At 47.3% G+C, this 285,675-nt stretch overlaps 5 protein-coding genes, 2 long non-coding RNA genes and 1 pseudogene across 19 annotated transcripts; 4 read left to right on the forward strand and 4 right to left on the reverse strand.

The window, feature by feature from the left end:
- Positions 1-2,975: 2,975 nt before the first annotated feature.
- Adam17 (ADAM metallopeptidase domain 17) lies at positions 2,976-47,940 on the forward strand. Of its 5 annotated transcripts, XM_090337464.1 has the most exons (19): positions 2,976-3,159; positions 18,543-18,675; positions 20,024-20,154; positions 22,312-22,400; positions 23,740-23,908; positions 26,439-26,572; positions 28,702-28,791; positions 31,619-31,732; positions 33,217-33,361; positions 33,461-33,549; positions 37,331-37,483; positions 39,370-39,569; positions 40,463-40,566; positions 40,865-40,999; positions 41,890-42,020; positions 43,305-43,383; positions 44,529-44,617; positions 45,734-45,784; positions 46,141-47,940. In XM_090337464.1, the coding sequence occupies exons 1-19, from the start codon at positions 3,063-3,065 to the stop codon at positions 46,477-46,479; spliced, it is 2,472 nt and encodes an 823-aa protein (XP_090193590.1). In that variant the 5' UTR covers positions 2,976-3,062; the 3' UTR covers positions 46,480-47,940. The 5 variants fall into 5 exon arrangements, with proteins under 5 accessions (XP_090193590.1, XP_090193593.1, XP_090193594.1 ...); XM_090337467.1 differs by lacking the exons at positions 2,976-3,159; positions 18,543-18,675; positions 20,024-20,154; positions 23,740-23,908 and having other exon boundaries at positions 22,311-22,400; XM_090337468.1 differs by lacking the exons at positions 2,976-3,159; positions 18,543-18,675; positions 20,024-20,154; positions 23,740-23,908 and having other exon boundaries at positions 22,318-22,400; positions 26,419-26,572.
- Positions 16,358-17,772, reverse strand: LOC150061111 (histone deacetylase 1 pseudogene; annotated as a pseudogene).
- Positions 47,941-47,952: 12 nt separating the features above from the next.
- On the reverse strand, positions 47,953-52,877 carry Iah1 (isoamyl acetate hydrolyzing esterase 1 (putative)). 2 transcript variants are annotated; one of them, XM_090337471.1, is made up of 6 exons: positions 52,755-52,877; positions 52,409-52,461; positions 50,921-51,069; positions 49,732-49,893; positions 49,224-49,345; positions 47,953-48,299 (listed from the first exon to the last, which is right to left on the reverse strand). In XM_090337471.1, exons 1-6 carry the CDS (start codon positions 52,833-52,835, stop codon positions 48,111-48,113), a joined length of 756 nt encoding a protein of 251 aa, XP_090193597.1. In that variant the 5' UTR covers positions 52,836-52,877; the 3' UTR covers positions 47,953-48,110. The 2 variants fall into 2 exon arrangements, with proteins under 2 accessions (XP_090193597.1, XP_090193598.1); XM_090337472.1 differs by having other exon boundaries at positions 47,953-48,296; positions 52,755-52,875.
- Positions 52,878-53,184: 307 nt separating this feature from the next.
- Positions 53,185-85,324, reverse strand: Cpsf3 (cleavage and polyadenylation specific factor 3). Its single transcript, XM_090337470.1, has 18 exons — positions 85,120-85,324; positions 82,686-82,749; positions 80,967-81,064; positions 79,537-79,665; positions 78,481-78,658; positions 77,317-77,406; positions 76,665-76,815; positions 73,241-73,416; positions 71,822-71,980; positions 69,852-69,998; positions 66,627-66,779; positions 64,387-64,495; positions 62,163-62,261; positions 60,689-60,783; positions 58,562-58,649; positions 56,801-56,870; positions 54,947-55,043; positions 53,185-53,339 (listed from the first exon to the last, which is right to left on the reverse strand). The coding sequence occupies exons 1-18, from the start codon at positions 85,167-85,169 to the stop codon at positions 53,238-53,240; spliced, it is 2,055 nt and encodes a 684-aa protein (XP_090193596.1). The 5' UTR covers positions 85,170-85,324; the 3' UTR covers positions 53,185-53,237.
- A 118-nt stretch (positions 85,325-85,442) lies between these two features.
- Positions 85,443-95,366, forward strand: Itgb1bp1 (integrin subunit beta 1 binding protein 1). Of its 5 annotated transcripts, none has more exons than XM_090337473.1 (9): positions 85,443-85,593; positions 88,157-88,267; positions 88,366-88,451; positions 89,081-89,180; positions 90,383-90,461; positions 91,884-92,020; positions 93,980-94,072; positions 94,595-94,744; positions 95,137-95,366. In XM_090337473.1, exons 4-9 carry the CDS (start codon positions 89,109-89,111, stop codon positions 95,206-95,208), a joined length of 603 nt encoding a protein of 200 aa, XP_090193599.1. In that variant the 5' UTR covers positions 85,443-85,593; positions 88,157-88,267; positions 88,366-88,451; positions 89,081-89,108; the 3' UTR covers positions 95,209-95,366. The 5 variants fall into 5 exon arrangements, with proteins under 5 accessions (XP_090193599.1, XP_090193600.1, XP_090193601.1 ...); XM_090337474.1 differs by having other exon boundaries at positions 88,157-88,220; XM_090337475.1 differs by lacking the exon at positions 88,366-88,451 and having other exon boundaries at positions 88,157-88,220.
- Positions 95,367-96,340: 974 nt separating this feature from the next.
- On the reverse strand, positions 96,341-238,263 carry Asap2 (ArfGAP with SH3 domain, ankyrin repeat and PH domain 2). Of its 4 annotated transcripts, none has more exons than XM_090337480.1 (28): positions 238,115-238,263; positions 189,675-189,747; positions 175,935-176,080; positions 159,255-159,329; positions 158,669-158,718; positions 156,177-156,306; positions 153,976-154,061; positions 148,619-148,694; positions 148,265-148,351; positions 139,910-140,013; positions 139,732-139,801; positions 134,145-134,232; positions 132,151-132,199; positions 131,910-132,076; positions 130,477-130,610; positions 122,611-122,705; positions 116,923-117,112; positions 115,817-115,902; positions 114,222-114,337; positions 112,848-112,915; positions 111,509-111,622; positions 109,646-109,898; positions 107,103-107,240; positions 105,473-105,638; positions 101,146-101,195; positions 100,577-100,647; positions 100,082-100,204; positions 96,341-98,741 (listed from the first exon to the last, which is right to left on the reverse strand). In XM_090337480.1, the coding sequence occupies exons 1-28, from the start codon at positions 238,238-238,240 to the stop codon at positions 98,667-98,669; spliced, it is 3,006 nt and encodes a 1,001-aa protein (XP_090193606.1). In that variant the 5' UTR covers positions 238,241-238,263; the 3' UTR covers positions 96,341-98,666. The 4 variants fall into 4 exon arrangements, with proteins under 4 accessions (XP_090193606.1, XP_090193604.1, XP_090193608.1 ...); XM_090337478.1 differs by having other exon boundaries at positions 100,577-100,665; XM_090337482.1 differs by lacking the exon at positions 107,103-107,240.
- LOC150061116 (uncharacterized) lies at positions 161,118-162,590 on the forward strand. The gene is made up of 3 exons (XR_016536296.1): positions 161,118-161,230; positions 161,516-161,632; positions 162,510-162,590. It is a non-coding gene; the product is annotated as an uncharacterized LOC150061116 (long non-coding RNA).
- Positions 238,264-245,772: 7,509 nt separating the features above from the next.
- LOC150061117 (uncharacterized) lies at positions 245,773-250,776 on the forward strand. The gene is made up of 3 exons (XR_016536195.1): positions 245,773-245,871; positions 249,755-249,862; positions 250,560-250,776. It is a non-coding gene; the product is annotated as an uncharacterized LOC150061117 (long non-coding RNA).
- Positions 250,777-285,675: the final 34,899 nt, after the last annotated feature.

Consider the following 285,675-nt stretch of genomic DNA (forward strand, 5'->3'; position numbering starts at 1 on the left):
GCCGGAAGGGGTGCTGTGGCTCATGGCAGAGCTCCAGCCTTGAGAAAGCCCAAGGACAGTGCGAAGGCCCCGAGTTCAAGGTCCAGAACTGGCAAAAAAAAAAAAAAGGTGCTAGAGGCAGGGCTCAAGTGGTAGAGTGCCTACCAAAGTGTGCGAAGCTCCAAGTTTAATCCTTAGTTCTGAAAACAAAAACTTCAAATAGTATAATGAACTTAGTATCTGTGTATTTCTTTGAATAGTAGCTATGCAAAAAGGATTATCCTTAATTTAGGAGTTTAGCACAGGATTTCTTACCTCCCAGGGTAGAGGAACAGGGTATGGTGCGTGCTTGGAAGCACCTCAACGCTTGTCTGAGGCTAAGGAGCTCTGCGAGTGGCTCATCTTACCGCTCTCTTGGAAGGCTGCTGTCTGCTAGCCTCTATTCCTATTCTCTGTAGGTTTTCAAAGTGTTTTTATGACACGAAAGCTGGCTTCCTTGGACTGTATGATCCAAGAGAAAACAAAGCAAAAGAAGCCTGACAGGGTGGCACATGCCTGTAATCAACTCCTGGAACTCAGGAGGCTGAGCAGAAAGATTGCACTTTGTAGCTAGTCTTGCCTAGACAAGGCTAGATCTCATCTCAAATAACCAGAGAGAGTACCAGAGGCGAACGTCTTAAAACTTAACCTTGGCAATGATATACCAGCATTTCTACTGTACATGTGTGTGCTTCTGTGCACAGATCAACTGCAGTCCACAGTACTGACTACTAAAGAGAGTGAATGCCAGGATCCTTGGGGCGTATCTTGGAGGGTGGGAGTAGCTATGGAATCTAAGGTTCTTATAGTCCACTATAGGATGTTAAAAGGGGGGGGGGTGGAGGGAGTGTGGCCTAGTGGTAGAGTGCTTGCCTAGCATACATACACGAAGACCTGGGTTCGATTCCTCCATACCACATACATAGAAAAAGCTGGAAGTAGTGCTGTGGCTCAAGTGGTAGAGCTCTAACCATGAGAAAGCCCAAGATTAGTGCTCAGTCCTTGAGTTCAAGCCCCAGGACCAAAAAAAAAAAATCCAAAAACCTAAGGTCTCAACCTCCTGAGTGATTAGGATTATAGGTGGAAACCACAGGTGCTTGCTTAGCTGCAACTACATTTATGGTGAAAAAAAAATTTAAGATATTATCCAGGGGATACATATTAAAAAATTCTTTTGAGAGTAAGAGAATAAAAGATTGAACTACTGAGTTAGACCACTAATTTTTTTCAATTTGGAGACAGTGTCTCACTATGCTTCAAGATCCTCCTGCCTTAGCCCCCTTGGCTTGTATTGCCAACACAGTCTCTACCCGGTATGTTCTAGTAGTTCTGTCTTCTGGCTCTTTATCTCCCCCATGTGGTGCTTTTTTTCCCCCTCAAATCTTTTAGGTATAAAGAGGAAAAGATGAACTTAAAATTGCAATCATAATTTGAGTTCTAATTTGTGAATGGGAAAAATGATTTGAAATCTGGATTGCCCCTAATAATTCTAGGGTTTCTGGTTATGAAAAAGTGATCAGGAGCTTTAAAAAAGATGCCATTAAACACAGGGCTGTGGGGAACACTAAACTATAATATACGGTCTACTAGAAGCATAAACATTTTTAGTGTTTATAACAAAAAAAAGCCACCAGAGCCTTCATATCTTTACGGATTAGTTATATACAATTTGAAGAGGTGAAATCCTCTTTATTTGATATATCATCAATGTATACTTAAATGACTTATGTATAGTTAATTTAGACATTTTTATATCTAAGGTATGTACAGATTCAGCTAGCTTAAAGCCGGTAACTTGAAAATGATGCTGACATTTAACTGGGGTATACTACACTGAGTGTAAATTATTATTATGTGTTGGTCGCGGGGCTGGAGCTCTGGGCTTGGTGTTGTCCCTGAGCTCTTCATCTCAAGGCTAGCACTCTACCACTTGGAGTCACAGCGCCACTTCCAGTTCTCTTGTGGTTAACTGGAGATGGGTGTCTCATGGACTTTCCTGCATGGGCTATCTTTGACCTGGGATCCTCAGATCTCAGCTTCCCAGTAGCTAGGATTACAGGTGTGAGCCACCAGTGACGTGCTGAACATGGCTTTTTTGTTTTCCTCCCTTAGGAATTAGACTTGAAACTTGCCCAGCACTAGCAGTTTATTCCTAACACTTTACCATTTCATCATGACTGTCTCACTGTCAAGTAGAACAATGTATGAGGCTCTAGCCGTATAAACAAATAACTAAAAGAGCCCGTCTTGAGAAAAGTTTATTCAGCACTGTAAGTACTAAGTGAAGTACACAGAGCTAAAATGATGCAAAGGATGGCAAAGCATAAACCGCAGGAAGGAGCTTCCAGTCCAAGCTAAACGGACTAAGGAGAGAGAGGAGTGGAGTTGGCTGGTAGATTCTTCCTGCTCGGGCCCCTGCAGGGCTCAGACGTGGGACACAGAGCCCGGGGAAGCCCGTGCAGCCCCGAAGTCCAGCCTTCCCCCGGCTGCCCGCACCGGGCCCCGGGAGGCCGCGCGGGGAACCCGGCCGCCGCGCAGGCAGGGGTCCCGGCCCCCACTCCGGACCTCAACCGACGCCGAGATGAAGGGCCGGCCGCGCGCACTGCGGAGGCCTGGCTCTTGAGCTCCCACCTTCCTCGTGGTCACTCCGGGACAGGAAAGAGGCCGGGCGGGGTCGAGCAAGGACATCGCGGCGGCCGAAGCCAGGCGCCGGTGGAGCTGGACCCGGCGGGGAGAGCGCAGACGCGGTGCGAGCCGCAGCGGGGCGGGGCGCCCGGCAGGCCTCGCGGCGCCCTGCTTCCGGCTGTGGGCGGTGGGGGAGGGTCCGCGGCGCCGGAAGTGGGCGTGGCCCGCGTCTCCGCACTTCCGGGTCCTGGAACAACCCCTCCCACCCCCGAGTGGAGTTCCCGGTAGGCGGCGCGGGAGTCGAGTAGTGTGCGGGGCCGCGCTGCGCCGGCAGGTTCTCCTCTCCATGTGAGCGGCTTCCGAGGCCCCGTCCGGCGAAGCTGTTCTGCGGTGGGTGGGCCCGGCGGCCGGCCGGGAACATGAGGCTGTGTCTCCTCTTCCTGACCACCCTGGCTCCGCTGGTGCCGGCGCCGCGACCTCCGGACGCCGCGGGCCCCGGCTCCCCTCAGCGCCTCGGTAAAGAGCAGGGGGGCGGCGGGGCTCCGGCGGGTGCCAGGCGGGAGCCGGGAGCGCGGCCTGGAAAGGCGCTGGCGAGCTGGGGCGCTCAGCTGCTCGGCGCGGGGTCCCCCCGAGTCTCGGCAGGAAGGGGGTGTGGCTCCCCGAGTTCGGGGAAGGCCCGGGCGGCCGGGCGGGGGCCGGGCGGGGGCCGAGGGCGGGGCGGGGAACGCGTCGGCCCCGGCGGGTGTTTCTGCCGTGTGTTCGGGGAGTGTGGCGGGGTGCTGGCTAAGAAATGGGGTGTGTTCCTCCTGCCGGAGTGCCGGGGCCAGCTTCCACCGGACGGCGGCCGCGGGGGGGCATCACCTAAGCACTTTCTCGGTTGGGGTGTAGTTTATTGGAGGTTTATTTGAGAAAAAGGGTGTGGAAGGAAAGTACAACTCGAGCTCTTCTTGCACATTTGCACTTCTTGTCAGGAACAGGCATTTTTGAGTCTAGCAAAGTAAAGGATTCCTTCCCGTGTAATTCTGTTTTCTAGAGGGTTTGTGTTCAGCATTGTTAGGTGGAAGTTAGTGTGACCTTACAGTGTTTGTTTCTTAGCCTTCCTCTTTCAATAGCTCACGCGTAAGACAGTTTGGTTAATTAATAACAAAGTGTAAAACAGTTCACTTTCCATTGTGAGAAGCTGTAGTGTTATCATTTCCCCCGTCCTCCGTAATAACAAGGTTTCACGTTACTGCTGTACTGTGTAGACTGAGATCATTTTTGTTTTCTTTATGGCTACTTGATTTTTTTTTTTTGGCATTAGTTATTGTCTGACATTGGACTTGTAATTTACTGATAACAGGTAATAAAGGTGTTGAATGTTCTCGCCTGAATAACTGTTCTGTGGTTGTGCTATTGGAAACAGATTACAGGTATTTAAGGAGGAAAAGGAGCTAGTTAGGAAGTGCTGCGATCTGGTAAGTTAGCCATGACTATGTAAGGATGGGTAACATAAGGATACATATCATTTTAAGGATAAAAACAAGATTTTTGAGGTACTAAAATTATACTTTTATCGGTCTAAAAATTGGTACATGTTTTCATTCTCTTATTTAAGGGTAAAAAAGTTAACGACACCTAGAGAACTATTATGTAGAGGGAAAAAAGTTATGTTGGTTTTCAGCATCACATGCAGATCATAAATTTTTTATTGCCAAAGTACTGATTTGTGCTAGAAAAATGTGTTTAGGCTTACCTATTTACTTATCAAAAACATTTGAAGGGACAGACTCCTGCCTGTAATCTCAGGAGGCTGAGATCTGAGGGTCTCAGTTCAAAGCTAGCCCAGGCACTAAAGTCTGTGAGCCTCATCTCCAATTATCCACCAGAAAACAGAAGTGGCAGTGTGGCTCAAGTGGTATAGTGCTATCCTCGAGCAAAAGAAGCCCAGTGACTAGGCCCAGGCTTAGAGTTCAAGCCTGAGGACTGGAAAACAAAACAAAAACACAAAACCCTAGATAGATAAAGTGAAAATAAGGGCATTCGTGATGGCAGAACTTAACACTGACATGAACCTTACAAGATGATTTTTTTTTTCCTGTGCTAGGAACTGACCCAGGGTCTTGTACATGATAATGTATGTGCTTTACCACTGGACTTTATCTTCAGCCTTAGTTTTTCTTTTTTCTTTTTTTTCCAGTCCTGAGCTCAGAGCTTGAGCACTCTGTCCTTTGACTTTCTTAAGGCTACAGCTCTACCACTTGAGCCTCAGCACCACTTCCAGCTTTTTTCTGTGTACATGGTACCGAGGAAATGAACCCAGGTCTTCGTGCATGCTAGGCAAGCACTCTACCACTAGGCCAAACTCCCGGCCCCGTAGATGTCTTTTTTGTTGTTGTTGGTCGTAGGGCTTGAACTCTGGGCCTGAGCTCTATAGCTCAAGGCTAGTGCTCTACCATTTGGAGCCACAGCACCAGTTTTGGTTTTCTGGTGGTTAATTGGAGATGAGAGTCTCACAGATTTTCATGCCTGGACTGGCTTTGAACTCAGATCCTCAGATCTCAACCTCCTGAGTAGCTAGCTAGGGACTACAGGTGTGAGCCACTGATGCTTGGCAGTGCCTTGTAGATAAGGTGTGTGTGTGTGGGGGGGGGGGGAGAATGTCATTTATCATTTAACCCTCCTATTTAGATTGAGTTGGTCAAGGCCAACTCAGTAGTTTTATAGTTGAAATTTATTTTATCGAATCTGCTTTTTTTTTGGCCTACTTACACTATAATACTGTAATTGCATAACTGATATTGATTAGTTATGTGACTTTTTTGAAAGGCAAAAATACTATAAAAATCTGTTCCAACTTAACTGCTAAGAATTGCATAATTTAGGAAAGCTGTGACTCATAAGACCTTAGTCATTATTATATCTTGTTGAAGTTGCAGCTGGGTGTACAAATCTCATTTTGATTTCAAAATTATTTTCCTTTTGTGTTACTTTTCATAAAAGAGGATGTAAATGGGTAGAAGGTCACATGGGAAATTTTTATATTTCAAATGTATTTTGAAATTTGAGGTTATTGGTATGAAGATTTTATTTCATTGTTTATAGGGCCATTTAACTCAGTATTTTGATTTCCTCATAATAATTTTGCTTATAAACTACATTTCTTTAAATCTAAACATGAAACTACCCTAATTGCTTCAAGAGAGATTTAATATAACATTGCTTTGAACTAGTCAAAGAAAGTTATTTCTGAAATGAAGTGTTAAGCAGAGATCATAATAAATTGGAAAAATCCTTTTGGTATTCACTTTTTATTTATTTACTTTTTTGCCAGTCTTGGGGCTTGAACTCAGGGCCTAGGGGTCTGTCCCTGTGTCTCTCTGGCCCAAGGCTGCACTCTGCCACTTGAGAGTGGTGCTGCTGAGCCACAGCACCACTCTGTGTGATACTGAGGAATTGGACCCATGGCTTCCTGCATGCTAGGCAAGCACTCTGCCATGGAGCCACATCCCCAGCCCATGACATCCTGCATTGAGTATAGATGTTCTCCAAGGCCAAGTGCAGTTGACTTTTCAGATCCTTTGTGTTTATGAGAGTTGGTAAGGATAGTGTGTGAAAAAGGTTGGCAGGAAAGAAAGGACAAGCAATAATAGACTCATTGTGGTAGAAAAGTGGGCCAAAAGGTTTTTTTTTTTTTTTGCCAATCCTGGGCTTGAGCTCAGGGCCTGAGCACTGTCCTTGGACTTTCTCAAGGCTGGAGCTCTACCACTTGAGCCTCAGCACCAGTTCCAGCTTTTTTCTATGTATGTGGTACCGAGGAATCGAACCCCGGTCTTCATGCTTGCTAGGCAAGCACTCTACCACTAGGCCAAACTCCCGGCCCTTTTTTTTTTTTAATATGTCTACGTGTCTCTTCATGTTGTCTTAAAATCAGGTGAGGAGATTGCCATCTTCCTTCTACTTCCTTTTTTTCCCTTTCCTCCTGACATGAGTAATAGATTCTGCCAAGTCTTCCGCTGTCCTGGTTTCACTTGTCATTTGACTGTTCTAGCTACTAAATATATGTCTGATCTGGGTGTACTGACCCCACATCCATCTTTGTTGTTGATGGTTCTACCTAAAGGTTTCCAGACATTCGTATATATTATGTCCCAAACCATTTGTCATCTGTTCTTCTCATTACAAGAATGAGTATGGAAAACAACATTAGGAGTGAGAATGGATAGCAGGAATTGGGGAAGCAGTTTCTTTGCCTAACCTAAGTTTTCATTTGTATTGATTACAGAGATTAGTGAATCAGTTCAGGTTTTTTCAGGAGGTTTCTTGGACTCTTCAATGGCTGAGCACTTTCCAGCTTGAGAGTCTAGGCCTAGGTTAACTAAGGCCTCATTAAAGAGACATTTCAAGGATTGGATTTCACTATGATATATGCTTACAATGTGTTTCAATCCTTCTGTCACTCTCCCTGCCCCACTTTCCCCTCTTAGAACAATTGTGCCAGGTTTCATTGTTCTGTTTTCATCCTTGCAGACAATCCATTTTGACCAGATTCATCTTCTTCCATCCTGCTTGTAAGCCCAACTACTCCAGCTAATACCCACTCAACTCCTACTATCCTCTTTTCCTTCCTTTGATCAACTGAGTTTCTGAGTGCTATTGTGTTACATAGTTTCAAGAGGAGGCATGGCAGGGAATTAGGCAGTTCATATTCCATTCTTCCCGGCTGGTATAAACCCAAAAGTACATTTTTAGTTCTTTGGCCTGGTAGATAGCACTGTTTTCCTCTTTAGTTCATAGACCCAAGGAAGGATCTCAGGGCTTATTGCATAGCCTGCTCAGGTTGCTTTCCTGACCTGCTGTGTTTTGGTGCATTTCCTTGGAATATGTCTTCTACACAGGCTCTGTAAACAACTTTATGGCAATCTTGCCTTTGCCTTTAACAATTAAAAAAAATTAAAGAGCAAATTTAAAATCTTACAGTTCTGTGTGTCAGATGTCTAGGATTTGGAATGACGTACTTCAGTCCCTCTAGAGACTTAGGAAGTAATAGTCTTCCCACTCTTCTTCTTTTTTAAGTTTTGCTTTCTTTGTTAGCCTACATTAGTTGTACAAAGTGGGTTTATCGTGACATTTCCATACATGCATGCAATGTACCTTTATCCCCTCTGTTGCTCTCCCTAAACCTTCCTCCTCCTTTAGAAAAAAATCCCTAAGAGCTGGGAGTTTGGCCTGGTGGTAGAGTCCTTGCCTAGCATGCACTAATACTGAAGTTCAATTCCTTGGTATCACAAACATAGAAAAAGCTGGAAGTGGTGCTGTGGCTCAAGTGCTAGCCTTGAGAAAGCCCAAGGTCAGTGCGCAGGCCCTGAGTTCAAGTCCCAGGACTGGCAAAAAATAAAGAATCCCCATGTTTCACCGTTCTGTTTCATACATGAATATAAAGTACTTGGATCGTATTCACTCTTTCTCCTTCTGAGGATACCTACCTGTTCCAACAGAGCCTGTTGTTCTCTTCCTGCCTTTTGCTACTACTACTACTAAGATTTTTTTTTTTTTTTTTTTGCCAGCCCTGGGACTTCAACTCAGGGCCTGGGCACTGACCCTGTGCTCAAGGCTAGAGCTCTACCACTTGAGCCCCAGCACTACTCCCAGCTTTTTCTGTTTACTGGGGAATTGAACCTAGGGTTTCATGCATGCTGGGTAAGTAGTCTACCACTAGGCTACTTTCCCAGCCCTCCCCCTCTACCCCCCAAATCTTGGGGCTTGAACTCAGAGCCTAGGCACTGCCCTTCAAAGCTGGAGCTCTACCATTTGAGCCACAGCACCACTTCCAGGTTTGTATGTGGTACTGAGGAATCAAACCCAGGGCTTTGTGCATGCTAAGCAAGCACTCTCTACCACTAGGCCGTGCTCCTGCCCCCCTGTAATTCTGTTTTTGTTATTTGTTTTGTTTTTTTAATTGTCGGGGTAATATATAGAGGGGCTACAGTTACATTTGCCAGATAGTAGGTGCATTACTTCTCATACATTGATACCCCTTCTTATATTTATCCCCATTTTCCTCCCCCACCCCTCCCAATCATCTTGTTTTTCCCCCTTCCCTTTCCTAGTTCAAATAAATAAATGTATATACAGTATACTAGGTAACAAAGTCAGATACAGTAACAATGTGAGATTAACCAAAGGGCAACAAAAGAGAAGAGACAATGTGAGATTAACCAAAGGGCAACAAAAGAGAAGAGAAATAACCTAGTACATTAAGAACAGCAATCACACAATGTAAAGCTCTTGTTAATTCTATTTTTTTTTTTTTTAGTGCCTTTTTTTCCCCAGTCCTGGGCTTGAGCTCAGGGCCTGACCACTGTCCTTGGACTTTCTCAAGGCTAGAGCTCTACCACTTGAGCCTCAGCACCACTTCTGGCTTTTTTCTATGTATGTGGTACTGAGGAATCGAATCCGGGTCTTTATGCATGCTAGGCAAGCACTTTAACCACTAGGCCAAACTCCAGCCTGTAGTTCCTTTAAAAAAAAGAAAGAAAGAAACAAACCCCCAAAAACCAAAACAAAACTTAGAGACAGGGTCTCACTATGTGTAGCTCAGACTGGCCTCCATGTTGAGTCCTTTCCTTGTGCTGGGATTATGGGCCTACACCATGAAGCCAGTTATTTTTTCCACTTCCTATATCAGTAGTGTTCCTTGAGGAACCCTTTGGTGTTTCATGAAGGAGAGAAGTGGAAAGTAAGAGTGCTGTAGTGCTCTGCATTACACTTGTAGTTAATATTCTAGGGACATGCGGTCTACTGCTGAAAAGACAATGTAAAAAGTTCACACAAATATCAGGCCATTTGCCAGTACCATTTTATTTACATTGCCTCAGATACATGGGGACAGTTACAAGTATTCATGTACGTAAGTGCTTATGGAGATACTTTTTTTTTTTTTTGCCAGCCCTGGGCTTAAGCTCAGGGCCTGAGCACTGCCCTTGGATTTTTCTCAAGGCTAGAACTCTACCACTTGAGCCTCAGCACCACTTCCAGCCTTTTCTAAGTATGTGGTACCAAGGGAATCGAACCCGGGTCTTCGTGCATGCTAGGCAAGCACTCTACCACTAGGCCAAACTCCTGGCCCTGACATAATTTTTTTTAAGATTTTATTAACACTGATTTTTATATCATATTTCAGATGTCATGTTTAACAAAACAAGTATTCAAGAAAGGAATCGCTATATGTAATTACTGGCACATAGATTTTAGAATATAATTAAAATTAAGCTAGAGTTTGTATGTTATAGCTGCATATCAATCTATATAACTTTATGTCTATAGAGTATATCCCTTCATACTTTTATGTCTATGTAGTTAGGTTTATATCTCTAAGACCCTGTCCATAAACTTGGGTACCTGAATATTGAGTCATTACTCTTGTACTGTTTGGATCTAATATCCACATATTAAGGAGACCATGTGCCTTTTGTTCCTTTGGCCTTGATCTATCTCACTAAACATGATTTGCTCTAGTTTCATCCACTTCCCAGTCTGTTGGCTATGTAGAATTCCATTGTGTGTGTGTACCACATTGTTTGTATCCATTCATCTGTAGTAGGGCATCTGGGTTGTTTCCATCGCTTGTCTATTGTGAACAGTGCAGAGATGAACATGGCTGAGCAAGTGTCCTTATCATGTCCTGGGTTATGATGCTCAGGGTATATGCCCAGGAGTGGTATGGTGGGATTTTGGGAAGGTCTGTTTTCAGTTTTTTTAAGAAACCTCCAAACTGCCTTCCAGAGTGGCTGTTCTGGTTTACATTCCCACCAGCAGTGCAGTAGGGTTCCTTTTTCTCCACAACCCTGCCAGCATTAATACATAAAAATTTTATTAACATTTTTTTCAATCCTAGCTACTCAGGAGGTTCAGATCTGAGGCTTGAGATTTAAAGTCAGACTGGATAAAAAATCTGTAAGACTTATTTCTAGTTAACCAACCAAAGCTGGAAGTGTAGCTGTAGTTCAAGTGGTAAAGTGCTAATCTTGAGCAAAAAAGCTCAAGGACAGCACCTAGGCCCTGAATTTAAGCTCTAGGATTGGTATATGTATGTGCTCACACAGACACATATACACATAGTAAAAAATTAAAAGTGGGGGCTGGGAGTTTGGCCTAGTGGTAGAGTGCTTGCCTAGCATGCACGAAGACCTGGGTTCGATTCCTCAGTACCACATACACAGAAAAAAGCTGGAAGTGGTGCTGAGACTCAAGTGGTAGAGTGTTAGCCTTGAGAAAGTCCAAGGACAGTGCTCAGGCCGTGAGCCCAAGCCCAGGACTGGCAAAAAAAAAAAAAAAAAAATTAAAAGTGGATTGGAAGGTTTATCAAAGCTATAGGTAACTTCACACACACACACACACACACACACACACACACACACACACACACACATATATATATATATATATATATATATAGAGAGAGAGAGAGAGAGAGAGAGAGAGAGAGGGGTCCAGTTTGTTGTAGGCCTGTAGTTCTTGCTTCCTCTGTGTTCTTAGAGAATGTTCAGAAGGTATGAAGTTTCATCTGCTCTTTACCACTGTTGTAAGAGTTGAGAATCGCGGACAGCATAGGTTTCCTCTTTCCCTGCCTTAAACATGATGGCTTATCAATAACACAGCTGCAGACACGATTTAATGCAAAGGAACTCCTATGTAAAGAAGCAATTTTGGCCTCTGTGTGTGTGTGTACACATAAATCTCAATGAAGGAGGAGGTGTCCAAAGCAGAAACCTAATACACTTTTAGTGATCTTTATCTGGTTTGCTCAGTAGTGAACCCACTGATTTCCAAGATTCCAGTCTTGTGCCTACTGACCCATGATCCATCCTGAAGTCCTAGTGTAGTTGGATATCTTTAAAAATTTTTTTTATTGTAAGTAATAAAAGGGTTACATGATATTTGCCAGATAGAAGGTGCATTAATTCACATACATTGATAGTTTCTGTTATCTTATCCAAAGTACAAAATCCTTAATTTTACTCCAAAGCCCTTTGTCCTGACCTCTGCCCCTATCTTTCTAGCTCCATACCTGTGCTCCAGCCGAACCTTTTTCATATCATGTTCTCCTTCTGTGGACTGCCACATAGGCAGTGTGCTCTTCTTAGTCTGCCTCTTTCCCTTCTCTGGGCTCCCACTACTGTCTTTTTCATGTCATACTGCTTCCCTGGGAAGATATTCTTAGCATACCCAGCAGTGGCTCTGCCCTCATGAGTTCTTCCTTTGCTTCTTGCACCTGCCTTTCAGAAGAATTTTGTGTAATGGTCTCTTCCTCAGTACACTAAAAATGTATTCCTCTTTCTAGGATATAACTAGTACCTGAAAGATAGCAGAGTCTCAGTAAGAGTTTGCTAAAGAAATGAATAAATGAATCTGGTGGGAAAGAAAAATTCTAAGAATATTTGTGCAGAAAAAGAGGTCAAGGTGGGAGGGTAGAGAAGATTCAGAAGCAGAGAGCATCAGGCCTGAGAAGGCCATGTGGGCAGCAGGCCTAGTCCTTAGCAGAGGAGAACAGGGAAAGTGGACAGAGGATACTTAGGTAATATTCTGCAGTCTATTTTCTGATTTGTGTTATAGCTAGCTGAGATGAGAAAAACTTAGTTGTTTAGGCAATGGCTGTAACACCTTGCAGAAAGTTAAGGATGCCATCGTTCTAGAGAGTAATGGGCAGCCATGTTGGAATTTTAGAGGAAAAGGCCATGACCAGATGTTGAACAAAGTAAGATTGGTGACTTTGGTATTTATATCATAAAACCAGTATAAGTTGATACTAGTTTATTGAGAGATTAGGGTATGGATAAGTTTGGGTGTGTGGGTGTGTGTGGTACTGAGGGTTTGATCTCAGGGCTCCTTGCCTGCTAGGCAGGCATTCTATCACTTAAGCCTTTCTACCAGCCCAAAAGAGAAGTTCTTGAGAAGTTAAAGAAACACAAGTTTTGTTGCCAAAGGCAATAGTGAGTGTGATTCCCCTCGTTAGTGTTGGGTAGTGCAGTGTGGTGACAGGTTGGGTGTTGGGCTCGCTCCCTGGGAGGGGACAGTACCTAGAATAGTAAAAGCTCCAGTGTGGCCCCAAAGCCACATTTTTTAAGTAGGCTATTTGTGATGGCCCAGACATCCTGTTTGTGACATCTGATTATTCAATGGGAGCATGCTGTTAAGTATTTCAAAAGTATGATAGCGAGCTACATTTAAAAAAGTACTTATTATAGACCATGCACTAAAAATAACCAGTGATGTTAGTATCTTGCCCTGATTTTTCCCTCTAGGTCTGTTTTTGTTAACATAGCAAAAGTATTTATTTTCCCATGCTCTTGAACGCATGTTAGGAGCAGCCCTTTAGATGCCTGCAGCGTTCTTCCTGGTCCATATTTATTCCCCAATTATTAGTTTACTTTGTTTCTGATTTTTCTAATTTTGCCAGACTGAATAATGAGCATTCTTGTGCTTAAAATATTCCCCCTCCCCCAGGAATTAGAGATGTGACTCAAGCAATAGAGTATCAGCCTTGAGCAAAAAAGCCAAGCAAGCTAAGCGGAGCGTTGTGGCTCACCCCTGTGATCCTAGCTACTCGGGAGGCTGAGATCCGAGGATCAAGGTTCAAAGCCAACCGGGGCACAAAAGAACCTGAGACTCTTATCTTCAGTTTACATCCAGAAAGCTCGAAATGGGGCTTGGTTCAAGCGAAATGGGGCTTGGTTCAAGCGTAGGGCGATAGCCTTGAGCGAAATGGGGCTTGGTTCAAGCGTAGGGCGATAGCCTTGAACTGAAGAGCTCAGAGACAGAACCCAGGCCCAGATTTCAAGCCCCATGAACCAACTGTCCCCCCCCCCCAAAAAAAAAAAAGCCAAGCAGTGAGTCTTTTATTTTTCATTTTTGGTGGGTCCTGGGGCTTCAACTCAGGACCTGGATGCTATCCCTGAGCTTTTTTGCTGAAGACTAGTGTTCTACTATGTTGAGCCACAGCTCCACTTGGTTTTCTGGTGGCTAATTGGAGATAGGTATCTTACAGCTTCTCCTGCCTGGGCTGGCTGTGATCCTCAGATATCAGCCTCCTAAGTGGCTGGGATTATCAATAAGTCTTTAACTCCCATTTCTTGCATGGAAACAGGAAATGTTACTCTCTGTTTCTCTTCCACTTTATCCTGTTACACTAAAAATAAATCCTTGCTAAAAAAGAAAGAAGAAAGAAAGGTAAAAGAGCAAGGCCCTGAGTTCATGCCATAGTCATGGCACCAATATTTTCCTTTATTTTTGTCTACTTGCCTTGCTTAAGTGCTTTCCACTTGTCCATTTTTCTGTCTTTCCTTTTAATGAGATGGAAGTCTATGTTATTCAAGTTGCCCTTAAACTCCTAGACTCAAGCCAGTCTTCTTTCTCAGCTTCCCTGGTAGTTGAGACCATAGATATCTCAACAGATTTCTTCAGTAGTTTTCAAACTTAAGTTTTGATTGTGTAGGTCTGAGGGGATATCAGAAAATCTGCTATTCATTGCTGCTGCTGCTTGTGTGGGGACACTGGAATGTATTTTGAGAGACACTGCCATGTTATTTATTGACAATGAAAGTACTGTGTTGAGGTTAGGCTTCTAAGTCAGTAGGAGTGATTATGATCTTGAATGAAACTGAGTTCATGTACCAGCCTGTATCTGAATTTGAAGAGCTAAGAAAAGAACTGTATTGACTTCTCAGCATTGAGGATTTAGGTACAAATTTCTGTACTGAATTTGTGATGAGGTAAATATATAGTGATGATTTAAAAAACTTGTCTATTTCATAACCTGTTTGTGAGAAAAGACAAGTACATCTTACCAAAAAGTACCAGAATAGAGGCACAAAGAAAGGACTTTAGCTGGGCACTGGTATCTTGTAATCCTAGCTACTCTGGGGGCTGAGATCTGAGGACTACAGTTCTAAGTCAGCCTAGAAAGGAAAGTCTGTGAGACTTCTTAGTTGGATGTAGACCTGAGATTCAAATGGTAGAGTGCTAGCCTTGAGCAGCAACAACAAAAAAGCTCGGAGACAAGGCCTAGTCCCTGAATTCAAGCCCTGGGACTGGTACATGGTAGGTGGGGGGAAAGTAGGGGAGAGAGGAAGATAGGCTTTAGGATTCAGAGGGAAGAAGAGAGGTCATGTTTGGTTGATACATCAAAAAGTAAGCGACCAGACCGGGAGTTTGGCCTAGTGGTAGAGTGCCTGCCTAGCAAGCACAAAGACCCGGGTTCGATTCCTTGGTACCACATACATAGAAAAAGCCAGAAGTGGTGCAGTGGCTCAAGGTACAACACTAGCCTTGAGGAAAGCCCAAGGACAGTGTTCAGGCCCTGAGCTCAAGCCCAGGACTGGCAAAAAAAAAAAAAAGAATGACATCTTGAGGGGCTGGGAGTTTGGCCCAAAAAATAATAATAATAAAAAAAGTAAAGAGACCAAGTAGAAGCTTCCAGAATACCTAGGCTATTTTCACGACAGTAAATCCTTGATTTTTCAACCTGGCAGGCTCAAGTTCAAAATCCATTTCAGTGCTACATTAGCTTTGTGGTTTTAAATCTGTTTCTTCGTTTGTGAGATGAGACTAATACCCCAGGGATGTTCATGAAGCTAGTATGGTAAAACACCAGCATAAGAAAGAGCTGAATGAGGGGTTGGCAACATGACTCAGGTGGTAGAGCATCAGTCAGTGAATGAATGAGTTACATACTAAGGTCAAGTACCAGTTTCAGACAAAAAAAAAAAAAAATGGGCTGGGAGTTTGGCCTTTTGGTAAAGTGCTTGCTTAGCAAGCATGAAGACCTGGGTTTGATTCTTCAATGCCACGTACACAGAAAAGCCAGAAGTGGTGCTGTGGCTCAAGTGGTAGAGTACTGGTCTTGAAGAAAGCCCAAGGGCAGTGCTCAGGTCCTGAGTTCAAGCCCCAGGACTGGCAAAAAAAAAAAAATAGTCGAATGGTTGAAAGAGTGGCCTTTTTTTTTTTTTAATAGAAATGTATCATTTTATTACAAAGAGCCACAAAAATAAAAATAGTATCTCAAAAAGGAAGCTACACTACCAACCACCTAGAGAATTGGGAAAGACAGGGCATTATGAGTTTCTTGGCTCACCCGAGGCCAGTGGCAAGGTATGAAAACAGAAACCCGTCTAAAAATGGTTGATATCACTTAGAGCAGGGGGTGCTTGGAAGACTCAGCCGCTATTTCTTAAGGGCATTGTTCCAGGACCACTAAGCAGGCACTTGGTATTTCAGGATTTTTCTCATGACTGCATCCTTCACCCAGACCTGCCCCTTTTATGCTTCAGAACTAGAGGAGGGATGGGGGGCAGGGCAGCTACTAGCCAGCACTGCTACCCTGGGCTTAGGGCCCTTTTTCCTATCTAGTCCCTGGGGATATTTATATTTAATATATTTTATATAAATATGCAGAGAAATAGAAAATATAAAATCTAAAGGGGTTGGGGAGCAAGGTAGGGAACTTGTTAAGAAATCAGAGCTGGGGCCGGGAGTTTGTCCTAGTGATAGAGTGCTTACCTAGCATGCATGAAGACCCGGATTTGATTCCTTGGTACCACATACTTAGAAAAAGCCAGAAGTGGTGCTGAGGCTCAAGTGGTAGAGTTCTAGCCTTGAGAAAAATCCAAGGACAGTGCTCAGGCCCTGAGCTTAAGCCCAAAACTGGCAAAAAAAAATCAGAGCTCGAGAGGTCTGCTCAGGCCAACTTGACCTCTTTTTTGACCCCTTTGGCTTCTGGCTTCTCCTCCTTGGTTTTCTCCTCTTCTGTAACTTCTTCTCTTCTGGGTCTTTCTTTTTTTTCATCCTCTGTTTTGACTCTCTTGGCTTTTTTGAAATTGGAAGAATTCTTGTGGCCACCCTCTCCCTCCTCATCTGAGTTGGAGAATTCTTCCTCACAGGCAATTCGTTTGTCAGAGGAGCAGATTGAGATGCCACTCACTCTGGGATGGCGTCCTCAGGAATTGCTTGCATTTGGACTCTGGGTGCATGGGGTAGTATCCTCAGGTTCTCAGAGAGCCGCTGTTTGATCTTCTCCAGGTACTCATTAGTGTTCTGGTTAGTCATATTAGAAGGACTGATGTGAAGCTTGAAGTCTGGTCCAAAGTATTCGAAGTAGTCATTGTATGGCAGCTTATTCGGGATCTCTTTGTCTAAGGCCACCGCAGTTTCATATGTCTAGCAACAGGCAACATTTCGAATGGTGTAACACCTCCTCCTAGTATCAGCATGGGCAGGCTGAAGCTCTTGACAAACTCCACACACTTGGCATGCCCTTTGATGGTGAGATTGAAGCAACTTAACTGATCCCCAGACAAGGAGTCGGAGCCACACTGTAAGACCACTGCACTAGGCTGGAACATCTCTCTTACTTTGGACATTAGCCTTGTAGGATTCTTTGTAGATGCCTTCTCGGAGTGGGTAGTTAACAGCATAATACTGCCTTTGCCGGCCCCGATATCCCGCAGGTCGCCAGTTCCTGGGAAGTACTCTCCGTATTTATGAAAGGACACAGCCATGACGCCATCTGTGGTAGAGAAGGCCTCTTCCACACCATCGCCATGGTGAATGTCAATGTCAATATACAGCACCCTCTGGTGATACTTCAGCAGTTCCAGGATGGCCAAGACGATATCGTTGACATAACAGAAGCCAGATGCCTCAGACTTCTTTGCATGGTGCAGGCTCCCAGCCCAATTCACAGCCATGTCTGTCTGTTGTTTATTAAGTTTCACAGTACTTGCCACAGAGCCACCAGTAGATAACTGACAGAACTCGAACAGGCCATCATATACTGGGCAGTCCTCACCTACATTGAATCTCTGCATCTGCTTGTTGTACTCAGACATGTTGTCTGGATGAATGGAGCGCAAGCATTTAATGTAGTCATCACTGTGGTACTTGGTCATTTCTTTGGCATTAGCTTTGTGAGGGCGATAGATTTCCATTTTTCAGTAGAGACCATCGTTGAGCAGCAAGTTGTGAGTCATGCGGATTTGGTGAGGCTTCATAGGGTGGCCTTGTCCATGATAATAATTCCCAACATCCCCATCGTAGTAGTAACAGACTTTCCTCTTGGTGCCCTGAGTATGCGCCATCTTGTTCGACTCTCAACCCTCCTGTCAGTAGTCCGTTGGTCCATCCATCCATCCGTCTGCCCTCCCTCCCAGGGCTCCGCGCTGAAAGAGTGGCCTTTTGAAGATTGTCATTACTGCTATTACAGAGCTTCATGATTAGCAAGATCAGGTTACCAACAGCCAGTCATCCATTGGCAGAAAGGCGCTTTTTACTATCAATGGGTAGGGAATTGATGTATCACAGTTTGACAGTGAAAGGCCAAATCAGATGCTTTGCTCTTAGAAATTTTCAACATACACAGGCTAGAAGTTATTCCATTGTATAATATTGAGTTCTTTGAGATAACAAACTTACTAGTATGTAATATGTGGTCCATGTTCAGTTTTCCCTAATTGTCTTTCCACTGCTGGCTTGTTTGATGTGGGATACAGAAAGAGTTACACATTGGTAGTTACTGTGCTCTTAAGTCTGTTATTTTGCTACTTCTCTCTTCTTTTATGTACCATTTATTTTGTAGAGAAATCGGGTGCTTTGTTGAATGGGATTTTAAAATCGTGGGTGTGACTGATGGCTTCCTGCAGTTGGTATTAGTTTGGCAGTACTTAAAGCCTGTCTCTCTTGGTCAATGGAACTTAGATCTTCATTAGACTTGGGGCCATGCTTTCGAAAGAGCACATTGCTAGTGGTGCTGGCTCACGCAGTACTTTAGGGAGGGTTTTTTGTCTGGCGCACTCAGTTTAAGTGATGTTAGAGTTGCCTTGTGAGTTTGATTGCTAATAACCTTTTTACTTTTTTTTTTTTTTCAGAGAAACTTGATTCTCTGCTCTCAGACTACGATATCCTCTCTCTCTCTAATATCCAGCAGCACTCAGTGAGGAAGCGGGATCTACAGGCTTCCACACATTTAGAAACACTACTCACATTTTCAGCTTTGAAAAGGTAATTTGAATATTTGAGTAATATTATGGCAATGGGAGGCTCAGTGTGTCAAAAGTATATAGAAAAGCATATCTGTGAAAATCTCAGGAAATTCTATCTTAAAGACTTGCAGTTGATGCTGTGACTTTAATATTTTTTTCAACTGACATTTTTTGTTTCCTGTTTTCATGTGGAGACAATTCCAGTCTGGATTTCTTCCTGGCAGTTGAAAGACTTACATAGATCCCAGGGGAAGTAGCATTTCACATTTTACCACAGCTGTGAAGATTTGGGTCCCTCGTTTTTATCTTTGGTGTACATGGCTACATTGAAAAGGCTTTGAGAAGAAACTGGAAAAGTGTTTTCACCACTCCCAGTTTTTATGTCAGAATAAAAAGAGGAAAGAACAAGAATACATGTTTTAATGTCTGCTTTGGAGACTTTGTATTTATTTCTCTAGTGGTAATTGTGGTTCAGTTATTTTCAAGATAAGTTCTTTTAGAAGAGGGAAAGCATGAGTGTTTTTAAATACACGAGGAACAACTTATTAATTCTGCACCACAGAAAGTGTTTCAGTCATATCCACAGCTTGGTTGCTAGAAGTGGTAGAGTATAGGAATATGAAACAAAGCAAGTTCTTTGTCCAGTTTTAGTGTGGAGTAGCTTGAGTGTGCTAGTTTCTGAGCCTTAGCTTTTGCTTGTGTGAAGTGGAGAACATGTACACACGTAGAGTACCTGAACGTGGGTGACTGTTCAATTAGTGATACATAGTAAAATAGTCTGAAATACCAAATTCCCAACTTAGTGGGACTCCATCTACCCAGATCTGTGGGTTTCCTTACTCAGTTTCTGGGGAAGAAGAATGTGTAAATTCTTTGGATGTTCTTTTCTTTTGGAATAAGCTGCTACAGCTAACCCAGTTAGTCTATTTGTTTTTACAGGAGATATGTTACTCCATTGTTTTAGGGAAACATCACGTGCAACTTGGCAATGCTTCTAAAATTAATGGTTTTTAGAAAGATAAACATTAGAGTCATGAGATTAATAGCCATCCTTAAAAAATCCATTGAGCTGAGTGCTGGTGGCTAATGCTTATAATACTAGCTACTGAGATAGGAGGATCATGGTTCAAAGTCAGCCACAGGAAATCCACGAGACTGTTATCTCCAATTAACCACCAGAAAACTGGAAGTAGTGCTATGGCTGAAATTGGTAGAGTGTTAGCATTGAGCAGAAAAGCTCAGGGACAGACAACACATAGGCCCTTGAGTTCAAGCCCCATGTCCAACAACAAAAAAAGAAAAAAAAGAAAAAGGAAAATTGGGCTTCTATTTGATGTACTTAAACTATGAATTCATTCTCTCTTCAGACATTTTAAATTATACCTGATATCAAGTACTGAACGCTTTTCACGGAATTTCAAAGTTGTGGTGGTAGATGGGAAAGAAGAAAGTGAGTACACTGTAAAATGGCAAGACTTCTTCAGTGGACATGTGGTTGGTAAGTGCAGAGCTCCGTTCTGCTGTGTTCTTCAAGTCTTAGATCTTACATTAGGTACTTTTTCTTTCCGTAAAAATTCCAAATAAAAGTTTAATTTTAGAAACTGAGTTCTCCGGGGCCGGGAGTTTGGCCTAGTGGTTAAAGTGCTTGCCTAGCATGCACGAAGGCCTGGGTTCGATTCCTTAGTACCACATACATAGAAAAAAGCCGGAAGTGGTGCTGAGGCTCAAGTGGTAGAGCTCTAGCCTTGAGAAAGTCCAAGGACAGTGCTTAGGCCCTGAGCTCAAGCCCAGGACTGGCAAAAAAAAAAAAAAAAAAAAAGAAACTGAGTTCTCCATATACAGTAAGCACACTAAAGGGTAGTTCACACAAATTTAGGCTAATTATAGTTATCTTTTTTGCTGTGACAGAATTCCTAAGAAAATGTGAAAGAAGAAAGTTTCATTTTGATTCATGGTTTCAGTCTGTGGGTGGCTGGCTATATGTGTTGGGTCTGTGGTGGAGGAGGCTGTTTTCTTCACAGCAGCCACCAATCAGACAGACAGGGAGAGGGAGAAGGGTGGGGGGAGCTGTAGGGACAGGGTACACCCTTCAGAGGCACACCCTCAGTGACCTACTTCCTGAGCAATAAATATCAGTGGTTAATCAGTTGATGAAGTTGGAACCCACATTATCTAATGCCTCTAAATCCCACATACGGGGTGACCAGCTTTTTCATGCATGAGGTTTTGGGGGTGTTATATTAAAATTATGACAGGTCTTCAAATCAGGTTGATCCAGTTGTCTTGTTTGGTAGGTAGGAGTAAAGGAGTGTCATAGGAATGCTGTTCTCTTAGGGGTTTTTTGAGCTATGTAAATTGGGGAGCCCAACCATTCTAAGAAGAGGATGTAGGTACTTTCTAACATGTCATACTTACTGGCTAAGTTGATGACTAAATGAATTTCCTCTCAAGTGTAAGAGTTTAACTTTCTGTTTTCTTTAGGCAAGGATTATGCTCTCCTCAGATTTAAGCAGGAAAGATAGATAAAATTTACTTCATATTCTTACTATATATCTAGTTGTGAAAATGTACCAAACAAACATTGCAGTTTGCCTTTTGGACTTTTTTCTTGAATAACAAAAAGGGGTCTAGGGTCTAGTACCCATGCTCATTCCTGTAATTCTATCTACTCAGAAGTCTGAGACATGGAGGATTAAAATTCAAAGGCAGTTCAGGCTGAAAAGTCTGCAAGATTACATCTTCAATTAACCAACAAAATGGTAGCCTGAAGGCATAGTTTAAATGGTGGAGTGCCAGCCATAAGCAAGAAAGCCAAGTCCTGATACTGTTATACCCTCCTTCTCTCCAGAAGACATTGAAATCTCTAAATAGTACAGTTTGAGACTCATATAGGGGCTGGGAATATGGCTTAGTGGTAGAGTGCTTACTTTGCATACCTGAAGCTCTGGGTTCCATTCCTCAGTATCACATAACAGAAAAAGCCAGAAGTGGCACTGTGGCACAAGTGGTAGAGTGCTAGCTTTGAGCAAAAAGATGTTCAGTACAGTGCCTTGGCCCTGAGTTCAAGCCCCAGGACTGGCAAGAAAAAAAAAAAGGACCTGTATATTCCAGATCACATTGACTGCTGCTGGCTCTTCATTTTTCTCCACCAAATTTAGGTTACATTACTCCAGAAGAACATCTGCAGTATTAGATGTTTGTTAATTATGGGGATGGAGAGTTTTACTTCACTTCAGGCTACTCTTTAGAAGATGAGAATTACCTTCTGAGTCCTCTGTTATTTTGATGCCACTACTAGGGCTTGAACTTGGCCTCACACTCTCATTCAGCTTTCTTCTTCACTGCTGATGCTCCACCCTTGCTCTGTCAGTCCAGCATTTTTGCTGATGATTTGGAAGGTGGATTCGTATATACTTTTCTTCCTGGGCTGGCTTTGAACCACTATGCTCCTGTTCTCTGCCACCTGAGTAGCTACAGTCGTAGGTGTGAGCCATCAGTATGTGACTTGTCCTCCATTTTTGTTTGCAGAACTCTCACATGACCAAAGTGAATGCCAGTGTGATGAAGGGTTTGGTTGGTTGTTATTATTTTTTTTAACTGTGAGTAATGCATTGCTTATATTATTGAAATAATAACTTTTTATTTTTTTGTCAAGGTGAGCCTGACTCTAAGGTTCTGGCCCACATAGGAGATGATGATGTTACAATAAGAATCAACACAGATGGAGCAGAATATAACATAGAGGTAAGTTTATTTAAAATTTTTATTTAGTGGCTTGTATCTGTGATTTTTATTTTTTTTGGTGAGTGGTGGGGCTTGAGCTCAAAGTCCGGTCCCTGAGCTCTTCTGCTCAAGGCTATTGCTCTACCACTTTGAGCCATAGCACTGTTTCCTGTTTTCTGGTGGTTAATTGGAGATAAGAGTCTCTTAGAGCCCGTGGTGGCTCATATCTGTAATCCTAGCTACTCAGGAGGCTGAGATCTGAGGATCAAGGTTCAAAGCCAACCCCGGACACAAAAGGAAGGACCTGAGACTCTTATCTCCAATTAACCTCTAGAAAAGGGAAGTGGGGCTTGGCTCAAGGATAGGGAGGTAGCCTTGAGCTGAAGACTCAGGGGCAGCGCCCAGGCCAGTTCAAGCCCTGTGACCCACAAAAAACAAAAAACAAATCTCATGGACTTTCATGCCAGAGCTGTAGATAGACATGCTAACGCATGTAGACTACATGGCCATTAGTCTTGGGTCTGTCCATCATTAGGAAGAAGAAATCTGTAGTCGTGTAATGTGCTTGTTATAGTCTGCTAAGGTATATATTATTGTCATGGTCCCTTTTCTGTTGCTGTAATAAAATGTTTATCAAGAAGAGAGGTGTATTAAACTTGATGGTTCTGGAGGCTGGGAAATCTAGGAGCTTTTCACTGGTGTCTAGATGTGGTATGGGTCTTACTGCAACATTATAACATGGCAGAGAGTATGAATGTTAGATTCACTTTTGTAATAATGCCATGTCCATGAGAACCTTGTAATCTTTGAGTGGTTCATTACCCTGTCACCTTCCAAATACCCCATTTCAAACACTGTTCACATGAACAGGGGAGTAAGTTCCCAACAACATGAATTTTGGGTCACATTCAAACCATAGCAGTTACCTTATTGCCAGCCTAGGCAAGAAAATTCCTGAAACTCTTATCTCCAATTAACCACCAAAAATCTGAAAGAAGAGCTGTGGCTTAAGTAGTAGACTACTATTCTTGAGCTAAACGCTCAGTGCCTCGAAACTGAGTTCAGGCCTCAAGACCAGCACATACACACTTGCATGTGTACACACACACACGCACAAAATAAAATGAGGGCTGGAGGCATAGTGTAGAGGTAGAGCACTTGCCTAGCATAAGGAAGGCCCTAGGTTTAACCTTCAGTATAGGAAAACTAAAACTTAAATGACTATTCTGCATAAACTGTTAGTAAACTTAATCCAGAAATAGATATTGTCTAAGAACAAGTAAAGAATGTTACACAACTGTGGATTTCCTTTTTTTTTTTTTTTTTTTGGCCATCTCATTATGTGTGTTTTCTGTTTTAGCCACTATGGAGGTTTGTTAATGATACTAAAGACAAAAGAATGTTAGTTTATAAATCAGAAGACATCAAGAATGTTTCACGCTTGCAATCTCCAAAAGTGTGTGGTTATTTAAATGTAGATAATGAAGAGTTGATTCCGAAAGGGCTTATAGACAGAGAGCCACCTCAAGGTAAGACTTTATAAAATAGTTTTCCAATAGAAATAGGCACCTTAGCCGGGCACATTGGCTCTTGACAGTAACCCTAACTACTCATGAGGCTGAGATCTGAGGATCAAGGTTCAAAGCCAGCCTGGGCACAAAAGGACCTGAGACTTTTATCTTCAATTTAACCTCTAGAAAATGGGAAGAAGAGTTCAGGGACAATACCCAGACCCAGGGGTAGGGCAGTACCCTTAGTACCTTTGAGCTGAAGAGCTCAGGGACAGCGCCCAGGCTGAGTTCAAGGCCTATGACCCACCTCCCCCCAAAAAAAGCACTTTATAACTGTATCTGCAATAGGCATGTTTATAAATATAACATTGATTATTTAGTAACTATAGTTTTGGTTTGAAAATAGTTTTGTTCCAGAAATGCTTTTTTTCAGTAATGTAATAGTTGCAAACACTAGAAAATAGTAGAGCAATCATGGCAAAAAGGTTGTTATAAGAACATAAAAAGGGGGGAAGACTTGTTTGTTAAACACGTCATTTGCAATATGATGTAAAAATCAATGTTAATAAATTCTTTAATAAAAAATAGTGGGGGTAGGGAAATGGGGACAAAAACAAGAGAAGGGGTATCAATGTTTGTTAAGTAATGCACCTTCTATCTGGCAAATATTAATTACAATGAAAATATATGAAAAAAATAAAAAGCTTATCTTAAAAAGAGTACAGAAAGCTATGCACTGGTGGCTCATGCCTATAATCCTAGGTATCAAGGAGGCTGAGATCTGAGGATCACAGTTTGAAACCAGCATGGGCAGGAAAGTTTTTGACTCTCCAGTTAAACACAGAAAAAGCTGGAAATGACGCTGTGGCTCAAGTGTTGGAGTGCTAGCTTTTAGCAAAAGTATCAAGTCATAGTAACCTCAAAAATAAAAAAGATTAAGTAAAAATTAAAGTTATCTGAGGAAGAATTCTTAGAAATGTCAAAACAGTATTTGTGGGAAATCATCTTTAAAGCTTATAAACAATTTGAGGGAATGGGGTGATGTAGTGGATGGCAGAGGAGAAAAGTCCAGTAACAGAAGAGACTAGACTGAAGAGAGAACAACAACCAGGAGCTGTGATGAAGGTGGTGGGGAGCAGAAAGCTACAGAGAAACAAACCCAGTTGAAGAAAAGTAGCTAGAAAAAGACCAAGTAGCTCCCCTTATCTTGGGAGTGGGAGACGTGAGGTACCTCTTGAGACAGTGCCCATTGTTGGAAATTGAGTCACTCTAGAATCCTGAGAATAAAGAACAGTTATGACTCCAGCCCGATACCTTGTTACAGAGTTTGGGTAAGAGTTGATGATATGATGTGGTTGAGAAAGGGAAGTGTTTGACAAGGCACTGCAGAGAACTGATCACCAGGAGCTCTGCTGGGTTGTGCTGGGCAAAAGAAGCCTGGGACTCAGCAGACATGCAGCAGAGATAGGCAGCAGAAACACACCGCAGAGGCGCAGTGGGAGGCGGCTGCTCTGGCTGTCCTCGGAGGCGCTCAGCTGTGGCAGTTGTCAGGTGGTTCACATCCCCTGCCTAGGAAGGAGTCCTCTTGAGGGAGATCTGAGTGGCACCAAGGCTTGACCCTGAGGTTTGACATCAGACCCACTTCCCATTACTAGCATTGAAGCCTATCAATCAATTAACTCTTAAATAATTTGATGATTTGTTAAGAAAAATCCCATTAACATTTGCTACAAAACAGATCTGTAGCTGTTGGTACATAATTTCACATGTACTGATGGCTTTGTAATCCTTCATCTGGACTGAGTATGTTTCTGTATTTTATGATGTGTGTCCCTGTAGACACAGGTGTCTGCATGTTGCACAAATGGTCTCTTGTTTGGGAATATGTGTAAGCACTAAGCAGTTAGCCTGCTTATGTGGAGATGACGGTGGGGGTTTTGACCTAGTTAAATGACCTTGAGGCACCTACAGGGCCCAGGCTGGCTATTTATTTATTTATTTATTTGCCAGTCCTGGGGCTTGAACTCAGGGCCTGAGTGCCTGTCTTTGGTCTTTCTCACGGCTAGAGCTCTGCCACTTGAGCCACAGCATCCCTTCCAGCATGGGTCTTCATGCTTGCTAGGCAATCACTCTACTACTAGGCCAAACTCCTGGCCCAGGATGGCTTATTTTTAATGTGTGATTGCCTTGACATTTTTATTATAACCTTCGTTAAATCATCAACTTCTAGCAGAAAACTATGATAGCTTTATAGTGTAGAACTATACTGTGTTGGCGCTTCTGTCATGTGAGGGATTGAACTTGGGCATTGTGTACACTGGGCAGGTATTCTGCCATTGATCCAATCTCCAACTTTGTTGGTTCTAAATTCTACAATATTAAAACTTTATATTATTTTTTACTTCTAATTTTTTAAATTCAGGATTACTTGAGAGATACTAAGCTTAAATATTGTCATTCAGAAATATACTAGATTTAAGGTGTTACTATAAAAAACCTCCTTGTTTTGATGAATTTTGATTTAATAGTGCATACAAATTCATATTAGAGTTTGTTCATCGGGTGAAGAGAAGAGCTGGTCCTAACCCCATGAAGAACACATGTAAATTATTGGTGGTAGCAGATCATCGCTTTTATAAATACATGGGCAGAGGGGAAGAGAGCACCACTACCAATTACTTAGTAAGTATTTGAGATTGCATAAGGTAACTGGACAAATAATTTATATAGGTGGGTAATTTCCACCAAGAGAAGGCGGTGGCAATTTGAAACTTAATGAAACGAGTTCTGTTCCACATGTTCTGGCATTTTTCTTCAAATGTCTATGGAATGTTCTCTAAGGTTCAATTAATATATAGAAACCATAGTTTCAATTTTATAAAAACCAATTTCTACTTTTATCATTCATTTTGGTGATATGGAGGTTTGAACTCATCTTTTTGTTATTTTTCAGATAATATCTTGTTCTTTTCTAGAGACTTATCTCCTCCCTATCCTCACCTAGCTGGGAATTTAAAGTGCAGCTTGCTGGTTGAGAGATGATCTTAACATTTTGCTAGGGCTGTCCTGTAACCATGATCCTTCTTATTTTCTGTTCTTCTTTGATTGGAGACTGGGAATTGACCTCGGTGTCTGATGATTTTGCTCATTACCTGGTACTCTCCCAATTGAGCCATGCCTCCAACCCCTCCGTGATCCTTCCTAGTTCCACCTTCCAAGTAGCTGAGATCACAGATGTGAGACACTGTGCCTAGCTCCATTCTACTCTGTTCTACACAAGTATTGTTTTTGGCAGTACTGAGATTTGAACTCAGCACAGTACCACTGAACTGATCTCTAGTTTTACTTTTCACTGTAGTTACTTTTAGGGTAGCAGGTACTCACCTGGGTAGTGTTCAGTTCTTATCCTTGCTGATATCACAGAAGAGGTGCATGCCACCACATCTAGCTCCCTGCCTGTGCTGGCCTAGAACTGCTATCCTTCCAGTTAGGGATGACAGGCCCATGCTGCTGTGCCTTAAACCACAATCCTCACAGTCTTGGCCTCCCAAGTAGCTAAAATTACAGATACAATATTTTCTATACAGTGTTCATATGAACGTGAGCATATCTTTTTGCTTGTAAACATATTCCAGGGCTGTGTTAAAAATCTAATCATAGTGCTATCTCTTTATGAAACAGGTGAGATATGAAGGAAAGACTGGAGAATTGAGAACACTAGATATTCTCCTCATGTTGTTGAGACCAGCTGAGGGCCTCACGCATGCTAGGCAGCCATTCTTCTCTGGTCTGCCCCCAGCCTAGCACTGGAGCTTGGAGCATCAATGATTACAGTTTTTTAAAGTCAAGGCAGTCATTTTTCATCGACATTTTTGTTAGTGTGACCTCATTCGTGATGATAAACTTGGCTTTGAATAAAATGTTGCCATTGAGTGGACAGAGGAGAATGCAGCTATTCATGAACAGTCCCTCCTCATGCTTTCCACAGTACCCTCCATCACGCCCTCTGTCCCCCATGCCAAGTGAGAATTGCTAGCCTATTTCTTGGTGAAAATACCGTTCCTTAATCCAGGCTCCAGTATTTTATTTTTGTATAGATTGTGCCATGAGTATATGTATGGTAAAAAGTCTACTTTAAAAAAAAAAAGTACTACTTGCAAGCAAAACTATGCCTAGAGCTTGTTAGACCTCTGTTATCCCAATTGCTGGAATGAACTCTGTCACCTCAGGTTTTGAATGGAGCATTGCTGTCAGACACTAGTTTTTGCTTTCCTCTGGTGGTATCCTGTATCTGTACTATCCCTCCACGTGCAGCCTTACAGGACCAGGAGGAGGAGAAGGGTACAGTGATCCTCATCTCCCTTGTGCACTTGGAGTGGGATAACAGTTGGTTACCATGCCCTGTTATGTGATCCAGGACGCATTTGAGGCCCTGGTGAGGAGAGTGAGACACACTACTTGGACGGCGATAGGTTTTGATAAATCGGTTGATTTGTATTTCCATAATTGGTTGCAATGCAGTTTTTGAGAAGCCTGATACTTGGTAGGTTGTTTCCATATAAATTTGGTAACCTAAAATTTGGGATCATTTGCACCATTATTTTATTCTGGTAGCAGCACTTTAAATCTGAGGCTAGAATAATAGATTTCTTTGTTAGAGCCATCTATGATACAGACAATCTTACTGGTTCTTTATATGATTAGTTCATACTTCTGTTTTCTGTCTAGTGAATTTTTCTTGGGATGTATTTTGTGTTATACTGTGAAGAGTGATAAAGGTTTCATGATGTCTTTTTCTTACATTCACACAGATAGAGCTGATTGACAGAGTTGATGACATATACCGGAACACCTCCTGGGATAACGCAGGTTTTAAAGGTTATGGAATACAGATAGAACAGGTATTTATCAATGGACATGGCTTTCTATTTGTTACTTGGTGGGGTCAACTAAACATCTTTATTAATTCAAAACCCCAAAGCTTTTTTTGCATTATTTATAAACATTTTCAACTTTTCACTGTTTTAATTTCTTATAAGTTGCATAGTGTTCTGGATATTATTCAATTCTAGATTATGAAGTTTTCTGTCCTGGGGCCTTTTGAGACAGAAGGCCCTTTTTTGCCATTTTACTCCTACTCTGGTCAGTTTTAGGGTCCTTCATCTCCTAGGATGATACATTATTGAACCCTAGTTAGAAAATTTACTCAAATACTGCAGCAATATTTGTGTATATAGAGCCGTAGATCTCTTCTTTGAAATCACACGTCATACTTAAATTTTGATAGTATTCATATAAAACCAGAATTACTTTTCCCTCTTCCATTCTCTCTTACCAGTTTCTATTTTCATTTTATTTTACATTATTTTGGTTTTTTTGGTGCTGGTTCTGGGGCTTGAACTCAGGGCATGTAGGCTCTGTCCTTGAGCTCTTTTGCTCAGGGTTAGTGCTCTACCACTTTGAGCCACAGTTCCCCTCTGGTTTGTGGGTGGTTAAATGGAGACGAGAGTCTTACAAGTTTTTCCTGCTTGAGCTGGCTTGGAATCATGATCCTCAGATCTTAACTTCTTGAGTAGCTAGGATTACAGATATGAGCCCCCATTTTCTTTCTTTCTTTTATATATTTTTATTGTAATTAACAGAAGGGTTACATTATATTCGCCAGATAGAAGGTGCATTAATTCACATACATTGATACCCTTTCTCATGTCTTGGTCCCCATTTCCCTCCCCCCACCCCCATGCATTTTCTTTTTAAAGTCATCATTTGAGTAGTTATAACATACTCATGATAGAAGACACTAGTTCCACGTAGATCTTCTTGGAGGTGCTGTATGTATGCATAGTGCACACGAGTGGCAGTCTGTATTTGACGCACTAGGGTATGTTTACTTTTTCACATGGTGAATTGTTCCACAGTGAGTTGGAGCTTATGTGAAAAGCAACTATATCTGTTTCAGAGCAGCTGTATCATGTGCAGATTTTCAGAGACTAGTAAATATGGAACAACATGGTAATGTAGAAATTAGACATACCAGCTTACTTAGTCCATGAATGGTAGAGGTCCTGATTATATGTGTTCACAGTGATGTCAGACTGGATCTGGCTCACCCAGCACCACTACTGCGAACATCCCCTACCCCCAAACAACAACAGCAAAACCCAGAGAACTTACCTACCTCCTGGGCCTTGCAGCCCAAGTGGACCCTATGCACAAAGAGGAAACAGAGTCGTTGGAATCAACTCACCAGTGGGGAACTTTTGTTCCTTGCTTTCCTTCCTAGCAGGTTTAGTATTTTGTGTGAAGTGCATATAAAAAGAGAAGCTCCAGTTCTGAACCATCACTTGTGCCACACATAGTGCTATGCATCTTAGTCTATTTCTAAATTTTTGACTGTAGTTGGTAATATTTTAGGGTCATGTTACCCAAGATCACACGTTTTGAAATATAGAGGATGTGAAATTTAGCACATTTATAACTTTATAAATAATTCATTGACACATTGTTTATAGTCTATGACTTTCAGTTTGTTTTAAACTTTGAATATGAGAACTGAACAATTTATTGGACTTTGCTTCTAAAACATTTTTTTTGGTGGGGGGGCAGTCCTGGAGCTTGAACTCAGGGCCTCCAGCCCTGTCCTTGGGCTTTCTCCAGGCTAGTGCTCTACCACTTGAGTCACAACAGCACCACTTCCAGCTTTCTGCTTATGTGGTACCAAGGAATTGAATCCAGGGCTTCATCCATGCTAGGCAAACACTCTACCACTAGGCCACATTCCTGGCTCCTAAAACATTATTTTTTAGAATGTAGACTTGTGTTTTGTTTTGTTTTTGCCAATTCTGGGGCTTGAATTCAGGGCCTAAGCACTGTCCTTGGGCTTTCTCAAGGCTAGAGCTCTACCACTTGAGCCATAGCACCACTTCTGCCTTTTTTATTTATTTGTTTATTTATTTTTTATTGTACTTAATAAAAGGGTTACATGATATTTGCCAGATAGAAGGTGCATTAATTCACATACATTGATACCCTTTCACATGTCTTGGTCCCCATTACCCTCCCCTCCACCCCCCCCCATCTTGGTTTTCCCCCCTTCCCTATCAAATTTCAAATAACCAAATACAAATAAATTCAATATATCAGATAACAAAGTGAGATACTGTAACAATATGAGATACCCAAGGAACAGCAAAGGAGATGAGAGATAACATAGTACATTAAATACAACAATCATTCGTTATATGGCTTTTGTTTCAATATCCTGGAGGTCCTTTCAATTAGCTTCATACTATATGGCCTTATGTATCAAGATTGTGCTCTATTGCAGATCTCTGCTAGGAGAGCCCAAGGTTTCTACTGGTTATGACTAATGAGGGAAACCATTGAGCCCAAGTTCCTTTGAGTCTGGCTTACTTCACTTAATATGAGTTTTTCTAAGTCTTTCCATTTCCTAACAAATGGGGCGATGTCGTTTTTTCTGACAGCAGCATCTTCTGCCTTTTTTCTATGTGTGTGGTACTGAGGAACCCGGGTCTTCCTGCATGCTAGGCAAGCACTCTAGCCTTAGGCAAAATTCCTGGCCTTCTTTGTTTTGGATATTGCACCTTGTTCTGCAGCTCATGGACTGAAATTTGGGTTCTTCTTTTCTCAGCTAAAATAATGTAAAATAAGGTAGTGTCAGGTGACTTTGTTTTAAGTGTTCTAAGTATGTTATCTCTTTAAGTATAGATTCGCATTCTCAAGTCTCCACAAGAGGTAAAACCTGGTGAACGGCACTACAACATGGCCAAAAGTTACCCACAGGAAGACAAGGATGCGTGGGATGTAAAAATGTTGCTAGAGGTAGGTCATGGTTTCCTGATTTGGTGTTCCCAGTTTACTCTGTATGCATTATTTGTGCTGCACTAATGAGGGGACATACTAGAAAAGACAATGGAGAACCCGGAGCAGTCTACCTGTGTGTCTAGCAGCAACCCACCCTCGGTAGTTGGGCAGACATCAGCTGCCAAAACAAGTTGTGAAAAACTAATGCTATAAGCAGTCCTTTTGAACCTTTGTATCTGATAATGTAGGCAGTCTATGCTGGAAAGTCATAGTGTATAGATTTCTTGTGGGTCCATTTCCATCCCCTCACTGTTCTGTTTTTTACTTTTTTTTTTTTTTTTTTTTGGTGGATCGTGGGACTTGAACTCTGGGCCTGGATGCTGTCCCTGAGCTCTTCAGCTTAAACCTGCTGCCCTACCCTGGAGCCACAGCCCCGCTTCCCAGCCTCACTGTTTTTCTTTTTTTGTTGTGGTCGGTAGTGGGGCTTGAATCCTGGCATTGTCCCCAAGGCTAGTGCTCTACCACGTGAGCCACAGCGCCACTTGTGGTGTTCTGGTGGTTCATTGGAGATAAGAGTCGCATGGACTTTCCTGCCTGGGCTGGCTTTGAACTGGGATCCTCGGATCTCAGCCTCCTGAGTAGCCAGGACTAGAGGTGTGAGCCACTGGCATCTGGCTCACTTGTATTTTGTAACTCAGATTTCTCTAAAGCTCATTGATGGGTATTTTAGGCAATAATCCATTAGACTATGCACATATATTCGATGATAGACATTCAAGCTGGGGATCTGAAAGTTCTCTAAGGAATTTAACATTTTTTTCATTCTGGTAATTAATTGAAAAGCAGTAACTGGGCCAGGAGTTTGGCCTAGTGGTAGAGTGCGTGCCTAGCATGCGTGAAGCCCTTGGTTCAATTCCTCAGTACCACATACATAGAAAGAGCAAGAAGGGGTGCTGTGACTCAAGTGGCAGGGTGCTAGCCTTGAGAAAGCCCAAGGACAGTGCTCAAGCCAGGGACTGGTAAAAAAACAAAAAAGTAGTTACCTCAAACATCCTGTGTCTTCACTCGCTTTGAAATAAGGAAAGAAAACCTCCATAGAATCAGTGCTGATTGCACAAAAATATTCTTTCCTATAGGTTTATCTTCATAAACTAATATTATGTTCCCTGCCTAAGTTAACAAATAAAACAGTCCCTGCGAACCAGTAGAACCCTGGGAACCCTCAAGAAGTTCCGAGTGTACTCCAGTCTCCTAGCAGAATTGGGGTACTTCGGGCCTGCCTATAAGGGTCTCTTCCGTGGAGACCCCCCCCCTTGTCCTATACTCCCAAACCCCACAATGTCTGCTCCTGCCTGCATAAAGTGTGTGAAACAGACATGGTGTATGTCGGTGCAGAACTGCAGCAGTCCCAGTGCTGTTCTGTAATATTCAGTGGAGACACCCTTTAGTAGACTGGTATAATTGTTGGTCTAACCAACAAATACTTTTTTTTTTCTTCAAAGCAATTTAGCTTTGATATAGCTGAAGAAGCATCTAAAGTCTGCCTGGCACATCTTTTCACCTACCAGGATTTTGATATGGGAACTCTTGGGTTAGCTTATGTTGGCTCTCCCAAAGCAAACAGTCATGGAGGTGTTTGTCCAAAAGGTAAGTCCCACTTGTGCAACCGCGATGCTGTATGGGAAGATGGTGGATCATATTACAGTTCTGTATTTAATAGTGTTTTTTTTTTTCCTCTGCCTTTAGCTTATTATAGCCCAGGTGGAAAGAAAAATATCTATCTGAATAGTGGTTTAACCAGCACAAAGAATTATGGTAAAACCATCCTTACAAAGGTATGTTCTTTGTGTATATGTGTGTGTGTGTGTGTGTGTGTGTGTGTGTGTTTATTGCATTAGAAACTCAGTTACTATATTTTTATAAAGGTATCATTTGACAGTGTGTGCTATTTTTATTTTACCCTAAGAAAGCACTTAAAAATTTTTTTTATTGTAATGTATAGAGAGGGGATACAGTTATATTTGCCAGGCAGAAGGTGCATTACTTAAGAAAGAACATTTTTCTTTGAGAAATATGAGAAGTGTGGAGCAGAAAATAGAAATAGCCACCTTTCCAGACACGTCAGTATTGTGCTCCTGAACCTCTTCCTGAAGTCTTCCTGCAGCACAGCTGTCATTCCCAGGTGCCCTGCACATGCTCATTTCTTGGTCCTGTGATTTTCCTCTTTCTTAATTTATACCTTCATTTTGACTTGGTATAGTCTCCAAGTACTTCCTAAGAGAAGGTTTGGGAGATGTAGATTCTTGAGATTTTGCATATCTAAAAATGCCTTTGTTCTGTTTTTGTTTGTTTGAACTCAAAACCTTTCGTTCTTACTCAGCTTTTTGCTCATGACTGATACTTTGGTACTTGAGCCATACCTTCAGTTCTAATTTTTGTTGGCTAATTGTAAAGAAAAGTCTTTATTTTCCAGGGCTGACTCTGAACCTTGATACTCAGATTTTGTCTCCCTCTCTCTCTCTTTTTTTTTTCCTGCGGTTCCTTGGGCTTGAACTCAGGGCTTGGGCACTATCCTTGAGCACTTTTGCTCAAGGCTCGCTAGCGCTCTGCCTCATGAGTTACAGCACCACTTATGGGTTTTTCTGTTTATTTGGTACTGAGGAATAGAACCCAGGGCTTAGGCAAACACTCCACCACCAGGTCACACTCCCCGCCAGATCTAAGTCTCTTGAAAGTGAGGTTTTATAGTTACGAGCCACCAGCACCCCGTTGTTTGTTTTTTTATGTAAGAACTCACCATGCAGCCCCGGCTAGCCTTGAACTCATCATCATCCTGCTTCCCTCTACTTCCTAAATGCTGAGATTATAGCAGTATGTTTCGTCTATTTTGCTTATTCTTAAACTTGGTTGATAATTTCAATGTTTAAAGTCACTGTTCCATTGCCTTCTGATATTCATATTGTTAAAAGAATCTGTATATAACTTTTTTCTTTCTAGAAGATTTGTAGTTTTTTGTTTTGTTTTGTTTGGTCAGTACTAGGGCTTGTACTCAGGGCCTGAACACTGTCCTTGGGCTTTCTCAAGGCTAGAGCCCTACCATTTGAGCCACAGTACCACTTCTGGATTTTTCTATGTATGTGGGACTTTTTCTAAGTATGTGGGACTGAGGAATGAAACCTGGGTCTTCGTGCATGCTAGGCACCTTACCACTAGGCCAAACTCCTGGCCCCTAGATTGTGTTTTTGTGCAGGTGTCTTCAATAAAGTCACTTAAATGAGAGCTTCATTTCCATCTCATAGAAGCTCAGAGGTCGCCCTCTCCTGGTGGCTCAGAGATGCTCTCAGAGGTCCTGGGCCTCTGTCTTCCTGCTTTCACCTCCTAGTAACAGCCTGCTTCTCTGTTGGTTGGACAAAGGAGAAAGAATGGATTGTAGATGGCCTAGTCTGTCCTCCCTAGAGACTTTACTGCAGCCCCATTCAGTGGCATCTGCTGGGCTCTGTCTGGACAGAAGTGGAACACGCGAAACTTATAGCACCAGGATGTTCCCTGAGTGGGAACATGGCTATTTTAGCTAAACATGTTGCTGCCCACAGCACAGTTAGGGCTCATTAAGTTAGAAGGATGAGGAGAGTAGGTGTTGGTAAGCCTGAGAAAGTGGACCTGAATTTCAGACACTTGTGTTTTTGTGCAAAGTAATTTTTTTTTTAATCTTTGTTTTTGAGACTGGGTCTTCCATACATTTAATGTATATGGGCCTTCAATGGGAAATCCTCGTCCCTTAGCCTTCCTAATGCTCAGATAATGGGTATATTGCTATCACTCATGACTTAAAATATGCTTGTGTATGCTTGTGTTATTTTAAAGTAAAGTGTCTTTTTTAAAAAAATTTTCTTGGTGTGTTACCCAGAATGGCCTCAGATTCCTGGGCTCAAGTGAGACTTTTGCCTCAGTCTTCTGAGTAGCTGGGACTACAGGAAGGGCCCACCTGTCTTTTTCTGGTCTGTTTTTCACTCAATTAAAAACAGATATTTGATCTTCAAGAGTGATCACCTGGTTTTTCCTGATTTTTTTTTTCCTCCTGTTTAATTCATTTATATTCTTAAAAATAGAAAAAGCTGGGAGTTTGGCCTAGTGGTAGAGTGCTTGCGTAGCATGCATGAAGACCCAGGTTCAATTCCTTGGTACCACATATATAGAAAAAGCCAGAAGTGTTGCTGTGGCTCAAGTTGTGGAACGCTTCCCTTGAGAAAGCCCAAAGACAGTGCTCAGGCCCAAGTTCAATCTCAGGAATGGAAAAAAAGAAAATAGAAAAGTTCAACAGAAACCTTTAATTCAGTTATTGTGAGAAGAGTAGCACTTTTGGAATTGAGAGAAAAATAAACCACATGTGTAGATGGAGCATTCATTACAGAAGGGCTTAGTATTCAGTGTGTGTGTGTGTGTGTGTGTGTGTGTGTGTGTGTGTGGCGCGCGCCAGGGCCAGTCCTGAGGCTTGAACTTGGGGCGTGGATGCAGTCCCTGAACTCTTTTTTTTTTTTTTTTTTTTTTTTGCTCAAGGCTAATGCTCTACCACTTTAAGCCATAGCTCCACTCCTAGTTTTTGAGTGGTTGGCTGGAGATAGTTTCACTGGGATTTTTCTGCCTGAGCTGGTTTAAACAGTGATTCTCAGATCTCAGCCTCCTGAGTAGGTAGGATTACAGGCGTGAGTTACTGCCACTCCACCACTTGAGCCACTGCCTCACTTCTAGATTTTTGGTGCTTAATTAGAGGGAACAATCTCATAGACTTTCCTACCTGGACTGACTTCAAACTTCAATCTTCAGATCTCTACTTCCTTTATGGTTTCATTTCATGACATAGTTTTCTCAGCATTCCAGAATTTTATAAGATAGGGTATAAAACAAAGTTGTTTTGGAATTTTTCAGATATTTTTAGTATTAGCTAATTAACAGATCCACTAATGAATTTCTCCAGTGTATCGTTAGAAATTTTCTTCGTATTATATGAGAATTTTCTTATATAGTGAAAAGTATTAATCTTTCTGTTCTGTCGAGTAATAGTCCTAAATCAGGATACATGGGAAGAAATGTAGCTTTACTTGCTAAATTCATTACTATAATTCAAGAGAAATCTTCTGGTAACCTGATGTTAAATATAGTCTACAACCAGGACCTAATAAACCCATTCTCTGACATTGTCACTGACATTGTCATCAGAAATGGGTTCTTGAGACTGTCAAGCATCGTGGTTTTGTTCCTTAGTCATCCTTTTGTGTTTTGTTGCTGTTTTATCTTTTGTCCCCTTCTGCTGAGATCCTGTAGAGAAGCACGTGTGGTTTAGCATTACCAGCATGCTTGGACAGGTGAATGTTGGGTGGTATTAAAGACTGTCTCAGGATCCTATAAGTTCTAGTTTCTTAAATTAATCTTAAGTTAAGCTTTGTAATGCTATTTCAACGTTTTTAATATAATTCTATTCATTGTTTAATTTCTATAATGCATGAAAAAAGTCATAGTACACTTTTTATTATTTTGGTGGTCTGATTAAAGGGCTCTATTAAAACAGTGTGGGTCCAGTGGTAGTTCAATATTTTCTTTGACCCTTACTGACTTAAGGAGGCTGACCTGGTGACAACGCATGAATTGGGACACAATTTTGGTGCAGAACATGACCCCGACGGGCTGGCGGAGTGTGCGCCCAGCGAGGACCAGGGAGGGAAGTTCGTCATGTATCCCATAGCTGTAAGTGGCGACCATGACAACAACAAGGTAGGTGTGTTTTCGAGCTTCTTATGTGTGTGCAAAAGGAGGCGGCTCCGGTGTCAGCAGAATGGGAACACAGGACAGCATCCATTCGTACATCGAGGTGTGGGTGGCCCACCTCTGTAATCCCAGCTACTCAAAAGGTTGAGATCTGAGGATCACAGTTTAAAGTCAGCTCAGGTAGGAAACACTGTGAGACTCTTATCTCCAGTGAACTACTCAGAAAAGGCCAAGTGTTGTACTATAATAGCTCAAGAGGTAGAGCTCTACCCTTGAGCAAAATGAAGCTTAGGGACTGTGTGCAGGCAGAGTTCAAGCCTCGGGACTGGAAACAACCACCACCAAGAGCCTTGCAGCAGAGAGCATGGCCCCTGTAAGCAGTTAAAGCTGTCATTGTGTGTACATCTGGGCTCTAAAAAAACTACCACCAGGAGTAGTAACTTTGGTGGGAACGTAGGTTTCAGGGTATGGTTTGCCTAGCTTTATGTAAGAAATTGGCATGGACATGCCCAGATTTGTGCTTTCGGCTGTGCACGAGTGCCTCATGGAGATGGGGTAGCCTCAAACGGAGTGAGGTTTTGGGATCAGGGGGCCAAAAGGTGATTGATGGTGGGGTAGGAGCCCCATTCCCTGGGCAGGTGCCCTGGGTGAGGGCTTGCTCTGCTGAGTTGGGCCCCTCATCTTCATTTGCCCAGGTTTGTTTGATTTGGTATTGAGAACTGAACTCAAGGCCTGTACTGCTAGGTGAGCTCACTTGAGACACTGAGCTATTGACACAGTCTCTGGCCCTAAGAATGCCATCAGCATTTTATTAGTCTCCTTTGGTGATGCCATTTGATGGTTTTGAAGGTTTGAGGTGTTTATCTAGGCCGTCTTCCTGGGGCTATAGTAATCATGGAGAGTTGTTCTGAATGCTGCTCAACTCCCAGGGGCCGGGGCTCTCTGACTACTTTGCCTTGCTTCCTGCCAAGTGGGATGCCAGCACTTTGCAGACTCCCTCAAGGGAGCAGGCAGGCTGCTTTCTCCTACTTCCAGTTCTTCCAAAGTAGGCTTTTTACCATGGGCTGCTATGTGGCCCTGTAAGAATTTTCCAATGAGCAGAGCCTGACAGTATTTTCTTTCTGTATATGCTTCATTGTCAGAGAAGGAAAGTTTATTTATTTTGCCTGAGCACATTATATTTCATATATTTTCTTAATATTTGGTATCCCAAACAATATACCCTTTATGTGAAAATATTTTATGTGATACCTTGTATCTGTGCTTTAAATGAGTTCTTTAATGAAACTGTTAACACTGAAAGCAAAGAAATAAGGCAATTGGCTTCTTAACAACTCTGCCTCTACCAGTTGTACCAACTGGGATAAGGATGTAGGCTATAAAAAGGGGATGCTAGTGAAAGGAAATAGGGGTGGGTACCAGTGATGCACACCTGTAATCTCACACTCAGCCAGCAAAACGGTGAACTGAAGGTAGGCTTCAAAGAAGAATGTGAGGCCCTGAGTTTAAGCCCCATTACTGGCGTGCACACATGTACATGCGAGCACACCCACACACACACCCACACACACGGAAGGAAGGAAAGAAAGAAGGGAAGGAGACAGAAACAGACTGCTGAGTGCAGTAATACAAACTTGTTTTCCCAGCTCCACGGGCAGCAAAAGGAGCGGGTTGTGTGTAGTGCAGAGCAGTCTTGGGAAAAAGCAGGACTCTGTTAGGAAAACAGCCAAAATGAAAATGAGTTGAGGTGTGGCTGAAGTGGTAGAAGATTTTTCTTGCACGCTTGCAGCCCTGGAAAAACCAGCCCAAATTATTCTTGGCATAGAAGCGCAATCACTGCATGGAAATGGGTTTTCACTGTGTTGGGTTCTTGTGGCTTTTTTTCTCTCAAGATGTTTTCGAACTGTAGTAAACAGTCCATCTTTAAGACTATTGAAAGTAAGGCCCAGGAGTGTTTTCAAGAACGCAGCACCAAGGTGTGTGGGAACTCCAGGGTGGACGAGGGAGAGGAGTGTGACCCTGGCATTATGCATCTGAACAATGACTCGTGCTGCAACAGTGACTGCACCCTCAAACCCGGCGTGCAGTGCAGGTGAGCCGCGAGGGCTTTGTGCAGACCTGGGAATCTTTCCTAACTACTCTGGAAACCAAGAATCATTTGAAGCTACCCTAGGCAGTCAGATCTGAGAAACTCTTCACTCCACTTGACCAGCAAAAAGCCAGAAATAGAGGCATGGCTCAGAGAGTAGAGTTGTGAGTGGAAAAGCAAGCAAGAGTACAAGGCCCAGAGTTGAAGACATTCCTTGCATGTTCTGTGATGTAGCGGTTCTACAACTCTATTTTTATTTAATTTAATTTAATTTTTACATTGCTGGACTTGGAATTCTGGGCCTCACACTTGCTATGGATGTGTAGTTATGTGCACTGTGCCACTGGCCCCCTTGTGTCTTCTGAACACACATGCATGTATAAGACAGACAGCTTAACAGGACTGTTCATGGTGCATCACTTCATAAGAAAGTACTAGGAGCAATCAGAATGACAGATACAGTAATGTGGTTTTGTTTAGTTAAATAGAAGAAATCCAGAAAAGGCGGCCTCAGACCCGGAGGTCCGGTGTTTCCATCTTATGTCCTGATGGACTCTTCCTGGCTTAGGAGCCGTTGAGTCCCAGGACCACTAAGTCCTGATGGATGCCTGCCAGGCTGCCTTGTTTCCCTGCCGTTGACTGCCTGGTGAACCTTGTCTTTTAATCAGTGCATTAAGTTAATAAACACAGGGACACAGGTGTTGTGCAGATCGGCCTGTGTACTCTTTTCTTCTGGAAAGCCTGGCGCAGACGCTGACTTTCCTACATCAGCGGTGTGTGCGGGAGGCTGACCCAGCTACGCGCATTCCCTAGCTTTTCAGGACAAGGAAGACATCTGTAGTGTTTGACGTAGGGCCGGCCTGGGACGTGAGCTGTCTGCATCTGTTCTTCCACAGTGACAGGAACAGTCCTTGCTGTAAAAATTGTCATTTTGAGACTGCGCAGAAGAAGTGCCAGGAGGCCATTAATGCGACCTGCAAAGGCGTGTCATTCTGCACAGGTATGTGTTGCGTGTCATTCTGCACAGGTGTTTCGTGTCATGTTGCATAGGAGTGTCCTGCATGGGTGCATGTTTTGCATCATACTGCATGCGTGCTTGTCTGTGTCTTGCTTCTCTGGGGATTCTGTGGCTCAAGTATGAAATGGGATGGTGTGCGTGTGCGTGTGCGTGTGCGTGTGTGTGTGTGTGTGTGTGTGTGTGTGTGTGTGTGTGTGTGTGTTATTTCCTTGGGATGAAAATGGCCCCGTGGTGGCTATGGTGTGGCAGGTGCTGGCTTCCTCACTGGCTATGCCCACAGGGAACAGCAGCGAGTGCCCCCCGCCAGGAAATGCGGATGACGACACGGTGTGCCTGGACCTGGGCAGGTGTAAGGATGGAAAGTGCATCCCCTTCTGTGAGAGGGAGCAGCAGCTGGAGTCCTGCGCGTGCAACGGTGAGCAGGCGGGAAGTGAGGCCGGCCCCGCAGCTGGGACCATGGTGTTGGATGGTGGACGGCCATGGCCGAGATTAGGAGGGCAGGAAGGGAGCACCCTCATTCTGGCTCCAGCCCCCACTAGGAAGGAAGGCCTGTTGTCTCACTGTACTTCAGACCCTGTGGTGGGCTTCGGGGTGGGTCTGCACTCAGGAGCCTTTGAGCTCAACCTCAGGGCCATCGCCACTGAGCGCTGGGCTTTGCTGTGGTCAGCAAGGGTCAGCTCATCCCTCCCTGCGGTGGCAGACCCGGAAGATCCTCCTCCGCTTTCCTCGCTCTGCTCGGGTATCTGTCCACCAGGGCTAGGGCAGGACCCTGGGTGACAGCCAGCACCTGGCGAGACTTGGAGGCTCCCCAGTAGTGAAGCAGTGACCTCGACGGGGCTGTGGCTCCCAGCCAGCACAGCTGCAGCAGCTGTGGAGCACTGCCCCTTCTGGAGGGGTTCGGGGTCACTCCATAGCACTGCAAAAAGAAGAAACACACAGCAGACAAAGGACAGCGCCTGACCGCAAACACCCTGGAAACAGTTGACCAGAATGATGAAAAGATTGCGTTGCTTCTTGAACTCCTGGTGGCTTTTCTTGTGTAATTTGAAATCTTCCCCCAGGTCAAATGGAGACAGACCTGAGTTACACTTCAGGTCACCCTCAGGTGTCCTGCCTGTGCCACATAGCTTGGGTGGCGCCAGCAGTTACATTCCCCTACGTGTTTGCATTTTTATTGGATGATGCTGGTGCCAGAACCCTGGGCATCACACGCGTGCGCAGACACTGGGTTTTGTTGAGCTCACCCTGCACCTCAGCCTCAGCATTCTGAGCAACTCGGCGAGCGTGGGTGCTTCTGTGTTTCAGAGACTGACAACTCATGCAAGGTGTGCTGCAGGGACCTTTCCGGCCGGTGCACTCCCTATGTGAACGCGGAACAGAAGAACTTGTTTCTGAGGAAAGGAAAGCCCTGCACAGTGGGGTTCTGTGACATGAACGTGAGTGTTGGTTGGTTGTGTAAGCCTGCATGCCACCTGCTTCCCTGTCATTCTAGAGCTTGGCACTGGTGGGTCAGGTGGCCTGGGTCTGCCCTATGCATGTGGCCCTGCTTCAGCCTCGCACCATGGGCATTTTCCAGTCCTCCCTAGCCTACAAGGAACCTAAGCAAGTAGAGTTAGGAACCACTGCCAGGTGCTACCTGATTTCAGTGGAAAGGCCTGGCCTTGCTGAGCTCAGAGTCCTCTGCCTCCAGAGTCAGAGCTGCACTGTTCCAAGTCCACTCAGCTGTGTCCTGGGTAGCTCTCCTAACGCACTTGGAAATCCCAGGAGAGCCAACATGGAGGTCAGAGGGAGTATGTATGTATGTTTGGACTTGTAAATTCAGGGAGTTAGGTATATGTCCAGGCTGACAGTGTTCCTTCCGCTAGGGCTTGTGGTGGAGGTGGAGAGGGAGAAACATTGATTGATGCTGTCAGGAATGGAACAGCCTGTGTCAGCAACTTACTTCCTTGTGTCTTGGTCTCCTGATAATCCTCACTGAGTTCATGTGTAAAAGTGAAGTAAGCGTAGGCCAGGCGTGGCAGTGTGGTGCACAGCTCTAGGGAGGATTGAGATTAGGCCTGATGTGAGGGACATGTGAGACCCCGCCCTCAAAAAACAAGTCTCGGCAGTGACTCGGCACATGATCCTAGCCACTCAGGAGGGTGAGGCCTGAGAGAAAGATTCGGTTCCATAGTATCTGGGGCAGGACAACCAGCAAAAATGAAGGCTGTGAGTGTGGCTCAGGTGGTAGACGACCTGTCTAGGAAGCAGAGTCCTGAGGTTAAACCTTAATACTGCCAAAATAAATTAAAAAAAACAAACTAATTGTGAGACAGTCTCAGACAGTGCATACTGCTGTCTATGCTTGTTCCTTTTTTGGGGGGGTGGGCGTGGTCATGGAGCTTGAACTCAGCCTGGATGTTGTCCCTGAGCTCTTCAGCTCAAGGCTACCGACCTACCCTTGAGCCAAGCCCCCCTTCCCATTTTCTAGAGTCTCAGGTCCTTTTGTGCCCTGGCTGGCTTTGAACCTTGATCCTCAGATCTCAGCCTCCCGAGTAACTAGGCATGAGTCACCGTGCCCGGCTTGTCTGTTCTCTTTACACTGAAATCAAACCCCACTTCAAAGTTGGCCCATTAGGTCATTTTTAACAAAGCCCTTTACAGACTACTATTTTCATTTAACCACATTGCTTCCAAATTATCATTGTTAGTAAATCATGGTTTATGTGTTTCCTTCACAGGGCAAATGTGAGAAACGAGTACAGGATGTCATTGAGCGATTTTGGGATTTCATCGACCAGTTGAGCATCAATACTTTTGGTAAGGGATTTCTTTGGATTGTTTACTTAAATCTGAGCCAGTTTCTACGATGATATTAGAAGACTGGCTTCAGAATTTGTGCTCTAATCCCTCAAGAAAAAAAAATAGAAATACGGGGCCAAGCATGGTAGTGCATGGCTATAATTCTAGGTACTCTGGAGCCAGAAACAGAGGCATTGCAGTTAGAGGCCAGCCCTGGTCAAAATTAATGAGACTGTATGTTAAATACAAACTGCTGATTGCTGAGGAGGCTGAGTGAGGCAGGAGGACTGCAGTCTGAGGTTGCCTCAGGCCCAAACAGGAGGCCATACCCAAGAAATAGAAGCAAAAGGATTGATGTGTGGTTCAGGTGGTCAAGTGCCTGCCTGGCAAGTACCCAGTACCTGAAAAACGAAGAAAGGAAAACGGAAAAGGTAACCATTCTGTTATAAAACCACTCTTTGCTTGCCTAGCATGCACGAAGACCAGGGTTCGATTCCTCAGTACCACATACATAGAAAAAAGCTGGAAGTGGTGCTGAGGCTCAAGTGGTAGAGCTCTAGCCTTGAGAAAGTCCAAGGACAGTGCTCAGACCCTGAGCTCAAGCCCAGGACTGGCAAAGAAAAATATATATATACTCTTGCCCAGGACAGAAGACAGCACAGGCTCTTCCTGTGGGACTTGAGTTCGTGAGCATGCAGAAGGTAATACTTAGTCAAAGTGAGCAGGCTTCAGTCCTATATACTGTAAGTCTAATCTTATTTTCTCTAAGAATTATTTATATACGAGCGGACCTCAGATCTTGCAGGAGTAAGGAAGTTCTCAAGGGCCCAAGTTTAGATTTGTGTCACAAAAATAGCCAGGTGACAAAAACATTTTTTTTTTGCAGTACTGGACTGGATATTAAAATTAGGATTGTGTGTGCTAGACAAGCTAACACTTGTGCCACAGGTGTATTTCATTCTCGAAATTGAGTCTGGTTAACCTGCAGTGAACTACAAGCATGAGCCACAGTGCCTGGCCAAAGACAGTGCAGCCCTGTCCTGCAGGCCTTGTTGGTGCAGGGAGGAGTTGGAACACAGCAGAAGCCGTTTCTCTGGAGGGCTGTGGTGTTGAGCTCTGGCAGGGTGCTGGCTCGGGTCAGTCACTGTCGGGTTTATTCACAGGGAAGTTTCTAGCAGACAACATCGTGGGGTCCGTTCTGGTTTTCTCCTTGATATTTTGGATTCCTTTCAGCATTCTCGTCCACTGTGTGGTAAGTCACCAGCACTTCCGTTACATTTTATTTATTAGAACAACTTCAACGCAACCACGACGTGTTTTGTTGTCGTGCTTGTGTGCTTGCCTTTCTAGAAGGCTCAGCCGATGGTTTTCAAACAAAATGGTTACCTCTTTATGGAGATGTTTTACTCCCAAAAAGCGGGTGACGAGGACAGTTCTCTGTGAGTACTTTCGGCTCTTCATTAGGAGCGTGCTTGTCACACGACCACATTTCCGGCCGTGGTTACACAGCCACACGTGTGGAGAAGCTGGCATGGCTGTGAGGCTCGCACTTCCCCAGTGGGGGCGCCTCCTGCTCGGCCCTCAGTGCCCAGCTTGGTCCTCTTTTCTGAGGAGCTCCCAGCACTGTCGAGCTTTCCTTCCAGAGCCGTCCACTGTGTCTGTGGGGCTGAGGAGTCAGATGAAGTCTCACCGGGAGTCCAGATAGTTCTCGTGACGGCTCAGGGCCCTCCCCGCCCTCCCTTCCTGCCTGCAGCCCACTGAGCAGCTCCTCTGGCCTGAAGGCTGTGGCCCGAGCACTCTGACGGCACAGGGCTGGGTCGTGAGAGCTGCGTGGCCCAGGACGCAGGCCACTGATGGTGGGCTCGTGTCCAGGCACAGAGTGTGTTTATGGCCTCAGTTCTTGGTTCTGCCTTGGCCTTGGTCAGCTGTTACAGGCAGGGACACGTGGTCCCTGACGGCCGCCATAGAGGGCACTTGTTCTTTCCCGAAGAAAGAGTGTAGAGGGCCAAGGCCAAGCTCCTCTGATGGAGCTGGGTGTCTGGAAACAGCTGAGCAGAGTGAAGGTGCCTTAACCTCCACCGCCCACGCCACGCCCATGCCCACGCCGTGTCTATCGTTTTGCCCACACCACCACAAATAGCCCTTAAGTCCCCCCGCTTTCTGTGAATGCCACACGTGGTACAAAGGGCAGCCATAGAACTCCAGTAAGCTGACCGGCATGCATCTCACCAGGTGCTTCAGCACTGCCCCCCCCTTCGCGACTCCCCAGTTCTGCTTCCAAGTCCTTCGTTAGTTTTATTGGTGCCAGAGGGAAACAGTTGCTTGCTGAGTTTTTTGAGTACAATGTTCTCTCTTCTTTTCTTTGTAGGATAAGAAATTGGATAAGCAGTACGAGTCCCTGTCCCTTTTTCACCCCAGTGTAAGTTTTCCACATGAACCACGTCTCCTGTTCTCTCTGGTCCTGTTAAGCAGAAGCCTTCCGTTGGGAGCCCCAGCAAGAGCTTGTGTCTGGGGCGGAGCCTTGTGGGCTTATGGAGGCCTTGTTTAGCCAGAAAGATCCAGGGTGGAGGAAAGATGCTCTCGGCAAGAGCTGTGACAGTGGCAGCCCACCTGCGTGGGTCAGGGGCCCTGGCGCGTGTTGGAGCTCCTTTCCAGTCAGGAAAGCTGACGTGCAGCCTGCGGGAGCCTCACGTGGGCCTTTGCGGGTCAGCAGGCGTGGTTCCAGGACACAGGCTCCGGGGTGACCTCTCCCTGTCCTTGCTTTGTCCTGTCCAGAACGTGGAGATGCTCAGCAGCATGGACTCGGCGTCGGTCCGCATCGTCAAGCCCTTCCCTGCACCCCAGACTCCTGGCCGCCCGCCGCCAGCCCTGGTGCCTCCCGTGCCTGTGGCCCCCAGACTGGACCACCAGAGGATGGACACGATCCAGGAAGACCCCAGCACGGACTCGCATGCTGACGAGGACGGCTTTGAGAAGGACCCATTCCCCAGCAGCAGCACAGCTGCCAAGTCCTTTGAGGACCTCACTGGCCACCCGGTCACCCGGAGCGAGAAGGCTGCCTCCTTCAAGCTGCAGCGGCAGAACCGTGTGGACAGCAAGGAGACGGAGTGCTAGTGGAGGCTGCCTGAGGGGGGGGCCCCCACCCCACGGGTTTGCAAGTTGGAGGGTCAGGACGAGACCGGCAGGGCTGGCCTTGCGGCTTGGCAGGTGTCCCATCTGCACAGGGCATCCTGTTCCTTTGGAAGAGGTAAGGTGAATCGTTTATTTTGAGGCTTCCAGGTTTTAGTTTTTGAATTTTAAAATATCCTTTGACCTCTGGTGCAAAAGCAGAATATAGAGCTGGATAAGGTCCTGAATATTTTGTGAAAACTGTTCTTTTTTTTAATTGATAAAGCACTGATTTGAGAGGTGATCATTTTTTTTTTTAATACACTGTAATGGTCCCCTGACTGACAAAGCACTTGCCAATTATTGTGAGGACAACTGGAATACAGATTTACTTCTGTCTTCAAGTAGAAGCAAAGGAGATAAACTAGTTATATATTACCTCCAAAATGTTGCCTTGTTGCTAGGAATTACAAAGCTTTTTACAAGGAGAATTGTAATTTTAAGTTAGAACTTGACAGTTTATTTGGAGGTTTATAAATAACAGCTAATTGAGTTTATAGCTATTTTGTCAATTGCTCAGGTTCCCATTTGTTATGTGGGTTTTCCTGTTTTATAAAATTTCATGTATTTCTAATATTGTTTGCCATGCTCTTAAGAAAAGTTCACTATTCTAAAGTACTTCAGCCAAACCTGATCCAAAAGAACACAGTTGTCTGTGACCCTGAGTGGGGAAGGGCAGGGGAGGGGATTAAGAACACGGTTGGGTGTCTGAGTGAGGAAGAGGCTGTGGAGGCTGTCTGTGCCTGTGCGTGTGGACGAGGGGGTAGGTGTTCTCAGAACGGGTTGGACAGGCTCAGGGGAGCTGCCTGCCAGCCTGGGGACCCGCCCTGGAAGAACTAAGGTGTCCTTAAGAAACCTCTGGACTCACAACACAGATTCTCATGACTTCTTGGTTTAGGATTCTGGATGCTCTGTTTTATGGATAAATCCTATCCTGATTTCTGTAAAAGTTCAGTTAAAAACGTTTTTTTCCCTAAGAATGGAAATGTGCCCACCAGCCAACACATTTTAACCAAGGTGACCTTTAAACTTGGAGGGAAGTGAACCAAACCTGTGCCTTTCTCCTGTGGGGATGTTTGTTACAGATCCTTGTTACACTGATACTTGAACTTGTACCGCATGGTGTTTGCTATCTTTAAGTAGTCACAACCTTCTCATCTTCTTACACTTCTTAATACAAGGCGAGTGTGTGTGTGTGTATGTGTATGTGTGTGTGAGTGAAGCAGCTCTCACCAGAATGTAAGAACCCCCCCCCTTTTTTTTTTTTTATAAAATTGTGACTTTTAAAAAAATACAACGGTCTTTATCTTTTTTGCCATGTACAAGATTCCCCAGCTGCTCAGGGTGTATATTCTGTGGCTGTGGCATTACCGATACCTGCATCGATCAATAAATGATTGGATCCAATACATGCGTCTCTGAAGTAAAAAACTAAAGACTCCATGTTAGTGGTTTTGGGTCAGGGGGTGGGCAGAGGTTTGCAGGCTGCAGTAAATGCCCCAGGTAGCCTCGTTGGAATGTCTGCATTAGCAGCTTCAAGTGGTGGAAATGGCGCGCCCCACAGGGCTCCCTGGGCTTCACTCATGGTCCCCGTCTCCCAGCAGACTTAGTTCAGGCTTTGCTTCTGCCACTTCCTTCCAGTATGGCAGCAGCAAAGGCAGAGAAGACACCCTCTTCTCTATCAGAGGCCAGAGATGCGAAAACAGAAACTCATTCCCCTTGGGCGACAGGTGTAGTCCATCCGACAAGTAGGTGGAGAAGTCCTGCTGGAGAGAGGCCGTGTTAGAAGCGTGCGTCCCTCTGCCTGGAATTCAGTAGCTTCCTGAGCTTCAGGACTGGCGCTGCAGGGCAGCGTGCTGGGTCATGTGACATGGTCACCAGCTACAGACTTAGCTGTGGCCCATTAATGTCATCTCAAGGCCCTCATATGTCAGTCACTGTTGTGTGAGACTTAGCCAAGATTGTGAAAAGGGCTGGCTGGACTCCCACTGCTTTCTTGTTGCTTTAAAATAATTCAATTAGAAATATGTATCTTGCTGGTGGCTCACGCCTGTCATCCTTGCTATTCAGGAGGCTGAGATCTATAGATCATGGTTCAAAGCCATCCCAGGCAGAAAAATCCATATGACTCATTGCCAGTTAACAAATCAAAAGCTGGAAGTAGAGCTGTGACTTGAGCCAGATCAGGAGATTGTAAGAGCCTGGGTTCAAGTCTTATTACTGGCACTGAAAAAGAGTGCTTACCTGAAATTCTTTTTTTTTTTTTTTTTGCCAGTCCTGGGCTTGAGCTCAGGGCCTGAGCACTGTCCTTGGACTTTCTCAAGGCTAGAGCTCTACCACTTGAGCCTCAGCACCACTTCCAGCTTTTTTCTATGTATGTGGTACCAAGGAATCGAACCCGGGTCTTCATGCATGCTAGGCAAGCACTTTAATCACTAGGCCAAACTCCCGGCCCCTTACCTGAAACTCTTAATTCTATGGTTTGTTTTTTTGTTTTCTTTTGGGGGGGGTCAGCGAGTTTTAAACGTGTCTACCCTTACCTAAAGAACTTGGCCACCACGTGGCGCCGCGCGCTCCCTGCTGAGGAGCAGCTGAATGAGCAGCCCCAGCCACCCTGCCTTCCCGCAGAGTCTTCCCAACAAAGCTGAGCACCTGCCTCCCTCGAACGGGGACCTGGCAAGTCACCACACCTGGTTGTCCTTTTGCATCAAGGTCCACAGGTCCAGGACATCAGTGCCACACTCTTGGGCCACTTGCACACATGCACTGGCATAGTCACCAACAACAGCGTTCAGGCGGTTTAACTTGTGACCTGTTGGGGAGAGGAACGCTGGACTGTGGTAGACAGACGCACGTGCTGGCCTTTGGTGAGCTCTGCTGGCCTGTCCCCACTGACCCCATGGGACTCGTGTGTGATGGGGAAAGGCGGCCTTCTGCAGAGCTGGGGACCCGGAGCCTGCACGCTGCAGACCTGCGCTGCCGCGCTGACCAGTCGCCGCCCCGAATCCCAGGTCAGACAACAGAGCCGCATGCAGCCTGGGGGAAGCGAGCAGAGGGGTCCACGCCACGTGAGGAGTGGGCGGACGGTGGGCAGCCCAGCCCTGCAGAGCAGCCGTCACCCCACCTGTCCTGAGGCGCCCCAGCCGCCTCCAGAGGAGCCCACCCTAGCTCTGAGCACCCCCCACGCGGAATCCTCACCTTGCGCCGTGCACTCCTTCTCCCACGCGGGCTCCCAGAGTGGGGGTGGCGCCACCAGCACCACATGCTCCTCAGGCACGCCTGCCGACGCCAGGAACCGCACCATGCCGGCCAGGTTGGCGGCGTACTCAGCCAGGGGCACGTGCTGCTTGCGGTTCTCCTCTGTCGGGGACACAGAGGCCTCGCGTGAGCACACTGCGGCTGCGGCTCGGCTCTGGGGAGCTGAGGCTCAGCCCTGGCACGCGCATGCACACAGGTGGCCGCTGGCACCCACCAGGCCTTGAGGTCTGGCGAGGGACCCCACCTCAGTGGAGGAGCTGCTGGGCAGGGCCTGGCCGGGGTCCGGGGCAGAGGGATCACAGCGGCCCCACGAAGCCAGGCTCCCCCTTCTGGCCTCCACTTGGAAGCCAGGGCAGCCCCAGGGGTCCTGGGATCCTGTGTGCCTTCTCCATCACTTCTGTGTTTGGGAAGTGTGTTGGTCTCAGGGCTTGAACTCAGCCTGGGCACTGTCTGTCCTTGAGCTCTTCTGCTCAAGGCTACCACCCTACCCTGGAGCCAAGCCCCACTTCCCGTTTTCTAGAGGTTAATGGAAGGTAAGTTTCAGGTCCTTTTGTGCCCAAGCTGGCTTTGAACCTTGATCCTAAAAACGTCAGCCTCCTCTTGAGTAGCTGGGATTCCAGGCGTGAGCTACTGCCAGCCAGCAGTCTACCATTTTGAGCCACAGCACCACTTCTAGTTTCTGAGATGAGTCTCGCAGGGACTTTTCTGCCCTGGCTGCCTTCAAAGTACAATCCTCAGGTCTCAGACTCCAGAGTAGCTGGGATAGGAGAGAGCCACTGATCCTGGGCTTTCTGTAAGGTGTGGAGTCACTTGTGGAGTTGGTGTCCTGCCGTCTCTCCACCTCCTCCCTCACCTCCAGCCACAGCTGATGCAACCCCACACTGCCTCTCACCAGGCTCACACCACTTTCTGGACACAAGAATCTAGAAGCCAGGGTGGCCTGGTTAGTTCTGGGGAGGAGTCTACCCCTCCCCAGAGCTCCAGGATGAGGAGAAACAGACCCCAGGAACTCCTTTTAGATTCAGCCCAGTTTTCTCCCCTGGTGATAAAGTTAAAAAAGAAAAAAAAAAAGCATGGAAATGTTAAGTCACTACACCCTAACCATGAGAAACACAAAGTAACTCCTTACCTTCCAGTGCACTGTCATTGGCACCAAAGAAGATCGTAACGGCAACTGGTTTGTCCCAGCTGTCCCCAACCTTGATTAATCTGGGAAGGATAATTTTGGCCCATCTGGTATTATAACCAGAAAATCCACGATTCACGACATCGCATCTTCTGAAATGAGATGTTTTAGAAGGTGCATCAGGAGTGGCGTGTGTGTGTGGGGAGTGGGGGGCCCCACTCTGAAGACCTAGCACATACCCCAGGCAGCTCATGTCCCAGGCCACACGCCCAATGGCACACGTCATAAATTCCCTGCCACAGGCCAGCGCAGGCTTTAGTGTGGAGGGCTGGGGTGCTTCTGCAGGGGACGCTGTGGCCTGTGGACACAGCCTGGGCACAGTGGGCTGAGACTGGACTACAGGGAATGTTTTTGAGGTTGGGTCTTTGTTTCTTGTGTGCTGGTACTAGGGCTTGAACTTGGGACCTCTGCTCTTACTTGGCTTTTTCTGCTCAAGCCTGGTGCTCGATGAATACACTTGAGCCATGCCTCCACTTCGGGCTTTGGTGTTTTATTGGAGATAAGGAGTCTCACAGACTTTTCTACCCAGTCTACCTTCAAACCACAATCCTCCGATCTCAGCCTCCCGAGTGGCCAGGATTACAGGCGTGAGCCTCTGGTGCCAAACCAAGACTTGATCTTGAGCTAATAACTTTACTAAGTTTATTGGTCATGTTTAAGCTCAAACCAGTTCATTAACAAGCCTTTTTTTTTAAAACCTAGTGTGTGGTTCTGTGAAAGGCACCTATGGTTCCCTGCCTCAAGTAACTTCCTTCAGAGTAAACCACGGGGAAAAGGAAAAGCTGTTCCTTGCTCTTGATGCCATAGTTGCTTGTAACAAAGCTGTGTTTTAAGGGCCGGGAGTCTCTGCCAAGTTTAACTATGAACACATTCACACCCCATTTGCCAGTGGAGGGTAAATTTAAATTTACACCTGCGAAGAGCTCCATAAGCAGCAGCCGTTCAAAACTTACAAGGGAATTTTCTTAAGGGAAGTCTACCTAGAACGCAAGAGGAGGAGGAAGGTGACCAGGTCCAGGGTCCAAACGTTCAGGTTGGCACTAGCCGCTGGCTACTTAGCGGCTGAGATCTCTGCTGAAAACCAGCCAGCACACGAGGCGGCGCTGCGGCTCAGGGGTAGAGCACTGGTCTTGATCTCAAGAGCCCCGGACAGTCACACAAGCCGCCACGTCGGTGACGGCTGGCTATGGGATCCAGAGGAATCCCCGCAGGCTCCCCTCCCCGCCAAGTGGTTAACCGCGACTTTTATCCTCAGACTAGCTGGGGAGGCCGGCAGGGAGGATCGTGAGGCCGAGGGGGGAGGCCGGCAGGGAGGATCGTGAGGCCGAGGGGGCCCCACGCCGGCCCCTCGCTCCCCTGCCGTCGTGGGAGGTGGAGCAGGACGAGGCGCTCGTTCCCTGCGTGCGCTTCCCGCCGGCGGGCCCCGCTCACCTGACCAGCCTGTCGGCCAGCGCGGCTCCCCATCCGCCGTGCTGGAAGGAAAACTGAACAGAGAGGCGCGTCACTGCGGCTCCGTCCTCGCCCGCGCCGACTCCACGGCGGCGTGCCCGGGGGCGGGGACAGGGACAGGGCCGAGCGCCTCGCCGCGGAGCCCGGGCCCCCGCGCGGTCCCTGCGCTCCCGCACTCCGCTCCGGAGCGCCGGGCTTACGGGCCGCTCCGCCGCCACGCTGACTTTGGGTCCCTTAGCGGCGCCGCCCGCGAGGGGAAGAGCGGCTCAGGGACGCCGCGGGGCCCGGGGACGAGACGGGACCGAGCGTCCCTCGGGGCGGGGGGTACCTGGGTGATGGAGTCACCGAAAAGCAGCACGCGCGGCCATCGCAGAGGGCCGGCACCAGCCGCCACCTCAGAGAGCGCCATGGTGCCGCGGCGGAAGAGCGGCGCCGGCCGGGGGCGGGGCACCGGGGCCTTCCGGGGGTGGGGCTTACCGGGGCGGGGCGTGCCAGGCCGCATTTCCGGCCGTCGTCGGGAGCCCCGCCCTCGCGCCCACGGCGCCTGCGCAGCCGGCGGCCCGGCGGCGGCGGCCCACGAACTACAGGAGCTGCAGAAGTGGATGTAAGGGACAGCGCAGGAGCCGTCGGTCCCCCGGCCCCGCGCAGGAACCCGGGCGCAGGCGCCCCTCCCGGCCCGGCCCCGCGCTCTCGAGCCGCCGCTCACTAAGCAGTCGTCCGACACGGGGCCGAGCATCCGCCCGGTGACACAGCGGGCGTTCAGCCAAGCGCCTTTATTGGAAGCCCGAACGCGCCCCGCAGCGACGCGGCGTCAGTGGACCGGCGTGAGCGCCTCGTAGAGCCTCTGCGCGGCCAGCTCCACCATCTCCCGGAGGGCCTCGTCGTCCTCGCTCCCCTCCTCGCACTCCACCGTCTGTAAGCGAAAGCACAAAGGTGTCCTTCCCCGTCTGAAGGTCGCCGCGCGGCGTCAGGGGGCTCCGGGGCCCGGGCCCGCAGTGGATGAGCCGGCATCCGTCCAGCGCAGACCAGGCGACGGCGCGGCGACCCGCTCCACCCCGTGAACAACGTGACCGGGCACTGTCCGGGGCTTCCTCGGACCACGGCTGGCTTGGTGCCAAGGCCTTCCTGCCATGCCAGGCAAGCGCTTTACTTAACTAACACGAGGCCAAACGCACAGCAATTTACGACTTTTTTTTTTAAGGCATCACCCTTGCCAGGCAGGTGCTCTACCACTTGAATCATGCCTCCAGCCTTTATTACTACTTCTTAAAGTCAACTGTAAAACACTGTCGAAACTGGCCGGGAGTTTGGCCCAGTGGTAGAGCACTTGCCTAGCATGCACGAAGACCTCGGTTCAATTCCTTGGTATCACATATGCATAGAAAAAGCCAGAAGTGGTGCTGAGGCTCAAGGGGTAGAGCTCTAACTTTGAGAAAGCCCAAGGACAGTGCTCAGGCCCTGAGCTCAAGCCCAGGACTGGCAAAAAGAAATACAGTGGACAGCCTGTGCATTTGGGATCTGTACCATTGTCCTGGCTGTACCTGTGACACTAACTGCAAGCACACACCACACATACTTTCCTCTGAATATTTGGGATGCTTTTCTTTTTTTCCCTGCCCCCCTCCTTTTTTTTTTTCCTGCAGGGCCTAGCACCTGTGCATGCACAAAGCAGGCTAACATTGCTAGCCCTTTCTGCTTAATAAATTAATAAATGCTACACTAGACATCACTGGAGATGTGTCTTTCCTCATTTGTGTAATGAGTTTCTTTAGTTAAATCAGGCAAGTGGAGTTAATTATGGGTGAGGCCTTCCATAGCACCTTGGAGAAAGAAGGTAGCACCTCATTTACCTTCCATTCTCCCAGGCCCAGAGGCACCCAATGACAGCTGCTGCTGCTGCTTTATGATCCCAGGTCTTCTCTCTGGGGCCATCTAAGCAGTGACAGTTCACGAGAGACTACTATTAGTGTTTCTGAGCAGTTGTTTGCGGTTTACTTGCTTCTCTAGAAAATTATCTGGCTCATAGTCTTGTTTCTCTACTGAAGTTAAATAAATCTAGTGTTTTCTCAAGGCACTCTACAACTGATTATACAATAGAAGACAGAATTACTAGATTCTTCAGCTGCAACCCTCTAAGGAAAGGAGCTACCTACTACTTTCCTATCCATCTCAAGATAACTAAGCCAGCTGTGCTGTGCTGTGCTGTGAGCACAAGCAGCAGGCCCAGCGCACGCAGCCACAAGCACGGCCCAGGAGGAACAGAGGAGCCAACTGGATGTCAAATGGAGAAAGCTGAGGTGAGTCAGGGTGCTACAGAAAAGGCACAGCAGGGAGCGATGTGCACAGGAAGAGGACCATGCAGCCAAGGGAAAAACTGGAAAAGCTCCACATGTGATAGGAATAAGGAGTAAAGAGGAACAGAGAGAACTGCACTGGAAGGAGATGCTGAACTGCAAGTATAAAAACAGGCATGGGTCACAAATCAGTAGCAAGTCCTGGGACACAGGAGCAGGTCCATACCCGAGTCTCCAAGTTAACATTGGCCGTTTTCCCGTCCACCGTGACGCTCAGGAAGGAGCTGTCCTTTGCACTGACACAGTCTTCTCCAAATATGTCCCTTAAATAGAGAAGCATGCAGGGGCATTAGTAGTGAAGTCCAGCTTTGCAGATCTGGAGTAGACTATATCCAAGAGCTGTCCAACGCCAAGGAAGGATTCTTACAACAGGTCTGCAGCAGAGACCCAAGGTTTATTCTCCTTGTGCTCTCCCAGTACTCTCATCTCCCAAGGGCACTGCACTTAGGCAGCATGTGCTGGGTGCCCTGGACGCTTACCTATGCCACCTGTGAAGCCGGAGATGGGGTAGAATGACACTGGCAAGGATGCCTTTAACACAGGAGCACGAGCCACAGAGACCATCAGGAAGATGCTGAAAGGCTCACAGGCAAGGACGGGGATGAAATTTGAATCGTCCCAGGGTCTGGCCAGCTCCTATGCCACAGTGTCCCAACTTCTCCTCCATGCCAACCGCCTGCTCAGAGCTGAAGCCAGCGCTGCTGTGCACCTCATGGCCAGGTGCTGAGGTATAGAATCCCCCCTGCCACTGTGGAGTTGAACTGTTTATTTCAACACGGTCACTGTTATTGACAGCAGCAGCCTGTCAGCTCCCCGGAGCTCAGGCAGGCACTGGGTCCTCAGTGACTCTTGTTCCTTCAGGGAGGTGGTGTTATTAACATGCGTGAATAAGCAGGGCTCAGTAACCTGGCACTATAGAACACTGTGTATTTTATGTAGAGAAATAGGGAACAGGTGTTGTTTTCATGTAACTCTATTGGCTGGTGTACAGAAATGACCCTATTTGTTGCTATACAGTCCTGCAGACTTAAAACACCTAAGGAGAGAAGCTGGCAAGTGCAGACATGCTGGTGTCGCAGGCTGGGGTGAGCGTGATCCTTCATCTCATCCCTGTTCCCAATATCTGAACAGACCAAGTGTTTGTGGAGTGAGGAGGCGCAGTGTCGGCTGGATTAGGGGAGAAGACAGCAGTGGATGAGCTCTGGCAGACTGTGCCTGGCACGGCTCACGTGGAAGGGCGGGCACTGCATCGGGCACCGTTACTTCACACTGGGTGAGTGGAGTCACACCAGGCATCTAGGCCTGCCTGGCCTCTGGGAACAGAGCCACTGCAACCCTGTCCTCATCCTGTGTCCGGTGGGCCCAGGACAGCATGACACCTGCTGTCCATACAGCCCTTACTACCTCAGTCCCAGGGGAAGCTTCAGGAGACACCCAGGGGAATGAATTCGGCAGACCATGCACTGAAAGTGCAGGCAAAAGCAAATCTTTCCTTTTAAGTTGTTTCACTGAGTATTTGTCACAGTGACAAAAACCTGACAATCATAGCTGTTTACTCGGGGATCTGAGAGGATGGCATTCAGGGCACTCTGCCATGCTGGAATACTACACTGCACAAGTCCATCAGGAATCTGGCTCACAGATTATCTCATTGGAAACCATTCTGAAATCAGGCTTTGGGGCAGAAGGGAAAGGGTGAGCTGGAGGGCAATCACAGTTACACACCCCCTATCTGAAGAGACTTCACAAGAGACCCTCTGACCACAGAGCTCACACTTCTCCATACGTAATTCCTTCGTGCACGCTGGCTGGCTGGGGCAGTGACTGTGCCAACCTCAGAAGCAGATCAAGCCAACCAGACAGGGCGCACTCATCCTTGGAATCAGCCTCTGTGCCATGCTGGACCCAGCAGGACAAACTGTGGGCATTCCTGGTTTGCAGCAGCGAGGGTGCCCAGCCCTGGCCACAGCAGCAAGAAGCCCAACCCTCCCTTGGGGCTGGCCGGGGCGGGGATACTCACTGGAGCATGATCTCCAGCCTCTTGCTGTACACGTGCATCTCCAGCTTCTTAGAAACCTTCGGCACGGCACCTGGAGAGGCAAGGAGAGGTCAGTCTCCACATGCCTATGACCAACATCCCATAGGCTTTAGGCTATTTATGATTATTTTTGGTTGGTTGTCAGCAACCTCAACCTCGTTTAAATAAGAATGTTTAGAAGCCCTTACCTGTTGAATTACTTTAGTTTTCCATCTAAAACCACAAAACCACAATCTAGCAAGATAAGCCATCCTAGAGTTTGTATTTTTTTGTGCCAGTCTTGGGGCTTGACCTCGGGGCTTGGGCATTATTGTGGGGCTTTGTCCTCAAGGATAGCACTCTATCACTTGAGCCATAGTTCCACTTCTGGCTTTTTGCTGGTTAGTGGAGATAGGAGTCTCACAGACTTTTCTTACTCAGGCTGGCTTTGAACCACAATCTCAGATCTCAACCTCCTGAGCAGTTAGGATTACAGATATGAGCCACCAGTGCCCAGCTCTGAATGTGAAATTTTAAGGATGCCCTCAACCTCCTAAGTAGTTAGGATTACAGATATGAGCCACCAGTGCCCAGCTCTGAATGTGAAATTTTAAGGATGCCCTGGCATGTCACTAAATACCTACCAGTGCTGCAGCATATACTTAAAGAAATCTTGCTGGGCACGGTGGCTCACGCCTGTAATCCTAGCTATTCAGGAGGCTGAGATCTGAGGATCATAGTTCAAAAACTAACTCAGGCACTAAAGTCAAAAGTCTGTGAGACTTTTTACTCAAATTAACCACCAGAAAACAGGAAATGGCACTGTGGCTCAAAGTTATCACTGGCCTTGAGTTGAAGAGCTTAGGGACAATGCCCCGGCCCAAAGTTCAAGCCCCATGACTAGAAAAAAAAATCTTATACCCAGGGCAGGGAGAGAAATGCAATCATGAAAATGGGGAGTAGGGCTGGGAGAGTAGCCTAGTGGTAGAGTGGCTCGCCTCACATGCACAAAGCCCTGGGTTCGATTCCTTGGTACCACAAACATAGAAAAAGCTGGAAGTGGTGCTATGGTTCAAGTGGTAGAGCTCTAGCCCTGAGAAGCCCAAGGGCAGTGCTCAGGCCCTGAGTTCATGCCCCAGGACTGCCCCCTCTCCAACCCCCCCCCCCGAAAAAAAAGAAGCAAATATCAGCAGAGTGTTGGTACCTCACACCTGTAATCCTAGCTACTCAGGAGGCTGAGATCTGAGGATCGAGATTCAAAACCAGCCTGGGCACAAGTCTGTGGGTGTCTTACCTCCATTTAACTGCCAGAAAACAGAAGTGGCACTGTGGCTCAAGTGGTAGAGCAATAGCCTTGAGCTGAAGAACTTAGGAACAGGGCCCAGGCCCAGAGTTCAGGCCCCACAGGCCCCCCCCCCCAAAAAAGAATCAAACATCATAAAACCAGGAAATACTATACACTATCAAAAAGTAACTCTAAATGTGAATAATCTAAATTCTCAAATCCGAAGACACAGACTGGTGTCAGGGTTGATTATGCTTGGCTTACTAGAAACATGACTGTCCGAAATAAACACCAGCTCAGAGGAAAGGGCAGCAGTGACAGCTGCACACACTGCCACCTTTATATACAGGTATCTCAAACAGCTAACAGCAATTGAAAGAGTCAGAAGATTTGATACTCTGCTTTAACGCCACTGCTGTTGGCTTATGAAAATGGGAGAACTGGAAGAACAAACGGATACAAATGGAGTAATTCTGCACCTTTCCTTATTTTCGGGTTTGACTGGACTTCCAGAATCACGGTTGTCACGGTGTCTGCGTACATGTCATTGGAAGGGTTTGCCAGCCACTGGAAAGCAAAGGCAGAGTTAGAAAGGCAGAGCTGAGACCTAACTCAGACTGCACTGTACCCATCCAGCCATGGTGCTATAGATGGACAGAGAGATGATGCGTCTGTCTGTCTACCCCCCTCACTGAAGTTGATGACCTGTCCACTGGGACAAGCAATGCTGGGCTCATTTAATCATGGAAGTTCAACTCATTAGCACCTGTTTGTGGCAAAGTGTTCTGGGTATGCTGTCCCTTAATTCTCTTAACAAATAGGACTGCTGACTTTTATAAAACAGAAACTGACTCAGTTAACATGTGTAAGACAGTTGCTGGTAGCTTCAGACTTCAATTCCTAATTACTTGGCATCAGGTGGTGTGGTAAGAGGGTAGTCAAGATATGCACAGGTGCACCCGCACTGAGATGGAAGACAGGGCCAAGCACACACTGGGCAGGAGCTGGGTGCCCCCGCTACAGCCACAAGCCAGAGGGTGGAGCACTCTCTGCAGACTGCGCTGTCTCAGGAGAGGCCTCAGGCCTGGTCAGCCTGTGGGTGCTCAGGGCTCCGCACCTGGTTCCCACGTGTCTAGGGTCAGGTGGACGAGGTGAGTGACTTCAGGAACAAGGCCTGTCTGTGTCACCTCTCCAAGGAGCACTCACACACACTCCCAGAAACCTTCAAAAACCTGCTCAAAGAGTAAGTCTAAAAACAAACACAGATCCCCTGATATCACAAGTGCAATAGAGTGTCTCTAATATTTCCTTTCTGACATGAACCCTCTACACACTAGTGTGTGACTTCACATAGCCTTTAGTGTAGTGCTGGTTCAGCCCTAGCTCAAGCTTAGGCTTACATACACAACTGTAGTGGAAAAAGCAATGGCAGATGAGTTTCATTTATGGAGTAGCTGGCCACATGGCTCAAAAGTTCACGTGTGTTCCAGCTTGGGGCAGACAAGCTGCTCCCCAGCTGGGTCGCTCAGGACCCACGTTCTCTTTCGAAGTCCTTTAAACTCAGGGGAAACCAACCTGCCAGGGCCAAACCTAGCGGCAGGGGAGTTTGGCAAGAGGCAGCACACGGACGTACTTGCCTCCCAGAGGCTGGGATGGGCTGGGAGGGGCGGGGCAAAGCAGTGCTCCGCAAACACTCTGTCTCCAAGATGTCCTCACAGCCCAATTCTTTTATGTCGTTGGTGGTGGTGGTGGTCATGGGGTTTGAACTCTGGGCCTGGGTGCTGTCCCTGAGTCTTTTGAGCCACAACCCCACTTCCGGTTTTCTGATGGTTAATTGAAGATAAGAGTCTCTAGGTCTTTTGTGCCCAGGCTGGCTTTGAACCTCGATCCCTCAGATCTCAGCCTCCTAAGTAACTAGGATTACAGGTGTGGGCCACCACACCCAGCTACGGCCAATTCCTTTTGTTTTGTCTTTCTTGTGGGTCATGGGGTTTGAACTGTGAGCCTGGGGGTTGTCCCTGAGCTCTTCAGCTCAAGGCTACAGCCCTACCCCTGAGCCACAGCCCCACTTCCCATTTTCTAGTGTTTAGAGATAAAAATCTCTTGTTTGTTCTTTAGTGCCTGGGCTGGCTTTGAACTGCGATCCTTAGATCTCAGCTGCCTGAGTAGCTAGGATTACAGGTGTGAGCATCAGCACTCAGCTACAGCCTAATTCTTTCTGCAACTGGTTTGACCTAAATTAAGCATTTTTACCTTTCTGGGGTTGAGTCATTTTAATGTTTGAATTTTTAAAATATCACTCTTGTATGGAGTACTCCAGAATATGTGTGGTTTTATGTTAAGCAGAATTAAATGTTACATTCAGAATTTTAGGGTTTTTCCATGTAGTGGGAGACACCCTGAACTGTCCACATCTACTGAGGCTTTCCTGATAACCTATGCTTACAGTTCACAGAAGCTTAGGCTTCTTTGCTCTAAGACCAACATGTGAAATACCAAGCTGGACTATACAAGTTCCTCTTGAGAAGAAAAGATTCACAGAATCTTCCGAGGTCATTTCCCCTGGAGAGGAGCTCATGGCCTGCTCTCTGACAACCGCATCTTACCTCCAGGACTACCATGCCTGGCTCCTGAACCACAGTAATGTTTTTGAACACCTTCAGAGCAGGTTTTTCTTGAATTTCTAACTCTTCTACATCACCTGAAACCAACAAAATAACTGTAAGATTTACATAACCATTTTACAAACTTTCAGAGATATTTGTTTATAGAGGGGCTGATATAAAGATGCTACATAATAGAAAATTAAAAACTCACTTGAGGAAACTTTGTGAGATTTTCATCGCCAATAAACTACCAAAAAGCCGGAAGTGGAACATGGCTCAAGTGGTAGAGCACAAGCCTTGACGAAAGAACTCCCAGAGAGAGTGCCTGGGCCCTGAGTTCAAAGCCCAGAACCAGCACACATAAGGATATTCATACACCTACACTGGCCCAAGACACCTGGTTTTCCGCTAACATCTAGCACCCAGCATAAATAAGTTTCAATTGTTTCCACAGTGATCGCTAGCTGGGCTCCAGCATTGCACAGGAAGGTCTACTGTGGAAGAGCAGAGCTCACTGGTCTTCTTGGTGCCCTCTTAATAGTCAAGGATCAGTTCAGACATTTCACTAACTGCTTGTGTATGACCCACAATTGTAGCATCAATGCGTGAGGAAAAGAGCCCTTCCATCCACTGTCTGTCACTCCTTTGCTTCATGGCCTGAATGATGAAGAGCACCTTCATGACCTGTTCTGGCTTTGTTAGGAACACACCACACATCTTAGGCCTTGCTACTAATCATGTTAAAGACACAAAGCCTTTCATAAAACATGGTGAGAACAGACTGAATAACAAGTAAGTTCATTCTCTCCCCAGCCTTTGGCCAATGGCCAGGAGCTCTTATAAAATCTGTTGTCTATAGGCTAATGGAATCAGAAAAACTATTTCCAGTGGACCAAGAAAACAATAGCTAAAAATGTTAGGATAACTCAATTAAAATAGACCTTAAGGGGCCGGGAGTGTGGCCTAGTGGTTAAAGTGCTTGCCTAGCATGCATGAAGACCCGGGTTTGATTCCTTCGTACCACATATAGAAAAAAGCCGGAAGTGGTGCTGAGGCTCAAGTGGTAGAGCTCTAGCCTTGAGAAAGCCCAAGGACAGTGCTCAGGCCCTGCGCTCAAGCCCAGGACTGGCAAAAAAAAAAAAAAGACCTTAAACTCAGGTAGCAAAGACTGTAGGAGATTAACGATAAGAGATATTATGAAATTTGTAAAAATCTATGAGCATGTTTTTCAAAAATTTCACCTAAAGAGGATAACAAGATGTGAAGTACAAATAAAATCTGGAGACAATCATAAAAATTAAACAGAAGAAGGAGCTTACTACAAAAGGGAATACAGAGCACATAATGATGTACACCTATACTCTCAACCCTTGTGAGGCTGAGACAAGAGGATCACAAGTTTAAACCAGTCTCTACAGAGAGCTCTACAGAGAGAAGAGAGAGAGAGAGAACAATTATAAGTAAGCGGACATGCCTGTCAATTTCTGTAGCTGGTAATAAAGCAGATTAAACGGCCCAGTGTATGGAATGGCTTGGGTCTGTTTCACAGTACTCATGGCCAGGTCAGTATAATCTGGAAAAGAGTCAGAACAAATATATTTGAGGGGAAATACCATCTGGGCCCTCGGTGGGCTTCTCAACACCAGGTCTTTGGAAGCAGCGTTCTTTCCTGCATGGTGGCTCTAGCGCTAGCACTGGCTGACTAGCAGCCCTCACGCCTCTCCTGCCAGCTTCTCCTCACACAAGTGCTGGGCATCTCTACCCGGCACTGGGCTGAGCTGTGGTCAGCACTCCCCTCAGAACACGGACAAGTCAAGGCCAGCACTGTGTGTTCATAGCTCCTGGTGCTCCAGATTCTAACCCAGAGCCTGGCCTAGATTACACACTCGGGGTCTAAGAGCTGAAAGTTGGTTTATCTCACAGATAAATATCTAAATAACATTTATTTCCTCATAAAGCACTATTAGAAAATACAAATAAAATTAAATGCAATATTAAAAGATAATACTATGGAAACATTTATGGATGGCTTAAATATACGTAGACAAAACTCACATGAAAATATTTACATACTTTGGAAAAAAGAAACTTACAAATTTAAATGTAATCCATTTTAGCTTTGTGCATATTTTCAATTTTCTTCCTATAAACTTTATGGGTTTATGGTTGGTGATTCTCATTTGCAAGGAAGTTCTGATGTAATAGTAAAATAAGACCATAATCAATCAGGGTTTAAACCCAGACTTTTGTGCTTGCTAGGCAAGTGCTCTACCAGACTCCACTCCTAATTGTCCCCCTTTTAAAACATAAAAGATTTTGTTCCCTATTCCCCATTATTCTTCTAGAATGATGAAGAATAAATAGGACTAGCAAGTAAAAGGAACTACAGGCCAGCCAGGCACAGTGGCTCACACCTGTAATCCTAGCTACTCAGGAGGCTGAGATCTGAGGATTGCAGTTCAAAGCACTAAAGTCCAAAAGACTCTTATCTCCAATTAAGCACCAGAAACAGGAAGTGGTGCTGTGGCTCAAGGGGTTGGGCAGTAGCCTTGAGCTGAAGAGCTCAGGGACCACACCTAGGCCCATAGTTCAAGTCCCATGACCGCCAAAAGAAAAAACAACAACAAAAAGAAACTACAGGCTATTAGGATTGGGGTATAGCTCTGAGGGTAGAGTGCATTCCAAATTCTAAAACTTTACAAGTCATTAAAAAAAATCAAATGTTTATTCACTTGATCACAAGTTCAAGGCTAGCATGAGCTACACAGTGAAACCCTTCATCAACATAAAAGGCTGGAGATGCAGTGCAATATGAGTGCCTGCCTGGTATGCACAATGCCTGGGTTCCATCACCAGAACCATAACAAACAAAATAAAATCAAGTAACAGCTCCCCTGGGAGGTGCTAAATGTAGTTCAGGACAGAAGAGCGCTATACTGTTATAAAGGGCAGAAAATAGGTAGCTACAAAGACAGCAGGAGGTCAGCCAGTCTTAGAGGTGAACTTGTTCTCAATGTAACAACAGTGACAGCCAGCTGGCTTACTCCTGTGATCCTAGCTACACAGGAGGCTGAGATCTAAGAGTCACAGTTTGAAGCCAGCCTGGACAAGAAAGACCATGTGACTCTTAACTTCAACTGGCAAAAAGCTGGATGGAAGTGGAGCTATGACTCAAGTAGTAGAGTGTCTTTGAGCAAAAAAGCTAGGGGACAGCACATAGGCACTGAGTTCAAGCCCCAGAACTGGCAAAAAAAAAAAAAAAAAAAAAAGGAAGAATAAGTTCACAAATAAGTAATAAAAACTTCTTTTTCTACTAAGCTATTTAGAATGCTGTCATCTATCCCCCCATCCCCCTCACTCCCTCTCTCTCTCTCTTTTGCCAGTCCTGAGACTTGAACTCAGGGCCTGGGTACTTTTCTTGGACACTTTTTTGCTCAAGGCTAGTGCTCTACTACTCGAGCCACAGCACCATTTCTGGCTTTTTCTGTGTATGTGGTACTGAGGAATCAAACCCAGGTCTTTGTGCATACTAGGCAAGCCCTGTCAACTAGGCTATGCTGCCAGCCCATGCTGTCATCTATTCTCATGATACTACTAGGTTCTTACTTAAAATCTGGCCAATAGATTAAGGAAACTTATCATAGATCTTCTTTCAATGCTGAAATTAAATTCTATTTGACATTGAATAGTATACTTACTGGACAGGTCACAAGGAGAAAGTATGTGATAGTTAAAGTTTCTTTTAACAAGTATTCCTGAGACTCGCTGGCCTTGTTCTGGTTTTTTGTCTGCTAAAAAGCCCATGACCTAAAACATCAACAAACAGAAACAGTGCAATTGGAAAACAACAACAACTTGTAAAAGACAGAAAAATCCAGGCATTCCAGAGGTTGCGTGGTTCCTGAGCTCACGATGAGAAAAGTAGCTTGACTACAGATATCAACAAGGGGAGCACAGGGGACATCCGCCAGAAGTGATGGCTGCTCAAATTCAAAACCCTTACAGGAGTGAAAGCGACAGTTCTTAGAGGTTCCTGGTCCCAACCACCATTCCACTCACTGATGGGAAGAAGCTGAGGTATTGCATATGTAGCTTTAACTGAGCAAGGACAAACAGCCATGGCTTACACAACCACCAATGGTGACTGCTCTGCTGCACCTCACTGCAATGCTGCTGACTTTTGGGAAAGGAGCTTTGCTCTAAGACCTGGATTTTAATACAGCAATGACTTACTAGAGGAAAAAGTAAAGCTAATGCTTTTACTTTCAATTGTTAAAAACCCTTTTGAGTTCACTGACATTTGTAATATGAAGGGTTTCACTGCGACATTCTCATACATGCAGAGGGTAGCCAATCCCCTCCACCAGTCACTCCCCCTTCCCTGCTACTCCTAATTTTTGACTCTTTGGTAGGACCAGGGAGGGATTCCAAGGTGTGCCAGGCAAGTACTCCACTGCTGGCCACACCCTCGGCTGCCAGTGGTTTTTTTTTTCTGGTGGGACATGAGGCTTGAACTTGGCCTAGGCACTGTCCCTGAGCTCTACCCTGAGCCAAGCCCCACTTTCCATTTTCTAGAGGTTAACTGGAGATAAGAGTCTCAGGTCCTTTTGTGCCTAGGCTGGCTTTGAATCTCGATCCTCAGATTTCAGCCTCCTGAGTAGCTAGGATTACAGGCGTGAGCTACCTCGCCTGGCTTACAAGTGCTTTTAAGTAACTAAAACCATTAGAGATTAACAAGAGATTACTAAACTCAGCTTCTCCTAAAGTGTAAACACAGGCTCCTGCCCTGCCAGCTCCACCAGCAGAGTTTCAGGGATTGTATACTGAGAGCATTCTCCTCCAGGCACTAAACTAGGCTGCAGAAGGTATAGTGAGCAGTGAGGACTCAGGTGTGGCTACAACCAGCTGCCTTCCCCTGGCAGCAATGCCTCATTTCAATTGTAAGAAAGGCTACCCACACAGCAGTGGCTTCATCTCTGACTTGGTATGCACTATGGAAAGTTAACAGATGTGGGATAGTTAAAAATTCAGATAAATTGTGTCAGTTTGCCTTGGCAATATCTTACAAAAATGTTTCATTGAAACACCTTATATAACTAGTTGGAGCTAAAATTTTTAAAAATCTCAATTAAAATACAGAAAATAGAGTATTTCCAAAATTCTAAAATCCTAGAGAAGTTACCATTACAATTTATTTTCTTCTGTTTTAAATTTTGTATTATAATTTACCATAAAAACTGTTTTTGTTTTTTTTAACCAGTCCTAGGCCTTGAACTCGGGGCCTGGGCACTGTCCTTGGCCATTTTTTGCCCAAGGCTAGCACTCTGCCCCTGGAGTCACAGCGCCACTTCGGGTTTTCTGTGTATATGGTACTGAGGAATCAAACCCAGGGCTTCATGCATGCTAGGTGAGCACTCTACCACTAGGCCACACTCCTGGCCCCCAAACCCAGTAATTTCTTAAGATAATTTTTCTGTGTTCTACCAAGCACACATGTTTAAAGATATGGACTATCTTTAGATTCTCACAAGAGGTGAGCCCAGCTTTGCACTGGTTATAGTGGAACAGTAATGCACATCCCTTTACTCACGGGAGAAGAGGAAACATGAAGATGTTGCCTAAGAGTTACTGGATTCAAGTGCATAAAAATCTAATCTATATAAAAATTTTCCACCTGGAAAAGTGAAAGTACAGCAGACCTGAAAGAGGTATCAGTCTTAGACCTTTATAGAGTCCTAAGTAGACCCAAGTGAGTACTTCCTTGGGATTTGATTACGGGTCTCTTTCCTTTCTCCCTTCCCTTTCAGAGAGTCTTGCACATAGCCTAGCCTGGCCTGGAGCTCATGGAACCTGCCTCAACCTTCTAAAAGTCTGTCTTCTCACAGAGAATACCTCTGTGAGGTATTCTCACATGGCTAAATGAGACATCACCCTTTACCTTGGCCAGCTTTTCCCCTCTGAAGTTCAAGGTCACTGCCTCTGTGTTCCGAGGATTGTGAACCTCTATATGAACTTCGTCATTATCTTCATATTCTCGGATCAGTGCTGCTTTCAGTCTGGCCATTTCATTCTGCTCCCCATGGACTAAAATCTACACAGAACAAAATTGAAGAGAAAAATATCTTTCAGTTAGAAAAATAATGATCTTAAACTGCATTAATTTCATGAAAAGACTTGTAGTTATACTACTAATTTTAAGAGCCTTGCCAGACTTGTACAGACCTCTTTGCTCTGCTTTGAAATACGCTGATGTGGACCTGTTTTGTACACAGATCTTCATGTGCACCTGTTTTATAGAGCATCACACTATTCTTAGTGTCATGCTAATGATATCTGCACTTCTTCTGTCAGTAGGCTTCTGTGTCCTGTGGTACAGGCTGACCTCTCCCAACTTCAAACGCAATGGTTCTTAGTTACTTGTGCTCTCCCAGAAAGCATCATCTTCCCTACATTTATGTATGTATGTATGTATGTATGTATGTATGTATGTATGTATGCATGTATGTATGTTAGTTATGAGACTTGAACTAAATTCAGGGCCTAGATGCTGTCTCTGAGCTCTTCAGCTCAAGCCTACCACCCTACCCCTTGAGGCACAGCCCCACATCCGGTTTTCTGGTGGTTAATTGGTGGTTAAAGTCCATAAGAGTCTTTTGGACTTTAGTGCCTGGGCTGGCTTTGAACTGTGATCCTTAGATCTCAGCCTCCTGAGTAGCTAGGATTATAGGCGTGAGCCACCATGCACAGCTTTCCCTACATTTCTTAATGTACAACATAAAAGAAAGGCTTCATAAAGGGAAAAGAATAGCTTCCTAGTTCTTCTGTCTATTAAAGCAAAGTAAATGCAAGTTTTCAAAACCAAATGAAATCTCAAAAGGCATTTGCTACCATACCAGGCTTTCTTTTCACTTTTTCTTTTTCTTTTCTTGATTGTAGTTTTGTTTTTCCCTTCCTCATTCCTGGGGGTTTTAACTCTGGGCCTGGGCACTGTCCCTGGGCTCTTCAGCTCAAGGCTAGATCTCTACTGATTTTCTAGAGGTTGAGTGGGGATAAGAGTCTTGTGGACTTCAGTGCCTGGACTGGCTTTGAAGTGTGATGATCCTCAGATCTCAGTCTAAGCTAGGATTACAGGTGTGAGCCACCAGCTCCTGGCTTGTTTTGAGACAGGATCTCCCAGTGCAGTCCTGCTAGCCTCACACTCGTGGTCCTCCTGCCTCAGCCTCATTAGTTAGGATTTGTTGCAAGTGCAATGATGTTGGCTTTGTATCCACTTTTGTATTTTCCTAGCCCACTGGCAAATGGCTCCTGTTTGGGGGTGAAGTATGCTGTGGCATCATTCCTGGGTAGAGGCTTGCCACTGCATTACCTAGGGGCAAACGCTGAATCCTCGTGCTTCAGTAGGCTAGCTGTGTAAGGACACACTTCAGGTGCCCAATGGTTATAATAATAATGATTAAACAAATCATCTCACGTGCCTGGAAAATGCAAATACTCAATAAATTATTAAATAAATAAATGCTGACTATTATTAACTACCACTACCAGTACATGCAAGGATTATTATGTAGTTATATTTCTGCTGCTGGTTATTGGAGGAAGACAGCATCAAGTTCAATCCAGGGATTTAAAGTAAGCAGAGAAGAGCACAGAGAGTACAAGATGAACTGCAACAACAGAAAAGAGAGAAGATCTGAGCACAGCCACTATAATTGTGGAGTCCACTGTGTTCCCTGTGTGCACACGATATGTGAGTGATGAGTCCATCCAAGAACCTGACCACCAAAGGCCACTGCTTGGTCCTCTGAGGAACTTCATACTACATACAACCTGAAGACTAACAGAAGAATACATGAAGTGATGCTCAAAAGATCAGAGAAGTGAATGTCAAAGCCAAAAGTTGACACAAACAAATGTGCATCAATGGACTAATGTAAACCATGGAACATGATGAAGTATCCCTTAGCACAGGGCATGCAGTTCTGACACACATCACAACACAGATGAATCCAGAAAGCACCAGAACTATATATACTTCTTTTCCGTAACTACATAAATCAGGAAAATTCACAGAGACAGCAAGTGCATTAACCAAGGGCTGAGAGAAGAGAACAGGGAGTGATTGGGTAGAATTTGTTTGGGGCTATGGAAAGTTTTGGTTGTGTAATGGTCTAATTCTACTGAATTACATACTTTAAAATGCATATTATATTTTATATACATTCTTAATAAAAACATTTTGCAGCAACAAATGACAAAAAACAAGTTCCTTTGAATTACTTTTTTAGATGTCAAAAGGAAATTTTATCTATTTTCTACAAATATAAGTCCACAGTATTCTTTTTTTTTTTTTTTTGCCAGTCTTGGCTCAAGCTCAAGGCATGAACCCTGTCCTTGGACTTTCTCAAAGCTAGAGCTCTACCACTTGAGCCTCAGCACCACTTCTGGCATTTTTCTATGTATGTGGTACCGAGGAATTGAACCCAGGTCTTCGTGCATGCTAGGTAAGCACTCTACCACTAGGCCAAACTCCCGGCCCCCACAGTATTCTTATAACTAAAAGTATACATTATTTTCACCTTCTTTTTGCTAACTCTATTGAAGCATATGACTACTAGTTTTATTACACAAAGCTTAAAAAGACTAATAAGGAGCTTCATGTAGTCATGTGTCATATCTATTTTACTATTACAACTTTTCTCTGTCCAAAGTACTCTTGCTTTGTCTATTTCATACATCAACCAGTTATCCTATTAAGTGCTTTAGACACATGCTCTCTCATTTTGTTGTCCCAATGGCCTTGTCTGGTATTACCATCCTATCTACAATGAGGTACAAAGAGGCTAACCAGCTTGCTCAGAATAACACAGCAGGTAACAAAATCAGCTGAGTTCAAATAAGATTCTGCATCCCCTAGCCTGGCTCTTGGGTTACTGGGCAGGCCACAGCAAACAGATGAACAGGAGCTGAAGTGGAGACCTGAGAAAGAGTCACGGGAAAGTGAAGGAATTGAATGTGCGGCCTGCCTAACACAAGGGCACTGAAGGTCAAAGCAAGTACATGCAGTGCAAATACAGAGGGCTGCGGAATTTGTGGGGCTTGGGAATGCGCCTCTTCCTCTTTACTACTAACTACACATTCACTATAGTCAAATTCATACACTAACCACATGAGGCGGTTTCAAAGCTCGAATAAATTCGCTGGTTTGTTGATAATCTGTATGAGCAGAGAAAGAAATGTAATCAACCGACATTTTCAGTGGCAACTTCTGTCCAGACATGGTAGTGATTTCTTCAGGTTCAGACATGATATGCTGTTAAAAAAAATATAAGAAAACAGACTGTCCAATTAGAACAGGCACACATTTTCAGCTTTTTCTTTTTCTTTTTGTGGGTCATGGGGCTTGAACTAGACCTGAGCACTGTCCCTGAGCTCTTCAGCTCAAGGCTACCACTCTACCCTTGGGCCTGGACGTTGTCCCTGAGCTCTTCAGCTCAAGACTACTGCCCTATCCTTGAGCAAAGCCCCATTTCTAATTTTCTAGAGGTAAATTAGAGATGAGTCTCAGATTCTTTTGTGCCTGGGGTCGGCTTTGAAACTTGATTCTCAGATCTCAGCCTCCTAAGTAGCTAGGATGACAGGTGTGACCACCGCGCCTGGCTCATTTTTAGCTTTTTCTTTTCTTTTTTTTGGCCAGTCCTGGGGCTTGAACTCAGGGTCTGGACACTGAACCTGATCATCTTTTTCTCAAGGCTAGCACTCTACCACTTGAGCCACAGTACCATTTCTGGCTTTTTCTATTTATGTGGTACTGAGGAATAGAACCCAGGGCTTCATGCATGTTAGATAAGCACTTTCCTACTAATCCACATTTCCAGCCCACATTTTCAGTATTTTCATGCAGCCACTCACTATTTTTTTCTTTTTTGGCCACTCCTGGGGCTTGAACTCAGGGCGTAGGCACTGTCTTTGAGCTTTCTCAAGGCTAGCGCTCTACTACTTGAGCCACATTGCCTCTTCCAGCTTTTTCTGTGTATGTGATATCGAGGAATCAAACCTAGGGCTTCATGCATGCCAGGTGAGCACTTTACCACCAGGCCATGCTCCCAGCTACCAGCTACCAGCTGTTCACTTTTTAAATTTATTTTTGTTGTTAGTAGTGAAGCTTGAACTCTGGACCTGGGTGCTGTCCCTGAGCTCTTCAGCTCAAGGCTAGCCGTCTACCACTTTGAGCCACAGCACTACTTCCAGTTTTCTAGAGATAAGAGTCTCATGGACCTGCTCAGGCTGGTTTTGAACCATGATCCTCAGATCTCAGCCTGCTATGTAGCTAGGATTACAGGTATGAGCCACAGGCACCTGGCTTTCCAGCTCCTTTTGATTGACTTATTTTGGGGTCTTGATGTATGCCTTGGCTGAATTGAACTGTGATCCTTCTATTTATGCTTCTTGCATCATTAGGATGACAGGTGCACATCACCACATTTAGTTGTTGGTTGAGACTTACATCGCATTCCTCCCAGAATGGCCTCAAACCTGATCTCTGCCTCCCAAGTAGCTGGCAATACAGGCATGGAAGAGTTAAGCCAGTTCTACAGGATTTTAAAAGCCTGTATCACATGAACACCCATAGTCAGAAAATGAAAATTAAAAAACAAAAAACCAACTCTCCAAAATGCAGTATTTTCTGAGAGTAGAAAGAGTAGGCACACTCAACTGGTAAAGCCTAAGCAAATACTCCAAAATCCAAAAACTACAAAAGCTATAAATAATCACCTTCATCATTTTTCAGTCCTAGCATTTTGGGTGAGATACTTAACCTTTATCAGTAAACCTCTTCAATACATGAAGGTACTCAAGGATGAACAAACATAGATGGTTTCCTATCCTTTTGTTCATTTCATTACTTGTAACCGCCGGAGCATTTCTTAAACTTCAATATATGCCCTGATCTCCTAGATGTCGTTATATCATTCAGTGTCTGCACATTTTCATCTTTAGCTACCAATTTCTAGTTTCTTTTTTAAATTAGAACTTGTGGAAGGAACTCCTTGAGTGGACAGTCTATGAAGCTGTTATAGTTTCTGCAACTCTGATGAGGAGTAACACGGCAAGCACCTTGAGCCTCAGACTTACCTTGGCAAGCGTGCCTTCCACACAGTACCCTGCGATAATGACGCCGTTCCTCTTATCGGTGCACCAGCTCTCAAACAACTCCCGGGACAAGCCGCTCTGCATCATGCCTGGAGAGGCCATGACCACACTGGGGCCGATGTCATCGAAGTGGTCCATGCTCTAAGAGAACAAAGCGTGGGATGGCAGGTCAACCATCAGCCACCAGATCTGACAGAGCGCCCTGCACTTTTAAGAACAGCAACACATGACATAAGGTTCACCACACTACTAGTCAACATTTTAAGTCCAATTGCCAAGTTTCAGAATCAAAACTTGAGTCACTTAAAGAACTACTTCAATTGAAGTAGCCTGTGAGTACATGACCACCTAAACAGCAGGGCAGCAAACTACAGAGGAACATGATAGAGAGCAGTTAGTTCACTCAGCGCCAAATTCTCCACATGTAGCTAACGGCCGTGAGGACTATTCTCAGGGCCTGAAATGACACTTTCAATTTACCTTATTTTGGATATTCATTAAATCAGCTTTTAAAAGTCACTGCATCAGATTTTATCAAATGCTCTTGAAAAGTAAACCTATGGAAAATGAAATCTGGAATTTGTAGTATTAATCAAAAAGATGATTAGCTTTGGATTAGCTTTTCTTCCCCCTGCCTCCACCTCTCCCCCCACCTGTCCTGGGCATTGTCCTTGGACATGTTTTGCTCAAGGCTAGTGCTCTGCCACTTGAGTCATAGCATCACTTCCAGCTTTGGCCAGAAGTACCAAGGAATCGAACCCAGGGCTTCATGCATGCTAGGCAAGCATGCTACCACTAGGCTATGCTCCTGGCCCAACACACCATCTTTTTCTTGTCAAGACTTCATTCTTATGGCAAAAGAGATCCAAGTTATTGCAGAAGCTCAGAATTAAAGTGACAAATCTGCTTAAGTACAAAACAACACTGTTGCTGGGCACAGTGGCTCACGTCTGTAATCCTAGCTACTCAGGAGGCTGAGATCTGAGGATCACAGTTCAGAGCCAGACAAAGCACTAAAGTTGGTGAGGCTTGTATCTCTAATTAACCACTAGAAAATAGGAAGTGGCACTGTGGCTCAAGAGGTAGGGTGGTAGCCTTGAACTGAAGAGCTCAGGGACAACGCCTAGAACCAGAGTTCAAGTCCCACGACCAAGAACCCCCCCCCCCAAAAAAAAGAACAGCATTCAGGCATTTGAGGAAGATGAGACCATGGCCAGCTTCAGCTATCCAGCCAGATCCCATCTCTAACAAATACAATGCCAAGTGCTACCCTATTGTTGTCATAGAGGAATACCATGGCTGACCAAGAAGAGGCAGGCCTCAGAGGAGATTCAGCCGGCCTCCCACTGCAAGGCCAACCTGCAGTACCCACCTTAGCCTTCCTTTGCCCCACACACTCACCTTCAGGTTGCTGATGTGTTTGAAAACAAAGGGATTATTGATGTTGATCTGCTTTCGGATCTTGTCGTTCATGGCATTTACGTATGTCTGGTACACAGCCATGCACTTCTTGGCCAAGGAAGACGCGTAGTATATCGGGATGTCATGCAGCTCGGGGTGATTCTGCCAGTACTCATCTATAGCCATTTTAAAAGAGACAGCGAGGCTCAGTTATGTGCTAGATGTAATTCAAACAATAAATGATATCTACAAATAACTTTAAAATTCACATCACCAAGAAGTACCACAGAATTATGTTTTAAAACGTTAAGAAAAGCAATCCTGAGCCAGGCGAGGTGGCTCACACCTGTAACCTCGCTACTCAGGAGGCTGAGGATCAAGGTTCAAAGCAAGCTCGGGCACAAAGGAACCTGAGACTCTTACTTCCCTTAATCACTAGAAGAGGGGAAGTGGGGCTGTGGCTCAGGAGTAGGGAGGTAGCCTTGAGCTGAAGAGCTCCGAGACAGTGCCCAGGCCCAGAGTTCAAGCCCCAAGACCCACACACACACACAAAAAAAGACAATCCTGGTCTATACAAATTTACTTAAAAGTCTAAAACTTATTTTCAAAGTCAGTGAGTGAAAGCAAGCGTCAGATACTGAGTTTGGGTCTTGGTCTCACACCCTCTCCCTTCCCCCCAACCAGAAAAGGGCAAAATCTAAAATAATTAATTAAAATGTTGTGATCACAGATCAAAGATGGAGAGGTTTTTACAAATGACTCATTTAGAGTTTACGGAATAACGAACGGATCAAAAGACACAACTGACTATACCTCAAAGAGACAATCTTGCAATAGTTTTTTGGTCTGGAGGATTTTTGTTTTTTGTTTTGTTTTGTTTTGCCAGTGTTGGGGCTTGAATTCTAGGCCTAGGTTCTGTTTCTGAGGTCCTTTTGCTCAAGGCTAGTGCTCTATCACTTGAGCCACAGTACCACTTCTGGCTTTTTCTGTGATTAACTTGATAAGAGTCTCACTAATTTTGTTGCCTGAGCTGGCTTTGAACTGTGATCCTCAGATCTCAGCCTCTTGCGTACAGCTAGGATTTGCAGGCATGAACCACTGGTACCAGACTTTGCAACAGTTTCAAATAAAAGAATATTATTATTATTATTATTATTATTATTATTATTATTATTATTTTGTATGTGTGTGTGGGGGTCATGGGGCTTGAACTTGGCCTGGGTCCTGTCCCTCAGGTCTTCACCACCTTACCCTTGAGCCACAGCCCACTTTCCATTTCCTAGAGGTTAACTGGAGATAAGAATCTCAGGTCCTTTTGTGCCCAGGCTGGCTTTGAACCTTGATCCTCAGATCTCAGCCTCCTGAGTAGCTAGGTTACAGGCGTGAGCCATCATGCGGGCTTATTATTACAATTTTTTTTTTTTTTTTTTTTTTGCCAGTCCTGGGCTTGAGCTCAGGGCCTGAGCACTGTCCTTGGACTTTCTCAAGGCTAGAGCTCTACCACTGGAGCCACAGCACCACTTCCGGCTTTTTTTCATATATGTGGTACCAAGGAATTGAACCCTGGTCTTTGTGTATGCCAGGTAAGCACTCTACCACTAGGCCAAACTCCTGGCCTATTACTACTGATAGAAGAAACAAGACTCCCAAATAAATTAAATTGATTTTGAACAGTTATCATAACCAATAGAAAGCCAAAAAACTGGAAGTATGACTCAAATGGAGCCAAAAAGAGGATCTAGAACAAGAGGCTGAGTTCAAGCCCCAGCACTGGCACAAGGAAAACAGTACAATCATATTCTTGTATAACTGCACTAAAACAAAACTCCTAAGCAAATGAGTCCAGTGTACATAGTCTAAATAAAGGGCAGTGTACCTTCAACTGACGGCCGATTTCAAGGGGACTCCATCACGAAATCCCATCAATTACAAAGGTGGTGCTGCCCAATGCCACTGAGTTCTGCACCCTACGCACTGGCACTTGCAAACAAACCAAATGCCCACTGCCCAATCCACAAGCATCACGTCTCACTTTCTAAACATCTCCATCTTCCATGTGAGGGAATGAGGCTAGCCCAGGCCAAAGAATGAAAGTGTCATTCTGCTATGGGATGTCTTAGTGTCAAGTCTGCATAAGGTCAGGCAAGTTTCCTGCGATGTGTGCTGCACATATTCTTCCTATTGTATCCACTGACTTGTTTTTTAGAAATAATTGAACAAATGTAACAGTGTCAAAAGTTTTCAACACACTGTGCTCAAACTTTCCATTTACTATATCCAATGAGCATATCACCATTCTGGACTTTGTATTTTTATGAGCAGATATTAAAAATAATTAAGTAACTTGACCAAGGTCATATCTGATGCCCACGATTCATTCCTGTCTCCTCCACACACTGTCTGCAGGGAGCAGGCAGGGAAAGGGCAACAATCCTGTTCTGTAGTCCTGGTCACTGAAAGAATTACAATTCATGCTTTGATGGTGGGGTTGCCAGATAAAAATAGCCAACATTCACTTCAACCTCAGATACACAACACAAATTTCAGGTTTTTATATACTAAAATCTTACTATTCATCTGAAATTAATATTTGACCAGATGACCTACTTTTTGTTTTGTTTTGGTGCCAGTAGTGGGGCTTGAACTTGGCGCCTTGTGTTTTTTTTTTTTGTCAGTCCTGGGGCTCAAATTCAAGAGTACTATCCTTGGGCTTTCTTAAGGATAGGTTCAACCATTTGAGCCACAGAAACTTCTGGCTTTTTCTGTATACATGTTACGGAGGAATCAAACCCAGGGCTTTGTGCACAGCTCCCTGGCTTCATTTTTTTAGCTCAAAGCTGGCGTCCTGAGCCACAGTCCCACTTCCAGCTTTTTGCTACTTAAAGAGTCACAGATTTTTCTGCCCAGGCTGTCTTCAAACTGTGATCGTCAAATTTCAGCCTCATATGTATCTAGGATTACGGGTGTGAGGTACCGTGCCTCACTGTGTACTACATAACATCTGGCAGCAGCTAGCACCAGTGTGGTGATGACAACATGGCATTACCTTCCTACTTTCCCTCGCTGTATGCACACCTCACCCAAGGCTTTAGAGCCACTTGTACTTGTTCCAATGAAGGAGGCCCAAGTAAGAGCAAAAGATGGGACCGTTCTCTCTCCTCTCCCTCTCCCTCTCTCTCTCTTTCTCTCTCCCCGTGCCATAGCTCCACTTTGGGCTTTTGTAGTTTTTGGAGATAGGAGTCTCATGGACTTGTGCTGGCTAGCTGGCTTCAAACCTCAATCTTCCACCAGCCTCCTAAATAGCTATGATCATAAGCATGAGCCACTGGCACTCAGCCACATTTTTAAATAAGAAGGTGGAAGGACACAGCAAGGAGGTTGCTATCTTGTAAAATGATATATGACCTCAGCAGCCCCCAAATACCTAAAATCAAGAGTAGCTCCTGAGCCCTGCCCAGCGCAAAGACAGGAATGAGGCCTCGGCCGCCTCTGTTCACAATGTCGTGAACAGTGTTGCAGAACCTTGCTTCTCGCTCCTCACGCTTCTCATGGATGTGGGTCCCATAAGTAGATTCCTAAAATGGATAGGACACATGAGACCAAGGCCAAACATCCCCCATGATCTTAAATGTTAAATGCTTATGAAACGTTGAGGCCAAGAGATTCAGTTTTCTATTAACATGTCTTTCACCTGAACACATGCTGTTAATTATAACAATGTTATTTATTACACATGTAAACTGGGAAGAAGAGCAAATAAAAACATTCAAAGTAATATAAAGATTTTAGAAGATGGAATCAAGATGGGCACTGACAGTCCATGCCTGGAAATTTACTTACTCCAGAGACTGAGAACTGAGGATCGAGATTCAAAGCCAGCCTGGGCAGACAAATCTGTGTGACTCTTCTCTCCAATTAACCAGTAAAAAGATGGAAAATGGAGGTGTGGCTCAAATGGTAAAGCACCAAGGCCTTGAGTTTAAGTCCTAGGACTTGCACACAAAAAAAGAACAAAACAAAAAAGGAAAAATTCGGCCTACACTACACTAGTTGCAATACAGTACAGTAATACTCACAATGATAAGTATATCAGGTTTAATATTAGGAATTTCAGCTGCCATTAAGTGCCTATCTTCTTGCCTTGAGAAATCCCCTGTGTACAAAAGCTGTGAAGGAGAAAAAAAAGAACAAAACTAGAAATTTAAGATTTAGGAAAGGCCTCATTTGCTAGTGAAGGGTTTAATCTTGCACAATTAAATTACAAATAGTCTGTACCAGATGAACTAGATTCCATGCTGTGTGTAATTCACTGTGTGTGAAGTAGTTACAGCGCCAACACTGGCCCTGCATTCCAGCTGTCTCATCTAAATAATGGGAAGGAAGCAGCCTGGAATCATCCCACAGTAAGTACTGATCAAGTAAGTACTTCTCAGGGCCAGAAGTTTGGCCTAGTGGTAGAGTGCCTGTCTAGCATACACGAAGACCTGGGTTCGATGTACCACATACATAGAAAAAGCCAGAAGTAGTGCTGTGGCTCAAGTGATAGAGCTCTAGCCTTGAGAAAGCCCAAAGAGAGAGCTCAGGCCCCAAGTTCAAGGGCAGAGCTGGCTTCTCAGTCAAGGGAAAGAGAAAAAAGGGTGTCAACAGAATGGACTATCTGGAGGGATGGATGGAGCACTATCCAGTGAGGATGGCAGGTGCCAGGAGGGGCAGATGAGAATCAGATAAGCACTCAGGCTACTTCCAACACATTTTCTGTGCTGCTACAGCGCAGTGAAAGAAAAGCTGATTTAATGACACACTGTTTCAAACATGGAGGCCAGGAGTTTGGCCTAGTGGTAGAGTGCCTGCCTAGCATGCGCGAAGACCTGGGTTCAATTCCTCAGTACCACATACATAGGAAAAAAAGCTGGAAGTGGTGCTCTGGCTCAAGTGGTAGAGCTCTAACCATGAGAAAGCACAAGGACAGGCAAAAAAAAAAAAAAAAAAAAAATGTGTTAAACATGGGCAGCTGAAAAGAGTTACTTAAACATGAAACACCGGTTCCTGCCCAGGATGCAAACAAAAATCACCTCAAAAGGAAAAGCCAAGGCCAAATCTCTAGGTCCGGTGTTTCTTAGAGCTATTCAATAGGAATTTCTCAAAGCTTCCTAAGTGACTCCAATTTGTAGCCAGAATGCAAGCATAGGCTCCTGGCTGGCCTACAGCAAGGCCTGCTGCCTCTTGGACGGGAAAGTTACCTTCACACCTGCGATCTCAATCATGAACATAGCAGCTCCCAGGACATGGCCTGCATGGTAACACCAAAACTTGATTCCTGCCACTTCCTTAACTTCGTGGAAGTTGATGGTTTCAATTTTATCCATGCTTTCTTCCAAATCTGTCTCAGTGTACAGCATGTCATCTGCTGATATATTACTAAATTGAAAGAGGTAATAAAAGGAATTAAGCGCAAGAAGTTTTACATCAGACTAAAGACAGATGCACATCAGTGCACATAAGCACTATATAAGCGTTAACTGGCAACACTAAGGATAACTTTGTATTCCTTGGTATTTGCATGGTAATATATAGTATTTTAGCTATTACTGAATGAAAAGGTCAAGTTTAGATTTTTATTATTGTTGCTGTCTTTTTTTTTTCTTCCTGTTTTCTTAGGTGCATACAGATACCATGTTGCTGTCTTTTGACACAAAGTCTCACTATGCAGTCAACCTTGCTTCAAATTATGGTCTTCCTACCTCAGCCCCCCCAGGGCTGGGATGACAGGCATAGAACAACATAAGCAGCTTGTGACAAGGGTTGAAGGTTAGTCATTTGAACTGCAGGTATCACACAGATGTTCTGAACTTTGATAGGAAAGGGATGTTCCTCTTACAACTGGAAGACCTTCCCTACAAAAGATTCTTTTTTGTGATTTGCTTTAAAAAAAATTCCCCATGCAACAATTTTAGCAATTTCCTCTCATCGGGTAATCCAAAATAAAATTTTAGTATATATCATTGTATCATTGCTTAATACATGACCTTAAGTAGTAACACGATCATGAATTGTTATTTATAGGGCTTTTCTAGCCTCCATGTTTGTGGCGTAGGCTATCTATGTTCATTTATCAAAGCTTTAAAAGGGTGTGAAACTGATAGGAAAGAAAGGCGGGCAGGTGAGACACACAATAGCTTGTTCCTGCATGACTAAACCTGGAGAATAACAGAGACTACCTTATTTCAAAACACAAAGTGATCTCTATTTTGAGCTACGTACTGTGGGGAGCTGGATGATCTAAGAAAGCCACTTACCTAACTTTGACGTAGTCAGATAGAAGCCATCTATAAATAGCTTTCGTGGCATGTGTCATAAATGTTCTTCCTTTGAAACTTGTCTTCTGTAGAAACCAGGGCAATGCTCCACAGTGATCCAAATGGAAACTTAAAAAGAAACAAGAGTGAACAAATTCACGTAACATCCTCCTCCAAGCTCTACATGTAATTAAATTGTTGTTCCTGAAGCTTACATTACATAATAATACTCTGAGTAAATCAAAAGTAGGTGTGAGCACAGGGAGGAATGAAGCATAGAGTTCTGGTATAGGAGATGATTTTAAAAGTGCTTTAAAAATAGCAAAAATCAGGCCGGGAGTTTGGCCTAGTGGTAGCATGCTTGCCTAGCATGCACGAAGACCTGGGTTCCATTCCTCGGTTCCACATACATAGAAAAAAGCCAGAAGTGGTGTTGAGGCTCAAGTGGTAGAGCTCTAGCCTTGAGAAAGTCCAAGGACAGTGCTCAGACCCTGAGCTCAAGCCCAGGACTGGCAAAAAAAAAAAAAAAAAAAAAAAAAAATAGCAAAAATCTTTTCAGTAAATTAATAGACAAGACTAGAACTGAAGATTCGTTGGCAGTCAGAAATGATAACCATTTACTGGAATGTCACCATGCATATATGAAGTTCTAAGAGAACGGACAAGCAGTGACACCAGAGAGATGTCCTGGAAGACTCTTGTGTCATCTGACAGGGATTCAAGATCTTTACTACCTCTTTCCCTGTTGAACAGTGGACTGCACACAGAGGGAGGCCAGTGAGTTTTTCGTAGTACCCTTCTAGCCTAGGATGATAAAATGTAATGTTGGTTTTGGCACAGATATTTGCAGTGCTTCCCAGTAGAAAATATTTGGTTTTCTAAAAAAAACCCAAATCTCAGAATCTGGTAAATAATAATATTAAAAGTAATACTGCTAGCCAGATACTGATAGATCAAGTCTGTAATCCTAGCTACCTGAGATCTAAGGATCATAGTTGAATCCATATGACTCTCTCTTTTTTTTGGCCAGTTCAGGGGCTTGAATGAAGAGGCTGGGCACTGTCCTTGAACACTTTTTGCTCAAGGCTAGCACCCAGCCACTTGAGCTACCATGCCACTTCTGGCTTTTTCTGTGTATGTGGTACTGAGGAATAGAACCCAGGACTTCATGCATGCTAGGCAAGCACTCCAGCACTAGGCCAAACTCCCGGCCCTCCATGAGACTCTTATCTCCAATTCACCATCAAAAAAAAAAAAAAAAAAAAAGCTGGAAGTAGAGCTATGGCTCAAATGGTGGAACATTAGCCGGAGCACAAAAACTCAGGGACAGTGTACAGACCCTGAGTTCAAGCCCCTGGACCAGCACAGACACATACACATACCCAAACCCAAACCTAAAATCAATACTTCTTTTGAAGGAAAAGACTTACTGACTAATTAATAGGAGATCAATCTCGGCTGGGTCAATCAAGTCGATATAAGGGAGCGCATCCATTCCTTCTAGACCAGGATGGATCCCACAGTCCAGCTAGAAGAGACAGAAGGAGGTCAGAATTTCCTACCCCTTATTTTACTGAAATTCATCCAGTAAATAACCAAGTAAACTGACCTACCATCCACATAATCAACATGGACTGTATATGACCACTTGGAATGCAATTCTTATTAACTGTGGTGAAAATGCCATTATCAGCTCTAACTCCTCAAATTTAGAATACAGCTCACAATTAAATCTCATCAGATGCAAAATACAAGATACCTTTCTAGCTGATTTTGGAGGCCACTATAAAAAAATGAACTTTTTAAAGAACTCTAGTATTTGATGATGGTAGGCTTTTTAAAAGTTCACTGATTTGCTACTCCCAGATCTGCTTTGAGCTCATAGGACTAGGAAGTTTCCCTGGTCAGGAGAGGCTTTAATGTAACAAATTCTTACAGATCTATCATTAGGATTTATTTATTTTATGGCTAATGAGATGATTATGAATGACATACTTGTTCAAGATAAGTATAGACAAATCAAAGGCATGTGTTTGTGTGTGTATACACGAGCACTGGGTTTAGGGCTGGAAATCTGGGCCTGGGCACTGTCTCTCAGCTATTTCACTCAAGACTGCCATTCTACCACTTGAAACCACAGATCCACCTTTAGTTCTCTGACTTTTCATGCCTGTGCTGACTTCAAACCTCAGAACTCAGCCTCCTGAGAAGCTAGGATTACAGGTTTACGTACTAATATTGAGGACCTTAGAACCGCTACTTTTCCAGCTCAGAGAGGAAGAATGCCAAAGGCTACTTAAGTAATCTAGTGCTCAATCACTCCTGCTGCACTGTGGTGTCCAGAGCTCTGAAGCTTTGGGCAGAGCAATGAGGTTGGTTAGACACTCCTAAGAACAGAAGAGAAACTTCAAAGAAGCAAGTTTGGAGAATTATTTGATATTTTTTGAACTTTTTTTTTTTTTTTTTTGGTCGTGGGGCAAGAACTCAGGCCCTGGACACTGTCTGAGCTCTTTTTTTTTTTTTTTTTTTTTTTTTTGTGGACAGTCCTAGAGCTGGAACTTAGGGCATGGGCACTGTCCTTAAGTTGTTTTTTTTTTTTTTTCCCCTTTTTTTGGGGGGTGGAGCTCAACGCTAGTGCTCCATCACTTGAGCTACTCCTGTCTTTTACTGTGCAGGTGGTACCTAGGAATCAAATCCAGGGTTTTGTGCATGCTAAACAAGCACTCTATCATTAGTCCATACTCCTCCCCACCCACCCCTTCCCCCCACCCGGGGCTCTTTATTTCACTCCGAGCTATCTTTCTACCGCTTTGAGCCACAGCTCCTCTGCCCTAGTTGACATTTTTACAACCTCAGAATGCATCTTCTTAGATTACTGAGACTTTGTCAGATTATGGGACATAGCATATATTAATTTTTTCTGCACAATATAGCATACATCATGTGCCCTCTACCCTTTTTCTGGGAGATAAGCAGAAAACTAATTTACTAGGAAAAGACCTAATACCTAGTATAGAGAGAGCCATTCTTCTAACTTACAAAATGAATAATCACTGAGGAAATAGTTTTAATGGCAGAGCATGTTCTTAGCATGCACAAGGCTGTAAGTTCAATGCCCATCAAATAATAACAGTAACAGTGATAATTACCATTATTTTTCTTCCTTTGAACTCCAGAATAATACATGATCTTCCTACTTCTTGGCCAGCTCCACTGTAAAATTCAAGGGTAAAATAAAACTTAAGAAACAATCAAAACAGAACCTTAAGGCAGGCGTGGTGGCATATCCCAACATTCAGGAACTAACACCATACCAATCCTGCAACCACCCTCACACACAACCCCAACACCCCCCCACCCTGAACTCAATAAACTCAATCTTTCTTGCAACTTAAACTGTATCCCAGTGCTAAAGAGTGACCTGACATCAAGAGCTCAGTGTTTAATGAGACGACAGAAAATGGGTCTGCCCCACTGAAGATTCTACTCCGAGTTGGCCACTGATGCAGACAAGCAAACTGGATGGAAGCTACCAGGAATTCCAGGCCTTCCACTTCATCTACCCTAGATACTGCCAGTTCAGTTTTCCAGTTACCATAATGACTTCTAATGTTGCTCCCTTTCCTAAATTTCTCAGCCCTCTGTCTTTTCCCCAAGAGAAAGGCCAGCATATCTACATCAAGCAAACAGAACTGGACACCCGTGGCTTTCCTCTTACCACTTCTCCTAGTACAAGCTACTCTGGAAGGTGTGCCTGTGTGTTACTCTATGCTCCCATGCCCTTCCTTGGGAAACTGAATGCGGTGTCACTAGCCTTTCCCTCACCCTCTGCTCTACCATAGGAAATGAAAGATAACGTAGTCTTTCTTAAATTCTCAAACTCAAACCTCTCAGTTCCCACCTCCTTTGGTTCCCACTTTACTGTCTTTCCGGCCAGCCCCCTAGGAAGACACTCTCCTGCTGCTTTTCCTCACCGTCCACACCTGCACTTCAGAACAGACCGACTGCCACTGTCTGCCCTGAACTATCATTACCAAGCACAAACACCCATACCTGGTCTTCATCCAACTCATTCAGAATATATCTTCTCATACTATGTGGTCCTTTTATGCATTCCTGCTTTGGCTTTTCTGACACTAGGGTCTGGTCCTATCTTTCTGGCTTTCCTTCTCTATTTCACACTAAGCTGCTTCACCGATTCCCTCCCTCCTCACCCTTGCGAATATTCTGAGTTCTGTCCACGGCCTCTACTTAACTGAATCGTTTTGAACACACCAATGACTCCCAAGTGTGTATATGCCCCCTTGCACACATGTTCTAATACTCTTAATCTATACATGTTATGTTTCTTCACTGGGATCTCAGCTAAGGACTTCATATTCAATACGCCAAACTAGTTTTCAAAACCAGCCTTCTGTCCTGCTTTCTTCCCAGAATGTTGTACTCTGCAAGTCACATGACTAGCTCCCTTTAACCAGGTGGACATTCAAATGTTACCTTCCCAGAGGCTTTCTCTTACCACCTTGTCTAGTCTGTTTTTTTTCATAGCTAGTCACAATCTGGATGACTTCAGTGGAACACAACATGAAGTTAGTCTGCTTATGGTTCACTACGGGAACTTGTTCACTGCTGTTCCCTGTTACTACCGTGCCTGACAGGTAGTTAACCTCAAGAAATGCTTATCAAAAGATAAAACCCTCAAATTATGAGCCATGGCAATACTATGTTGTGAAATAAGCCAGACATCAAATTCTCCCATCTGTATGAAACGCCCCCCAAAAGCAAGTCTACAGAGAAGGAAAGGAGACTAGTGACAATATAAGGCTTGAGAGAAGAATGTGACTAGTATTAGATGCAGGCTGTGGCTGAAATGATGAGAATGTTCTAGAAGTACAGTGGTGAGGGTTATAAAATTGTGACCACACAAAAATCCCAACTGAAGGGCCTGGAGTTTCGCCTCGTGGTTGAGTGCTTGCCTAGCAGGCAGGAAGACCAGGGTTCCGTTCCTTGGTACCACATAGACAGAAAAGCTTCAAGTGGTGCTGTGGCTCAAGGGGCAGAGCACTAGCCTTGAGGAAAAAGCCCAAGGACAGCAGCCAGGTCCAAAGTTCAAGTCCCACAACCGACAAAAGAAAAAAATATATATATATATAGCTGGTAGCTGGTGCTGGTAGCTTACACCCATAATCCTAGCTACTAGGGATGCTAAGCTCTGAGGATGAGAGTTCAAAGCCAGCCCATTCCTGCTTGTGTGAACCGGCAGAAAGCTGGGCGTGGAGCTATGGCTCAAGCAGCAGAGCAACAGACGTGAGTGAAAAAGCTAAGGGACAAAAGAAAACACAGGGCAGCCTGCAGACCACAGCAGGCCGGCTGCTGTGGACGGCCGGTGCCGCCCCGAGGCCTCAGCTCCTTCCCACCAGCCGGCCCCCCCTCAGCGTGGACCCCGGCACGTCCGGCTCCGGAGAGGGTAAGCGGCACATGTCGCGGCCTCAGCCAGGCCCACGGTGAGTGCAGTCGGCAGGCCGGGCCGCAGCCCCGGGGGCAGCAGGGGGCCCCCGCCGGCGGGGGCCGGCGCTCCCTTACAGGGGTCGGATGAGCAGCTGGTCACTCTCTTCCGCGGGAATGGCAGACATCCTGGAGGTCTCCGGGGTCCGCGCGCACCGAAGCACAATCAATCCCACCTAGAGAGGAAAGCTCCATCCGCCAAAACACAACTTCCGGCACTCGGACGCCCGCGACACCACGCTCCGCCCAAGCACTTCCGCCCGCGGAGGCGAGCGTGGACCGTTCCGACGCCCGCCGGCGAACCGAGAGCTGGCCCTGGCACTGCGCCTGCGCATAGCCCTGGGGCGTGGCCTGGCGGGCGCGGGGGCGTGGCCTGGCGGGCGCGGGGGCGGGCCCTAGCGGACGTAGTGGGGCGTGGCCTGGCGGACGTGGTGGGGCGGGCTGGAAAAGTTGGCGCTGGAATCAGAATTGGAGTAGCCGTCCGGGCGGCGGGGGTTCCCCAACGCCCAGCGAGAGGCCGGGTCCCCCCGCGCACGGGCCCGCCGTTTCCAGGTGAGCGCTCCGGACCCTACCTCACCCGGGCCCGGGTCGCCGCTCCCGGCTCGTGGCTCGGCGGGAACGCGGCCCCGGGGCGGTGCCGGGTCTGGACGGATGGGTGGGGCCCCGCGGAGCCCGCGGCGGCCGGGGATGGGGGCCGCCCACGGGTCTGCGTCCCGCGGCGGACGAGCGGGGTGCGGGGGCAGCGTGGGGAGGGCAGCGCCGGGATCGGGACCGGGGGAGGCCGCCGCCCGCGGGGCACGCGCGCAGGGGCGGAGTGCCGGGCCCGCCGCTGCGCCCCTCGGGCCGGGGTGCGGCGGGGCTCCGTGCGCATCCTCGCGCGGGGCCCGCGACCCGACCTGCGGAGCCTGGGCCCCGTGCCGAGCCTCCCCGACCTGGGACGCTGCCGTCCTCCGCCGGGCTCGCGGGCCGGGGGCGAGGTCTGGCGGTCTCCCCAGCGCCGGGAGCTGGGCGCGGCGCCCCCGGAGTCGTCGCCGGGGCGTCACCGGCCGGCGCCCCGGGAGGCACCGGGCCCGCGCGGCGCTCGCGGGAGGGCGGTGGCGGCGAGCAGACAATAGCGGATCTCGCGCTCGCCAGCCCGGAGCGGCCCGGAGAGCCCCGAGCGTTCCCGGCGGGGAGCCGGCCGGCTGCTCCTGGAGGGCGGCACTGGCCGCAGGGAAGCCTGGAGAGCGCAGGCGGAGAAGTCGGTTGAGGCGCGGCGGCGGGCGCGGGGCGCGGATCCACTGACCATGCTCAAGTGGACTGGCGGCTCTCCTTCTGGCTCGGCCGCTTGTGCCCCAGTGCCACGGTCGGCTTTTCCTGAGCAGTTCACTGCAGGGATGGACCTCACGACGTCCCCGGTTCTCAGATCTCCGCCACCAGCGCTGAAACACACGTACCGGGCTGGGAGTGTGGCCTGGCGTGCACAAAGACCCGGGTTCGATTCCCCGGCACCACATACGTAGAAAACAGCCGGAAGTGGTGCTGAGGCTCAAGTGGTAGAGCTCTAGCCTTGAGAAAGTCCAAGGACAGTGCTCAGGCCCTGAGCTCAAGACCAGGACTGGCCAAACAAACAAACATGTACCAAACAACTTAGTACACGGGTCTCTTTCAGAGTTTGAGGATCCATTGCTTTCTTGGATGCTAAAACAACAGTGTGTATGGTTTATTGACCAAGTAAGAGTTAGATGCGAGGATTCTCATGTTCAATGGATGTGGGGGCTGACGGACCATGAAGGGCTGACAGTCTCTGGTTTCTGCCAGTGACATGACTTCCTGGGGGAGGGGGCCATGAGGAAGATCTGTTCCCTACTTTAAGCCTGTTGGCTTTGTGGCATCTAAGTGACTTTCTCAAGCCTTGGCCTCATTTTTTTTTTTTTTTTGCCAGTCCTGGGGTTTGAACTCAGGGCCTGAGCACTGTCCTTGGGCTTTCTCAAGGCTAGAGCTCTTACCACTTGCGCCACAGAACCACTTCCAGCTTTTTTTCTATGTATGTGGTGCCTAAGGAATGAAACCCAGGTCTTCCTGCATGCTAGACAAGCACTCTACCACTAGGCCACACTCTTGGCCCCCTTGGCCTCATTTTTAAGTATGTGTAATTTAAAAATGAGAATGATTTGCTTGAGAACATGCACCAACATAACAGTAGATGGAAAGATTTACTAAATGCTTTTTCCTCCAAGCCTCCAGATTGACATGAAAATCATTCTGCGTTTCTTCTGTCTCATGGCCGCAGTCATATTTTCTAGAAAGAGAAATCTGATAACGTCGACTGCTTTTCAAAAACCTCTACATTTTCTGTGAAACTCTATAAACAGCCAAAGGTCCCCGTGACCTGCCTTACACTGTCCTCAGAGTGGGCCACCGGGGACACTTTTGCCATCTCCTCTCTGCAGTGTCTCATGGGCCTTTCTGCCCAAGCTGGATTTGAACCCCCATCCCGAGCTCAGCTGTCACTTTTCATCTCTTCTTTCACTTTCTTTTGCCTCCCTCATAGGAATGGCTGCTTTCTGATGTGTTCTCTGGCTAGCTACTTTGCTTTGTAACCTAGGCTCACTGACTTCTAAACAATCAGGGAATGACCGGATTTTCTTGTTATCCTACAAAGAAAGAAATTAGATGATTGAGGCAGCTTAGAAAGTTGTGGTTTTGTGGTCCTTGTGGTGGCTCACATAGTTACTTGGGAGAAATGAGGCTCAAGCCTGACCTAGGCCAAAAAATTCACCAGACTTCCTCCCCCCATCTTAACAAAAGCACAGAGGCCCGCCGTGCCTGTCACCTCAGCTACATGATTAGTGTAAATAGGATTGTGGTCTTGGCTAACTGAAGCATAAAAGGGAAAAACAATGAAAGCAAGAAAGAGCTGCAAGTCTGGGTCAGGTGGCTAGCAAGCATGAGGCCTTGAGTTCAAGCCCTAGTACTGAAAGGGGAAAAAAAGAAAGAAAAGAGAGGAAAAAGAAAGAGAAGGGCAAACAAACAATCGGGGATTTTGGATCAGAGATGGCATGAGATTTGCAAATGCAAAAAGAGGTTTGGGTGGGTGGAGTGCCCTAGTTTACTTGATGGTTTCCTTCACCAGGTTCGCCGACTGCTCCTCTGGAAAGAACTGACCGGGCCCATGGGAAACCTTGGTGTACTCTGTGGTACGCATATTTCCTGTTGCCTCTGGAGAGATCCAGTGTTGGTAAAAGTATGTCAGGTTGTCTTGTCTGTGAACTCTCTTGAAATGGGGCCATAGCCCCGTCCATAAAATGGCAGATCATGAGCTCCTGTTACTATGGTTTGCAGCCTTCGGCCTGGTCTGTGCAAGCCCTTAACACACCAAGAGGCCAGCGACTGTGTCTCAACTGCTGGAGGAGGCCTGGAGGCTGTGTGCAAGTTGTGGGAGTGTGCAGCACCCAACAGGGGGGATGATTTGCCATCTCCTAGGAGACAGGCACAGACAAAATCTGCGTACCAGGCATTAATTATCTTATGAAGTAGCTAGTGTACATTTACCTGGTCTTTGCCAGCAGGGAGGTGTGGACGTAGCACCTGGGCATGTTGTTAATGTTCACTCTGAAAGTTTTCTGACAGTTACTTCAGGAAACATAGATTTCCCAGGGGTATGCGTGCCTTCAGCTGTCTGCTCTACTGAAGATAGATGTGAACCTGAGTAGATGCATGTGTTACGTTTTTCCAGTGTCCATGGCTTTACACTTGCTAGGTAGGTGCTCTACACTTGAGCCATGTCCCCAACATCCTTTGCTTTAGCTTAATTTACTGTTCCTATAGGGTCTTGCCTTAATAGCCCTCTGCCCAACTGGGATTCCAAGTGTCTACCAGCATGCCCAGACTTAGTGTACTAGGTATTTTGGTGAAATCTTGAATTAACTGAAGAGAAGTCCTTGAATTTCTTGATAACAGGTGACATTGTCATTCACAAGAAAGTGCCTTTCACATGTGCACAAGCAGGAGCGCTTGGCTTTGTCGCTTTTCTTGTGACTGACACTTTTTCTTCCAGGAGCTCCAGGGTCATGCTGTGGTGAAAAATGTTTCGGAAAGGCAAGAAACGGCACAGTAGCAGCAGTTCTCAAAGCAGTGAAATCAGTACGAAGAGCAAGGTAGGGAGCAGGGTCCAGAGTCGAACAGTGGTGCCTGTGCTTGTCTGCCTGGACACGGGGCGGCAGACCCCAACCTGCCTTGGCGACCCTGCGCCCTCACATCTGCTTCCTGTCTTCAGATACATGTCGTGTCTGGTTTAATTTTATACAGTTTCTTTGGACTTTTCTGGGGAAACTATATGGGAGAGAACCTGTGAATCTTGACTTAAAACCTTTTTAGTTGCCAGTCCTGGGGTTTGAACTCGGGGCCTGAGCACTGTCCTTGGACTTTCTCAAGGCAAGAGCACTACCACTTGAGCCTCAGCACCACTTCTGGCTTTTCTATGTATGTGGTACCAAGGAATGGAACCCAGGTCTTCATTCAAATTTGCAGATCAAGGTTCAAAGTCAGTCTGGGCAGGAAAGTCTGTGAGATTCATCTCCAGTTAACCAGCTCCACTTAGTAGAGTTGTAGCTCAAGTGGTAGAGTGCTGGTCTTGAACATAGAAGCTCGAGGACAGAGCCCCACACCCTGAGTTCAAGCCTAGTATGGGCACAAAACCCAAACATACTCATACACACACCATTGGGAATAAAGTTCTATGAAACAAACTATTTCCACAAGTGATTGGCCTACCGGTAAGATTGGGGGGGGAGGGGAAATGGAAGTGGTGATGAAGACACATTATACTTATAAACTGATTGAAATCCCTGGCACAACTATTTAAATTTCAAAAATTGCCTACCAGTTCTGCTTGGCAGTTTGCCCTGATGACGAGCCTCAGGCCTGCTCTAATCACTGTGTTCCTGCTGTGGGCCAGACATGAGTGGGCCACCTGCAGAAGCCCGGGTTCAGAATGAGGACACTTGAATTGGAGGGCTGAGGTAGTTACTAGGTAGCATCTGTCTGTCTTCATGCACTGAGTTGGGCTGGGCTCCCCTGCATGGGGCTCTGTGGGAAAGGGCCATACTGAGTGTCACATGACACATGTGGGTCTTCTGGTTGGGCAGAGAGGCGAAGGCCGAGATGTGAGCTTCACTGCCTCTGTGGTGCACCAGGAGGAGCAGCTGGGATCGTGTGGGTTTTTGAAGCTTGCTGTGGGAGGTCTTTGGAACAGTCCGTTACGGTCTGTCTGCCACAGCAGTGGAGCTGTGTGTGTCAGCTCAGGGTCCTTTGCCTCAGAGAAGATGGAGTTCTGACTGTGTGGTGTTGGTTGTTGCAGTCTGTAGATTCCAGCCTCGGGGGTCTGTCCCGCTCCAGCACTGTCGCCAGCCTTGACACCGACTCCACCAAAAGTTCAGGTAGGGGAAGAGCTTGGATTGTTCGCTGATTACAGTTTAAAACATAGCCCAGTGAGTTCTCATGAGCTTGCCACGTCCCTCTCCCACTTCTGAAAGAGATTAGAAGGGAAGCAGAATGGTAGACATGGGCTAGGGGGTGGGGCTGGGTGGTTGAAGCTGGCCTTGGGCACAAGGGTAAACTGTGCTTAGTGGGTCTTGAGAGACAAATGTTCAAAAACATCACATGACAATAATTTAGAGGTCATAACATATTTAACTTTTAAAGAAATGGGTGGCAGGAGAGCAAATTAGGCCATTTCTGGGAGAACCATGTTGATAACTTGGCGGCCTAGACATACATAAGTTCAAGCCCGGGGGAGGATGGGGAGTTGGGTAGCAGCAGATTTCCTTAGAAATCTCACTCACCCAACTCCATAAATAGCTAGAGACTCATTGAAAGTAAACTGCATTCATTGTATCTAAAATAGACCATGGTCATATTCTATAAAAGAGAGTACTGACTGCCCAGTATTACCTTGGCATGGCCAGTGTCACTGAAAATTTGCCATGATAAGTTGTATTAGCTGGATTTTTTTTTTTTTTTGATGGTCATGGGGCTTGAACTTGGCCTGGGCACTGTCCCTAAGCTCTTTGGCTCAAGGCTACCTCCTTATCGTTGAGTCAAGCCCCACTAGCCATTTTCTAGTGATTAGTTGGAGATAAGAGGCTCAGGTCCTTTTGTGCCTGGGCTGGCTTTGAACCTTGATCCTCAGATCTCAGCCTCCTGAGTAGCTAGGATTGCAGGTGTGACCCACTGCGTCCAGGTATTAGCTGGATTTTATAGCACACATTCAGCCTCTGTCATCGGTTCCATTAAAGTACTTCCTACCTGGCGTTATCCCATCTACACAGAGAAAAAGAAAAAAGTAAAAGGTCTTTCTGCTTCAGCGGTAGAGGAAAGTTAACCCGGTAATGGAAGGAGGAAGAATAAAACTATCATTGTACACGACAATGTACCCACTGTTGTTTGACTCCCTCTGTTCATTATTCTAAATAAAGGTTATCATTAATTTATTCCTATTAGTGAGACCTTTATGTACCTTATATTCTGTGAGTCAGACAAAAGTGGTTAATGGAAGTGAATGGAAAGATTCTGTATCATGATGTGGATGTGGCTCAGGTAGTTGACTGCCTAGAGAGCACAAGTTCAAACCCCAGTGCTATCCAGAGTCACCTTGTACCTTAAATCTTTGTCTTAAGTAAACTTTGTACTAAGTAAAGTCTGAGTCTGTTTTTAACACAGAAAAGAATTTAGGATCCTTTGCAAAGCAGAATTTTTTTTTTCAGTGCTAGGGACTGAACCCGAAGCCTTGCACAAGTTAGGCAAGTGCTCGCCATAAGTGTTTCTCAGGAAGTCTATTACCATTTTCCCTTTGTCTTTAGGTCAGAGCAACAATAATTCCGATACCTGTGCAGAATTTCGAATAAAGTATGTTGGAGCCATTGAGAAACTAAAGGTCTCTGAAGGCAAAAGTCTGGAAGGACCACTAGACCTGATAAATTATGTAGATGTTGCCCAGGTAAGAAATACTCAATTCAAAGCCTCTCGTGACTCAAAACTCATGGCCTGTGAGTCCATCAGACGGGGTTTCTGTGGTGCTGAAGGCTCTGCTTGATCCTGTGACTGCCAGGGGTGGAACCAGGCACCTGGAGCCTGAGCTGCACAGGAAAGGCCTCTTCCTTCACGTGGAGCAGCCTCTACGGGCTGCCTGGCTGAACTGGGTTAAGTGGGATGTTTCCTTAAAACATCCTCGCCAACTTTACTGTAGCGCCACTGGTACAGTAGTTTTACTAGTTCAAAGACAGGTGCTGGTAGCTCATGTGGGTAATCCTAGCTGCTCAGGAGGCTGAAATCTGAGGATCACAGTTTGAAGCCTGCCCTGGGCAAGAAAGTCTATAAAATGCTTCTTATCTCCAGTTACTGGAAGTAGAGGTATGGCTCAAGTAGGAGAGTGCTAGCCATGAGCAGAATGATTCAATGACAGCGCCCAGCCTGAGTTCAACCCCCAGGACCAGAAAGAAAAAAATAAGGCATTATGCAGGCAATTGGATATAAGTCAAAGCTGCGTGCTGCATAAAATATTGTAATATCCATATATTTACCTGAGGAGGAGGTGGAGAGAACCGAGGACTTACGGTTAGTCTTACACTATAGAGATGAGAATGTTACGACTCTCATCTTCATGACAGAGAAGGAAGTTAGGTCAGTGTGAAGGAAATCAGTGAAGGGAATCAGTTTACCATTTGGCCAGTTAGCCCGGACAAATCCAGCCAATCCAGCATTTCTGGAACATTATCCCAAGCTAGCGGGAGCAGCCGCCGCTCTGCACACTGCCAGGATGGCTGCCTGTCCTCGTAGTAGAGGGCCGATCACCATGTGAGTTTTAGCTAAAAAGTCATTTTTTAGAAGGGGTATCAAGGTTCGAGAAGTAATGTAACTGTAACCCCTCTGTACATTATCTTGACAATGAAAGAAAAAGTCATCTTGACAGTAGCACCACCTTTATCCCATGTTTTGGAATTGCTTGTAAGCCTGTGGAGAGAAATGATTTGGCAAGAGGTTACTGTATCACTGCGAGGGTCCCAAAGCTATTCAGAACCATTTATTTATTGGAACTTAATATTCCATGAAAACATTTACAGCATGGAACGCCTACAGACTGCCAGTAGCCTTTCATCTTAGTTGACTGAAGGCAAAGCAGGTAACATTCTGACCCAGGAGCTGAAACCAAACTCCCAACTCCCAGCAGCTGTCCCACAGTCCATGGCACAGGGCCGCCAGACATTACCATCCGGTTTGGATGCAGAATGACAGGAAAGTGGCTCCTGCAACAGTTTCCTGGTTATTTCATGCCCTGACTTGAGTATGTTTTGAGTATTCTTATTTATTTTTACTTTTTTTTTTTTTTTTTTTTTTTTTTGCCAGTCCTGGGCTTGAGCTCAGGGCCTGAGCACTGTCCTTGGACTTTCTCAAGGCTAGAGCTCTACCACTTGAGCCTCAGCACCACTTCCGGCATTTTTCTATGTATGTGGTACCAAGTAATAGAACCCGGGTCTTCGTGCATGCCAGGCAAGCACTGTACCACTAGGCCAAACTCCTGGCCCCCTGAGTATTTTTAAATCTAAACAAAAGGACTTATGTTTGTCTAATAGAAATATGCAGACCTCTTCAGAATCTGAGCAGTTCTTCAGTTTGAAATTAGGGTTTCTGGCACAACAGCATGAAGGGACAGAACGATATAGGAAGACTGATCTGGATTTTTGCTTAATTTGTTCATTGTAAAAATTTTTAAATAGGAAATTTTAAAAAAAGAAAGTATTCCTTCTGCTTCTTCAGAGAGAAATTCTTGCTGGACTCAGGTGTATCCCTCATACTTTAACCAGTGTGTGGGACACCTTAGTGTGGGATTGTGGTACTAGAGGTGACCAGTCAAGCTGTACCCTCATTGTGATGAATGTTGTGTGATTTGTTTTTAAAGCAAGATGGAAAGTTGCCTTTTGTTCCTCTGGAGGAAGAATTCATTATGGGCGTTTCCAAGTATGGCATAAAAGTGTCCACATCGGATCAATATGTAAGTTGTAAAATGTATTAAGGAAAATGTTTTAGGAAATGGGGTATCCAGCCTCCCTGGCTGTTAGGTCTGTGTTCAGAGCAGCTGGCTGGCAGCTGGGCCAGGTTCTTAGAACAAACAGGAGCTTCTTCCTTTTGTGTCTCTGATGTACACCCAGCCTGTCTCCAGTTCCCAGTGCATCCTGTGTGCACACACAGCCCTTGTCCTGGGTTCTTGTGTGCACACAGCCCCCATCCTGGCCTTTCAGTGCACTTTCACATCAAGCAAAAGTAGCAGTTTTCCTGGAAGCCAGGCAGAGATGGAGATAGTTTAGGTTCTGTTTCTGATTTTCTGGGGTTTAAATGGGACAGCATGACCCAAACCAAATTGGTCCACACTCAACTTACTGAAGTGTCCGGTGTATATTTACATTCTGCCAGATCCACGCACATGCTGTTTGAACCCACATAATACAAGCCGCATGGGACAGTGTGGTAGAGACTGAGCTGCAGTTTGTGCCATGATGGGGTCTTCTTTCTGCAGGACGTTCTGCACAGGCATGCCCTGTACTTAATTATCCGGATGGTGTGCTATGACGATGGCCTGGGTGCAGGCAAAAGCCTACTGGCCCTCAAGACCACAGATGCAAGCAACCAGGAGTACAGCCTGTGGGTTTACCAGTGCAGCAGCCTGGTAGGTTTTACCTTATTTACTGGGATCCTTGCTCACCAAGGGAAGTGGCCAGACCAGACCAATTTGTCCCCTTTTCAAGGGCTGAGGAAATGCTCCTTAGTTGCCTAATACCTGGCCTCGAAATGGACTCATGAGGCTAAGCCTGCAGGCACAGACTTAAGAGTCATCTACGAAGCATTGCAGTTGAACTGAGTAAACACAAAGCAGATAAGGCTGCGTCCACCGTGGCCAGGGACTCCATCATCCTTGGCTTGTCCTCTGATGCAGGCCTCAGCCCATCTTCAAGGGAGCTCCGGGCAGGGCAGGTGTTGGGGGCTAGGTTGGTGGGGAAATGTTACAAAGGTTGGAGAGAGATGAACTCTGCTCTTTCTGGGCCTTTTTACATCATGCAGGAACAAGCTCAGGCAATCTGTAGGGTGCTCTCCACTGCTTTTGACTCCGTGCTAACCTCTGAGAAGTCCTGAACTCTGCATCAAGGGGAAGCCAACTTCATCGAAGGCCAGCTATTTTCTAAGTCATCTGCTCTCAGTCTGGCTGCTGAACTGCTATGGGAATAGGAAGTAATATTCACATTCCATGCTCTGAAATCTTCATTATTCTTTACATTAAAATGTGCCTGAGATCTGAGGATCATACTTCAAAGCCAGCCCGGGCAGGAAAGTCCATGAGACTTTTATCTCCAACTAACCACTAGAAAACCAGAAGTGGGGCTATGGCTCAAGTTACCAGTGGAGTGCTAGCCTTGAGCTGAAGAGCTCTGGGACAGCACCGAGGCCCCGAGTTCAAGCCCTATGATCAACAATAACAACAAAAAGTGTCAGATTAGATGGCAAACTTTCAATGAACCCTGGACTTCTGGGATAAGAAGAAACCGCAGACATTCACTGAACAGCAGTATTAGGATGGAAACCACCATGTGACTCTAGTGACAGGGCCACTGGCTTGGAACTGAGGCCAGACAGATTTGGAACCAGAGACCCCAGTTTCTTTCAGTCAGAACTGTAACATTGTTACTTATGATTCTAGAAAATACTTGTTCAGGGGCCAGGAGTTTGGCCTAGTAGCAGAGTGCTTGCCTAGCATGCACAAAGCAGAAAAAACCAGAAGTGGTGCTGTGGCCCAAGTGGTAGAGCACTAAGCCTTGAGAAAGCTCAAGGATAGTGCCCAGGCCCTGAGTTCAAGTCCCAATACTGACAAAAAGCAAACAAAAAAACCTCTTCAGAACTGTCAGTGGAACCTGCCAGAAAATCAGTGTTACTGGGTGATGGTGGCTCACACCTGTAATCCTACCTACTCAGGTGGCTGAGATCTGAGAATCATGGTTTAAAGCCACTCTTATCTCTAATTAACCACCAGAAAACCAGAAGTGGTGCTGTGGCTCAAAGTGGTCAGGGACAGTGCTCAGGCCCTGAGTTCAAGCTCCACAACTGACAAAACAAAAACTACAGTGTTTATGTCAGAGGTAAGATCACTGCTTATGTTAAAGTATTTGAAGGATCCAGTGGGTAGTATGCTAGCATACTTTTTTATTTTTGACAAAAAGGGCCCGTAATATCTAATATTTTAAGGATGAAAAACATTAAAAATAAAACCATGTCCATTTAAAAGTACTTTATTTTTTTCCAGTCAAATGACTAGTTAACAAGAGTAAGCTTATTAAACATGCTCTAATTATTAAGGACAATGAAAATAAGAGTCGATTTAGGTTATACAATATATACAGTTGCGCTGCGATATACCAAAGTGATCAGGTGAATGGACTGAATATCATACATCTCAAAATAGCATTCTAGGCTGCAGCCTGTTCTCCACCCTCGCACAGGGGCACAGGCAGACTGCTCTGCACAGTCTGTTCTCCACCCTCGACCCATCACACAGGGGCACAGGCAGACTGTTCTGCGCACCCTTTCTGAGTTGGCATCCCTCCAGGTCAGCTGATGAAAGGGCATACAAAATGCCAGAACCCAGCAGCTGAAGGTCAGGAAATGTAAACCTTAAATATAAATAGATATCTACAATGTTTCTCTTTCTCTTAGTGGCTTTTTTTCCCCTTACAATTTGCAAAGAACAAATAACTAGGAAACAATATTAGCAGGAAGTTAACAGAATTTCTCCTGTCGAGAGTACTATTAATGACTGCACAATAGCACCACCCAATTGTAGACTGGAAAAAGATTTCCTAGGTATTTATGTACCAGTGAACCTGATAGGCTAGTTGGGGCTGACGTTTAAATATGGATGTGAATCAACTTGATTCTTAAGACAGCTGGCACCAGGTCATCAAGATGATAAGAACCAGATGCAGGCAGGGGGCTGTTACAACAGACTGGAGACGTACTGTGCAAAATACATCTATTCACACTTCTAATTCTAGTCGGAAGTGGACTAAAGGAAGGGTTCAAACAACAGAAATTAGTAAGTAGTGAAAATAGATGTAGTGCTTAAAAAAAAGACGAATATAACTAACACATGGGAATGCTGGAAAGCAAAAATCAACGGTTCGAAACAAAACATTCCAGTTTGTTCTGCCATCCATTATCATGGCAGACAAAAATACAATACTTTAAGAAAAAAAAACCCAAAACTCCACACTTAGCAAGAGTTGCATAATAAAGACGAGCTGCTTCAGTCACTGTGCCAACCTGATGAATGCACTGTTGCCTTGCTTTCCAAGCCTACACTAAAACTGATTCCTCTGCTCTGCTCAAAATCCAGTGGGTGTCACATGCCTATTCTGCAAGAGTGCCAGAATTTCCAATATTATTACTATGAATCTTATGCTCACAATGACTAAATAGAGGTATGACAGTCAAGTTCATTAAACTAATGAGTTCATTTTATCACAGCCTAATTCCCACCCCCTCCCCAAGTAGCGTAAGTTTAAGTGATAGAATGACCTTAAATATTAAATAGTAAGGCTGGGATGTTTGGGAGAATAGCATTACTGAGGAGCTACAGATTGCTTGAATACAAACAGATGGACATTGAGTTTCAAGACAGTGTGACTACCATTTCTGTGTGATACAGAGTACAAGACGCTAAGCGGAGCACATGTCTGCGGGAGCTAGCGAGGGAGTCAGTGGCGCCCTGGCAGGGAACAGCCTGGGCTGCGGTTCTCTACTGCGGCACACCTGCTGTCTGGATGACGGGGAGTTTGGGACAGCAAATTCTGAAACATCTGAAGTACATGAACTACAGCATGGTTTTGCAATCCGTCATCCTGGTCATCATTGGTGTTTTTTTAACCAGTTCAGGAAATGCAGTTTGTTCCAACCTCTTGAGAGGAATGAATGACTGCCGTGTGCTGCAGTAAGCCACCATGTGGTTAGGGATGATTCTTTTCACAACGGGTTACACACATGCAGGAGGCCATGAAACTGCACCTCGCGGGGCAGGGCTAGAAAGCACAAGGCTAACGTGTAAGTTTCCAAGTCGTCTTGGAGGAATACTTGTCTTTAAAGGTGAACTGACAGCCTGTGACCAAAGAAGTCCAGCCAGGGATAATGGCAGGGCGCTCTGAAGCAGCACTTCACCGGCTTTCTAAAATAACTGCATTAATGACCACTAACTCCAGAATTAGGGTAAGGAAAGCAAGAAGTGTTTCCATTTTTCCTCATTTTAGTTCTAGCAAGATCTTGGTTGTGTAGTTTTAAAAAAAAAACATTCAGTTCACCTTTGAAGAAATTCAGTTTTTTTCTAATAAAACTAGAGCAATGTTTCATGAAAACTACAAATTATAGAAACAATTCACTTATATATAAAAACTGCCTTTGAGTTTTTAAAACACAACAGTGGTATGGTATGAGAAGAATGGGGCGTGTGTACAATCCAATCTGTGGAACTGGTTATCTGGAAGAGTTTTGGTACCAGTAATGGAACAAGGACATAATGGCTAAAGAAAGGCTCTTTGCTCAGTAGCGATTCAGTCAGCAATAAAGTGCACGAATGATACTGGAAACGCTCCTTTGCGACTGGGATCCCCATCGATGTGGCCGATCTAAAAGGAACAAGTGTGGGTTAGAAAACTGCATTTGGAACTCCGCAGGTCGTTTCTGCATTGGAAGAGACCTGTTGAGAAGGATTTCTTCTGCCAGACAACAACTGGGTAAAAGCCTGGCAGCAGTTTTTGGAGGGGGTCGGAGTCTGGGAGAGGGGTAGTCAGGTCTCCTAGCTGAGGCTCAATCCTTGCCTGGCCCAAACTCAGGGCAGCTCAGCAGCAAAGGCCAAACCAGCTTGGGAACCCAGGAGCGCTAACTCTCAGTGCTAAGCAAGACTAATAGAGAAGGAAAACCTGGTTCATGGACCTTTTGGGGGGTGGAGGTGGGGAGGTCATGGGGCTTGAACTCAGCCTGGATTCTGTCCCTGAGCTCTTCAGCTCAAGGCTACCACTCTACCCTCGAGCCAAGCCCCACTTCCCATTTTCTAGAGGTTCCTTTGTGCCCAGGCTGGCTTTGAACCTTGATTCTCAGATCTCAGCCTCCTGAGTAGCTAGATTACAGGTGTGAGCCACTGTGCTGGCTTCCGTGCACATTTTAACAGGCAAGAAGAATGGGTGAGCCAGCTCTGCCAACAGCTCTCCAGCCACATCCCAAAGCCAGGGCAGACAGAGACCTGGAGGCTGGAACAGTGGGAGTGTTACTGGGCATAGAGGTTAGAGAGGGCCCAAACCACCCGTGCCTGTCAAAGCCACGCTGGCTCCAAATCCCCCAACTTCTATCCCCGCCCCCCAGTTCTACAAGAGGCACCCCAGCTCCACCTGTGGAGCAGGCCGTGAGTGTCCACGAGCACTCAGGAGGGCTCGGTCCTGTGCTGAGGACTCCTTGAAGCCATGCCTCCCACAGGCTTCCCTGAGGCTCGTCTCACCACGGTGCTGTGAGCAGGCCCACAGACATGTCCCACACGTGTGCAGATCCCAGCGCTCTGCAGCACCTCCCAGCCTGCACATGGAGTCTGGGCAGCGAGGACCCGCAGGTGGAGGGAGGGGGGAGCAGTGCCTGTCGTCCTGTGGACACAGGTCCGCCCCCAGCCCATTCAGGACTAAACTGACTCGGGGTGTCTGCCACTCCCGGAGGCCTGCTCCACCAGTGCAGCAGTGTGGTCCTCACCACAAAACCCAAGGCCTCCCTTCAGACCCCCAAGGGTGCTGGGGAGACTATGAACTGAGACACCCGCCCACCCAGAACACAGAGGTGTGAGGCCTGCTGAGGGCAGAGCAGCCAGGGTCCTGAGGCCTGATGGCCACCCTAAAACTGTACCCCTCCAGCTGAGAACCTCATCAGGCCAGGCAGGCAGGTGCAGCTCAGCCCCGAGCCCCTTCCAGACCCCGGTCTGACTCACCCACCACTCCTGGTCCTCCTCCCCATCCACCACGATCACATCTCCCTCAGAGAAGGTCAGCTCGTCCGGGTTGTCAGCCACACAGTTGTAGAGCGCTTTCACCCGCTTGGGCTTCGACTTGGTCTGTATCGGGAGGAGAGCGAAGGCTCGTGGGCAGGAGGCCAGAACCAGGACAGACTATGGGCCTCCTGCTACACTTGCTCTCAGGGGCCCAGGACCCCGGTGAGGGGAGCCCACAGGGTACAGTAGGTTGGTGCAGCTCTGGTGACAGGGAAATGACAGGGAGACCCTAGCTGCAGGAGGAGCCAAGGAAAAGCTGGGAAATGAAGCAGCTGGAGCTTGGTACTTGTGAGGGTTTTGTGAGGGCTGTGCCTTAGCCTGTCTCCACCCAGCTCCAGGATGCCCAGCCCTCCCTCCCCAGGGAAAGAAGGAAGCCTTCCTGCCTCAGAGCCTTCCTGCTAGAGCAAGAGGCAGGAAAGATGATTATGCACTTACTGCCTGGGACTTCCTGGGCATGGGTGCGGGGGGCTGCAGAGCCATGGCATTGGACAGAGTACCCGGAGCTTCTGTTCCAGAAAGATCCACTGTGTTAGGGCCAAGAAGAAGCCTTACAAGATATCCCACCAGTCATAACCACAAGATGTAAAGTGACTACCAGGGTCAGAGGGTCTTGTGTGAAAGCAGATTTCTCCAACCGTTCTGATGTGACAAGGGAAAAGTCCCTGTAAATCAGAGAACTTTCTGCAAGGCAGGATGAAAGCAGGGGCACCAGAAAGAACAACCACAGGCCTTAAACTGTGAGGAGCAGAGTATCAAGCCCTGGGGGCGGCGAGGGGCGGGGAGCGGAGACTGGGGATGGAGGATGGGAAGGAAGGTGGGGGAGCTGGGGATGGAGGGCAGGCAGAAGGGAGAGGGAATTGAAGCTGGAGGGTGGACAGCAAGGGGAAGGAGGAGAGACAGGAGCTGGAGGGTGGGTAGACCCTATCTATACATTTGACCACCTGCCAAGAAATGTTCCTCTGGGACCTGGCAGAATCAAACCCAGTCCCAAATGGCATCATTACCAGGTCCTCTTGGCTGGCCTTTGTTGAGCAGTGTGGTTGGCTTCTCAACCCTGTGGAAAGGGAAAACAGATTTACTGATACCTGAGGCTGTCTCTCTCAACCTCATCTCCCTGATACGGAGGGGACATCTGTGTTCAAAATGGAAGTGGGAAAGTGGTGCTTGGCTCAAGGGGTAGGGTGGTAGCCTTGAGCTGAAGAGCTCAGGGACAGTGCCCAGGCACAGAGCTCAAGACCCATGACCCACAAAAAAACACAAACAAAAACCAAAAATGAACAAAAAACATGCCATCTCTAAAAACAGAAGTGGATGAGCTGTCATTCAACTATTTTTTTCATGCTAAATATTTTAAAAATAATTTGTGTTCCCATTTATCTGGAAATATACATCATGCTATTCTGTGTGTGTGTGCACGAGTCCTGGGGCTTGACCTCAGGGCCTGGGCTTAGTCCCTGAGCTTTGTTCCTCAAGGCTAGAGCACTTCCACTTGAGCCACAGCTCCACTTTGGGCTTTTTGTGAGTGCTTCATTGGAGATCGAGTCTCATGGACTTTCCTACTCAGGTTGGTTTTGAACAATGATCCTCAGGTCTCAGCCTCCTGAGTAGCTAGGATTACAGGTATGAGCCACCAGTACCTGGCCATCATGCTATGCTGTTGTTCAATACAAACAAAAATCAGAATAGAAATTTCTGCTCATTTTTTACTAGCATATATTAGTTGTACAAGGGGTTGTACTGCAGTATTCACAATACAGTATATACATATATATATATATACACACACACACACACACACATATATATGTACACACACACACACACACAGTATATAATCTCCTGTTCAATCTCACCCCCCACCTTCACTCTGACCCATCCACTCCCCCTGTTTAAAATAACTTCAACAGGGCCGGGAGTTTGGCCTAGTGGTTAAAGTGTTTGCCTAGCATGCACGAAGACCCGGGTTCGATTCCTCGGTACCACATACATAGAAAAAAGCCGGAAGTGGTGCTGAGGCTCAAGTGGTAGAGCTCTAGCCTTGAGAAAGTCCAAGGACAGCGCTCAGGCCCTGAGCTCAAGCCCAGGACTGGCAAAATAAAATAAAATAACTTTAACAGGTTTCACCATTCTGTTTTCAAGCACGCAAAAAAACTACTTCAACTGTTTTCATACTCATGTCCCCACTCTGTCACAGTCTTTCTGATGAGGGAAGACCAGCCAGAGGGGGATATCACCACCAAGGCTCCTGGTCCCACAAGGCCTCGGCTGGTGGCTGGGCTTTAGCCATGGCTCCCCTGATTTGCTCAGCCTGGCTTGGGCCTTAGTCCTCTATGAGAGGAGCAGTTGAATCTTCAACTCAGGCCTGATTCTTCTGCCGGAACAGAGGGTGTTGGCTGTCTAGAGTGAGGTATCTGGCACGCTCTTCCCAGCATCCTCCGTTTCAGAAGAGACCCAGAGGAACTGCTAGATGAGTTTTGTCTCTAGAGAAACTCATTAGTTTTAATCCTATTCAAAGGGAAGGTGAGTGAGGACAAAGCAGGCCACATGACAGTATGTCTTAGAACCATTCAGGGCTTGAACTCAGGGCTTGGGTGCTATCCCTGAGTTATTTTGGTCAAGGGTAGCGTTGGTCAAGTGAGCTGCAGCTCCACTTCTGGCTTTCTGATGGTTAACTGGAGGTAAGAGTCTCAAGAAGTTCCATGCCAGAGCTGGCTTTGAATGGCCACCCTTAGATCCTGCCTTCCCAACAAACTAAGATTAGCCACAGTCCTGGGCTGGAGCTTCGCTTTTGAAGAAAGACATAATGTGTCCTCTAAAGGAAACGGTCCCTCCTCTCCATGGCAATTTTCATGGTATAATTTAGGATTTTCATATTGGTTCTTTTAAACAGACAGGGAGTAAAAAAAAGGCCTACAGATAGCTAAATCCACCCCACCATTCCAGAGCTAACAGTGATTTTTACACTTGTAAATTTAGTTGGAAAAATAAAAAGAATATTACATGGCACATGAGAATTCAGCATCCACAGTGTACTACTGTCAGAACACGGACACACTTGTGCATTCCTCCTACTTCTAGATTTCTAGTTCATGGCTTTGGATACAAGAAGCTGAGAGCTCAGCCCCTCCTTCCACAGGAGGCCCAAGACCCAAGCCGGGGCCAAACAGGGAGCAGTGTCAGGGGCCTGTGCCAGCTTCTCCCCCAGGGCCCACATGGACAGAGGTGCTTTGAAGGACTTCTTTGTTTTTGCTGGTACTGAGGCTTGAATTCAGGACCTCCAGCTTGCTCTTGCTTGGTTTTCTTGGCTGGTGTTCTACTACTTGATCCATGCCTGTTACCTGGCCTTTTAGTGGTTGTTTTGGAGTTGGGTATCCTGGGGACTTTTCTTTTTTTTTTCCCCAGTCCTGGGGCATGAACTCGAGGCCTGAACACTGTCCTTGGGCTTTCCACAAAGCTAGCGCTCTACCACTTGAGCCAAAGCACCACTACTTCTGGCTTTTTTTCCTATGTATGTGGTACTAAGGAATCAAACCCAGGACTTCATGCATGCTAGGCAAGGCTTCATGTATGCTAGGCAAGCACTTTACCACTAGGCCACACTCCCAGCCACCCTGTGGACTTTCTGGTCTTGGCTAGATTTGAACCAAGATGCTGTACCTCTAAGATTACAGATAAAAGCTGCCAGTGACCAGCTAGAAGAGCTCTGGTTTAAGGATCAGGAATCTAGATTCTAGCACTGTCTCCTTGTCATTCATGCTTTATAATTTAAAAAAAAAAAAAAAAAAAAAAACCAAACTGGAAAAAAAAATTTCCAGGTCTCTGATTTTTAGAAAGGAAGTAAATACAGCAAAGCAGAAAATTACAATGAATATTGTTTCTTATCTTTGCCTGGCAAGTGAGGGGGCTCTGAGTTCATCTCCCAGTACTGTCAAAGAAAGCAACAACAAAAAAATTGAAAGATAGTGGGCGAGATGGCTCATGTCTGTAATCCTAGTCAGGAGGCTGAGATCTGAGGATCACGGTTCAAAGCCAGACCGGGCACAAGAGGACCTGAGCCTCTTATCTCCAATTAACTGCTAGAAAACTCAAAGTGAGGCCTGGCTCAAGAGTAGGGCGGTAGCCTTGAGCTGAAGAGCTCAGGGACAGTGCCCAGGCTGAGTACAAGCCCCATGACCCACAAAAAAAAAAAAAAAAAAAACAAAACTAGGGAGTGTAGCCTTCCTCGGTACCACATACACAGAAAAAAAAGCCAGAAATGGTGCTGAGGCTCAAGTGGTAGAGCTTTAGCCTTGAGAAAGGCCATGGACAGTGCTCAGGCCCTGAGCTCAAGCCCCAGGACTGACAAGAAAAAAAAAAATCTGAATGAAAAGTGAACAAAGGAAGTTATTGGACAAATGGAGAGACCTGAACTGGGTGTGAGGGCTGGATAGCAGTTATACCACTCATCCCGTTCCTGCGCATGCAGCGCATGTCGGAAGGGAAACATGCCGATCTGCAGCCAGCACGCGCTCACTGCGCAGGGCCGCTCTCCAGGCCTCACTGTGCGGGGCCCCTCTCCAGGTTTCCTCCCCGTGGGAAGCAAACAGAACGTAAAGGGCCTCGCGTCCTGAGGATGTTAAAAAAAAGTGTATGCACTAACAAAAATGTGCATTCGTTATGTGATTCCAGACTTACATACCTAAGAAATCAGTAAGCATTTCTGAAGCCGGGCACCAGTGGCTCACATCTGTCACCCTGGCTGGTGAAGAGACTGAGATCTTAAAGCCAGCCTAGCAGAAAAAACTCCTATCTCTAATATCACCAAAAAGCTGTAAGTGGAGCTGTGGCTCAAATGGTAGAGCACCAGCCTTGAGTGACAGACAGTATCTAAGACCTGAGTTCCAAGCCCCACACCAGCACGTGGGTGCACACGCACACACATGCGTGCATAGACACAAAAACAAAAAAACAGAAAAATTGAAGAACCGTTGTCCGAGTCTTGAAGTCAGAGCTTGGGCACTGTCCTTGAGGTTTTGTGTTCAAGGCTAGCACTCTTCCACTTGAGCCACAGCTCTAGTTTCAACATTTGGTTGGTTAATTGGATATTAGAGTGTCATGGGCTTTCCTGCCTGGGCTGGCTTTGAACCTTGAGCCTCAGTACTCAGCCTCCGGAACGCCTATAGTATCACATGTGTGAGCTCCTGGTGCCAGCGTGAAGAATCCATTTTAAGGCCCTGGAGAACTTGATGAGTAAGTTATGTGAGGCTGTCTTCCTACACTACTGTAGAAGCCCAGGAGATTTCCAGGGCTCACAACAGAGCCTCAGCAGTGAAGCAAGGGGGCCGCGCTTACCCTGGTGCAGGCTTCTTCTGTGGCGGGCGGCTGGGTGGCTGGGGCGGCAGGGGCGGGGGCTTGCTCTGCCCAGCCCCAGGCTGGGAGGGCTTGCTTGGCTGGCTCAAGGCTTCTAGCACACCAGGTGTCTTGGCCACAGGAGGGGGTGGCGTAGAAGATAAGGGATCTGCAGAGAGAAGAGAGGAAAACAGGGTAAGCCTCTCTCTTGCACTGCTTGCCCAGCCTTGGCAGCATGGCACCTCCTCCAGCAAGGGCTCCTTTCTAGCATTCCTCCTGAGCAATACCTGCTGCCATGTCTGCGCTCACCTCGGAAACTGTAAAGGGAGAAACAGGGGCTCCTGTCTCACCCAGTCAGGAAGCACGAGCCTCGACTACAATGTTCTGCAACCTGTGTGTGCTCAGCCAGCATCCCAATGGGGATATCCAGTGGGAGGCTGGCACCATCTTCAGCCATTGGCTCTGAGAAGACTGGGGGCTGGGTGCCAGGCTTAGCTCTGCCCTGGGGAGCTGAGCCTTCATCCTGAGGCTGTGCTCCACTTGAGCAGGGCCAGATTGTTCACAGTCTGAGAGGAGCAAGGCCAAGGGTTTCATTATTATCTGTGCTTTACAGACTGCATGCTAAGCCTCAAAGAGGCAAACTGGTTTTGCCTAGTTGGCACATGTGGTAAAAAAAAAAAAAAAAAAAAATGGAGTTAAGTTCGGGGCCAGAGCTTCCTTTGCTCCATTCCTCCTCTACAGAACCAGTCCTCATTACAGGTGGTAGGTGAGCTGCTAAGAGGGACGCAGGCACAGGGCTGGCCGGGGGGAGTGAGGTCTTTAGTAACCAAAAAGGGACCCCGGGATGGGGAAAATGAAGGGATTTAGTTCACAGTCTTTCCTTCTCCATTTTAAAGGACAAGTCAAAAGGCTGCCTATCCCACATCATCTGGGGGCATGCCACACTGAGAGGCAGGAAAGAACAGGCTGTTGGCCTGCGGCGAGTTGGTCCTGTTACTGCTCTAACCAGCATGGAAGGTCTCCCAAGAGCCCGCTGACATGAGTCTGGCTGGCCAGCACGACGGCGGAGGCAGGGAGGCTTTGTTTTTGAATGGTTTGAGGAGTCTCAGGTGCTGTGCAGGCAACTCAGCCTAGAACTCCGCAACCTCTGGAAACAGGACTCCAGAGCCCAGGCAGAGCTGGAGGCAAGCTCCGGCAGCGTCCAGGACGCTGTCACTGACCCAATAAATGGTACTCAGCTCTGCAGCAACGGTAAGGCTCCTTCCACCACTGTTCCCAGGCTTCTAGGACTTCCAACCACAGGTTGGCACTAAGAAGAACACGCCAGATTATGGTCATAATAACAGTCCCCAAATATGGAGAATCATCTCATGACTTAAGGAAATGGAAGCTCTGGGGTAGTGGGCAGAGGAGGATAAATACTGCTCAAATGCTTCGCAAGAAAATAAAGTAAGCCATCTTGGGGATACACAGAGGAGCTTGTGGGGGGAGGTGGAAGGGTTGGGGGCCATGGAGGCCACTTGTGTGTAGGTGTGCAGGTGGCAGCTGTCTCCCCAGATGGCGGCCAACAGTGCCCCCTGCCTTCCAAATCTACATGGCCCACTGGCGAGAAAGGAAAAGGAAAAAAACGTACTGGTAGATGTCACACGAAGAGGGGGCAGCGGTGGGTGGACAGCTGGCGGATCTGACGAAGATCGCTGCCTGCTTACAGCGTCCACACTTACAGAGTTTGTCTTCCACAAGGTGTTAGCTGAGAAGGAGGCTGTCTGAACTAAACCCACACGCACGCAACACAGGCAAACACACGCATGCAGACACACGCATGCACACACACAGAACAAAAACAGAAACAAAACACTGCGTTATTGATCCTCTCACTTACAAAAAGGTCAGTATGACCCTTCTAGAACAGCAAATAGAACCCTGAACCTTACTTTTGTCTGGCGTATCTGGAAGGCAGATACAGATAATGCACTAAACCAAAGACGCTCCCGAGAGCATTGTCAGCTGGCATTTTCAATTTAATGGTGAAAGTGTCAAATTCCTGGTCTTGTTTCTCAAAGCTACTATTTTAAAAGAACAATGAATCAAACTAGGTATTTCCCCTAAGCACATGCAAGTCATGCTCACCCCTGCCCTCCCAGAGCGTCCTAGGGTCAGGGGCAGAGGCCACTGCGAGGGGGGTGGGGGACCACGCTTGAGGAGATGGCGTTCTCTGAACTGCCTTCCAACGTTTCTAGCCCGAGGCTGGCCCAGATGACCCAGCAGGTTTGGGAGCTCTTCAATGAGATGGGATTGCCCTGCTCACAGTCCTTCCATTGCCACACGAAGCCCTGAACCTTCTCTCTCGCTTGGATGTGACCCTGTGAAGCAGCTGTGCACAGGCCTCTCACTGCCAGGCCAGACACTGGTCAGCAGAAAGCCTTTGCACCTCCTCCTCTGGGGAGCAGGGTCTGCCCTGAGTCTGAGACACACCGTGTCACCTTTTCTACCCATCTCCACACCAGATGTGGACAAGCAGGGACTGAGAAGGAGGTGGCAATCCGCTTCACCTCACGAGGAAATAAAGCTAAACTGAGCACTGGTGGCTCATGCCTATAATCCCAGCTACTCAGGAGGCTGAGCTCTGAGGACCACAGTTCAAAGCAGCCCAGGCAGGAAAGTCTGTGAGACTCTTATCTCCAATAAGCTCGTCAGAAAAAGCCAGAAGTGGAGCTGTATATAGCTCAAGCAGTAGAGCTATCGCTATCCTTGAGTAAAAAGATCAGGAAGGAGCCTGGATCCAGAGTTCAAGTCCCAGGACAGGCAAAAACTTAATAATAACAATGATAAAAGTTAACGAGAGGAATGGCAAAAAGAACAAGAAACTACAAATTCGTCTGCCCATCTTATAGCATCCAACTGCAAAACCAAGTCTCTCCTCCATGGCTCAATCAGCTGGCACAGAGTCCTACTGAGCATGAAGATGCCCGGTCTACCTAGGCCCTTCACAATTGGTAGCCATCTCCAGGAGCAGGGCAGAAGGGTCTCAGGAAGGCCCTCTAGGGCTTGCACCGTCTTGGCTAGCCCGGGGAAGGTGAGCAGAAGACGAGTGCGCCTTCCTCCCAGGCATGGAGAGGAGGGTATGGAAGGGGCTTGGCACATATACTCAGTGTGTGCTCCAGAGGCTGCTGAGGGCAGGTTTGTCATGACGTCTCTGGGCCTGGGTAACTGGGGAGGGCCTGGAAACAGCCAGGCCAGCAGGCAAGGGGGAGCTCAGCCATACTGCCAAGGACTGAGCATGTGATAGCACGCCACTGTCTGCTCACCACTCTAGCTGGTCTTCCAGCCATCACCTTGCTTCCCTTCCCAGCTCTCAAGGGCAGCGTGAGTACCATTCGTGCTGGGAAATCTACACCATCAGCAGTCATGGAGCCTGGGCACAACTCTGTAGAAGCCCTTGTCTTTCCCAGCCCCCCACAAAGCCCGAGCATCCCCCTTGTCCTGGAAAGCCCTGGAGGCCACTACGGGACAAACTATTTGACGTCCCCATCTGTAAAACATTTCCGTATTTATAAACACGACAACAACAACAACAACAGAACCACCTTTAAAACCTGCACTGAGCTGTCTGGACAGAACTGAGCACTGTCGGCTTTCTGAGCTGAGCAGCATCAGGAAGGAACAGAGACAATTTTTCTTTTTTTTTTTTAAATAATGAAGCTGAGCACTGTTCTCCAAACCAGTATCTTTTCTTCCTTCATTTCACATGCACCAATAGAGATAAGAAGTAATTGCAGATACCATAGAAGGCCCAGAAGCAGAAAGAGGAAAGAAAACAGGAAAAGTCAAGACATGAGGAGGGTAGCGAGTCAGAAAGGTAGACAGAGATCCTGCCGCTCCTAACCCACACGTGGCCCTGGCTTGTCAGGGTGGCTCTGCATTAACCAGACCACACCTCCGCCAGAGTAAGAATTCAACCAGTATCTCTACCACCATGTATTGGCATCTTAAGAGTAAAAGAATTCCTGCAGGAAGAAACGGACCCATCAATAAAACAACTACAAGATAAATAACCCCAAATGTCACCCGTAAAGCTGCTATAGTTTCCCCCCACCACACACACACAAAAGCTCTGAACCACCCCCCCCTCCACACACACACATACTATTCCCAGGAGACCACCGAGTTGCACACCTTTGCCAAGGTTCCGGGGTGGGAGTGGGGGGGCACTGGTGGTGCCGGGGGCGGCAGGCTGGGATGGAGGCGGGCTGCTGCTCAGGATGGCTCCGTAGGTTTCATTCTGCAGGAGGCTGGGCACAAAGCCCCGCTGCTTGTCCTTGGCAAGGTTTGTGGCATCCCTGGCCAAAGATCCGGCATTGGGCTGGAGCTGGCTGGACCCCAGCTGGTAGAAGCTGACCGGCCGGTCCTCCCGCCGGTTGGGACTTGGCTAGAAGAAAGTTGTGAGGTGGAGATATGGTTTCTGGTTGTGAGAATGTCATGTGTGTACCACTCAGGTACACATCATATCCCATGTACACCTCACGTGTGCCACTTCTGCTCAGTATGGGCCCATCTAGACTCCCAACTGGGACTTAAACTGCTACATGACAGCCACAGGATTTTAAGACACACTCTTGTTGCGTCTTGTAATTGAGGCACACACACACACACACACACACACACACACACACACACACACACATACACACACACACACATACACACACACACACACAGCCAGGGCATACAATTCTCCATTCTGATGATTTCAGAGAATCCATTCCATCTCAATAACCAGAGTTCTCCCCACCACCTCCACTCTGCTCCCGGGCTGGCCCCTCGTACACACTGCCTGTGGCTTAGGCTTTATGCTCAGGTGGCTCCATCTGGCCAGCCACGCTCAACCTCCAAGCTGTGCTGGGCAGATCAACGTTTTCTCCCAGACTCCTAGAAACTCTGGTGGTTCCTCTAACCTAGGAGATAGCAAATCCTGGCCTTTGGGTTCCCACGGCCTTCAGAAGGAAAGTTTCATGGACTCACAGCCTGCCCACCATTTCATACTGTCTGTGGCTGCTTTGAGCCATTCTGGATGAGTAGCTATAATAAAAATAGAAATTTGCTAGGCGTTGGTGACTCGCACTGGTAATCCTAGCTTCTCAGAAGGCTGAGATGTGAGGATCGCAGTTAGAAGCAGCCTAAGCAGGAAAGTCCATGAGACTCTCATCTCTAATCAACCACCAGAAGACCAGAAGTGGTGCTGGGGCTCAAAGTGGGAGAGTGCTAGCCTTGAGCAAAAAAGCTCAGTGAGGAGCCGGGAGTGTGGCCTAGTGGTAGAGTGCTTGCCTGGCATGCATGAAGCTCTGGGCTTGATTCCTCAGTTCCACATACACAGAAAAAGCCAGAAGTGGTATGGTGGCTCAAGTGGTAGAGCACTAGCCTTCAGAAAGCCCAAGGACAGTGCCCAGGCCCCGAGTTCAAGTCCCAAGAGTGGTAAAACAAAACAAAAAAAGCACAACGCTGGAATTTTAGGGCTGTAGGAGTGGGTTATGTGGTAAAGTACCTGCCTAGCTAGCATGAGGCTCTGAGTTCAGTCCCCAATACAACAAACACCCAGAAACATTAGATTATGAGTAAAACATTTACTGCCTGGCCCTTTAAAAGTATGCTCACCCCTGTTCTACCTGAAGGTAGTGTGCTGTGTGTCACTGGAAAACCACAACTCAGGTAACTCAGATCCAGATGGAAGCACCAGCTTCCGCGTATGTAATTAGGACCTGGACTCTCCTCAGTATCCCCCTGCTTCTCTCCTGAGGTGTCAAAGGCCTTCCCATTTCTTTCAGGACAAAGCCAACAAGGCCTATGGCGTGTGGACAGGAGCTGGAGGCAGCAGGAAGCAGGGGGACAGATGGCCCCCAAACCTACGAGATCAAGGAATGCACAAAGTAACCTGACTGTCTTTTCTGTAAAACAGCTTCAGCCTCCCTTGCAGGCCAGGATGCACCTTGCGCTAAGCGAAGCTCAGCAAACCTTTACTTACTATAGGCCCCCTGCACTGACCTGCAATTTCTCGTCCACGTCATCATCACTCTCATCCAGGTCCTCGTGGAGCAGGCGCCATTCATACTCGACATGCACATGAGAATTAAACCTTCCAGACAAGGCCTGGGTCAGCTGTGGAGAAGGAGCCACCGTCATCGCTGCTACCTGTCATCATCTGGGCGGGGTGGGCACCACAGGCAGTGCAGACCCACTGAGGCATAAGACCAGGGAGGAGGGCTCGGTCCAAGGCAGGCTCATTTAAATCCTTGGGTCTCAGGAAAGCCCCTCCTCCCAGTCACTCACAGGATAACCTTGACATTCACACCTGCAGTGCTAGCAAGTGCTTTGTAAACTGCTAAGGACGGTGCACAGACAAGGGGTATTTGGGACCTGAAGGGAGGCAATCCATCCAGAAGTACCAGCTTGTAAACTTCACCTTAGGGGAAGGAATATGTTCATTGTTAACTCAGCTTTCTATGACACTAGTCACCGAAAATAAAGTGAAGCCCAACAGAAAATGGGATGAATGACTATGTCCTCAATTCACCCAAAGAAAGTAGATGGCTACTTCTCTCCTCTGAATGTGCTGAAGTTAATTCATGACACACAGTGTAGAGGGTCACCACAGCATTTTACACTTCCTAGAGCCACAAAATAACCCTATGCCCCAGGCAAGAGCACGCCCCACCATTCCGAGTCTGCTGACTCACCCCTACAAGGAGAAAACTATGCCATGGTCAAATATTAAATGAGTTAATGAAGTGTCTAGGATATCCTACACGTGTACAGCATTTATTATTAATAGCTCTATTGACTAGACACTTAAGCTGGGCCAATTACTTTACAGAGCTCCACAATAATCCTCACAACCTCCTTTGCAAAGTAATGGAATGGACTCAATTCACTAACTGGAACAGGTTGGGGGTGTGATGTCTTCCTCGGCTGCAGTGGGCACAGCCTTCTGCAAACCTAGCCCTGCAGACTCCACAGCAACTTGAGGTTCCCTGCACTGTCCACACCATCTCTCTTCACACAGAAGAGGACAATGCCAGGAGATCACAGGGTTTGAGGTGGAGGAACAAAACAGGAAGGCCAGCCTGGCATGCAATAAAGAGCCTGCTCTCGGGGTCCCTGAGCGCAGGAAGTGGCTGCTCAGCCTCTGTTCAACTTGCAGCACAGATAACTCAAGTTCACGTCTCCCACCAGGGGGTGCTCCTGCTCTGCAGACCTCCGTTCCTTCTCCTCAGGTCAGACATGCTGCCCCACCCTGGAGATCTGCTCCAGGGAGATGGGCCCTGCCAAGGCTCCCCTCCAAGGGGTGGCCTTCACTGCTGCTGCCCAAACAGTAGGGACTCACCAGCTCCTCACAGTGGTCATGCCTGAGGCGCTTGGCAATGTCCAGCGGCGTCTCTCCTGACTCATTTGCTAGATGTCGAGAGGAAAGGAGACAAGGCAAAACGCAGTGTTATAGTCTGGCTGTGAAATATCCCTGCCCACGATAGACTTGGTTCTTTGCAGGAAGCAGTGCTGAGAGGTGACAGCTCCATTGGGGTGGCAGCCTCATCAAGGGAGAAATCAGGTGGGGGCCGGGCAGCTGTTAAAGGGAGTGTCTCATCTTCCCCTCCACCCCATCCCCTGCTTCCTGGCTACTATGAGGAGAGCAGCCTCCTCCTCTACCACGATCCTGCCTTGGCTCAAGCCAAGAGCAAAGGAGCCAGCGGACCTTGGAATGAAATCTCTGAAATGGAGAGCCAACACAAATCTTTCTTCCACAAAGTTGGTTTTCTCAAATATTTCGTCAGTTACGGAAAACTAACCAACCCATCTAGCAAGGGTCTACTTTGTATGGTCAATGTGGCTGAGATACAATAATGTAGTCTATAAGAAACTGAGCACAATTTATGGACCCACTAGGTAGGACCAGGGCAGGGCTGCTGGCCAGAGTCTTGGGACTACACAGGACACAGCCAAGTGGAGAGGCTATGACTTTAAAAGACAAGCTTTGAGCTGGCTCAGGAAATAAAACTGCTAAAGCAGTAGTAATTAAAATCAGCATCTAAACGAGACAGGCGACTGAGGAGTAAAGCTGTGGGGCCTCAGCTGCTCACCAAGAGCAGGGCCCTGGCTTGTGCACCTGAACGAGATGAGAAAACTTGTGTTTTCTTCTATGTAAGTCTCCCTCCATGAGGGACGATTATTAATTTTTAAATTTTCATTGTTATTATGAAGGTGATATACAGAGGAGTTACTGTTCTGTAAGTCAGGTAATGAGTACATTTCTTGTTGGACAGTGTCCAACAAGTGTGATTAGTTTTTTTAAAAGAAGCACAGCTCTGAGAGAGAGCTGTTCTGCTGTGCCTTTTTCTGTTTCCCCTTTGCACAACAGTTCTCTCCAAATATTCCAGGAATCATCAGCTACTAGATGCCACAGCCACTGTCAGCAGTTCAGGGCACAGGGACAAAGCTGGGCAAGATCAGGGTCCCTCATGTGTAGAAGCGTAAATAAGTGGAGGGACAGTGACAGTATCTCTCCCAAGTAAGCCATATATTACGCAACGCCAAGTAAGGGGCTCAGTCTGATCTCAGAGCTGGTGAGGTCACCATTCCCAGGATCTACACCCCAGACAGAGGGTATTGCTTGTCAATACACAGACACAGGAGTCCTACAGGACAGGCTGGGAGAAGACCAGGGTAGCCCATGCCCACACTGAGTGCAGGCCAGATCACTCACCTATCTCGATGGAAGCCTTTCCCCTCAGGAGCAGCTTCAGGCACTCAGCATTGTCAGTCAGGCAGCAGTAGTGAAGGGCCGTGCTGCCCTTGCCTGTCTGCTTATCCAGGTTCCCACTGGCAGCACAGAGAAAGAGAAAACACAGTCTTAGGTCAGAGGACTGAGTGCTGTACTACAGGGAAGGGAATGAGGGCATGTGAATGAGACAGGCCACCAGCACTCAGAACCCACGAATGAAGAATTCTCTCACCTGTCACCACAGAAGGTGAGGCAAGCCACCGTCCATCCCCCGTGTGGGGCCCTGGCCTGCCCACAGTGCTTACTGTCCAGCTCACCAGAGGACAGACCACTCTTTTCTGTTTATTACTTAATGTTCCCACCAGGGATGGATAAACCACTTTTCTAGTCCAGAGTCTGGTGGCTCCTTCATGGTCCAAGTGGGAAAACATACTTCATAAGAGCCCCACATCTAATAAAAACTAAAGCTAGGACAGCTCCTTCACACTGCATGTACTGCAGCTGTGAGACAGCCATGCATTGCACCGTGCCATCAGCACCGAGGAACAGATGGTCTTGTGCCAGAGACAGACAAGCAGATGCAGAAGTGAACTTGGGCAGTGACCACTGTCCCTGGAGGAGAATCAGCCACAGTTCAATGTCAGGAAAAGCCTTCCTTTCCCACTTCTAATTCTTGGGGAAATCTTGGCCTCTATCACTGAGCTATTCCCCACCCCCAGTTGGAATGTCCTTTTCTAATCCATTCTCTACCGCTATCTCCCTTCTATCCTGGAAGGAAAAAAAGCCTATTTTTCCTTTTCTGTCTCCCACTCTGAAAAATGGACAGGAAGGGAAGCGAGAATGTTTATCAACCATCCACAGAGCCCTTGCCTCAGGTTTGGAGCAGGGCAACTCTTCTTTGCTGTGCAGAAGGTAGAACTCGGGGCTTTAACCTCAGTAGCTTTTGGTCAGCACCTCTCTGAACCATGATCAGCAAGTCACAAGTATTGGGGTTCTGGAGTTAGGCCCTCAGCCGCCCCGGGCAGGGGACATGCATGAAACAGCATATACTGAACCACAGGACCCCTGGGTTTGGACTTTGGGGACTGAGCACGCCTCAAAAGGCCTTTTCTGGTCAAAGTATGGAATGAGCTTCTTCACCCAAAGCGCCCATCACCTGGGGTTCAGGTCAGCCCTGCCTGGGACCAGTGGCTACACAAGGCTCTTTACTCACGCCACCCATCTCCACTGCTGGGAACATGGCCCCTGTCAAACGTGACAGGGTGGAGTCAAACAAGGTCTGCTCTCCAGGGCTCAGAGGTCCACAGCAGCGGCTCCTGGTGTCACTCAGAGTCGCACATTCTAGAGGTCTGGAACTCGTAGATGCCAACCATACCGAGCCCTGATCTCCCACTGCTGGGCTCTTGGAAGAACTGGGATGGACTGCCTTGCATATGGCAGCATAGTGTCTGTCCCATAATCCATTCACCACTCCCCCCCCCCCCCCCCCGCAAATACACGAGCATCCTGGCAACCGAGTTCAGGCAGAAGACAGCACCTGCTCCCTTCCTTGGAACACACCCTTCATCCACACCCACCTGTTCTGAACCAGGAAGTCCACAATGTGAAGTGAAGTGCGGTCCATGGACCTGACGGCAAGGTGGAGGGCCGTCTCGTCAGGCTCCTGGAAAACACACCAAGGCATTCCGGAGTCCAGCAGGGCATTCAAACAGTGGGGTCACCACGTGGAACCGTATGATGCAGCTCATCTCCCTAAGCCCTTCCTCCTCTCTTCCCCAAACCTCAGCCCCTCGAATCTTCACAGACCAGAAGGAACAAATTCATCAGACCTGACTCCTCCTTATTCCGTGGGAAATAAAGTCAGAAACTGGGGGGCCACAGAGCCCAGCCCTTGTGGTCACTATGTCCCCTGTCCCTGCATCAATGGCATGAGATGTTGCCTACAAGTTAATGTCCTATTCAAAGCATCCAGAAGGTTTCCCCAGGCCTCCGACACTCCAATTCCTCTCCCTGCTGCTGGAGTCAAAGAAATGTGTTTTTAAAGCAAGTTCGGGTATCTTATTCTGCATTAACAGAGTAAGCTATGGATGTAAACTACCACTGCAGCTCTGAGGGTAGGTTCAGTAAATGGACAAATGGAGATTGTTGCAGGCAGGCATGTAGGTTGACAAAGAAGAGGAAGCATGGGCAGAGGGAGCTGCCGCCTCTCCTCTGCCCCATCCACCCTGTTGTGCTGTCCTTTAGACATGGCACAGCACAGTGCTGTACTCCACCCTGGACTGTGGCTCGCGTTCTCCCCAGAGAGAGGGAGGAACAGAACCCTGTGGCCTGTAGGGCACTGGCCCACAACTAGGTGTGTGCCAGCCAGCCGGAGAAAGATGTCACTGCTCGGCGATGTCCTTCCTCACCGAGTTTGGCACAGGCCTGAAAAGACTCAACTAAGCACCAGAAAGGGACAAAACAAGTCCTACCAAACTAGCCCTGGGAGGCCTTGGGCCCTGAGTGCGCCTGGGGGGATGTGAAGGGAACAGGGGAGCTGCCAGCTCCTTGGGGCTGCTGCTCAACGGCAGGCCTGCTGCTGAGTTCCCTCGGGAAGCTGGGCGGCTCCTCCCCAACCCCTTCAAGAGGAGGCCACTGCCCCATCCCCTGATCTTGCACTTTTATAAGCAGCAGCCACTCTTACATGTCCATTGGCCAGAGGAATTTTTTCTGTAAGGTCCACACCATCGGCATACGCTTGGAGTAATCCAAAAATGTCTCTGGTTTTCACGGCCTCACAAAGGCTGTGGAGCTTCGCCGCATTATCTGTATGCTTTTTCCTCGAGTATCTCCTCTCGATGTACTTGGCCACAATGTAGTCCTTCCTTGCATTCCTGAAACAAGAGCCAGGCAAATCATGAAGGCTCTCCATGCGATCCATCCCTCACTCCTCATCTCCAGTCACCTTAGAAAGCCTGCCTGCGCTCCCTCGCCATGCCGGAGGCCACATAACCAATGGTGGTGCATCCCATCCAAGGCTTCCAGGAAGCCTCCGGTCTCCAAAGGTAGATACACCAAAGCCCTGTCCAGGCGTCCTGGATATCACCCAGTTAAACCATAAGGCGGCCAGCAGAGGACCATCTGCTCATGGTCTGACTGCCTGCTCCAGCCACTCGTGAAGTCCTGAGCTCTGACCTCACCATGCCATCCCCACCACTCCACCCCACCCATCTTCCCCTGGGCATCCTCTGCTGTAACCCACACTCCCCCCAATGCCATCCCTGGGCTAGCAGGGCGCACTGCTCCAGTCTCTTCCTGCTGGTATGCCTGGCCAACCAGCAGGGCACACCCGCCTTGTGGGCACTGTGCCTGGCATAAAAGGTGCTTACTGTCAGATGAACCAACTGTGCTTATTATCTTCTTCTTTCCCGGTCTTTAAAATGGTACTGTGCTCGCACTCTACACCCTACTTAAAGAACTTGAATGGGGTGGGGGGGTGCACAGAGGTGCCAGGGTTCAAGTCCCACTCGGAATATTGGTAGTTTGAACTTTAAACAGATTTTATTATCTTCAGGCATCAAATTTTCTTATTTATAAAGAAGTTATGGAGTGTCCGGATAGTGTCAGAGCACGTGAGTTGCCGTCTAGGTAGAACATAGACTAGTGTCTTCAGCCTCTGAAAAGTGCTAGCGAACGTGAAGGAGGGAGGGCGAGGAAAACAGCTGCTCACTCCTCAAAGCACTGCTCATTTGCAATTCCAGCAACAGAAAAACAAGCAGGCTAAGTGCTGAAGAACTTAGGAGTCAGAAGTGTCACAGCATAACCCCAGCCGCCACTCCCTGAGGACCGGACCTCAGGGGAAGGTCCGCAGGGACAGAGCAGTCAGCAGGCACGAGGCTCCTGCCATGTCCCACTAGGTGACCATGGCAAGTGGGGTGACTGCACCTGTGGGGGAGAGTTGTGGCCCTGTACAGCCCCCTGACCAGGCCTGCGGCAGGAGTGAGGCAGCCAGCACAGCATCTTGGGGCCACCAGCTCTACCTCCTGTGGCTGTCACCATGAATGAGGAAATGCTCTGGTGGCCAGGCACGCAGAAGTCATCAGGCACCACTCACGGCCCGACCAGGGTTGAGCCCAGCTCGTCTACCCTGCTCACTCACCAAGTCCTCAGCAGTACGGGGACCTGGCTCTTATGCACTGGGTTCGGGCATGAGCTGGTCAGTGGGCAACTCTAGGCTTTCAGGGGAAGGGAGGGACTCGAGCCCAGAGAGAGCCACATGGCTGGCTTCCTCCTAATCTACCATCCAGCTCTGCGCCTCTCCTTTCTATCCCCAGGCTGCAGGGAAAAGGAGATAGATGGCGGGAGCTCTCCTCTGCCCTCACTGAAGGCCTCCTGGAGTACTTTTCTAAACCCGACCTGCAGACCACCCAGGTGGTTTTAAGATGAGATGCTCTGTTCCCAGAAGCCAGGATCTGGCGGTGAGCCAGGAGACCTGATAATCTCAGTGTTCACTGGAGGTTGAGAGCCCCTGCCCACAGGACCCGTCCTCTCCAGACGTGAGGACGCGGTGGGCACACACCAGACCTGCTCCTGCTGGCCGCACTCCTCACATCCTCATGGCACGAGGGCTTGTGGTGTCGGTGCACCTGCAGGCCTTCCTCAGCCTGCCCCGGGCCTGTGTTAGAAAGCTTGTCCTGTCCCTTGGAGGTGCCCACGCCTGAGAAAGGAACTCCTGTCCACCAGGCATCCCAGGAAATAAACCAAGCCAGGGTGGGAGGACATTGCTCCACAAACCCAGACCGAACACCGACTGACCATGGCTCTTGGACAGCCGGAGCCTGATCCTCTGGATGGAGAGGCTGCTCTACTTGAGCAGCAGAGTTTCACAGAGTGGAGATTCCACACCTAGACGCTGTGCCCTGGCTCCTCTACTCATTCTGTGTCTCTCATTTCCAGCCCCAGCCTGTGACCTGCGGAGCCTAACCAGCCACAGAAACCCCTGGATCTGAACAGATACCATCTGGATGCCATGTGTGTGGGCAGCTCATCCAACGAGCAGTGAGGCCCCTGTGAGATCAGCATTCAGGACTTACCCATCTTTAATGGCTGTGGAGATCCACGCATTCCCCTCTCCCCATCTCCACACTGGGAACTGAAGACAGGGCCTTGCAAATACAAGGCAAGCATTCCATCCATGTGGGACATCCAGAGCCTCTTGGGTTTGGGACAGAGGGTCTCACCATATGGTCTGGGCTGACTGTGTACTCGAGATCCCCTACCTCACTCCTGATGGAGGTGCTATGGTGGCAGGGGCCACAGCAACTGATTCTTTCTCTTTCCATGGATTATACATCTGTTCTGAGGTCTCAGTGCCCTTAAAGACGGCTTCGACCCGGACCCATACATGGCAGGATCTGTGTAACCCATACCACACTGTGGTGCTGTGGAGGATCAAGCTGTGAGTGCACTCTCCTTCCTTTTTACCTACAGGCCGAGGCCTGGGGGGCGGGTGGTGAGCTCCACAGAATGATCCATCTGCTGTTCAGTAAGGGCTTCCAAGGGCTTCCCTTTGCTTGTTCTGGACACAGAAAAGGCGTTGGCCCTGTGAGCAAGCCTGGCCTCTGGTGGTCTACTCAAACATGCCTGACACCCCCAAATCCATCTGGGGCTTCCACAGGCCACTAAGGGGTGTCTCTGGTTTCCTCTTCAACAGACTTATCCACAGATGGTGTGTTCAGAGATAAAGCTAGAAACAGCACATTCCTTTCTATCTAGAAGCAACATATTCACTAATTGAAAGAGGAACAAAGTTAGGGCAATTTCTGACTTGTCGATTTATTAAATATTTACTGAACTCCACAAACAACATATTGTGGTGGGAAATATAAACAGAAGGAATATAAATTTTTCCAATCTAGGTGAAACCTAGGTGTAAGTAAGGCAAAATGTTTCAGAAGAGGGAAGAATGTGGGGGGCATTTTATCCCACCACACTGGTCACCTACCCTTCTCTTGAGAAAAAGACGAGTGTCCACACCTTTCAGAGCAGAGTCAAGGGTGAGGGAGGGAGCATCTCAGTACAGACAAAACATCGATATAGAAATACTGCAGATAGAATTCATTTTTATTAGCATCTGCTTTTCTAAAGTTTACTTGGCACCTAGAAAGAAATGATTTACTACGTGCTTTGTTCAAGGTGAAGGCAGATTACAGCCTTTCAGTCAATGAGAGATGTACAAACAGAAAGAAGTATCAATTAAACGGCTTTCACTATGTCAACACACCAGCAATGCATGCCATGACGGCCCTGCCACTTACTAGACAGATTCTCCTGCTCTCTAGGAACAGCTCGTTCACACCTGGTGAAGTTCCACAGAAACTTAGCTGGAGGGGCCCTTGTTAATGTCAAGGCAAGTGGAGAAAGGCCTCTCACCCACCAGATGAAGAACACAGCAGCCCAGTGCCTCTAGGCAGTATGCAGCCCTGTGCTTTCCTCTTTTTTTTTTTTGCCAGTCCTGGGCTTGAGCTCAGGGCCTGAGCACTGTCCTTGGACTTTCTCAAGGCTAGAGCTCTACCACCTGAGCCTCAGCACCACTTCTGGCTTTTTTCTATGTTTGTGGTACCAAGGAATTGAACCCGGGTCTTCGTGCATGCTAGGCAAGCACTCTACCACTAGACCAAACTCCCAGCCTCTTTCCTCTTTTATACTAGAGGAAACTGGGACTTGGGCTCACAGCAATTCCAGAAGCTGTCCCATTGGCACCGCTAAGCACTGGGCTGACGATGGCCCTGCTTTCTTCAGAGACTCGAAACACAGACATTCCAACCGTGAATGTGCAGAGAAATGCTGTACAAACATAGCTGACTTTAACCCAACACCTCCAGCCGGTCCACTGGAGGACTGAATATCTCCTCCTCTTCCGTCAAGAGTGCAACCGAATGCGCAGTCCTACGGCCCCGACAACGACGTGGCTTCACTAAGGGCTCGTACAAAACCATCTGCTCAACAAACTACTCCAACAAGCCATTACGTCTCCGTGTCCATTTCAGGCTTAGTCTAAGGAAAGCACTTCTTGTTTTAAACTTTTTCTTATTTCCTTTGTCAGAGAGTGCATTTGGACGCAGCCACACCATTCCAATGCAGACACTGTCTCGCACTACCCTGGACACCAAGCTCTTGTTTTCCTTCTGCCTCAATCACACCTACCAGGTAAACATCCCTAAGCCCTACTACAGGAAGGACAGGCCACTGTATATTAAAAAAAACAAAACCACTGGAGTCTTAAGGATCAGGACAGGCAGCAGAATGACCTGATGCCTCCCAGTCCACCCCAGTGCAGATGAGGTGACTCACATTTTGATAAAAGGGTGTGGAAATCCCTACTGTATGTGCTGCCCCAATGGGCCAACTGCATGGATGGTAAGACATAACAGCTTTGCATCAACAGCAGAACACACACAAAACAGATTTTTTTTTTTCTTTTGCAAGTCCTGGGTTTGAGCTCAGGGCCTGAGCACTGTCCTTGGACTTTCTCAAGGCTAGCACTCTACCACTGGAGCCTCAGCACTACTTCTGGCTTTTTTCTATGTATGTGGGGTACCAAGGAATCGAACCCTGGTCCTCATGCATGCTAGGCAAGCACTCTACCACTAGGCCAAACTCCCGGCCCCCAAAACACAATTTTTTGAAGGAAACAAGACATTCCATACCTGCAAGGGCACTGGCAAGGAAAGCAGCGTGACTGCAGTGTGAACACACGCATCTATGTTGACTAGTCAGCCTCTCAGTGGCTTGGAATTCACACAGAAAGCAAAGATGGGAAGATGACCAGGGAAGATGACCAGTAGCGGACCCCCCCCAGACCACACACCCGCACCTGCAGGGAGCAAGACTCCCCGCCACACCGCCACACACAGGGGCTGCGAAACTTGCCTCCCTAAAAGCCAGCCACACTGCATTTGCATTTGGACACACAGAAAGGTTAAAAATATAAAAAGAGAAACATCATGAAGAAGCAAAAAGGAACAGCTGGGACTGGTGGCTCCCATCTGTAATCCTAGCTATTCAGGAGGCTGAGATCTGAGGATTACACTTCAAAGCCAGCGCAGGGAGGAGCATCTGTGAGGCTTGTCGCCCGTTTACCAGCAAAAAAGGCGTAAGAAGAACTGTGGCTTCCAGCATTGAGCGAAAAGAAAATCCAAGGCACAGAGCACAGGCCCTGACTTCAAATCCCTAGTAAACTCTCTCTCTTTCTCTCCCTCCCTCCCTCCTTCTCTCCCTCCCTCTCTCTTTCTCTCACTGGCAACAACTGACATAGCCCCAACATGCTAACCCACTTCAGGTCAATCTTTCTGTCATTCAGAAAATGAGACCAGCCAAGTGCAATACTCACATGTCACTGCCAGGGTTGGGTTTGACTGAGTCCTCAGCTGGTAGGCAGCACTCCATGATCTCATTAAAGCCTGCATTCCCAATATTCTTGGCAAGCTGAAAAAAATGAAAGTCTATTTCAGGGTATTCAATTATTAATGTCTTCCACTGCAGCCCGGTACTCACATATCTGATGATTTATTTAATGGCCACTAAGAAATAGAGCAATAAAGCAGTTTGTCTCTAATTAACAGGGACAAACCCCAAAGCCCAAAGGTATCTAAAATGACAGACGTGGTGTACCAACCCTGCCTCACAAACGCACACCAACTCCATGGACACACCAGACACAGAGAAGCAGGATCTTGGTGATTGTCTTGATGCTCTTTCCAAACACCTGCACTCCTACACAATAGGTCTACTCCCTGCCCCAACTTCTGTATGGCAGGAAAGGACACAGCAGGAAAGACACGGCCCAAGAGGCCAAAACTCCATCACTGGTGGTGCAGTTTAGGCAGGTGGGTCCAGAGGACACCAACCTTCCAGGGTTGGAAAGAGAAAACAATCACCAACAGAAGCAATAAAAATGTCATGTGTTCATGCTAAACCTAAGGGCTATATGTAACCATTGATCACTTGACTAGCTGAATATAAAGTAACATGTTTTAATTTAATGGTTACTGAATACCAGGCACTGTGTAACTTGATACCTTGACAGCAAGGCAACTGTCTTCACTGAGTGATGAGATAATGACCAGAAGCTCCTGAAGAGCAAAGACTTGCCCTAGACTTACCCTGCCTCAGAGTAAGCTTCCAGGTCAGATTTGTGCATGTATGTATCTGAGCGTGGTGCTGTGTGTTCACTAAAATAGAATTTAAGACTTAGGCCTCCTGTATGCTGAGCAAACTGCTGCATGCCAGCCTCCAAATCCGATTTTTTAAAATTAATTTTTAAAACCATTATTATAAAGGTAATGTACAGAGGAGTTAGAGTTATGAAAGCCAGGTAAAGAGTACATTACTTTCCAAGTCAGATTCTTCACTATTTCATGAAACAAGACAGAGAGACTTGATAAGACAGAAACAACATGAGGCAGGAAAAAAGGACCCATCTGGAGCCTCCTGAGGATGGAGACATCATGCTTACTTAGGTCAGGAAAACAGCCACCTTCCACAGCATTCAGCGTGTGTGTGTGTGTGTGTGTGTGTGTGTGTGTGTGTGTGTGTCTTAAGGGCTGGGACAAGCAGGAGCTCACAGCAAACAGCAGGGGGCCACATTCAGCGTGTGTGTGTGTGTGTGTGTGTGTGTGTGTGTGTGTGTGTGTGTGTCTTAAGGGCTGGGACAAGCAGGAGCTCACAGCAAACAGCAGGGGGCCACATTCAGCGTGTGTGTGTGTGTGTGTGTGTGTGTGTGTGTGTGTGTGTGTGTGTGTGTGTGTGTGTGTGTGTGTGTGTGTGTGTGTGTGTGTGTGTGTGTGTGTGTGTGTGTGTGTGTGTGTGTGTCTTAAGGGCTGGGACAAGCAGGAGCTCACAGCAAACAGCAGGGGGCCACAGAAGCCAGACCAAAGCTCCAGGAAGTTTGGGATGGGGTACAGCAAGCATCCTGCCCACTATTTCCACGCTTCCACAGACAGGGGCGTCCATGACTGTGGCTTTCTTCAGCTTGTTTGACTCATGGGAGGGGAGAACCCAGAAGTGAGGAAAGCAAGACTCCCCTGACGCTGGTTTGTGTGACTGGGCCTTCTCCTCCTCCCCACTCCTGTCACACCACAGCCAGCTGGGCAGTGCTCTGGTACCCAGCCAGGGGTTCTAGACAGCAGTCACACAAGTATCTTCTACCACCCCTTCCTCCCCCCACATGGAAACTATGCAGCCAACTGGGCCTCTGCCCACAGCAGTCTGCTTCTGGCCTCACTGTCTATGGCAGGAAATGAGACTATTGCTCATGAGCTCTGGAATAATGGCAAAGTGGAAGGCTCCAACAGCAAGAGCACCCCTGATGTACCTAGGCATAGGCACCAGATGCAGGAGGGCTCAGAAACCAGGGAGCTTCCAGTGAGGAGGAGCATCTGGGGTGCAGGAAGGAAGTCTTCAGGTAACACTTTCATCTGAGCCCCGAAATCCTCTCTGACATAGATGGCAATGCCCATACACGTTTAGGTGTTCAATCCTCTCATGACAGGGTTGTGGCTGAAGGTTGGCACACGTCAAGGGTCTGGACTATAAATGCTGTTTGACGCATGCATCAGGCCTCATGGGCCTGTTTTCAAGGAGTTCTTGCTTAGGTCAGACATAAAGCACAAAGTCGGGAGCATCACTGACTAGGTGAGAGCAGCTGGTGGCTGGCTTCTCACAGCCCCAAGCAACTGCTTTTCCTTCCCAGCCCAGTTTCCGTAGTAGAGAAACAGCAGTGAGGTGTCCCCTCCCCCACACCTACTCCTGTCAACTGGCTGTGCACTGCTTAGCTTTAGGGTCTGACAGCTTGGTAACAGCTGCATGAGAAAGCAGAAAACACTCGAGTCAGAGCCGAGTCACAGACAAGTCAGCCTCTTGACATCTGAGTCACAACATATCAAGCTTTCCTTATTTATTTTTATTTTTTATTTACTTATTTTTGTTGGTCGTGGGGCTTGAACTCTGGGCCTAAGCACTATCTCTGAGCTCTTCAGCTCAAGGCTACTCCCCTACCCCTTGAGTCACAGGGCTCACAGACTTGTGCCCGGGCTGGCTGTGAACCATGATCCTCAGATCTTGGTCTCCTGAGTAGCTAGGATTATCGGTGCCCAGCTAAGATTTCCTTATTAATTCCACTTAGGATCGGAACACAGTTCATATGCTACCAGTACAGTGGGACTAGGTATAACCAGAAAAAAGTCAGTGCTGAAATAATGATCTTCTGTGTCAAGGAAATTTATCTTTTAAAAGTATGCTTGCCTTGGGAGTTTGGCCTAGTGGTAGAGTGCTTGCCTAGCATGCACGAGGACCCAGGTTCAATTCCTTGGTACCACATACTTAGCCAGAAGTGGTGCTGAGGCTCAAGTGGTAGAGTTCTAGCTTTGAGAAAGTCCAAGGACAGTGCTCAGGCCCTGAGCTCAAGCCCAGGACTGGCAAAAAAAAAAGTATGCTTGCCTGTGAGTAGGTTTCTGAAAGCAAATTCACTGAAAATCTAAGCCAGTTGCTTAGTAAAGCTAGAGTTATGAGATGACACAACTTTGCAAAACTAATCTAATCAGTACCTCACCTAATCAAGTTCCTTTTCCGTAAGTGAGAATGTTTCTAAACACAGACTTCTTAAAAGGAAGGAACCAGCTACCTTCATGGTTGCTGCTGTCCACACAAAACAGAAAAACGCGTGTGCTCTGAAAACAAGGCAAAAATAATGATAATTTTTCTGTGCCACTTCTGAGTTTTGAACGCAGGGCCTGGGTGCCATCCCTAGGCTTGTTTGCTTAAGGCTAACACTTTACCACTTGAATCACTGCTCCACTTCCTGCACTGTCATGAACTGGATGTAAGAGTCTCACAGACTTCCTGGCCCAGGCTGGCTTTGAACTGCAGTCCTCCAATTTCACTTTCCTGAGTAGTTGAAAGTGATCGGATGGGGGAAAAAATACTTACAAACATTCGTCTAATAAGAAGACAAGACAAAACCCAAAATACAGAAGTCAAACAACTCCACAGCAAGAGAATAACCTTATTAAGACATGGGCAAAAGATCAAAACAGGTATTTCTCAGAAGAAGAAATACAAAGGCCAACAAGTATCACAAACCATCAGGGAAATGCAAACTGAAAAAACAGCAAGGCATCGCCTCATATTTATAACCAGGCCTTCTAGCATCACAGTGGGGGGGGGGAGCACCAGTGAGGAAGGGAGGAAAGAACCCCTACCCTCTATAGTACTACAGCCACACAGGAAAACAGTAGATAAATTCCCCCAGGTCAGAGAGATCTGTGTGTATCTCATCTATATATGTATCCACTACTGACTACATACTCAAAGGATTAAGGGCAGTCTACCCAAGAGACATCAACACTCCCATGTTTACTATAGCCTTATCCTCAGTCCACCAATGGATAAATGTACAAAGAAAATGTGGCACATATTCATAATAGAAAAAAGAATGAATATGTATCATTCTTTACCACTTAGATGAATCTGGAAAGCATTATGTTAAGTAAAATATGACAGGCTCAGAAAGACAAATATCCTCTGAACTCATTTATCCATGCAAAGTGAAAGGTGAAACTCACAGAAGCCAAGGGCAGAACAGAAGATGAGAAGGGCAGCACAGAGGTTGGTCAAAGGACATACAACTTCAGTTAATCAGGATGAATAAATAAATTCTGGAGATCTAATGTAGAGCACAGGAAGTATGGTTGCTAATAACCACCACTTAAAAATTGCTAAGAGTAGATTTTGTGTTCTTACCACAAAAAAAAGAAGTATAGGAGATGATGGGTAAGTTAACTAGCTTGATTTAATCATTCTACCAAGTATACAATGTATCAGAACACCCAGTTATAAACTGCAATACAATAAAAATTTTAACAAAACCCTGTAATTACAGCACATTACCCTTAGACACAGGCTGTTATTTTCCCCCATTGATCATTGTTTTGCCAGCCCTGGGGCTTGAACTCTGGGCCTGGATACTATCCTTGCGCTTTTTGTGCTGAAGACTGTGCTCTACCACTTGAACCACAGTGCTTCTACTGGCTTTTTCTGAATAGTTTCTTGAAGAAAAAGAGTCTCATAGAGTTTCCTGCCTGAGCTGGCTTTAAACCTCGGCTCTCAGATCTCAGCCTCCTGAGTAGCTAGGATTACAGGCAGGAGCCACCAGCTCAGGCTCCCACTGATCTTTACTAACTTAAGAAGTCTGGCAGGGCCAGGAGTTTGGCCTAGTGGTTAAAGTGCTTGCCTAGCATGCACGAAGACCTGGGTTCGATTCCTCAGAACCACATACATAGAAAAAGCCAGAAGTGGTGGTTGAGGCTCAAGTGGTAGAGCTCTAACCTTGAGAAAGTCCCAGGACAGTGCTCAGGCCCTGAGCTCAAAGCCCAGGACTGGCAAAAAAAAAAAAAAAAAAAAAAAAAAAAAAAAGTCTGGCAATATCTGCTACACAAAAAAATTTATTGTGATTAACAGGTCAGCCAAAGGGCCTGGCACCAGTGCCCCTTTGAGCAGGGAGGCCCACACACAGAACAGATATCCAGGGGAGAGCTGGTGGCTATCATACAGGCCGGAGGCACGTGGGTTAGGCACGTGGGTCATTCTCTGAAAGTACTGTTAAGATCACCTTAGAGGGGGATGTGATGAAGATAGTTACTATTGTGTAGCTTTTACTGTGTGCCAGACATAATTCTAAACACACACAAATAAAGAAGGGGGAGTGACAGGATGTCAGGAAATTCTTTGTTCAGGCTTCTGGTTGTCTAAGCAAAATAAACAACCCAGATGTTTTTAAAATGGCTTGATATTTCTATGCTTTACAAATGAATACTCATGCTTCACTGAGAAGGGCTGAGAAATGGTTTTGTGTTTGGAACATCATGGAGGAAGTCTTAGAACAGAGCATATGGGGGCTGGGGTGAAATACAGAGGGTCACTTCCTGTGAGCCCTGTCCAAGCTCAGTGGCAAATCCTATAAGGAAGCAAGCCCCATACATACCCGGGCCTTTCTCCTTTTGCTTTTCTGATAATCACCGAGGAAAAGAGGCCTAGAGGAGAAACAGTATAAAACTGCGGCAGAAATTAGAGTTTGCAAATAGCTGCAGGCATTAATGAACAAGGCTCTGCCTGGCTCCTCGTGAGTAAGAGATAGTCATGCACCTTCGGGAGACAGAAAGAGTGGTTGGCATGAATGTGCGGTTCAAAGTTACTTTATCATTGGCTCCTCTGGACCTTCTCTGGTGCTTTCCCTTGCAGTAGGCAATGGAATTTCACAGATTGTGAATCCATTTTCGAGATACATTTCCACAGTCACAGGCTGGAGTCAACTTCTGATCATTTTGGGAGCCAACTGTCACATTGTCCTGGTGCATGTGTGACACAGCCCTTAAGCACACCTATTAAAATTTATGCCGGAGCTAAGGAGCTCAGGAGCCAGACACTGAAAACCCAGCATTTGGCTGGACAATCAAGAGGACTGCCCGTGGTCCAAAGTGAGACCTTGTTTCAACAAAACAAACAAAGCAACAAAAACAAAAGTCTCTCACCATTTTCCTAATGACTTTACTATTATCTATGTTCAGCGTGTTTCTATGCTGAATACGGCACAGAAACATGGCGCTACTGAACCTCTCTTCTAGATCCACATACAGGGGCTCAAAATTGCCCGTGCCAGATCTATTTACACTACAGGAAGAGGCAGGCTGCTGGAGACCGGCTACAGGGAGGAACAGAGGGATGTTTACAATGCTTATCACATGGCAAGACAGCTCACCCCAAATGCCAATTTACATCCCAGCTCCTCAAAATTTAAGTGTGAAGCTGGGAACCAGATGACAGGGGCTGACGTCTCAAATCTACCATTATAACAATAGGTATACAACCCTGAGCACAGGAGAGTATTGCAACCCCGATTTTCCTTGGTAAGGAAGGTCATTGGGCTGTTGTAGAGAGCAAATGAGCTAACACAAAGTGCTTAGTACAAAATGATTATCTTACTACAAATACCGAGTGATTCCCCAGCCAGAAGCAAATCCATAGAAGGAAGCTTAGTAAACATACTGTGCTGGCTTCTAATCTAAGCCCAGGACCCAGAGCAGCAACCTGCGTGCACATAGCTCTCCTCAATGCAAGCTGTATGTACCTTTAGGTCCACAGCAACCATCATTCATAGCCCAGAGGGCATGCAAGGGTCTTGCGGGGTCTAGCTTGACTTTTTATTTTTATTTTTTTTTTGTCGGTTGTGTGGCTCGATCTCTGGACCTGGGCACTGTCCCTGAACTCTTCAGCTCAAGGCTAGTACTCTACCACTTGAGCCACAGCACCACTTCCAGTTTTCTGGTGGTTAATTGCAGTCTCACCGACTTCAGTGCCTAGGCTGGCTTTGAACCGAGATTCTCAAATCTCAGCCTCCTGAGTATCTAGGCTTACAAGTATAAGCCACCAGTACCTGACCTCTGGCTTGATTTTAACCTTAAGTAACCATGGATATTACGTGATATATCAACATCTACTCTAGCTTCTCCCAACTCCATCTCCCAAAACCATAAAGAAATTCCTTAGGAAGACTGGAAGGTTCCCACAAGATAGTTCACACCCCTAGAACGCACAACTGTCAACAAGATTGATGGCTCCCACAGGGGAATACTGAGCATGGTAATTGCTGTTGGCTGGGGTTATTGCTCTTGACATTAAAATCAATGGCAATCAATATCCACTTACTATTTACTGTCCAATACCCAGCTACCTCAGGAAAAAGATTTCAGTAGTGTACCCTGATTAACTCTGACACATTGTAGGATCACAGTCCCCAACGCTACACCTGCTTCACACATGCTTCACTCTCCTCTTTCCTCCAACACGGGCTTCCGTGTCATCACTGACTCAAGGATGAGAGCCACCTTTTCTTTCTTTCTTAAAGAAAATTAGGACCAGCTTAATCACGCCATCATCCTTAACTTTGCTTCAGCAGCATCTTACTCCAGTCTCAACGCTCCTTTGTTTGGCTTCACTTTGCTTTGCATTTAATGTTTGCAACAAGAAGTGCCCTCAACTTACTAGCTGAGAGTGAAAATTATCAATGAGTTTCTTATTACCCGAACCCATCTGTCAGTGTAACAACAACCAGCCCACTGAAATTTCGAGAAACCAAAATGGACTAGAATGTAAAAATAAAATCAGCTTTTTCCTCATTTAATTCCAATCCAAATCCAATCACCAGCAGCTCAGATGTTCCCAGGACGTCCAAGGTGAGGGACTGCATTCTGGAGTAATGAACCCCTAGTTCCCGGTGGATCCCAGAACACTCGATGCAGGTCAGAATGCCCAGGTTGGTGGAAAGCCACGTGGGATCTGCCGAAGAGAACAGACAACTTAGAGCTCACTGTCAGAACAAGGTAGGAGGCAGAACTTGGGTCCTGAATAAGCAGAGGATCGAGTTTTCAGTATGAGGATATATTTGAGCTGCAACATAGCTAAAACCTTTCAATCATCCATAACCAAGAACACTCAATCCACAAACAGGCAGACACTGGTTCTCCCTCCACTTCCCTCTTCCTCCACTGCCCCATTCCATTTAAGTGATAGGTACTCTGAGTAATCATCAAGTTAAGTTAATCATCAGAAAATCCTTCTGTCATCTATGGGTGCAGGTAAACTCAGCCCATTCTGCTGTGTTCACCTTTGGGCAGGCACAGGAGCTTCAAAATGGGTATATCAAATTTTTACAACAACCATGTTGTCTTAGGACTTTAGAACAAGGTACATTGCTATGGCTTCCTAAGTATAAAAGTATTTTACCATCATTACCTTTTTCAAGAAAGAGTATAGTTCACTACATACCACCTACTACCTCATTCTCCTTCCACCAACAATCCAAGACAAAATATAGTCTTTGGGAAACCAGGAGCCTAATGGCATTTCTCAATTGCTTTGGTTGCTTTTTAACAGAAAAACAACCAAATTCTTGTGATAAAAGAATGTCAAGACACTGACTATTCTAGCCAAGTCACAACCTTCTCAGTTTCCAAATATTCCAGAAAGAATTCCATCACTTTCCATTTAATTATAATATATGATCCTTAAACTTTAAAGTACCACCTGCTATAGTCAATAATACTGTACTCTGTATTCGTTAAAATAAAGCCCCTGGTGCTGTCTATCAAAATACAGATAGACATGTCCTTGTCATAAAACCTGACAGGTAGGAAGGACCTGTTTCTGCATTTGGCAGAAAGGAAAACTGGCTCTTCGAGGGCCCTTGCGTAAAAGAGTACTAAAAATTACTTTGTAAATTCTAGAAAGTAGGACAAGGAGGCCTCGGTAAACGCTAGGCAGGTACCATGTGCCTGCAGCCTCTCAAAGCCCCAATGAGACTGAATGACCTTGAATTCACCCTCACTGCGTCCTTCTGATTTCATTTCTCAAAGAGCATTGAGCCATTTCCTCTCCACCCTTCTGATTTCAGACAGCTCTGGGGCCCAGCAGGTCCGCACACGGTTCATTAAACATTTGTGTAATGGGATGAACTCAGGCTGAGCTGCACTTAATTTCATGTTTGAAATGAAAGTGAAAATCAATGGGTGGATTGTGAGAACCAGATCGGGATGTGAATGCCCTAGAGCCTGGGGTGGAGTGGGGCCCGGGGGTCACCTGGTGCCCCGCAGTCACAGCACACGCCATTGCCTGTCATCTTCTGCACCTCCGAGATGATCTCCTTGGTCAGCTCTTGGACTATGTTATTTTCTCCAGTATTGTCATCTCCTTTAAATGCGTTGTTCAATGCTTCTTCCTTGCTGTTTTGGAGCACAGACATCCATCTAGACAGAGCGGCAAATGTGACTTCCAAGAACCACAGCCAGGTCCCGCCCCTAGCCCTACCTCTACAACTCACATCTGACATTCCTGTTCATCTTCTGCTTGAAAGTGGTACGTCCGGTCATCTGCACGGCAAGAGGAGACCCATCAACAACTGTGAGCCAGACTGGAAGCCGTACGCAACACCAGGGGAGAGTGGTATATCATCATTCTCAAGAATCATCTTAGCTTTCTGCCAGGGAATGAATGGTTTTATGCAAGCACTCCCTCAAGTCCTTCAGGCTTCTGTCCTCATCAGTACTTGTGGCTTTATAATGCAAAGAAAGAATCCTATCCAGTTCCCCCCTCCCCCCAAGGCTGAAAGGACAGCTGTCTAATGGAAACCATAGCTGTCCTCTCAAAAGCTTTAATTTTTTAAAACTCACTACAGGGGTTATCCATGAAAGGATTTGTTACAGGCTGGTGAATGAAAGAAGCTTTTTCAAAGAAGACTTAAATCATAGGAGGACTCTGGCTGAGGCAAAAGTGTGTCATTAAGTATGACCGAACATAAAAAGCCCATCATGTACAGCTGGTCTTGTCAGTGGTTAGTGTTCTGCGGGCTGCTAGCCCTGTGCACACAGAGGGGCTGTGGGAGATGACATCACTTCTGGGTTATTCTTGAGAAAAAAAAAAAAAAAAGACACCTCAGTTCAATCATGAGGAGCACTGGAGAAATAAAAATTGAGAAGCTGACAACAAAATTTGCCAATACTCTTCCAAAGGTGTCAAGGTCATGAAAGAAAAGCCTGAAATACAGTTGGACCACAGAGGACGAAGATAATAAGAGCTAAATGCAGTGTGGTAGCCTGGCGAGATCTTTGAGTGCAGCGAAGGCACTGATGCAAGAAGCGATTCCTGGTGAGCAGCCTCGTGTGTCAGGGTCCCTATGGTTTCATAACTGCACACACGGACCCTTCAGCTACCATTTCTCCTCGTCTGTCTGTACATCACACTCCTGACTCATGTACTAAGATATGCAAACTAGGGGAAGCTGTGTGACTACACAGGAAGTCTCTCCCTACATAATCAGCCACAAAACGAAGTAGAAGTGAAAATTAAATTTTAAGAAGAGAGAAAAGGGAGGAGGTCTAACTTTTACCATGACAGTGGTGACAAACACTGGTAACCCTAAACACTGGTAATCCTGAAAACAAGCAGACGACATGCCAGCCTCCAGGAGTGGTTTTGGCTCCTGAAACCACAGTGATTCTTAGAGCACGATTCTTACAGTGATTCTTGGTGCACTGTTGGATGGCTTAAGGCCGATGGAGGTTAAGTAGCAAAACCCAGCAAAGCCAGTGGCAGAACACCCTCCTGACCTGGCCCTTCCTTCCCCAAACTACTGTGACCCTGTCACATGCAACAACCAAGAACACAAGGTTTTAAAACCAAATCATGTATTTTGTTTTCTCTCTTCCCTCAAAAAACTGATCTCCAGGTTGGCTCATGCGAGCCTTGACCTTGTGATCCTCCTGCTGGGATCACTGGTCATACACCATGCCTGGCCAAACCTCCTTTAACACAGCACATTCCCTTTACTTGGTGTGTGTGAGTGTGTGTGCCTGTTTAGTAAACCTGTGCTGTACTAGATGGCTCCATGGTGACTGTTCTGTATGTGTCACAAAGAAAAGCATACAGAAGCACAGAGACTAATTTTGTGGTAGGGAAGATAATTCCCCAAACTGAAGTTTCCAGGCTCTCTAAAGACCCTTCATCTTTGTTTACAGCATTTCTAACATTGTACAAATAAATTATGGAAGGCTTCTACAACAAAATTGCCATTTTAACAAACCAAGCGAAGGGATTTCAAGCCTGAGTTTTATCCAGTACAATCTCCTTATGTGGAGTCTCTCAGTTTACATGGCCCGTGTTCAATGGCAAGCAACAACCACGGACAACTTGGGAAAAAAAGGACCTTTCTTTCCCAAATCAGTTCTTCTGAATACTGTATTTGACATGGGCTGGTACCTTAGCGGAGAATTTAAAGTAACTCCTCTACAGCACACAAGTATTCAGAAGGAACCTTACGAGAGATGAGGTCAAAACACTTCTTCTCCTCGGGATTGGTCTTCACTTGGCAGGTTAGGAGGTTGAGCTTCGCAGGAGGCCGGTTGGCCTGTTTAAAAACAAACAAAAGGCACAGGATGGGTGGGAGGGCATGAGAGCACCTCCCCTGCTCCTGAGAACACAGCAGGAGCCTGCTCTTTACTAGCCTATAGAATTTCTAGAAGGCAGGTGTTCAGGTGAGAAGCCTGTGAGAGCAACACTGCAGGGTCCCAGGCCTCAGCTGCTTGAAGCCACAACTTTTCCTGCCAGAGCATACATGGAAATCTATACAAACCCATCTGGAACAAGAGGATGAGCAGGCCCTGAATCAAAGCTGGGGGCAAGGAACTCTCTAAGATAAAATTCTCCAGGACTGAAGCCCTAAACCTCTTAGGTCTGACTCAGTTTCCTGGGGAACTTGGGCATTCGGCTTCACATCTGGAGCTCTTAAAGTGTTTTCTTGCTGTGTACTGTTGGCGCACACCTGTAAATCCTAGTAACTCAGAAGGCTGAGATCTGAGGATCATGATTTGAAATCAGCCCGGAAAGGAAAGAGTGTGAGATTCTCAATTCCAATTAATCTCCAAAAAGCCAGAAGTGAAGATGTGGCTCAAATGGTAGAGTGACAGTGCCCCAGGCCGTATTCAAGCCCCGGTATTAGTGTGCACATGTGCATGCATGCACACACGCGTGCACCCTAGGGCACCCACACATGCACCTGTTACCGTGTTTCTCTTTTTTTTCTTTTCAGTGATATTAGACTTTGACGTAAAGGCATTTTGTGTGCTTTTGCTAGACAGGTGCTCTACCACTAAGTCAAGCTCCAGCTTACATGCCGCTGAGTGCAAACCCTCACTTCTACATAGAAAAAGCAATCTCTGCACAGAAATGGCAGAGAAATAACTGTCCTCACTTTTTGAAGCGACAGCAGGTAACAGATTGTTATAAATGTCAATCATTACTGTCACTCAAGTCTTAACAAAATACACTTCATTTACATATGTAACCCCAGGCCCACCCACCACAGATCACAGTGTACTTTTGTCAGAAATGTACCAAAAATGTCTGTTTTACTAATTCAAAAAATAAAATCACATTTAATTCAAAGAAGCAACGAACAGATGGTATGTGTGGGGGTGGGGGGGGAGTCTTGAAGGGAAGAATGCTTTAAAAATCTTGGTGACACCTTCTCTGAATCTGAATGGGCTTTTCTTACCCTATCAAGATGCTAAAAGAAATAGCAAGCAGAAATAGCAAGCAAAAAATATCTTAAACTTCAACAGTTCTCATGTCCTATTTCCCGAGGCCATCAGTTGCTTCAAGGCAAATGACATGGGTGTGGGATTCATCCAGACCCATCCCACACCTGCAGTGAGGTGTGAGAGTGGGCACTCCTGCACGCAGGGGCTACCATCTCTGACTCTGGAGAGCTGGTCTTCATCTCCCACTACAACAGGGCTGGTCCTTGCAGAGGACAGAGCTTGGGTTTGATGGAGGTAAGCAGAACTATCCTAGGCTCTCCTGGTTCTTGGCTGGGATGATCTAACCTCCTCTGTAGAAGTCAGTGTTATCTCATTCTTCACCAGCTAGATTCCTAACAGACTCTCACATCATTGTGAATCAGTATTAGAAGACTCCACTCTGCCTAGTCTTGCAATCTTAGAGAATTCCAAGTAAAATCAACATTATTTTTTATGTTCACTAACAGGACTGTCAGTGTGTCCAGAAATCAGTTTTTGAGAGTGATATATGAATAATTTTTTTAAAAAACAGACGAACACTGGCCAGGTGTTGGTGGCTCACACCTGTAATCCTAGCTACTCAGGAGGCTGAGATCTGAGGAGTTCAAAGTCAGTCTGGGCAGCAAAATCCGTGAAACTTTTATCTCCAATTAACCACCCGAAAACAGGAAGTGGTGTTGGGACTCAAGTAGTAGAGTGCTATCCTTGAGCTGAAAAGCTCAGGAACAGCAGGCCCAGAGTTCAAGCCCCACAACTGACAAAGCACAGCAAAGCTGTAAGAAGAATTTATGAGAGAAAAGTCCTTCTACAAAATCCCCTCCTGGCTGAATCCATTCATCTGTACTGCAATTTTTTAAATTATAAATTGTTTTTAATTATAAAATTGTTTTTTTATTATAAAAGTGACATACAGTTGCATAAGCCAGGTAAAGAGCTCATTTCTTTATGGACAATGTTGCCCCATCCCTCACTCTCCCAGGTTTTTCCTCCTGCCCCCACCTACAAGTTAGTGCATCCGTTTTATCTCAGCTACACTGCAGTCTGCATGTCACTAAGAAGCTTCAGTTCTGAGTAACATCCAGGAAGGAGGGTGGATCTGACAGCCCAGTGTCTGTCTGCCTTGAAGGCACAGAATCTTAGTGATTTAGCCATTTTAATCATGCCATCCTTTTTCCCAATTTGTTTTAAAAGGAAGTTTGCATTCTTCCTATATGACCTAGCATCACTTTAAAAAAAACCTTAGTTTGTTGAGGAGCCAGTGGGAACCTCTCCCAGCACAGCACAGCCCCCAGCCAGCCCCACATGGTATGGCAGTGCTGTCATTTGGCGAGGAAGCCGCCTAAAGACAGTGCTTCATCACAAGGCGCTCCCTTGCCCGTGCCAGAAACACCGTTGGTCGTGGCTGCTGGGGAATTCCCCAGTAGGCTCTGGCTGAATCTGTTCAGGATGGAATCCTCACCCCTCTGCTTGAAAACAAGAGCACAGCAATTCCACTTCCCAAATGCTGCCAGCTTCCATTTTCCTAGCTCCCATGCAGCCTGGGGCTTCCATTTCTAAGTGGGAGGACTCCTGGCCGTGAGCCAGGAGCTGCTGTTAGCTGCCCCTTTCCTCTGGCCAATCTTTGGGAGTCTGCTCCTTTTTCCTGCTGGGAAACTAGCATACACAGCAATGCTGGTAAAAGACACTAGCAGTCACACCAAACAAAAAAGGCATTCTTTCAACTTGCTTTCTCGGTCTAAGTCATTCAAAGCTCCACATGCAAATACTTAAAGGTATAGGACCAGCCAGGCGCCGGTGGCCCATGCTTATAATTCCTAGCAACTCAGGAGGCTTAGATCTGAGGATCATGGTTCGAGGCCAGCCTGGGCAGAAAAGTCTCCATGAGGCTCTTATCTCCAATAAACTACTCAAAAACCAGAAATGATGCTGTAGTCCAAGTGGTAGAGAGCTAGCCCAAGCCCTGAGTTCAAACCTCAATAACCACAACAAAAGGTACAGGATAATGAAGAATCTTCATGACTCTGACTGCCAGGGCTTGAATACCAACACCCAGGGAAGGGGAGAAAAGGAACCTTCAGCAACTGCAGAGAGTCTGGAAGGCAAGCTATTAGGGTACGGGTAAATGACTGCTAATGCAGGACAATGTATCCAGGAGAGGTCCCTAAAAAGACTCCTCTTAAAGTTCTTATTGCTCACCCAGGCTGTGCGGCAGCACAACTTTTGAGAGGAAATCGAGAGATGGAAGTGAATGAAGCAACTTATGGTGCTGGTAAGGGATCATCAGCTATTCTCCTGTCACTGGAATGAGCTGAGGCCCTGGGCTTGGGGGACTCAATGAAGCAGACATGCCTTGAAAGCCGAGAACGTAAGAACATGGGAGGAAACCTGGTCTTATTTCATGAGATTTCCACATCAAGGTGGTAAAAGAAAATGGAATTAAAACAACTGATCAGACAATTTAAAGAAATCACAGTTGGTAAGACCAGTAAGGAAACTGGGCTGTGTCCTGGACACCTGGAAGGTTGACAGGATTAAGTACAGTTGCTCAGTCTCCCTAGATCAATGTGGCTACAGATACAGAAAGAGACGCACATCAAGTCCCAGGCCACCAAACCCGGGGCGAGGGGCTGACCAGTGCAGCCTAGGTTCTGGAAAGGAGACTGACCCTTATTCGTCCAGCCTAGAGTCACAGTAAATCTCATAGGCAGAGCTCACAAAAAAACGTGCCAGCTCTCTTCTTTCTTCCTTTCCTGAAGGAATGGGTCCTAGGACCCCAGCACAGGCCTTGCTAGAGTGGGGCTACTCCTCAGGACCCCACTTCCACCATGACCTTTCTCTAGGACTCAAGAAGCTATGCCTCTGCCCAGCTCCATCTTTCACAGAGGACACTGTAGGATGGGAGAAGGGGCCCAGAGGAAAGCTCAGAGACACCACCACTACCACCACCAGCAACCGAGGCCACGACTGCGGCGGCTGGTATACGCGCTGAGGGCCTGCGCTAAGGGGAAAAGAAGTGTACACTCAGAGGACATTAGCCTTAACGATCAAACAGCACCCAGCTCAGCTTGGGTCAGTCTGCCTGCCTGCCTGCCTGGCTTCACGCCTCTATGTCAGCCAGGCCTCACACCACGTGGGAAGAGATGTGTTGAGTCTGTGATTTAAAGCAAGACTGCCTCATTTTACTGAGGCATTTACTGCATTTCTGATTTTTTGTTTGTTCGTTTGCTTTTTGCCAGTCCTGGGGACTGAACTCAGGGACTGAGCACTGCCCTTGGGTTTTCCTCAAGGCTAGTGCTCTACCACTTGAGCCACAGCTCCACATCGGCCTTTTTTTCTTTTTTGGCCAGTCCTGGAGCTTGAGCTCAGGGCCTGGGCACAGTCCTTGGCTTTTCCCTCGAGGCTAGAGCTCTACCACTTGAGCCATAGCACAACTTCTGGCTTTTCTATGTATGTGGTACCGAAGAATCGAACCCGGGTCTCTGTGCATGCTAGACAAGCACTCTACCATTAGGCCACACTCCTGGCCCCTTCTTTTTGTTTTTGTGGTACTGTCACTAAATCCAGCTCTTCACAAATGCTAGGCAATGATCTACCACTTGGATTATACTCCCAGCCTTTGGCTGTCCTTGAATTTGTGATCCTCTTGCCTCTGCCTCCTAAGTAGCTGGGATTACATGCATGTGCCAATACACCCAACTGATCGTATGCCCATTATACAGGGTTCTGTTTCTTAGATTTTTGGGTGGTACTGGGAATTGAATTCAGGCCGATACTCTACCACTAGAACATTTTGCCCAGGCTGGCCTCAAACTTGAATCTTCCCTAATCTCTACCTCCCAAGTATGGGAAATTGAGCCACTGCAGTAAACATGGGCTATGATGAACAGGATGATGGAAAAAGAACTTGAGTAAAGTTGGGCACAGAGCTTTAAATAACATAGCTGCTAAAAAGTCTTTTCTCCTAGATTTCTAATTTCTGAATTCTTAAATACTTTGCATTTAACGGAACAAGAGAAATCTCTTCCCAAGTAGAACATTTCGAAATGTTCTCAGGACAGGCCAGCTGAGGGAGCTGGCTTCTATTTTGTGGCTCCTGGAAGTAACAGCATTGCTCCCCACTCCAGGGAACCCGGCTGATGAGTGACTCCCGACTCTGAGGAGACAACGGGTAACCAGCCTCCACCCAGCAAAACTTGCAGCAGATCACACATGTGCTCTGATGAGAAAACTGGAAAATTCTCCCCCGACACCTTTGTCCCGACGCCACTAACGGCGGCACAGATGACCTCCAGTTACATAAAGACCACAGATTAAAAGAGAGTACTTACAGTACCATGGGATATGGTCAGAAAGCCATTTTTAACTGAACATTTCCTCTTCTGCCACACTTTTCGGATCCTTATGGGGGGAAGTGGGAAAACAAGAAGAGGTCAGACATTTTGGACACAGGAGACAATGAACATACACACATTTCAACTCCAGCACTAGTGTCACAGGTTCGCCTACCCATCGCTTTTCTTGTAGAGGCTGCCGTTCCGCTCGGTGCCATGTTCCTTGTTTCCCTGGGGCTGATGTAAGCTATATGCTGTGCTCTGGCGCATTTGTGAGTCCTGGAAAATGGTCAAGAAATCACTTTTTAATATATTGTCTAAGTTTCAGTGCACAAAACAAAAATCATGCCTATAGGTCTATTTTTTAGACATTTTTCTCCTTTTCACTCTATCACAGAGGCATAAAACCTACTATCTAGGAACTCATGAAAGCTATTTATCAAAACAGAGATGAAGTGGTCAAAAATCATCATGTCCAGTGTTGGGGTTGTGTGGATCTAGCGCTTGTCTAGCATGCAAAAGGGGGTTGGTTCCATCCCTGCCCTGAGGGTGAGGGGGATAGGGGGGGAAAGAGGAGAATACTTAAGTTCCTGGAAAGGTGATGCAGCTTGCAGGAAGCTTATGTCATTTCCTGCCTCTTCCTACAGACAAGTTACCTAGGCTCTCTGCCTGCTTCCTTCTTGGACAACAGGAAAACCAGACCCCAAAAGATAGCAAATACAATCAGAATTAAGTAAGACCACACACATAAATAATACCAGCTCCTAATGGTATGAGCCAAACAATCCACTCCCCACTTAGCGTAAGAATTGGGGTCTGTACTCAGGAGGCTGAGACCTAAGGATCAAGGTTCAAAGCCGGCCCGGGCACAAAAGGACCTGAGACTCTTATTTCCAATTAAACTCTAGAAAACGGGAAGTAGGACTTGGCTCAAGGGTAGAGTGGTAGCCTTGAGCTGAAGAGCTCAGGGACAGCACCGAGGCCGGGCTCAAGCCCTATGATTCCCCTCTCTCCCCAAAATTGGGATCTGATACGAAAGCAAACTGTTCCAACTCTAACCAAGGGGTGTAAAAACTATAGGGAAGATAATCCACGAGGCAAGTGAGAACCTGACGGAATCTACCTCACCAGGAGACTCCAGCCAACACACTTAGAGCAAGGACCAGTGACCAATCCCTAAAGCTCAAGTCTTGTGTCTAGCCCCATCGAGGAGGTCAGCTGGTGTTTAACAAATGACCAGATGTCCCAAGCTGAGAGTAGAAGGGGCCACCAAGGCCAGCTGGAAATTCTGGCAGATCTGAAGGGATTCAGAAGAAAGCCAGACACAGACAAGACAGTCCAGAGAGACTGAAAACCCTCTCCTTTGTCCACTGCTGTGTCATTCATAACTGAAGAAACAGACACAGAATGAACACAGGTGATTTGCTCGGGGGTCCAGAGCTCCTGAAAGGAAGCACATAGTATGACATGCAGTCTCCCAGTATGGGAGGTGAGACTCCATCAGGCCACCAAGCTCCTCCGGTGTCCTCAGACACCAGGGCTGGGCTCCACGCAGACACAGATGACCTGAACCAAGAGCAATACTCAAGATCCAAGAGTCCAACGGAGAAGCCAGGGAGACAGAATTCAGAAGTGAGGGCAAGCACTGGCAGAGAACGGGGAGGCATCTGAGAGATGCCACGGAAGGCACGGAGAGGCCGAAGGGGAGCCACTGTGGAAGGAGGCGGGGTGGTCCTGACAGAAGACAGGAAGCAGCTTGGCAGGCAAAGTCTTCAGTGCTGGATTCATGATAGTGTGAAGGATTCTGAAGCAAAACTGGTTTTGCATTTGATGAGGCCTAATTTATGTACTATTTATTTTGTCGTTTGTAGCTTTAGGGAAGAAATATAAGAAACAACTGGCTAACCCAAGGTCATAAAGTCTATATACATCTCTATTAAAGAGTTTAATAATCCATTTTGAGGGATGGTTTTGTTTTATTTATGTTGTTTTATGTTTTTTTTTTCCTTTGCTTGTCCTAGCACCTGAACTCAGGGCCTGGGGCTCTGTCCCTGAGCCTTTTTGCTCAAGGCTAGTGCTCTACCACTTGAATGGCAGCTCCATTTCCAGATTTTTGGTAGTTAACCGAAGGTAAGAGTCTCAGGGACTTAAATGCCTAAACTGGCTTTGAATCCTCAGCTCTCAGCCCCTGAGTTATTTGGATTACAGGCATAAGCCAATGACACCAGCTTAATTTTTGATTATGACATGAGATGTTTCCCATTCATTCTTTTGCTTGTGGCTATCCAGCTGTCCAGCTCCATGGTTGAAAAGCCTGCCCTCGTCCCATCTTGAAGTTTACTGGCCACAAAGGTTTTATTTCTGAGCTCCATTCTAGTTCATTGATCAGTGTGGACCCCTATGTCAATTCCACATTGCCGGGATTATTACAGCTTTCAGACTTGAAATCAGGAAGTATGAGTCCTCCAGCATTAATTTCCTCTTCAAGACTCGGTTTGTCAATTCCTATAAAAAGGCAGGTGGGATCTGGACGGCAGTGGTGCTACAATGACAGGTCAATTTGGGGACCATGGTCACTGCCATAATGTCAAGTCAGCTCCACAAACATGAATGTGAGGCACTGTTTCTTTAGGACTGAGGTTTGAAGTCAGGCCTTCTGCTTGCTAGGCAGGTACTCTATCACTTGAGCCAGCCCTGGCACTGACTTTTTAAACTCTGCCACACACATGCAACAGCTTAAAAAAAAATTCTCCAATACCAGGTTTGACAAGTGATTCCCAAGTAAGAAGATCCCACATGGGGGAAAGGGATTCACTTCCTACAGGCATGTTCTGTAGCATGTAGGCTTATGGACCCAGAGTGAGCCTCTCACTCATGGGATAAGATACACCCAGGTCCCATGTTTTCCAGGAGGGCAGACTGTAAAACTAGAGACATGTAGCAAAACCAGCTTTCAACCGCTGCCAGAAATAATCCAACAGAGGGTAACAGAAGCATGTTCAACTCATTGACTCTAGAAAAGATTGAAAATAAGCCCATCAAAAGACTCAGCTCAACAGAATATAGGGGTGAACGCTTACAATCTCAGAACTCAAGAGGCTGAGGCAGAAGATCTCAAATTCCAGGCCAGTCTAAGCTATAAAGTGAGATCTTATCTTGACCAAACAAACACCCATGTTCATGCCTATAATCCTAGCTTCACAGGGGGCTGAGATCTGAGGATTATAGCTTGAACAAGCCTGTACAAGGAAGCCTGCGAGACACTCATCTCCAGTTAACCTCCAGAAAACCAAAAGGGGAGCTATGGCTCAAAATGATAGAGAGCTAGCCCTACCCCCCCCCCAAAAAAGCTCAAGCCCCATGACCAACCCCCACCCACAACATACACACACACACACACACACACACACACACACACACACACACACAGACTGGACTGCATGACTAATGTCTACTATTGAAGAAAAGACACCTTCTGGGTGAAATCACTGAAGGCTTATGGCATACACACCAAGGAGAATCAACCAAGTCTCAGGACTTCACTAAGTTGTCAGTGTATGGAGACTGAGTTGTCAGTGTATGTGATTCTTTGGGGGACCATAAAATCCTATCAGTATCCATGCACCCTCTGGCCTTTATCCAGTGGCACCAGGAACTATCTGTGGGCTTGATTTGGGGGTAGCTCCTGGGTTCTGCCAGGAGACTGGGCAATGGATTCTAAGTCCAGGTATATGTACTATATATGTACTATTCTGCGAGCCTCAGACACACGTTTGTATGCAAGCCCTGAGCCGAGTTTCTAAAATGTCGTAAGAACTCTTACACCTTGTCCTCCTCTCAGAGTGTTCAACATGATTGTTGTGAGTGATGAACTGGAGAGGGAATCTCTTCAGGCTGAAGATCTCTCTGCTGAGAAGGGACTGTGAGGTCTTGCAGGCATGACGGATGTCAGGAGCCAGCGGCAGTGTTCTCAAGTCTCAAGAGCCCTCTCCATTGTCTTGGGGCAATTTCTTGACTCTAATACAAGGTGTTGAAGTCACATGACCTCACTGAAAGAACACACTGGGAGTAGAACAGACCTGGGGATCGCCCGGCTGCACAGCACTGAGCGAGCTCTAGCAAGTGCCCTGATCCCCCCTCTCTCGGACTCAAGTCGTGAATGTGGGCTTCTCAGACCCATGAGAGGTGGCTGTAAGAATTCTGGGTCACACTTGTGAAGGGCCCGAAAAAATCATGAAACATGAGTAAAGCAGGTACTGCCGGGCCTGAAGAGGAGTATAATCACTCATCCCCAGGTGAGAGGTGGTGTGCACCAGTATTGTTGGCTGGATTCGGTGTGGGAGGAGTGAGAAGTAGGACGGAGTTTGGCCCAGACGTCAGGTCACCGCGAGATCTTCACCATCTGGGAGCTCAATACTTGCTGCGCAGATGAACTAGGACCTGTTCGTTAAGTTGGAACTGAGAGCCCAACAGAACTCTTCCCTCAAAACTTGCAACAGGTCTGCATGGCTGAGGAAGGCTGTCACTTGTTTTATAGGAGACCAAAGCTTGGAGAGGTCCAGGAACTGGCTGGGCGCCAGTGGAGGAGGGGGACATGGATTCCTGCTTTTCTAATCTGCCAGACAGATTCTGGGCAACCTCTGCTCCTGGACAGAAGTGGTCCACACGGCCCTGATGCTAGAATGGCAGAAAGCCCCTGCTCAGGGCTCACAGTCATTCCCACGGCACCCCAGGGAGCCTCTCACCACTGTCCCCTCCACTGCTGCCCTTACCCTACCCCCGACAGTGAGCTCCTAAAGAGGTGGGAAGTGTGTCTGCATTGCTCTAGTGAGTGTGGATCAATGGGCAAGTCCTACCCCTGAGGCCTAGGAGAAAGGCCGCCATGTTCTCGAAGGGGAGGCAGAGATTTCCAGTGACGCCGGGAGTGAGTGTGATCATGCTCCTGAGTCCAGATGGCAAAGGTAAAGTAAGGAAAAGACCACGTTGGGGACGCAGCACAGACTGTCCAACCACATTCCACCAGAAGGAGGAGAGCTGGCAAAGAGAAGAGCCAGCCATGGAGCCTGAGCAGAAAAAAAAAACCCTATGGTTTGAGCACTGAAGACTTTCAAACGCTCTCTCCTGACTGCCTGCCTGCTCACGCAACACCCTGTACGAGGCGGTGGGAAGTTCTGCCCAGGAACCAGCACAAGCACCAGGGGAGTTGCAGATCAGCCGGAAGAACTACGACCCCCAGAAAGACACGCGTTTCTCAGGCACTGCCAGGCTCAAGCCCACTCCCTGCACAGTCATGAGCGTCCTAGGGGATTAGCAGCGCTGTGATGAGGCAAAGGCTGAGGGTACCCCCACATGGATATCGAGGCGCTAAAGGAGCTCAACAAAGAACAAGAAGCTGGCCAAGAAGTATGATGCCTTTCTCACTTCAGCGTCTCTGATCAAGCAGATTCCACGAATCCTGGGCCCAGGCCTGACTAAGGCTGGCAAGTTTCCATCTCTGCTCACGCACAATGAAAACAGGCTGGCCCAAGTGGAGGAGGTGAAGTCTACTATCAAGTTCCCGACGAGGAAGGTGCTGTGTCTGGCTGTTGCTGGTGGTCATGTGAAAAGGACAGATGATGAGCTTGTGCAACGTTCACTTGGCTGTCAAGAAGAATTGGCAGAAGGTCTGTGTATGGCACATCAAGAGCACCACCAGCAAACACCAGCCCCTGCACTAACACGTTTAATAAATCCCAGTGCTACCATCAAAAAAAAAAAAAAAGGACTTTCGAACACCAGAGGCTTGAGGCTGACCCTTCCTCAGCCACATAGGCTGGGCTCCCAACACCAAATAGAAGGACAGACCCCAACAAAACCTCAGGAACACACACACACACACACACACACACACACACACACACACACACACACACACACACACTATGGACACAGGAGGAGGAAGGCCAAGATGAGGTGGATGTGGAGAAACATGAAGAGTAGCTCTGAGGCTTTACCTCTGTACAGAATATTTTCCGAAAATCAAGTGTGAGGCTATAGAAAACTGTTGCTCAATTATACAACTTTTCTCTAAGTCTGAAAACTCCCATATTAATGGGAAAGTCACAATAACACCCTCAACAGAGAGCAGAAAATATCAAGAACAAATATGGATTTGGGAGGTAGGAGGTGCACTAGAATCCTAACAGCTTGGTCTCCAAACCAAAGTATAGTCAGGGCTGACAAAGAAGGGACTGAAAGTACCACAATGTGGTGGCGGCCCACCCTGTCCACAATCAATGGTACTGGGGTCAGGATGGAAATACAGTGGTTCCCAAACATGATATGCCCGACTTGGGCATGTCATCAAAGTCTCATGAACCATCCCCATATAACACACAGAGTTTTTGTAAGACTGCATAAAAACCATCCAACACCATCAGCTTTCTAAGTTGCTGAGGAAAGAATTCCTACCAGAAGGAAAGAGAGCCAAAACCACAATGCCCAAATATTGCATGCCCTCTGGATGTGAAGGAAACAAGACAGAGTCCCAATCATGAAAATCATTTTAAAACACGTGTTAACTTATTCACGTTTACAGATCACTCCATCAGCCCGTAGGCTGTCCAAGCTACTGACTGTCACTGCCGAAAAGCAAGGCAGAAAACGATGCCAGGATCACAACCTAACAACCAGGAACCTGAGAACTTGCTCCCCACAGGCCTCACCAGGCACCAACAGAGAAGGAGGAAGAAGGTCCACGTGACGCTCCTGTAAGCCATCAAACTTCTGAGTTGTGCTGCTATGTCGGCTACACTTTTCCGCAATGCTGAAATGACCAGCTCTGACAGGACCAGCACTCCCAAACTAACTCCATACCACTGCTGACCACCCCGTCTGCGCTCTGAGGGCTGATGGCCGGCTGCTCCTCCCTCCTTCCACAGCCCTGCTTCCTGGCCTGGATGCAGCTGTCAACCACCTCGGGGGCACATGGGCCCCCACCTAGTGCCTGCCCCTTCTACTCTCAATGCGGCCACCATTTTCTCTTCTTCAAGTTCTAATTCCGTGTTTGAGAATCTGAAATCGTTGCGTCTGGATTTCCCTAAGGTGAAAGGAAGATACTATGCAGTTCCTGTGACCTAGTACCCCTTCCTGACACCTGGGACAGAGGAGGCTTCCTCAGGTCCCTCATGGAACCGTTGAAGAAAGACACAGACACAGCCTACAGGTACGGGCTGAGTGACAAGCAAGCCCATCACTCTGGCTGGGGTGGTTAGCAGCAGGGCATCCAGTGGGTGAGAAGGGAAGGAATAAACTGCTTCATCCTTACTACGGACCACAGCACAAGTGTGAAGTATAACTGCAGAAGCTTTATCCGGCATTAGTAACTGTGCATTCACACTCTGAGCTCTTTGTAGGAAAGGCTACCGGCCATCGTGATACATGAAGAAGAATTATACACTTTTTCAAGTTCATGAACAACACATGCAAGACTTCCCAAATACTGGGCTACTTACTCTCCTAGACTTCGGTCACAAAAGGTAAGTGCATTTGGGAGAGAAACAACAATATTCAGTTATAGTATAAGAACTTTCAGCACATTACCAACAGGGAACTTTACATTGTTACCTAGCTGCTTGTCTAAATGCTATAAATACATTTAGAGAGTCTTTTATTGGCGAGAAGTGAATCTATAGTTCATTCGCATAAAATCCTGCTACTCAAGATGCTGAGACAGGAGGATTGCTTGAGCAGGAGGTCAGGGGCAGCCTGGGCAACATAGTAAGATTCTTACCTCAAGGGCAATAAAGAAAAAAAAATTACATCATACTATTCACACTGTAGTGAATATACCATCTTAAATTATCCTTAAAAGTTAATTTATGATCCCTAAACTCCATAAATTGTTCTGGTGACGTGTGAGCACAAGAAAATGTGTTGCATGAAAAATGGGGAAAAAAAACAACTACAGATGTCTGCTTATCAGATGTAACCACAGACTGACACACTCACTCTCTCTCTGTCTCTCTCTCTCTCTCTATTTAAATAGGGTCTTGCTATGTCTGGAAATCAAAACTCACCTGCTTTGGCCTCTCAAATGTTGGGATTACAGGCATGCATTACCAACCCTAGCCTAACACTCACACACAGCACACAGTCTCTGGCTGAGAGACCCAGATGGTCGGTCACCTGTTCTGTGCCTATTCCAAGGCACAAAGTTCACATGTCATAGCAGGGCAACTTCGGGGACACGGCAAATGCACAAATGGAAGCAGTCAATGTGACAGAGACATGGTAACCATTGGCAACGAACAAGAGTGAGAAAGACTCCCACCAAGCCCGGAGGCCCACTGACTGGAAGCAGATGCTTCCCTGGAAGTAGACATATTTAAAAAGATGGTTCATGAAACTCAATTGCAACATGAGGAACTAAATGTTCGGATGCTTCCTGATGGTCCCAGAGTGAACTGCAGGCCCCTGGAATCCCTGCAGTCTACATTCCTCAGTCCAAAGCCCCCAGGCGCAGAGATCCTTCTATCTTAAATCCCCTCACCTCCTTCTGTTCAACTTGCAATGCTGATTTCAAAATATCACGGAGCTGTATTAGCTGCCTTCGTTCTTCATCCTGGGCCTGTTTGATCTTTGAAAATCAAGTAAAGCAGGGAAAAGTTAAGACTGGAACTCAGTGCCGTGTGGTGTCACAGCATTTCTCTAGGAGCAATGACTGCTTCCTCCTTCCCCCCAGAGCCTCCTGGTACTATAGGACTTTTCCTTTCTCAGCAAGACAGCATGCACACACGAGACTGAACACACCAAAGGAGCCCCAGTGGAATGTGCTGGCCACAGGTGATGGCTAATAGAAAAATCCCCGAGGGAACTGCAAGCTGCATGGAGAGGAGCTACTCACTGTGTGAAGATCAGTGGAGAGGGTTTCAATGGAAGGCTTGAGGCTCTCGACTGCTTTCAGTCCATCCTGGAAAAAACTGAGGGGGGAGAGAAGAAATAGAGATTGTGGTTTTTCTTTGCCAGTACTAGGGCTTGAACAGTCCTGGGCACTGTCCCTGAGCCTGTCTGTGCTCAAAGCTAGTCTATGTAGAACAGAGGAAACAAACCCAGGGCTTCATAAATGCGAGTCAAGCACTCTATCACTGGACCACGATCCCACCTCCACCATTTCTATCTTTTTAAGATGAAGGACAACTTCTTCACAGGAAAGCAACTGTAGTCATTACTCTTTGGGGAGAGTCGCATAGAGGAAAGCTGAAAATATCAGGCAACACAAGAGTAAACTGTCACCCAAATTTTGGAGAAATGAATAGAAAAAGGAATCTCATGAGCCCAAGCACTTGTGATTTTTCTTGACCCACATAAAATCAGGTCAATTTCCAGTTTATAATCGAAACAGAAGTCTCCTGATTGTGGCAGCTGGGATTTCTACCAGGTCTCTTCTGAGCATCCAAATAGAAGGGTCTAAGGCCACAGACCTAGAGAATCTTCTTCAAGATGCAACATCCATCTGGACACCAGTGGCACATGTTGTAATCCTAGCTACTCAAAAGGTTAAGATCTAGAGGCTCTTGGTTCAGACAAGGAGAAAAAAGGAAGCATATAAGGGGTGGAGGGAGACAATTCTGATATACCCAAATGGCCAGGCTCCATATGCAGAGCAAGAAAGCACAGTTAGAGAACTTAAGGACAAAAATCGACATGAATATTTTTTAAGGCTACAATTCTGTGTGATAAAAGACTGAGGAAATACAATAGAAGCTGGCCACATCTTCTGCAGCAACAGCTGCCAATGTTTACTACTGTCTCCAATGAATGCTGTCTATGGTTCTGCTGGGAGGAAAGAAAACAAAGCTTTCCCACTGGGCTCAGGATGAAGCTCAAATTGGTGAGAGGCCTGGCTGGAGCGCCTACGGAATGGAGCCCACCCAGCGCTGTGCCTGCCCACCAGTCTCCAGAACCAAGCTGATGCATTTACAACTTGGCTCCAAATACACCAGTGCACCCACCTCCCCCCCAGCCACACTCTTCCTGCCTCTAGTCCCCTGCATACACTACTTCTGTTCTCCAATGGCCTCTAGCTGCAGTGTGCCTACTTCAAAGGCTGTCCCCACTCACTCTTAAGGAAAATATTACCTTATTACTTGGCCTTGCACAGTGCCCCACTTTAAGAGGTATCCTTTGTATATTCTCTTAGAATATTTCCCCATTTGCTTCAAAACCTTGTCACAATTGCGAGTATACAGTTACGAGTGTGATTAATATTTAGCATATAATTTTCCCATTACACACACCCTCCAGGTGGGAATGGCATAGAATCCATAGTGAATGGCACCAGAAAGAAAGAAAAAAAAAAAGAGGGAGGTTGGGAAAGAGGGGAGTTGTTGACTCCCACCAGCCCAGTGGACACAGAAGAGACTCAGCGCAGCTCTAGTGACCCTGTGTTCAGGGACCCTACATCCCTTTCAAACTAAGCCATGATGCTGGAGGACTTCCCCACAGGTGTGTCAGGAGCAGAGCAATGCCAAGGAGGAGGAGACCGCACACAGACAAGGGCATGGTCACAAATCTCTGACAGGACACATCAAGACTAAACTAGGCTGTCAGAATACTCTCCCCTCACTCTTCCAATGTACGAGTGTAGGCGCAGTTTTTTATTTTATTTTTTCCCCCTGAATATAGATCATGCTTCTGGCCTAGTGATTGCAGCCATGTCACAGTGACCTAGCCATATGTGTGTGCTAGGATTGGGCCAAAGCCACTGGGTCTTTCTGCACCATTAGTCATGAACTCAACTGGTTTCTGTGTTTTCTTCAGTTTTTTTTCCCCTTATGTTATCATTTCTTTAAGCACTTTAAATTCTGGTGGAAAGAAAAGGAGAGGGAGGAACCAAAACAGGAGAGAGTGAGGGAGCTAGGATAGGAAACAAGAGAATCACAGCAGATAGACAGAGGCATCCCTGGGGAGCGGAACATGCACACCCAGGGTGGCGTCAAGGGAGAGGGAGCCGGAGAGGGAGAAATGCACTCTTTACCTAATTTAACTGCAACCGTTCTATGCAGCACCTTTATAATAACAATAAAAATATAAAATAAACAGAAACTCCCAGGGGGGAAAAAAAGTGAAAGCTGCCCAACTGACCTGGGAAGCATGGAGTGTGAGGGACTGCACACACCGCACACACGTTAGGTACATATACACATGCACATGTACACTCGCATGTGCACACACACACACACACACACACACACACACACTTTCTCTCTCATCCATGAAGGAAGCAGTAGATGATTTGTATTTTAAAAGGTTACTGAGCTCGTGTCCATATAAGGCCAACTCATTCACTGTCCACAAGTGATGTGTTGCTACCCAACTGATAGTTTGGGCAAAATAAAGAAGAAAAAGGAAATCCCAGAATAGCTTCTTCCTAAAAATAAACCGTCAGCGAGGAAACGACCCACTTCCTACATCACCTCGTATCAGATCACTGTTCCAAAGGAACGGGGGGTGGGGATCGGCATGCCTCGGTCAAAGCGCACAACTTGGAAATTCTCCCCAGCATGCTCTCCACTGGAAGATGCACCCTCAGCACAGCTCTTTCCTCAACTGCACAGAGGCAGAGCAGCAGTGAAAACCCACAGCAGTGTGCTCGAGGTGACCTTACGAGTCACTGTGACACATACATGCCCTGGAGATGACGATGACACAGCCTTTCTACGAGTCAACAGTCCCTCAGGTGACAGAGACACAGAAGAGGGCTCCATTAAGGAGACCACAGAGAACTCTGCAGAGGCCCAGGTCAGGCGAGACAGACCAGACGAGTCTGTCGAGGCATGCAAGATCCAGGCACAGGGCCCCAGGGGAAAGTAGAGCTGGGGATGACATTCTAGGAACAGGAACAATGTGTGACAAGACACAACAGCCTGGGGTAAGACCCGTGTTGGAGAAGTTGAGTCCACAGGTATGTTGCAATCTGACCTGAAAGGTTTCTCCAGCTACCCCACCTCCCTACTCTCACTGGACTGTGACCAGTCCAGCTGTAACATCGTCTTGAGGCTGTACTGGAGCACCAGCCAGCTGCCTCAGCAACAGCCCGCATCCACTCTTGTCCCATCCGATCCTTCTCACCTCACCCTTCATGCCCGTGTCACCTGTACTTTTCACAAACTCAATTCAATATCTGCTCATGGGAAAGAACCTGGTTTTCTGCCTTCTTGGATCACCAGAACCTCAAGAAGGTCCTGGCAACCACAGGAGCTCTGAGGAAATGAATCCTGTGCTTAAAACGATTGCAGGGGCTAGGGGGGAGGCTGGGCAGCTCACTTCTGTAATCCTTAGAAGGCTGAGATCTGAGGGTAGAGGCTCCATGCTAGACCAGACAAGCACTCAGGTCCTGAGTTCGAATGCCAGGACCAGCACCCCTCCCCCCCCACTCCCCGAAATACTATTCCAGAGCCCCTCACCACATTTGAGCTAAGACTCTGAATCTGGTCCCTGGTCCAGAACCTGAGGTCATGTCTCTAAGGCTTATTTGTCCAGCTGTATTTTTCACCATTCTCAAACTACCCTGGGCCTTTTCCCAGCTTCAGACTTGGACTGTGCCTGGAGTATTTACACACTTACATACACACACACACACACACACACACACACACACACACACACACACACACACACACACACCTTATCTCCTGGCTTTTCTCATAGACCATAGTGTACATGTCTCTTGAATAGGGCTACAGGGAACTCAAGTGTTTTAGTACCCACTATGCGTCAGGCACTGTGTCTGAGTTTGGAGAACGTAATAATGAACAAAATAGAAAAGAAGGAAAAATAAAGACCTTACTCTAGCCTGGGCGCAGTGGCTCACGTCTATAATCCTAGCTACTCAGGAGGCTGAGATCTGAGGATCACGGTTCAAAGCCAGCCCAGGCACAGAAGAATGTGAGACTCTTATCTCTAATGAATCACTAGAAAACGGGAACTGGGGCTGTGGCTCAGGGGTAGGGGAGTAGCCTTGAGCTGAAGAGCCCAGGCCCAGAGCTCAAGCCCCATGACCCATCCCCCCCACTCCAAAAAAAAGATCTTACTCTAAGCCTTTGTCTAAATCAAGTTTTTTATTTTTAAAGAGGCTGGCCCGGAACTCTCAAGTCTACCGCCTTTGTCTCCTAAGTGCTGGAATTACAGGTATGTACTACCATGCCTAGCTGTCAACATCTAATTCTTGTTCTCTGAGAACTATGCCCATACTGTGCATCACTCTATCTTAGTACCTCACATGGAGCCTGACATAAACATGTGTGGTGAGCACTGGTCAGGTGAGAGAATGAGCCGTGGTGTGCTTACCCAGTGACGTCAAGGTCAAGGGGCACAAGCAAGGAGAGACTGGAAGGGGCTGATGTCTAGAGCAAAGCTGAGTGCAGTACTTCAGCACACAAGTCTCTCTCTCTCTCTCTCGACATTCATAGCCTCATTGCACCGGAAATATATGAAAGAAATTTCTTAGTACTCTGTATGAACACCTTCTCTTTTCTCTTGTAACAAAGACCTCTGACATTATGGAGTAAAATCAAATAAACAAATTTGGCAATCACTGTAGTTTTTTTTTAATATGGCACATATTTTCACCTTTGTGGAAATGTAATTCTCAAAACACACAATCGGGGGCCGGGAGTTTGGCCTAGTGGTTAAAGTGCTTGCCTAGCATGCATGAAGACCCGGGTTCGATTCCTCGGTACCACATACATAGAAAAAAGCCAGAAGTGGTGCTGAGGCTCAAGTGGTAGAGCTCTAGCCTTGAGAAAGTCCAAGGACAGTGCTCAGGCCCTGAGCTCAAGCCCAGGACTGGCAAAAAAAAAAAAAAAAACAACAACACACAATCGGCCATTTAGAAGTAGTATACATTCACCAAGTGTGCAATCAACACTAACACCAGAATGTTTTCACCGCCCCAAAAGCAACCCTATGGCCATTAGCAGTCATTCCCCTTTCTTCTTTTGCCCTGTCTGTGCCAACCACCAATCTGCTTCAGGGCCCTATGAATTCACTCATTCCAACTTGTAAAATGCCTGAGCCTTACGGCAGGGGCTCTGTGGGCCTGGCGTCCCTTCTCCGGCCCGCTCGCAGTGTCCACCTGGGGAGCACACTCTGGTTTTCCATTCCTCTCCACGGGGTTCCAGGTGGACGTGTACACTCCTGCACACAGCACTACTGCCTACCAGGGGCTCAAACCCACTGCGAAGAAGAAAAGAGACTTACTTGCACTGGGCATGGAAGTATTTGATGAGATTTTGGAGTAAATCCACTCCTTTTTTGATCTTGATTTCATTGACCTTCAGCAGATACTGTTTAGAAACAAAGAGGGACCAACAGAGAAATGAGTAGAATTCATAAGCTGAACAGAAGTTTCAGAAAGACGGGTTTTTTTTTTCTTCCATTTGTTTTATGTCCTTTACAAAGGGCAAAGTTCCTAGCAAACACTTAATAGCTTCTGAGTGCCATAATTAAATGTTTCTTTCAGCGCCATCTGAATGATCAAAAGTTTTAAGAGCCAGGAACTCCCACACATCAGACACTACTGCATCCTGCCAGGTCGAGGTCTCACCCGGGCTGCGGAGGGGGCAGGGCAACAGGGCCAAATGCCGTTTCTAAACACCTTGGGTCACCACAGGCACACACTTCTGTGCCTGGGCCCTAGCTTGAGGAAGCACATCACTTACACTGACGGCTACAATTCTGTAGCTGAGGTCTCTGTTCCTCCCACTGCTAACCTCCCTTCAGGTGACCATTTACATTTTATTTTGTTGGTTGGTTGTGGAGTTTGTACTTGGGTCTAAGCGCTGTCCCTGAGCACTTTTGCTCAAGACTAGTACTTTACCACTTTGAGCCACAGCACCATTTCCAGTGTTCTGGTGCTTAATTGGAGCTAAAAATCTCAAAGACTTCCTGTCTGGGCTGGCTTTGAACCACAATCCTTAGACCTCACCCTGCCTCCTGAATAACTTGGATTACAGGCGTGAGCCACTAGTGCCCAACTAAATTTGAAATTAAAATAAATTCAAGCAATTCTGAAGGCAGAGAATTCATTAAGGACAAGCTATCAGCAGGCCCCAGGGACCTATAAAACTAGAACAAGAAAGGCACTATCCTTTCTCCAAGGCCAAGCACATACCATCTCCCCCTGTCCTCACTGCAAGTGTCCTCAAAGAGAACCCTGAGAACATCCAGCACAGCCTCTGTTCCCCATCTCTCACCAGTGAGGAGGCCACAGTTACGCACAGACCACAGCTACCAATTTCCTTTTCTCTCCAACCACTTGTACTTATGCATGCCCTCTTCCTTCTGAGATATACTCACTGGTTAATTGGATGCTGGCAACATATCGAAATGATACAATTGCTAATAAAATGCTTGGCAATGTATCAAATCTTAAAATGCAGGTACTCTTTGACCCAGAAATCCTCCTTACAGGAACTTAGTCAAATATTCAGCCCGGCGCAGTGGCTCACACCTGTAACCCTAGCTACTCAGGAGGCTGAGATCTAAGGATCACAGTTCAAAGCCAGCCTGGGCACAAAAGACTCTTATCTCCAATCACTCAATAGAAAACGGGAAGTAGGGCTATGGCTCCAGGAGTAGGACAGTAGCCTCAAGTTGAAGACAGCACCCAGGCCCAGAGTTAAGGCCCTATCACACATGCGGCACACGCGCTCGTGCACGCACGCACGCGTGCGCGCGCACACACACACACACACACAAAGATATTCAGAAGAGTTTATAGAGATGACGATGAAAAGAAGATTCATGTCCGTACTTGTGAAAGTATGCTGCTGACAAAGGGTCACCAATGCCATCCATGGCCACAGGGTGTGCTGGGGTGGTCAGGAAGGAAAACCCAGCTAGGGGGGTGCTATTTCACTGCTGGGCTTCACTGACCAAAGGCCTGCCTCTAGGATCAGAGAGGCCCTGACCTTGCTGACCTTGCAGGAACACTCTCAGTGTTCCTGCATCTTGATCTTGCCTATCCCCAGGCACTAGCACAGAGCAGATGAAGCCTGGGAGGAAGCACTTCCCCTGGCAGAGGATGTCCTGGAGTGCCAACTCCTCAGCCCTGCCCGTCTCCGACTGCAACAGCACAGGGGAGCCCAGGCGCCTCATTAAGACATACCTGAGGACTACGTATTTTAGCTGGTTCAAGGGAGAGGAGGCCCATCTGAGAGTGTATGAAGCCAGAAAGGATATTATGTTTTCTCCACTTTCAATAAAAGACTGACATCAGAGTGACCTAATTCTGTCACCAGGAGACTAAGGTGTCGCTACAGAAATGGAGTCCAGAAATCCATCTGGTGTCTGATCTGAGGCTATAGGTCTGGGCGCAGATGATGTCTCTGGGGTGTGGGTCAAATGGGGCCCCACTGCAGCCCTGATGTGGCAGGGGGCGGGCCTTCCCAGCATCTCACCTCACACATCTGAAGCTGGAAGAACCGCCTCTCCTTCTCCATCTCCTCGGCAATTTCAGCACCGCTTATTTCTGTCCGTATCATCCCGTGGAGCTTGGCATGTTCCTTTTTCTCCTTTTCTATTTTGGTTCTGTGTGTGAAGAAAAGCAAGGATAAAGCAAGAAGCCTCTTGACAGGGGTCCCTGTCCTGGACAGCCTCGAAGTGGTCATTCCCATCCCCTAGGCTGCTGAGACAAACGCTCTCTGCATGTTCTAGAACAAGACAGCCTCTTAAGTCTCTCAAAAGGAAACTGTCCACTGTCGTAAAAACATCAGAGCTGGCCTTCTCGCTGCTCATTCAACAGACTTTCTAAGCACCTGCTCAGTCCATCTGGTCAGAGGAGGTAGACATCCATCCGCACACACTCACACTTCCCTCCCACCCTTCCTCTCTCAGCTCCCGCTGTGGCTCTCTCCTTGTCGTCTGAACCAGGGATGTTATCCGGGCTTTCCAGCCTCTGCCTACCAACTGTCCAGCTCTACAGAGTCTCCCAGCTCATTTTGTCCTTCCTTATGGCCCTGAGCATGCTGACCTCAGGCTGAGCCCTACCCCACAAATGTCAAGGGTACAGTTTAAGTCCAATGGACCAGCTGGAACACATCCCGACAGGAACAATCAGGTAAAAGAAAGCACTACAACTCTGAAGCACTGGGACCTGTTTTTCGTTTTGTGGAAAGGAGACTAAAGAGAGGTGACAGGAAATACTCTGTATGAAGGGCTGTCAGGAAGGCCAGAAAGGCATTTCCTGCAGGGAGACTGAAGACGGCACTTTTTGCAAAGACTCAAGATGGCACTTGGAGACACAAGGTGGCTTCTTCTTTAAAAGCCATTCAGTGACAAAACCGGCTGCCTGGGGTTCCTGAGAGGATTCATCACACACAACTGCTCTGAATAATCAGTTGATTATGCCCAGGAATCGTAACCACATCTTAAACCCAGTTGGCACACAGCACAAGGCCTCTTGGGAATGGATAAAGAGTACTTACTGGGTAAAGAACTGCTTCTTTACGCACTTGACATTTACAACGGACGACCATGGCTCCCCAGATTCTGTGGTCTTGTGGGTAACCCTGCCCCTACCGCTTCCACAACTGCACAGGGTGGGATGGCTTCCTAAGCCTGTCCTTCAGGAGCAGAGGCCCGCTTGCTGGCCGTCTTCTCCAGCAGCTCCTCTCCACGCTAGTCCAGTGCCCACAAGAGCAGCACAGTGCAGGCTTGGGGGGGGGGGAAAGGGGCAGTGGAAGCAGCTGGAGGGAAGTCCGCAGACCCATCTCCTGGTCCTGCTTCAGGACACTTAACAGGTGAGCAGCGGCCACTCCTGGGGCTTGGTTTCCTATCTGTGAAGCAGGAATGTTGACTTCAGTCAACTGGCCATGCATAAAGGGTGCTGAAGGCGCCAGGGATAACTGGCTGGTAGTCTCTCTGGGTCAGCAGACTCTGGGAGGTCCTCTGATTTAAGTTTGCACATGCTGATATGAGGGGATACACCACCGGTGGAACTCCACGCCTGGGTCCAAGCAGCTCCCAGCATGGAAAATGAACATTTCCATTACAGAACGAATATGAAAGGGGTGCTGGTTGATTCCAGCTTTGTGGTCTTCGCTAGTGAGAGTATACAAGCTTGTTAAGGGCCCAGATAAACACTCAGGATTACATGTGAAGTGGTTTCCTCTTAACACATCTCAATTCACCAGATGGCTTTCTCTGAAAGTTTCTATTTCATTTCAGAAAACTCTCCATTTCCCCAAGGCACAGAGATCACAACATAAACATGAGATATTTTAAAAATATTTTCTATTTTTCCAGTATTTAAAGTAATTAAACAGTACCACAAGGGCTAGCTCTATTCTAGCTAGACTCTCCCTACCCTAAAAGGAAAAGCAGGGAAGGAAAATGTGAAAACTTCCTGAAGTCAGCTAGAGCATCAAGAGTCAATCAGCCAGCCCACTTGCAATCTTCTGTTCTGGGTAGGTGAAGCAATCAAGGAAAGTTGAATCTTTCTAAACTCATGTGTGCTAGTATTTCAAAGGTACAAGAACCTACAGCTAAAACCAGATGGTTTTTAAAAATCACCAGGAAGACCAAGTTTGAAAACTGCATTGCTGTCCTAAGTGGTAATGAAAGGCAGAAAACATTAAAAAAAACAAGAAAGAAAGGAATACTTCCTAAGGAAAACTGGCTTCCACATCCTTCAGTGAACTTGCCCGAATATGAAACCAACATGATCCTACCCAAGAAGAGACAAGAGAGCTCGGGGTCAAAGCCACCACCTCTGAATGCAGATGCCGGGTACATTAGGATCTGTCTCCCAACAAAACACAGGCATGCAGGCATTATGTAAACTCTTCCCTGGATTACTGCTTACTCAGACAACCCCTTTAAGCAATAAAGTTTGATTTAAAATTGAAATCTCAAGTAACCTACACACAATTTTTAAAATGAAAACACTCACATTTTTGTTTCATAGTCCTTCCAAGCTTTATCAAAGGGCTTTTTCAGATCCTATAAACAAAGAGGCAACAATTAAGAACTAATCATTAACTTCTGGGCAACAAAATTCCTTGTCCCAAGCCAGTCCTGAACAAAGCATTAATTTCTGTAATAAATGATCCATGGAATATCGTGCAAATTTTTTTAAAATGAGACTACAGGCTTTTAATAAGGCCCATGGGTGAGGTGGCATTTTTCTCTTTTATGGTATTTATTACAGAGTACATGAAATGTACACAAAAACAAAGCCACTGTGCAATGTCTGTCTCCCAGCTGTCCTACTCATGACCCTATCACCTGGAAACTGCTATCTACCCTAGGTGTACAATTAAACCTGAAACGATATCAACTTGAGAATGCTTCAGTGTATGTCTCTGAGACTGAGAGGTCTCAGCAGAAGTCCCCAAGATGGGCCAAGACCCACAAATCATGTGCAGATGCAGCTGAAGGTCTCAGGTGTCCCAAGGGCTCAGCCTGCCCCACATCCCCTCCCCCTCGAAGCCCCGTGGTGTAAGAGCACCCAGAAGAGCAGGAGTGTGAGTACATACTCCTTTCACTCCTTTCAGGTCTCCTTTCAGCAAACTGTCCAAAGGGAAGGAGATGATGTTGTTCATATTCTGAATCTAAAAAATAAAAGCAAAAGATGATTTTTTAAAAAAAATTCACTTCCATTTTTAATCTAAAGTAGTCACAGCAAGCACACTGGAGGACATTCAATAATTATTAACCTTCTGGTGAGACCAGACCAGCACAAAAGGATAGCCTTATTCCCGCTCAGACTCCTTATCTTTTTATTTCACAAGATATATTAAATGAATGCTCATATGTGTAAATATTTCACAATGTAAGTTTGTGAAATAACAGTAAGTAGAAATAAAAAGTGAAAATTGGCCTGGCATCAGTGGCTTATACCTGTAATCCTAGCTACTCAGGAAGCTGAGATCTGAAGATTGTGGTTCAAAGCCAGCTGGGGCATCAAAGTCCATGAGACTCTAATCCCCAATTAACCAGAAGTGGCACTTGAGGTGGCACCTCAAGTGGCAGAGCACTAGCTTTGAGCTGAAGAGCTCAGGGATAAGACCCAGGCCCAGAGTTCAAGCCCCACAACTGACAGAAGAAAAAAAGCAAAAATCACTTTGCAGAGCCTTGAAGAAAAGAAACTACAACCTATTCCCTTGGCTTCCCAGCCCCCACCCTATTCTACATTGCCTTGCCAACATGGAGGCAGGCAACCATCTGTGGGAAGAGCCAGGAGTGGGCGCTGGTATGAGGAGAAGTGAGTATGTGAGTGAGTGAGCAGATGTCAGTGAGAGAATGAGCACTGTCACTGTGAAGACAGCAATGAGTGTGAGAGGGAGGTATGACTAGAGTGTGTCTGGGGGGGGGTGACTAGGTGAAGGTGTGAGTGGGAGGGAGAAGGAAGGTGGGGGGAGGGAGGGCTACATGTATGTGGGCTAACACAGGAAAAGGAGACAACCAAAGACAGCAAAGGCAGGAGGAGTCTGGGTGTCCTCGCTGATACGCGATGGGGCACCCTAGATTCAACTGAATGGACTCAGCCTTCCTGGCACACTCAGGGCACACTCATTAATTAGTTATGTCATAGCAAACCAGGTTGTCACACACACTTTTTAAAAATCAAAGTTGCAGTGCTCTGGCTGGGAGAAGGTCCAGGTACACAGTCTGACCCAAGATTCTCTCTCCAGAGGGAACAGAGCCTGACGAGCGCCAGCAAGCACTGGGCCCTGCAGGCCGCTATGTCCCCATCACACAAGAGAGCAGGGGAGGGCCAGGATCTGGGACTTTGGAGCCTCCACATTTGTTGTCAAAATCAAGTCAAGGCACTTTCTTTTTAGTACAATTGCCTTCACTAGGAGGATAACACAGGCAATAATTTAAGGCGATAGAGGTGATTTCCCCACTATTCAGAGCATGACATTTTCAAACTTGCCTGAAAAATACTGTTAGGGTATATAATAAATAATACCTGCCCAACAACCAATTCTCCCAAACAAGAAATGAATGGCTGCGGCTCCAGAAGCGTTTGAGTCATTTTTGTTTAGCACTAAAGTCAATCTTTGTCCTGCTGGACTTGGCATTCCTCCAGGGCGAATTATCATCTGCTGTGACTTGTGAGGGTTGCCCAAAAGGAGAAACTGACAAATAATCCATTTAAGGTGAGGTCCATGGGTGACAGCAAACACAATAACAGGCCCGCCATAACTAATCCCTAAGAGCGAGCACACCTGGGTCTCCATGGGAACTGCTCAGCAAGGCCCCCACAATCCCGCTCTGTGGCACTCTTGGCATGTTCCTTGCTACTGACCCCCCCCCCACCAGCCAGCACATCATCATGACATACAGCCATGCTACACCAAGTTCTGTCTTGTCTTCCAGGCCCTTCCATACATACAGTCCCCACATCACAGGCCTAACTGGGGCCTGGTGCTTCTTTGCTCCCTGTCAAGGGCTCTTTGTCTCTGCCTGTCCCAATTCCTCTGTCACAGCTGCCAGGCTCACCTGGGTCTGTGTCTCTAATGAATACTAAACTTCTTGTTCCTGAATTTAGGACCTTCTACAATTCGTCTTCTTTGCTTGCTTCTTTCCATCCACACAGTCAGCCTACTAAACTCTGCTTCCCGGATGTGACGCCCATCTTCAATCTACCCCATATACGGACTGTCAGGGTCCGTAACTCATTTGAGTAGAAACTGAAGGATCAACTGCCCCACGAAGCAGCCCAGTATGACCTCAGGAAGTCATCACTCCCACAACTCCCTTCATGTTTTCTTTTCTTTCCATTTTCCAGCACTTGGCAGGTCCTGCCTGCTCCCAGCTGACTGACCTGATGAGGTATGTGCCCACCTGTGAGACATTCTACCCACCCCACCGTGCCTGAGGATGAGGCTCAAACAGCACTGGCGGGGTAAATCATGCTTTAATATTTTCTGAGCATCTAGAACCTGAGGGACAGCTATAGAGACTTCAGATATAACCTGAATTATCTACACTTACCTTTAAACCAGATAGATCCGAGTGTGGGTGTGGCAGCACAAGCCTATAATCCTACCCCTCTAGAGACAGAGGTAGGAGGAATGCAAGTTCAAGGTAGCCTGGCTATATTGAGTTCCAGGCCAGCCTGGGCTATAGCAGAGATCATGTCCCCCCCCAATAAAACCAAATGTAATTTAGCAAATGCACATATAAATCAGTCAATTCATTCATCACATATGTATTGAGTCTGTTTCATGGACAACACTAGCTGTGAAGGTAGATGAAACAATGCCTAAGCCATGTGCACACATGCAGCAGCGCAGATTACAGAGAGCAGTGGCTCCTCTCACGGACCCTGGGGCTTCAGGTAGAAGCAGTTAGGCCGTGGTGAAAGATACCTGTCCCACTTGCTGACCCTTGCAATGCTGCTCACTCACGTATGTATACACACAGTGCCACAGTACCTCATAGACACGCAGATTGTGTCCTAATGCCAGAGCCAATGTGGATGAGACGCATGCCAGGACTGTCACCTGCCGCGCAGACTCCCAGACACTCAGAGCAGTGGAACCAGAGGCAGTGGGTGATTGGCCACAGCATAAGTGGGGGGAAGAGAGCAAGATGCTCAAAGATTAAAGAGAGGGACCTCCCATCAGGCTGCTGATGAAGAGGAGGGGCATGAAAGTAGGAAGGTGTGCATGAGTGGGAAAAGCGAGATTCTGTATGGCAAGGAAAAAAGAATATGAATTGCCATTTCGTTTTACATCTATTCTGGGGCTATCTGCTATTTAATTCAAATGTGAATTTAGGTACTAATGGGAGATTACTGGAGAGAGAAGAGGAAGGAGATGCAGAGAAGAGCGAACAATCTGCAGATACCCATTGCTCAGCCAGCACATTTTCATTCCTCATTCATTTTAGCAGTGAGTGATTCCTGGGCTGGGCACTGGGACAGAACCCACGGCCTTTGGTGGACAGATGCTCAAGGGCCAATCACAACACAGGAGGCAGACACAGTCTTAGGAGAGCAGGAAGACACAGACGCGGGAAGCATGGGGCGGGTTGCGGGGGGGGGGGGGGGCTGTTAGACAGGACCTCAGGAATTTCCCTCATCAGGGGAAGGAAATAAGCTGCCTATTTAAGTAAACCACAAACAGATCCCATCCGCCATAAAGAAAACAGCAGAGGGTTTTCTATGAAAGCTTGCTTTTATCCTACACACCAGGGAAACTTGTTGTATAGGAGATGGATGTAAGACAGACTTTAAAAGTCATAAGTAGACTGGTGGGGCAGGGCAGCCCAGGCAATGCAAGGAGGCAGGGGCGCAGCACAGAGGCTGTTGGACCCTCAAGGCTAGGAAGAAAAGCTGGGGCACCAGGTCAACCAAGGGAGTCTTGGTTAATATTCACAAAGTTTTCTTCGTAAGAGTTTCAACAGGGGCTGGGAGTATGGTCTAGTGACAGGGTGCTTGCTCATCTACCATGCACAAGGCTCTGGATTCGATTCCTCCGTACCACATATACAGAAAAGGCCAGAAGTGGCACTATGGGCACAAGTGGCAGAGTGCTAGCCTTGTGCAAAAAGTGTCCAAGGAGGGGTCAGGAGTTTGGTCTAGTGGTAGAGTGCTTGCCTAGCATGCACAAAGACCTGGGTTCAATTCCTCAGTATCACGTACATAGAAAAAAACCAGAAGTGGTGCTGTGGCTCAAATGGTAGAGCTTTAGCCTTGAGAAAACCCAAGGACAGTGCTCAGCCCCTAAGACAAGCCCAGGACTGGCAAAAAAAAAAAAAAAAAAAAAAGTGTCCAAGGACAGTGCCTAGGCCCTGAGTTCAAGCCCCAGGACTGGCACATGTTATCAACAGGAACTGAAGGTAGACTAGTGGTTGTCTAAGGCTAGAAGAGATTAACTGTAAGGACAGTGAGAGAATGTCCTAGAATGAGATGGAGAACGGGAAGGTCACTGGTGGCTCTCACTAAAAGTAAAATATACTTCAAAAAAGCTGCCCATTTAAGAAAGGCATTGTTGGGAATGTAAACAGAGTAAACTTCAGGGGCCAGTCGTGTGACATGTACAGCCTAAAGGCATGTGCTACAGGGAAGACTTTCCAGGAATGGTCTCTGGCCTCTCCATCCTCTGCCTGGCCAAAGAGCAGAGGATCTAAGCATCCTGCAGCAAGACCTGTGGCAGGAAGGGTGAGAACCACAATCCTCCTCACTGTGTTGGAGAAGCTAGGGGAAGAACCGTCCTCACTAACTAATGGTCAGGAAAATGAATATACACCCAGGACGAGGGGACTATCCCTGGGCTTGCTCTGGCTGTTCTAGCCTCCTCTCTATGAGCAATGGAATCTTTATGGATGAAAGCTCCAAAGAAAGACGTGGGCCCCCACTCGGAATGTTCTTCTTAGCTCCAAGCAAGAATCAGTTTTGTCCTATACTCTGACTTACACTCGATATAACCATTACAAAAAAATGGGCTTCTGAAGCTACAAGCACACCTGAAAACAAACGATCACTTGACCACTGCTATAAACTATAGGCCAACCAGTGTGCAATCTGTTAATCCCCCCTCCTCCTTTCTTCCTCTTCCTATCTTTGTTTCCCACAGTTCACTTGAATATGTCTAATAAGCCAGTCCACGTCAGATATCTACAATCTTACAAGTACAAATAAAGTGATTTGGCCAGCCAGGCAGACAGCAGGTGTGGATGCTGAAGGCCAAGAACAAAACCATTATGTAATGCCACAGCTGATTAGCAAAGTGGAGGAGGGTATGGCCACCGAAGCCACTATGTTTTACTGCTCCTCTGAATTTTTATTTATTTGGCCTTAAAACTCCCTCAGTCTACTTCTATTACTTCCTACCTGGCTCACAAAAGTCTCCTCTAGGGGCTGGGAGTTTGGACTAGTAGTAGAGTATTTGCCTAACGTGCACGAAGACCTGGGTTCAATTCCTCGGTACCACATACATAGAATAATAAAAGCTGGAAGTGGTGCTGAGGCTCAAGTGGTAGAGCTCTAGCCTTGAGAAAGTCCAAGGACAGTGCTCAGGCCCCTGAGCTCAAGCCCAGGACTGGCAAAAAAAAAAAAAGGTCCCCCTTACCCTTCTGGTCACTGGTCCCTGGAACTTGAAGCCCACTCACCCCAGGTTGGGTAAGGGCTGTGTCTCTCTAACCTAGGCATCTAGTAAATCCTTGCCAGATGACCTTGCCCTAAGGGTTAATTGGTGTGGAAACTAGGATTCTTAAATCCCAGCTCTTTTTATTTTCTTTTGCATTTTATTAGAATCAATTAGTTGTACAAGGAAACTTCATTTGTCATTTCTACATATTCACACTACATATCCTGTCCAGACTCACTCTACCCATCTCCTTTCCTGACCCTTCCAAACCAGATTACCTATGTCACACCAGTACAAAGCATTTTAACCCATTCCCTTCCTTCCCCCTCTACTTGCCCTCCTCTCCTCCCACTAGAATCCCCATCCAGGACGACTGTTTTTACATTCTGATCCTTTTTTTCTTTTCTGTGTATGCTAATGGTTCAAAGGGATTCATGTGAATAACCATGGTATTTCACAACTGCATATTTAGAACTCTAATCAGACTGACTTCTCATTTGCTCTCAAATGTCTCAAATTCCCCCACATCCCTTAAGCTTCAACAGCTTTCAGAGTTTCATTTTGCTACCTTGATCTACATACGCAATGTATTTTTGTACTGCTCACCCTCTAACACTCTTCCTCCCATTCACCTCAAATAGTTCCACAATGACAAACATGATACACACAGAGATACATATAAAATCTGTGTATATTATACATTGTTGTTAAATCTTTCAAGTCTAGTAGCCACATACAATCTTTGTCCTGAACTTGGCTTACTTTGTTTGCTTAAACATGAAACTCTCTGTTTCCAATCATTTCCCTGAAGTCAATTCTTTTTTAATATCTGAAAGGCAGTATATTGTGTATATGTACTATATTTCTTGATCCATTCATCAGATGTAGGGCATCAGGGCTATTTTCATAGCTTGGCTACTCTAAACAGTGCTGTAATGAACAGGTTTCTCTACTGTATTTGGTGCTATTGTAACTACATTCCAATATATAGCAGGAGCAGTATAGCTGGATTCTATGATTTTTTAAAATTTACTGAGAAGTTTCCATCCTGATTTTCATAGTGGCCGCACTATTTATACTCTAATCAACAGTATAACAGGGTTTCTTTTCCCCTGCATCCTCAATATTTGTTGTTTATCTTCTTGCTGATGGTCATTCTCACTGGAATGAGATGAAATCTCAATGTCATTCTGATTTCTTTTTATGGTCAGGGATACTGAGCATGTCATAATGTACTTATTGGTCATTTCTTCTTCTTTCCAGAATTGTCTATTAGTTTATTTGTTCACATATTAACCGGGTAGGTTCTTTGGGAGTTATTTTTAAGTTCCCTGTATACTCTGGTTATTAATCCTGTGTCAGATGTACAGTTGGCAAAGATTTTCTCATTCTGTAGGCTGTCTCATTAGTCCAGTCCTTTGCTGTGCAGAAGGCTTTTTAGTTTAATACAATCACATTTGTCAATCTTATTTGCTGAGCTACTGGGGTTTTATTGAGAAAATTACCACCTATGCCAGCATGTTCTACTGTTTTCTCTATTTTTACCTGTGGCAATTTCAAGGTTGCAGGTCTTACATTAAAATCCTTGGTCCACTTTGAATTCAGATGGCGGTCTAGTTTCAGTCTGTCATGTAGATATTCAATTCTCACAGTACCATTTGTTGAACAGGCTATCTTTTTCTCTAACGTGTATAGTTGGACTCTGTCAAAAATCTGATCGCTGAACCAGTATGGATTTATTTCTGAATTTTCTGTTCAATTTCCATGTCTGTTTTTATGCCAGAACCACGCAGCTCTCTATTTTTAAGGAACAAGCTAAAAGTCATCAGGCAGAATCTAGTTCCAGCACCGTGAATCTAAACAGAGAACAGATCCCCCCAGAGCTCTCCTCTAAAACCTTCCACTTCCTGGCTTCTCACAAAGATCACTTTCTCACTACCTGGTGTGAACATGGCCAAAGAATCTTACTTGAAACTCATTTGTGTCATATCACTTATTTTATTTAATGTGTTCAATGTGTGAGAATCTTAGGGGGTGAGAAGATGACGTTTTGAGATGAGCAGTTTTTCCTTTCCTTTTAATTTGAGCTAATGCTGCTTGATCACAAGAGTTAATCAGGAAAATTCAAGGCTTCAAAGAAAGGTAGACTACCTGCTCACCAGAGGCAATACCTCCTGGTCAGAGGGCAGAGGATGCGTGGGACACCACACCCCCATTCCGTTAGTGGTGTTTTTAGCAGTTTTCAGCATTAGTGAGACGATGGACACTGGTTGAACCTCAGGTTCCTCTGCTGTACTGGCCACCATTCAAGTGGCAATGGTCACACGTGGCAATCGCCCTATAACATGGAAAAATAAGCACACTTCCTGCCAGTGCAAGGAGTCCACTATAACAGCTTGTGAGGCAGGCGCTCTATTACTTCAGCCACACTTTTAGCCCCTAAAAAAAAAAAATTTTTTTTTTGGCCAGCCTGGCTTGAACTCATGGCTTGAGCATTGTTCTTGGGCTTTTTCAAGGCCAGAGCTCTATCGCTTGAGCCACAGCACCACTTCTGGATTTTTCTATGTGTGTGGTACTGAGGAATTGAATCTGGCTCTGTGCATGCGAGGCAAGCACTCTACCACTAGGCCAAACTCTCGGCCCTTAAAAAAAATTGTGTGTGCCCGTACAGGAGCTTGAACTCAGAACTTGCACTCTTGCTTGGCTTTCTTGCTCCCAGCAGGTATCTGACAACTTGAATCACACTTTTTGTCCTTTAAAAAAATTTTTTTTCAGGGAGTCGGGAGAGTGTGGCCTAGTAGTAGAGTACCTGCCTGGCATGCACAAAACCCTGGCTCGATTCTTCAGTACCACATACACAGAAAAAGCCAGAAGTGGCGCTGTGGCCCGGGTGGTAGAGTGCTAGCCCTGAGAAAGCTCAAGGACAGTGCCCAGACTCTGAGTTCAAGCCCCAGAACGGGGGAAAAAGAAAAATTAAGTCTCACATTGTTCAACACCTAAAAATGAATGAGTCTAAGAGCTGAAAAAAATTGAAGACAGTTTTGTTGGGGTACAATTCAAAAAATAAACACATTTTATGTGTGTGGTTTAAGTTATGACACATAAATATCAGAGAAAGCACTGCCAAAATTCAGGGAATGAACAGAGTCACACTCCCAAAAGCTCCTTCTTCCCAGCCTTGGTCTCAGATAATCACTGATCCCCACTGATCACTTCTCCTGTCACCACGGAATGGTTTGCATTTTCCAGATTTAGAATTTAGAATTTTAGAGATGGTCTTCAGCATGAACTTCTCTCTTCTGGCTTTTTCCACAAAGACCTCGAGGCTGGCTGTAGTTGTTTTGCTGTTCCTTTGCACATCTGCACTGACAGTTCTTTCCGTTCCACGTGCTGACCAGGTACACCACAACTTCTTCACCCAAATACTCTGACGGTCTCCATTTGTTTCCAGTTTGGGTGCTACTACAGACATACAAATGAAGTTGTATGTGTTTGTGGAGCAGGCATAGGCACAGCAGCCTTTTGATAAGGTGACATTTGAACGGAGTGTGAAGGGTGTGAGGCAGAAACTCACAAAGACAGATGGAAAAACAGCCAACGCCAATGTGGTAAGACAGAGTGGCCCCATCAGGCTTGGGGTGCTTGTTTGAAAGAATGGGCACCTAGGCTGAAACAGTGTTGAAAGGGCAGAAAGTACAATCCTCTGAAGAAGCCACAGTATGACACAGGGCCACTCTCATAATTATGTGGAGAAGCAGAAGAGGCCATCTCTACGTTAGACACAGAATTCTGTCCCTAGAGTGCACAATGGAGGGAATGGAGTTCTCTACTCAGAGAACTCTACTCTCAGAGTAGAGAACTCCAAAGTCCAATTCTTCCCTTAGTGTACAACTGAAGTGCCTGAAAGCACCCTGGTTTTCCCAGGTGGAGGCTCACGGTGGACACAGGGTGGGACAGGCTAGGCTGACTGGCAGTGCCAACAGGGGGCGTCCTGGAAAAATCAGGAAACCTCAGGGCGAAACCTTCTTCTGGGCCATGCTTCCACATGTGTGCAGGCACAGACATGAACATGTGGTCTGGTGACACCCTCTGCAGAAGGCCCTTGAAAACAGATGTGCCCTGCCCTGAGTCTCTTGGCAGCAAAGTTGCTCTCATAGTTTAATTAAAACAGAGAGGAAATGCTCGTGCCCATATTGAGTGTCAAACTCAAACTTAAAGATCAAAACAACCGCCTGCCAAAAACACCCTGGCAACTTTCACACCAGAGAAGGGAGAAGAAACTGCTGACCTCACTCCCAGTTTTCACACACTTCCCTGGCAGTCATACTGCTTTGATCTTTCAGGTTTAAGTGGAGAGAAAACAGTGACTTTCTGCTCCCCTCGCCAGTAGAATAAATGTTGAGTCTGTACCCAAGCATCAGCCTCCGAAGACCTTCTGAAGGCCAGGCCGGGGGTGGTGGGGCATGGAAGAGTCCCGGACTCCTGCACTCACCTGATGTTCAATAAATCATCAACCAAGAATTCCAGTACCTTCCAAATGTGCTACTTCTGAGAATGCAAGGTTGGAAACTACTTGCCCTAGTCTCAGCTAGACCTGTGGCCAGCTGCAGTTTCCCCAAGCGGAATGTCAGGACCACAGTCAGAACCTCTAGAGCAACAGTTCCCAAGGGGTAACTCTGGCAGAGGTTCTTCTTTTTTTGGAGAGTGGGGGGTGTCAAGAACAGCTCTGGTGTTGGAATCCACAGTTTCACGCTTGCTAGGCCCCCATTCCACTAGAAAATGTCTTAGAAATGCCTATTTCTAAGAATGCTAGTCTGTCACAGCACCTGAGCCAGGGACCTCAGCCCTTACCATACCTACGCTTTACCATGCTTACTTCTCAGTAACCCCACGCCACAGGCTCTGGGCAAGTTACAGGCGATTCCAGTGATGCTGTGTGGTGCTTGGCCACTGTCCTGGGAGTGCCAACCAAGCAAATTCTGTCCAAGTGCTTTGGAAACCAAAGCTGCACTGCACAAGTATCGAGGTGAGTTACTAAGGTGGTTTAGATTTTAGCCTGTGATTAACAAACAGCTGGAAATTCTCAAAGAAAGTGGAGTGTACACAACAAAGCCAGGCCTTTGAATTCCCTGCCTGCTCCCTACAGCTGGTGCTTTCTGGCTGGGCACATCACCCACAGGAGGATAAAAGGACACCTAGGCTTCTCAGTCACAAGCCCCCTCTATTCTTGGCAGGATCGCATCTCTCCCTAGTCTCTTCTCCAGGACTTCCTCATGCCAGACTTCTCCAGCCTCACCTCATGGTCCTCTTCCTGTTGCTGCAACTTGGCTTCTGCCTTTTTAGTCAGGGGAGAGTCACAATGTGATAGCTGCCTCATCACCAAAGCTGTGGCGCTCTGTGGCCAGTGAGCTGACCCCACCTCTCCCCACAGCCTCTAGTCCAGCCTTCCCACACAAATATCTAGGCTCTGACACACAAGTTGTTTCTTCTTCTTCTTTTTTTTTTTTTTTAGGCACACAATTTTTAAAAGAGGATTGTGACACGTGACTAGCACTTAGTAGCAAGAGGCAGAAGAATAACAAGGCCAGCCCCAGCTACATGATCTTGTCTTTTAAAAAAAAAGCAAGGACTAGACTGTGTCTCAGTAGTAGAGCATTTGTCTAAAATGCACAAGGCCCTGGCTTTGACCTCAGCACTAGGGGTGAATGGATGCGGGGTCAGAGGTTCCCCCCAGTAGAAGCAGCTGCATACAACAAACGTAAACCCTGCTTGAGTTCACTAATCCTCTCTAATGACTCTTCCACTCATTATGGCTCCCACACATTGGGGAAGTTGTAAAGACTGATATGTATTTGCATACCTTGCAATCATGTCATGTGAAGGTAAACTCAGCAAACCTGTAACAGAACCCACCTCCACCCCAAAGGAGCCAGAGCTCCAAGTCCACAGGCAGCCACTGCTTACCAGGCTGCGAGGGCTGTCCACAGAACACAGGGCATTCTAGTAAAAGCCAGACTGGAGCTACAGAGTCCAATGCATGGCATCAGAATGGGCACAGCATCAGAAGGTACCCAGGCTTTGCCTCTTTCATCTTTTTTCTGTATCCAAGCCTCTGCAACTCTGACCTCTGCCACTACAGTTTTCTCACAGACCACAGACCACATTACCAAGGTAATGCTGTCTCCCACAAAGAAACAGTATCAAAATACAACATACACACCTTAAGGAGGAACAATCAAAACATACACTTCTGCATTAGCTGGAACTTTTTTTTTTCTTTTGTGAGTCCTGGGACTTCAACTCGGGGCCTGGGCACTTTCCCGGGGCATCTTTTTGCTCAAGGCTAGCACTCTACCAGGCTAGCACTCTACCAGTTGAGCCGCCTCACCACTTCATATTGCTCTTCCACATGGCCCATTTCCACAGGAAACCCCGAGTCCCTCTTCTACTGCCCATTCTCTGCAGGCAGAGTCAACAGACATTTACCTAGGCGGCTATCCTTTCAGAAACTCGTCCCCCATTGCAAGTCTGGCACTAAAAAGTGGGAAATCTCTCAGATTCTCTCACACGCATCTGGGAAAGGAAAAGAAGCTAAGAAGGCAGACTGGCTTTCTGACCCTGTTAACATGGCATGTGTTGCACTTCTGGAGCTGCCTGGCTTCACCCATACCTGCATGGCTGCAGAGAAGACTCACGGGTCTTAACAGGAAGAACTCAATAGGAAGAAAATCTTGCTTTGTATGAGGCCAGCCTTTTTTTGATTGTGCTCCAAGTGTTTTAGAAACATCCTTTGGGGCCTCAAAGTAGGCAGGTGGTAATTATTATTCTTTCTGGAATGTTAGCCACACAGAATGTTTTATAAATGCCTGAGGGAAAGCAAGAGAACGGCTTTGAAAGTATGAGGCAGGACAGATGTGACCAAAAACCAGAATAAGAATGGTATACAAAATACCAAAAAAGGAGAGTTTTCCTATAATCAGCTCAGCAGCTTCTAGAAAATCAGACCTGATGGGTGCTAATTTGGGCTCAAATAAGGTTCTTCCCTTATCTTTGCTGGGAAACAAGACCAACAGCCCCAACTCCCTGAAGTGAAAGCTGAAATGAAAGCAATGTCCACACCCTCAAGGCTAGTGTGGCCTGGGGTTAGTCACTTCACAGACCCTAACAACTGTCAGCATAGCTGGGTGCTAGGAAGTGCTTTACAAAATAAAGCATCCAGGTCCAGGAGTTTGGTCTAGTGGTAGAGTGCTTGCCTAGCATGCACGAAGACCCGGGTTCCATTCCTCAGTGCCACATACATAGAAAAAAGCCGGAAGTGGTGCTGAGGCTCAAGTGGTAGAGTTCTAGCCTTGAGAAAGTCCAAGGACAGTGCTCAGGCCCTGAGCTCAAGCCCAGGACTGGCATCCACATGCCCAGGCAGATGGCTGTGTCTCATTCTGGAAAGATGAGGGGTCTGGGCCTAGGCACCCTCTTTTCCTTCCTCAGGGAGTTGATAAAAGTCACAGTGCACAAACAAGTTGGGGAGGGGTCTTTTATTATTGTGTTCACCTAACGTTAAAATGGAAGTCGTACAGGCTCTTCTACACCCGAAACTCGGAAACCAACTATCCATAACACCCAACTCAACACACCGTCTTGTCCTCTGAGCCGCCAGAATTCCTGACGCTTGGCAGCAACTTGGACCTGCAGCGATTTCTTAAGAATCACAAGTGGCAACACTAAGGATGGTGAGAGAGATACTAGTCACAACATCCAGGCCTTACCCTGCTTTCTCCAGAAAACAAAACAAAAATACCCACAGACCGGCTTCGGGCTGATTGAGCAGCTGATCATGTAACTGAAAACAAGCCAGTCTACTCCAGGCTTCATTATGGAGGATGGTGTGGTGGCCCTGAGCTAGCAGGTACCACCAAAAGTGGCCAAGGACTCTGAGCCTCCTCAGAGAGCTCGGCACACCATCCAGGGCCTCCATTACCCCATCTATATGGTGGGATTGCTACAAGGATTAAATAAGCTAAAGTAGGGTTTTTTTGTTTTTTGTTTTTTTTTTGCCAGTCCTGGGCTTGAGCTCAGGGCCTGAACACTGTCCTTGGACTTTCTCAAGGCTAGAGCTCTACCACTTGAGCCTCAACACCACTTCCGGCTTCTTTCTATGTATGTGGTACCGAGGAATCAAACCCGGGTCTTCATGCATGCTAGGCAAGCACTTTAACCACTAGGCCAAACTCCCGGCCCTTTTTTTTTTTTTTAAAGGCTATCTTCTACACACAAATCAGCTATAACAGTTCAGGTACGGAGAATAGCTGACCAAAGGTAAAGAAGCTGGCTCCTGTGCCCAGCATCCTCAGCTGTCCTGGGAAGGCCGCTTTCTAGGTTCCTGCTCAACAGCCCTCGGGACATCCCAACCAACTCCCCTGATTGTCTGTCACTATCTGCCTTTCTGCATTGGGTCCTGTCCCAGACTCTGTTTCCTCTTTCCCAGCTTCACTTGTCCTTTTGCTAAAAAGTACATTCTGTAGGAGTTTCAGGAAAAAGACTGGTGGGAGGTAAACTTTTTGAGTATTGCTTCTCTATTTTTTTCCCTCGGTCCTGGGGCTTGAACTGTGGGCCTGGGTACTATCCAGGGTATTTTGTGTTCAAGGCTAGCACTCTACCACTTGAACCACAGTTCCATTTCCAGGGGTTTTGGTGATTCACAGACTCTCTCATCCAGACTGTCTTAGAACTATGGTCCTCAGTTCTTAGCCTCCTGAGTAGGTAGGATTACAGGCATGAGTCACAGGGTACCCGGCTTGCTTCTCTAGCTAATACCACCTCTAGATCTGTGCTCCAGCTCAGGTGGCTGGATGTGAGTCCACGTGATTTGTTCCACATCATACAGCATCTCAGTCAGTACGACTACTGAGATGTCCACAGCCTCTCCGATTCTGAATACTCTATATTTTCTGGAAGTTTTCAAGGCCTTTTGCTATTTCACTGAGCTACCTTTGAGTGGGTCTGTTCCCTTATTGTACTGGGTATGTGAGATCCCTCAGGCTGCTAGACCTTGGGTTTTGATTTATGCCCTTTTATGACTCCTACATGAGTTCTTTCTTTTTTCTTTTTTTTCTGGCCAGTCCTGGGGTTTGAACCAGGACCTGGGCACTGTCCCTGAGCTTCTTTTGCTCAAGGCTAGTACACCACCACTTGAGTCACAGTGCCATTTCTGGCTTTTTCTGTGTATGTGGTTCTGAGGCATTGAACCCAGGGTTTCATGCATGGTAGACAAACACTCTACCACTAGGCCACGGTCCCAACTTAGTTCTGACCCTCCTACTCTGAACCTTTTGTTGGTGTGTGTGTGTGTGTGTGTGTGTGTGTGTGTGTGTGTGTGTGTGTGTGTGTGTGTGTGTGTGTGTGTGTGTGTGTGTGTGTGTTGTATCCTAGGGCTTGAACTTGGGGCCTGGGGACTGTCCCTGGGTTTTTTTGCTCAAAGCTAATACTTTACCACTTAAGCCACAGCTTCACTTCTGGTTTGTTTTCTCTCCTTCTTTTTTGCTGATTAATTAGAGATAAGTCTCAGGGACTTTCCTGCCTGGGCTGGCTTCAAACCATAAACCTCAGATCTCAGCCTCCTGAGTAGCTAGGATTAGAGGTATGAGCCACCAGTGCCTGGCCCTTCTTGTTGGATTTTTAACTTTATATTTCTACTGGTCTCTACTACCCACCATTTTCATTAAGAACCAGTAGCTGGTCTTCTCCTGTGCAGACACAAAGTCTCTGGGTTTCTCCAGAAAATTAGAGCTTCTCTGAATGTTTTCTTCTGCTCTTTGCATGTCCTCTTTCTCCTACTGCTTACTCCAGTTTCTGTTGCTCATTTGTACTTCACAAGGACGCAGCAGGAAGCAGACTGGCCATTCCACTTGTGTGGAAGGGACTCCACCAAGGAGGAGATGGCATCTGACTTCTTCCCAGGGGTCCCCACCATGTCACCCTAGGCTTTACCCTAGGATCATGCAATTTCTCCACCTGACAAACAATCCTGCACTCTTCCCTTCCCAGTGGTGAGCCCACCTCTACACGCCTGCCAGAATCTAGGGACAGCAGCTCCACTGCACACAGGCTGCCACCCTGTATGGCACAGGAACAAAGGGCGACAAACTCCCTCAGAGTCCCAGAAATTGCAAATTTATTTCCAAGTCAAAAACAGAGCCAGAGTAGCAACTTTTTAGTTTTACCATTTCCAGTGGAAATATTTACAAGTGAAGAGGGGACAGAGACCAAAAGCCTTGGTCTCGCTCTTTGCCCTGTGGTAGTTAACACAAGTGCTATGTCCTGATCTCCGCCCTTCCAAGGCCAGGCTTCCAAGCCCCTACCAGTGCATCTCAAGAATGGTGGGCTGTTCCTCATTGCTACCAGCTCATGGAGAGGGGAAAAGAGAAAGGCATGATTGCAGCCTACACAGAGAGCACCATTGAGCTCCTGACCGGGTCCTCTGAGACCCTTAGGAGCAGCTGAGGAAGACAAACAGGAAAGAGATGCTGGGTGATCCCCAGGGCCCACTCTGCTGAGAAGACACCACCCCAGCGGGGTCACACACAGCCCTCTCACTGTCTAGGTCAGAACTCGGTTCCCACAGCAAGGATACACAGAGCTGCTTCCAAGCAAGCCCTGCCACAGGCGATCGATCCTACCAACTCTGCTTCCACTTCCTAGTCTACATCTAGGAGCCTTTAAATAGCCATGGAAATTTCTGTACGCTGATTATAGGTTACCTTGCTGTCTAAGATGGGTCTGTAGCATATTTATTAAATATTATCAGCTTGAATGTCTGCTATAATTACCAGAAACAGAGACAGGATCGAAACAGTTAAGAGCTGAAGCCAGAGGTCTGCAGGAAGAGAAATACATTTACCCATGATACCCTGCAGCTGTGTGCTTTTAAAATGCCAAGTTGAATTTAAAACGTTGGGCTAGAGTAAAAATTAGATTTTGCTTTATTCCACCTTGACGCAATGTGTGAGGGAGCTAGGGAAAGCATGCGTAGTCAACCGAGCCCCAGGCAGGCCTCATGGCCAGCCACCCTCCCTCGGGCTTCCACACCGCAGCTGCTTGGGCGCCGTGGTCACTAACCAGGTTTTTGAAGAGCGCCGTCAGCTCCTTGGTAAACACGGAGAACTTCAGGAATGCACTCCCTAAGTCTGGGTCATCTCTGCACACACAGTTGCCACCGAACTTCTCCAGAGCCTGGGTATACTGCTCCTCGTTCTCCACATGGGCTGGAAGAACAAGTGGGGGGTCATTAGTGTACCCAGCACTGTCCCCCATCCTTCTCGGTTTACAGGGACAGAAATAATACTGACAGCCTAATAACCCACCATGTCACTAGTAAGTCTTGAGAAGAGGCAAGGTAGGTAGGGGGCAAGAACCCCATCCAGGTGACAGGTTCCAGAGCACCAGGTGAAAACTCCTAGACACGCCCACCCTCCCCCGCCTCCCAGGCCTCTTCCTCCACCAGACCACGAAAGGACCCAGCCCACATTCCCCAAACTCTTCTAAAAACTCAGTGAGAGACTGTTGGCTCCTTCCCAGGTGAAGCTCAGGGCATCCATTCAGAACCAAACACCTCTTCACACAGGGACAGAAGCCCAAGGATTCTAGTGTGGATGTAGCAAACAATGGAGAAAATTAACCTAGGTTTCCCGTGAGACTCTTTTTTTTTTTTTTTTTTTTTTTTTTTTTGCCAGTCCTGGGCTCGAGCTCAGGGCCTGAGCACTGTCCTTGGACTTTCTCAAGGCTAGAGCTCTACCACTTGAGCCTCAGCACCACTTCTGGCTTTTTTCTATGTATGTGGTACCGAGGAATCGAACCCAGGTCTTCATGCATGCTAGGCAAGCACTTTAACCACTACGCCAAACTCCCGGCCCCGTCCCGTGAGACTCTTATCTCCAATAAATTACTCAGAAAAGGCTGGAAGTGGGGCTGTGGCTCAAGTGGTAGAGAGCTACACTTGAGTAGAAGAAGCTCAGAGATAGTACCCAGGGCCCTGAATTCAGGACTCAGGGAGAAGGAAAGGCCTGCTGGGATACAAACAAGAAAATCCAAGGGAAACAAGGCTCAGCACAGAACCTGTAGCACCAATGATGTGTCACACGAAGCACAACTGTGTGTTTCTAAATTTCAGGATGGGTATTCCTTCTTTTAGCAGTGATAGGAAGCTAGGACTCAAAGGGACCAAATAACTTATCCTGGGAAATAAGTAAATGGTAGCTGGGCTTTAAACCCAATGTGTCTGCTTTGTCAGCACATCCCTTTTCCCCTAAGGACTCTAACCTTGTCTAAAACTAAAAGACCCAAGTTTTAGGTTTTTACATTCTCTTTCAGGTGGATCAGTAGTAGCTCTTTTTCCAATTATACACCTAAAATGTGTGGTTAACAAGTGCAGGACAGGTCCGTTCAAACCGCATACTATTTTTTAAAACTATCTCTAAGGTAGTGGTCAAGACACAGGCAGTTCAGTGCGGTCTCAGAACAGAGCTGATGGCAGAAGTGGACTGCCAATGTCGGAAAGTGTTATGTGGCAGGAGAGGTGAGAATGCCGAACCCTGGCTCGTCTTAGGGGCTACTGGGCTTCCCAATGATGCCAAAAGGGGAGGTGTATAGATATTTCCTTCCAGGGCAAATGAAGCCCCTAAGCATCTTGCTGACATGCCCAGGACCTCACACTATGAGAACAGAGGTCCACCAGAAGTCACCGACTCACTGCATACATCACTCCAAGTTGAAGATTTTCCTACTAGTAGTTGCTTTTATCCTTTTACCAAAAACAAACTTAAAATAGGAACCTTTAAAAAAAAATGGCCTGGGAATAAAGTTTTTGGAAAGATTCCAAACTGGCTCTATCAGTTGTTTATTTACATAATTGTGAAAGCTGTTCCCAGGGGCATTCACTCTCCAGCACCCTTCCCCCATTCAAATCTATCTTCTAATTCGTAATTCAGGGCCAAGAACCGCTCATCCAGGAGAGGATGTGGGATATAAGAATCTGAGTTGCAGAGGCCAATCTAGAGACCCTAGTTCCTCCCAGTTCTACCCAATAGGTCCCTATTTCCTACTCTTCATTGCACAAAACCCACCAATACACTCAGAGGGTGAACTGACAGACCGCCTCAGAAACCAACGGTAAGAACAAGTACCTGCACAAGCTAAGCATAAAGGCAAGGGTTAAGTTTTGTTGTATGCTTTTTAGTTTACCTGATTCTATTGTTTTAGAAACTATCAAGAAGGCCCAGTACATGAGTTAAGCAAAACTGAATGGACCTAAAAGGATCGAAAGGCGACATTACTCCCCCTTAACGGGCTACATACACATATACAACCTTGAGAGGTCAAAGAGGCCCACTGCACAGTGAGGAGGCAAGCCACCATGTGTGGTGCCAGGGGAGGGGCTCCCCAGCCATGCGCCTCAACTGCCCCCGCTTTCAACACAAATGTCCCGTACATTGCTTCCGATCCTGCTTCAGGGGTATGACGGGGATGAAAGCCTCCAGAAAAAAGACACACTGTGCCAAGTGCTTGGGGATTTCAGATGCCAAGAAGAGAGTATTTGGGCTGAGGTTTCAAGGATGGTGGAACAGGAGGGCGCTGGGGGAACACCAGAGAGTCCCTTGTGTGTTCAGCATCTTTAACACTTCCTCTCCCAGGGGTCCTGTCTGCATGCAGCTCTCAGCTCTGAAACAGGAGGCAGCATAAGCCTCATGTCCACTGCTGAGTTCTGTCACTCTAAGGATTCAGAAAGAGGATCCAGGGGAGGGAGACAAAACCTTCACCAAGGTCACACAGCTAATTTGCAGCAGAGCTGCAATAGACCATTAGTTTTCTAACTCTCTATCCAATGCTCTTCCTCCACTAGGAACTAGCTGCTTCTGCATTTGCTCATCATCTTATCATTATCTTTGCTCCAGGAAGACTAAGGCAAGGTTACAACTTCCAGACAAGAAGCACACAGCTGGCCCGGGAGTTTGGCCTAGCGGTTAAAGTGCTTGCCTAGCATGCACAAAGACCCGGGTTCGATTCCTCGGTATCCCACATACACAACCAAGCCGGAAGTGGCAGAGACGAGACACAACCAAGCCGGAAGTGGCAGAGACGAGACTGCAACAAGCGACAGAGAGCGAAAGCAAGCAAGCAGAGCCCAACCGAGTGGTGGCCAGAGCGAGCGGGGCCGGAGCGTGCGGGAGCGAGCCGAGCCAGAGCCAGTGGGGCCGGAGCGAGCGGGGCCGGAGCGAGCGGGGCCAGAAAGAGAAGGGGGCCAAAAAAAAAAAAAAAAAGAAGCACACAGCTGTTCACCCAAATACTAGTGCCTCTGCCATCAACAAAGCAAAAGGAATTGGGGGCCTGTGCACTAACCTGACAGCCCCTGGGCCCCTCCAGCCTCCACTGGGCCCCTCCCTCCAGCCCTCTGCTCCAGGCCAGACCATAGCCACCTGGAATCTGGCTGAGGAAAAGGTGCCTGCTGGGGGCACATTCCAGCCACACATCCAGCTTGTGAAGACTGCACCCAAGGGAAGAGGAATGCTTCCACGGCAGCAGCTCTGCAAACACTGTCCAGATGTGACATGAGGATTAATACTCATATGTGCACATTCTACATAAGGATAATCTTCGGCACAACTCATTTGCAGAGAACATGCCATAATGACAACCACACAGCACCTGGTTTGAGATCTAATCTGTAGTACACAATCCTAAAATGAACAATGTCCTAAATGCTAAGATAAAACCATTTCTTACTAGGCTCTCTCTTTTCTTGTTATGTACCATGAGAGAGCCATTTTTAGACTTCATTTACAGAGGATACACTGAAGTCTTAAAAAGCAATTGGGCTGGGGGCCGGAAGTTTGGCCTAGTGGTAGAGTGCTTGCCTAGCACGCATGCAAGCCCGAGTTCAATTCCTCAGTACCACATACATAGAAAAAAAAAAGCCAGAGTGGTGCTGAGGCTCAAGTGGTGGAGCTCTAGCCTTGAGAAAATCCAAGGACAGTGCTCAGGTCCTGAGCTCAAGGCCAGGACTGGCAAAAAAAAAAAAAAAAAAAAAAAAAAAAAAAAAAAATTGGGCCACTCAATAATCCCACTTCCAGTCATCTATCCTGTATACGCAGGACAATTTGTATCCTGTACACAGGACAATTTGTAGTGACAATGAAACAGGCCCCAAGGAGAGGAGATCGCTAAGGAACAGTGTATCTGTATAGTGGAATAGGGTCTGCTTTTAAAACAAGGATACAGGAGTAGAAGATAGAATGCTGACTTTAGAGTTGAATCTTCAGGGGCCGGGAATTTTTGGCCTAGTGGTAGAGTGCTTGCCTAGCATGCATAAAGACCTGGGTTTGATTCCTTAGTACCACATATATAGAAAAAGCCGGAAATGGTGTTGTAGCTCAAGTGGTAGAGCTCTAGCCTTGAGAAAACCCAAGGACAGTGCTCAGGCTGAATTCAAGCCCCAGGACTGGCCGAAAAAAAAAAAAAAAAGAAGAATCTTTAGATCCAACTTTATAAAATATAAAATACAGAGAGGAGGCTGAAAGGAAAACCCACCAAAATGCTAACAGAACAGTGGTGGTAAAAATGGCGCGAACCCATATCTATAGCCAATACATAGCATGCAGTGGCCAACACTATCTAGACATCGTTTTATGCATCCAGAGGTATCTATTTCTCAGGTGAGGAAACAGGTTCCAGGTGCACAACCAGCACAGGGCCACAAGCTGGGCACAGACGGCTCATCACCAGTAATCCTAGCTATTTGGGGGGATAGTTTAAGCCCAGCTCTGGCAACGAGTTTATAAGACCACTTCTCCACCCACAGCTGAGTGTGATGATGTGCGCCTGTCACCCTAGCCGTCTGAAATCACCGCAGGCTGAAATCAGGAGGATCACAGTTCAATCCCAAGCAGAGAAAAATCCAAGAGACTACTGTATCAATGCAAGAGTCTGGATATGGTGGTACATGCCCATCATTCTAGCTACCACAAGAAGCCTAGCACAGACAGACCACCATCCAGGCATACTAAAAAAACAACCAGCACAAAAGAGGGCTAGAGGCATGGCTCACTGGTATGGCACCTGCCTAGTAAGAATAATGCTCAAAGTTCAAACCCTGGTACTGCCCAAAACAAAACAAAACAAACAAAAACTGCTTCACTTCCATCAAAACTTTCCTAAGACTTCCTGTTGGCCCTGAGTCCTTAGGAAACCACAGTCCCCTCAGATGTAGTCCAGTGGTACATGCAGATGTGCTTGGGGACAACACAGGCAGCAACAGTTCCTAAGGCCAAGGTGGGGGGCCTGGCGGGTCAGGGATTGCTGCACTCTGTCTCAGATTCTGTTTTAGGTCAAAGATCCTTCCTTTCAGGGATAGCTGAAAGTCAGTATGAACAATATAACACACCCCCAGTTGGCTCACTAACACCCTGCTCACCTCTGCAAGCCAAGGGGGGGAAGAGCTGACAGATGTATGCTTTGTTTCCGTAATGTTGGTGCTTTCAGTCTCTTTAGATTATAGACTCGAAACACAGAGAGCACCTGCATTCGCTGTATTTCCGTTCTATATTTACTAGGTGTCCATTATCCTAAGGAGCAAACCCAGTTGTGCTGGAAACTACTATGCAGCAAGTTGCGGTGAATACAAAGCTTCCTCAGAGCCTCTGAGCTCCAGAGCCGGACTCCATCTGAGAGGGAGATGCAGAAACCAGGCCTTTCGACACACACGATGACACGAAGGCAATTCACCTTGCTCGGTATGGCTAGAGCCCGGGAAGAGGCAGCCACATGGTTGAGGATCAGATGATGGACTCCATCCAGGTAGTGCTGAAAGGCTTTACAGGGGGACATGAAGTCTACATCTAAGAAAGATGGATTTGGAGAGGATACGGATGAACGAAGACTAGAACCTGCCAACTTCACGAGACAAATATCAAAAATGATCCACTATGATACCAAGTGCTGGAGATAGAAACAGGAAGGGGTAACCCCTCCAGAATGGGATGTAGCAAGATTTCTGGCCTTTTCCTCCTGTAGAATCTGTAGTGCAAGATTAGCTCCTGGCTACCTGACTCATCCCTAGACTCCTCTTCATCCAAGCTGCCTGAACCCTGGCTACTCCAAGGCCAGTAAAAATGCCTTCTCCAGGTGGCTGGCATTCAAAGCTGGATGGATACAATCTTCACCGAATGTGACTACACACAATTAGAAATAATGCCCAACTGCATCACTGTCCTTTCATGGAGGAAGAGTTCGTGCCAGCAAAACAATGTGATTAGCCATGGCACAGTGTCTACCACTGTAAGCTGCGTTCAGACTTCAGCCTACTTTCCCTTTGTTTTTAATCCCATCATACCTACCAATCAGATTCCCATTACACGGCTGGCCCACACCTCACCACCAGTGAGGATAACTCACTCATCCCTCAGCAACAGTGCAATGGCTGCTGGGAGACCTAGCTCTCCATATGCACATGACAGCTACCACTCAGACCACAGAGCCTGCACAGATGAATCATCTTTCAGTTCCACACCATCCCCATAGGGTTTGAGATGAACCATAGGTTCAGAGGTCTCTGCTGCACAGTCGGCCAGTGTGTGACACTAAGGTTAGCAGTCCAGGGTGACTGCAGCTACCGGTGAAAGCTCACAGAGCTGCTCACAGGCAGTTCACAGGCAGTTCAGACACCTGGGCATCTTGGTTTGCTCAGTCATCTTTATTGGGGACCTCGGAGGAACACCAATAGAAATCAGAAGACTGACCTGGATAATCTGTCTTCTCTCTTTTGTTTGAGACTAAGATGAGTTAGGCTATATGGTTTTGCTCACTGGCTAGTGCTCTACCACCTGAGCTACCCCTCCAATCCCTGGATGATCTCACTAATAACTATTTTATGCAAACGCATCTGAGGAAGCCCATGTCTCTTATCAACCGGTATACAGGCCCGCTGTGTACCACAGGAAAGAAGCTGGGCCCAGACAGGCCTCGATTTTGTATTCAAACACACACCATGACACACAATATGACTCGTGCAAATCCTTAGACTGCCTCCCGACTCAGGTCCTTGTGTGATTAACAGGGTGATGATCACTGCTGATGGAACTCCACCGGTCATCTGTCTGCATTCCATCACTGTTGTTAATCAGCCGGATGCTCTGGCCCTCAGAATTGGAAACACTGCCTGTAATCTTCAAGTCCCACTTTCACTTCTCCTTTAACTTCTTCAGGACAGGGGCCGTCACGGAACCTTCCACTGATGCAGAGAAAGACCCCCACCCCACTTTCCCCCAGCAGTCCAGGTCATCTGGAGGTCCTGCCACCAAGGAGTTCTGCTAGTGCTAAGATTTGGGTGCTCTCCTTAACAAGCTTCTGTGACAAGTTAACAGTGGAACAGCGACCATCAGACATCACTGAGGTCACCTGTGTGTGTCATGGTCTGGATCACACCTGGAGTTTTTTTTCCGGAAGGCTCGTGAGGCAGGTCCGCACACACGCTGACTGGGTGCCTCAGTCACAGCCTGCTGCTGTGTCAGGTAAGGAGGGGCATGCAAAGGTCAAGAGACCTGAGAGCACAGCTGGGTGGGAGTCTCAGCTACTTTGCCTGCTTACTATATAACATGGGCAAACTAGTATCCTGCCCCCCTATTAACTCACCTCCTGACAACAGGGCAAGGAATAAGTGCATGCCTATAACAAATACTCCAGGGGTATCAGAGTTTTGGGTTTTTTTTTTTAAATCAACATCAGCATTATTCTACCATCAAGATTATGAATATCAATACAGGTAGACCTTCTTTATCATCACTTATTACAATCTATATTTTGTACCCTGGATTTTACTGTCTGAAAATTCCTTGGTAAGTTGTTTTCTTCGTGTTATTCTGTAAGTGTAGCACCCAGAAACTATACTCCAGTTCAGTTATTCACTGTGAAAAACAAGGCTACACACAATGAACATCCTTGTGTGTGAAATTCTTCCATTCAGAGATTTTGTTTCCTTCATGTGTACTGACAGACTGCTTTCCAAAACCTGCTTCCTGTTTTCAATGGCACAACAGGATAACAGAATACCAACTTCAAGTATTTTTGCCTAACACTAAAGATTACTATGACTGATTTTCTTATGTAACAAATAAAAGAAGCATGGCTTCTTAATATATAATAAAATATCATTTCCAAAACTATAGTATTTCTTTTGATTTGCTCTATTCTAATAATATATTTATATTATAATAGAAACAACTCTGGCTGGACATTGGTGACTCACACCTATAATCCTATTACTTGAGAGACTGAGATCGGGAAGATCACAGCTTGGGCAGAAAGTTTACAAGATCTTTCTCAACTTATAGGTGACCATGTTAGTTTAGACCTGTCACACTACATACAAGAGGAAGGCTAAAGGAGGCAGATTACTGCCTCTGCACCAGACCAGGCAGGAACTGAGACCCTATCTCAAAAAAAAAAAAAGCACAAAAATGTTCTAGAGCAAGCATGTGACCTAGTGGTATAGTGTTTGTCTAGCATGTACAAAGCTCTGGGTTCAATTCCTTATTACAATATACACAGAAAAAGCCACAAGTGGTGCTATGGCTCAAGTGGTAGAGCTCTAGCCTTGAGAAAGCTCAAGGACAGTGCCCAGGCCCAGAGTTCAAGCCCCAGGTCTGGCAAAAAAAAAAAAAGATGTCTGCTCAGGTCATTTTGAGTTGTTCATTCATTATTTAAATTATATGAGTACACACACATTTGACAAATACAGAATAATCTAAGCCTCAGCTTCCCAGGATAGGGGGAAAAACCATACCTTTAGGCAGAGACAAAGCTTGGGAAATTTGGCCTAAGAGCTTCAAAGTAAATATAAGCTGTTTTTGTTGTTGTTGTTTTGGTTTTGGTTTTTTAAGAGGTTAGATAGCAGCAGTCTTTTGAATGAAAAAAATTGTAGAAAATTTCTCAACAAATCATTATAATAACTGCTTCTGCAAACCTGTTCATGAAACATTCCAGAAAACACATCTGGCCAGTTAACAACCAAGCACAAATGTAATTACTCCATGGTGTAGAGTACCTACCAGGTCATACAGACACTGTTTTGGCCCAGTGCAACACTGAAAGTGGGAGAGGGGTCCTACAGTGATACCTCTAAGACTTGCTCCACCGCTGCCAGATGTGTAACCAGCAAATACTTAGGCTCCATCCCAGACCCACCCAACCAGAAACCCTGAATGTGTCCAACCCCCACTGGATTCTGTTGCTCTCTGAAGTTTCAGGACCACTGCTGTAAAAAAGTAGAGGTTAATAAATCCCCCCCCCCTCGAAAGCCAGAGAGTAACTACCTGAGGCTTTGTAGGCTAAGAGACAAAATGGACATTATTGTAAATACATGGTAAAATTCTTTCTCAGCTAGGCTGTAAGAACACAGGTGACTGGATGGTTTGTCAACTGCTGCTCTAAAGCATCTCAACTCTTCCTTCTGTACAGAAACCATCACATGTTAGACTCTAGGGTCTGCCATAACACAGTTTATGTTGAAAATGATCAGTCTACATTTAGACTACCTAAGAGGACAGTCAAAAGATTCGCAGCAGAAAACATGGAATATTCTGCGTGAACTTGCCTACCCCTGTGCAAGACACTCAACAAGTACACAGGAGGTGTACTTATACCTGCCACACTTATTTAAAGGTGTATCTGGTACTCTATCACTTGTTCATGTAAATTCAGGTAATTCTCACTAATACTGTGACAGTATTCATGATCCTATTTACCTATTAGGAAATGGAGGCTCCTAGCATCATAGATTTCTTGTGTGGCATTGCTAGTGTTAAAAACAGTTCTTGGGGCCGGGAGTTTGGCCTAGTGGTTAAAGTGCTTGCCTAACATGCATGAAAACCCGGGTTCAATTCCTCGGTACCACATACATAGAAAAAAGCCGGAAGTGGTGCTGAGGCTCAAGTGGTAGAGCTCCTAGCCTTGAGAAAGTCCAAGGACAGTGCTCAGGCCCTGAGCTCAAGCCCAGGACTGGCGAAAAAAAAAAAAAAAAACAGTTCTTGGGGGCCAGGAGTTTGGCTTAGTGGTAGAGTGCTTGCCTAGCATGCATGAAGACCCGGGTTTGATTCCTCAGTACCACATACATAGAAAAAAGTGGTGCTGAGGCTCAAGTGGTAGAGCTCTGGTCTTGAGAAAGTCCAAGGACAGTGCTCAGGCCCTGAGCTCAAGCTCCAGGACTGGCCAAAAAAAAGCCAGGTTCTGGGCTCTTTATCACAACTACAGTCTCCTAGAATTGTCCTTACCCTCACGGACTTACAATAATCAAGGAGAGAAGACCAGAGACTGACATAATAGAAAGCAACTTAAGCACCTGTTTATCAGAGACCCCTTCATTTCAACTGAACATAAGAGTCCAAAGTGATTCAACCTCAAAACTGTGTTATGCTCAAAAGTGAGGTAGGTAGAATAATGTCCCATCCCCCGCACCAGTGTCCAGGACCTGGTCCGTGGAACCTCGTAAGAGTATGCTGACAGGCAAAAGGGAACTGAGATTACACAAGGAATAAAAGTTGCTAGCCAGCTGATGTGAGATGGGGAGATTGTCCTGAATCATCTGAGTGGGCTCCATGTCATCAAAAGGGTACTTAAACCTAGAGACCCAATACCTGCTATGGGACTATTAGTCTCCCTGAACTCAAACATTAAAGCTTAAAGTCCCAGTGTGATGATATGAGAAGGGACCACTGAGAATCATTAAGTTTGGTGAGAGTGGGCCCACATGACAGGATCAGTCCCTTATAAGAAACTCCCAGAGTTTTTGCTTCCTTTCCTTTCTTCCCCAGAAGCTTACCATTATGGCATCCTAACTGGGGATTTCTAACCTCCAAAACCGTGAGAAAACAACTTTCTCAGCTATGTACTACATCACTCAGGTACTTGAGTGGAAAGGACTGGAATTCAAGGGTAGTTAGTGAGACTCCTATCTCAACCAACGAGCCAGATGTGGCAATTCCTACCTGTCACCCTAGCTACATGGGAGGTACAGGTAGGAGGATCTCCTCCCGAGGCCAACCCAGGCAAAAACACAAGACCCTACCTGAAATGAAATTAAATAAGTAAAAGGGGCTGGAAGTATAGATCTGGTGGTACAGGACTGACCTGTAAGTCCCTGAGTCAAATCTAGGCGGGGGGAAGGAGGGCAGAAAAGAAGAAATGAGGCAGAAAGGGGGGAGAATAGGAGTGAGAAGGAGGGAGCGGGAGATGAGGGAGAGAGCAGAAGAGAGAATAAATGAATGGATACAGGTAGCCTTTAGAAACTGGAATAGTTGAAGAAAGGGACTCTCCTATCAGGAAAAAAGGTGATTTTTGTATTCATGCGGCACTTCTTACCAGAAAAATCTAACAGGCAAATTGGTGTCATTTTAAGCCATTTTAAGTGCATAGTGCTTTGTTACAGCAACACAAATGTAAATGTTTCTAAGACCAACCATGTTCAAGTCTCCACTTGACAAGAGCAGGGGGGAGAAGCCTAGGCAGATCCCATCAGGTGACTCGAGTGTTTATAGCCTAGGGTGGGGTTTATGAAGACACAGATAAGAGTCACCACTGGCTCATATATCAAGAAGGGCAGCCAACTTGGAGCACTGACACACTACGGCAGATTGACAGGTCAGACTGGGATAGTTTTAGGCTCACAGAAATTAAGGACGATGAGATGAGAAGTGATATAGGGAAGTAGGAGGCACAAACGCTAACTGGGGCAGCGGTGGCAGGATTCTCGCTGATCTTTCCTTCATGAAATGAGTGCTCTTCCTAGAACAGCAGCTGTCCGAGGACACGGAGCGCTCTCTATGCTAGGGAACTCCTGAGTACTCTCGCTGGAATGCACCCACCCAAGCGTGGTAGCCTGCAGCGCGTGCCCATGTTGAATGTGGCTGACTTATTTCTGAAACAATTTAATCTGTCCTTAGACTCTTCTACTAAATATATTCAGAAGAATGTGCTATGGAAGGCAGTTCTAAAGAAGAGTTACAAACACTCCGTAACCAATGTCAGCACCACCACAGGAAAAGTATAGCGTTTCCTCAGGTGACATTTTTGAAGCAGACAGCATTTATTCTGAAATAAAGATATCAGTAATCCAACTTTAAAAAAAAGTCCAGACTCATAACCTTATAATAACTTGAGTTTGGCCTGGTGTAACGAACGGATGCAGGGTGACATAAATAGAAGACCCCACCTCCAAGGCCAGGTGGACAGCCAGCTTCCTGGGGCAAGGACACAGCCTCCTCTCAACAAGGAACACACTGGTTGCCCACGGAGCTTCGTTCAGATCCCAGCCCTGAGTGTCTGCAAGTCTGTGGCTTAGACAAAACTTCCCAAATTCCCTGAACCTCACAGGCAATGTGTACAGAGGGAAGGAGGCACAAAATGTGGAAAAACTTCAAGGCACTCCAAGACCTACACACAGGCACCGAGTAGACCTCTGACAGGAGCCATTGCTTTGTGGGAATTAATACGAAATATTAATAATAATTAATAACCTGAGGCAATCAGGGAAGACAATCCATTTAAAATGCATGTCTTTCAAAAAATCAAGACCATATCTCCTCCCAACCAACCACATCAAATACTGAGATCTTTGATAGGTCTGTAAGTATGGAAATCTTTGTATTTCTGCTTCATCTCCATTCCCTCCAAGTTCAAAAACAAAAACAAAAAACAAAAAATAACATATCCTGTCCCTCTTTCCCTATACAGGAAATCTGCCAGAGGCAGATGACAATCCCCCAGTCTTCCATATAATTTTTTTTTTTTTTTTTTGCCAGTCCTGGGCTTGAGCTCAGGGCCTCAGCACTGTCCTTGGACTTTCTCAAGGCTAGAGCTCTACCACTTGTGCCTCAGCACCACTTCTGGTTCTTTTTTCTATATATGTGGTACCGAGGAATCGAACCCAGGTCTTCGTGCATGCTAGGCAAGCACTCTACCTCTAGGCCAAACTCCCGGCCCCTCCATATAATTTTTTAAATCAGTTTGATTGGTTCCAGGTGAAGCTGGTGCTTGAACCCGTTCACAACATACATTTCTCATTTAGATCGCCCTTAATTTCAGCCAACAGCATTCTGTAGTGGTCTGCAGAGCTCCTGTATATCTTTTGGAAATCTGACACTGATACATCTGACAATGCCCACTACAGCAGCACCTCTGAATGGAGACCTTTCACCAGACTCCCACCATGGCCTGCACAGCCCTCTGCAGTCAAGAGCAGCTACTGGAGCTTCTGCTCATGCTACTGTGAGGCTACGTGGGATGTGATCTCCTGGGCTTCTACATCATCGCCATCATCACCTAAGCCATTCCCTGACATGACAAATCCCACTTGACTAAAAGAAGATGTGCAGGATGAAGGAATCCCGGTATAGATAACAGGTGGCCTGAACACTGCAGTCTCACCTACACTCACCTACCGACCCTCTCCCTGAGCTCGCCTTCTTCTCACTTGACAGTCCATCAGCCCCCGTGTCAGCATCTCTAAGATCCCCTACTTCTAGTCTCCGGGGGGGGTCACCTTCTTGTTTCTGAAAGAAAACTACAGAGGCAGCAGGATCCTGGGGGGTCCTCATCAGCCAGTCTGACAGCACAGGCTCACGCAGCGCAGTGGAAGGGAAGAGGACAGAGGCCCGTCCGTCCCTGGATCAGACAGGCCAACAAAACACGCCTCTGCAAGCCGGAGACACGGCCGCCGCGTGCCCAGGAGGGACAGGGTAATCCGTGACGCCCTCAGCAGGCCTCAGGAAGAGCAGCACTTTTCGCAGAAGGCCCTGGGAAGGAATGCATACTCACCCAGCCCAGAGATGTTTATCGCTTTCACAGATTTCTTCATTTTGTAAAGAACCATCCGATCCACATCCAAAGCCTAAAATACAGAGAATATAAGAATTAAAAGCTGTTGGCTAGAGGTGTAACTTCCTGGTAGACTACTTGTCTAGCATGCACAAGGAAAGGCCCTGGATTTGATCCCCAGGACAGGAGGAAAAAATAGAAAAAAAAAATTAGGGTTTACATTTAGACCACAATTACCAGAGAGCCAAGCTGCCACCTGAGAGCCCCCTGCAGGCGCCTGCTGGACCACTGAGCCCCTGGGGCTGTTTCTATGGACAAATCCCAGCGTGGTAGGGACGGCCAGCCTTTAAACAGCACTGAGCAGTGGCGGTGCTGGTCATTACTGGAAAGCAACTCCTTGGGATGTGTGTCCCACCAGAAGCATGTGACCTGCCCCCTGCCCACATTAACTGCAGGACACAGCCTGCAGTGGGAAAGCAAGGGAACCAGTGGCTCCTCCCACGAGGTCTCCGGCCTCTCCCAGCAAAGCTCCAGCACATCCTTCCTGTGCCCATGCCCCTCCCAGTGTCCTCACCCACCCCACACAAGGGAAAGGATGCTGAAGACACAGGACACCCTGACCAGCAAGCCCCCTGAAACAACCAAGTCTCAGAGCTAGACCTGCCCCACACAGGCACAGATGGGCTATGGAGGTAAACCCACTCTGAATTCAATTAATTAAACAATGGAAGAACAAAGCATGTCCACTCCTGGCAGTGACAGGAGACAGCGCTGGTAAACCAGGAGAGCACTGCCAACTCAGGGTTATACGGGGACCAGCAGGCCATAGTGCCTGGCCTACGCAGCCCTCGGGAACTGGGTCAGACCTCGGGAACCAGGTCCTGCGATCTACCGTGGGGCTCGTCAGGAAACACTGCAGTAGCCTGTCTGTCCCAGGAAAGAGCACACCACCTTGGGGTAGTGCAGTCTGGACTCCCAGCTTTCCCACATCGCCTGAGAATCAGCTTTCAATGGCAGCATTGTAAGCCCTGGTTCTAACACAACAATGCCATTTTATTAGCTGAAGACAAACATGTCAAGTGCTGACAATTTTAAGTGGGAAAATGATCACGAGGCACCAGACATTTGACAGCGCTGTTGTAGTACAAAGAGAAATTCTAGTCATGCCATTGTGTATTTCTCCAGACCCACATAACATACGCCGAGAGTGAACCCCAAGCATGGACTCTGGTCACCAGTGATGTGTGGACACAGGTTCTGTAGTCACAATGTCTTCTGCTCTTTGAGCCATGAGGAATGCTGGTGGGGAGAAGGGGGTAGAGCTATGTGGGAACTCCACAGCAGCAGAGCTGTGGCTTTCCTGGTAGAGTACTAGCTTTGAGGAATTAAACAAAAACAAAACAACAACAACAAAAAAACAAACAAAAGCTCAGACACAATGCCCAGGCCCTGAGTTCAAGCCCCAGAACTGGCCAGTGTGGGAGAGCTACGGGGGGGTTCAATTGGTGGGTATCAGGCCCCTGGAAAATCAGCCTGGAGAGGGAGCTTGTCCCTCTCCAGCGGCGTCTGGCTCTTTGGCCCTCCATAGGAGACAGTGTACCTGCAAGTGCTGGAGTTCAGCTGGCTCTGGCTCAGAGGCAGGGGCTCTGCAATGTGGGGAGGGGGGGCATCGTGGGGGGTGTTACTTTGATCATGCTGAACTCTGATCAATGTCCTCCCTGAGCATGGATAGGACTCGGTGCTCCCCAATCACTTCTGGCACAGAAGTCTTATAAAATAACTGCTGGCTGGGTGAAGTGGCTCGTGCCTGTGATCCCAGCTAATTAGGAAGCTAAGGACCAGAGGCAAAAAGTTAGAGAGATTCCATCCCAACCAGTAAGAAGCTGGGCTGCGTGGTCTACACCTGTAATCCCAGCTATGATACAAGAGGCATACACAGGAGGCTCACAGAGCAAAACCCTATCAGGTAAAAGTGCAAAACCCTATCTCAGCATAACTAAAGCAAAAAGGCTGGGGTTGTGGCTCCAGAGGTAGAATAGCATTCCTAAATTCGAACCCCAGCAACAAGAAGGAAAAATAACACCTCAAACTGCCACAAAGGATTCGGCCTGTTACTGAAGGGGAAGCCATGCTTCTGGTGCTCCAAAAACAAGAGGATAAACACACAGCACAGCTCTTCTGTCTGTTAAGTAGAGACTGAAGCAAAGTGGGCTAGGCCACAGAGGTAATCGTAATTAAAACCACATGAGCAAAAGGCAATTCCCTCCCTAGTGAGAATCATGCCTTCACTGGGGTGCATATTTATAGACAAATGAGATTAAACTTGGTCAGGAGAAGTGAGTGATTAAGACTGGGCAACATCAAAAGCCCTGTGTCCATTAGTTATTTATACAACAGCCCTGGAATCTTAAAGCAACAAAAATAACAAAGCTTTTGCAAGTCTCTAAAAGTCAAAGGCGTCAGCCAGCTTGGCTAAGATTTGGCTGAGATTTCTGGCCGTGTTAGGCATTCACCTCCCACTACACTACCCCAGGCATCTGCTCCATCTTGTGGGAGAGGAAAAGGCTGAGATCTGCACCTGAACATGTGTAAGAACTACAAACACCTACATTGCATGGACAATGAAGACCTAAGCAGGCGGGCCCAACAGCTGATGTCTGGCCAGTCCTCATTAACTCACAGACTGACTCAAGCTGACCTTTAGTTTATAAAACAAGTTTTACAGGGCAAATTTATTACTTAAACAAGACTGCAGGGATGTGTCTGAAATATGTCCAAGGAAAACAAGCGGAGATGGTGCACAGGGAAGGGACAGGCGGGTGGGACGGTCAGCAGCTCAGGTGAATGGGGGGCCCTCCCCCACTCCAGGGGTCCATCTTCACTGTTCTTACTTGCAGCCTCACTGAAGTGAAAATGAAGACCATTACAGTTCAGTTTCACAGGCCTTGCTACCTTTTTCTTGCTGTCCTGCTGCAAGGTTCCAGAACAGGGCACCCGTAGGGCTCCTTCAGACTCGGAGTGGCTCCCCCCCTCTCCCCGCCTCTATGGACTCAGCTAAATAGGCACTGGTGGCAAGAACTGACTTCCTTCCTGGGACCCAAACAGACTGGGGAAGACTTAGGGAGAGCACAGCCTGGAGCTAGCCTCTCCATCCCTCTGGACCCTCCTGTTCCAACCCATCTGCCCTTGCAGTCAACCCAGTGTCACTGGGTGACACAGCATCCTTGGCTTGCAGACCAGGTCAGTCTGCTTCCTCTCAGGCCCCATGGAGCCCGGCAGGTGCCTCCTCCCTGGCAGGCTGGGTGGTGGGACAAGCTCCATGATGTGTCTGAGCAACTGGCCTGGCTCAGGGAAGGGGGAAACCATGGGCCACAGGCCAAAGCCAAGCTTGCAGCTTGACTGTAAAACCCAGGGGTTTTTACAGAAAGATGAGCTGGTGAGTGAGCCACCTGAGGTGGCAGTGAGTGAGCAGAAAGGTTTATTTTGAATCTAATAAAGAGAAACATTCCCGACCCCCCAAAAAAAATAGAATCCCAGTATTCTTATTAGTAGACCTGTAGTCCCAGAAACTACTCTATGACTATAAGTAGATTTCAGATTTCATTAACAGACATTTGTAGAATTTTTTTCTTAGACTGTGAGTACTTAAGGTAATAGTCTCGCCTTTATCTGTGGGTTCACAGTCCTTACAATGTCTACTATTTGGCTATGGATGGGAAGTTTGCTGGTCTGGCCTCTAGGACCCATGTAACCCACAGGTCTGCCCCTGACCCCCTGGGCCCTGACTTGAGCCCTCAACTCCAGCCAGTACTAGAGGGCGATGCCAAAAGCAGGGTAGTTGGTTCCATCACCCTGGGGTCTCAACTGGAGGTGGCACAGACAGAAAAAGCTGACTTCCTTCCTCGGACCCACACATGCTGGCTCTGGGGAAGAACACAGACCTCGGCCTTGAGCTTGCCTCTCCATGGCTCTGGACCCTCCTGTCCCATCACATGTGCCCTCACCCCACCTAAGAGGAAATGACAGTTTTGAAAGACAGTAGAAAAAACAAAAACCCCGCACAACATACTCACCCTGCTCTAGGCCCCAAAGGCAGTCATGCAAATTGGAGATGGCAGCTCTATCTCAACACACACTTTGCTTTAAAAAGTACACAGCATTAATGACAGCGGCAAACATTTCCAGAAGCCTTTTAGGAAGCACAGAACTGGATGCCAGCCTGTGGGCCCAGTGTAAAGACAAAGCAAAAACCCATCTATGTCCCTCAGGGAATAAAGTGAGACCTGTGTCATTGAGAATTAGGATCCAACAGGGATTCACACCAGGTCAAAGGGGTGTGCCTGAGGACAACCTAGAATGTTATTGTCTAATGGAACTGGCATTAAGCACAAGGGTATTCACAGCTCCTCAAAACAGCCCAAACTGGATAAACAGCCATGTGTTCAAATGATGGAGTGACACAGTGACAGAAAGGAATAACTTTTACTTACACAGAACACAAATGAATTTGACAAAATCTTTAAAAACAGAATATATTCAGACAGACACTGGTGGCTCACACCTATAATGTTAGCTGCTCAGGAGGCTGAGATCTGAGGATCAAGGTTCAAAGCCAGCCTGGGCATGAAAGTCCATGAAACTCTTTATCTCTAATTAACTACCAGAAAACTGGAACTGGCTCTGTGGCTCAAGTAGCCTTGAGCTGAAGAGCTCAGAACAGCGGTCAGAACCAAAGTTCATGCCATGACTGACCAAAAAAAAAAATCAATATATACTATAAAACTTCAAAAATGGGCAAAATTAGACTCCTGTTTGTTTGGGGATGCATAGACAGACAGACAGACTGATTGATTGATTGCTGGCAGAACTACAAATACAGCAAGAAGGAAGCTGTCAGAGGGGCCTAAAGTGACCTCTGAGGACAATGACCGGGAGGAAATCAAGTGACTGAGACACCAGGTAATGGTGGGAGAGAGCTCGATTTATAATCTTTCTTTGAATTATACACGACCTGTGGTATAGCTCAGAGGTAGAGAGTATAAGTAATATTCCCAAGTTCCTGGGTTTCATTGTCAGTACCACAAATAAATATATGCATGCATGCATATGTATGGACATACATTCATGAAGTCTATTCATATGTGATGAGATATACAAACAAGAAAAAAGGCTTATTTAAAGCTGGAAGGGTGAGGGGCAGAAACAAGTTAAAAATAAGAGCCAGGAAATGTTGCCAAAACAAAAGTGAGTGCTCAGGGATCATTATTCACCTGCACCTGTTCATATACGGGCACGGAGAGAGAGCCCGGGATCCTCCTGCCCCATCCTAGATCATCAGAAAGAAGCTGGGAACAGGCAAACACAGAGCCTGGCTGGCTGACTCCCATCCAAGGCTTTTCTCGTGAGCAGCTGCTTTCCCAGCAATGCTGTGAGATGGTTCCAGGCAATCTCACCCATCTTCCTGAACCACTTAATGTAATCTTTAAGTAGGTGACCTCTAAGGACGCGTCTTTCATTTTTCTCCCGTGAGTGGTTTCCTGACATGGCTTTGGTGATCTCACCAGCTAGGGTGGAAACACAGCAAGCATGCCCTCAGGGGACAGCAGCCTCCACCCCAGGGGACCCACCCTGCCAACCTGCTGGCTAGGCTTCAGAGGAGGAAGCCAGGCCGCCATGACACATGCACACAGGCGCCACATATGCAGCTGGCTAATCCTCTTCATGTCCCAGGCATATGGAACTGAGTACAAAAAGTAAGCAAGTGTATCTCTGCACAAGATGCAAATGCAGCCTTTTAAAACAAAAATGTATTTCCGTCTTAGAATCCAGCACTCAGGAGGCTGAAGCAGGAAAATGGAGACTTTGAGACCAGCCTGAGCTACATAACTGAGGCACAAACCCAGAAAGAACAAAAAGCCTTTCATCTTATTAAATACGAGTCTTGTTATAATCCCCTCCTCCCACGACATCACACACAATCCGACACCAAAGCTGAAATTTGAAAGTGTGTTGTTATGAAGGGGAGGATAGACAAATGTTGTATTTTACATATAAACTATATGTATCTAAAGATATGAGAAAACAACCATTGTTGTCCTGGGGAATGCTGAAGAATTTTTTTTTTGTTTCCCTACTTTGAAATGTGATTAATATGAGTACACACACTAGTCTTGAAATGTTCAAAGGCAACTGAAAAGCCCCTCGACATACCACACTGTTTCCTTTCCTCCCATCAAGCAGGACACTGAGAGATGCTTACCTCTGAGCATAAAACTGTGTCAGGGAACAGATGAGACACTAAAAACAATACTTAGAGCTGCACACTTCCACGGATGAAGAAAACAGAGAGCCCTCTGGAAGGCAGTGCAACTCCAGCAGCTCCTGAGGAGAGGCGGGCACGCAGCGCCAGAAGATGAGGTATTTGGCCCAATTTGAAAAGTTTACCACAAGATATATTCATGTCGTTGTTTAATGCTAAGTAAGTGACAAATGTGAAAAGGACTCCGTGGGACGGCTAGCCCATCTGTGAGGTAGAGTGCTGACTCGAGCTCCCTGAGCATCCCTGGGGGGCAGAATGGCCACCAGAGCTGAGAACTCATGAAACACGAACCCACAGAGGTGCCAGAAGATCAGGAAACATCCATCAAAGGAAGGAGGCAGGTGAGGATGCGGAGGGCGGAAGCCTATGACAGCAGTGGCACTGCTCTGCAGCATGCACGAGGCCTGGGGACACACAGGCCCAGTGTCTCAGCTACACCCTCCTACTCCAGGTGCTCACATGCAACTTCCTGCTCTCCCACAAACATCTTTGGTTCTGCAGACATTCTCAGCAATACTTACAAAACAGACAAAACAGAAAAGAACCCCAACGCCCAACCAAGGAGACTCCCCACGCACACTGTTGGCCTTCATTTCCGTGGTTCTCCTTGGAAGCGGACAGGGTCCCCAGCATGAACACGTGCCGGGCAGCTCCAACCATCCCAGAGCCTGCTGGCTCCTCAGGCCTCAAGAACCAGCTACCTGGATGAACCCCCATAAGTCCCACCCCTGCAGGCACAGATGGAGACATCCAGACACTAATGTGGGCTTCGCCTTAATTACTGTTTAGGAAGTGGAAATAGATGACAGTGAATTCTGCTCTGTCAAGACACTTTACATCCTAATTTGTACTAAGTGGGAGGAAAAGTGTCTGGAAGCTGCGGGGAGTGGAAAAGGAAAAGCACACAGGCAAGACAGCCTGACGCCCTGGAAGTGACGGAACAAGGAGAGCTGGAGCAGCTGCTGACCCCTCTGGAGCTGCACTCTCTGAGCTCTGCCCCTCATCTGACACAAGAGCAGAGATGCCACATAGGAAATGGCCTATCTCAGGAGAAGAACCAACATCCCAGAAGGTGCCAGAAAGGCCTGTTAGTATGACAAGCCCGTCACTAAGAAAGGACCAGAGAGTCACAGACAGTCCGTGGAGTCCTGAGCACTGGCCATGGCCCAAGGCTCTCGAGGCAGAGCACAGGAGCTGAGGAGGCTGGGAAGAGGTCATCCTTCCCCATCATCCCAGTCCCAGAAGACAATGGAATCCTAGGCCAGGCTGATTTCCCCAGCAAACAGGCTCCAGCCACAGGAACTTCATTTCCGTAACATAAACAGAGGAAAGGAGGCACGCGAGATAGCTGAGCTTTTTTGATGTTGCTGCTGTTGTTTTTTTCTGAATGGCACATGGAGATGAGAAGAACCAAGGAGGGCTCCGCTCCCTGAGCTAAGGAGGTCTGTTTGGGAACAGCCCAGCACACATCACACCCTGTGTTCTGTCCCTCATCCCTCACCCAGGCTAGCATTCGTGCTCCACAGACGCCTTCCTGCTGTCCACAGGCTGTCAGATTTATTTCATGTGTACTTTCAAAAAGTACATCTTGTAACTGTGACCAGACACTTAAAGCGATAGATGCATTTAAACGAGGACAGGGCGGTATCGGGATGCCTTCAGAGAGGCTGGCGTGTTTTAGAAGCTCAATTTGAACACCACAACCAGGTGGTTCTAGACCAGGCTCACCACTGTGTGGCCTCCAAACGAGACTTCACCTCACCAACTCCAGTTTCCTCCCCTGTCAATGGGAGCAACAGAGCATGCAGCACTCAGTCAGAGCTCTGTAGCGGAAAAGCCGCAAAGTGTGTCCTCTGCTTCCGAGGGGCAGGGTCTGCGCAGCCAATTCAGGTTGCTGCCAGAGACACGCTCTGCACGGGACTGTCTCATCACATACTTCTCAGACCTGATCATGACTAGGGGAAAGAGAAAAACCTCCCAAACCACACACCTCTGTAACACATGCTGGCCTTTCATTTTCACTAGCAAGTTTTTCCACCCACATTTAAATTTTTGAAATCATTTCCCAGTGTCTGACTCCCAACAAGAACAAAAGGGAAAGTGGTGAGGCAGAATGCTAAGGCCAGCCTGGGAAAGGGGAGTCTGCTGTCCCTACAGTCTCAGCTTTCCCATAGGCTTAAAGAGAAGGGTGGGACCGGGTGCCTCTGGCTCACACCTACAATCCTAGCTACTCAAGAGGCTGAGATGGAAGCCAGCCAGGGCTAGAAAGTCCATGACTCTCTTAACTCCAACTGACCACCAAAAGACCAGAAGGGGGAATGTGACTCAAGAATTAGAGCACTCGTCTTGAACATACCAAATGAACAAATGAATGAATGTGTGGACCCTGATCTAAAGAAGAGGTTACAGGGAGTGGTTACAGATGTCCTTCCCCGGGCCTGGAGACTCTGTGGCTGAGAAAACCACACTTACAAAACAAAGCCCAGGTAAGCTCATCCCTCTTGTATCTCGAGGGTCTTTCTCCTCTAGGAGGGGAGCCCTGTCCTCACCCACAAACAGCCCACTGTTTCCAATCAGCACTGACGACTCCCCAGGCTCCAAACCCCCCCTCCAGTGCTTCTCAGGTACACGGCCGGCATCTGAGAGAAACACTTGAAGTTACAGTGACAGCAGGAGGTGTGCAGGATAAGACAGCTGCGGCCCCGCTCCAAGTACCACACACAGCAAAGGACTCCAGAGCACTTGAGCTGGACCACCTTACACAATTACAACAGCTTACAAAATTGCCATCCATTCCTCCAACTTGATAAAAGAAGAAAATCACTCCCAATTTAAGACTTAAAGTCTAAAAGAGCAGACTGGAGAGAGCAGAGAGCAGTTTCCAGAACTATACCCCCTACCCCAACAGTTTTCTTCCAGACCAGGAAACAGGGTAGTGCCCCTCTGACTTCCGCTGCCGCATTCTGAGGTGTGCAGAGGATTGGCCCCAACACCAATAAGCCCACAGCTCAAGTCCTGTGCAGGCACTACTTCCACCACAAGGGCAGTGTCCACCATACTAGAGTGCCGGGATCTCCTCAGCCTACTGCTACCAATAGCAGGAAAACAGCCCCAGCTTTCAGGCAGCGGCAGTAACCAGGCCGACTGGGGCAAGTGGAGTGGACCAGAGAGGAGGCACATTTGTCCAGGATGCCCCATCTTCTCTTCAGCTTTTCGAGGAACTCCCTGTGGTCATGCTAGTTCTCCATCTTTAGCTTCTGAGTTCCTGTTTCTACCCTAAACACTTGCCAGGCTCCCCTGCTCTGGAGTGAGATAGGAGGTGGGGAACAGGAAGAATCAGAATAGGGAGGAAGGGGGAGGGAGGGCAGTGGCAAGAAGGAAAGTCCCCAGCCCAGTCAAAGCCTCCCACCAAGCCAAGCTCTGTCTACCACAGGTTCAGCTTCTAGAAGGGGGGGGGGGATGATATCCGTGAGGTTTGGGTGCCTTTGGAAGCACTGATGTCCTCTCCTGCCTCGACCACACTCGAGTCACATGCTGCCTCCACCCACAGCGCCCTGCCCACATGGGTCATCTCCACGTCGTCTGGTGAGAAACAGGAGAAAGGTGAGCGCAGGGAGGGCCACAGGTGTACAGGGATCGCCAGGGCATCCTTCCCACTGTAGGCAACTTAGTCTACATCCTCTTTCCATCTGGAGACCCTGGCCTCCTGAGAGGACCACTGGTACAGGAAGACACAGACGGGAGGTCTGTGTCCACACTGCACACACTTGGTCTCCCTGAGAGCATAGGTGGACGCGACCACTTCCAGTTCAAGCACTGCCTTTCATATCTTGCTCCATTTAACCTCAGGACTATGAGGGACCCTCGAGGGACCAGAAGGAGATGGGAGATCAGTATCATTTGTGGGGCCTCAGGACCTACATAAGAGACTGCTGCACTCTGTGACATTAAATGGTCAATGTGGCCACGGCCCAATTGTAGCACACAGTACCTGAAAAACACAACAAGGTGGGGACAGGGACAAATGACATTCAGGAGGTCTCAAAGGTCCTGTCTCCTTTTTTTTCCTTTCCCAGCTTGAACTCTGGGCCTGGGCGCTGTCCTTGAGCTCAAGTTGAAACTTTGGGCCACAGCACTACTGGTTTTCTAGTGGTTATGGTTAATTGGAAATACGAGTCTCATGGACGTTTGTGCCTGGGCTAGCTTTGAGGTGTGATCCTCAGATGTGAGCCTCTTGAATAACTAGGATTACAGGCGTGAGCCACCGGCACCGGGCTCTGCTTATTTTTTTCTGAAAATTTCTTTTTTTTAAGGACATAGTGCTATCCTCAAACAGCATCCACCTACCAGTGAGCTGTATGTAGTAAAGAGGACAGATGGAGGCCACGGCACTTAAGTCAGGCAAGGCCAGGAGAGTGGGGGCCTGGTGAGGAGAGGGGACCTGGAGAAAGTATAGGACACAGAGCTGAAAGACCAGGGGAGGGGGGGCAAGGATAAGGTCGCGCTGGGCCCATCCCTGAGAGGTGGGATGGGAGAGGACAGGAAATGCAGTGAAAGGGAGCGGCAGCCTGCGCTGGGCTGGGCTGGGCTGTGAGGATCCCAAAAGTCTGCTTATTTTTAGCACTTTTACTTTCTTTCCGTTTTCTAGCCAAAGAAAGGTGGAAGCCAAGCAGAGTGAGCCAGAGGAAGAGAGAAAACAAGTCTCTCTTGACCACCTTCAGTGAGGGAGGAGTCTGAGCCATCACAATAGTCCTGGTCTAGAATCCCTTCCCCTTCCTAGGGGAGATGCCTGGACACGGAGACAAGGGTCCCAGGTCCCAGATGCGGACCGCCATGCTGGTGTGTGGCCCCTGCTCATCATCCGCAGGCACATGAGCAAGAACCTACAGATCCACAGGTCAAGCGATCAGAAAAGAGTCCAAATATAATGCTATTGTGTGTTTCCCTTGAGGGACTTAAAGGGAGAAAGACTGAAACAGAGAGAGGCGTGAAGTGAAGACTGTCTATACTCCCCAGGTCAGAGGCTGTGTGCTGTGAAGCTAACAGGCAAGGCGCTGAGGAAGCTCAGGATGGAAAGGAGCCAGGTCTGGGGATGAAAGGGACAGTGGGGGATGAAGGGCCAGGAGACAGCCTGCGGTGTTCCGCTCACCTGGACAACTCCTCTGTGTGGGGTGGATTCAGAGGGTCTCCCAATAAATACACACTGTTTGAATGTGTCATAGAGTTCCCCCAAGCCGGAGGGCATGGAAGCTCATCCCATTTAGCTGGAACCGATCAAATGGATGCCAGAGGCCTGTACTCTGGTGTCAACACACTTTCAGTTAGAAAGGCAGAGGCAACTCTGGTTTACACTGATAGAAACAGATAGCTGCATTCATATATTTTTTTTAAAAAAACACTCTAAGCCTCTCTTAAATGAGAAGAAAATAGCTTCAACTCTCTACCCCTCACAACACTGAACAAGTCCTTGTGGTCCTTATCTCACATGTGAGGGAGAAGAAATGCCTGGAGCTTACAGTGATTGCTAGGCGAGCAGACACTGCTAGGAGTGTGCAACCTTCACTTCCCAGAGTACAGCTGGCTCTGCTGCCTGGCCTGACCCTACCTGTGCACACACACGTGTATACACACGTGTACACGTACACACACGTGTACACACACGCTCAACATCTGTACCATCTCAGACCCCACTGTTGTGCTCACTTCTTGTTTCCATCATCCCAGAGCCACCACATCACTGGGCCTAAGACAAAGAATTAGTCGGGTGCCAGGAGAACTTGCTTTCTTCTCAGGGGACTCTGGGGTGGCTTTTCCCCCGCACCCTGTGAACCTCAGAGTCTGTAAGCATATCATTGATTACATACACAGGCTGCAGTTCTGCACTCGCCAGTCTGTAAGTCCAGGTCTGCTGCCACCAGAACCGGGCTGTGACTTCAACCTGACTCCAGGGATACGAAGGGGAGCAACTGTAGTCTACCAGCTCCTTGGGAACTCCCGTTCATGAGTCCTTCCACACCCACCATATACCCACAGGGCCTGACACCCCGCCATGGCCTAGTGCTTAATTTGGGAGTTCAGAATGCTTAGGGGATGGGGGGTTACTAAAAGTACAAATCTTTGCAAACTTCTAACTGTTGCTGGAAATGATCCAGATTTTGTAAGATGTGTTGTAGAAATGATGCCAAAAGCTAAGAACCTGTAGGATACCTCACTGGGCAAATCAATTCTACTCAAATTGCTTCAGCAAAGTTCCTGAACTTCTATGACAGCACAAGTCCATGGGAACAAGAGGGTTTTTCTTTGTGGCTGTTTTTGTTTTCTTTTTGCCTTGTTTGTTCATTTACCTACCTTAGTGAGGGAAAAGGGGAGGGCACTGAAATGGAGACAAGGGTGAAACAATAAAGCAGAGACATTCATTTGACACTGTGTTTAAAATTAACTACACAGCTCGTGGGTAGGAATGGGAGGGAAAAACTGGGAGACAGTGAGGGAAGGATGACCTTGTCCAAAAATAAATATACATATGACCAGACTGTAACCCCTCTGCATATTACCTTTATAATAACTAATTTTTAAAAATCTTTAAAAAAAAACCCAAACTAGAAATCTGACACAAAACTCAAGACACCAATTGCCAAATGCAGAGCTGTGAACAGACCATGGGTAACTAACTTATCCCAAGAGTGTCACATCAATTCTCTCACGTTGTAAGAAGATGGGAAGAGGCCTCCCTAAAAACCCTACAAATGAATTTAAACTTCAGGCTGTAGGTCCTTTTATTTATCCCAGAAACACCTGCCATAGTATTTCACAGAGTACACCTTTCACAATCTTGTTTCAGATTATTGTTATGTAAATGTTCAATTTCTCTTGACAGCCCCTGTCAACCAGTGTGACACGCTACAACACATAAAAGATTTCCACTCCTATGATACATTTTATGACCTAAAGAAATGTATATGTTATAACTGCAGACATCTACATCAAGGAGTATACAAATGACAACTAAAATATGAACAAGACTGAACTGTACTTGTTACCAAGGAAGTATAAAGGAGACCACTGGGAGAGAGTGAGAGAACAGAAGATACTACATGGAAGAAAATGTACTCATTACCTGACTCACAGAATTATAATCCCCCGGTACATCACCTCTGCAATAACAATTAAGCAATTATTTAAAAAATAAAGTAGACCACAATGAGATTCCATTAATATCCATCAAAATGGCAAAAATGGATAACCACCTGCTGGTGAGACTGTGAAGGAACAGGATCTCTGGTATACTGCTGGTGAGAATGAAGAAAGGGGGGGGGGCTAGCCACTTTAGAAAACAATATGGCAGGATCGTACTAAATTTTATACACTTAAACCTCTAACTCAGAAATCCTACCTTAATTAAAAAATAAAACATCTGGGCCAGGAGTTTGGCCTAGTGGTAGAGTGCTTGCCTAGCATAACGAAGACCTGAGTTTGATTCCTTGGTACCACATACTTAGAAAAAAGCTGGAAGTGGTGCTGAGGCTCAAGTAGTAGAGCTCTAGCCTTGAGAAAATCCAAGGACAGTGCTCAGACCCTGAGCTCAAGCCCAGGACTGGCAAAAGTAAGTAAGTAAGTAAGTAAATAAATAAATAATAAAAAGAGACCACCATTAAAATAAAATAAAAAAAGCATCTGCCAAGGGGATAGAAGTATGGTGCCAACCTAGCAAGTTCAAACCCTAGTACTGCCTTGAGGTAGAGAAGCAAGTATAAGGCCGTGAGTTCAAATTCCAGTACCAGCAAACAACATCTTCCAGGCACAGTGACACAGCGCTGTGGTGTTAGAACTCAGAAGAGGCTGAAGTTAGCTTAGACTGCAGACTTTGTCTCAAAAGAATAAAAATAAATAAATGAAATAAACCGTTTGTCTACTCCGATGCCTAAGATTTCACCTTCAATATCAGCTTTATTCATGATTGCCCAAACTGAAAAGAATCCAAATGTCTTTCACTTGTTGAACAAACAAAAACAAAAGCAGATGGCATACGGTCTAATAGACTAGCATTTAAGAATAATAAGGGGTGATCTAAGAACACAGAATGAATGGATGACCCATGAGGCACAAGTCTCACTAACGCCATATGCAAAAACTATTTAGCATGTGGTTCCGTTCATGTGAAATTCTGAAAACAGGCAAACCTAGAGGGATAGCAGATGAATGACTGCCAGATTCGGGGGAGGGGGGCAGATAACGGGGGGGGGGGGGAACAGGAACAATGGACACCAAGGCAGAGGAGCAGGAGACATCACACCTTCAACAAAACTCACAAAAGCACAAGCTGAACAGTTAACGGTTGTATACACAACATGCCTCAACTAAGAGGATTTTTTTTTTAAAGTTTAAAAACCAAAAAAATGAAAGCCTAACTTTGTGGGAGACGCCTGGGGACAGCACAGGTGGTGTGCGATGGCTGGGCTGAATACAACTCAAGGCACTGGCGCTGGACACAGGCTCAGCCCTGCGTGCTAGCTAACCGCACCCGTTCAACCCCCTTCCAGAGAGGCTGCCCCCACACATCCGGCCACCCTTCACCTGCTGGGTGCCTGGGTGCCTCGGGGGCGGCGCCAACAGTGAGTGACCTCCCTCCCATGTCTACAGGGCAGGTGCTTTCAGGCTTCCCAGAGGGAACATATTCTGTGTGCTGACGCTCTAACTTCTACCTGATCTATGACCCCACCCCCCCAAAAAAAGAGAAAAAAAAGCTGGTGACAGAAAACCAGTGGGCTTCAGGTGGTATTTTGCGGGGGAGGGAGGACAAAGACGGCAATGCTGGCACGTGCTTCCTGTTCCTAAGCCCTCCTTGGCCTCCAGCCCAGCCCTGCTCCCATCCATCACCTCCTTTAATTCACAAGTGACCTTTACTCCAGAGAGCTGTCAGCCACACCCACACCCCAGCATCCTACTACCCTGCTTCACCCCCAAACTCAAGGCCCCAGGAAAGATGCCCAGTGCTCACTATTCACTTCCCCTCCTCCCACCAGTCACCAAGACCCAACCCCACCAGTCAGGATGGAGGAAGAAAACCCAAGATGAGCCGGGCGTCCTGGCAGCGTGTAAAATGCGCACGTCATAACATGCAAACTCCTCACTTGGTGGACAGTGGGGACTGGCTGCCACTTCTCCCCTCTCCACACTCCATGGGCAGACCCACGAAGTAGCCAGACTCAGCCCAGCCCACAGCGCTCCAGTGCCAGCGCGAGGGCAGAGGACAGCTGGGGGAACAGAGGCTCCCAGAGGCAAACTCCTGTGATAACTCCACTCTGCCCCAGCCCTCCTGCCCAATGCTCCTCACCATCATCCTTATCCACCCTCCTATCACCTGCTCCCGTCAGCTTCTTTCCTAAAGAGCAGGTGAGTGTCCATCCATCACCTGTGTGTGCTCTCACTTCTGACTCATCCAATCTCTCCAGACCCTCCAAGGTCCACCCGAGCACCTCTCCTCTCCCTGTAGTGCCCCTAAGTCCTCCAAACACACCTGATTCCCCTGTGCTTGCCCACTTGTTGTTATATGTTCCCTAGGGCTAGAGCCTGAGTCCTGCCAGCTTCCGGGTCCCTATTGACTTAGGCTCTAATCTACGGCTGCATGGACCTTCATTGAAATGACCTTACCCCTAGATAGGAAGGCTGCCTACAGTGGGAGGCCATGACCCCTCTAACCCACCCCAGCCGATTCAGAGTATCTGGCAACAGCCCTAGCCTCTTCCCTACCCCCTTTCTGAGCAGTCTCTGCTTTTAGGGGGGCCTTAACTACTGTCCTCCCCCAGGGGCCAATAATGTGACCCCCTCATTTCCTACACCCACAAGAGGATCAGGAAACCCTATGACTTCAAGACTTCAAGGCGGTTAAAGGTTCTGGACCCTGATTTCTGCTTAGGTGTACCACGCTGGCATCCTCTCCCATTCCCCAGTCACATACGGAATCTGCAGCGCTTCAAGGGTCCTGCTCTGAACCAGGGAGATTACCATGTCATCACTGCCGCACACCTCATAGTTCATTTCTAAAATATTAAACACCCACTTTATGCCAGGTTGTGTTAGATGCTAAAATGAGGAAGAGTGTAGCTGCCCCAAGGAGATCATATATATTAGTACCAACCAAGCAGTCAGGGCAGGTGTTGTTTTCCAGAGAGTGAAAAAAAGCAAATTTTCCAAACAAGAAAATAATATAGGATGTGAGAAATGCAAACCCAGGTTGAACCTCAACCTGCTGCCTGTCTTTCCACCCTAGGGGTCACCCTCTGATGGGTCAGAAGTGGCAACCTGACATTCCTGCACCTTTCCCATCAGTCCTCAGCAGGACAAAACAAAACCCCAGATGGCCTGCAGTGCTTGCAGGATGACCCTTCTGGGCCTGGGGCCATCTTTGGCACTGCTCCAGTGGCAGTGCCTCCAGAGGCACCCCGCCAGCCTAGGAATGCCTGTCTGCACTGGGAAAATCAGCTAGGTTCAGCAGTCACTGTGACCATTCTGTCCCCACCCAGCACAACGCAGCCCCACCCAGCTAACACACAGATCCGAAGTCCAAGGGACAGATGACCTATTTCCTCCTAGGTCTCGGCAAGGTCCTTCCCCCAGAACAATCTCAGCACAGTATAGGCAATCCTTATGGCAGACTCCACCTTATGAAACCCAGCGTACAAGGCAAGCCCATCTCAAGTCTGCAGGTATAAAGCCATTATATAACCACATTCATCACATCACAGTCGATGGGAAGACACTGAGGACAGAATGGTGCAGGCAGGGAGATGGTAAGGGCAGGCTACAGTCCTTGATGTAAGACCAAGTTCACGTGGAGTTCACACCACACTTGAGGGCTTTGTGGAGTAGAGCGGTCATGAGACTGAAGCATGCAGCAGGAAGGAAGATCAGCGCTGGACCACTGACTGAGCAACAAAAGAGATCTCCACTGAAAAGGCACTGAAGAGACTGAGGATAGCCCACTCCACCAATAAGCAGCCTTAGCCTTGGCCAAGTCACTACCTCTCAGCCACTGCACAGAGGGGCCTCGACCAAGAACGCAATCTGTCCACAAGAATACCCTGGTCCAGGGGCCGGGAGTTTGGCCTAGTGGTTAAAGTGCTTGCCTAGCATGCATGAAGACCCGGGTTCGATTCCTCGGTACCACATACATAGAAAAAAGCCGGAAGTGGTGCTGAGGCTCAAGTGGTAGAGCTCTAGCCTTGAGAAAGTCCAAGGACAGTGCTCAGGCCCTGAGCTCAAGCCCAGGACTGGCAAAAAAAAAAAAAAAAAAAAAGAATACCCTGGTCCAATCTCCTCTAGACTTACAAGTCAAACTGCGATGCACAGGCGGAATTACAAACATTGAAGGAAAACACTCTAGAACGAAAGTCATGTCCGACTGCCCTGAGGACACGGGACATTCTCTGTGACAGATGTGTACCTGAGGGCCAGCCTCCCCACTGCCCCATCTCAGGCTCAAGGACAAGGTCTCTAACCAGAAGGAACCCACCATCTAATAGAGATATCCAACCCACAAGTCCCATGCCTAAGAACATTTACCAAGCAGCTAACTGGCAGAAAGGGGTGGGCGTTACTGGCAGGGCAAACAGGAGGAGGCAGGAGGGGTTCCCATGCCAGCCAGCCTGAGCTTCTGCCGCCAGTCAGCTCACCTGAGGATCTCATCTGCCAGGCCTGGGGGGAGGGGCAAAGAAACAGAGAGGCAGATGAAGAAATTGAGGCCCAAAAGGCCATCTAACAACCCAAATTCACACCCTAGCCAGTAACTCCAAAACCCAAAATATTTCCGTGTATGTGGATTATCCAAGGAAAATAATCGCCTCAGCTGAGAAGCCACAGAAACCAATTTCACATTTTCCAGTTTCATTCACGAGGGAATGCTGCCTCGATACTCAAGATTAATGACGCGCCATGAATCGTTGCTCGGAAGGACACTGGCTGTGTCTGTGTTAGTGCCTGCCCCAGTGCTTCCCTTCACCCCCTCATTGCAGTCCGCTAGGCCTGCTCCCACCAGTACCCCGTCTCCACCTACTATCTGGCTGAGGCTTCAGGCCAGCTGGGTTCTGAGGCCTTTTCTGTGGACTTCCAGTTCCTGGATATGTTCCAGATGGCAGAGGTTGCTGAGAGTCTGTCCTCTGGATAAGTGGAGCGTAATTACGCCTAAGAGCCGGGAAGACACATTATAAAAAGATGGGGGTGCACAGAAAAGGACCAGAGAGTGAGTTTCCTGGATCTACAACCTTAGCACCAAATTTTGAACCCAAGAAGACAAGAAATCTAATAAGTTTATATGATCCAAGGGTAGGACAAAACACAAGAGCTGCTGTGTACACTGAAAACTGACTCTGCACTTAGCCCTGGGCTCCAGCCACACTGTGTGTAATTTCATGAATGACTTAGTATCATCCCCAATTCAAATTCAGAACGAGGAATCTGAGAACAAACCGAAGTTTGTTGCGTGTCTTCGTTTTTTGGTGTTTGGTTTTTTATGGTCACAGAGTTTGAACTCATCACAGCCCCATATTCTGCCATTTGAATCATGCCACACCTCCAGCTGTTAAGATTGTAATGCAATGACACATAAGCTAGTAAGCATCAGAGGTTGGGCCTGAACCCTGGAACACAAACACCAGTGCCCATCCCTGGTCCCTCCACTACAGCATGCTGAGAATGCTAACAGAAGCTGCTAGCAAATCCACAAAACACTCAAATCAAAAAGCTAAGCTGTGGGCAAGAGCCGCACGTGAGGTAATAAGATCCCAAGGCCAATATCCTATTAGGCAGGCAAATCGCTAAACTGATTCGCCTCCCAGAAATGAGGAACACGGACCATCTGAGATTCTTCAAGCATCTGGTGGTTTGGAGCTATTCCAAGATGGCAGCCTGGCAGTGAAGGCAAGATGGTCCCCTTGGTTGAAGAGCAGAGTTCAACCTCCTCATCCTCATCAGCAACTCCAGCTGCTGCACCTCAGGACCCGATCTGTGCAGCCCGCGCTTCAGAATTCAGGAACAGCCAGTCTGCTGTCAGCCAGCAGATTCGCCTTAATTAAAAACATTTCTGGACAGCTTTCACACACACACACACACACACACACCCAGGACGCCTTGTGTGGGAGCCATTAACTGTCCAGGGACAAGCTTTCTTATACTGAGAAGCCAGGATGGCTAAATGACTTGGATATAAATGAGGATCAAGGGCAGGAAGGAGAAAAAAGCAAGAAAGGTGTCTCATACTAGAGTAGGTTGAAGACACTGGCTCTTTTCATTCAGGACCCAGGAGGAGCGCACATATACAGCTGAATGATTAAATAAACCTTCACATGGGGGCTGGGAGCTGAGCCTGGTGGTAGGGTGCTCACCTAGCATGCACAAAGCTCTGGGTTGGATTCAATACCACATATTCAGAAAAAGCCGGAAGTGGGAAGTGGTGCTGTGGCTCAAGTGATAGGACACCAGCCTTGAGCAAAAACTGTCCAAGGACAGTGCCTAAGCCCTCATTTCAAGCCCCCCACCCCAACCAGGACTAGCAAAAAAAACCCTTCACATAGGTGTAACTGCATGAAGCCCTGGGTTTGATTCCTCAGTACCACATACACACAGGAAAGGCCAGAAGTGGTGCTGTGGCTCTCAAGCAGTAGAGCTCTGGCTTTGAGGAAAGCCCCAAGACAGTGCTCAGGCCCTGAGTTCAAGCACCCAGAACTGGCTTGGGGGGAGAGGGGAGACAGGGAGGGAGGAGGAGTTGTCACACATTGGTTAAACTCATCAATTTTAAACAGACAAGTTTAAAGAGACTAACAGGATTTTACCCTTTTAAAATAATTCTTTTCCAAGTGGAGGGCACAAAGCCAGTCTCTTACTTCTGAACCTAGTGTTCCCTTCCTGCCCGAGGCCACACCAGCCTCACATCCTGGCATACCATTTCGAAGGATTTGATAATCAGATGTCGGCTCTGTTATCTAGAATTTGGGCTCCAACCACCACCAGAACACAACATGAGTTGTGTCCCAGGCCCTGCTCTGGGCACTGGGGATCTGAAGGCAAAGGAAACAGTCCATGCTGAGTGTTACATCATTCCAGCTGAGACAATGACATGACAAATGTGTTAAGGTCGGGCAGGGGTGACCAGCGGGAAGAAAGGGAGGCAGACCTGGCAGAGGCCCATTCTGCCCCAGAGGCTGCACTCTGCAGCCTTTGTTCCTGAAGGCAACACCAGCACCCCGTAGGTGCTGGTTAAAAGAATGCAAAGAGAAAAAGGTGGAAATGAAATGGAGATTACAGAGGGTAAGTGTCAATGCTTTGGGAAATGCTGAAAAACATATGACTAATCTTTAAGGCTTGTTTTCACAGAATGCTCCACACCCAGATCGGTGAATAGCCCAAGGAAACACGGATAAGCCCGCAGATAAGTCCTCTGGTTATGCAGACTGGCTCTACCCCAGCCCCGAGACTGGCTCCTCCAGAATCCAGACAGCAGCCTCAGCTCAAGGACAAATCCTGAGCAATGCCCTCCCTCCTTAACAAAGCCACCTGCAGTCTTTCTCAGTCCCAAAAACGCTTCCTAGGAGAGCTCAGCTCTGTCTGCACAATCGATGTAGCTCCTGAATCACTGTTAACAATATTATTATCACCTTGTATAGGGGACTGCTGTACCTGACACATGCCTCATACACTCGAATCCTCCTCCGTCTGCAAAGCAAGGAGCCAAGTGACTTGCTGCAGACCACACTCTCAGTAAGTTCACATCCAAGCCTAGGCTTCAACCAATGCTGTTGACATACACCATCCTGTCACTGGAAAAGAAACAAAAAAGCAAAGCTACAAATCTGAGCCATGACTTTCATGATGCTTTCTAAGAATCTGATGAAAACGTTTTGCCTTCACAGCACCTGTTCTCATTATATTGTTAAAGCAGCACATGAAGTGGTTTCGTGGGGCTGGAGTGCTGGGCGGGCCCTAGTAAGTACTCAGGACGGTCACCAGGCACGCCTGAGTGATGCTGTCCTTCCAAGGCTGCTGAAGCTCTAGATGGCTCAATGGGAATGCCCCTCCACTCTGCTTGCTATTTCCAGGCAGAATCCAGTTCTCCAGTGCATGTTAACTGTGTCATAAATTCGGCGCTGGGCATGTCTTCTCATCTCAGGTTTCCTGTTCTACTAGCCTCATAAAACTTAGTGTTTCATTCAGGGATTTTACAGTGCCCACTTGGCCTGTTCACATTAACATTCACCTAATTCCCCAAAGGCAAGCATTTAAATTTAACCCTAACCTTTAAGGTGAATTGAGGTAAGTCTATATGCAAAGGTCTGAATATATTCCAACTCTTTTAATAATAAATTTATATAAAAGTAATTATTTTACCAATACCCCCCAAAGAAAACTTCATGTGCATACTTATAAACACACACACACACACTCACCTGGGGGAAGGACAAAATTCACTGACCACCTGACCACACTATTAGTTAATCCTGGCTTTCCTTCAGAACTAGACTGTGAATGAATACTGGAAGGCATAGATTCTGAAGTCTTAGCAACTCATACCACAAACAGATTGGTTGACAAATAAATAGGTGAATGAACAGCAAAGGAATTAAAGGACACACACCAAAGTGGCCTACTTATGCACTAACTCTGCCACGGTATAGACTAGGTACAAAACAAAACAAGCTTTAACCTTGCTAAGTGGAAACCAATCACTCTTCCCATCCCCACCTTCCTACAAAACACACGGATGTCTCTGAGCTTCTACCAACCTTACTCTGAACAGTTTTTTAATTAAATTCATCTGGATGAAACAGAGCAAACACGTGCTTTTAAATAAAATACCACCTTAGCAGTCTACTTCTATCATTTAGTCATACTTCTCCTCTGAGCTCCTCCACCAACAACAATCATAAACCCATCCGTGGACAAAATGTGCACTACAAAAACTTCAAGGTTTGCCAGGGCAAAGCTTTCTCACTCTTGGAAATTGAATTAAAAAAGCTGTTAAGGGCCTGGCAGTTTGGCCTAGTCGTAGAGTGCCTGCCTAGCATGCACAAAGACCTGAGTTCGATTCCTCAGTACCACATACATAGAAAAGCCAGAAGTGGTGCTGTGGCTCAAGTGGTAGAGTGCTAGCTTTGAGGAAAAAGCCCAAGGACAGTGCTCAGGCCCTGAGGTCAAGCCTCCGGACTGGAACTCCCCCCCACCCAAAAAAAGCTGTTAATCCACATGCCTTCCCCCTCAAGTTTTTAAAGCCATCATTCAAGTAGTCTTAAGTAAAGCAAGCATATAATATCCAGTATCTACAGGGAACTCAAGAAACTAATCCCCCCCCAAAACCCAACAAACCATTCACTAAATGGGCGAGGAAACTAAAGAGAGACTTATCAAAAGAAGAGATTAAAATGGCAGAAAAGCATATGAGAAAATGTTCATCATCCATGGTCATAAAGGAAATGCAAATAAAAACCTATGACTCTGTAGACATAATGTTTTATTACATAGATTACTATGTATCTATGACATACAGCCTAATTTTGATTATGTTCTAAAGTCTAAGTGCCAGTGATTGTATATAGAAATTCCCTTCCTGAATACCTGTTTGTTAAAAACGTCATTTGAAATATAATGTAAAAATCAAGATTAATAAATTCTTTAATTAAAAAAAGCAATGTAGTAAAACTCTATCAAATGTAATTTTCTCTAAATAAATGTTTCAAAAAGTCTTGTATCAGTAAACTTATATGAACATAAATGGATGAAAATATTTATTGTAAAGACTGCTCTGAAAATTTTTTTACAGAATTCAGTAAACTTTTCACTTACTCTGGGCAAAAATAAATAAATAAATAAAATAAAGCAAGCCCAGAGAGAAGCTTATACCCAGCTTTTTTTTTAAATTTGGGCATTTTGTTTATTTGTTTTTATGCTTTTGTTGTTTGCTATAGGCTTCGACTATATTCAAACAGGAGCTAAATACACTAAGGTCTCATACCTATAAAAAAAGAAAAATCATACAACCAAACCCAACTTCTGGCAGACAATCTTCTTCCATCAAGGAAGAAAAGTTGGAGCAAGGCTAGGGGGAGAGGAAGGAGGGAGAAAAATGGTGGTAAAATGGTGATCAGCTAAGTTTTCTTTCCCTGAGTTTATCAAAAGGATCACAGCCCTAACAGAGACCTATCTGGCCACCAACCTTGGAACAGATTCAGAGATGGGGCCCACAGCAATCCAAGTCTAGAGAGGCTGACCTCACTGTCCAGCTGCTCGTCTGCTGCAGAGTGCCCACCTCTTTTCATAGTTTGCGACATAGTTGTCTACAGTGTTCTAGATAATGATCTAGATTTTCCATCCTGACACTTTTCCTTGAACCACACAACAGCAGCACAACACAGAAGAGAACTGGACAGGAGACCTAACTTGCAAACAGCCCCCAGCCCTGGGCAGCGTTCTGCCTCCCTTAGGATCCCTATGAAATGGAGGACTAAAAAGTGTTTGTCCCACTTAGATGAGCCAAAATGACTGGCACTCAGTTAATGTTAGGGGAAATAGAATTCACTTCTCTCATCTTCCAAGACACAGGATATGAATTTCCCCCATTTGTAAAGAAATTGCTACTTATACCCCTGGCCTGTGATGTTAGTCATGTTAACTCAGAGGCTGGCATTCAGTAAAGGCTATAGAAGCATTAACATACACACAGAAATTAGTATACAAACACACATACATACATTTTATCCAAAATACAATGAGAAGAGCAGCTCTGAACACACTACATGTCTGAAGGGCAGACCAGCCAATCCCCAAGTCCCGCCGTGATGACACAAAATCTGTGTTTACCCTACACAGGCAGCTCCCACCAGAGGAGTCTCAGCCTTAGCACTATAACGCAATTCACCACACTAACAAGCTAAAAGGGGACAACCATATGGTCATTTCAGCCGGTGCAGAAAAAGCATCTGACAAAATTAAATACCCATTCATGACCAAAAAAACAACCCCAGCCAATGAGCCACAGAGGCCCTGTGGACAGGCAGTACAGGGGCCACACATCTGAGGCAGTTTGGCAGCGACTCCCCCTCTCCACACAGCCCAACATCCCGCCAGTACCCAGGAGGTGAGACAGCGAGAGAATGAGGAAAGGAAGGGAAGAGTCAACCTGGGTGTCGGGAGAGAACACTAAGAACCACCACCAACTCAGATCAGCAGGAGGGCCCATTTGGGGTGAGGGAAATACGGCATAATTATGGCAATGACCACGTGACCATACTCAAAGCTTATAGAAAAACATGAAATGTGGTGAATTTTACTGAGAATAGATTATATAGCATATTAAAATGTACACCCAAAATGTGTCAGAATGTTGTGGGGTCCCTATTCAGAGAAGATACTACAGGTCAGGAAAGGTCCCTCTGAGAAAAGGCATTTCAGTAACGCAAAGGTGAAACAGCTTGCACAGAGCTGGATAAACGTAGCCAGGGTCCCATCCAGGCCAGAAAGACAATGCTTCCTGGAATGAATAGGGCTGTGGTCCATTAATGCCATGGATGAGTAAAGAACATCTTTTTGCAAAAGCTAGAGCCAGAACTGAAACCATCAAATGCTCAGGGTTCCTAGGAAAGTAAGTGCTGAACCACTCCAAACCTCAGCAGAGCCACTGACCATGTTCCACTGCGGAAGGGGGCACTCACAGGACATGCCTGCCCACAGAACACTGCACGTGGGCATCAGAACAGATGATGCCCTGGATGTCTGCCTCTTTATGCTGTTGACTCGGTCAACACACTTCTACATTGGAACTGGTACACTGTGCGACTCTGCATCTACCTAGGCGCGGAGAGACGAAGCCTCTTCCTGACCTTTCTCGGCTAATTAGGGTAAAAAGAAACTTACAAGGCTAGCTTCTGATGTACTGGACAAACACAAGAGTAGGACTGGCCTCTTTATTTTAAGTATCATTAGCTATCAAGGCATATACAAATCAGAGAGGCTTTTCCTTTGAATTTCAAGCCTTCTATCCACTTAAACCAGAAATGTGTATTTTCCTAGATTCTGCCCCTGCTCCCTCAACTGCCCCTACCATCTTTCTCTCTTCTCTAATCACATGTTCTCGCTGGCCTTGGTACAGTCAGCCTGTCTTCCCACCCCAGCCCCACTCAACACTAGCTCAGAAGAATCTTGCCTGTCTCACTGAAGTCCTCCATGGCTCCCACTTACAGTAGCATAAAGTTAAGTTCATCGGCTTAAGGAAGAATATTAATCAAGAAATAAACCAGAAGTAGTCAACACACCCTCAGAAGAAAATAAACCTTTGCTCTGACACAGTAAAGGACAGTGACAAGGAAGAGGGAGAGCAATAGTTATTACTGTTATTTGCAACTGTGTTATCAATAAACTGGAGCTGCAAACTTTTAAAGGCAGGATGGGTGTTTAAAAACAAAAGTAAAATGGATACTGTATGTTTAATATGCACATATAGATCTACATCTATACATATATACATAAAATTATATAATTTTGTAAGCTCTATCTTTAAATTCCCTTTAGCGCTCCAATTTAGTCCTATGAAATAATTGCTCAATTAAGAATTTTTTTATAATTTTTTATTGTAATTAATAAAAGGGTTACATGGTATTTGCCAGATAGAAGGTGCATTAATTCACATACATTGATACCCTTTCACATGTCTTGGTACCCATCACCCTCCCCTCAATTAAGAATTTTTATACATCATAAATTTCTTTGTTAAATGGAAATTCCTTTGTACAACTACTTAAAGATAATAATATAGGGCTGGGAATATGGCTTAATGGTAGAGTGCTTGCCTATTGTGAATAAAGCCCTGAGTTTGATTCCTTAGTACCAAATACACAGAAAAAGTCAGAAATGGCTCAAGTGGTAGAGTGCTAGCTTTAAGCAAAAGAAGCTCAAGGAGAGTGCCAAGGCCCTGAGTTCAAGCCCCAGGACTGGCCAAAAAAAAAAAAAATACAAGAATTTTTATACTAATAATAATTATGGTAGCTCATGCCTATAATCCTAGTTACTCAAGAGGCCAAAATCTGTGGGTTGAAGCCAGGCTGGGCAGGAAAGTCCGTGAGACTCTTATCATCAATAAACTACTCAGAAAAAGCTGGAAGTGATGTTGTGGCTCAAGTGGTAGAGCACTAACCTTGAGCAAAAGAGATCAGGGATAGCACCCAGGCCCTGAGTTCAAGCCCCACAACTGAATAAATAAATAAATAATAATCCACATCATCACCTCAGGAACTCAGGCCCACCAAGCCCCTCCCCCTCACCAGGTGGCACCTGGCGCAGGGTTTCTCAGGGAGGCCTCAGCACTGTTAACACTGGGTGGCAGAGGCCTTGCTGTGTATGCAGCATGTTCAGCAGCATCTCTGGCCTCCACTCGCTGGATTCCAGCAGCACCCCCACCCCTCTGCCAGCTGTTACCAGCAATCATGCCTCCAGCCCTCCAGAAGTCCCCAAGGCATGCCTGAGCACACCACTGCCATGCTGGATGCATGGGAAGGCATTACTGGCCTAAGCCCCCATCTAAATTCTACTGGTGCCATCTTTGGGCTCAGAGAACCTGGCACAACTGTCCAACTGTTTCTCCAATATCCTCATCACAGCCTCCCCCTCATGCCGCCCCTCAATGGGCCCAAACCATGGAGCTGGCCATGCCCCCAGCACAGGCCACAACTGAGAATACACCGCCAGCTCCTGGTGCTAGGGCTGGCCCCAACGTCTACCAGCCCTCCTCCCTTTCTGCTATTCTACCACTCCCTCCATGCCCAATCAGTGTGCCAAGGACCTCCAACCACATGAGCTGAGCCACGTCCAGAGCTAGAGTGAGCCACACTGTATTCCATGAATGGGGTGAACCGCAGACCACGGGCAAAATCAGAGCCATCCAAGGAAAGGACCTGTGTTCTGCTGTGTGCTATGTCTGCTCCACTGTGCTGCTCATATATGAGCCTCTGCGAGAACCTCAATCTGGGGACACCTAGCCCCCAGCCCGCAATGCCACCCCGGTTCCCACCCAGAACATAGGCTACCTCCTCCAGCCGGTTTCCAAACTCCAGGCCCTCGCTGTATCTTGATTTGCCCCATCACTAGTTACTTCTGCCACACAAAGATCCCTAATGAGAATCCAGGGAAATTCCAGGGGGCACATGTCAGGCTGGGGCAGAGACTGCATCTAGAACCACACAGCTATCTGGGGCCTCCGAGGAGGCAGGGAAGGCACCCTGTCTGTGCCTTCATGGCTTATCACTGCAGTCAACTCACCCAGCTCTGAAATTCCTCTCAACACTTCCCCAAAAACAGGATGTGTTCAATCAGTGAGTCATGAAAAATAGGGTATTTCTAGAAATCCACTGGAAGGAAGGTGTGGGAGAGAATTTCTAAAGAGAGAGAACAAAAAGACAATATGGAAGACTAATCAGGAATTCACAGAGGCCGGAAGTCAGCTGCTGGCCGAGCCTCTCCAATAGCCCCACAGCAGCCACCCAATCTATATGCCAGTCTCCCACCTACCCAACTCCAACAGTTCAGCCACTTGGCCCCAGACAAATCCACCTCCCTCACCTCAGCTCTCAGCCAAACCCTGAGCTTTGGAACTGGGCACAGCTCAGCTTCTGGATCTGTACAGCAGGTGCTTTGCAGAGGGTCAGATCCATCCCCTCCTGGCCCTGGGATGGCTTTCCAGGTACCCCAGCAGCAAAGCTCTCTCCAGCTTCCAGCATCTCACTGTCACACTCACCACACACAGGACCCTGTACCACCAGACACACAGGACCCTCCACCAGACAGAAGCGTCAGCTCTAGGCACTCTCACCACGTGACAAGACCTGGGCCAACCACTCTCCAGGATTCTCACGTGGATCTTGTCTCCAGGCAGTCTGGCTATGAGCATCTCCCAGACGGTTGTCAGGACGGGGTTCTGGCTGTGCAACTTCCCTTGGTGTTGTCTCATGCCCTTTTCTCTAAACTCGGGTGTGCACCCACCCTACACAGGGTAAATGCAGTAACACTTGTTGAGCACTTCTGTCTGGCACACTCATCCTGTGGGATTAATAGAAATGCTTGCTGAACAAGTGAGTGAGGAAGTTTGCCGGGGGCAACATGGATGCCTGCTGGTGAAGCCAGGGGTTGGAGCCTCAGTGGGGGGGGGGGGGGCTTCAAGGCAGATGTCTGCTCTCATCGTCGGCTGCTCCACTGCAGTAAAGCACATTGATCCCAGCCACCATATATGTCTTACAGCTATTATAGGAAGTGAAATCTGAAGAATTTACAAAAAGCTGTCTCTGAAAAAGTAATTATAAAACTGTAAAGAGTTACTAGGATCTACAAAGAAAAAAAGCACAAAGAATATAACCACCTCTCATCAAGGTAACCCTATAATCTGTATTTTAGAGACAAGTAATTCCCACCAGCCAACAGGACGAACAAGAAGACAGTGACAGAGCAGGTGGTACTCTGGGCTTCTCGACTCCATTACTGCCTGAGGACTCTTCAAAGCCCTAACAGAACACCAGCCTCCATTAAAACTGCCACAGGACTTAATCACTATCACCAAAGCCAGTCAGCAGGGCTAACTTCCCCACCTTCCCAGACAATGACTGGATGAATCCCACTGTTTCAAAGCCTTATCTTTGATCTCTCTAATGCGGAACAGCTCTGATCCCACTGAGCAAGAGAAGTGAGGGGTAGAGACTGGCAGCATTCTCCCTTCCTAATGGGCAGCAATTTGGAGATACAAAGGCTCCATGGAGGCCTGCTGGTGATGGATAAGGCACCTTTGGGAACATGTCTAACCTGGGCCCCCTTCCTCCAGAGGGCCAAGGTTGTCCCTCACACACAGGATGAGACTGCATCAAACACTCACCCTTTTTGAGAGACCTACTTTCACTAACACAACTTTCCAATCAGTGCCCTCTGCAAGCCAGCTCCTCATATCCAGAAAACAAGCTCTCAACCAATAACACACAACGGTGAGGAAATACGGGGCTCTGTTCCTTGCAATCTTAGCTGCACTGGCATTCAATTCTTAAACACATGTGAGATGTCAGGCAGCCTGAGCAGAAAAGCCCGTAAGATTCTTATCTCCAAACACACACATGCGCGCGCGCGCGCACACACACACACACACACACACACACACGAAGCAGAGCTGTATCAGGACTAGTAGAACACTAGCCTTGAGCATAAAAGCTCAGGGACACACACGGGAACTGAGTTCAAGTCCTAGGACCAATATCAAAAAAAAAAGTTTATATCTTCTGTGGAGATAAGCTGGTTGACAGATTACAGAGTGGGAGTTGAGAAAAGGTTCCTGGTAAAGAAAGATTACAACAAATGAGAACTAGAAGCAAACCATGCCATTTAGAAGCCACTGCCCAAAGAGTGGTGAGATGGGGCTCCATTTTTGCCTGCTAATCTTTAGTGGTGCCAAAGGAGAGGCTAGGTTAAGCTCTCACTGAGCCAGGAAGGTGTGAGGGTGCAGACCAACCAACAGAGTAAGCATGAGGACAGGAATACCCAAAGACCAGGTGTATGGAAGGCTCACGGCCCTACGAAAGCTGACAAGCCAGTACAATGCTGCAGTAGTGTGGTCAGAAGACCGGTGTCTAGGACTGGGCAGAGCCCAGCACTGACACTGACAGTATTCAGCAGCATTTTTATAAGATGGTAAGTACCATCTCACAACGCAAACCCACGCCTGTCCAAACTCCAAGTTGTTGCCAATGCATCAGACACTTGGGACTTAAAACCTGGCACTAAGTTCTAGAACGCGTCCCCCTTGACCAACAAAAAAGGCAGAGTGTGAGGTCTAGGTGAGGGGCTAGAGGAATCTGTCACCTGTTCCTGAGAGTTAACTAGGTCCTGGCTGGAGAAAGGGTTGTAGGAGCGAGATTCACAATACCAAACCTTTCCAGAAGACAGAAATGTCCAACCACCCACTGCCTTTTTCTCTCCCTTTCATACTCCTGGCAGGAAGAGGAAATTCCTCTTGCCCAGAAAAAGGAAGAAAGTGGCTCAGGGAAACCACAAACCAGCCAAGCAGGCACAGCCATCTCCTTGCCAGAAAGAGTAAAGGGGGTTATTCAGCCAGAAGTCAAGAGGTTGGCCTGTCACTCTGCATGGAGCAAGCCAAAAGCATCTCTCACACCAGGTCCTGGCCAGGGCTCAGGCTACAGAGCCAGTGCCTGCACCTGACTATGCAGCCATTGCCCACCGCCCCAAGATCAGAAATGCAGGCGATTTCTTAACAACCCTCCCTGGAGAGGGAAGACAGCTTCCTTTCCTTCCCTACATCTAGAGTCACTCAGGAGCTGCACAGCTATATTTAGCATTTCACATCTCAGCAGCAGAGCCCAGGTCCACGTTCAGAAGCTACTCTCTGTCAGAAGGCTGAGTCTTCTGGTAGCTATGTGCGGTGAAGCTAACCGCTGGCTGGCCTGCTGGGGAGACAGGCACAGCAGGTTTTCCTGCTGCAGGTTCCAGAGCCCTCACAGGACCCGAAACTCAGTCTAAGGTTCCTGGCAGACTTCCGCATGGCAAACCTGCCAGCCTACTTCAGTAGTGACCCACAACAGCCTGCTCAGGGCTCTGTCACTGGTTCTCGGAGTCCCTGCCAGACCCTGAGCAAAGGAGCCCTGTTCAGTCCTGAAGGTTGTTATGAATGATTTCTGGTTGTCATAGCAACTGCCTCTGCATCTGTAATTGTTTGTTTACATGTCTGTTTACTCTGAAACTGTGAACTCTAAAATCCAGGGCTCTCTTCCCATCAAGTAAATGCCCTTGTGCTTGAATACAAGCAGACCTTCAATGAGGAATGGAGAGAGACAAAATCTTTGCAGAAATTACAAAACCATGCTTCTCACCCAGCACCTCCCTTATCTTTTGCAGCAGGGCTAGGACCTCCTTCCCTCCCCCTCCCCCTCTCCCTCCCCCCCCCACACTCATTTTCTTCCTCAGCCACAGTGATGCACACTAATGAGCTCCAGAGCTGCAGAACCGGCCATCACTCCAGGTCCTAACCCATACCCCAATCTGCAGATAAGCATGGAAATGCAGCCCTGCAGGACTCTGCATGTTCTGGTGTTCTCCAAGCAACCTGTCCTGCCCCTGCCTGCTGCCTTCAGCTTCCCTCCTAGAAGAGGCTCTGGCCTCCCTCTCTCACTGTCCCAATGGACTCTGCAAGTCCCCAGTGGTTTGTGTGCAGGCCAGACCAGTTTGCCTAACATGCTAGCTCCCTTACAACCGACTCCTCTGAACCCACACGGTTCTCCGTCCCTGGGTGTGAGATAAGTGGGGGGAGAGAAGGCACACTTTAGAAAAGGCAAACATCACTTTCCTGCTAAAGTGTTCTTTCAGCGCCCTTCAGTCTGGATAGGAACTCCTAGGTCAAAGATCACAGCTGGCAGAAGGGAGGCAGGCAGTGGGGCTGGGCGGGGAGGATGGTCACTCTTGAGGGATATGTGCCCTGACAGGCCCTGGAGCTGCAGGGAAGACACAGGAACAGCCTGCCAGTGCACCTCTCAGCAAACTAAGATTCCACTGCTTCGGTGGGGCACGTGCATCATCATTTCATTTTTTTGGAAATGTATGCTAAGCAGTACAAATGTACATGTAGTAGGTGTCAATAGAAGTAATCTGCGCTGGGGTGGTCCCCTCATATGCATATCCTACTTGCCCCTGAACGCCTGACAAGTTCATGTTCCACTGGCACCACCATTTCTCACCCCAGTGATGGCAATGCAAAGAAACCAGTTGTCTGTACCTCATGGTGGCTTGTACTCAGGAGAATGCTGCCCTTCACCCAGCCCTAACAGACATCAACTCACAGCCCCTTAATGGAGTCACTCCTGTTCTGAGCACCCACACCCTCCCCACGGATGCAGCAGAGCCAGGAATCAAAACACGGCAACGAGAGGAACAGAGAGAACAGGGGACTACAATTACAGGCTCGAAGCCTGGGTATTCCTTAGCTATCACTCCAAATCCATTTCCTAGGTGAAGGATAATACCAAATGAGTGGGCAGGAAGCAAGCTCGAGTACTCACGCTATCAGATGACAGCAGCACACTGTTAAAACACTGAAGGAGGGTTCAAGACTCTCAAAGGAAAGCTCCATTCTCCTGGCATATAATGGGTTATGTAGCTAAAGAATATCTCCCTATCAAACACATGCCACGGATTATACCTTACATGAAAATTCAGGAGTTCCTAAGACCTTCCATTAAAAGATTTACCCCATGAATTTAAAGTATAATTATCCCTGCATTTGTAATGCCATCTGGCTGTACTCACAAATCTTGCTATCGTCTGATTGTTTGGAGGGAGCGTCACCTCAGAACAGCTAATACCACCAGTATTAATAGAAACCAGGACTACAAATACTCTCCTGATGCAAGACGGGAGTATCCCGTCATCCTTACAGACAGTCACATATAAGAAGAAGCATTCAATACTTGAAATCCTTTTGGAGACAAAAATCAGACAAAGAAGTCTGCAAGCACAGAGTATCTGTGCCTGCACACATACTCACAAACCATATACCCATATAGTTTTATTTAAAAAAGAAAAAAAAAGAAAAAAAAACCCTGACTTAGCCGGGAATTTGGCCTAGCGGTAGAGTACATGCTTAGTATGCACAAAGACCTGAGTTCGATTCCTCAGTACCACATACATAAAAAAGCCAGAAGTGGTGCTGTGGCTCAAGTGGTAGAGCACCAGCCTTGAGGAAAAGCCCAAGGACAGTGCTCAGGCCTTGAGTTCAGTCTCCAAGACTGGCCAAACATAAAAAATAAAAAAAAAATAAACCTCACTTATGAAATTGTAACCCTTTTGTACAACTACTTAATATTTTCAGACTCCCCCTCCCCCAAAAAAAACCTCTATAAGGTGATTACTGAGTACCTCTAATCAGATACTGAGCTGATTCAGGAGACACTGGCTCTAAGATGAAGGGCGCCACTGCTTTACTAAGAAAGGCTTCTCCTTGGCTGTACAATGTGCACAAGGGTCTGTCCTACCCACACAGTGTTTTGAAAATTGACTTGCATAAATAAAAAGAACTTATTTAAAAAAGAAAAGAAGAATGAGCTCTTGCTCTCAGGAGTCCGTAAGGAATTTCAGGAAATGAGAACACAAACACAGGAAGCAGGGCCACCATATGAATGGTGTGCTGATGTCCTGCAGGAGGCTTGTCACTGAACCATATCCAGTAAGGGCCAGAAACACTCATGGAGGGGGGGGATGCTGCAGAACATAGGGGCTGACAGGTGCAGTGGAGGCCAAGCACCCCAAGGGCTTGAAGGTGTGGAGGCTCTGGTAAGCAAAGCACATCAGAAGGGGGGAGGGGGCACTGGGAGGCATACTCCACTGGGGAGTGGAGGCGCAAACAGCTGTTCCCTCTACTCTGCTGGCTGGGCAGCATCCCTGTCCCTACTGCCCCAGGCACACCCCCAAGCATCCAAGGGGCTCGCTGACACCCCAACTTCAGAGCTGGCTCTTGACAAGATATCCTGCAAACTCTCTCCAAACTCCAGCCACCACTGGACCCTGGAAGAGCAGAAAGAATGTGCACTGGTGATACTGGACAAGGTCACCACAACCAAATGGATTGCTGGCACTTAGGCAGATGGGCACAAGGTCGTTTTCCCAGGTTCCAATGACCTGAGTCCGGCCACCCATTCACACAGGGCCTGGGGACAGCACTGAAGAGGGAAGAGACATGACTCAGGGGAGCCCTGTGGCAGCCAGGCAAGAGCTCTGGGAAGGAACCAGGGTCCAGTCCAGCTGACTCCTCTCCTCCACCACCCCCAGTTTACTTCAAAGCCAGGCAGCAAGCTGGGCTTTCTACTGTACAGATCCCAGACTGGAAGAGGCTTCTGAAGTCAGGCCAAACAGAACTCTATCAGGAAAAAGGCAAACAGTATTTGAGAAGAAAAGCTCAAAAGAAGTGGCAGGTATAAGCCAAGACCAAGGAACAAAAGGTGCATGGTCTCCTTGATATGTGGCTATTAGATCCAAACAGTACAAGTGCGATAACTCAATAGTCAGGTCATTGACATGAACTTGGAGATATAAATATAACTATATAGACATATAAATTTATTATGGGATGTATATTCAGTAGCTACATTAATATATAGATCAATATGTATCTATGACATACAAACTCTCAGCTTAGTTTTAATGTTGTTCTTAAATTGATGTGCCAGTGATGACATACAGAGATCCCATCCTTGAATACTTGTTTGTTAAACCTGACATATGAAATAAGTTGTAAAAAAAAATCAGTCTTAATAAAATCTTTTAATTAAAAAAAATAAAAAAATGGCAGGTAGACCCTCTACTGCAGTCACAGGCTCAAGGAGGACTCAGCTCTTACGTAAGTGAACAGGTTCAATGACTGCACGAAAAGGTAGTCACCTTTTTACTTTTGAACAGGGAGAAGATGGAGCACGTTTCAGGGATTCACTCCTTAAAGACTGGCAAAAACCCCTGCTTTTCCTTCTCTCCAGCTCAAGAGCTCCTTAAAGGCAGAGCCTGTGAGCATGCTCGGCCTGAACAAACCACGGGCCCACCAACCCCAGTTGATGGCCGCAGGGCAAGGGCGAGGAGGTTAATTATTTCCTGGCCATATGCAAAGTCTAATGCTGCATTCTAGAAGTAGATACAGTTTACTGCCTTGCCCCTGTTCCTTCCTCTGCAACCACAATAAAGAGGATGCAGACCCTAATTCAATGCACAAATCCAGACTTCCATCCCTACCTCCTATGTGGAGCCCGAGGTCTGCCTGGGACCTTCTCTCCTCCTCTCTACCTCTTATGCTGAAGTGGCTTCCTCAAGTACACTCTGCTCAGGCCACTTACTCCATCCCAAAGCCTGCAACCTCCTGAACCAATTCCCAATGGACAAGTTCAGCCCTCCTCCACAACCCCGCTCTGACCCACTGGTTACCAGGACTTTCTTACGACCTCACGAGGTCAAAGCAGAGCCAAAGAGGCAAAGGCAAAGTACTTGTTTTCATTTAGCATACACTTCCAAGGGCAGAAAAGACTGTTGCCACAGTTCCAGTACCAGGTCAGTACAAAAAGAGCCCGTGTGCCACATGGACTACTCAAAAAGCCCTGGCTGGAACACATCTCCATGGACTCAAACTCTAGATTTTACCCCAGGGATGGGACACATTTATTTTCCCCACAAAGGTCCAGACAGCAAATAACTACTAAAGGCTTTGTGGGCCATATATACTACATCTCTGTTACACAGTCTTTAGATTTTTGTTTTGGGGTTTTCTCCACAATTCTTAAAAGCTGTGAACACTACTTTTAGCTTGCCTTTTTTTTTTTTGCATACAAAATCAGGCTGCAGGCTGTAGTTAGCTAACCTCAGTGCTGAATGAACAAAAACACGTGGGAGTGCCCTGCCATAATTTGCATTGCGCTGACGTACCCACCCCAACTCATGCTGACCCTCTCTGACCTCCTGGGAGAAGACCCCTCTCCTCTCCTCTATAGACTAGAGAAGCCAGGACCACACCCAACACAGAATGGGTGCCTGTGGTCATGTGGCCCCATCAGGTCCAATAGTTTTGTGCTTCAGAACAGATACTCTTGATCTGTCCCCCCACCCCCCAAGGACCCACAGACCTTTTCTGAGAACCACACAGGTGGAATTATTCTTAACCCTTACCCTGGACAAGCTCAGTCACACGTGGTAAGCATGGGAGCCCCGCCCAGCATGGACTGCAAACAGAGAGGAGGGGAGGGGGGCAGACACGGTGACAGACTGGGGAGCTCCCACCTGGGCACAGCCACTCACAGGATGCTCTCCCCAGGCACACCCCCACGGGTCAAGGCTTATCTTCCCATAAGGCCAGGTGTGGTAGAAACAGGTACCTAACCTACTATGCCATGGCTCCAACACCATCCTCAAAGACATGCTCAAGCCAGGCAAGGTGGCTCACACCTATAATCCTAGCTATTCAGGAGGCTGAAATCTGAGGATCAAGGTTCAAAGCCAGCCCGGGCACAAAAGGACCTGAGGCTCTTATGTCCAATTAACCTCTACAAAACTGAAGTGGGGCTTGGCTCAAGGATAGGGTGGTAGCCTTGAGCTGAAGAGCTCAGGGATAGTGCCCAGGCCAAGTTCAAGCCCCAGGACCCCCCCAAAAAAGACATGCTCAAAACCTTTGTTGAGCAAATGCTGCAGGAAGGAGTGGCTTTCTTAGTGAATTCAAGTTCAAAATTACACAGCAGAATTCAAAAGCTAGGGCTGGGAAGATGGCACTGGGTTCGACTCTCCAGTACCACATAAACAGAAAAGGCCGGAAGTAGCGCTGTGGCTCAAGGGGTAGAGTGCTAGCCTTGAGCAAAAGCAGCTTAGGGACAGTGCCCAGGCCTTGAGTTCAAGCCCCAGGACTGAGGGGGAGGGGGGGTTTCAAAAACTGTTTTCATGGAAACATCCTTTAATGGATCTCATGCCTCCCAGCCCCTGGAAGCAGAGAGCCCTCCTGTCATTTTGGCCTGCTGTGCCTGAGTGAAACCTGAGGACTCCTGGAGCAGGAGCTGGTCTCACCCTTCAGAGCTGGTCTCATTCTCTTTCCCTCCCTTGCACTGGCCTCAGTTATGGGTCTGGGTCTCAGCTGCTCCTACTTCTCTGTGCAGTCATTTCTGGAAGCCTGAGGATGACCAGCCTCTGGCCTATAGAGAAACAAAACGGGATTTACAGAAGCCACTTTCCTCTTGAATCAGGGGTCTTTCTGTTTACTTCCTGCAGGCATGTTGGATGGTTGACAGCTTAGCTCAGCTAACACCACATTTTCCTTTGGAAAACAGTGGCAAATTTCTGAAACACTCATTTGCTGACACTGCTACTCCCTAATTCAACCCAAAATCTAGCAGGCTGTCAGCTAGATACTTCACATGGTGGTTCATGGTGGTTCCGAGGCCGAAACAAAGCCCTGAACATGACAGATAGGCCTTACTGGCTTAGCGTACAGAGGCATCACAGATCTAAGGAGATTCATAAATTAAAAGAGCAATACAACAGGGCCCTCTAAGATTTCCTATTAGGGGGCCGGGAGTTTGGCCTAGTGGTAGAGTGCTTGCCTAGCATGCACGAAGACCCAGGTTCGATTCCTCAGTACCACATACATAGGAAAAAAAAAAAAAAAGCTGGAAGTGCTGAGGCTCAAGTGGTAGAGTGCTAAGCCTTGAGAAAGTCCAAGGACACTGCTCAGGCCCTGAACCCAAGCCCAGGACTAGCAAAAAAAAAAAAAAAAAAAAAAAAAGATTTCCTATTAGTAATGGCTAAAGCCACTTTCTCATTGATCAAACCTACTTTACTTTGCTCTGACCATAAAAAGCAAAATAAACAAAAAAAAAAAAACTATGTACTTGGAAAACTAAGCTCCTTCCAACAAATGTTACAGAAGATAATAAATCATTTGAAAAGATTAATAAGAATAAGCCCAGTACTGGAAAACTGAGAGAAAGAGCGCTAAGAAACCTGGCCAACATTCAATGTCATTATACACGTGACTTGAGAGAAACAGACATCTGCCTGAAACCCCTAAATGCAGCTCCACTCCCAAGAACTCTCAGGGAAACATCTCCTAAACAGATACCAGAGCCAGTGCCGGTGGCTCATGCCTGTAATCCTAGCTACTCAGGGGGGCTAAGATCTAAGAGACTTGGTTCAAAGTCAGTCCAGTCTGGGCAGGAAAGTCTGAGACTTTTTTTTTTGCCAGTCCTGGACTTGGACTCAGGGCCTGAGCACTGTCCTTGGACTTTCTCAAGGCCAGGGCTCTACCACTTGAGCCACAGCACCACTTCTGGCTTTTTTCTATGCATGTGGTGCTGAGGAATTGAACCCGGGTCTTTGTGCATGCTAGGCAAGCACTCTACCACTAGGCCAAACTCCCAGTCTGAGACTCTTACCTCCAATTAAATACCAAAAGAGCTAGAAGTGGAGCTACGGCTCAAGTGGTAACGTGCTAGCCTGGAGCAGAAAGTCGAACAAGAGCCCAGGCCCTGGGTTCAAGAGCCCCAGAAGCAGCACACAGACAAAGAAAGAAAAGAAACAGGGGTGCAAGGGGCCTGAAGTGAGTGGAGAGGAGTCAAAGTCAACAGAAAATTCAGGAGAGAGGAGGTGAGAGGGGATGAGATTAGTCTGCAGTACAGTACCCCGTGTCCCAAGGGAAGGGTGGAACCAGGGTGATGAAGGACAGGGAGAAGGGGGAGCGGTAGAAAGCACCTCCCCCCTGCACTGCAATGACAGCAGATCCAGGGGCCCTCCTCACACAAACCGCAGCAGCGGACAGCCTCACCCCTTCCCAACAGCAAGAGAACTCACCATGTGAGACAAAATCCAGGAATCTCAAAACCACCTTTTGCCAAGATGGAGCTATCGCTCGTGGGGAACTAAGCAAGGTGACAAATCAAGGTGACCCTTACAGAAAGAGGACGCACAGCTAGACTGACTCTGGTGGGGATGAGTTCAGTGTGGTGAGAACCAACAGACCTGCGGCTCCTGGTGACCCATGAGCCTCCCAAGGCCCCCAACCCTCCCTGCACAGAGAGACCTCTCCACTTAGTAACCAGGGCTGCCCACCCCCAGGGGGGCACAGCTTCTCGTCTTCTCTGTTCACACAGGACCCAAATGGGGAGTGAGACAAGACAAATGAAATGCAGCCATTTCAGCTGTACATTAAAAAAAAAAAAAAACACTTGCTTATGACAAAGCCGGTCCTTACTCAGTGATGTCACTGCGCCACAGAGGACTGGCTCAAGTGGAACAGTACTGCCTGGGAAGCAAAAGGCCCTGAGCTCACATCTAGTGCCACTAGAAAAAGAAGAAAAAAAAATCACTGAGCCCCAATCCGTGTAAACCATTAATCATTTAAAGATGAGTGAGTGAGAACTGATCCAGTAATCAAGCAAGAAATATAAAAGAAATAAAGCTAGCTGGGCCCGGTGGCTCAAAAGGACCTGAGACTCTTATCTCTAGCTCAGGGACATGGTATCTCTAGAATATTTAGAGGAAAACCTCTGCAAAGGGGGGCGGATGAAGAGGTAAACCTCACTGTGACCTCTAACTTCTTGAAAAACCACAAATGGTCAGGAAAAGTAAAGCAAGAATGGACATGGTGCAGGCCAGACGCTGGAGGCTCACAGCAGCTTAGCTATTCTGGAGGCGGAGATCTGAGAATCATGGCTCAAAGCAGCCTGAACAGAAAAGTCTGTGACACTCCTATCTTCAACTAACTAGCAAATAAAGCTGGACTGGAGGCATGGCTCAAGTTGTAGAGTGCCAGCCAGGAACAAAAAAGCTAAGTGAGAATGTGAGGCCCTGATTGAGTTCAAGTCCCAATGAGGTCTTGAAAAATGACAGTTGGGAGATAGCAGCAAAGCCTTTAGAAAGGCTAGAGTTCTCAAACTTTTCAATCTGCTTTATAAAGGAGACTAGCCAGTGGCCAGAGGCCAGTGCTCAGAGCACTCAGGGAGTGCTCAGGCACAGCAGAGGGTCAGGGCAGATGAGGCACCCAGAGAAGCACAGTACAAAGACTTTACATTGGCCCTTCCTTTCCCAGTCTCTCTCAAGTCCCGTAACTTGAAGCAGGGTGCTAACTCCTGGCCTGAGTCTGCCTAGACACGCACATCTACATCTGTGAGTCACTCTTCAGGGCCACCTTGCCAAACACAGATTTGCTGATACGAAGGAACAATGAACGCTATGCCTGAGTGCTTTACACGCAGTCCCGCCAGTGTTCTGGAACACTCAGCCCTAAGGGAACCAGATCAATCCTTTAACTCAAGTCCAGGCCATTAAGGCCACTTAATAAGCACCATGGATGTTAAGTGCCTCTGGGGATAAGTGTCTGATGACCTGAGGGTAGGAAGTGGCTCCTCCTCTAAGTCAGTAACAATGAGGAGTGTCCAATGGAGGGGGGAGGGTCGAAAAACCACCAACCAGCACCCAGAACACCCACAAACCCATCAAAAGAGCCCTCCTCCACAGGCAGCCAGACCCTGGCAGGAGACTGCAGTACAGTTCATCTCTCCACAGGTCCGGCTGGCTCTAAGAAGCGAACCTGATGTCCTTAACTATAAGAGAGAAACAAAATCTACCTCCTAGGATTAAGAGGCTATCAAATAACCAATCTCAAACACAGTACATTTCTTAACACACAATTAAATCCCCCCCCAAAATGTCAGCTACTGCCATTTCACTAAAAACATTAAATTCCAATACTGTGATTTCTTCTAAGAAGCTAGGGAAAGAGTCTCCAAGAGCCTAACTAGACAGTCAAAATCCTAAAAGACAAGGGAATCCATCATTTGAGGGCACTGTTTCCATCACTCACCTGATCTTTTCAACAAAGCCATTTCCAGTTTCGAGTGGAAAGATGGCATGACATCATTAATAACTGTTTGCAGGGCGGGCCTGGCCAGGAGTGAGAGCTGCACTAATCCCTCCACGGGGCCAGGCATGCCCACAGAGCAGAGAAGAAAGAGGGGAGGAGGCAGGGAAGACACACCCACTCAAGAAATGCAGGGGGGACCATTTACTAAAACCAACCGAGAGAGAGAGCGGGCGCTGGCGCAGGCCTCAACCAGGGCTCTCCCAGGCACGGGGTCCACTGTGCAGAAAGAGTAGACTGATGTTGAAAAGCTTCATCTGAACCACCATGCCTCTACCCATCCCAGCCCTGAGAGCTTGTTAAAGCGGCATCCTCTCTGGACCTTGTAGGGTTTTTGTAGTAAATGAACCTACTCTATAATGAGCATATTGAAGGTAGCCTGAAGCATAATAAAAGTCCAATAATGCTGGGCACTGGTGGTTTACACTTGTGATGCTAGCTACTCAGGTGGCTAAAATCTAAGGATCACAGTTCAAAGCCAGCCTGAATATCCATAAGATGCTTATCTACTAAAAAGCAGAAAGTAGAGAGTTTGAGTGCTAGCCTGGAGCACAGAAACTCAGGGACAGTGTCCAGGTCCTGATTTCAAGCCCTAGGACTGGCACCAAAAAAAAAAAAAAAAAAAAAAAAACTCCCAATAAAAGACAGAGGGGCAGAGAAGAGTAAGACTAGCATTCTCCATGTCAACCATTCTCTGCCTTCCCAAACAGTCTCACAGCAGAGCACCTCCAGTCTAACCTCATACACACGCTGGCTATAAACAATGTAGCCTACACCCCCCCACAATCCTGGGGAGTAGGGGCCTGCAAGTCTACCATCATCCTCCACCAGAGCATGGTCTACACTGAGGACGGCATGGGACAGACTAGACAAACAAGAAGAGCAAACAGAAGAGCCGCCCTGCCGGGCCACCTGATGCTGGCCCTGACTGAATTTGCAGGTCTGCTGAACCACAAAGCATGGACTGACCCGCAAGGCCAGAGAAGCTGACCCTGAAGTCACACAGGGAGCCTAAACAGCTTTCCTCCCCTAGGGCTCCCCGAACCCTGGTAGCATCTCATAATATTAACACTGGCTCAGGGTGCAGTTCTTCTCAGCAAGACCCCTGGAACCAAATCAGGATCAAGACAGAACAAAGTTTTAACAGCCTTACTGAACAATCACCACCCCAGAAAACAACTCAAATAATTGTTCCACCAAGCCTGGAATTCTGAGCCCAAACCCAGGTGGGTTTGTAAATGTGGACTGAAGAAAAGATGTCCATCTGTCTGCATTTCATTAGTGTCTAACTGAAATCCAACACTTTCTACAATTATGAAAGAAAATGACACACCATAATCGAGTTAGCAATTCCTGGACTCCAATCAAAGATAAAATAATGTCCCTTAGAGTTACCAACAAAGTCTCCCAGTATTGTTTTCAATGTACCCCATAACTGAGGTATTTGCTAAACTATATTTCCACATTAGAAAAGAACCATATTTTAGCATGGCACAAATTCTCAAAATATTTTTTAAAAACTGGGCTTCGAAGTATTTTGTCATTGAACTCTATTTGAGCAGGGACAAGGTGGTCAGTCTACACCAATAATCCCTGAGCCCAGGAGGCTGAGCTCAGCATGGAAAATCGTGGGTTGGAGAATGCCCCAGGCTACACAGCAAGGCTCAATCCCCACCCACCACCTCTGCCAAAAACAAAACAAAACAGGTCTTTCACTGGAGTGCTACCTGCTATCAGCTCCCCAGAAACACCAGGCCACAGCCAGCTGTCCTCTGCCCAGTCCACAAAGCCCGGCTTCTGCCCTCCTTGCTAAGTGACCACAGCAAGATGAAATGCTATCTGGGATGGGGCCCAACACAAGTTCTATACCAGCCATGTTGCTCGGCACATGGATGGCCTCGATGGTGACAGTGCAACACAGGGCAGTGCCAGCCTCACCAGGGGGCCAGGCAAGGCCCATTCCTTTGGGGTAGAGGCTCTGCTGTTTAGCCCCACACCACCAGCACACAGCAGTAACAGACTATCACCTCTCTTCTCAAGACAGAGATACTGCCAGCCACACTGCCATCCTCAGCCCCCCAACTCCCACTGGTCTCTTTTCTCCCATGTTCCATTCGTCTACTTTCCCTGGAACCGCCACCTAGAAACTGTGAAAATGTAAGTCACCTACCTCACTCCCAGCTCAAAACCCTCCAAATTCCACCCTCCACCCCGCCCCTCAAGGCAGGCAATGCCGTAAGTGACCAGGCGCTGCCCATCGCTCTGACAGGCTCCCCTTCGCCCTGGCCTGGGACACACGTCTTCTTTCTGATGCCACAAGCTCTGAGACCGCTTGCTCCCATCTTACACTTATTCCCACATTTCTGGTTCTGTTTGTCTCCCGGGGCTGGTGTCCTCTGCCTGGCAGTAAGCTCAAACCTCACTCAGGAAAAGGCCTTTCCTAATTACAGTTTCCTGACCTCCAAAGTTATTTCCCATCCCCACAGCAGGCATGTCTATCCCAACAGCTCTTATCACCAGCAAGCTTGGCTTTACTTATTCACCTGTTTATCAGTCCTTATCACCCCTAGCTGGGAGGAGCCCAAGAATGTGGAGGCCTCCAGCCCTCACACAAAACAATCAATCAGAACTTTAGGGAGTGGGGCCAACCTCCTCCAGTCTACAGACGCCCCAGGCAACTGTGAGGGGCAGGTGAGCTCACAATCTGAACAGTGCCTCTCCAATGCCAGGTGGGACCAGAGGCTCTGGATTTCTAATTAGTTCCTGTGACTGCTGGGGCTCATAAACCATCTCAGAGTTACACAGGTCTACACTAGCCAGTCACTTTCTGTGACCATGAATATGTTCTAAATCTTCAAGTGATGGCTCGCAACTATAATCCTAGCTACTGAGGAGGCTGAGATCTGATAATCATGGTTCAAAGCCAGCCGGGGCAGAAAAGTCCTTGTGAGATTCTGAACTCCAATAAACTACATTGTGGCTTAAATGATGGAGTGCTAGTCTTGAGCACAAAGAGGCTCAAGGACAGTGCCGAGGCCCTGAGTTCAAATCCCAGGAGCAGCCAAAAACAAAACAGAAACCTTCACTGTCCAATACAGTCACCACAGGTGGCAGCTGCACATTCAAGAAGGCTAGGGTGGCCCAGGGGCTACCAGGGCCATCAGTGCTCCAGGATGAAATGCACCAGCACCAGCCAGCACACAGCCTCCCAGCAGGTCAGTGCAGTGAGCAGCCAGCCTTTTTCTATCTCTAGACAGGAGGTTCATTCACTGAGAGAATGAATTTCCTCTTGGTGTTCTAATCCCTAAAACTAACAGCAAAAGAGGTTTCCCTTCATCTGAATGAAGGACAGGCCCTGGAGCCCACAAGGAAGTGGTCCTGGAACTTTTACTGCTGACCCTTAGAGAGAAGCTGAAGAAGACAAGTTCTGCCCTTAACTGACTCAAAATGTTCCAAATTCAGACGGAACAGCACAAAAAAGATGGCCCTGGGTAACCCCTGAAAGCTCACTTCCAAGAACACAAATGCCCTGGGCCAGGGTGTCTGTTCTCCTGAGCACAGATCCAACAATCTGTGAGAAGCTGTTTTACAAACAAGTCACAAAGGGCTGGGGCCCAGAACCACCAGACTGTTGAGCATACACAAGGCCTGGTTCCCACTACAACTGCTGGACAGGGTCTGACCCCTGCCACGGACAACAGAGCCCACGGGAATCCTGGCCCAGATGTTCGTTTTCCTGCTGCATCGAGGACCCTGTGCTAGGGACAGCAAAGAGATTGCCACAGCAACCAAGGATAACACAGTACAGAATTATGGCCCCGGAAGAAAGTAGATTAAATTTTAATACTTAGAGGAGTCAACACCGAATTTATTTTTAAAACTACATCAATGCCAAATAAGCAAAGCTGAATGAATGATGCTATTAAAGAGAACCTAACTGAAAACACCAAGTCTGGGTACAATTTTCTCCTGTTTTGAGAATATTTAGAAATGCCTTGAGGTTCAAAAAAGCTAAGACAAAATAAGAAGAAAGGGCTGGGAGTTTGTCCGAACATGCACAAAGCCCCAGGTTCGATTCCTCAGTACCACATACATAGAAAAAGCCGGAAGTGGTGCTGAGGCTCAAGTGGTAGAGCTCTAGCCTTGAGAAAGTCCAAGGACAGTGCTCAGGCCCTGAGCTCAAGCCCAGGACTGGCAAAGAAGAAGAAGAAGAAGAAGAAGAAGAAGAAGAAGAAGAGGAGGAGGAGGAGGAGGAGGAGGAGGAGGAGGAGGAGGAGGAGGAGGAGGAGGAGGAGGAGGAGGAGGAGGAGGAAAATGCACTTTAGCCAGTTGCCGGTAGCTCTCGCCTGTAATCCTAACTACTCAAGATGCTGAGATCTGAGGATCTTGGTTCAAAGCCAGCCTAGTAGGCATGAAAGTCCAAGAGACTCTTATCTCCAGTGGTGGTGTGGCTCAAAACGGTAGGGCACTAGCCTTGAGCAAAAGAGCTCAATGACAGCCCCCAGGTCCTGAGTTCAAGCCCCATGACTGACTACCCCTCCTCCAAAAAGCTAACTTTTCAGATTTTTGCCACAACTACTTATTTTCTCTTTGCTAACTTTGCTAAAGCTATGCAAAAAAATAATTACTCCATCCAGAGAGAGAGTAATCACCGAGTGAAATTTTTAAAATACAGCTATGGTTCTTGCTTGCTGCCAAGACAGCAAACTAGTTAAACATTGTATGTGTGCAGTAAGACATACGGGAACTTTCCATGTACACACTCCTTCAACCATTCATCCGGGTGCCTGCCTTCTTTCCCACCACAGAACCTGGTAAGCACTCAGCATTTAATAAACCAGTTGTCTGCTCCAGCCTGTGCTGTGCGTCCTGCCATAATCCTCACAAGTGGACACAGTGTAAACCTAAGGAAAATTACAAGATGTTAGGCATTTCGACCAAGTTCCCACACGAACAGCAATGTCAGAGCCTGAACTTGAACCTACCATATGGCAAAGGAGTACCAGAGAGACATCCTTATTAAAAGTTGAGAGAGAGGCCAAGGGTTTGGTCTAGTGGTAGAGTGTGTGCCTAGCATGCATGAAGATCCGGATTTGATTCCTTGGTACCACATATATAGAAAAAGCCAGAAGAGGTGCTGTAGCTCAAATGATAGAGCTCTAGCCTTGAGAAAGCCTAAGGACAGGGCTCAGGCCCTGAGTTTAAGCCCCAGGACTGGAAAAAAATAAATAAATAAAAGTTGAGAGGAAACAGCACGAAGCCAAGTTCAAATTCCACTCACTAGCTCCATAACCTTTTGTAACTTCTTTAACCTCTCCCAGCATCTACTTCCTCATCTATAAATCAGCAAAGGGATTAGAGATAACAGATTTGTAGTACCAGGCAGTCACCAGGTAGCCAGCTACTAATACTTTAACTACAGGCATGCAACTCAAAAAAGCAACATTTCATTTGGAAAATGGTTGTTGACAGACATAACCTCCATTGGAAATCAACAGTTTTACCAAGGTAAATCAGTTTAAAATTCCTATCTAATTCATTCAAATGTAGTGCTAAAGTCTTACCAATTTTAAATTGTATTATTTCTGTTAAATGCATAATTTTTGTTACATTATGCTCAAGACTCATCCTAGTATAAAAAGTAGATGCTTCTTTAAAACCAAAATATTGTGGGACTTTGTAATTACAGTAGACACAGAACATGTTTTTGTACTGGAACTGAACATTAAATACCCTGGGAGGTATGCATTAATTAAAGCAATCCGTGCTGACTTCTCTTGGAAAGTAAACACTTTCAAATTTAGTTATAATTCCAAGTTCTTGCATGCTGTCATCATAACATGTGTACTGGATTTACTTGAAGTGAGATAACCCTGCAATGATTTTCATTTTTCCACTTTTGAGACTTGCTTCCATACTCTACTGACAGGCAACATGAAGCAGGCTTGCAATTTAACAAAATGACCAAATCCAGTTTCTCTTTAATCTGCTCAGTAACTGAACGCTAGAGTAATCTCCCACACAGCATACAAAAGCAGCTTTGGATTCATCACTGAAAACCAAAATTAATCAGAGAGAGAGAGAGTATGCCAACTTTAATAGCAATTCTTATTTGCCTGGCTCGCTAACATCTGCCAGTGTTAATAATATTTAACTGACAGACTACAGTGCGAAATGCAACAGAACTTCAAATACGATCAAGCTTTTGGAAAGCCATCCTGCACGAAGCTCCCTTCCCTTAGCAATATTTAGCTAATCTTTTTTTTAATGGCAAGGGCTTCTATAAGCATTACTAATGATGTATTTTTAAAGCACTGTGAATATTTTGTTATTGCTTTTCAACTGGTACTTGGTTAAAAAAAGAAAAAGAACACTCCATTCCCACCTCCCCTAAGGAAAGGCCTGGTTTTTTTAGGCCCTACTGATAAAAGTAAAATGCATTGCTCTCCGTAGACCACGGAACCCTCTCCAAAATCATTCCTTGCAGCTAGCTCTCTTCTGCCAAAGGCAGGGCGGGGAGGGAAAGGGAGAGCGAGGCATGCTCTTAGCTGTGCTTCAGCATCCAGAACGCTGAATCTGCGATTTTGCATTTAGCCTCATATTGACTGTTTATGTCTACCATGGAAAAAAAATAAAAATCCACTAAGGAAAAACACTCCTAGGTTTCTTCCAAGCCCTTCCTCACGGCAGACGCTTTGTTCCAGCAGAGGGGAAATGTCGAATGTCATCGCTGTGACTGAGAGCTCCGTGGGGCTTCCCCTCCTCCCATTAGCTCCAGCCCACCGACGACCATCCCCACTGTGAAAACTTCAGCTCGACACCGGCCAAGGGGACGCCGTGCCCGGCTCCCCGCGGCGGCGCCTGAGTGGCGGGGTCCCCGGGCTCGGGGCCCGCCACGCCGCCGAGGCTGAAGCCGCGCGTTCGGCCTAACAGGTAAAGGCCGCGGGGGCCGAGGGTGCGGCCCGGCAGGGCCCCGCGCGCCGGGGCTGCGCGCTGCGCTCCGCGGGCGGCGGGCTGCGTTCACGTGCAGCCCGGCCGCGCCGCTGGGCTCCGAGGGCCGGCTCGCCCCGCGATGGCTGGCGGCTCGCCCACCGTGACTGCGCACTGCGAGCTCACTTTCCTGGCACCGGGACCCCGCGGGCTCTGGGGAGGGGACGCGGTCCGGGCCGGCAGGTGGGACGCAGGTACCCCGGGAGCCGCCCAAGCCCCCCACCCCATCCCAGGGCGGCGGGGTCCCCGGGGCGGCCCCGACGGCTGGGGCGCGGAGGGCCTGGGCGGCTTGCGGGGGCACCCGGGGCACACAGGTGCCCCCCCGACTCACTTTCGGAACAAGTTGGCGAGGTCCGCCCGGGTTCGCGGGGGTCCCCGGCTCGCAGCGGCGCCGGCCACTGAGGCCGAAGTTGGCCGCGCCGGGGGACCGGGCCCGCGGAAGCCCGTGGGGATGCAGAGGGCGGGAAGGGGGTCCCCGAAAGGCCCAGGGTGGCCGTCCGGCCTCAGCCCGAGCCACCTCCACGCGAACAAAGGGCTCTGCTCCCCGCAGGGCTCCCGGTCGCGGCCGCCCTGGGGGACCGGAAAGTTTCCCCGGGGTGCGGACCGGGGTGCGGGCGGCGGGGCCAGCGCCGAGGTCCCCGCGGTCCCCGCGGCCGGAGCCGCCCTGCCGAGGCCGCCGCTCACCTCCTCGATGGCCGCCACCGTGTTGCGGCACTGGGCCGTGCGGGTGGTGAAGCTGGAGGCCGTGGGCGCCTTGTAGTCCTCATGGGTCTCGGCCACGAATTCCGACACGGAGATCTGGTCCGGCATCGCCGCGGCGCGCGCGGGCACCGGGGAGCAGCCGCCGCCGCCGCCTCCGCCGCCGCTCCGACCCGCGGACAAAGGGGAGCGCGGGGCGCGGGAGCCGCCGCAGGGCGCGGGCCGGCTGCTGCGGGGCCGCCGGCGGGAGCAGGGCGCGCGCAGCCCCGCAGCTCGGCCCGCCGTCCGCCCGCCCGCGCGCCGAGGGCCGCCGCTACCGCTGCCGCCGCGTCCTCACCGAGGGAGCCCCGAGGACGGCGCGCAGAGCCGGCGGGAACTGCCCGCCACCCAGCCGCGGGCCCGGACGCCTCCCGCGGAGAGGGGCGGGGCCGGGACCGGGGCGGGGGGCGTGGTCCTCAGGGCGGGGCGGGGCCCGCGGGGGGCGGAGCCCTCGGGGGCGGGGCGGGGCCCGAGCCGGGCGCCAATCCGCGCGCTCGCCGCCGCCGAGCCGCGGGGAAGCGGAGCCGAGCCTGCAGGAAGGAAGGCGGCGCGCGCCCCGGCCCGCCCGCCGCTCCAGGCCGCCGCGCGCCGGGCGCGCCGCATTGTCTCAGCGTTCCGGGCGCGCGAGACCGGGTTCGGGGTTCGAGGGCGTCCCCACGCCTCCCGGGCCGGCGGCTCTCTGATCACAGCGGCCCACCCGAGGCCTGGCGCCCGCCCGGGTCCCCGCGGCCACGAGCCGGGCGGGGGTCTGGACTCGATCCGGAGCCCACTCCCAACCTCGGCGCGTCCACGCCACCCCGGCAAGGGCACGGCACCCGCCCCGAATCCCCGCCGCGGCCTCGGGGGAGGCCCGGCCTGGAGACGCAGTGTGGAGACCCCGGGACGGCGCCGCCCGCCCACCGCTCCCGGCTCGGGACCGACCGCTCCCGCAGGGGCGCGGGGCTGGCCGTGTCCGCGCGGGGACCCCCGCACGACCCCCGGGGGCCGGCGAGGGCCCGAGCCCCGGGCCACGGGGCTAACGGCCGCGGGGAGGCTGCCGGGGCGCCCGGACTCGAGGCGCGCCTAGCGGCCCTGTGTCCCAGGCTGGACAAGTTCGGGCGCCCTCGGTGCCTGCGGACGAGGGCGCGGGGCCGTCCGGAGCGCGCTGGGATTTGTTTTTTTTTAATAGAGGTGATGGACGGAGTGGTTACAGTTACACGAGTCAGGTAAAGAAGGCACTTCTTTGTAAACAGTGTCACCCCTGCTCTGTCACTCGAGACGGTCTCCTCCGGAGCTGGTCCGTTGCTGTGCTCCTGCGGCAAGCGGCGCCGCCTGCCCACTCGCTGACCTCACCGGTCCAGCACAGTCTGGATGACTGCAGATTTCCATGTACAGCTCCTAAGGAAACTCTCACAGCTGTATTTAAAAATCCAGAAGCTCTGAAGACACCAAACAAAATCACACCCCATAACTCTACCCCAGCCATGTGCCATGGGTCCTGGCTGCCAGCAATAAAACCCAGAGAACCTTGACACAAACCTTTTGTGCATCTGAAAAAGAGGAAATGTGAGAGACCCTGAAAACTGAATTGGTGAGACAAAGAGTCTCCTGGGCTGTAAGGCACCGGACCAGTCAAACAGATGTTTGACTGATCTTTTTTTGAAGCTCCCATGTAAGAATTTGCTCTGTGAGGCAGCAACTTGGGTCAGACATGATGCATGGCTCTTGGTATTTTGGTAAGTAGCACTTGTGTGTGAGATTTAACTTTTTCAAATAGCTGTGCTAGAGCTGACCTCTTACCATTGTACCAGATAATAAATAGCAATCCAGAATCTGTACCTATCTCTGCCTCCTTTTACCCTGTATGGTTTTTATTATTACTATTCTTTTCTATGTCTTTGGGCTATCCTCTAGCTACAAGTAGACACTTAAAGAATGATCATTTAAGCCCTGAGTGCATTAAGCAAGCTCACGCTCTCTTTCTCTCTCTCTTTCTTTCTCTCTCTCTCTCCACTCTCCCGCCCCTCTCTTTACCAGTCCTGGGCTTGAATTCAGGATCTAGGCACTATCCGTGGGCTTTCTCAAGGCTAGCACTCTATCACTTGAGCCACAGTACCACCTTCGGCCTTTTCTGTGTATGTGATACCAAACAATCGAGCCCAGGGCTTCATGCATGTTAGGCTAGCACTCTACCACTAGGCCACTCCCCCGGCCCTAATATTTTTATAATACAATTTTTCAGAACCATTAATAGCCTCAGCTTAAGTTTATTTTCTTTTGTTGGTGGTGGTGTTGGTGATGGTGCTTGAACTCAGGGCCTGGGCTCTGTGCCTGAACTCTTTTGCTCAAGGATAGCACTCTACCAAGTGGAGCCATAACACCACTTCCAGTTTTCTGGTGATTAACTGGAGATGAGTTTCATGGATTTTCCTGCCTGGACTGGCTTTGAACCATGATCCTTAGATCTCAGCCTCCTGAGTAGGTAGGATTACAGATGTGAGCCACCAGCACCCACCATCATATTAAATTTCAAAGCTACATTTTATGGGACCCAAGTGAATAGTTACCAAGTCCACTGGTGGACATCTGATTGATCCAGATTGATGGACGCTAAAGCAGTATGTTCCTACAACTAAAGCAAGACCAGAGCAGAATAGAGCTGATGTCTCCCTGGAGGGCAACACAAGAGTGAGTCGCTTTGAACAAATGAAGTTGAAGATGGGTCAAGAAAACATTGGACACAGAACAGTCGTAATATATGAAACACAAGGACCTCTTCATTACATTCCTGTATTTCCTTATTCAGAAACTTTTAAAGGCCCCAAAGGCCTTTAAATATAAACCTTTAAAAATAACTCTGTGATAAAATTGACCTGAAATGATCTGACAGGAGGCTGTGCATAATTGCATTTTACATTTTGCTGCAAAATATAGTTGTGCTTGATGGTGGAGAGTTTGTGGAGACCCACTGGAGACAGAGTCCAAATACACACTATATGAGCTTGTTACCTCTCTAAACTCTGATATATTCTGAACTTACACATATCTGGACCTATAGGATTCAGATAAAAGTACAGCCTTCTGTTATTAAAACAGAAGGAAGAGGTAGAGAAGGAAAGAAATGAAGTCTGCTTTCTACTTTTATAATAAAATACCTGGGGTTGATAAGTTTATTGTTTAAAAGTGGACCAGGGATGTAACTCAGGGATGGTATATTTACTATGCCCAGGACTTGGGCTTGATGTCAAGTACTGCAAAAAAAGGAAAAAAGTAGAGAAAAAGGTTTGTTGAACCTTTGTTAGCACTGAAATCTGAAAGCCCAAGACCAAGCAGCTATCTCTTTTGCCACCAATGCTGACTTGTGTGGATGATGGCTGGCATAAGGCTGGGAAAACCTGCATCTTAACCTGAGTCCATCGTCCAATAGGAAGCCAGGAGAGAGATGTGGGCATCAAGGTCCCTGTTTTACATCTCAGACTCTTGAGAACTACTGAATCTCCCAAGACAAGTACTTTCTTACCCTCTGTGTCCCCCCCTCACACTTACCACTGCCCATAGGCCTTGCCTCTTTAAAGGTGCCGCCCCCTCAACACTGCCTTACTAAAGACACCGTGGAGGGACTTCATATTCCCTCATAGCAGAAAGAGAAAGTGCAGTGTGGTTTGGATCTTCTCCCCCAACCCCACCTCTATTTCCAGCTTTTTAGTAGTCAATTGTAGAGAAGAGTCTCTTGAACTTTCCTGCCCTGTCTAGCTTTTAACCCCTATCCTCAGATGTCAGCCTCCTGAGCAACTGGGATTACAGGTGTGAGCCACCAGTGCTCGGCTGTATGGTCTGGATCTTAAACATCATGTGATCAACCTTTGGGAAGGTGGGAGAAATGAGGCCCCAAGCAAACAGTGACTGAAACTGTGAGCCAAAACAACCCTTCCCTCTTTGAGTGAATTTATGGCAGGCGTTTTGTCACAGCAAGGGGAACCGGACGGAGCAGGGAGGAGAGAAGAAGACGAATGTCTGCAGCCCCACGAGATTGGCTAGAAGCACATTTCCAAGGGAATTTTTCTTATCTCTGGGTAAGTATTTCTCAAGAACCTGAAAGAACGGTTTACTCGGATCCAGGTGTAAAATATATCCTTTTAACTCTGCAGTGGGCTGGCGGGTTGGCAGCTTGAACACCAGGATTTGTCTTGTTTATTTGCCATTAGCTTGTAACTGATCACTCTTGGAATGGACAGATCTTGCCGAAAAGAACTGTGGAGAAACTGGAGTGTACAAGCAAAGGCAGCTTGTGTTAGTGAATAGTATCTGTCTTAGAGTAATTAAGAAAATGCCATTTGTTGTTCTCAAAGACTTAGAATAATACACAGTACCATTGTTTTCATGAAAAAGCAAGACAAAGAAAAAGTTAATTAGCACTGACTAGCAATAAAACAGAAACACCGCCAGAAATCACCTAGTGGCTCACACCTATAATCCTAGCTACACAGAAGGCTGAGATCTGTAGATCACAGTTCAAAGCCAGCCCAGGGAGAAAAGTCCATGAGACTTATCTCCAATTAACCATCAGAAAAACAAAAGTAGAGCTGTGGCTCAAGTAGTAGAGTACTAGACTTGAACATAGATACTCAAGGACAGGCCCTAAGTTCAAGCCATACACACACACACACACACACACACACACACACACACACACACGAAAGCATAGCTAGAAGTTTCCACAGTACAAAGTGAGAAACCTGTTGAGGAAGGGACTCACTTATCCCCAGGTGGAATACGGTTGCCATGGCTCTCTCACTGTGACACATGGGGGAGGGAGGGAACTTTAGCACCCTGGAACCGTTTTACACATAAACATTTAGTTTTGTGTGCCAAATTTGTTTCTCTTCAATGTGTCCATTGGCCTCCTCAGACTTGGGTTAACTCATGTGTCAAATGAGAAAAGCTTAGATGAGCCTTGTTTTCTCTGTGGTGGTGGGAGGGGATGGAATTCAGGCCTCACGCATGCAGGGCAAGTCCTTTTCCACAGAGCCACGACTCAGCCCTGGACCAGCTCATTTCTCATGCTCCTTCCTGCTCATTCCTGTGTCCATGTGTTCTGTTGGCACACAGAAAGAAAATGCCAGAGGGCTATACTCCTATGGAGAAGCTAATCTTTGTCCTACACATTCTCAGGTGACCTTGAGAAATGGCTTTGAGATGAGACAAGTGTGTTGATTCATAGCTAACTTTACAGAAGAGCATAGAGAGCAGTGACAATGCTGAAGCCCAAGGAACCCTGGTGGACAAGTGGGCTGTGGGAGGGTTGTTATTTTTTTAGGACTTTACAGGCTGTTTGTATGGCATAAATACGATAGAACAGAGGCCTACTGCAGATCTCTTCAAGAACCCTGATTCTGGTAGCTTGAAATTGCTCACTGTGGGAAGTTAATACCAAAGAAAAATTAAGGCTTATGCTTAACTACTTGAGTCACAGTTCTGCTAATGGCCTTTTGGTGGTTAATTAAAGATGAGAGTCTTGTATACTTCCCTTTTCTGGCTAACTTTGAACTACACTCCTCAGATCTCAGCCTCTGGAGTAGGTAGGACTTATTATTGGTGGCATGAACCACCAATACTCAGCTGTTTGCCAACTTTTTTATGATGCAGAAAACAAGCCGATCATGTTACTGGCAAATGAATGAAGTTATAGCATACATTTTCACCTTCCTCTTACTCATTTGCATTGGTGTCAGAATTACACTCATTTGTCAATGACAAGCAGCTTCTTTGCTGCATTGGATAATAAGCATTTATTCATTGTCTTATTTAGTTGAATTATAGTTGGTGTGCAAACTGTTTATCTATGAATGGAAGCATTCCACAAAAATCTGAAAACATTCTGCCATGTGGAATTTATAATGGAGACTATTTGTGCTAATTTATGAATTGTATGTCACATATCCTTCAAGTCCTAAAAAAATTAAATAAAACTTCTTTACATATGTGTCTTTTTTCAGAAAACAAGCCCTTAAATATTTACCAACCTACTTTGAGTGTAATTGTACCTTCCCTGCCAAGAGGCAGAGCGCTGGCCCGCCCAGTTGAGTCAGCTCCCACTTGTGGAATTTAAGACAGATAAGATGAGACCTGGAGAAACTGGATTCTATGTGCAAAGGCAGCTTGTGTTAATAAATAGTATTTGTCTTGGAGTTATTAAGAAAATGCCATTCGGGCCGGGAGTTTGGCCTAGTGGTTAAAGTGCTTGCCTAGCATGCATGAAGACCCGGGTTCGATTCCTCGGTACCACATACATAGAAAAAAAAAAAGCCGGAAGTGGTGCTGAGGCTCAAGTGGTAGAGCTGTAGCCTTGAGAAAGTCCAAGGACAGTGCTCAGGCCCTGAGCCGAAGCTCAGGACTGGCAAAAAAAAAAAAAAAGAAAATGCCATTTCTTGCTTTTAATGACTTAGAATAACACAAATAAGTGCCAACAGGGTGGAGTTTGTTTTCATGGAAAAAAATAATTAGCAGTGTGCATGTAAACAGGCTTTGATAAAGCTTTTTTTTTTTTTTTTTTGCCAGTCCTGGGGCTTATATTCAGGGCCTGAGCACTGTCCTTGGGCTTTCTCAAGGCTAGAGCTCTACCACTTGAGCTATAGCACCACTTCTGTTTTTTTTCTATGTATGTGGTACCAAGGAATCAAACCCAGGTCTTCATGCATGCTAGATTTCTGGCCCTGCTGGGTTTTTTTGTTTTTAATGCAGTCTTCAGGCTTGAACTCAGGGCCTAGACTCACAGTCAAAGCTAAAAAGCAAGGGTCATTTATTACGAGTCTAGACTTGGACCTCTGCATACCCGTAACCAACAACACTAAGAGGTCCTGAACAAGGATTTTACACAACTTTTATAGGGGAATTCCATAGTTAAAATCACCTGATTGGCTATTTGGTAACTCAAACCACTGGTCGCTTTAAGATTAATCAGAGCTCAGGTGTCTAACCACTGAGCATCAAGCTGTTGCCACCTGGGGTTCAAATACACGGGCCCTGAGCAAGGGGGGAGGAGGTCATTCCCAGAACATGGGACAATCTTGGCACAATACTCCTAGATTTTTGGAAGTTAATTGAAGGTTAAGAGTTACATAAACTTTCCTGCCCTAGCTGGCTTTGAACTGTGATCACATCCTACTAGAATGAGGTCTAACATTACAGAAATAAGGGAAGACCATAGGCCCAGCCTTTGCTAAAGCTTTAAAGTGCTGGCAGTGATTGGTTTCCTTGAGTGCAATCCCTTTCCTCTCCAGAGGTAGCCCCTCAGCCCCTCTAGGCCTCATCTGAACTCGCCTGATGGGAGCTTCTTGGTCACAGTCTGTTGTCACCTTTTCCCAGCTTCCAGGCCATCAGCCTCTCTCAAGCTGTGCTCTGACCTAGGAATTAGCCACTTCATGGCCTAGAAGCCAGACGCCTCCACCCTGTCTGGTTTTGTAGCACCTTGGAACTAAGGATGGTTTGGACCTTGCCCAGTGTTTGAAGAAAAAAAATTCAAAAGAAGTATATTTTGTGATATACAAAGATGCTGAGTGACCACTGAGCTGTCTTCCAGCCCCACTCATTTACCTATTATCCTTGGCAGCAGAGCTGAGCAACAAGTAGGGATTGACTCTGGTCCTCCCTAGGGAGAGTTTGCCACCTGCACATCCGTGTCAAGCTGCCCTTCTCCACCGCTCACGGTGCCAGTCTGTGCTCAGGTAAGGGTGCCTGTGTCCTCCACAGCACGTCAGCTGTCGTCCTCCCTTCTCCTTTCTCCAAATAATGAGTCAGGTAAGATGGGAACATTGGTTTCACTCAGCCTCACCCTGGACACCATAAATTGTCTTGCTTTCTCACAAAGGCTGGAGGCTCCCATTATGCAAACTCCTATTATTTATTTACTTAATTACTTATTCATTCATTCATATTTGTGCCAATGCCCAATCATGAACTCTAGGTCTCAGTGCTAGACCTTAGTGCTCTACCATTTGAGCCACACATCCATTTCTGGTTTTAGCTGTTGACTGGAGAGAAGAATCTCAGGGACATTCCTGCCTGAGCTGGTTTCCAAGCATGATCCTCAGATCTCAGCTCCCTGCGTAGTTAAGGTTACAGGCATGAGCCATTGGCACCTGACAAAGAAAAAAGAATCCCATTTTATAATGACTAGTCCATTTGTTTCTGAACCTAGGGAAGGTATTTGTAGAGGAATTGAAGCCCTGGCATGGAAGCAGCTGTCATGACATGACTAGACCAGTGTCCCCTCACACATGGAAATGCTCACATTCCTCCTGCCTCTATGTCAGACACCTTCTGACATCTCTGGTCTCAGAGTGGCAGGGAAGTGTCTGGGTCCCGTGCTGCCCCCTGGGTCCTCACCATCCCAGCAGTTTTGCCTGTGGGTAGAGCAGATGTGCTGACCTCATTCCTACAAAGTCAGAGCCTACACACGACTCCGCAAACTCCCCAGCTACTACTTTGTATTTTTTGTAGCTTATACCAAGGCTGTACCATGCGTGTGCACTGCTTTCTAGCTGTCACAGGCCTCGTGTGCAAAGGCTTCCAAACTCTTCCATCCTGACAGGACTCCAGAAACCATCAAAGATTAGGGTTCCTTTTTTTTTTTTTGTAAGCTTACAAGGTTTCTCTCATTTTTTTTGTACTTTTCACTTAATCCGTTCATTAGTTAATTTTTTGGTACTGGGGATTGAGTTCAGGACATGATCAAAGCATACCTTCAGTCCTTTTTGCATTATTTTTCAGATAGGGTCTCACATGTTTTGCCTAGGATAACCAACAACTATGATTCTCTCTCTCCCCAAGACTGCTGAAATTGCAAGTATGAGCTCCTGGCCCTCTGATTTCCCTTTTAAAATTATCAGGGCCGGGAGTTTGGCCTAGTGGTAGAGTGCTTGCCTAGCATGCATGAAGACCTGGGTTTGATTCCTCGGTACCAAATACATAGAAAAAAGCCGGAAATGATGCTGAGGCTCAAGTGGTAGAGCTCTAGCCTTGAGAAAGTCCAAGGACAGTGCTCGGGTCCTGAGCTCAAGCTCAGGACTGGCAAAAAATTAAAAATTAAAAAATAAATTATTATCTGTAAGCATTTGTATAAGGGGGTTTCAGTTTGACAAATCAGGAATTGGTTGGTTGGTTGGTTTTGTCAGTCATGGGGTTTGATCTCAGGGCCTGAGCCCTGTCCGTAGCTCTTTTTACTCAAGGCTAGTGCTCCACCACACTGATCCACAGTGCCACTTCTGGTTTTTGAGTGGTTAATTAGAGATAAGCATCTCACAGGGACTCATGCTGGCTTTGAACCTCGATCCTCAGCTCTCAGCTTCAGCTAGGATTACAGGCATGAGCCCCCAGCACCCGGCAACAAATCCACTGACAGCTACAATGCATCTTGACCACCCCTTCCATCATTCTCTCCCATCCCTCCCCAGGTTTCTCCCATATCATCTGTCTACTGCCATTGCTATAATACATTGTTCGCTGACTTGACTTACATTTCCTGAACCTCTATTACATTCCAAACACTGTCACCCCAAACTAAGAGTGTCAGTCAGTAAGCCAGGGATCATTGATGTCAGAGAAATTAGATGCTGCAGGGGGTGGTATATAATATAGTAAATACATAATGTCATGTAAGCCCTATTGAAAGAAATTAAACCAGAGGTATAATGAGGAGCCTCTTGGGTGGGATGAGGACAGACAGTAGGGAGGACTTCTTGGGAAAGGTGACATTTGAGCTGAGTCGGAAATAGAAGGAGCTGTTGAGCAAAAATCAGAAGTCTTACAAAGGGACAACAGGTACAAAGGCCCTGAGGCAAAAGTCTGGGAGTCATTATGAGAAAGGGCAGAGACAGTGTAGCCCTCTGACAAGGGAGAGATGACATGAGTTGATAATCAAGACTTAGGTAGGACAGACTGCACAGAGCCTATTAATCTGCTTGCCAGTGTTTTCCTTACAAGTAGAGGGCAAAAGACCACCTTGCTGCTCCCAGAGCAAAGATTTCAGAGGTAAGTATGGAGGAACAACAGCCAGGTAAAACCCTAGTTACTAACAGACAAATTGGACTTCATCAGAATCAAGTTTTAGTGCTTCAATGCCTGCATCAAGAAAGTGAAGAAGAGCTGAGTGCTGGCGGCTCCTGCCTGTAATCCTGGCTACTCACAAGGCTGAGATCTGAGGATCCAGGTTTGAAGCCAGCCTGGGCAATTTCCATAACACTTGTGCAATTAACTACCAAAAAGCTGGAAGTGGAGCTGTGGTCAAATGGTAGAGCAATAAATAGCCTTGAGCAAAAAAAAAAAAAAGCTCAAGCTGCAAGACTGGCACAAAAGAGAGGAAGGGAAGGAAGGAAAATGAAATCTGTATATCACTTTTATAAAAACCTAATTTCCAAGAAAGAAAAGAGCTGGGGTTGTATTTCAGAGGCAGAAAACACATTTAACAGAGGGGGAGGTCCTGGTTTAAATCCTCAGTATACTTTCAGCCCCTAGAAGAAACCTCATAGAATATACAATTGTCTGGTGAATATAAGTATCTGGTTTTAAAAAAAAAAAGGTTTCTGGTGGTTTTTTGGAGATAAAGTCTCATGAACTTTCCTGTCCGGGCTGGTTTCAAAGTGTGATCCTCAGATCTTGGCCTCCTGAGTAGCTAGGATTGCAGGAGTGAGCCACCAGTGCCTGGCATATTGCTTTGTTTTATTCCTCGTGGTTACCAGTCTCCTCACGGTGTGTCTGTTGGTGTCCTTAGCCCCTCTACAGGACAGCAGTCCTCCTGGATCGCAGAATTTGGTGATTCAGTAGAAGAAAATTAGTTTCACTGGACAGTGCATTCAGTCATCTCCCTGGTTGGGCATCCCATGCAGACACCCCACATTCACAAACCACATAGCACTTGCTAGGTGCCATGTGTCCCTCTGGAGACCCAACCATACCAGTGGAATGGTGTCTGCTATTCTGAAAGGCAACTTTGAGCCTGCAGAGCTGAGCACAAGGCAACCCACGATCGATGCCCACTCTGCCCTGGAACCATAGGCCTGTCATGACTGGCTGTGAAGAGCTGCTAAATCTGCCCTGAAATAGATTTCCCCTAACTCTCTAGCCTATCCTGGCCACTTTGTCCTGTCACTGTGGCATGGCTTGGTCCTGTCCAGTGTGTGTGACTCATTCACTGGGCGGTGGCCTTATTTAGAACTGGTGACCTGGAGAACTCCCCTCCCCCAAGCTTGCCGTGGGTGCTGCTTGCTGTCCAGAGCTCCCTCCCCCTCCTTATCCTCATACAGACCTCTGCCACCCCAGCATGCCCAGGTCACTGCAGCATCTCCTCCCCTGCTTGGGACCACTGGGCAGCAACCATGGCTGGGTTCACTCACCTATGATGGCTTGGAAGCATCACTGATATTTTAATGATCGTGAAGCTTTCCAGGGGTCATTTAAAAATTCAAATTCTAGAAGGCTCAACTATAGACCTGCAGAATAAGCCTTCATGGAAGAGGCTTAGCATGCGCATTTGAGTGTGTGTGTGTGTGTGTGTGTGTGTGTGTGCGCGCGCGTGCTTATGCAAGCTCTTGCTTGGCTTTTTCACTCAAGGCTGACACTCTACCATTGGAACCAGGGCTCCACTTCTGCCTTTTCTGCCCAGGCTGACTTTGTATGGTGATCCTCAGATCTCAGCCTCTGAAATAGCTAGGACTAAAGGTATGAACCACTGTGGCCCTGTACTTCCTGCATTTTTTCTTTTTTTTGCCAGTCCTGGGCTCGAGCTCAGGGCCTGAGCACTGTCCTTGGACTTTCTCAAGGCCAGGGCTCTACCACTTGAGCCTCAGCACCACTTCCGGCTTTTTTCTATGTATGTGGTACTGAGGAATCGAACCCGGGTCTTCGTGCATGCTGGGCAAGCACTTTAACCACTAGGCCAAACTCCCAGCCCCCTTCCTGCATTTTTAAAATAATGTTTAAGGAGCTTTAAAAATCAAGTATGTTTCCACATCTTTCTCTGGCATTTTAAGAAAACAACTCCCCAAATCAAAGTCTGGGGGATCTCTTTATGTGCATGGCCAGGATGAGTGAGTTTGCGGGTGAGGGAGCCTTAGAGCCTCTGGGAAATGATGCCTGGAGAACAAAGTGTCTTCAAGGGATCTGAAAGGGAGTGGGGATGGTCTCAGAGGTTTGGGAATTGTGACCATTTCTTGCTTCTAAGCTGAAGTCATAACTCTTAGTCACATGAGCAACTTCCCTGTGGCCTTAAAGAGGGACTTTGTTTTCTCAGTTCTGTGGAATTCCTGATGTCCAAGAGGCGGGGTGTGTGTGTGTGTGTGTGTGTGTGTGTGTGTGTGTGTGTGTGTACTTACGTGCACGTGCAAACGTTTTTCTGATGCCTTTCGATCTGGATCAGGAATGGCATTTGTGACCCGCCCAAGGCAGCCTGGGGTCCAGCATGGGCCCCAGATGGGCTCAGCGCATCTCCTGGGGCAATGGCGTGTCATCTCCCTTTTCTTTGGCATTTTACATCAAGGCTGCACCTTGTATCATCGGCCCAGCCTCTCCCAGCCTCTCCCTCTCTGTTGGAGCTCTGCAGCCAAAACTGACCTCACCGACAGCAGCATTTTCAGAGGCCGGCGAGTCAAGGCCAAGAACCCAGCTATGCAGTTTGCTCAGGTCTGGTTCAAATTTTCCATTAGGCTCACAGCTTCACAACTTAGGGCCAGGCCTCCCAGCCTCCACGGAAGTCCTGCCCTGAACCCTCACCGGGAAGCGCTCGCTCGAGGATGGCAAGCAGGCCCTTGGTGGGGCCAAACCTGGGGAAACGGCTGGTTGGGCATTTGATGGCTGCACTGGCAGCTGGTCAATGCCGCCTTTGTACTCTGCTCTAGAATATGACCCAGCTATCCTGCCAGAGCTCTTAGGAGGGAAGAGCGCTCATGGCCGACCCTGCTCTCTCTATTCTCAACCAGATGGAGTGCTGTGAGTGTGACAGCAGAAAGGACTGGCATCCTTGGTAAGTGGCCACATAACTAGCAGGCTGGACTTCCATTGTGCTCTCTCTCTCCTGGGAACTGAGTCCCAGCAGGCCAAAGACCCCCCCCCCCCGCCCCTTCCCTCCAGACTCCTTGCTCAGAAGGACTAACCAGAGGCAACAGAGAACATGGGGTTTTTTGCTTGAGGTCTTTGACTGCCTCCCCAAAGGAAACTGCTGTTCCTCTCCCCAGTTGTTCCACCAGAAACCTTACAACAGGCTTTCTCTTCCTGCTTCCTGAAACACAGTGAGTCTCCAGATCTTGATGACTCTGTGTGTGTGTGTGCGTGTGTGCGCGCGCACGCGCATTTACACACACACACGTGTGCACACACAGGTACTATGGATAGCACTCCTTGACTTTTTTACTGAAGACGAGTGCTCTACCCTTTGAGCCATACCTCCACTTCTGGCATTTTGCTGATTAAAAGGAGATGAGAATCCTTTGGCCTTTTTTGCTCCAGTTGGCTTGGAACCTCAGCCCTCAGATCTCAGTTTCCCTGAGTAGTTGGGATTGAGCCCCAGGCACCTGGTTATTGTATTTGCTTATTACCCACACACCCTTGGGTGGCTCAGGCCTTACGTTGCAAATGTTGCTTTGTCAAAAAGCCTTCCTGAGTCCAGCCTTCACAGTTCTCCAATCCATCCGTGGATGCCACCATCACCTTCCCAAATGGGATCCTTCAGAAATGCAGCTCTACAATGAATGGCCTCTACGATGGCTTTTGCCTCTATCTCTCTCCCCAGGTCCTTGTGCACTAGCTAAAGTCTCTCCCAGGGCCTGGATCACCAGACAGTTCTGCTTCAGGTCTCCACAAACCTTGTGTGTGTCTAGGATTAGGTCCCACTCCACCGACCCATTCCTGACTCCCACTCCTGATTTTTGTCACATCCTGTATCAGCTCTAAGATACCACTTGTGAGCAAGTTAGCCCCAAGCCTGAGCCCCCTGGAGCTTGCTTCTGGAAGGAGAACCCTAAGCAGAACAGGAAGAAGCAGTTGAGTCAGGAGAGAGGGCCCTGAACAAGAAGAAGCAATCCATCTGGGAAGTGTTAAATGCCAGGGCCACTGGACCAGGGAGGCCTGGATGGGGAGGGAGGCAGGGCAAGGATGAGCCTGAGCTGTGAGGGGAGTGGATGACCTTCGATTTCATTGTGAGATCTCTTGACTTCACAGACGGCAGTGGAGAGCCACAGAACCACTGCAAGCAGATTTGAATTTCCAAATGTCTCAGGCTTCGCGAGAGGGAATTGGGCTGGCCAAAAGGATAAAGGTGAATGAATACTGTGAAGATAGATCATTTACAACTATGAAAGCAAGGAAACCTGTTGGGGAGGGGTCCTCAAACCCCTGACAGGAGGGATGAGGTACATACAAATCCAGTGTAGAAGTGTGTGGAGATGTAACAATGTAACAATGAGCCTCCCCCCCAAAAGAAAAAGAACTTGACATAGCTAATGCAAAGTACCCTTGGCTACAAGTCAGAGAATGAGTTGAACCATTTATAGTTTTCCTGAGTCTTAGCACAGCCCTGTCATCCTCCTTACTATCCAGTGAACAATTTCTCCTCTTCAAAAAGTCAACATTTAAGATTCATAGTGCACCCCTCCTCACCTCTTCCCAGATGTGCTGGCTTTGCCCCCACAGTAACTCTGCCACAGTGTGGGCCTGGAATGCCCTCCCCCCCTCCCGCTCCTCAGTTCAAGACACTTGACGTGCTATGCTGCCATTTGATGCTTCCATTTGCACAAAGCAACCAAACCAAGCGACCACAGACTGAAACCATGAGCCAAAAGACAGCTGCCCCACAGCGCGCGCGCGCGCGCGCACACACACACACACACACACACACACACACACACACACAGTGCTCCCTGGGTTATGTCTTGTCTCCATCACTATGTGTGAATTTACAAGGAAAATCTAGTTTCACCTATCACTAAAACCCAGCACTTGCCTTCAACATTTTTCTGTGATTGACAAAATGATTCAGAGAGGTCCCGATGCAAGACTTCATGGCTCTTCTATTTCCTGGCCTTAAGGGTCTTGTTCCAGATAAAATCAAGATGGTCTCTTAGTGCGTCTCCCATTAAATGAAGTGCATTTCAGCAAGCAGGCTTCTAAAGAAAGGTGGAAGAGTTTTGTGTTTTTTTGTTTTTGTTTGTTTATTTGTTTTAGCTGCTGGGGAACCAAACACAGAGCTTCAAACACACTTGGCAAGCACTCCATTGCTGAGTCATACCCCCAGCCCAAGGAGTGTGTGTGTGTGTGTGTGTGTGTGTGTGTGTGTGTCTCCCAGGGCTTGAATGCAGGGTTGTGATCTTTGTTGTTGTTCAAAACTAGCACTCTACCACTTGAACCACAGCTCCACTTCTGGGTTTTTTGGTGGCTAATTAGAGATAGAAGTTTAGCAGACTTTCCTGCCCAGGCTGGCTTTGAACCACTATCCTCAGACCTCAGCCTCCTGAGTATCAAGGAGATTAAGCATTCTAATCTGGTGTGACGTGTAGCCCCTGGGCTGTGTTCCTGAGCCAGGGCACAGGCCTGCACAGGAAACCCAAACCACAGTGGGCTTCCGTGAAGGGGTGAGAGGAAGCCATGCAGACTGAGTGATGTGTAGCCCTGGGGTGCCATCCCCATCTCAGCCCTCATCAGAATCTAGCCACAGACTTCACAGGCTTTGTGGAGGCAGGTGGCTGTGGTGAGTCAGAGATTGCTGCGAGGCCATATGTGCTAGAAGCTGCCTTACGCGAAGCAGGTCTCTCAGGACAGACGAGGTGTTTCTGGGATGAAGACAGGAGAATCTGGACTTCGCTTCTAATTGTAAACAAACTCTTAACTGACAGAGGGAACAATGGGCTTGCCAGACAGAGGGGTTGGGCTGGCTTTTCACTGGGTGAGGTTGGGGCTCTAGAAATTGACAAGCTCCAAACACCTTTCTTGAGATTGCAAGTTGGTTTTGTTCCTATGCACAAAACAGCGAGAACAGAGGTCTTCCTTCCTCCATTCCATCAGTCCTCCCTCCCCTCGTGGCATTTAAGGATGCCATTCACGCGGCAGGCAATGTGCCATCCATGTTACTGTGTCACAGCCTCGCTGAGCCTCTATGGTTCGTGGGTGGTCATTCCCCTAGCACAGCTTGACACGCCGTCTTCTCAAACAAGATGGAGCTGAGATTCCAGCCTAATCTTCCCCTCTGGAGAGGAGATGAAACATACTGAGGTGTAGTGTGCAGTCCCATGTGGAATGGCCATGAGAGGGGGGTCCAGGTGGACTGTGGGAGCTAAGAGCTAGGAGGGAACATTTCCGGCTGCCGGGATGTGGCATGGCTTCCTGGAGGAGGCATTGAACTCGACTTGAGACCTGGAAATGAGGGAAAGGGCGTCCCTCTCAGAGTCCTCCAAAGGCGGCACTGAGCTTCTCTCAGGCTCCAAGTCTCCCGAGGATGTGAACACGAGGCAGGGGTGAGGAAAGGCGAGCAGTTGAGTCTAGTGAGGCCAGCATCTCTGCTGGAGAAGCCAGGGCCCCTGTCCCAGCCATCAGCAAGTTAAGGGGCAGACAGGTGGTCCACAACCCCCAGCACACACACAAGGTAGGAGGGACACAAATTAGCAGAACAACACGCAGGATCAAGAGCCATGCTGGATTTTTATCCTTCTGTGCAATAAAATGGGACACACATTCTTTGGCAGCAGCGAGGGAGGCTGAGGCAGAGCTGGCTTTTCATCATTCTTAGGTGTTTTGCTGCATGTGGGTGATCAGAGCTTACCAAAGGCCCTGCCCCAGTGAGGAGCACAAAGAAATGTGGTCAGGAAGGTGGAGCTTGTGAGGCAGCGCTGGGCGCCGGCCCCGTCACCCTCTTTCAAGACCTGTTTCAGGAGACGCGCACGCGTGCGTCTGCGTGTGTTCCAGGGGCTCGTGGGAAATGACCCCTCACCCCGACCTATCTGCTTTACACAAGGCCAGCAATGGTGAAGGTCTCTTATATGGGGGGAGGGGGCTTGTTCTCAGGGCTGCTTTAGTGTGATTTAAGGGGTTCAAGTCTATGGGGTTTGTTACCCGTGATTCAAGTTTATTGTGCTTCCAGAAATATTTTGTACATAGGATTGGTGTGTGTGTGTGTGTGTGTGTGTGTGTGTGTGTGTGTGTGTGTGTACTGCTACTGGGGCTTCAACTCACAGTCTTATGCTCTCACATGTTCCCCCCTCCCAGGCTGTGCTCTATTTCTTTTCTTTCTTTCTTGGTCTGAGACAGGACTTGAACTTGGTACCTGACACTTTCATTTCTTGGCTGGCATTCTACCAATGGATTCACACTCCCAACTCCAAGAGTAGGTTGTTTCTTTTCTCTTTTTTCTTTTTTTCCTCTTCTTTCTTTCTCTTCTTTCTGTCCTGGGACTTGAACTCAAGGCCTGGGCACTGTCTCTGAGCTTTTGCTCAAGTCTGGCACTCTACCACTTGAGCCACAGGGCCAATTCTGGCCTTTTTTTTTTGAGTAGTTTATTGGAGATGAGTCTCAACAACTTTCTTCCCCAGACTGGCTTTGAACTGTGATCCTCAGATCTGAGTCTCCTGAGTAGCTAGGGTTGTAGGGTGAGCCACCAGCACTTAATGCATGCTCTCTCCATCTCTTTTGCTGATGCTCTATTATTTTGGCCACACCTCTACTTCAGATGACGATTTCTTCTCCTCCTCCTCCTCCTCCTCCTCCTCCTCCTCCTCCTCCTCCTCCTCCTCCTTCTTCTTCTTCTTCTTCTTCTTCTTCTCCTTCTCCTCCTCCTCCTTCTCCTCCTCCTCCTCCTCCTCCTCCTCCTCCTTCTTCGTCTTCTTCATCTTCTGTCAGCTGTGGGGCTTGAGTACAGGGCTTGGCACTGTCCCTGAGCTGTTCAGCTCAAGGCTAGTGCTCTACCACTTGAACCACAGTGCAACTTCTGGTTTTTTGGTGGTTGATTGGTGATAAGAGTCTCACGGAGTTTCCAGCTTGGGCTGGTTTCAAATTGTGACACCAGATCTGTTTCCTGAGTAGCTGGGTACAAGCATGAGCCACTGGCACCAATTTAGAATTATTTTAACTTTTATTATCTCTTAGTCATTTATTGAATGGAGTTGAGTACGTGAACAAAATAATGATTGGATCCAGTCTGGTGATTATCCCTTTGTGGTTCAAAGCACCCTTACGATGAGTAGTTCTTATAAAGAATAACATGGAACTGTGGGCCTCAGAGTGAATTGGGGCTTCCCTGTGCAGGTGTTTGCTATGTCTACAGGCTGGATGTCTGTCTTTAGCAACTGAAATAGGTCAACTCTAGGACAGGAGGAAGCAGCTGGGGCTGCTTCTGAAGGAAGAATTCTGGTCATGAGCTCCAAGCCTATTTGACACTGCCCAGCTGGCAGCAGGCCCCTTCTGAGACCCTGAGCTGCATGTGGAGGGCTGAGCTGAGTAGCAGGGGCTGTCCCTGGACTGCGGGCTGGCATGACCAGGTAACAGGGGATATGGTACCCAGGGAAAAGGTCCAGGCCTCTGGTGTCTGTGAGGGGACAGCCATACGACAAAAGAGGACTTTCCAGGACTGAGAGGGCTGAGAAATGATACATGAAGCAAGACCCTCCACACTCAACCACAGAAAGTGAACACTATCCATCTAAAATTGTTGGCAGGGATAGGAAGGGAAAACTGGGAGAGAGAAGCTAGGGGTGACACGATCCAAAAGGAAATGTACTCTTTGCCTGATTTATGTGACTGGAACCCCTTTGTTTATCACCTTCATAATACATTAAAAGATTGTAGGTATATTCTTTTTTAGGGGGCTTGAACTCAGGGCCTAGGTGCTTTCCCTGAACATTTTTTTTTGCCAGTCCTGGGCTTGAACTCAGGAACTGAGCACTGTCCTTGGACTTTCTCAAGGCTAGAGCTCTACCACTTGAGCCTCAGCACCAGTTCCAGCTTTTTTCTATGTATGTGGTACCAAGGAATCAAACCCGGGTCTTTGTGCATGCTAGGCAAGCACTCTAAAACTAGGCCAAACTCCTGGTTCTTTCCTGTTTAAGACTAGTGCTCTACCACTTGAGCCACAGCTCCACTTCTAGCTTTTTTTTCTGTAATTTATTGGAAATAAGAGTCTCAGGGACTTTCTTGCCAGGCTCTCTTTGAGGCATGAACCTCAGACCTCAGCCTCCTGAGAAGCTAGGATTATGTGTCCAGCTGTAGGCACATCAATTCCTTAAAGTATGTTTTGCTGTCAACTATATTGGATAATAGAAGGGAAAGGAAGTAGCACTTCCCATTTTTGCCACCACCCCTTTTATAGATAAGGAAACTGTGGTGTTTCTTGCTGTTTTTGTTTTGTTTTGTCAGTTGCGGGTGTTGGACTCCAGCTCTGAGCTCTTCAGCTCAAGGCTCTCTCTCTACCACTTTTTTTCATATATTTTTTATTGTAATTAATAGAAGGGTTACATCATATTCACCAGATAGAAGGTGCATTACTTCACAAACATTGTTACCCTTTCTCATATCTTGGTCCCCATTTCCCTCCCCCCACCCTCACCCCTCATCTTGTTTTCCTCCCTTCCCTATCCGACTTCAAATAACCAAATACACATATATACAATATATCAGATAACCAGGTGAAATACTGTAACAATATGAGATAACATAATACATTAAGAACAGCAATCACTCATTATATGGCTTTTGTTTCTATATCCTGGAGGTCCTTTCATTTAGTGTCATACTATATGGCCTTTTGTATCTAGGTTTTGCTCTATTGCAAATCTCTGCTAGGAGAGCCCAAGGTTTCTACTGATTATGACAAATGAGGGAAACCATTGAGCCTAAGTTCCTTTGAGTCTGGCTTACTTCACTTAATATGATTTTTATGAGTCTTTCCATTTCCTTACAAATGGGGCGATGTCGTTCTTCACTCTGCCACTTTGAGCCACAGCGCCACTTCTGGTTTCCTGGGGGTTAGTTGGAGATAGGAGTCTCACAGACTTTTGCACCTGGGCTGGCTTTGAGCCTTGATCCTCAGATCTCAGCCTCCTGAGTAGCCGGATTACAGGTGTGAACCACTGGTGCCCAGCAAAACTGTGGCTTCATGAGCTTGAGTTACTTCCAGCACCCCCAACCACTGAGGGCCAGAACTGGGACCTCACACTACACCCTGCTGTCTCTGAAGGCCATGTGAACACCTCTTCTGGGCAGACTCCAGATTGAGGGCACGTGGAGACCCTGCTTTCAACTTGACATAAAGCAGTAGCACCAGTCCTGAAGATTCTAGAAACATGGGGCATAGCCTTCAAACCACATCACACCTTTGTCATAAAAAGGAAAAAAATATCCATCAAGATGCGTTGTACTTATAAATGGACATGTTAAATGGCAACTCCTGTGTACAACTCATGAATCAGAAAGAAGTGCAACCAGCTATCTTCTACTAGCCACAGGAGGAGCATGCCAGAGCATGCCAAAGTGACCTGGCAACGACCCTCGGGGAGTACTTCAGCGTCCTTCTCAACTCCCGTGTTAATTCTCACCCACCAGGTGTGGGAATGGCCGCTGGCACCTCCCCTCTGAGCCACTGAGCCCAGGTCTCTGCGGAAGCAGGAAGGTCAGTAAGTCAGAGCAAAGCCAGAAACAGCTGCCATCCTGAGCTGGGTGAAATGGCACCAGATCTCAAATGGGCCTCACCTGCCCGGCCGCTTCACCACCTGTCCCCCTCCTCCCTCAGTCACAGACGTTCTGGAGATGGGACTGTCACAGGACTCAGCTGATGTCAGGGGGCATTTTCCTCATTCTTTGCTGTTCAGATTTTGGACCCCAAGCCACAGATTAGAAAAACAGCCTGGAAGGGCGCTGTGGGGTAGCTGGGGGCTCAAAGCAGTCATCTGGCTCCTGCTTGCGCTGGGAAGAAATGATTCCATGGGCCGGGGTAGCTGGTTCAAGACACAGCTGTGGCCTCAGACTGTGAGGGGAGCTGTGGAAGTGGACTCTTGTTCTCTGACCCGGCCCCTGCTGGCCACAGGTGGTGATTTGTCCAGAACTGCAGTCCATGGAGACACAAGCATCTTCAGAAATGGGGCCCGGGAAGATGCACTGCCCGGGACGCTGGCTCCCCTTTCTGCCCCTCATGCTGCAGGCCCGAGGTCAGGACGAGATTTCTCAGGGAAGGCCGCCTGGGAGCAGACGGGGGTTCGCTCTCTCACTGGCCTAAATTAGACGGTCTGTGGCTCTTTGGAAAAATGAGCTACATTCTTCATGTATTCTCCCCATCAAAACACGTCTGTTTCACTGTCTTGTAAAGGGCGTCCATGAGTCATTCAGCAGGAACAAAGACAGCTCAGTCTACAACTTGCCCAGGGACATGCTGAACCAGTGTGGGCACCCAGGATCTGCCCAAACCCCTGGAGCCCACATGGAGGCACCCCGAAGCCCGTGACGGCTGGGCTCCACGTGTAAACACTGTCGGACTCGCTGGGGCACAGATGTTGACAGCTCTGCTCCAGGGCTGTGCCAGGGTGAGGCACCTGCCTTGTTCTGGGGCAGAGGAGCCAGCCTGGCTCAATGCCAAGGGCATTAGGCACCCAGGAGATGGGCTGATGCTGCACCCCTCTTTTGGGGGGGCAACTCCCTCCATCACTGTTGAGTGGTCAGCCTTGGGCAGACCATACGTGGCAGAGGAAACAAGGACAGGAGAGAGGACAAGATGCCCAGCCAGTCCTTGAGCCCGCTATACCTGCACCCCTCAAACCCCAACCTGCTGGAGAAGCTACTCCAGCAGAAGCTGTCACTCTGCCAGCTCTCGAGTTAGCACACGGCCTACTGTGTCAAGTGCACAACGGAACTCGAGTGTGTGCAGCTTATCTGCGGTCAGGCCGGGGGCTTCACTGCCTGTGACTCAGCACGGTGGACTGTAAGAGGGGAAGTGGAATCCAGGGTGAAAGTGCCTGGCGCACACCTGCAAAGCCCAGCTTCCTGAGTACTGGTAGTGAACAAGTCCCTGGGTGATTGCAGAGGCTTGAAATAAAATCGATCCATTCCCCCTCTGGTTCCAGCCCAGCCTCAGGTCCTGGCATCCACAGCCTGTCTCCTGCTTACCACCCTGCAAGGCTTCCTGAAGCTTCCGTGGTGCACACCCCCTGGCTTGTCCCCTGCCATGGCTGCTGGGAGAGGGAGATCCAGGCCCCCACAGCACAAGGTGACAGGAAGGCCACTGCTGAGCCAACTCCTCCATCAGCAGCTGGGTGTGGGATGCTGTGTCCTGCTGTGAAGTTCACCCCCCCTTCCTGGTCACTTGTCTGTCTCCACCAGACTATAAGGCCCCTGGGGTAGGGATGGAACTCTGGTGTGGCCGCTGGAGCCCACGAGGGTCTCAGTCCGTGCTCACTGGCTGGCCAAATGGTCAGGACGAACCAAGCTTGTTCCACATGGCTCTTCTCATTTGTTCCAGCCAAAAATACTCTCAAAGAGCAATGGAAGCAGCCTTGAACTCAGCCTTGTTTGACTTCCACCTCTCGGGATCCCCCATGGGAAATGCAGCATGGCGGTTCTAAGACAGACACTAAGCATTCATTCATTCATTCATTCACATTGAGCAGGCTTGAGAAAACAAACAGGTTCTCTTTCTTTCTTTCTTTCTTTCTTTCTTTCTTTCTTTCTTTCTTTCTTTCCTTTTTGGAGGGGGGGCAGTCCTAGGGCCTGAACGCAGGACCTGGGCACTATCCTTGGGCTTTCTCAAGGCTAACGCCCCGTCACTTGTGTCACAACACCACTTTTGGCCTTTTCTGTCTATTGTGGTACTGAGGAATAGAACCCAGGGCTTTGTACATGCTAGGCAAGCACTCTACCACTAGGCTACAATCCTGGCTCCTTCCTTATTTCTGCAAAGCAGAAATCAGGAAAGCCTACAATTTGGAGCCCAAGACATAAGCCGCAGGGTCCCTGCTCCACCGTCCCACACACTGTGATTTGGGGCAAAATACTTAGGATCCTGGATCCCCACTTTCCCTTTGTGTAATAGGGATGACGGATCTTGCTGTGATGTCCAGATGACATTGCCTGTCATTGCATGTACATCACCTGCAATAACAGCAACTCGTTCTTTCTAGTCAGATGCCAACAGCAGGCACCGCTATCGGCCATCCAGCTGACACCAGCGGCTCATGCCTATACCCCTACCTACTCAGGAAGCTGAGATCTGGGGAGGAGGTTCAAAGCCAGCCCAAGCAGGAAAATCCTTACATCTCTTAATCTACAGTGAACTGCCAAAAAGCCAGAAGTGGAGCCCTGGCTCAAGTGATAGAGGGCAAGCCTTGAGTGGAAAAGTTAAAGGATTTCACCCAGGCCCTGAATTCAAGACCCAGTTCCAGCACAGAAAACCAAAACCAAAACAAAATGTCTTGTCCCTGAGCCTGTCCCCAGCCTCCCAGCCCTGCTCCTGTCGCCAAGGGGAAGCTGTTTGTTCCCAACCTGGTTATCCCCGAGTACTCATTATTTTAATTACATGTTGTTAGTATATATGCGCAACCAGTGAAATATGAGGGTGTAAATGGAAACAACAACTTTATTTTAAATGAAAGCCTTAATAAGGGTGAATTACTAAGTCTACTCAGAGGCACCTACTCCATTTAGCCACATTGAAAGTTAAAATACAATGCTTAAGAATTGATTCTTGGTTTCCTCGCCTGGCCTGGTGGGGGAGTGAGCACCCACTGTGCCCGACGCCATTGGAAACACGACAGGCCCTGCGCTGGAGGCGTTATGTTTGTACAAACACGATGTACTGGGACTATGTTAAATAAGATTTAAGTTTCTCTATCATCCAAAGGAAATGTAGAAGTAGGCAATTCCCAGGCATCCTCAGAGAACCAGGGCGCTTATCTTTCTGCTTCCTTTTCCAAGTCTTCCCCTCAGGTATAAAATGGCTGCTATGGCTCCAGTGATCATAGCCTCAGCTCTAGCTACTGTCCTTTTACTTCAAGCAACAGGAAGAAGAAAGAGGTGTTGACGGTGAATGGCTTTCCCTTTTTGAAAGGCTGGTCTTTTGGGTGGTAATGTTGCTGTCTAAAAAGTTGAGTTCTGTTCATTAGGAGAAAGGGGAGCTAGAGATAAAGAATGACCAATTAGCATTTTCAACCAGACTTTTATATCCTCATTTTGCAGTAAGCTCAGAGAGGAAGCATCCCACAGCCCACAAGTGGCAGTGCTGAGATTTAATCACAGCTCTGGCCTAGAGTGCAGACAGAGCTCCGCCATGCTCTGAGTGGAGTCTCCCAGGAGAGTCTGCAAGGCTGAGGCTCCGAAGTCTTCCCTGGGGCTCCCTTACAGGGGGCTGAGGTCCTATCTCACCATGGCAGGTTTTTAATTAGCTTTCATTTTGAAAAATCATCACAGCAGAAGGATGGGTCATTAGTATGATGAGTCTTCAAAGTGTTTCCTGGTTAAAGGAAGAGGAAAAAATGAAAGGCTAAACGTCATCAACGGATGAGATCTCCTCGCAGGGCTGAGGTCAAGGGCTCCGAGATGCAATGGAGGAAGCCAGGGGCACCATCCCAGGTCCCCAGAGCTGGGGACAGGCCCCTGCCACAGGAAATCACCTTGAGAGCTGAGCAGCTGCCCTGGCCTGTCCCTCTGAGCTAACTGAACTCGGGTAAAACAAATATCTTTCATTAGGATGGACGCCCAGCGGGGCTCTGGAGCCTTTCCCTTCATGTTTCTGCCTTTGGCTCAAAGAAAAACATGTTCCTACAGAACTCAGGGCACTGGGATGTTACGGAGGCTCCTCATTGATAGGCATGAGAATCATCATATTGATCTAAGTTGATTATTAATCACTGCTCAACAGCTTTGACTGAGAGATCCCCATTTCACAGATAGCAAATGCACTTCTGGTAATCTCACGCTAAGCCAGCGGCTCCTTTAACCCAAGGAAAGCCTGCAACACAATCACAGGTGCGACCTTTGGCCTTTGATTTTTACATCTAGTCCTTGTGGGTAGCTTGCTGGGACAGTGCTATACCAAAAATTAGAATCTAGGCTGTCATTTCTAGTCCACCAGGGCCTGGAAGTCACTTAACATAATAGGGATTTGATTGTGTCCCCCAGGAAAGCTGTGTTGGAGTCCTAAGCCTGCAGCACCTCAGAAAGAGGCCTTGCTTAGATTCAAGGTCATCAGAGGTGATAAAGCTAAAACGAGATCATTAAAGGAGAATATTCTTAGGAGAAGAACACAAAGGTGCAATGCCTATGTGCCATATATGGGTCATATAAAATAATATTTGTTGAACTCCAGGAAATGGAAATGAGAGGGTTTTTTTTGGTTGCTGTGTTCATTTTCTTTTTTTGTATTGTTTGGGAGTATAAGAGAGAGCACAGAAATGGAGGTTTGATTCCTTGGTACCACATACTTAGAAAAAGCCAGAAGTGGTGCTGAGGCTCAAGTGGTAGAGTTCTAATCTTGAGAAAGTCCAAGGACAGTGCTCAGGCCCTGAGCTTAAGCCCAGCACTGGCAAAAAAAAAAAAAAAATGAACCATATAACTTAGTGGGCGGGGATGGGAGGGGAAAACTGGGAGACAGTGAGGGAAGGAATGACATTACCCAAAAAATGTCCTCTTCACCTGACTTACATTAACTGCAACCCCTCTGTATGTCACCTTTATGATAATAATAAAAAATTAAAAATAGTGCTTGAAGGTGTGGCTCCAGTGGAAGAGTGCTAGCCAATGAGTCAAAGAGTCAGATACCAAGTTTGAGTCCTACTCTTGCACTTAAAAATAAAAGTCGGGTGTGGTGGCTGACACCTGTAACCCTAGCTATTCAGAAGGCTGAGATCTGAGGATTGTGGTGCAAAGCCAGCCTTGGTATGAAAATCTGAGAGACTCTTATCCCCATTAACCATCAGGAAACCAGAAGTGGGGCTGTGGCTCAAGTGGAAGAGCGCTAGCCTTGAGCTGAAGAGCTTAGGGACAGTGCCCAGGCCCAGAGTTCAAGCCCCACAACCGACAAAAATATATAAATAAATAAAAGATATAATCAACCCTTTAAAAATATTTTAAAATAAAGTAAAATGAGATGACTAGACCGGGTCCTAACCCAGGGTGACTGGTATAACAAAAAAGGGAAATTTGGTTTTCTTTTTCAATTTCAGTTTAGTTTAAGAGCTGTTGCAAGCCAGGACATTTCCTTCACTCATCACAAGGTAAGGGGAAATCTGAACACAAGAACAGGCATAGAAGGAAGATCGGGGCCAAGCAGAAGTCCAGAGCAGGTCCTCCTGCAGGCCCTCTGCAGGAACCCTCCGCAAACAGTGACGCATCTCCACCATGGAACCCTCACTTCCTACAGTACAGGCTGCCCTGTCTGCAGTGAATTTAAGCAGCCACAGGGAGCCAGCACCTTATCACCTACACAGAAAAAGCTCACGTGGTAGAGTGCTAGCCTGGAGAAAGCCCAAGGACAGTGCCCAGGCCCTGGGTTCAGGTTTGCCCAGGACTAGCAGAAAAAAAAAGATGGCATCTCAGGGTTTGTTTGATTTGCATTTCCTTTATGGCCAGGGCTGGTGCACATCTCCTCATGTGTTTCTTTGCCAGTTTTACCTCTTCTTCTGAGAAGCCTCTCTTAGCTCCTTGCCACCTAGCAGTTTATTAGGCTTGGGAGGGGCTCGTTTCGTGAACTCCCTGTGCATATGAGATATTAGGCCTTTGTCTGGTGTATTACTGGTGAAGACCTTTTCCCCAATTGGTTGGCTGTGTTTCGAGTTTAGTAGCTATGCCTTTAGCTGTGCAGAACTTTTTATTTTAATGTAGTCCCATTTGTCAAGTCTCTCTCCAGCCAGTTGTACCCCGGGGACTCTATTCAGGAAGCTCCTGCCTGTGCCTCGAAGTTCTAATGTCTCTCCTACTTTCTCTTGTAGTTTCGGAGTCTCAGGCCTGATATTGAGGTCTTTTGTTAGTGCAGGGTGACAAGAAGGGATCCACTTTTGGAAGCATGTGGCTGCCCAGTTTTCCCAGCACCAATAGTTGAAAAGGATGTGTTTTTTTTCCACTGCATGTCTTTGCCTCCTTTGTTGAATATCATGTGGTTTCATTTCTGGGTCTTCTAAGATGTTCCATTGATCTTTGGGTTTGTTTTTGTATCCGTAACAAGCTGTGTTATTTATTATGACTCTATAATATGACCTACCTACATTGCTTCTTTTGCTTAGACTTGCTTTGGCTATTCTTGTTGGTCCACATGCATGGTGGTTTTATCTGGATGGTTTTATCTTAAATCAGTTTTACTGCAAAAGAGTTAACCTAAAATAAATCTCACTCTTGAAAGTGTATGCTCCTTTCTACTTGAGAGGCTGTGATGGGGAGGTTAGAATTCAAGGCCAGCCTGGGGGAAGCATCCTCTCCCCTCCTGGGACCGCAGGCCAGCTGCTCTCAGTGGAATCCTCCAGACGCCTCTGGGCAGCTCGCGTGTGGTGCTGGTGAGTGGCCGCCTTGGTTCTGTGGGATTGGAGGAGTCGCTGTGGTTCCTCCTTCCTCCCCGCCCGGCAGCTGTGATCCCCGGATCCCACCAAGGGGCTCTCCTCCCGAGAACCCTCATGTGCATGTCTCTCTGCACTGTACACCACGGGTGGCTCTCCTGTGCACGCGTGCATGCAAGCATAGCTCACAACGGACACCCACCTGCGATGTGTCCCTCACCCCAATGACACGTGAAGATGACATGCTGCAGGCGATGTCACATGAGGAGAAGGTCTTAAAACAAATTCAACAGCAAACCAAGGGCACAGATGCCAAACACTTGTTTGCTGATTCAGGAAAACTCTGGTGCTTTGAGCTGGCTTGGGCCACGCAGCACACGTGAACTTGAATGAGCACCATTTGATAACATTCACCAGAGTGCCAGTGTGGGTGTGCATGTGACATCACTAAGCCATTACTCAGTGTACTCACTGACCATGTCTTTCCATGATCCATGAGCTGGGGTCCAACTTCATCCGAGGGCAGGGCAGGTGAAGAGCCATTTTAAATCAAAGCCTTGCTGCTATCAGAGCATAGTCGTGGGATAGAAAGTATGTTGACATTCCTAGACAAAAATCAGCTCCGAAAAATGTCTTATCGTGAAGAGAATGCTCAGAATTTCTACCTCTGTCCTATCTCGTGGGAGATCACACGGTCTGGTTAAATACAAAAGAAGAGTCTGTAGCCACAGAGGACATGCAAGCCAGCTCTTCACCCTTTGCAAGTATCAGTCAACTCACAGGAAACTGGACAGGTCTTTTTTTTTTTTTTCTTTTTTTTGCCAGTCCTGGGCTTGAGCTCAGGGCCTGAGCACTGTCCTTGGACTTTCTCAAGGCTAGAGCTCTACCACTTGAGCCACAGCACCATTTCTGGCTTTTTTCTATGTATGTGGTACCGAGGAATTGAATCTGGGTCTTCATGCATGCTAGGGAAGCACTGTACCACTAGGCCAAACTCCCACTCCCTATCCCTTACTTTTTTGACTCAAGGCTAGCATTCTACCACTTGAGCTGCAGCTCTATTTCCAGCTTTTTATCATTTCATTGGATGAAAATCTCCTGCAAGACTTTTCTACCTGGGCTGGCTTTGAACTTTGATCCTCAGATCTCAGCCTCCCAAAGATCTGGGATTAAGGCATGAGCCACTAGTGCCTTTCAGGGCATCAAAGTGTTTTTCCAGGGCATCCTAGCCAGGCTGGCACAGGGGCAGAGGGCAGGGCACTGGCCTGATGTTCTACCATGCTGCACGTGGGCCTAGGGGCCAAGCGCACACACGTGGAAGCATGACGTGACATGAAAGGCCCTTGGCCGATAAGACTCAGGCAGAACAGCGATCGGCTGGCAGGTTTCATTCCATCTTAGAGCTGGAAGGAAGCGTCTTGTGGACACAGGTCTGGTGACTCCCCACACTCGGTTAGCGGCAGAGGCATGGACGGAGTAGGGCAGTCCAGCGCTGGACACACAAGTCCACCCGTGCCTCGGTGTCTCTGATGGGCTAGAAAATGTCACCTGTCGGGTCACAGGTCGCAGGGGAACACAGAGGAACGCAGAGGAGACACAGTCCTTCTCTGAGCTCATCCATTCTCTACTTCCTGGATTCATGGCCTCTGCAGAGCAAATCACCCATGCAGCGGGAAGTTCTGGTCAAACCAAGACCCATGGAATCACCACCAGCATGCTATGTGGCTTTGAGGAAGTCCCCTCTGCTCTCTTGTCATTTCTCAGCCATCCATGGGGACGCCACCCTCCAGATCCCGCCCCAGCTTCCCCCCTGGCTCCCCAGGATTCTGCTCACTGAACTCAGCCTGGCAGGCCTTCTTCACAACCGCCCTGGGAAGAGGTGGGCAAAGAGCTGCTGTGTCCCTGCACGACAACAGCTGGTACCCACACTTCCTTTATGAAGCCTGGCGCCTCACGGGATCTCAGATGATGGGGTGGGGGGGAGACTTGGGGGGGGCCAAACCCCTCCTCATCACTGGTTTTGTTCTATGGTTCACAGCCTTCTGGAGTGGGGTGGGATGGTCTCTTCCTGAGAGGTGAAGGCTCCACCCTGCACCCCAAGATCCCTGCCCTACCCTGCCCTAGTATTGTCTTGAAATATCAAAATGTAGCCGAGCCACAGGCCACAGAGAAATAGTTCTTTGAGCTTAAAGCAAAAGCAGGTAGGAGCCATGCCTCAAGTTCCTGCAAGTTCGATTTCAGTTATAGGTAGAAAAGCACTCAACCCAACCGGGCCTCAGTTTCCCCTCTGAAACCTAGATGCTCTGGCCTTGGTCCTGCCGCCTCTCACATTGCTTCCCTCAGCCCTCATGGCCTCTCCACGCTGGGCTCCTGAGCTTCCTGAGCATCCGGGGGGATCCCGGGCTTTCCTCTTCTGGTCCTTGGAAGAAAGAAGCAACCAAATTGTGTCTCGTGCTTCCTCTGACCCTGCCCTAAGCGAGTTCTTCAGGCCCAGGACGGAGGGCAGAGTGGATGGTGCTGAGGGGAGGGGAGGGTCCTGAGGCAGGTGGGGAGGGGGAGGGAGGCTACTTCTGCCCTCCTCAGGCTGAGCCCCAGATTGAGGTAGAGATGTGGGAGAAACTTCTAGATTTGCTCACAATGTGAGGGCCAAAGGGCCAGGAGCCAAGCCCTGTTTTGAAAGGTTGATGGGAGGCAGGCTTGCGGTTCTAACTCAGGCACAGGCGCAGTCAGGCTGTTCTGGGTGAAGCTGTTAAAATCAGTGCCACAGAGACTCTACATGGCCCCGAAGAGGGCAGCTGGCGAGGCCTCAGAGGTGCTGTCCGGCTGGCTGGGCAGCGCTGTGGCAGTTCCTGGAAGGCTGTGCAGGCTCGCTCTTCAATCTGTGGCTCCTCTGCCCCTCAGTGTCATCTGTAAAATAGGACCAGCCCTGCTGACAGCCACCTGACAGGGGAGCTACGGGCATGGCACTGGCATTTGTGTGTGTCAGGCACATGGCGCTGCTTGGATGTCTTCCACAGCACACGCACGTGAACGTGCCATGCGTGCTGCTATTCCCACATATCCCATGCGTGCCACCCGGAGGGAACCCGCCACTTTCCCTCCTGCCTGGATGCTAAAAATGTCCCCAGGCTAGCGGCAGCTCTACTCTAAGGAGAATAGTGGGGGCAGATAAACAGAAATGGTCTAATTTTATCCTGAGTCAACTGAGAGATTTCAGAATTGGCAAAGATTTTATTTCCTGCAACGCAGAAAAGGGGGCTGAAGATAGAAACGGAGTCTAGCTCTGGATTCCTGAAGGAAGACTCACTTCGCACATCTGACTGAGCAGGGGTTTAAAGATAGGCCTTCATTTTCCCGGGAGCCATAAATATGCAGGACATGTTCTTGGCCACCACAAGTGCAAACACAGTCAGCGACGCTGTGACGTGATGCCGGGCTTTCCTGTGCCTCCATAGACCCCATGAGACAGCCTGGGACTCTTCTGCTCAGGTTCACAAGGCTCAGAGAATGCAGAGGCATGTTAGCATTTGGAGTGCTATTCTATTTATTGTGCCAGTACTAGAGCTTGAACTCAGTGTCCGGATGCTGTCCCTTAGCTTTTTCACTTAAGGCTGGCACTCTACCACTTGAGTGATAGTTCTGACTCCTTCGTTGTGATAGTTAATTGGAGATGACAGTCTCATGGACTTCCTTTCCCTCTCTGACTTTGAATTGAGATTCTCGGATCTCGGTCTCCTGAGGGGCTGGGATTACAGGCATGAGCCACTGGCACCTGGCTAGAGTGCTATATTTTCTGTCATGAATAAAAATCATATGGGTCACATAGATGTTTGGTTTCATATCTCATTACATATCTCAAAATAGCATTTACTCATCATCAATCACAATCATGCTAGTTGTTACATTTGCCAGTAGATGACATCATTTTAACTGATTTTTTTTTAATAGATGGGTACGGGAACTCAAGATTCTTCTGCCTTAGCTCCCTAGGTTCGCATTACCATGCCTGGCCAAATTAATTAATTTACATGGAGGCCAGTACATTTACTTGGCGGGGACAATACTGGGGTTTGAAGTTAGGATCTTATGCTCCGTCAGCCTACTTGTTGGACTAGAAGAACTCAAGCACTTGAGCAACAGAGCCAACTCTGCCTTCTGCAGACGATTTTGGAGACAGAATGTTGTGGCCTTTTCTGCGTGAGCTGGACCTGTCTTATGACCCTCTGGATTCAGCCTCCTGAGCAGTTAGGATTGCAGGCAAGAGTCACTGGTATCTGGATTTTTACTTTTTACTTTTTCTTTCTTTTTTTTTTTTGCCAGTCCTGGGGCTTCAGATCAGAGCCTTGGCACTGTCCTTGAGCCTTGTTGCTCAAGGCTAACACTATGCCATGTGAGCCCCAGTGCCACTTCCAGCTTTTTCTGTGTATATGGTACTGAGGACTAGAACCCAGGGCTTTGTGCATACTAGGAAGGCACTCTACCACTAGGCCACACTCCCGGCTTGACTCAATTTTTAATAAAAATTTAAAATTTAAATAAAAATCCATGCATGTTATTATGTCACAAAATAAAAGTCTCTAAATAGACTTTCTTTTCTTTTTTCTTTAGGTCTGAAACTGAAGTGCTGTTTTCACTCATGGGCTAGTGCCGTACTAACTGAGCCATGCCTCTAACCCGTCGAATTTGCTTCTGCTAGAATCCTATGGTTTTGTTTGTTTGCTTAACAAAAATATTCTGAGAGAGAATTCATATTCTCTACCGATTGCAGAGGAGGTTCAGTGGCTTAGTGGTAGATGACTTGCCTGGGATAGCATGGCCTTGGGTTTGATCCTCAGCAACTGAAAAAACAAAAAAACACACCCCCCTCAAAGGGCTGGTGCAGCGGCTCACACCTGTAATCCTACCTACTCAAGGTTCATCCCTAGCCCAGGCACAAAAGGACCTGAGACTCTTATGTGCAATTAACCTCTAGAGAACAGGAAGTGGGGCTTGGCTCAAGGGTAGGGAGGTAGCCTTGGGCTGAAGAGCTCAGAGACAGAGCCCAGGCCAAGTTCAAGCCCCATGTCCCACAAAACAAACAAACTCTCAACAGCAACAGAAAGTGTGAAAGACATAAAGAACTGGGATGCACAAGCCCCCACATAGGAAGCAGTGTCTAAATAGAGCCCACAAGTAAAGAATAGGAAAGATTTTTAAAGAACCAACTAGGAATTCTGGAGTTGAAACTCAGAATTGCTATAGCTGGCAAGGGATCATCAGAAGACCAGGACTGGAGAAGAAAGAATCAGACAAAGTGGCTCAAGTGGTAGAGTGGTAGCCTTGAGCAAAAGGAGCTCAGGGACAGTGCCCAGACCCTGAGTTCAAGCCTCAGGACTGGAAAATTAAAACAATCTAAACTCCACCCCCTGCCCCCCGCAAAAACAAAAACAAAAAACCCCTGATCTACCAAAGGGGTCCCTTTTATGGAAGTGTTTGCTTCCTGTACCCTTGACAAGACAGGTGGCAGCGCAGGGATGGAGGTTCAGCCATGGAGAACCAGGCATGGAGACGCAGGGATGGAGACAGGGGACCAGGGGACAGCCTCTTTCTGAGAGCCAAGAGCCATCCAGGCTCCCAGCCTCTTGAGAAAATCCAAGCCAGTTTTAGCTAATTGATGAACTGCTCTGGAAGTCCATTCATTAAAACACACTTCACTCAGCACGGATGGAGTTCTACGATGTCAGGGTCCAGGCCTGCAGGGCCTGAGAGCAGGGAGTCTCGGGGAGGCTCCCGGCTTGGGGGAGTGTGTGTAAGTTCTCACCCTCGCCCCACAAGGTGCCATATGCAACGCCAGTTCAAACCTGGGGTTAGTGGTGCACCCATGTGCCGGGGAGTCTGACTGGGCCTCAAGGACAATGAAGGTCAGAAGAAACCTTCCCTTCCCTAATTCTCTAATTCCTGGGGATCTTCATGCAGCTCCCCCTCTCTGCAGGACAAAGATGTCCCCGCTGTCCACACAGATTCCTCTTCTTCAGCACTCAGACCCGCTTTGCTTTTCTCTCCTAGGAACGGGGCTGGGGGGCTGGGGAGAGCAAGCAGCCAATGAAGGCAGCACACAGATGCCCTCCTCACCCAGCCGCACCCGAGGGCGAGCAGCCCCCAGGAGGGGTGTGTGTGTGTGTGTGTGTGTGTGTTGTGCAGGTCTGTGTGGTGTCTATGTGGTATATATGATGTATGTATGTGTGTGTGTGTGTGTGTGTGTGTGTGTGTTGTGCAGGTCTGTGTGGTGTCTATGTGGTATATATGATGTGTGTGTGTGTGTGTGTGTGGTGTGTGAGGTGTGCAGGTCTGTGTGGTGTCTATGTGGTGTATATGATGTGTGTGTGTGTGTGTGTGTGTGGTGTGTGAGGTGTGCAGGCCTATGTGCATGGTGTGACCTGCAGGTCTGTGTGGTGTATATGTGGTGTGTGTGTGTGTGTGTGTGTGTGTGTGTGTGGTGTGTGAGGTGTGCAGGCCTGTGTGGTGTCTGTGTGGTGTATATGTGGTGTCTATGGGGTGTGTGTGTGTGTGTGTGTGTGTGTGTGTGTGTGTGTGTGTGAGGTGTGCAGGCCTGTGTGGTGTCTGTGTGGTGTATATGTGGTGTGTGTGTGTGTGTGTGTGTGTGCATGCGCGTGGTGTGAGGCCTGCAGGTCTGTGTCGGGGCTGTGGCTGTGGATCTCTGTGTCCTTTCTGGGCTGGTCACCAGGGGTGTGTGGCCGCTCAGTCTCTGGCATGGAGGAGGCTGGGCTTCCCCCTCCCCCACTTTGACTCTTACAGTGGCACCAGAGTCTATTGAGTAGCGGATGTTGGCTCCCCATTGTGAAGGCGACGGCCTGCCCCCAACTCCATTTCTTCTGACCCCCGCTGTCACCAGGGTCCTGGATGTTCTTCCCACAGAGTTACAACAGTGGAGAACAAATCGCCCTGAACTTAGTGCTTGGTCTCCCTCACTGCGGGGCCCTCGTCCCTCAGGGTCCCGGCCGGGCCAGGCCCCGTCTGTGCTGCTGTCGCTTTCTCCTCCGCTGCACTCAGGGGGCAAATGGCTGTGTTTAGCCCCATAGGTTGCTGCCCCTTGGGCCTATCCAGTGAGGACAAGGCCACCACGCAGCAGGTCACAGAGGGGCCCGTCCTTACCTCACAGGGTGCTGTGAGACATGGATCCACGGGGCACACTGCCAGGGAGCTGTCTGTCGGGCCTGCCACCCCCGATACCCTGGAGCACACTGTCCAGCCTCCACTGGGCGTCCCTCTCCAGGCTCCCCCACATCCTGTGCAGCCCCTGACCCTGACCGTGGAGGCGCTTTTGGAACCATCGGTGTGCTGTGTCTGCCTGGAGCTCGCAGGGGCAGGACCTGCCTGGTTGTCTGAATCCAGGCCTGGCTCGCGAATAGTGGATAACCGTACGCCTCCAAGGGAGCCATTTAACAGGATTCTCTTTCATGACACACAGCATGAGAAAACAGAATTGAGTAGCTGTGCAGCATGTCTGATGTCTGTCTCTGGAGTTTGTCCTCCACGGCACTCCATCTTTTCCCAGGTAGCATTGCACACGCGTGTGGCCACCAGGGGCTGCAGAGCCGCTGCTTCCCCAGCCCCCGGGCCCTCCAGGTCCATCCCCAGGCCAATGAGAAAGCCTGATGCTGGCTCTTTTCAGGGCCAGAGTGACTTGGCTTTCACCACCCCCCTCAGGTCCCTGCCTAGCGCCTGTGCTGGGGGCCAGAGAAGCCATCTGCCCTGCATCATTAGTCCATGCCCCCGGGGAAAGAGATGATGAGGAACTTCCTTCTCCCAAATTCGGGATGTCAGCGCAGGTCCTAGAGACACAGAGACAAGACATAGATGGCTGCCTTTAATGATTTCTCTAAGCCTGCTCATTTAGCAAAGTAATAAGTACAGTTAGAGGTCAAGGAGTGGGGCACGGCGAGCTGCTCTCGAAGGCCAGACAGGAGAGAGCAGTTAGCTGTCTGTGAAGGCCAGACAGACCCCGGAGCTGTGGCATTAGAGCTGAGATGGCTCAGAGGGACCTGGAGAATGAAGCACAGATAGCGCCAGGCTTATCCTGTTCTTCAGTTCTGGCTTTGTCCATTCGTAGAGCTCTAGGCCTGAGAAAGTCCAAGGACAGTGCTCAGACCCTGAGCTCAAGCCCAGAACTGGCAAAAAAAAAGCCAGCCTTAAAAATAACCAGCCTCAAGAGAGCAAAGGAAAGCAAAGTATGGCACTGGGACTTTGTGTAGCCTCCAGTTAGTTGGGGCTAAGGAAAATGGAAATATATTTTTATCAACACCAATTACCTCTTCACCTGTCCTTTGCCTGGTGGTGCAAGCACACCATCTCCGGGCACCAGAGAGCTCATGGCTTCTGGTTAAATTTTTCCAGCAAGAGCCTGAGGGCCTTTGTGAGCCTCTGAGAGCTTGGTAAGTGACCTCCTACTACATAGACGAGGGAGGAGGGAAGTGCCCTGTTTCCTTAGAATCAATTTCATGCTCTATATATTTTTGTTCAGCCACTTGCATGTGAATTCTTTCCTCCAGGAACTCCGAAGTTTGAGGACAGAATCAGTACACGACACACCCAGTGGAAGGCAGCCCTTCCCTGCAGAGGCGGCTCTGGAGCGATGCCGCTGCGCCCTCTGGTGGTCAGCCTGCATGCTGCGTGGGGAAGGGCGAGCGCTTTCCTGGGTCACTCTATGCCCAGCTCCTCTCTAGGCATGCGGTCTGCCCATCTCTGAGGCTCCTGGTACACTGTAGGGGACAGAGCCAAGATCATAGTGAAGGTCTCTTGGCTCTAAACCAGGAAGCCTGAGCTTTGAGTTCCATCTCTGCCCCTTTTCAGCTGTCAGGCCTAGAGCAAGGGAATGAAGCGAATGAAGGTGTTTCTTTTTGGTTTGGGTGGGGGTGGAGGGAGTTGGCTATGTAGCCAAGGCTAGCCTCAGCCGTGCAATCCTCCTCCCTCAGCCTCTTGAGTTCTGAGATTACAGGCATGAGCTGTCACCTCTTGGAGCTCAGCTTTCTCATACTTAAAGCAAACAGGAATAATGATTAGTGGCCTGCACAGATGTCTTTTACAAAAGCATAGTTATATGAGAGGGGAGATACGTAATCGATTCACTAAGTGAAAGGTAACTATACTTCTTACTGGTTAGAGTCAGAAGGGAATATGGGCACTGTGCCGGTGTGTGCATGTCAGGAAGAGCTTCACAAATGAGACATCTCACACATTAGAGGCTGTGTCTCAAACTGCAGCACACTTGCTTAGCAATCGTGAGGTTCTGAATTTGACCCCCAATATTGCTAAATAAACACATAAGTACATAGAGTAAATTATGTACACACACACACACACACACACACACACACACACAAATGAGACGGCTCGACTGGGCTGAGTACAATCTAAGGATATCCAGGATGTGTGGACTATCACGATGGCGTGATAGTAAAGATTGCGATGCATTTGGAAAACTAAGTGGTTTAATTAGAATTGTCCAGAATGATTGTAAAACTCTGCTGATAAGGGAATTCCCAGGAGGTTCTGAGGCAGAATACCAAAGATCAGTGACTGGGACCCACATGGAACAGACTTGACTACAGCCTGCCAAGGGAGACATCACTGTCCTGATTTTACACCATAGAAAGCCGAGGCTCAGGCACGTTCTGCCACTTGCCTAGGGTCATACAGCTAACAGGAGCCAAGCTAAGTTCCCTTCAGAGGTTTCAGCCCAGGGCCAGCCAGCTCCACCACTTTCTTTGTTAATATTTCGATGTCTAAGTTGTTTAAATCCTTCAAGTTCCATCTTGGTAGGTCATAGGTATTTAGAAATGTATCCATTTCTTCTAGTCTTCAGTTTATTTTATTTTATTTATTTATTTATTTATTTATTTTTTTGCCAGTCCTGGGCTTGAGCTCAGGGCCTGAGCACTGTCCTTGGACTTTCTCAAGGCTAGAGCTCTACCACTTGAGCCTCAGCACCACTTCCGGCTTTTTTCTATGTATGTGGTACCGAGGAATCGAACCCGGGTCTTCATGCATGCTAGGCAAGCACTTTAACCACTAGGCCAAACTCCCGGCCCTAGTCTTCAGTTTATTATTTAGTTTTCAAAACATTTCACGAAAGGTAAAAACAAAAACAAAAAACAAGGCACGGTGATTTTTTGAATTTAATTAGTCGTACTAGTCTCCTTTATTTCCCCCCTTTTCTTTTCTTTCTTTCTTTTTGTTGTTGTTGTTGGTCTTGGGGCTTGAACTCTGGGCCAGGGCACTGTGCCTGAGCTCTTCAGCTCAAGGCTACCGCCCTACCCCTGAAGGAGCCACGGGGTCACTTCTGGTTTTCTGGTGGTTAACTGCAGATAAGAGTCTCATGGTCTTTAGTGTCTGGGCTGGCTTTGAACCTCAATCCTCAGATCTCCGAGTCACCATGCCCAGCACTATTCTCCCTTTTTGGAGTCTTTGTTCTTTTTTTGATTAGTTTGGCTCTGAGTTTTTAAATCTTATCTTTTCATAGAACAAAGTCTGTTTCATTTATTTGGTTGTACTGTTCTTTCACTCTCCATTTAGCTCATTTCTGCCCTAACTTTTATCATTTCTTTACTGATTTGTGTTTGACCAGTTCTTGTGTAGCTAAGGGCTTCAGGGGCATCATTAGGTTATTCATTTGAGCTCTCTCTCCCTCTCTTTCTTTCTAAGGTCCAAGATGGTGGCTCAAACTTGGTACTTATTGTTTTTGCTCACTGGTTAGTGCTCTACCAACCCCTCTCTGACTTCTTAAACAAAAAAAAAAAAGGCACTGACAGTCCTAGCACTGCTTCTGCTATGTGTGGAAGGTTCTAGGAGGTCCACTCTTTTCCAATGTCTTCCCTGACTCACTGATTATTCAAAAGTATGTTGCTTGACCTCCATGTTTTGGAATAGTTTTGTAGTTTGTCTTACTATTGATTTCTATTTTTAATTCCATCATAGTCTGTTAGGATTTAGGAAATTATTTTTATTTTAAAATTTTTTGTTGGGCCAGGAGTGTGGTCTAGTGGAAGAATGCTTGCCTCGCATGCTAGAAGACCCGGGTTCAATTCCTTGGTGCAACATATATAGAAAAAGACAGAAGTGGTGCTGTGGCTCAAGTGGTAGAGCTCTAGCCTTGAGAAAGCCCAAGGACAGTGCTCAGGCCCTGAGTTCAAGCCCCAGGACTGGCAAAAGATTCTCCTAAGACTTGCTTTATGGCCTAAAATGTGATCACTTTTGGAGAAAGTCCCCTGGGCCGCTGGTGGAGGCGACGCCCCACATGTCTGTTAAATCCCTCTGGCCAGTGACACTAGGATGTTCTCAGGTATCTTGTTTCTATCTTGATTTCTGTTTTTTGTTTTGCTTTGTTTTGTTTTTAGGACTTGAACTCAGTACCTGCCACTCTCACTCATCTGCTAATGCAACTCGTTGAGCCATGCCTGCAGCCATTTTTAACATTTTTATTTTTTGGTCTAGATGATAAATCTTCTGTTGAGACTCAGAGACTAGGTCACCCACTACTGTGACATCTGGAACGATCTGCCCCTTTATCAAGTGCTCTGTTTTTCCAGGAAGCAATGGTAGTAAAATCCCCACACAGGCCCGCTGCTCCACCCTTGCTGCCCATAGCTCAGTGAATTTCCTGCCGTGCAGGACTTCCTCCTGGTACCACATGCTTCCCCTCCCAGTCAGAAAGTCCTCAAGTTTGTCTCACCAGTGGCCCAGCCAGTCCTTGACAGAGAATGGACCCAGTTTGAATGAACGTTGGCTCGTGTCTCCTTGGAGTTCTTCAGCCTTAGTCTTTGCTTGACCTTCGTGACCTTGACACTTCTGGTGACTGTCAGTTGTCAATAGACTATACCCTGCTTTAGGACTTCCTCTGCCTCCTTGGGATTCCATTCCAGGTCCTATCTGTAGCAGAAATATTCCAGAAGTGCTACTCAACCAGCAGTGGTTCCACCTTGTCCCATGGCTGAGAATGGTGGGGAGGTTGGCAGGGTCTTTGGGCGTCCTCCCAGTTCTCAGCCCTCTGCACTGGTGCCCAATCAGGTTCGCCCAGAACAGCAGGGCAGCCAGTAGGTGGTGCTGCTGGGTTGAAGCTGTACCAGACAAGACTCCAGCAAAGCAAAGAGCAGAGGGCAGGACAAAGCAGAGTGTGGCCGGCAGCTGACGGATGCGGTCCCTAAAAAGCTTTTTGCAGGGTGTGCATTTGTAAACACACACATGCATGCCAGAAAAAACATACATGCTACCAGTATATTCATGTATGCATACAACATAAACCAAAGTATGTCAACATGCATGCATATAAACATGTAATACACATATGCATACATACCAGTAAATTTATATAAAACCTACCAACACACACACACACACACACGCGTGTGTTTACCTGAAATAATGCATAATAACCAGGCATGATGGTGCACGCTTGTAATCCCTAGCGAAGTTGAAGCAAGATCACACATTTAAGATCTGCCTCAGTGTTACACAGTGAGACCCTGTTTTAAAAATAAATAATAAGGAAATATTGTATGTACAATACATGCACATACAAATGTGCAGTCAGCACACGCTGTCCCTGCACGCGTGAGGATGTGCAGTCGGCACACGCTGTCCATGCAGATGTGCAGATGTGCAGTCAGCACACCTTGTCCATGCAGATATGTAGATGTGCACTGCACACTCCATTTGCTGGTGTGTACTTGCATATGCATGTTTATCTACACATAGCCACGAGGAAGCACTGAATTTTGAGCCTCTGACCTCTGTCCTTTAGGGTCACCTTGCAAAGGCCAACTCCGTCCCTCCCTCCCCTTACAGATTTCCTGTCACTAGGAGCAAAATAGTGGCCCAATGCAAAGCTCAACAAACAAACAAACTCCATGACTTTTTATAGGTAGAGTGCCACTTATTATGGTATTTATGTATCTCATAACTACTTACAGTGGGTTTTATAAGGATGGAAAAGAGGGACAGCACAGGAAGACAGCAGGGTCTTCATATTTAGAGAATAATGCTTGCTTTTTTTCCTCCTCCTCTTCCTCCTCCTCCTCCTCCTCCTCCTCCTCCTCCTCCTCCTCTTCCTCCTTCTCCTCCTCCTCCTCCTTTTCCTCCTCCTCCTTCTTCCCTGGCAGTAGGCCTCCATATCTTGGGGCCTGCTCCTATAGGTTTTTTTTTTCCCCCCTTCTTTTGAATTTATAGGCTGTGTTAGTTGAGGCATTGAATCAAAGACTAGAATGCACATCACAAAGGCTGGCTATCAATCAGAAGAAGACACCTTTGGCTTTCTGGCGGTGGGGGGGTTTCTCTTCAGTAAAAGGCTTGGGAGGGAGGCAAAGGGCCTGGGGAGGGGCTGCAAAGGGCAGTGGTATGGGAAGGCCTTGGCTCAGCACAGAGCTTTGGGACGTGCTTGTGTTGTTACTGTGTCACAGCCGTGAGCTGACCATGCCGGTGGCAGGAGTGCTTGTGGAGGTGCCAGGTGGCAGGGCACAGCTTGCCTCGGGCAGCACCTGCTGTGCCAGTCTTTGTATCCACACACATCCGTTTCCTCCCTTGGGTGACTTCCCTGGGCCCTGGGGACAGTGACATTGAACGCACACCTAATGCTGACCATGTGCTGCTGATTTCTCCCTGTCCCTCTCTGCTCTTCACTGCATTCTGATGAGGTCAGTACCATAAGTGTCTTCAGTTTACAGCTGGGAACAGAGTGGAAGGCAGTTGGGTAAGTTGCAAGGTCACGGAGGAGCCGTTGATCAGAGGAGCTGGGATTCTACCAGGTCCCCAGCCCCAGACATTGCCTCCTGCTATAGCCAGTGGGCTGAGGGTTTCAGAAAAGGACTAGATTATACCTACTTCAGCGTGGGGGTCATAAGATGCTGCTGCCGCCTCTGTGATGCAAATGGTAAAAGAGAGGAGGCTTCACAAAGACCAAACTTACCACGCACAGAGACTCTGAATTTCTTTTTTTAAATATATTTTATTTTTTATCGTCAGGGGGTTTTATTGTCATAGAGGGGTTACAATTACATTTGCCAGATAGTAGGTGCATTACTTCTCATACATCAATACCCCTTCTTATGTTTTTGTCCCCATTTCCCTCCCGCCAGCCCCTCCTAATCATTGTGTTTCCCCCCCATCCCTTTCCTATTTCAAATGAACAAATAAATGTATATACAAGTCAGATACAGTAACATTATGAGATTAAGCAAAGGGCAACAAAAGAGAAGAGAAATAAAATAGTACATTAAGAACAATCACCCAAGATAAAGCTCTTGTTTCCATATCCTGGAGATCCTTTCATTTAGTCTCACCCTGTATGACTTTATGTACCTAGGTTTTGAGCTTTTGTAATTCTCTGCTAGGAGAGTCCTAGGTGTGTACTAATTATTACAAACAAGGGAAACCATTGAGCCTATGTTCCTTTGAGTCTGGCTTACTTCACTTAATATGATTTTTTCCAAGTCTTCCCATTTCCTTACAAATGGGACGATGTCATTCTTTCTGATGACAGCATAGAATTCCATTGTGTATAAACGCTATATCTTCTTGATCCACTCATCATCTGAGGGACATCTGGGTTGGTTCTATATCTTTGCTATGGTAAATGGTGCTGCAATGAACATCATTGTGCTGGTGGATTTAGTATATCCTTGTTTCTGGACAATTGGGTAAATGCCAAGTAGTGGAGCTCTATGTTTAGTCTTTTGAGGAACTGCCATACTGCTTTCCATAGTGGTTGAACAAGTTTGCACTCCCACCAACGGTGTAGTAGTGATCCCTCCTGGCCACATCCCCTCCAGCATCAGTTGTTATTAGTTTTCTTGATCCTGGCCATTCTAACTGGAGTGAGGTGGAATCTCAAAGTTGTTTTGATTTGCATTTGTTTCATGACCAGAGATGTTGAGCATTTCTTCATGTGTCTATAGGCCACTCTTATTTCCTTTTCAGGAAATCTCTCTTATTTCCTTTTCAGAGAAATCTCTCTTTAAGTCCATCTTTTAATGGGATGGTTGTTTCTTTGAAGATTCAATTTTTTTTTCAGCTGTAGATATAGTTGAGATATGAGGTCTTTGTCTGTTGTATGGCCAGTGAAGATCTTCTCCCATTCTGTGGGCTTTCTATTTAACTTGCTAGCTATGTCCTTTGCCATATAGAAACTCTGCAGTTTAATGCAGGCCCATTTGTCCAAACTTTCTTTAATTTGTTGTGTTTCTGGGTCTTTATTAAGAAAGTTTTGACCTGTGCCAAGGAGACCTAGTGTATCTCCTATTCCTTCTTGTAAAGTTTTCAGGGTATCTGCTTTTACCGCCAGGTCTTTGATCCATCTGGAATTAATCCTGATGCAGAGTGACATAGAAGGATCCAACTTTAGTTTTCTGCAGGTGTTTAACCAGTTCTGCCAGCACCACTTGTTGAAGAGGCTGTCTTTCTTCCATTCTATTTTTTTGGCTCCCTTATCAAAGATTAGGTAGCCATAGGTCTATGGGTTGATTTCTGGAACTTCAGTTGATTTTTTTTTTCTAGTCCTGGGCTTGAGCTCAGGGCCTGAGCACTGTCCTTGGACTTTCTCAAGGCTAGAGCTCTACCACTTGAGCCTCAGCACCACTTCCAGCTTTTTTCTATGTATGTGGTACCGAGGAATCGAACCTGGGTCTTCGTGCATGCTAGGCAAGCACTCTACCACTAGGCCAAACTCCCGGCCCTGTGAAACTCTTATCTCCATTTAACCACCAGAAAACTGGAGGTGGTGCCGTGGTATTAGCCTTGAGCAGAGCTTGGGGATAGCACACGGGTCCTGAATTTCAAATCCCACAACTGGAAAAAAAAAAAAAAAAGTCAGCCTGGTGCTGGGATTGTGCTTGTTCTCCTAGCTACTCGGGATGCTTATAGCTGGAGGATTACAGTTTGAGGCCAGCAAAAGCAGAAAAATTTGCTAAGTTTCGTCTCTAAAATGACCAGCTAAAAGCAAAGCAGGAGGTATAACTCAAGTGATCAGGCCAGCAGTGCAAACCCTGTAAGGCCAAATGAGAAAAAACAACCACCACAGTGAAGACAAGCCTCAGCTTGTATTCAAGAGCCGGCAGGCTGGATAGAGCCGGATGGGCAGTGTTCTGCGCAGACCTGGCTCTAGAGGAAGAACATTAGCCAAAGGCGTGAGGCTCTGAATCACTCCCGACCTGTTTTGTGAAGAAGCCACAGGCTCCTCACATCCCCTAGCTGGCAGGCAGGACCTGTTACCGTGTTCTAAGCCACCCCCATTTCCCAGGCGCCATCTGTTTAGTGCTTTGTAAGTTAACAGTTATAGGTTCTCCTCCGCCTGGTTTTGTTGGAGTAAACCAGCTGCATGTTTTGTTGTTGTTGTTGTTGTTTTGTTTTTGCCAATCTTGGGGCTTGAACTCAAGGCCTGAGCACTGTCCTTGGACTTTCTCAAGGCTAGAGCTCCACCACTTGAGCCATGGCACCACTTCTGACTTTTTTTGAGTGAGAAATCCAACCAAGGGCTTTGTGCGTACCAGGCAATGCTACTGGTCCCAGCTACATGATTTTAAAAGGCAATTGTTGTTAACACTTCTAACTAAAATAGCCCTGCTACTTCTCACCTGAGTTCTGCTCCTCAGCCACCAGCTCTTCTAGATCTTTAAACTGTACTGGAATTTTCCTCTCTCTCTCTCTCTCTCTCTCTCTCTCTCTCTCTCTCTCCCTCTCTCCCTCCCTCCCTCCCTCCCTCTCCCTCCCTCCCTCCGTCTCTCTCTCCCTCTTTCTCTCTGTCTCTGTCTCTCTCTGTCTCTGTCTCTTCTCTCTCTCTCTAAAGAATAGGTCTTCAGGGGCCGGGATAACACACAGCCCCTGAGGACAAAACCCCATGCACTAGGTCCCAGGGCACTGTGCAGGCTTTCCACTGATTTGTTGTTTGTTTTTGTCAGTCATTTTTTTTTGTGGGTCGTGGGGCTTGAACTCAGCTGGGTGCTGTCCCTACCTTTCTCCTGGGCTGGGCCTTGTCCCTGAGCTCTTCAGCTCAAGGCTACTGTCTTACCCTTGAGCCAAGCCACACCTGCCCTTTTTTTAGAGGTTAATTGGAAATAAGAGTCTCAGGTCTTTTTGTGCCTGGGCTAGAGATGAACCTGGATCCTCAGATCTCAGCCTCCTGAGTAGCTGGGATTACAGGCCTGAGCCACTGTTTCTGGCTTAGTGATGGTTTGAAGTCAGAGCCTGGCTGCTGTCCCTGAGCGCTTTTACTCAAGGCTAGCACTCTACCACTTTGAGCCACAGCTCCACTTCTGGTTTTTTGGTGGTTAATTGGAGAGCCAGGCTGGCTCTGAACTGCAGTTCTCAGATCTCAGCCTCCTGAGTAGCTAGGATTACAGGGCATGAGGAAAGATTATTGAAAGGTAAGGTTCCATCTTAAAGTGGTCTCAGGATGGAAATAAGACATGGCCCAGACTACTCAAGAAATGGCAGAAGATGCAGGTGTATTTTGAGAGTATTTCAAAGTCACCTTGTGTAAGTGCATTTTACTCTATTCAAACTAGCCAGTCATGAGCAGATTGTGAACCTGAGCTCAACCAATCAGAGTAGAGGGGCAGGGGCCTGCTGAGTCAGGGATAAAAATAGAGGAGCAGGGGCCAGGAGTTTGGCCTAGTGGTAGAGTGCTTGCCTAGCATGCACAAAGACCCGGGTTCGATTCCTTGGTACCGCATACATAGAAAAAAAGCTGGAAGTGGTGCTGAGGCTCAAGTGGTAGAGCTCTAGCCTTGAGAAAGTCCAAAGACAGTGCTCAGACCCTGAGCTTAAGCTCAGGACCGGCAAAAAAAAAAAATAGAGGAGCAGCCTGCCTGCCTGCTTTGGTTGTTTGCTTGCTAAACTTCTGTGAGATGGCACACTTTTCTGCAGAAGAAAATTTTGCCTTGCTGAGACAACTCTTAATTTTTTTGTCTATCATTCTGGTTCTTGGAGAGCAAATTTATAGTAATGAGAGAGGATCAATTTGATACAATTGTGTGTGTGTGTGTGTGTGTGTGTGTGTGCACAAGTTTAAATATTGCTATCAAATCTCTCTGTACAACTACCATATGCTGATTTGGATTTGCTCTAAAATAATCCACAGAGAGTGAGAAGGATAGGACAGATTCAAGATTGGCAGATCATTCTTTAGGCTGTACAACAAGTACATTGCACGGTATCATAACATCAATTGGAAAACATTGATTTTAGATAGGCATGCTTTTGCTAGACTTATAAAGTTTATTGGTATGAGCTATATATCTCCTAAAATTTTTACATGATAAAAATTTTAAAAATCAATGATAGAGACTGTCTTCAGATAGTGGTTGTTCTAGACCCAACTTCTCATTGTAAACAACAAAAAGCACACACACACACACACACACACACACACACACACACACACCCCATGAGTTCTCCTCCTTTTATTAGGAATTGAGTCCAGTTTGAAAGCTGTGGCTTGAGAGGAGCGAATGGAAGGGGATCTGGCCGGTTCTCGGGCTGGAAGGGACGCATCTTGGGGGAGAGGCTGGAAATACCCCATGTTGGCAGGAAAACTGAACAGCTACACAGCTATAAAGTGGCCCAGGCCAAGAAGGGCCCAAGGGCCACTCATCTCAGCCCTAACTGCTTTAGTGCTCAGGTTCCAATCAACTCAGTCCCAGTGGCATGCCACCGGGTGCCTGCAGGCAGTGTGGGGTATTCTAAATATGTAAGGGAAACAGCAAAATCTGTTAGACATGGACACTTTGGTATGAGGTAGCTTTCTATACACGTTATTTAAAGATCACAACGCAAACCCTGAGACAGGGTCTGTGCTGCTAGGGTCTCATAGATGATTCCTTGCCTGTTCAGAAGATGGAGAGTCAGGGATAGCTTGCTAATACCAAATTGTGTTTTGTGTGTTTGAAATTCTAGCAACCTCTGGCTTACATGCAGTCGCTATGTACCTATTAATTCAGAAACAGTAAGACTGTGTGATGAATAGAGAGAAAGAAGAGATCATTGTCAGAGGGCTGGGCTGTTTTCTGCAAGACGACACACAGGCTGGATCGGCTGAGGGAGAAAAAAGGCACCTCTGGAAAATAAAGCCAAAGAGCACTTAGCCTCAAGTAGTTATTTCCGTGCCTCAGTGCCAGGCTGGGGTGTTAATGGATTTGTGTGGTGCCAAAGTTGGCACTGGGCTGGCAAGATCAGGCTTCTCAGCAAAGAGGGCAGGTGCAGCGTCAGCCAAGAGATTGCAAATCTGCACAGTTAGAACTGTGGAAAGATGCTGGGTCAGCCATTCCAAGGGCTGTGTGTCCACAGGGCTGTGGGTGGCTGGATGCTGGGGTCAGGGCAGGCTTGCAGGCTGGCTCTGGGAAGACACTTCTTACTGGAGCGGGACACGGGGGTCACTTGACCAGTGCTGAGCCTTTGTGGGTCACAGACAAAAAAAAAAGGCTGCCATCAGGGGTGGGGGACCCAGGGCCTGAGCCGAGAAGGGCCTGCGCTCTGCAGTCACAGGTGGTGATTCTTCCTGATGCTAGCGCTGCCTTCTCCGCACCACGAGCCCTGTAAGTGAAGCAGATGCTGTCCTCGTAGCTGGATGCTGATGCATCCTGAACGCCGGCCTCTGGGGAACCTTAGTGAGTGAAGGAAGAGGGCATGAAGCATGGGTTTGGGACCCGGGAGGCGTGCGTTCCAAGGTCACGGCCACTGTCTGCTAGAAGAGCCCAGGCAGGTCGTGTGGCCTCTTTGGGGCCCAGGGTCTTCATCTGTAAATGGCTCCTAAGGGTCAAGGCTCAGCTCCCTCTGTATCGCCACGTAGGTGGCAGCAGCCGGCACTGGCTGATGGCTTGAACAGGAGCTGAGCAGGGAACAGCTCCCACTCCATTTTATAAGGCAACACTTGTACTCAAGCTGCGAGTTCGATGCTACAACACCGGCTCCACGTGGCTCTGGCCGGTGAGGATCATGGCTTTTACGTTGGAAGGTGGCAGAACGCGCGGCGTGAGGACCACACTGCCC

This window comes from Megascapheus bottae, chromosome 7, assembly GCF_031878675.1.
Source record: "Megascapheus bottae isolate mThoBot1 chromosome 7, mThoBot2.hap1, whole genome shotgun sequence".
Classification (NCBI taxonomy): Eukaryota; Metazoa; Chordata; class Mammalia; order Rodentia; family Geomyidae; genus Megascapheus; species Megascapheus bottae.

Coding starts and splice junctions, on each gene's coding strand:
- Iah1 (XM_090337471.1), bottom strand. CDS start 52,835: ATGGCGCTCTCTGAGGTGGCGGCTGGTGCCGGCCCTCTGCGATGGCCG. Junction 51,070..52,408: donor CTGGCCGACAGGCTGGTCAG/GTGAGCGGGGCC, acceptor ATCTCATTTCAG/AAGATGCGATGTCGTGAATC. Junction 49,346..49,731: donor GAAGGAGTGCACGGCGCAAG/GTGAGGATTCCG, acceptor TCTCCCCAACAG/GTCACAAGTTAAACCGCCTG.
- Adam17 (XM_090337464.1), top strand. CDS start 3,063: ATGAGGCTGTGTCTCCTCTTCCTGACCACCCTGGCTCCGCTGGTGCCG. Junction 33,550..37,330: donor GTAAAACCATCCTTACAAAG/GTATGTTCTTTG, acceptor TACTGACTTAAG/GAGGCTGACCTGGTGACAAC. Junction 44,618..45,733: donor GCATTCTCGTCCACTGTGTG/GTAAGTCACCAG, acceptor TTTTCTTTGTAG/GATAAGAAATTGGATAAGCA.
- Cpsf3 (XM_090337470.1), bottom strand. CDS start 85,169: ATGTCTGCCATTCCCGCGGAAGAGAGTGACCAGCTGCTCATCCGACCC. Junction 82,750..85,119: donor CAGCTGCTCATCCGACCCCT/GTAAGGGAGCGC, acceptor TGAATTTTACAG/TGGAGCTGGCCAAGAAGTAG. Junction 64,496..66,626: donor GAGGGGAAAAGCTGGCCAAG/GTAAAGGGTGAT, acceptor TTGATGTTTTAG/GTCATGGGCTTTTTAGCAGA.
- Asap2 (XM_090337478.1), bottom strand. CDS start 238,240: ATGCCGGACCAGATCTCCGTGTCGGAATTCGTGGCCGAGACCCATGAG. Junction 159,330..175,934: donor CGGCGCTCTTCAAAAACCTG/GTTAGTGACCAC, acceptor TTTATTTTTTAG/ATTCAGAATATGAACAACAT. Junction 140,014..148,264: donor TGCAAGTTGAACAGAAGGAG/GTGAGGGGATTT, acceptor ACCATTTTCCAG/GACTCACAAATGCGCCAGAG.
- Itgb1bp1 (XM_090337473.1), top strand. CDS start 89,109: ATGTTTCGGAAAGGCAAGAAACGGCACAGTAGCAGCAGTTCTCAAAGC. Junction 92,021..93,979: donor ATTATGTAGATGTTGCCCAG/GTAAGAAATACT, acceptor TTGTTTTTAAAG/CAAGATGGAAAGTTGCCTTT. Junction 94,745..95,136: donor TTTACCAGTGCAGCAGCCTG/GTAGGTTTTACC, acceptor TACATCATGCAG/GAACAAGCTCAGGCAATCTG.